Genomic DNA, 288,358 nt, shown 5'->3' with positions numbered 1-288,358 from the left:
AAATGTGTCTCTTATTTAATAGAATTCATAAGAAAATGCAGAAAAATTATTGCAAAAAAAGTGAAAATGTTTAAACCATATACAGTAGGTACTGTCAATGAGAATGTACTGTATGCATGCAACTGAAATGTTATTGTTAACGGTGTGTCTTTCTGAGCATGCCAGCAGCCATATCACCCTGCAACTCACAACTGGCAACCCACTGAAGCTAAACAGGTGTGAGCCTGGTCAGTACCTGGATGGGAGACCTCCTGGGAAAAACTAAGGTTCCTGCTGGAAGAGGTGTTAGTGGGGCCAGCAGGGGGCGCTCACCCTACGGTCCATGTGGGTCCTAATGCCCCAGTATAGTGACGGGGACACTATACTGTAAACAGGTGCCGTCCTTCGGATGAGATGTAAAACCGAGGTCCTGACTCTCTGTGGTCATTAAAAATCCCAGGGTGCTTCTTGAAAAGAGTAGGGGTGTAACCCCAGCGTCCTGGCTGATTCCCATTGGCCCTTACCAATCATGGCCTCATTATAATCCCCATCTATGAACTCTGCTCTCCTCCCCACTGATAGCTGATGTGTGGTGAGCGTTCAGGTGGATGCTGCACATTGGTGGTGGTGGAGGGGAGTCCCCATTACCTGTAAAGCGCTTTGAGTTATATAAAGAGCTATATATATATAGCTATATAAGAGTTATATAAAGAGCTATATAAGTGTAAGTAATTATTATTATTAATTACCAGATATATTTTGGGAGTACAAAACATGCATTTTAATGCATTCACAGTCTCCACTTCAGGTCTAATGCATTCACAGTCTTTTATTATTCTTCTGTTTATGTGCTATTCCATGTGGATTTTTTACTCTGTTTTCACATAACTGGGAAGAGATCTCTTCATGTTTTGTACTCTCCATCAACAGGCTCCATATACAGCCTCAGCTTGACTTTTAATAATTAGGCCACATGCAAGAACAAGTAATATTTTTATATTATATAGTAATATATAATTCTTTCGATTATACAGGATGATTACATGTTGCACACCGGTTATATACAGTATATGCAAGATCTATTATGAAATACTGAATTGTATAACACTTTTGTAAACAAATTAACTGTAGTAAAAGATTAAAGTATAGGAATGCTTTTCGCAAAACAGTTGTTAGGGTTTTTAACATTAGAATCATATGGAATCTCTTTTCTAGGAGTACTTTCTGGGACTAACTGAATTCTAAAACAGTGAATACAATGCTACAATGTGATATTCATTACTACACAGTATAAATCATGAATATTTGTATTTAATATTTTTAATAAATATGTAACAAAGTAATATAATACACTGCCCTACCCAATATGAGAGAATGATGTGTTCCATTAGAGTGACCCATTCTGTCCACAGCAATAGGACTGGACCAGCATGTCCAACGTCCTGAGAACTGTAACTTTCTTGTGCGCCACACCCTTCTCTCAGTATGCTATGCTATGAGAAGGAAGACAGATGCAAGTGAGCTTCCAAGTAAAATAACTGCTGGTGAATATATCTTTGATGCATTGCTGAAGGCAAGAACAGACTTTAATAATGTGGCAATTCAGATAGCCTTAGGGATACAATAAACAGGAGGCACAATTCTGGCCATAGTACACTACTGAACCTAAAAGATAACAGCAGATTCCACATCTTGTATGAAGGGAACATGAAGTCAGGTCCTGATATGTTGCAATATTAATAGCAATTGGAAGTTTACTGTTGTGGCAGTCTTTTTTGGTATGGCAATATGTTAATCAGTTTTTTTGTGTTTTTATATTGAGAAATGTGATTTATTTTTATTTTTCAAATCTGAAAAACATATTGTGGTCCTGAGGTTTGGACCTTATATTTGATTATTAAAGTGGTTTTCATGATTAAAATATGCTTAATATTATGTGTCTTGGTACTGCTTTTTTCTCTTCTGTGAATCTTAAAACTTGAAGAAGCAACAGAAGAGACAGAATACAATACTCTGTCCACAGAGTACTTTGTCCACAAATATTCACTAATTCATGAAAGAGAACAATAAATGTGGCTTGAGAATTGAGATTCAAAACGTGTCCTGTTTAACCTTTTTGTAGGTGGAAACTATAAATCGAAAATTACTCAGTCTGTGTTAGTGAAGAGTTAATCTGTGTTTATCCTCAATGTACTGTATACACAGTCCTTTTACTCTCCACAGGACTTGTTAGCAATGTGAGCTGTAATTCACTTGAACTGAACAACAGCAAGTGTGACATCAGCTTCCGCTAACATGCAAGTGGTTGCCATGGCAGTGGACAAAGTTTTTCAGAGCACAAACAGAATCTTGGATGATGGATTAGCCTATTAAAAGAATGTGGTTCCGTATCATTTCCTATACCCACCTACTCTTTTACAACAACACTACTATTCCAGTAGACCCTTTGTACATCAAAGGATTAGCATTCATGTTAGTTTTCATTGGCCCATATACAGCTGTACAGTATGAGTATACATTTGGATCACTTGTTTTACTAACATACTGATCTCAGTAGAATGCCTTTCAAAGAAACCAACACAAAATGTGGAAAGGTGCCAAGTGAACAGCCAAATTGAAATTACATGAAGCATTTCAGTGCCAAGGAACAGTGACCACCCAGATGGGTTTTTGCAGATCTTGAGATCGTCTGGTACAATGACGATCTCCTAAAGAAGACCACAGTAAGAGAGTGCTCAGCCCATACAGAAAGAACACATATGGGTGGTACATATCTATTCACCTATATTGTCCGGTTAGATTATTCTAAGTGTCTTGGAAAAACATTTACATTAATAAGAATGTTAGATTAGATATATTAATACTATTATAAATAATATTTTTAAATACAAATTTAAATTATTACACAGCAAAATTTCTGACAAAATGTTCATATACACATTTACTTAATATACAAATTATTATGATGTTCAGGATTCATTTTTAAGATAAAAACATAGTTATTTTCTTATTGTTCACATTTTTTCTATCTTGTATTCTGACTGAGGCTACAGTAAACATCGTCAATACTAAACAGATACTGTACCAACCAATTTTTGTTTAAAGAAATTACCATTTGGAATCAACAGATACTGTCAACAAAGATTTTAAAAATAAAATTAAAACCAGTTAGTAGGTGCATATATTTTAATATGAGAATTTAAAAAAATAATATATATTTTAGAGGGATTCTTAGAAGATGTGGTAGAAGAGTATTTGAATTTTAGAGCTGGGACTATGGTTTGGGTTAGGGTTAGGTGTAGGGTAGAGTTAGGGATAGGTGCAGGGACAGGAATAGGGTTAAGCATCCACCCAGTATAAAAGCTGGGTTCAAACGGCTGGTATTTAAACATTTCCACCATATAAAGTAAAAACAGATTTTGTTTGGTGTTGTTTATCATTACTTCCAGTTGTTCATAGCAAATGGTATTTAAACAGCAAAGGATAATTCGCACTACAGAAATGTATCTACAAACAAGATATATACTGTAGGTAGAACAACTGTTCTGCCTATATAACCTAAACAAGAGTGGAGGAAAATACTGAAGTGACTGGAGTTTATCTTACTGTAATTTTAAAAATAACTAAGGAATTACTTGTGAGCATGTGTGAGACTAAGCACAACTTAAGATACATTTTGAATGTTATCAAGTATACATACTGTAGCATTCATAGAACTGGTGTCTGTGCTTAATGTACTGTATGACCGCATACATTACATTTAAATCACAAGCAAGATATATCTAAAAAAAGAACTCTTCACCTACAAGTCTGCGCTTGTGTCAACTAGCAACCAAACAAGATAGATGGACCACATAGTCTACTCTCATTTTTTATCAGATGGTTCATGAAATTGTATACTATCCCTTGGAGGTTAACAATGATCTCAGTTGGTAGTAATTCGATTCTGCTGAGACTTCATTTTGGCACATTTGCTGAACTGTAGATTTTTTCAATAAATTGTTGAAGGGAAAAATTTAAAGGGATCACTATTCAATGAACATTTTCCCTCTTGTTATGAAGCGTTTTTCAGGACCCTATGCAGACGGGAGAATCCGGAGGGGATTGAGACAAACATGGGGAAAAATGACTAGGATCGGGGCTGGAAGAAGAACGGGGGGGTGTGTCGGCGGTGCGCTGGTGCTCGGGGGGGGGGGGGGGGGGGGCGTGGCCAAGGTAAACAAGTCCAAAGGAATATCCATGGTTGATCAAAAGTCCAGAGCCGGGTAATCCATCCCTGACAGACAAGACAGGAGTTAAAAGCCGGAGTGGGATCCAGTGAAGGGTTGGGGGAATAAAAGAGGGTAACGGGGCCAGGGGCCACCCCTTCCAAGCCACATTTTATCTCATGTACAGCACATATAACACATATCACCTTGCATTATACGGTATACACCTTTACAAACTAAATGTCTTATAAAAAGAAGGGGAACCACTCTATCCATCATTTACATAAAACACACCTCTAAGGTAGCAATAGCCATTGTGAGCCAGCAATCCCACTACCAGGCACATCAGTGAAAAACTGTGTCACTAATTGAACTGAAAATTACATTAAAAAAAGGCCTGATTGAGCAATCACCAAATGTAATTTAGCCAGGACACTCCTTGGGGGTTGACACTCCTACTCTTAGAAATAGTGCCGCAGTATTCTTAATGACCACAAGTCATTGCATATTGAGTGATTATTGAAGCTAAATGTTTTGTTTCAGGTTGAAAATTAAACCTTTAATATCACTCAGTTTTCTTTTGAAACTGCTCTGTTTCGATTAGATAATTAAGATTATCTTAGTTGTTAATTGAAATAATTGCATATTTTCATTCTGTATGTAAATACTTTTATTTAAAAAATTGTTAAACCATCATAAATGGTGATAACATAACAAACTTACTTTAATTCACACTTTAGGATACTGTATGTGTTAAAGTAATTGAATTGACTCAATTTGTATTTTCTTTGGTATAAAATGCCCTCAGACAGAATGAGTTTGTTAAAACAATTGGTATATACTGTACAGTATATCCATCTACTGTGTATTTAGAGCACTGTTGCTCTAACATGCAATCCATTTTCTAAGAAAATATTTCTGACAAATTCAGGGACATTTCCAAACACTGTAAGCAATTGTTAATTGCTTAGCTAAAATAATCTTCAAACCTTTATGGCTATCTGAGTAGAACTGTCACATGATATTTTTGCAATTTATAAATTGATTAATAAAGATACAGTTTTGTAATATTGTCAGCATTACTGACAGATCTTTAAGCCAGATAAGTGATTAATAAATGAATTTGAAACTGATTCAGAAAGTGCAATTGCTACTTGCAATGCAAGAACAATTAATATTTAAAACCAAACTGCCATTTATTGTAAATCAATGTAAATGTTTTATTAGTTTATGAACAAGGTATATTTACCAATTCAAATCAAACATTTTATTTTGGAAAGTAAACATAATATATGAAGGTCGATTACACAGTATATTACATATGATACATTTATTTCCCATGTTAAGTTTTTGAACCTCAAATTAACGTTTGTTTTTTCTTCATGACCATCCAATAGTAATTCAAGGCTTGATAAATCATTAGTCTTTAGTTTCCAATTCTTCTATAAGTATCTAACTAAGACAAATTATAGTATCTGAAATGGGATGTTAGTTGAAAACAATATTTGAATATGGAATAATTTGGGTAGTTGAGCCCGTATTTAAATATTTTACTATCAATCTGGTAAAGTTAGTTATTTATCATTAAAATGTAAAACACAATTATTTGTGGACCACAGTAGTGCATTCATTTGGAAGTTCTAATCAAAGGGAAGAGTGCCACCTACAGGTCCACTACTACCACTTACAGAAGAGATACAGTTTTCCATTGTGGTCTCCCATCTTAAGTACCTACAAGGCCCGGCCTTGCATAGATTCTGAGAACTAATACAATCAGGACACAGGGCAGTAAAACTGCTGTGGATAGGTACTGTAGAAAGGCACAACAGAAATAAAACAGCTGGGATAACCATTGAGCTAAAATACTGTATAACTTACTGTTATAGAACCGATGTTTCCATCTTATAGCCCTTCCCATTTGTACTTAATATCTGTGCTGAAGACTTGGGGTTTTCTGCCTCAAGCACTTAACTTTTTTCACTGTTTCGGTTTTGTATACCTTCAGAGTCTTGAAACATGAATAGACCTGCTATCTGTCACAGAGACTCAACTTAACTACTAAGAACTTTGATTTCCACACATTCACCAGATTCCCATGATGTCTCCTTCTAGTCTTTTATCAACCTTGCATGCAAACAGGTATAGCCAATATGAAGGCTTATTTGATGGGCAGTCTCAGTTTACGACATGAACATACAGTACATCTGCCCTGTGGTGCAACTCCATTCAACACATGATGGGATTCAATGTGTTGTTTGCATATAGCTGACATTCCTGCAAAGGACTGTTCTTTACACTAATCCCATGCTGCTACTTATGCCATTTTTACCAACAGATTAACCAGATTAAATTCTAATCCTGAGTCTCACAAATGCAATATGTAAAAACAGAAGAAATAATAACCAAAAAGAATCAACATGAGTAAATTCTTATGAATACTCTGTGTGAGTATTAAGTAGCTCTTGTTCAATCACTAATTAGTTCTGTGTTTTCCCAGATCATATTAAAGAAAAAGCTTAAACCTGCGGTACCACTGGGATTATTTATACAAAGGAAAAACTGTATTATTTACATGTGGGTTATTTGTAGATAATTGTGTTAATTGAAGGTTTGTTACACACAAAGGTGTTTTGTCTGTGACGAATTTTGATATTTTCAGCCAATTTAATTTAGAAGCTCAATTTACTTTCTTTTGCTCAATTAGGAATATTAAGATCAATAAATATTTATGCAATACACAGTGTGGGGATGAAACATCTTTATCAATGTTTCTCAAAGAAAGTATTTCTCTTCAGCAAATCTTTTTACATTGTTGTTATAACTGCTTCCACAAGAGAAAAAAAACAAGAAGCATAAAGGATACAGAATCATTAAATGGACTTAATCTGAAAAAAAAAAATTTCGAGAATATCTGCTTTCCTCATAATAACCATCCAAATGAGTGGAAACCAAATGGATTGTGACAATTTTAGACATCAATGAAGCAACAGCAATAGAACTGAACTGGGGATAGAAAATCAATTAAAGGTGGAAGTGCTAAATCATAGTCACTCAATAATGACATTTAATGGCACCTGGTTCCACACAAAACAGTGCTGTTTAAAAATCAATGAAAACGCTCAATCTTGAAAGGATAATGTGAAATGCTGGTTTCTTTGACTCAGCTGGATTTAAGTACAGTATATCAAAGAAATGAGAGGTAAAAATAACAAAAGACAGGAAAATTAACAATAAATTGCATCAATCTTAATTGAACAAAGAAAAATGTCTGTTTCTGTCTGTTGCATTGTAAAGCCTGGTTTTCCTTGAACTCCGTTTATGTGATAATGAGCTTTGAACTTGGTAATGCATGTTATGCATCTGCAAACTAACAAGTCAAAAATCAAGTTGTAAATGTACAGTGAGGAGAAAATATACAATAGTGGCAGAAACACTGCCATATATGATATGATGATACTGTATGATGTTCCTCAAAATTTCAAGTACAAGAGAAAGTGAAATATTGCTAGACACCTTAATTGATCTAGCAGTCAATCATTAATCTGAATTATCAACCAAGGAACCGTGAAATAATTTGTAATGTCTAAAACATCTTTTCATGTTTCAGAGAACAGTATAACAATACCTGAACAAGGCATGTCATCAATTACTGAGGCACACATGCACAAGTGTTTAACAACACTTTATTCTCACTGTTGAGCTCTGAGACTTGAAATGTAAATCCTGAACCTTACCAAGACAGTGTCTGAACTGACTCCTGATGACTACAATACACTCAATGACACCTCCTTTCCACTTGACATTAATCCAAAGCAAACAGTCTGGTAAACAGATTTTTTAAAGAGAAAGAAAGTGCAGGATACACCATCTCAATTATCTAACCTGTAGCCGAATAATATGTGATGACTGGATGTGAAGGCAACAACATCCAGGAATCCCACCAATCAAAATGTATGCAAAGTAGAATCTATTAAAAAAACAGAAGATTCAAAAACAGAGGAAACATCTCACAGTACAAGTGTCAATAACTTCTAATAAAGTCCAAGAAATGCTTCAAGAGGACCCAAGAAGAGAATATAATAGAGTATGTGTTATCTTAGTGAGAACCCTTTTTTCCAAGAAAAACTTCAGTTATACTTTATAACTGTATACTTTTGTATTAACACTAAATACAATCTATATGGCCAGGCAAATTCAACTGGTGAATTAGATTAAGTTTATTGATCTTTTAAAACTTAAACATTGAAACATTTTCTCACTTTATTTTTTTTTAGAGCTAATTTTCTTTTACAGTGACAGGTAGTACTGGAGGGTACTTATTTATACAGCATTTACTGGAGCAAAGTACATGGAGCAAAACATTCCCACATAAGATCTGAACTGTTGAGGCATGGTGTGGACAGTGGTGTTAATTCTGTATCCTGAAATGGATGATCAAAGCATTCCAATTAAATTAACGAAAAATTAAGTAACCAGCATATTTTATATACTGACTGACTGTTATGCTACTGTATGCTGACAGGTATGGTCCTTTTAATTCATACTAAATGGTAGTAGAATTATATTTTAGTCACAAAAACTCAAAATAAAGTGTTGAATTAGTTAATTTAATATTAGACGTTTATTCTTAGATAATCTATTTCTTCTTTGTAAAATGTTTTCTAAAGGAACCATTAAAGTTTAATATCCAAACAGTGTTTTGGAAGACTCCCTAAAGGCAGCTATTTTCGGCCCATTTTCCTTTACTGCTGTGATGTAGGTACATTTTAAAATGCAGGCTAAAGTAATGGTTGGATATAAGATGTAAAGGCTCTATAGAGACTCTGTAAGGATTGTAAAGACTGAAAGGGCATCTCAAATTATTGAAGAATTAGAGTAAGTTTACCTAGACGCCCAGAAAAGATCACCAGTTTACACATATTTACAAGGACAAAAGCATTAAGTGCATTAACCCGACAAACTTCCACTATCATTTTTAGTGAATCAAGTCATCTGGGCTCTTTTCAGTTTTGACACACACATTAACACACTTACCACCACTTCATTCTTGCTTGTTCACACAGATAATTACACGGCTTAAAATGTATTCATTCAAGGCCTCCCAAGTGGTTATCCAGTAAACCAAATCATTCAGAGTGCAGGTTAAAAATCCAGACATTGGCAGTTTAGTCTTTTTAATCTAGTGGAGTATGACTAAGATTTGCCAAGCCCTTTTAAAAGTTGGGTGGCTTGAATTTAAACTAATATTGTAATGTGGTCTACTGTATATAGGAATGGATTGCGCATGAGATATTCAGTTATTCATGACCTGTGTACAAAAAAAAAGTTTAAGTGGTAGTAAAATATTCCAGAAAACACAATTCAGATTTACTAACCAACAAATATAGACAGATGTTGATTACATACTGTATTTTAAATCACAACATGTCACATTGATGTGTGTAACCTAAAGACATTTATCTGGTACAATTGTTTATTAAATTAAATGATTTATATGGATCAATATAAGTATGTTTCAGTTTGTAATATTATATAATATAATAAAAATAACACCAGGATCAATTGTGAATGTTCTGTTCATTATAAATGCCAAGCATTGTTCATTTCCAGTAAACTAAAAAAATGATTTTAATAAATATGGCCACTTAGTGGCAGCAGACACCTCAACAGTAAAACAGTAATGTCAGCTTGCTAAGCTTTTGTCACTTTTGCATAATGTCATCTTTTACAGTAGTTAGCTAAATCCTCAAACACCTTGGCAGTGTTCTTCCCTGGAGCTTAGGGAGGACTTGGCTTTGATACTAAACTTTCTACAAGCAATTACCACTATCCCTATTTTCATACTGTGTATTTCTATTTCTGGAGTAATGTTCTTTTTTGTACTATAGTATAGTAGTGGTATAGTAGTGTTATAGTAGGGTATTCAAGATACTTTTTAAAATTTGATGCTGTATGCATGCTGCAATTACTTTACTGATGTCATGTGAACTTTTGCTACCTTGTCAAATGTACACTGTATAGTAAACTTAGCAGAGGCACAGGAGCTCATCTCACTTGAGCTCATCCTGCTCTCTGTAGAGTAAAGCAGAATAGAAAGCACGTGACCCACCCCCTGGAGGGGACTCCAAGTGTATGCGGTGCTTAACTAAAACGGCATGAAAATACTGTATCATACTACAAACAATCAGAAACCTCTTCTTAGTTATACAGAATGGTAGAAATTCCAAATGAAAAAATATTTCTATTCACAGCATGTTGAGCACAAATATGATTAGTAAATCAATCAGGGAAGTCAAATCTGATCTTTTGATAACATATCAGACTGGAATGCCTACACTTTTTTTAATACATACTGTATATAATCATGACTGATATGGGAGATGCTATCATGTGTTAACTGTAGTTTTCTGTTTTAAAAACATGCATCTAACCTACACTCCACAAGCCAATTTTTATGGGCTCCTATGATTGGAAAGAGAGGCAGTGCCCAAGGTAGGAAAATATGACTACTTTGGAAAAACAACATAGCAAAAGCAACTCACTAGCACAGTAATAACACTGGATTCAAATTCTCCTTCACTTAAGATTGTAACAGAGTCTCACTCCAATGTTTCTGTTTACTTAACCTAACCCCCAAAAATTGAAGCTCAAGTCTTATGTAAAATGTGTTTTTTGGCCCACACAATATTTCGGCTAATACATGGAAATATTCAGATTTCATAATAATTTTTGCCTGCACTGCTAGTCCCAAATTTAACTGAATTATGAATTTATTAGCAAATCACCTTCACATAGAACACAGAACTTAGTCTTTTGCAACCTAAGGTGTGGTCACCAATGTGAATGTTGGGCTGCTTAGATGTGTTGGATTTAGAAAGGGTAAGATATTGCTGATGAAAAAAAAGCCTGTAAAATATTTTTGATACCCATGATTTAATGAAAGACTGGGATCGTGAGAATTTCAGCTCAGACTAATATAAGTGGAGCCACAGTTTGAGCTGCCTGGGCAAGATGCATTTTCTTTATGATTAATACAACATAGGCTTAGTATCATTTTTTGTGTTGAAGGTACGTACAGTATGTGTGTGTACATCTGGGACTTGACTATTATTTTGAATAATTCCTAACCACTGAAATATCCTGTCATGACAGTAAACTGCGTCTCTTGATAAAGAATGAAAGTGATTTTTAGCATCTGTAGAACACAAGATTACAGTAGACTGCCCTCAATTTTCTTTTACTTACTGTATGCCTACCCTCCCTGTAAAATAAACCCATGATCAAACATCCTGAGATAAGTACTGTAGCTTTTTGTTAAAACGATTTACCTCCTTTAAAAGTTCTAGAAAACTGTGGCTTCATAAAGCTAGCAGATAGTGAGCATTATCTTTCCTTCAAAAGTGAAATGAATGTGAGTTAATTATACAGTATATTTTAACTGCCTTTTTAACTCATTTTTGTATGCCAAGCCAACACACCACATCTCTGCTGGGAGTCTATCTTACTGCTGTCTATAGCAGCTGTTGTGTGATTCAGGAGAGACCCTTTTGCTTTTTCTAAATCATATTTAATTACAAAGATCTGAAATTTCTGTGTAGAAAATAAACTATTTGTACTTTGGAGAAGAAATGGAATGTCATATGTTATATGGCTGTATTTTGAAAAGTAATACAGCCAAATGCATTCTATAGTTTTAAAAATAGCATTTTATTTTTAAAACAATTTGTTTTTCAGTTTTTAGACAATCTTGACTTTGAAGAACTGAAAACATACAGTAACAATAATGCTATCAATATTTCACACCCAACATATATATTGCCATATAAAATGTGCAGACAATGAGTGTTCAGGATGTTTCACTTTTTGATATAATTATTTATGTGCTGTAATCAATAAACTGCATTCAGTTGCCCATATGAAAATGTTTAAGCCTTATCATTCTAAACAAAATGCCTACCTACAGCTTTACTGTAACATGCCATTTTGAAGAGTCAGATGAAGCAACAAATCTTTTAAAAAAGTACTAAACAACACAACACAAGACACACATTTGAGTAAAACTCTGATTTATTTAATATTGATGTATCAAAAAGAACAATCAAAAGATGTACATCTTAGTTTTATTGGTTACACAAAATCATATACTGAAATACTGTGTGGGCATTTTTAGGCCATAGGAGCCATCTTCTGGAAATGTATGTAACTGCATGTAATACTTAAGCTTAATTACCTAGGTCCTTACAACAACAATTGATTAAATATTTACCATAATGGAATGCTATTCACGTGCTTTTATGGAATCTCACATAACATAATATAATGAACAAATACCTGTTTGGTGCTTTATTAGGAAGATACTGTATATCACTTTTAAAATCGAGGGAAATAACTGCTGTAAGATGCAGGCTGCACATGAAAGTCAACAGCACATTGGTCTTCAGGCAGAATTTATTTCACTTGGCAACAACATAAAAAAATAAGTACTAAATTCCAAGAAAGAGGCCTTTACTGACTTAGTTTCTATTTTCCTAAGTAACAAAAGACCACTCAGAGAAAGTGAAACAATGTAAAAAGCCACAAAGTCACATCCTGAGGAGTTTTTTTTAAATAAAACAGATGGTTAAGCTCAGCCTCATTCATGTCAGTTAGGCAGTTCATGAAACCTGCCTTGTTAAGTACTTCGAGAGACTGAAATGGGGTTAGACTAGGCAACATCTTTCCCACTGCCTGTCCTAAGATGCACTTGGTTTGAGGTGTTTAATGTGGAATTGCCTGACAGTAACGGGACAGATGCAGTAACTAAAGAAACAGCATTTGTGATAAAAAAGAGGGGAAGGAGTTAAATCATTTAAGATAGATCATATGTTAAATCTAAAACAATATTTTCCTACATTCCTTACGACATTTATATTGTGGTTGAGGACTCATTAATAAACAAAATCACAATTTTCATACTGTTTCTAGGGAAATATGTATTTACACTAACAAATACAGTAAAACTGACCTAATATCAGTTATAAATATAAGATATTTAAAAATACTTATTCCCTAGGTATCACATGAACTCACTCAGTTGTTTAAAAGATTCCCATATTATTGTTATTTAAAACACAGTCCCTGTTGTATTTATGGCATCCATGTAAAGCTATGTTTTACAAATTTGTACAGCATGTGTATTATACAAATATTCTGTAGTCAGCATTATTTTTACATTTGGACACTCATTTTTCTTTTAGATAGATTCTGCCCTACTTAACAAAACACAATTTTTGGGCTTTGTAGAGAAGAACATCCTTTTTAATCTTTGCAAAGTTGGTGGCACTATCCCAGTTTCTTTTTTTTAAGTTTTCTTGTGATACTGTATATCACACGGCAGAAGTGTTAAAGCATTCACTTTGTTTCCCGTTGGTTTAACAACAAGCTGAGCAGACACAACCTCCCCAAAATACATCTGCAAAACCAGAACTGCAAATATCTCCTCTGGTATTTTCAAAAATGGAAGCAACAGCTTTCGAACCATGCAAGCGTACCTCACACAAGTTTAATTGCACCAAAGAATGTTGAATCTCCATCCAGGGAGACATTTGCTGTACGTCGGGGTATGAGGAGCTCAATGCTATCACCTTCTTCCAGTTTCACAATCCCTGGAAAAAGATGGAAAAATTCTCAGTATTTACTTACTTATTTAAGACTTATATCAATAATGAATTTTCTCAAAACAAATTTTAGGTTGGATGTGTCATAATTCCTTGATGATACAGTAAAACTTTTGAATGGATTTTACACACTAGATCTTAGTTAGTTGCCTACCTAATTATTTGAAGTACTCATACCAATACTGGAACTATTACATATTCTAACGCTACTACACAAAGGTATCTTAGAACTTATTTTATTTAAATCCTTTATTTAACCAGATATGTCAGTCAAAATGAAAACCCCTTAAATTATACATACCCGCAGTATAACAAGTATTGAATGGATAAATAGGGTCCATATTTTGGATGCACCGGAATAAAGTCACATTTTGGAGTTCATCCCCAACAATATGTTCTTTTTTCCTGATAATTATATGTCCCATGGCAAAGATTTTGTCCTTATAGTAAACCTGAAAAAAAACATTTTGGTTTTTGTGTAATTACTTGTGCTTGTTCTGTCTCTTGTTCCTTTATCACATATCCCAACAGTTATTATTCACTTTATCATTAGTAAAAAAGACAGTATCTAATTTACAGTATATATGCAGTGTCATTCAGCTATTCGCACAGACAAGGAAAAGACAAGCAGAAAGAAACAGGGTGAAAGAACTATGACATTCATTTTTCTTCACTGTAATCCATTAATTTATTTCTATCTTTGTAAACTTGAGACAATGACTTTATCATTTTGCATATTATAGACAATGATGAGGAACTTATCTAAATGTGGTTGCAGGCTGTTGTGGCTTTACTGGGAAAACTGTAAATCAGGGTTACGTATTCTGCATGCAATGTTTTATGAAACTCTCACCTGACTGTAGACAAAAAAGTATCCTGCTTCTTTGACATATATCGTGTTGTTTTTTTCTTCCAGAGCTGTTCCCCTTTTGAGGCCCGGGAGCCAAGGGATAGCTGTATATTGATCTGAAATAATAACTTCACATTTAATGACTGGCATTCTGAGAATATACAAACCAAGACATGTTTTTTTATTCAAACGATTCACAAAAAAAATCAGGATTAACATTGTGGACTGAAGTCTTGTACTGACAAAATTAATGGTCATTTTTTTTCATGATAGGGTCAAAGCAGACCAGGTCTGAACAGTCATAACAAGCAATTTGGGAAAGCTGTTGTGCAGGTTTTGTTTTACTGTAGATGCCATAATGAAAGCATAATAGTGGAAAAAGGTTACCACAGGCAATGCATCTGTGATATCATGGTGGGGTATTTCAGTTTTAACTTTTTAAAGGTACTTCTTTAACTACAAGCTTTGAGAGGCCAAACCAGGTGCCTGATCTTAAGCCCTATCATGGTGTGGGTTTAAAATAAATTATCACATGAATGAGGAACTGTGAAAAAGTATCCCTGCCTTATTGTGCAAGAAATACATTTAGAGAAAATCCAAACATCCTCAGACATAAAAATGTAGTAGATATAAAAGGAGGATGTCAGATAAAGCCTATATTCAAATTAAAAGGCAAGGACCTAACAGTTCCTCTTTCTTCTTTATATTTTATGCCAATTTTTAATCTTAAAAGAGGCCAATTCTATGCTATTTAAGCAGTTTTATTTCAATAAAATTTCAAAGCGAAAGATAAAAGCACAGATTGTTTCTGAGAAATGTCTGTATTTTATTCCATTAAAAAATTCTTCACTTTTGACTTACAACATGAAGGATCATAAGAGGAAGCTGAAACTTGTAAAAACATGAGTTGCAAAACTGTTACAATAATATTAACAAGAAATACAGGTTCTGTATCTATCTGGCTGCATACGGTTGTTCTCGGTTGTTCTAGAGCAGGTGAGCTTTGCCACCTGGATTCCATGCCATTGCAGGTCTTTGCTCTATCTTAGTCTAAATGAAGTGATCTGCAGCACATATGTTAATCAAGTGAACAAGAATAAATTCAAAACTTATTGAATGGCTCAAATTGCCAAGGCTGGCTATGCCATTCTAGACCACAGCTGATACTATTTTAACTGGTGGTGTTGCTGTGCATAGCAATTTGTCATTCATTATGTATCGGTTTTCATACATTTTAGAGACAGTAAAATTGTACATTTTAAAAGTAATGAACATCTCTATTAGATTATTACACTCCTTTCCATAGTGCTGTTGGAAAATGTAATGCAGCACACCAGTGATAATGACAATTACACCATAAATTAAAGCCATTAATGCGACTATGTTTTTAATTATGCCACAGACAATGAACATAAATCAATGGATACCTTTTTGGAAGGTGCTTCTTTTATCATCAGCAATCATTTGTAAACAGGGCTGAAACACTGGAAAAAAAATGCAACAATTTTAATTAGGACTTAAAAACCTTGTAAGAAATCTGTAGCACAAATCAACATCCAGCAGTATTACAACAAACATTGCCTGAGTTTAGTTCGTTATTTTGAATAACATGCACACTTTTTGGAAAGTCAAGATTACTCATATTTAACTGCATTATACACAGTCCATGAAAATAAATATATTACTCATAACTGTAAAAAAAGATTTAAAATAATTACAAAATTATCAGGAAAAATTATAATTATTTCCTGTGGCAGCTTCACTGACATGACATACTGTAGGTTAATGAATTCTGCTTATTAAAATTTGTCATCAACAGAGTTGATCTACAGGGGATGTACTGGGAGAGGCACAGGTTAATAGCTTGTGTGACAGATGCTGGAAGAAATGTAAGCTGCACATTTGCAAAGCACTGTACGCTTTGTATCAGGTTGAATTTCATGTTGTCATGTGTGATTCTGTGTCATTCCTCCTGAAGAGCCTGGAGAAGCATGTACTTCTTCAAAACCCACAAATGTTCAAAGGGCTCCAGTCTGGTCTGTAGGGCATCAACTGCGTAACTGTCCCTTTCCCATCTCACGTGAAAGCCACTGTTATATGAGCAACATGAGGACACATACAGTCCCTCTGGAATGGTGTCATGTCTGATGAAGCACACAGGAAAGGCAGTAGGAAAGGTCCCAGTGCTTATTCATTATAAACGGTATTCTGGAACACCCAAACACACCTGCTCAGCTCAACAATTTTTTGGACCCTACCATCAAGTCTATTGTAAAACAAGTTTGATATTCTGCGTGTTTGCGACAATCACTGACACACATTAGAAATAAGTTTAGGTCTACGCGAAATGCTGAATCAATAAGTGACGATTCCATCTGAGATGACTTAGCCCAGCTTCCAAAAAACCAAAAGCAGAAAGAGAAAGGGTTCTGTTCATAAGTGTGACATATTCTTTACTGTGTTGTTCTTGATTTTAACCTGGCAGTCAAGTCTGTTACAAAATGATTTAGTGTTTATGCAGCAAAGTCACTTGAATATATACAGTCAATTATGCATGCTCAAATAAAAAAAAATGAGTACCAAATAATTTAAACATTATCCAAATTTTATATGTTTCAGGACAATATTTTCAGATCATCCAGTTAGGATTTCAATTTGACTGTTTTAGGGCTTCAATTCAAAGTCCTTGTTTAAATTACCACAATTTCGTATAGATATTAAAATGTACACATTTACTATTTCCACTGGCTGGGCTCTGAAACATCCATTTTATATTAAATAACTTTTAAATAACTTTTTAATTAATTTGCTCTGTTGTAGATATTCGAATGAACAGAAAAGGGTTTTCACATCCATATGTTAAATAATAATAAAATAAAAAAATTAAAAATCAAATAATAACGATTTTCATTTTATTAGAAAAAGAAGTTAATTTGTAGGACTCAATTACATTTTTGCTTTAACTTTTTAGTTTCTGACAGAATTAGGTAACCTCAAACATTTTCAGAAGAACTCCCACTATAATGCACTTTTTCAAATCTCAAGAAACTTAGTGTATCACAGATACATAACTCAACTACGCTTCTTCTTATGCTGGAAGTGAACATGAATGAACCAATAAACATCATCTTTGATGTTTATTTCAAAGACAATCATTTATCTGTTTTATTAATTAATATTTAGTTTATTAGGTTATTAATAATACACTTATCAGTTTATTACAAAAAACTTAATACTTTCCCCAGTGACAATGGAAGTCCATACGTCAAAATTATTTGTATAACTTCATAATTCTCTTTCTTTTAGTCAAATGTGGAGAGGATTAAAGTTGTTTCCTCCAATTTTGTTTCCTCCAATGGAATACGTTACTTCACTTTCTTGTAATTGGAAACCACCCATGACAAACAGAAATTGTAGGAACTGCATTGCTAAACTCAGCATATTTAGATTCCCCAATGTTTGCCATTAAACCACAAACAAACTTTATAGATTTAACCCATATTAAGTGACATATGGTTGCATGGCTGTCATGCCTGTTCATGTATAGTATGGCTGTACACGAGAAAAAAAATACTTGTGAAAACTACCCTCCCCCTAGGCATCACAGTATTGCACACAGATAATTATAAGTAATACATTAATGAAAGCCAACAGGCATCCATTTTATGGCAATACAAATGAGAAGTGAGAAAATACAATTTAGCATCTGGGATCTGTTAAGCTTGCTTCTTTTCTTGTACTACCAATCTAGACTCTTTTAGAGCAAGCCCATTTTTGACAATTCCAAATGATGAATAAAAGAGGAGAATCAAAAGAGGTACCATCAGAAAAAAAATGAACTTAAGATACTGCTTAGAACACAGTAAACACCTGTACATCTGATAAGATGCACAAACAGGCAAGAGGCCAGAAGTCAGACGTTTCCTGAAGGATGTAATGTCTTCTTCCATGTTTTCTCTTTACAAATTCACATGTACAAAATACCACACAGAGATAATATGAAGTGCCAATCATAATATCAGGAGTTTTATCAAACTAGACAAAGCTACATGGGAAATGTTTAGGATCTAATATTGATTTGACGTGTTTCTCTAGATAATAAGGATTACTTAATAAAAAGAACAACAGAATATGCAGATAAAATTAAAAAGAGAATGCAATTTAAGGAGTAAAATATCAGACTTTCATAGCCTAACACAAGGGTTATTATTATTAAGAGTTATTAAAAAGTAAAATATTGTACTGAATGTTCCTCGGCACTAGAAAACACATATTGACTAAAGAAGAGTTCACAATCGGCAGCCAAAATATTTGCTGTTCACTAAAGTATGCCACAGACAAATTCCAGGGCAAGAGATTAAGAGGGGATTAAAGGATTCAGAACAGTAAATGCTATTGACACACACAGCCTAACGGATTATTTAATACACCCAAATCACAGGTGAAGGCTAACAGCAGGAGAAGGGAAATTCAGGACAGAAAACAAAAGACTTCAAAAACATAATGGATCTTAATGTTAACTCGAAAAGTGGATAATATTTTGGGATTAATCCACTGTTGGCAGCTAAAGGAGCAAAGAAGATATGATATATCATGTCTTGTTTTGAATAAACATTTCACCCAATATAAAAAATATATATTTTATAGCGTATTATTGGATGTGTATAATACTGTAAATCTGTACATGTAAAATACACATCGTGTATACCCCAATGCTAGTAACAGTAATATACTCCCGGTAATAATAATAGAAATAATGACTTGCCTGTTTTACTGATCACATTATCAACACTATGTCGCCTTAGTCTGTGTCGACGTTGTTGAGTCTTAGACTTATCCATACTAGGCTGGGGTACTGCTTCATCATTTAAATAATTCAGTTTCTGTAAAGAAAGCGAAACAGTTACATTACCTATAAATGCATTTCCGTCAATCATATTTGCAATTATTTGAATTCCAGAAAGTCTTCTCTACTTCAAATAGCTTATAAATCATGCGTATAAGCATACAATTGCCTACCAAACATTTGCATACTACCAAAACAGTAAAACTTTCCAGAAACAAAGATCCAAACTCACCTGCTGGTTGTTGCTGGGCAGCTGGGTTGTTTCTGTGTCATGGCAGGATAGTGAACATATTTGCTCTTCTCGCTTTTTGAAAACCTCTGTCTTTAAACTAGCAACTTCTGCTTTTAAAGTCATGATGTGGTACAGAGAGACAGCTGACATAGATGAAGACATTATCGCAGCAAGGATAAGCACCAGAATTGTTGACATCAGGCATTTCTGTTGAATATCAGAGTCATTCCGAAGTGTTCGGACAACAGGATTCATTGCGGGTTTCAGCTGTTTTATCAGAAACATGACAAAATCCTGCAGATCTTTAATGTTGCCTTTATTTTCCCTGCTTACTGTAAAAGACACATTCACTTGATTTCGGTTGGTTAACTTTGCAAATCATTTCCTGTCAGATGGGGCTACAAAGGCAAATTCTGTTCTTGAACGTGTAACTGTTCCTATTTTTTTTTGCAAGAGAAGTAGCTTAAATTGTTCTTTATGAAAAACTTTAATTCAGAATTAAGATTTTGTTATAGAGGAAATATGTAACAAGTATAGTCTGCAACTTGGCTTAAAAATAGAACTGAAAAACAAACCGAAAACAATCCAGGACATTTGCTATTAACCTTAAAAGTAAAAAGTAAAAAGTAAAATTACAGTATTGAAAATATATACTTAAAAATATATCAGGGTAGCATAATTTCTAAAACTAAAAACTTTGTAGTATCTTAACTTTAACTATGAGTCAACAAAACATTACTGAGTAAAACCACTTCAAAACTGCAGAACAGCTGCATTGCTTCGATTAAAGTCACAAGTCTGAATGTCTGGGAATCTCATTTTGAAAACCTTACAAAAGGAAAAAGGAGGTGCCACACTTAAGAGGATACATGCAGGAGAATATGTATGATATACTGTATAAACCACTTCATGAAAGGTATTAACAAGGAACACTGCAATTTGAAAACACAAATACAGTGGTGACTTCCAATTTCTCTGTACATTTTTGTCTAACTAAACACCTAACAAAAGGATGACCTAAAACTAACAACTAAAAGATGTTGAACAGTATGCATTTTTTTTCCGTTAAAGGAGAAGTAAACTGCAATGAGCAGATAACCAAGCGCTTGTATAAAAAGCCTTTTCACCACAAACCACATCGCTTGAGAAGAACATTTACAGAATTATGTTTAAATGTTTCAACACAAACATATAAACTAAAAATGTTTGATTTTTTTTAATTCGAAATCGAAATACTTCTTTTTCAGAATTCAAAGATAAAATGCCTTCGGGCATACAGTGACTCTATTGAAATATTAAAAAGTAACTATTTTTATTGTTGCAAAATATGTTTTCTGGAAATAGCAGTGATGGAATATGAAAATACATTTGGGCCATGGTAATTTTGAATACATTCATAACGAAACTCAGTACTTTTTAGTTTCTCATAGTTCTAAGAACTCCTGGAATTTTAAGTGTGACATTTGCTGTAAGGTTAATTGAAATGGGAAGTTATATTCTCAGTTGTTTGGGGTTTTTCTTGTGGAGAACATGAATAGTTTAGAATTCTGGGAAAAGACTGGACACAGAAAATTTCATTAGTATACACATATGTTTAAATCAATATCTGTTTATTCTATAACTACACAGAACAAAACTCAATTGCAGAATCTGAGTCAAATTAAGTTGTAGTACTGTATTTTAGCTTGTGTTATTTAGCACCATTGTAACATGTTAAATCATAATTTATTAATCTCATGTGTTCAATGTGAATTGGGGCAAAGCATTTTATCAAGTATTACTCCTTTTAGATGGATGAACATTAAAGTAGATGGGCATTTAGGGATACAGCCAGGGCTTCCTATTTATTACAAAAACATAAAGGGGATTCTGATGTATTTCGAATAATTTCTTCAAGAACAACCAAACCTCTTTTCCCCCTTCCTATATCTCACATTCTCTTAGCTGTGGTGTAGCTCATTGAATGGCTCCTGTATGGCTACAAACATAGCAGCTAGTAACATTCACAATCTCAAATTCCACCCTAAACTATGACAGCCAGACCTACAGTATTGGATAAGATGGACAGTAACTTTGACAGTAATGTTGATTTTTTACAGGTCTCTTTACACCTGTACAACAGAACCAACACAAACCAATAAAGAGGCAGAAGCATATTTTAAGACAACTCTACAGCTCCAAGTACAGCCATTATGTTTTTAGTTAACTCAATATTGCTTTTGGACACCATCTGAATAGTTCAACAAAAAGGATGCTAAGCAGTGTGCAGGTTGAGGTTCTAAGATCCAGACATTACCTGTTTGAGCCTGGGTCACTAGACAAATTTGACTGGCATTCCCCAGGCAGTATCCTAAGTGCACCTTTTAATACTTACTTTATACCCACTTTTTTCTCCAGATTTATGATCTTTAGAAAAGCAGTCCTAATTGTGTATTTGAAGAATTTCACCTTTTCCTGTTGTGTAACATGAGAAATCTCCCTGGGAAAAAAAAAAGCTAAGCAAATTATTTTTCTGGTAGTCATCTTTCTTATTTTTTCTCAGCAATTTTCAAATATCTGGGAAACTTACATTGAGTTAGACATATTTTAAGAATGATAAAGAGCTTGGGTCTTCAACCCCTGGCTGAGAAGCTAGTTACAGAGAGTGCACCTTACTGCATACAGACCCATTACTACTTCCAGGACTAACTGAATTTCCTTTTAGCTTCCAATTACAATGCTGTGTCCTTGTTTCAGTACTGTGAACAGTCCCATGGCTTGACCCTATATATACCCCTCAGCATTCCATACTCTTTTCATTTTATGTACATGAATAAAATCTTATCTTTGCTCTAGACCAGGGGTTCCCAAATGGGGGGTTCAAGAACCCTTAGGGGTTCATGAGATTCTGATGGAAATGTCAATGTCAAATTAATAAATAACAATGTAATAATAAGAATAAGAAAAACAACAGTAGCAATATTAAGATTTTAAAAAGTGAAAAGAAGCATGTTAAGAGAGTTTGATTTAGTTAAAATCTGAAAAGGGGTACTTGGGGCAAATAATATTGAAGGGTTGAAGGGGTTCGGCTGACAAAAAAAGTGGGGAACCCCTGCTCTAGACTGAAAATATTTTTTTAACTTGTCTGTGTAGCCAAGAGGAACTGTTTTCTTTGAACTCTTTCTGAGACTTAATATCATTTCTGTGGCATGGTGACCGAAACTGATCACAATATCCTAAACAAGGGCTTAGATGGTAAAGCTTGAACTTCCTAAAACTCAATCACCACTCTGACAGGTGTGGTGCATATTCCTAATTCTACCACTTCTGCGTTAACCACCCACCCTGTTTTCCAACTATACCAGAATCCAAATCAAACATATAGATCAGGAAGGACAATGGGTGAAAACCGAAACCTGTAGTACCTCACAGCTTGAATTAGAAGTTATTACTGCAAGTCAGACAAACTTCAACATGTACAATCGTAATTTAATAATTTATTGCATGTACCAGTACAGAAAATAGAAAGTGTGATTGTGTATTAAAAAAAAGGATTTTATAGAAAAATCACACATCCAGACATTAGTGTGGTAAAACAGCTATCATGGTTAGCTTACACACAGACTGTATACAATTCTTGGCCGCTATCCATAATAAACACAGAAACAAAGAGCCCAGTTCGAAAAAGGTGATTAATTTTCATCACTGTCAACAAATTGAATTTGATAAGCAAATAACAACTGTACACACATTCATAGATACAAGGTACTTTACATACTTTAAGCATGTTGATTAATCAATTCCAATTCCCCTGCTACTATCTTGTTTCAGGCTCAGAAATTTTGAGAGATTAATTCTTACATTTCAGATCAAAACACAAAACCACAAAAGATAAGGAAAGGAGTGATCTCCACACCAGCTGTTGTAAAATATTATTTTATCATATTTTTCCCCCATTTCAACAACACATTTGGTGAATAATGGAACAAGTAATAGGTTAATCCGTGCTTAAAAGAGAAGAGAGAAAACACAATGTTTCGGCTGTGAAGCCTTCTTCAGCCAAAACGTTGCGTTTCCTCTCTTCTCTTTTCAGCATGGAATAAACCTATTACTTGTTCCTTTGCAGACCATGCATGCTGATGCAGCTACCTACCTGAACTACTTCTGAATAATTCTGAACCAGTATAGGGCCACTAACCAGGGAAAACAAACATCATAGTCTCTAGGTTCTGGGTCTGCAGCCCTGGTCCTGAAGTGTCCCAAACCAGCAGGTTTTATAGGTCATCTCTAAATCACTGCTTCATAAATACAGGGAACAACTTCAATGTGATTAATCAAACTGGTCAATTGTTAAATGAAGAAGTTTAGACTCAAGCCCTCAAGGATCAGAGTTTTCATAATTAAATAAATCTGTTGTGTGATTCGTCAAGAGCTTGCAGGTGCTGATAAAAAGCAGGTGATCTATGAGACTAACTGGATTAGGTCTCTCCAGGACCATGCCTGGAGATCCCTGCTCTAGATATTCCACAGGCACAGAACTCATGCTAAAGGATCCAAAGTAGTGAAACTATTGGACAGCATGGCTCCAGACAGACATATTCAGTAAATTCCTCTTTTCTGCCAAGTTGAATTTTTACTTGTTTCTGTCTGTTCCAATTTTTCCTGTTCATCAAAGACTGTGAACTGTAATTTGTCATTTAGAAATGTGAAATAGTGTATACCACTCCAGTCAATTTAGCCATTTACAAAATATCAGTATCATGTAGCTCATTGTTTTTTCAAGCATTGCTTATGAGAAAAAAAAAGGATAAACATTTATGTTTATTACCTTAATTTAGAATGGGATGGACTTTGCCTAAATTTGAGCCTAAGTGTTAAAGAGAGTATACTGTATTCTTACAGATAATGCCCAAACACAGAGTGCAGCACACATGGCTATATACAGTAACGTGCAAGATTCCTGTAAGATTACAGTTGAATATGTAGAACCGCAAATAGTATTTAACACTTGCTCATTAACTGTACTTGCATATCATACCGAACCTGCCAGCATCAACTATCTTGAAAGTAACATTCCTCTGCAAAATATATTAACAGCTTATCATTTTTTTCAGGAACATATTTAGAAAATGTGGCCATTTAAGAAGCAAGTAATTATAATAACTAAAGTATTAATATTTTTTTAAAGCACAAAAAAATGTTACAACTGAAATCAAAATTCTATACACATTTAAGATACAGGCAAATTTGTTTGTAAATGGCTTAGCATATCACCGTACAACATTATTTGTTTATAAAGTACAGCAATTAATGCATTTTTTCTTCTTGTATGGTTTTATTCCCTGGAAGACATGCAGAGAATTTATTGTTTACTGAAATTAATACCGGATTCAATTTCAGCAAGATCAAGCTCTTTCCAGAAAAGTTAGCACATGAGGTGAAATTACATCATTTAAAGCAAAATGTTTAATTTGCCAAAAAACTACCGATGAAAACTGCAGGTCGGGGAAGCTTAGTAAAAAACAAAGGAGAAGAAGAGTTTACCATGCACTCATTGTCAAAAAAGTGATACATAAAGGCATTTTTGAATTGAAGTTGCCATATTCCCCAACCCCCAACCCCAACTCTGCTCATCCCACTGATGTAAGTGCACACAAAAAATACATGTTAAAAAATGTACATTCTGTTACAGCTTTTCACTAACAACGAACCAGTTCATTTAAAATGTACCATTTCATATAATTGTCACACTGGATGCCGATTTCACGGTTTCCTCTTGGGTGTGGTTTTTTAGAAGGTCTTTGATGAACTGTTCAAGTGCAGTGAAGTAGCCTTGGCACTGCCACGTGTCATTGTGTGTGCCTTCTGGAAATATGGCTAACCGTTTAGTCCGGGATGGAGACAGTTCATACAGCTGTTTCATCATGACTGGAGGGATCAACTGGTCAGACAGCCCGGAGATGAAAAGCGAAGGCATTCTGCATTGTGCAATTTTCCTGTATGACAGGAATTTATTTTTGTAGCACCAGAGTGGAAGGTACCTCATGGGGAAGAAAGAAAATAAAGTACTGGCCATGTGAGGGATACTGAGGAAAGTGTTCTCCACCATTATGGCTGAGATTCGATGGGGATTTCCAGATGCTAGGTGGATGGCTACTGCACCGCCAAGAGAGCGACCAAAAAGAATGATTTTTGTTTTATCTATATCAGGTCTGCTCATGACGTAGTCGAGCACTGCTTCTGAATCTAAATAAAGACCATCTTCACTTGGTTCTCCATCGCTTTTGCCATAACCCCTGTAATCGACCAGCACCACATTTACTTTCAAATTGACCAGCATTAACAGTGCGTTGGGTATTCGATGACCAATATTGCCAGCATTTCCATGGAAGTATATTATGGTGGGCACAAACGCCGGATTATCCCCAGTGTATCTAAGGAATATAAGATTGAGACACATGCCGTCTTTGGTTTTGATGAAGATGTTCTCATGTGGGATCCCAGTTGGCACAGGAACATACAAGCGGGAGGAAGAGGGCTGGTCTGGGAAATAGAGCAACACATCTTGGAACTTGTACAGTATACCCGCCACTGAAGCAAATATCAGAGCAAGGAGCATGAAGCCTCCGTACAAGTGAAACGTTAAGATCAAAGCTAGGAGAGAGATGCGACATAAACCCCAAGACCATGATGCAAGATTTACCAACCACTTTTCAGCAATGGTCCATAACCTCCATGATTTTTCCATTGTAGATTCTTCTATAGCAAGAGCACCTGACTACAGCACATGTATTCTACAAAAAAGGGAAAAAACAAATATTAAAAAAAGGAATTACATTTCTAATGTTCAAAAATACAATAAATATTAAAGAAGATTAGAATGCAAACACAGGGAAAAAAGCTTGAATTCCTCTTTATAAACTATGCAAATAAAATAATGTGTGCTGTAACAGAGATCAAACCTCTTATACGACATCATGTTGTGTCAAACCTAACACAGACAAGACAAATCAGTCTATGCAAACAAAATCCAGTAAAATCCTTATGAACTGAACAGATTTTGCTTATATTCTGTGTAGTAGAAGATACCAATCAGGTATCAAAATAGGCCACATATTTAAACTCAGTGATGATATTTGCCATGATACACCTTTTTTGTGGGAAAAGGAGTAGTCACACGTGACGTGTCTAATTTCATTCAAAAGCCTCAACACTTTAGAAAGTTCTACGCCTTATGAATGCTTCAGTACAGATAGCCATGTGGCATAAGTCTTCTGTACAACAGCTTTAATACTTCAGTCTTGCCATAGGACCAAACATTGTAAATGGTATATATATTTCTGCATCAAACTAATAACATAAATAGAATCACCAACTGTGCAATAGAACATCTCAGCCATTTACACTGAGAGACCAACTCCATTGACATATCCATCTTCAAACCATTCTTTGCAACACACAGGCTAAGCAGTTACATTATGAAATTTCAGCGCCAAATGAAGTAGACTGCTCCACGCAATGACGGCTTCTCAGGTCTGTAGGTGGCCAGGAAGTCATAAGGGACACTGTAGTGGTTCAGGTGGGCAGCTGCGTCAGCATGCGTAGGCTGCAAAGGAACAAGTAATAGGTTTATTCCATGCTGAAAAAAAGAAGAAAGAGAACACGTTTTGGCCGTGAAGCCTTCTTCAGGTGTGATTTGTGTTTTTGAACTAAACAAGTCTAAAACAAGTCTACAAGACACCTGAAGAAGGCTCCACGGCCGAAACGTTGTGTTCTCTTTCTTCTTTTTTTCAGCATGGAATAAACCTATTACTTGTTCCTCATAAGGGACACTGTCTCACCAAGAACCTGGACAACCCTGGCCAACAACCACACCAGTCCTCGTCAAACTGTGCACCAGCACTTGAGGAATCCTGGTCACTAATGGTATGTCATGACTAGTATCGCCAACTGTAATTAAGTTTCACATCAAGTTGTCTGCCTTCTAAGGGACATCATTTACCTCATACTTAAAACGCATAATTGCAGCTGCTGCACATGTGGGGTCATGCCATTATTTAGTATTGATTGTATCTCCTTATAGTTCAACCTGACAAAATCAACCCCATTGAGGCAACTATGAGGGAGGCACAAGGCACAAGTGCTTCTGCTGGAGCTAAAAAATTGAAAAGAACAATGTGCTTCCAAAAATCACTGGGCAGAAAATTACAAGGCAGGTAAACCCCCCAGGTGTTGACTCAGTGCAACAAGACTGGAAAACAAGCAAGAACTGCCGCTGGAGAAAACAGATGAGATTCAAGTCCCACATTTCCCCAAGGCCTGGATCACAAACCTCTGCCTGCACTTAAGTGAGAGAGAGTCTGTACTGGTTGAGTCACTCACAGGCCCTCCTCGCCACCACAGAAAACTAAAGAAAATGCAAGTTCGTTTTTTACACTTATATGCTGATAACAAAAAGAGCACACAATGTGGTGTTTATCTATTAATAGTTTTTGTCTACAAATCCCAAACCTTTTCAGATTTTGTTGCGTTTCGTGCATTGAAGAGAGGAGTTTGACACTCATGATATTTTATTGCTTGAAACCTCCATTCATTTCATCTTCAAGATGCTATTTTATCGTAGTAGCTTTAAATTGAGTCCTGGGTAATTTTCCTGGCAAAGGCCACTTTCTCACTTCACATTTAAAGCTTAAAGGATTTTTCTTCTAGAAAAGCAATGATTTGTGTTTTGGAACTAAACAACTCTAAAACACCCCACAGATTCTTCTCCTGAGAGATCTGGACACAAAACATCCTTCTGGGCTGCATTGGTGTAGCATGACCCAGATGCAAGAGAGCTGTAAATTTATATTTCCAGCAGCTACAACAATGCATATGGTCATTTTAACATGTTATTTTAAATAGCAATAATGTATTGTTTTTTGTTGACATGTTGTGTTTGAATGAACTTGGCAACTGTTTTGCAACTAGGCAGTTTTTGTTGTAGGTCAAAGCATTTTAGCAAGTCAGCAAACGGCTTAGCATTATCGTCAATAAAGAGCAGGCACATTCCAGTTGTTACTTCACTCTCTATGTATTTTCTTAGGGGTACTTTTAAATGTCCCCTGTTTGATTATGGACTTGAAGTGTGCAAAGCACATTCAACATTAATAATTTTATTCTTGTGAAAAGTGGATCTTTACAGCAGGCTACATTTCACACCCCATAACACTGTTCCTATTTAGATTTTGTAGAGACATTTAAATAGATCATGCATTTTCACAAAGGTTTTAGATACTCAAGGCCTCCATTTCCCACAGAAAGAAATCTATTGTGATTTCTGGCAACTACTACCATACCGATTTTAATGTTCAGCTGTAATTTTAAACATGTTCCTTGTCAGGGATTTTTAACAATAATAAAAACATTTTTGTAATTTTCTTTCATGTTGTGGAACACCCAAAGAGTAGTCCATTCTGTAAAGTCTTTTTAGTGATTTTTAGGGGTATTTATTATTCCAAATAATTCTAATGTTCTTAGGATAATGTAAAAGAATGAAACAGCAAATCACTCAAAATAATAAAATAATATGCAAATAAAGTAAGTTATTAATAATGTCATATATTTAATATAACTATATAACAAGATCTTAATGCCCATTGTTCTTACAAGACTAGGTTTGAGTAACCAGTTTTATTTCCTCTCAATTGGATAACACATTCCATTTAAAAATAACCATATACAAATAAGTTAGTAGCATGGATGTCCTTTCACAGTCTCTCCGTTTTCCATCTGTCATTTGCATGAGATCTAGGGCAATGCTTGTTTTTATTTCTGAAATCTATAGAACTCCCTTTTAAAACACCCCATAAGCATTACAAATCCCACTCCTACACAAGTATAAGTATATTGCAAATTGAATAGTATAAGTATAAGGCAAACTGAAGCTGAGATGTTCCTATGGTTCATAATCATGTTGAGGGAAATTTACAATAAAAACTATTCCCAGCCAAGGAATTTCTTGTAAAGTGATTTCTTGCAGTTTTATTCCAAATATAATCTGAACACTATTCAAGAAAATACGCATTTGGTTTTTTTAATGTGGCAGCATGGTAGTGCTGTGGTTAGCACTGCTGCCTTGCAGCACTGGGGGGCCTGGGCTCAAATCCAGATCTGGGGAGCCATCTGTGTGGAGTTTGTATGCTGTCCCCTATTCACATCAGTTTCCTCCCACAGTCCAAACACATGCTGGTAGACTAAATGGCTTCCAGGAAAACCGCCCCTTAGGTGTGAGCCTGTTTGTGTCTGTATGTCTGCCCTGTGATGGACTGGTGTGCTATCCAGGGTGTACCTCAGCTTCTGCCCGTTGCTTGGTTGAATAGACTGTGGCTCCCTGTGACCCTGCATTAGAAAAAGTGGTTAGAAAATGGATGGAAGGGCATAATGTAATAATACAAAGGAGCAAGTAATAGGTTAATTCCGTGCTGAAAAGAGCAGAGAGAAAACACAATGTTTGGCCGAAACGTTGTGTTTTCTCTCTCCTCTTTTCAGCAAGGAATAAACCTATTACTTGGTCCTATGCAGACTACGCATACTGACACAGCTACCTACCTGAGCTATGTAATAATGTATGCATGCATATGCTTATATTTAGACTAGTCAAAGGTTGTTTTAGTAAAAAAAAATTGTTTGGTCATAACTCATTTCAACCTAGGAAGAATATTTTTTTTTAACATGCTATACCATTTCTTGTAAAACAGATGGTAGGAAGATGGTAATATTAGCTATTAAGCATTGACTGTTTTACATCATCTTGATTTATATTGGCCTATCCCGTGGCTGTGACATTTACTAATAATCCCAACAAAATAACAATGAATACATCAAATAAATGTAATAACAAACTACACAGCAAACGAAAAAATAATATGAAATCTGCCCTTAACACAAAACCTCTGTCTAAACTTCATATAGTATGTGCTGCAGAAACACAAAAATAATCATTGTTGAATATGAAACACTAAAAAGTGAAATACCCAAACTGTTGGGATTAAAACTTTTTTGTTAATTAGGGGCAATTATATTTTTTGTTTGAGAAAAACTTCACAGACATCCTCAAAAGCTATCATTAATAATACTAATGCTTTAATTCCTCTGCTGCCATCTGGCCTTTGATCTTGGTATTACTTGTTTTAGATTTAAACTGGGCCATCTTTTTCAAGATAAAAAAAAAACAGTTTTAATTTAAAATAAGATATCTGAAGCAAACTCTTACAATACAAACATAGTACTCTGATAACTCAAGACCCCCTGTTCTAACACGCATGAAGATAACAGATGCTATACTTAAGTATGTTTTGAAAGAAGCCTTTCAGGGCCAGAAGAGATATTCATCTGGCATATACATGTATTTGTACAGATTGTAGAAAGAGCTTCTCGGTCTTGTCTCCGAGATGGAAGGTGGAATAAGACCTTCCTCTAGGGAATATGATGAAGTTTGAACTGAAAATTGAATTTAGTATGCATACGAGATCATAACACATCCCTTTGGCCTTTTCATTAGAAATTCAAACATGTTTAGCATTTCAACTTCAAACAGTAACAGCTATCTTATTCTACTCTCTCTTTATTATATCAAAACCACTGTTTCAGAGATATCCACCATGCTCCAAATAAAGTCCCGACTATTATCAGCACAGTATTTTTCCATCAATATATGCTGCATCATTAGTTTTTCATTTTTGCTGTGCCTGTTAAAAGTATACAGCAATGCCAAGGAAAATCATTGATGGCACACTTTAAGCACACTACTACATTGTGGAATCCTAGTTTTATCTTCACTAGTACTACAATCTCTTGCACTTACAAAAGTGCAACAAGAAAATTCATCAAAAAGTACAAGTAAGATAACTAACTGCTATAACTGACTGTAAAATGACAGAGGAATGTATCATGAAAAATGTAATCCAGTCAAGTTCTTAAAACATCCATTTTAAAATAAACCTTTTTTTAAATAAAAAGTAAACACTTTTTACCAATGTTCTGCATATTTTTTTGCAAGCAATCTTATTTTTCTTTTACTTTTTCAAAGCCTTTGAAATCCAAAGACTTGGACAAATTCACAAAAAGCAGCAGAACTATAAAAGATTATCCAAGTCCCATGTGAAAAGTCTTTGGAATGTCATATGTTTTGGACTCCATATTGCATTTTTTTAAAATTGACGTTTTCTTAACTGTTGCTTTCTGAAACCAAGCATCATAGAGATTTCGAACTTAGTGTGCCATTTTAATGAGATGACTTCAGATTTTTCCAAAAGGTCCCATGAAAAACCATATAAGTCTTCAAGGAATTCACACTGGGTCATGGTTGTTACAGACATGTCCTTATGTATGATATCTGACCTCTATTAACGACAATATCAAAAAAGGGACAGGTTGGATTAACTACTGATGACTGCTACGTGAAGCTATGCTTTTAATTTTTTTTACAATCTCTGAGTCAAATAATTAAAAAAAATTATAAGATTGCTACATTTTAATTAATATACCGATCAAACAATCCTGGCAAATGAATGTAGAAAAAATACATCAGATTAAACCAATTATTGCCCCACAATCTGGAATGTACAAAAAGAGCCACTCTTGATTTTATGTAGCCTGATATTCTATCAAAGGCACATTTTAAAATTTGACATTTACATCAAAGAAATGGAAATCAATGAGGGTCTATTCAAATGTGAAATTAAGATACATTAATTTGGCACAGAATGACAAAATCCTTACTAACAAGTAAAGCATTGATCAAAAGCCTCCAATTTCTTAATCTTGAAACTACAGTATTGCTTTCATGAAACTGAGCACGGAACAAATACACATCACAAGTATAATCAACAAGAGCATTCCTTGATACTATGCTGTCTACATGTTTCAAATACATTGGGATGAAAGAAGTTAAAAATGTTAAACTATGTTATGTTCAATAATGACTTCCATATTTTATGACGTTTTAATTTCAACTTCAGTAATAAAAGACGACATAACTCAATCTGAGCAAGATGTAGTTAATAACCAATTTGACTTTAGGTTCAGCTGACAGCAGAAAAATTAGTTTAAAACATGACCCTTCACTACAGAAAGCACTACCCACTTCAGTTAAAAAGGCAGCCGTTTGGAGCAGAATAGCGAACAAAAAAATAGTTAACTTAATTTTGACTGTAACAGTTTCAATCATCAGCCTGACACTTTTCAGTTACACTTCCGAAAAATGTTATGTGACAGTTGAATCGTTGCGACCCAGCAACAAAAAACACAACATCAACCTACATGAAGCCATGTTTGAAACAATCAGCGTTAAATAAAAAGATAGGGTATATTTTCACCCTAGAGATTCATAGCCGGCTTCAACGGATACACTGCTTTTGCAAATTATTGTTTTATTAAAGAGTCCACAATCGTCAAAGCAGAAAGAGTGGATCATCGTACTCTTTTGTGTTAAATAGCAGTGACCACACGCTGCGGTGTAACAGCTGGCGATCCAACCTGGTAAACCTGAGGTAAAGGAGTAAACACACTCGGGACTACGTTCAGATAAAGGTAGACTTACTTCCTTCTCATCCTCCTGATCCTCAGTTTTCCATTACAACACCTGGAACAGGTATGTTTTATATATGTTCTTTGTTAATCTTTGGTTGTCTTCAAAAATTACTGCTATATACAGTACTGTTTCCTGAGACTCCCAGGAAGTTGTTGTCACTTTTCTAAAGTTCCGAGTGGGTACAAGAGTCGCTAAACGGCAAATAAAAGAGATACCAGAGCCTAGAAATGAATTTACCTGAAGTACAGGGATAATGTAGCATTGTTTTTACTAATGTGTAGCATTCTTCTTTTTGTATTACGTGTTATTATTTCCGAAAGTACAGCTCGTAGGATTGCTACAGTTTGTTTCTGTTGGAAGGGGTCCTCTTCTGCAGTCGGCTTCCTGTCCATAGTTTTAACACGGAAGTGGTTATGTGGTTCACCTGCGTTTTCTAGTTTCCAACTACTGTAGGCGGAAGAGGTTGTGTTTTTTAAATTTTCCAAGACATTATTTTCTCCAGATAAAATAAAGAAATCGGTAGGTATTGCCTTTGTTTGGTTAAGTATACCTTTCAAATTCAAAAATTGCGATTATTTGAGTTTTACAGTAAATTCTTAAACTCCTGTAGCCTTTGTGTTTTCTAAAGTTTTGTTTTTAACATGTTAAACTTACATATCGATATTTATAGCTATCAAGATGTATTCTAAATTATTTAAGTCGGCTCTCCAGAAACTCTTTTATTTATTGAATGTACCTATTTTGCCATTTGTGACAGATAAATGATTTGTTTACGAAAGTCCAAAGACATGTCTTGCACGGAACAATAACTATTTGTATAATACGTTGGTTGTTAAATTGTTTTAGATGTGTTCCAGTATTGCATTATACTGTTCTAAAATACATTTGTCAGTTATTTAACATTTTTAAGAAGAGTTTATGTATTTATCAGTTGATTATTGCGGTTCTTAGCAGATAATTTAATATGGCGCGTGAATTCCTATATTGCAATATTACGTGATAGAGTATATTGAGCTGATGTAGTCTTAAAAACCCATCATCTTATTTCTCCTGCAAACAACAATATGCCTCTTAAAGGGGAACTGCAGTCCCAATTGCTCAGACCGGGTATGAAATCTCGGTAACAAAATACATTTATCGACGGTATAGCAAAATTTTACAAATTTCGAATTAAGCATAAAGGCGTGTACTTTGTGAAAGTACATGGTCGCCATGTTGTCACAAACAGCTGGTCTGGCCAAGGGCGAGAGTTCACATGGATTGTGACGTAAAAACGGCCCTTAATAATCACTAGTACCTGGAAGCAAAGTTGTTTGGTCTTCAAACAACTTTAATCCTTTTCTGGCATTCTCAACTCCCTTACTTTATAAGGGAGTATACTTTAAACGGTGCCTCACTGTGGAGCATTTGACTGTGCTGAACGTAGTGTTTGCACACAGAGATCAGCAGCTTTGGATCAACAGAAAGTCTGAAGTTTCCTTTTCCTGGGGATATTCAACTAAGAGATGAGTAATTAACATAGGCACTTATGTTGGGCCCATTGACAAGTTTCTTCATGAGATTCAGTGCAATGTACAATAGAATAAGTACAAGTTGTGTAAAATACATTTCACAGCAGAAATGTTCCAATGTGATCTGCATGCAATTAACAAGTAATTATTATTTGTCCACAAAACTGTCTCAAAGTTGAATTCATTTAAATTGCACTTATTCATGTATAGTATAATTTGATGACTAATAGCAATATTTCTATTGGATTAAAAGAGATGTATTCACAAGCCTCCTTGTTTGCAATGAATGTCTGAATCCCAGACAATGATGGCAATATGACACTATTCGTATATTTTGTGATGTTAATAGGAGGATTTACGCATTATCGTTTACTTTGTACTATCCCTGTGGTTTGAAATGCACTCATCAATGACAATTCTTTAGAACCCCAAAATGTCCCCCTTTAAGTTCTTAACATCAAAAGTGACACACGGGGCATAATTAACATCTTAAAAATCCAGGTAACAGTCCAATGAGGTTTAAGTAAAGTGAAAATACACATTTCTGTGTTTTTTTTTAATTTAAACAATTAAATGTTAAATTATTGTGATTTATTTTACAATTAAAAATGCATGCATGTATATTGTAGATAGTTGTCACCAGCAGGAGGTACACAGAGAATTATTATTAAATTATGTCTAAAAGAAAAATGTAAAGTATGTCAGGTATAAATGTACAAAGTGAGAGTGCTTTTTTTTTTACTCGGTTAGATTTTTTTCCATTGAGCCAATATTGTGAATGCAGAGCAAATCCTGAAACCTGCTAAATTCATCATGTATATGTTGCATACATAATTCCAGTTTAAGAAGCTTCCTAAAAAGTGCTTGTTATAGGTTACCTTTGTTTTTGTAAGCAACAGTTATCCTAATTTTTAGGCTTTCTGTTTTATTTGCGAAGTAAACAACATGTAATGTTTTTTTTTCCCTATCTAAAGTGGATAAATGGAAATATCGAATTACACAAACTTATTTCAGAATTATTGTTTAAAATTTTGTATATGCCTTGTGCAGTAACTGAAATGTTTATGTTCTTTGAAGGAATCGTTTCGAGAATGGCCGAAGCAGCTCAATCCTTGTCTGCGCCCGAGAACACAGTTGCATCTCAAGTTCCGTTTGCACACTTGTGTACAACTTTAGAAAAAATTCAGCGAACAAAAACAAGGCCAGAGAAAACAAGACACTTGAAAGACTTTATAGATTCCTGGAGGGGGTTCCATGCAGCGCTCCACAAGAATGACCCCAACACAACTGATTCATTTTACCCAGCGATGCGGCTTATTCTTCCGCAGCTGGAACGTGAGAGAATGGCTTATGGGATAAAGGAAAACATGCTTGCCAAACTTTACATTGAAGTTTTGGGCTTGCCGAAGGATGGTGGGGAGGCGAAGAAACTCCTAAACTATAGAGCACCCACTACATCACAGGGAGAGGCAGGCGACTTTGCTGTCATGGCTTACTTTGTTATCAAGAAAAGGTGCCCAGACCAAGGAACGCTAACCATAAAAGAGGTAAATGATTTCTTGGATTCCGTTGCCAGCAACAATGCTGGAAAACGGAAGGACCTTGTAAAAAAAAATCTCCTGCAGCTTATCACTCAAAGCTCAGCTTTGGAGCAAAAGTGGCTTATCCGTATGATCCTTAAAGACATGAAACTGGGAATCAGTAAGGAAACTGTCTTCCGTGTCTTTCATTTGGATGCTACAGAGCTGCACAATGTTACCACAGATCTTAACAAAGTATGCAGAGAACTTCACGACCCTTCGGTTTCTCTTAATAATGTTTCTATTGGGCTGTTTTCAGCATTTAAACCCATGCTTGCTGCTGTTGCAAACATAAAGCAAATTGAAAAGCAAATGAACAACCAGAGTTTTTACATCCAAACCAAGCTGGATGGGGAGCGCATGCAGCTTCACAAAGATGGCGATGTGTATAAGTACTTCTCGCGCAACGGGTATGATTACACTCAGCAGTTTGGGGGCTCTCCGTTGGAAGGATCTTTGACTCCTTTTATTCACAATGTCTTCAAGTCCCATATTATAAGCTGCATTTTAGATGGTGAGATGATGGCATATAATCCCACTACTCAGACATTCATGCAAAAAGGTAGCAAGTTTGACATCAAGAGAATGGTGGAGGATTCAGATTTGCTGACATGTTTTTGTGTGTTTGACGTTCTGTTGGTGAACAACCAGAAACTGGGCCACGAGACCCTACGAAAACGAAATGAAACTCTTGAAACCGTCTTGACTCCCATTCCAGGAAGGATACACATTGTACCCAAAATTGAAGCAAGGAGCAAGCAGGAAGTCATAGATTCCCTCAATGAAGCCATCGATAAAAGAGAAGAGGGAATCATGGTAAAGGATCCTTTGTCTGTTTACAAGCCAGATAAGCGAGGAGAGGGATGGCTCAAGATAAAGCCAGAATATGTTGATGGTCTGATGGATGAACTTGACCTCTTGATTGTTGGAGGTTACTGGGGAAAAGGCCTTCGAGGTGGAATGATGTCTCATTTTCTGTGCGCTGTAGCTGAAACGCCTGCAAATGGTGAAAAGCCATCTGTGTTTCATTCTTTTTGTCGTGTTGGTTCAGGTTATACAATGAAAGAACTTTATGACCTGGGCCTGAAACTGGCAAAGTACTGGAAGCCCTACCGTAAGAAGGATCCACCAGCTACTGTATTGTGTGGAACAGAAAAACCAGAAGTTTACATTGACCCCTGCAAATCAGTGATAATCCAGGTGAAGGCTGCTGAAATCGTGGATAGTGACATGTATAAAACGGAATGCACTTTGCGCTTTCCTAGGATAGAAAAAATAAGGGATGACAAGGAGTGGTATGAGTGTATGACGCTGAAAGATTTGGACCTCTTCCGTGACAAGGCTTCTGGAAAGCTGGCATCCCGTCACGTGCATTTAAGTGATGAGCCTGACAAGAAGAAACGAAAAGTTGTGTCAAAACCTAAGAAGGTCATTGGTATAATTGATCACTTGAAGTCCCAGGATCTTTCCTGCGTAAGCAAAGTTTCAGATATGTTTGAGGATGTGGAGTTTTGTGTCATGAGTGGAAATGAGAAGTACGCAAAGGCAGACCTCGAAAAAGTAGTGGCCCAGTGCGGGGGAGTCATAGTTCAGAATCCTGGCAAAGATACTTACTGTGTAATTGCTGGTGTACAAAATGTGAGGGTGAAAAATCTAATTTCAGCAAACGAGTATGATGTAGTCCAGGCAGAGTGGCTTTTGGAGTGCTTGGAGAAGAAAGAATGTGTGCCATGGCAGCCTCGTCACATGATCCATATGTCCCCATCCACAAAACAACACTTTGCAACAGAGTATGATTGCTTTGGGGATAGCTATTATGCAGACACAGATGAGAAAGAACTGAAGGAGGTCTTCAGCAGGATTAGTAAAACGGAAGTAGATGAAAAAGCCTCTTTGTATGACATTGCTGATATAGAATCAAGGTATTCATGGGATACTTTGACAAACACCATGTTCAGGCATTTGAGAGTTTATGTAGATCGCTATGCTGTCATTGGAGATTTAAGCAGCTTAATCCACGGATCGAGTTTGGACATTCGGGCTCTAGAGCTTAGGTTTCATGGAGCGCATGTAACCTCAAAATTTGAGGAAGGGATCTCTCATGTTATTGTGAGTGACCAAGCCCATGTGTTAGATTTGAAAAGTCTAAGAAGATGTTTTACCAAGAAGTTTAAAATTGTGTCAGAATTATGGGTAGTCGATTCAGTAAAAGCAGGGCATTTGCAGAATGACTGTGATTACTTAATTTAGTGTTTTATGCCAGCAATGCATAACCCTAATGGCTGTGATAATGGGAGTTCTATTTCATTGCATTTCTATAGGAAGTGATGGCAAATAACATTTCTATTCAGTAGTATTTGGTTAACACAAAGATATGGTATTCATATGGTATATCCTAGAAACAGAAAATAAACTTTTAAATAAAATTTAACATACTATTATAAGGAATTATAAAACCTAATGCTAAGGTATGTATCAGACAATTACATTTTAGCTTATTTTAACTGTCCAGTTTTTTTTCTTGAAGTCTATCAAAGATAATTGATTTTATTACCTTAATAGTATCGTTACTTGCCTGCTGCAAAAAATGTTTTCAATGATTTATCAATTCAACAAGTAAAAATTAAATATCATGGTTGTGATTAATGGGCTAAATGTAATTAGGCATTTTACTGATTTCTTTAAACCATAATAGGCAAAATTGGCAATGAAATTAAATTTACTAAAAGATTTAAAATAGCCATAACACAATGAAATATGATAAATGCAAAACCTGGTTTCTGAGCTAAATTACTGGGAAGATAGCTTTTGTGGTGGATAAAAATAAGTTATTGTTACTATTTTATATTTATAAAATTATGATCATTATTTTATTTATTTTAGTGTCGATTTGTATATAAATAATAAAACATTTTACTCTTTTTGAAGATCAATGTGTCCTGATGCCCATTTTGTTTACTATGGAGACATTTTATGCTGATAAGATTTTTAAACTGTAAGAATAAAGAATTAAGTCTGATTTTCTTTAAGGTATACTGTTTTGACTAAAAAGCTTTAATCTTGCAGACACTTTTCTGGAGTATTGGGAGGTCCTGTCGCAATTGGTTCAGTAATATTTAAAGTGCTTTTCAGTATTGAGTTACATGGTTACTTTTCTCAGTATTTTAATGTACAGACTGTTTTTGTCTTTTAATACATTGTTGTTTTAAAGTCAGAGATTATTTTTGTTTAAATATATGAAGTTTAAGGAAACCCCATTAGACTTAAAGAATAATAATGTATTGAAATGTAAGTGTTTGAAACATTGGTAATAAATTCTATAAAACGTTCATATGTTTTTTTTCTCTTTCTGCCTTTCTGTTACATTTTTGACTGATGGGAAACTGTGAGCTCTCGTGAAAATGCTTTGGTTCCCCAGGACAACCTTGGGCTCAGAGATGCTGCAGAACGGCGGATATAACACATGAAAGAAACTTTAGTATATTTTAATGTAAAATATTTAATACCATACTGTGATATTTGAAGTGGTAATTTGTGATATTTATACATATAAAGTCCCCTACAAAATATCAAAGGATGTACCACAGAATTTGGATATTTTCTTGGTCAAAAATATCTGTTCAAATGCCATAAGCAGAAGATAAGAAACTCTGTCTAAGTTTCCCAATCTTGGCAATACTGAAATAATGTTCCCAGACAAGCTGTACAATACTGTGCTTTTATATAAAATAAAAAAGGGACTAAAGTATTTGTCAGTGTTATTTGTTTGGCTCATGCGACTCAATCGACCCAACTGCATCAAAAAGAACAATGTGAGCATAATGGAAAAGTATAGCCTTTCTCTAGCAATATACTTTTAGTTTGTTTCCCAACAACTATGGATGGAAAAATATGGTGTAGAAAACATATACTAATTTCACGGTTAAGAACGTTTGGCAACACGTTCAGAAAATGGATTCATTATGATGAAGTTGTGTGGGCATAGCACACATATTCCCGATTCTTTCATACTTTTACCAGTTTGAATTATAAATTTGCATTTGCTTTCAATTAAATGACAGGATCACAATAATTTAGTGATGTATGGATGTTATAACCATTTAGGGTTAAATTGTTCACCCACTTTGGTTGTGTTAGTGCATATGCAAATACTTTTTTAACTCTTACTGCTTGTGTTTGGACAAGATATTTGTAATTTAAAAACATGTAAATGCACCGATACAGATCCTAGAAATTGGATGGAAAACAAATGCAAAAATTACACATGACTTTTCACAAATAAAGTCATCTTAATCTGAAGGGAGGAAAAAAAACACAGGTATCTAAAAAGTCTTGAGGTTTTACTACAGGGTTAGTCATAAATAGAAAAGGGACATTTCTGTAAATGTTGCGGACAGCAGGGATCGACTGAAATGGAATCCACAGAGAACTGTGTAGGGAACTGTTAGTTTTGTGCAGGGGTTTCTGTAAAGGTCATAGAAATATCATGGAGCTAAACAGCCTAACATCATCTGTGGTATTATGTTTTGCTTTGCACCCTGTGGGCTATGCATGTCCAACCTTTTAGGCTCCTATTGTAAAAGACGCCTAGTGCAATGTGCAATGTATTACAAATTACATTTCTCTGTGCAAATATATCTCAAGCAAACATCATTGAGTTTGATAAAAAGGTAATGATTACTAAGCTGTGATAATGTGGACTAACATTTTCTGTTTTTCTGTTATTTGAGCAAATTCCTATTGAGGTAGTGTGGCAAATTAATATTTTCTTATATGCAGAATATATTTTATTTTCTCCCTAATCAGTGTACTACAGCTCTACAGGAATGATTCTGCAAATAATTGATCTACACTTTTGTTTTTTGATATAGTGCCATGTAAGTCATGCTATCTGATATTAGGGTATGTGTGCTCATTTCGTGCTTACAAATAAGTTTCCATGCACCCCCCCCTTGAGACATCTTTGTCTCTGTCACTCTATAAAGGCGACAAGAACTATGAACCTTCCTGTCAAAGAGTTGCACAGACACAACTAAAAAACAATTTAGTGATAAACAAAGTAGACCTAGTGATTCTAAAGTCTAGAGAAGAGACCCAGTGCTTCAGAGACAAAGATCATACATTTGGGTTATACAGTAAATTTGCTTTTTTAAGGTTCTGTTTTAAGAAACTGGGTAAACATACTGTACTGTATATACCCTATGTAGCACCAACACCATGTTTTGTCATTCTTTTGATAGTAAATGAATTAATCTGTTATATTCAAGAGAAACATAACCAGTGACATTAAACTAAAATCATATCTGAGAAAATACCCATAGATACCAAAGTACCCGTGTACTCAATGTACCTGATGTATCCAATGTACTACAGTAGATGTACTTGATGTACTCAATATAATCAAGGGACCCAATTTACTGTACCCAGCATTCATATTGTACCTGGAGAACTCAATATTCCCAATGTACACAACCCCAGTGTACCTGGGATTTTTTATGACCAGGGAGAGTCAGGACCTTGGTTGTATATGTCATCAGAAGGACAGCACCTTTTTTTACCATACAACTAAGCATGAAAGCATACAAGTAACAAGTATGCTTCAGAACATATAGTTAAAATGTGATATTTTTGCTTGAATCAGTCATTTATTTACATCAGTCATATCAGTTAACCCAGAGGGAAATAAGGTTATTTCAGAGGGAGTAAGCATATTCTAGGACATGTACTGTGTCTTAGGATCTTGCTGGGATAGGTACCACAACCCTGTATTGGATAAAGCTTTTCAGAAAACTGAGGAATTCTCCCTTTCTCATGGCATTTTTGGTGACATATGTATATAATCAGTGAATATAGAACTGATGCTGCTAGTTCATGTGTAATTACAGTAACACTACAAATCATAAATCGTGAGTCCTTGTCCCTTTTAAAAGAGCATTTTAAGGAAGTGAAAGACAAGCACTCATGAATATTCTGCAACAAGCTTGTGATAAAAATTAGGATTACACATAGTCTCCACCAGATGGTGCATAATTGCTTTTATGTTTCCAAGATATTATGTACGGATATAGTAGAACACTTTAAAAGCACAACTCCACATACAGTACAAGACAAACATTACAAGGGGTAGAGTGAAGTTTATTCTTTAGCCTCCTTTTTCTTTGACATCATTTCACCAAATTGGTATGTCGTAACACCCATTAATGCAAAATGGGGTGAGCTCTTTGCTAATTAAGCTTTTATATAATATCAGTACCAGAATATGGCAGCTATTCAGCAGTCATTAGTAGTTATTATATTTCATTATGAATATTTATGTTCTCTTACATGACAAAACTACATAATTGAAAACTGCTATAATCTTACAGTGACATCAAAACGTCCATAATTAGTGAAGTGTTCTCTCACTTAACACTGATTACCATGTACTGTATATTATTTCAGTCACATTTCAAAATAGTGGAGGATTCACTCAGCATTAATTATGAATTCAGGACAATTGATGATCTTAACAATATAATTTGTTACCAGAATCTCTTCACAGATCAGAGGATATGTCTGAGATATTCTGATGTTATAACTCTGTTCTTCCGTCAGAATTCATTGCAAATTTGCAGTATTGTTAGTTATCACTGTTATTTCTATTTCTACACACTGTATCATCATTGGATGAATGCTATGGATTTACCAACATGTATTACTGCTTTTGCCAAAGTGTGTGAAATGAGATCACCTTATATGTTCAGAGGACTGTACAAATATATGATTTTGTTTTCTGAATTTTGTTTTCTACTGTGCCAAGGGTTTGTTGATGACAATGCTGAATCATTCTCTTGACGATTGTAAGGGATTCTGAAAAATCTAGCTTCATGCACCATGTGTTGTTAAGTGTATCAAAACAATTGGCGTACTTTCTTTCAGCTCCTGTCATCCTGACAAGTTTTTCAATTTAAACCTTAAGTGGTGCAGATGAAGCAGTAATTGGCATGCTTCCCTCTGGACTAGAATTTCCAAACAAACACCCTAATAAGGTGAAGTGGGGACACTTTATTGTAAGAATGGTATTCTTCAAGGGTATTATATTCATAATTTTGATTACTATTATAATTAGTTGTTGTTTTATTAATAATAGTATAAACTGTAATAAACTGGAGATTTATAGCCATCAATGTCACCTGCTATCTGTGCATGGGTACTGAGGTTGCTGTCGATGAAATGCTAACCAAAAGCCCATGGGAGTTTTCTACACATCAGAGTTTTAACACTGTAGATCCAAAAGCTTAAAGATGAACTGACAATTTGTCATAAATTCATTCACAAAACTTTAAAATGATACTTTTATGTAAAGTTCAGACCAAAAAATATGCTATTTTGTCTTTTTAGGGCTTGATAATTGTAAAATAGTACTTGCTGGTCTACAAATATGTTACAAATATTGCATTGTGTATAAACTCAGCTGCTCAAATTTTATCCAAAGCTAAAATGCATGAGCATAGCTTTAATTTCCTTGTACTGGATCCCACAGGATTACAGAATAAAATTCAAAACACTGCTGTTCATGGGTGTCACAGTGGTGGAATACTAAGCATTTCTGCCTCACAGCCTTGGGGCCCTGGATTTAAATTCCTGGAGTGCTACGGTATCTGTGTGGAGTTGGATGTTCTCCCAGTGTTCGGATAGGTTTCCTTTAAGTACTGCAGTTTCCTCCTACAGTGCAGCTTCTGAGAAAATTGGCCCTGGTGTGAGTGTGTGCCCTGACAAGGATGAATCCTACCTTGTGCCCGTTGCTTGCTGGGATAGACTCTGGCTCCCCCACGACCCTGGATTGGGTAATGCAGTTAGAAAATTGATAGATGTCTTTGTCTTCTCACTATACTGACACGAACTATCAACAGTGAACTGTTACATCTAACCTACATGTTATTTGCACTAGTTGAACTTTGCCCTTGTTTCTTCCTGTTCTGTTGTTACAAGATTATGGAATAACTTCCCAGAACACACCAGGTCTAAAAAGGCATTTAGCACCTTTCTTGAAACTTAGCTTTGAATTATATTTAATATTGTAACGCTACAGGGTCCGCGTGGGCACCCTCGCCGCTGCCGCATCAGGTCGGCCCCCCACCGTCAGGGACTCAAACCCGGGCCTCCGGCATCACTCAACAGGGACCCAGCCTCTTGAGCCAAAGGGAGATCTCCATTAGCCCAGGGGCTGCGGTACCTGCTATGCGCAGGGGTGGGTGGTGACGTCATGATAAGCATTTTGATCCCTTAGACAAGTCGTACATTCTTAACCTGCTGGTGCTACCTGCCATGTATTACATAGAAGGCTCAAGGGTGCAGATATCCTGAAAATGAGGGAAGTAAACTTATACCTCCTGGTTGAAAACCTGTCAGAATGTAAGGAAAGCTAAAAAATGCAGACACAATGCTTACGGATGTAGCAGCACATATTGATGTATACATCTCTCCTCTTTTTTAGGAGCCTTCAATCCATTATACTTCTCAAAACATAATTGCTTCTCTTCAGATCATATACGGTATCTGTGAGGATACCATGACATTTATTCAAAATGTAGATAAAATATCTGCACCACATTTCCATAAAATATGAAATTGCTATAATATTCAAAAGAAAGCTAGATTTATTTCACACCCTTTGATTTTAATTTTTAAAATAAGTCTGTATTTAACACATTTTTCTTTTTTATTTTATTGAAGAAGAAGAATTGAATTTATGGCAAACGTACATCTTACAGTTATTGCCAAAAATGTACTCCTTTAAAATAGTGGAAAGATAGTACATATCAGCACACATTTGTTATGGACAACTTATCTGTATGACTGTTTAGTATAAGAAATAAGACCAACATGGTAAAAACACAAGCTATATTTTATCATTTTGATCCTTGAATTTATGCTTTAAGAAAAAAATGCTCCAGTGAGTTCAGCATATCAAGGTCATGAGGTAATTACACACATCAAACTGTGGGTAGAACATTACCTACTAGTATAAGACTCCTTCTTGACAGTCACATTCTTTTCTTTTTGTGATAAATCCTAAATTCTCAAAGGATTTGCTCTAATCCTTTAGATTTAGCAGGATGAATTTCTGTTACCCTTCCTGTTCACTCCAAGAAGCAGGTGAGGATACCCTTGAAGAAAGAGTCTGTATTAAAACCTACTGTGAACTGGTATGATACCTTATATTTGCTGTATGAGAAAAGGACTATACCAGCCTGTGATCCCCCTTTGTCGCATGATATCTGAACTCACAAATGCCCTCCAAGCAATAAGGAGATAATTTCTCAGGGAGGAATAGTAAAGCAAATAGTGGCAAAATGATTACATTACAAATGAACAGCAGATACAAACTTCATATAGGCTGAAAAGGTTTACAGATGTCTATCTTTTGTAATTACTGTTTGCAATGTGTTCCTTTGATGAAGTCACAGGCTTACACTGTACTGCATTACATTAACTAATGGTGTTTGATCTCAGGCACAGGGCAGATATCAGATATCTTTGAAGTAACAATACCCTCATGTTCTATGTTCTATACTGCTACACCTGACATTGGCATTGAGGGGACTATACAGGTCCCATGTTGAGAAACACTTGACAAATAGATCTGGTGCAATATTGTACCTGTTTTACTGGAGGTGAAAACTTAATCTTACAGTATTCCAGCATGAAAGATAAGGACGCAAGAACAGTTCCATACACAAGGTGGCCATTTGGCCTATCTGGCCTATTTGGTAGTTCATAGTTATCTGATACAAGGATTTCATCCAGCTGTTTTCTGAAAAAGCTTTTACCTTTGGGTAAAAACATTTCTTCAGTCTCAGTTTGAAATGTTTCACTACTCATTCTGAAGACATCCTCAATGTGTACTTGATAATGCCATGCAGTATTTGGCCTTGGTGTCAGGAGGAATGAGATAATTTTTAATCAAAATGTATAGAGTCAAAGTTTATGCTTGTAGCTTTTGTTCTAGATCCATTTGGAGATACAGTATTTTGGTGGGCAGAAAAGCCATCATTGGTGTCATGTGGGAAAAACACTAATCAAATGTGGCACAAATGGTCACGCATCATTAGAGTTTCACACAGAGTAGGTGAGGTTAGTGGTTCAAATGTTTCATGACACGCTAGAGAAAAGATTCTTAGAGACCGAACATTAAAGAAATTAGATTATTAAATGTGATGGGTGCCAGTATGACGTTCAGCTGCAAACATGTCAATGGAAGAAAGACAATTCAGCGAAAAGGATGAGTTTTTTTCCCCGAGAAAAAGGTGGTCATAGTATGAAAGTACAGAATGTACAGTATGCATAGTGTGGAGTGATGGGGGTGTACTCCTGGAGCAAAATATGTAAACCATGCATTAAGGACCGATGGGCTGAGCTAAATTAATGTTATATCTACCAAGATGGCCACACCCACACTCACATTTTCTAGTACAAGACTTTCAAAGATAAATTATCTGTGGTAACAAGTAATTATAATACAGGCTTCTCCAACAACTCCAGTATGGAGCTGTGAACTTAGTAGACACACTTGGAACTCTTCTTGATTTTGTATCTATCTTTTCTCTACCTAATTGCTAAGCAGTAGAGTACAGATATAACTCCTTTATCAATAGTGATATTTGTGAAGAATGGGGGATTTGGAACTGGAAAAGAGCATCAACAGCATTATTAGAGTCCTGGGTGGAGCACTCATGTCTCATTGAGTCATCTGATTTATTGTGTAGGGACCTGCATCAGCATGCGCAGGCTGCAAAGGAATAAGTAAAGGTTTATTCCATGCTGAAAAGAGATTAAAAGAAACACAACTTACAGTATCAGCTGGGTGAGCCTCCTTCAGGTGTCTTTTCATCTCTTTTCAGCATGGAATAAACCTTTATTTGTTCATCTGATTCATTACAGTATATATCACAAACGATATATCGATGACTGCGTCGGTGCCGCCACATGCTCCAACGATCAGCTTGAATTCTTCCTGCACCATTTCACCAACTTCCACCCGTCCCTCAAATATACGGTTAACATTTCTTCCACCACTCTTCCGTTTCTAGACATCCACTTGTCTATCAACTAACCCCGACTGTCCACTTCAGTTTATTACAAACCCACGGATTCACACAGCTACCTCCTGTACAGCTCATTTCACCCCAACCACACTAAAAACTCTCTTCCTTTTTCACAGTTCCTAAGGTTACGACGATTATGCAGTGACGTCATCGACTTCGAAAACCAAGCCCTCGAAATGTACTCATTTTTTATCAACAGAGGATACCCCAGCAGTGTGATTGACAGGGCCCTTGCCCGAGCCAAAAACACCCCCCGGACCATCAACCCGATCAGGAACTCCCGCCGTAACAACCGCATTCCTTTGGTGCTTCCTTACCACCCTAACACACTTCCTATCCCCAGGACCATTAACCAGAACTTTTCCATCCTACAGGATGATCCCTCCATTGGGGCCCTCTTTTCTGATCGCCCTATCATCTCATATCGCCGACCACCTAATCTGCGTAACCTCCTTGTCCACAGCTCCCTTGACTGCCCTCAGCAACCATCCACACCAGGCACTTTCCCTTGCAAAAGAGCTCGCTGTATCACCTGCAAGTACACAGCCACCACCACACTCATTCAAGGCCCCTCAGGACAATTCCGGATCACCCAGACAGCATCTTGTACCTCCAGCAACCTTATTTACTGTATCTCTTGCAGTAAATGCTCAGCCATCTACATTGGGGAAACAGGAAGGAGACTCGGAGACCGCTTCAGAGAACACGTCAGGGCTGTGAAGATTAAAGATCTCACCAAGCCCATTGTTTCTCATTTCACCTCTGACGGCCACGACCACTCTAATCTCTCCGTCTGTGTTCTCAAAGACGGTTTTCCGAACTCATACATCAGAAAGACCACCGAAACTAAAATTATTCTGCAGCTAGGATCACACATTCTCCCTTCCCTTAACGACAGATTACTGTTCTTTTAAATTTTCTCCATTCATTGGAAGTTTCATTTCACACCTCTCTGCACCCATTCTGACTTCACACCTCTTGATTGGCCTCTCTTTCTGTCCCCTGCTCCCGCCTCTCACTCCTCCTCCCTCTCAACCTTTGTTCTCCCGCTACTTTACCTTTGCCTACTGCCCTGTCTCTCTCACACCTGAAGAAGGCTCCACGGCCGAAACGTTGTGTTCTCTTTCTTCTTTTTTTCAGCATGGAATAAACCTATTACTTGTTCATTACAGTATGTCTGTTTGGCACTTCGCAAGCCTTCACCATGATTGCTGGCTAATATGGATAAGTTTTTACACCCGCTAAAGTAAGGGTAATCGTCACACCAGCCTGCTTGTTTGCCCAAGGCTGGGATTTCTAACCCCAATGAGATGGCAGTGTTTTAACTGGTGGACTGCTATGATTGTGTTGCAGGAAAGCCAGTTCATACAGTACATTGCCTTAGCATCTTCAGAAAAATGGATGTCAAGGTGCAAGAATGGAATTCTGTGTGTTGCTTAACCTATTTATGGATGTCAGTGTGAATTAGACGTATAGTAGTGAAGTGAGCTCAGATTCTCAAGAAAATGAAACAACTCTTTTTCGTCTGTCACATGTTTATCATGATGGGAGATAATGCCATTGCAGTATAAGAGTTTGTCCTGAAAAAAGCAGAAGGTGCTGCTATGGGTCTCCCAGGCACTCATTGGGGTCAAGAAGGATTTCTGAGAAGTCAATGAAATGGTTGCCAGAAGATCATAATAATAATAATAATAATAATAATAATAATAATAATAATGATGATGATGATGATGATGATGATAATAATAATAATAATAAACAACTTTATTTTATATAGCGCCTTTAAAGGTAGCTTCTCAAAGCGCTTCATGGCTTAAGCGATAATAGAATTATCTGTGTGAACCATGAATAATGCTCTGTAATGCATCTGAGTTATCCAGGCAGAGTATTACCTGATAGGTCAAAGAGCATTCATGCTGCAGGGGATACATGTGTATTTCAGTGGGGGACAGAGATCCAAGGAACACCATTTGGTGGAGATGATACACAGCCAGAATATAACAATACAGGCAAGAAGTAAAGACAGGGAAGACAGCAAAAGGATGGATATGTTATCTTAAATGGATAAGTTATACATAACTTATGTCACATCCTAAGAGTTATATTATGTAGATATAACCTTGCTGTTGCTAAACTATAGTTACAGTATGTTTCTGAAAATAGATATATAATACAGGCTTGTTATCATTTTATTTATGTGTCAACATTTGTCCTTAAAAAAACAGGTTCTATAAATGAAATTAAATTCACCTTTGATTAAAACAAAGTGTTAGTGTTATGATTTCGACCCCTACCCATAAAAGAGCTGTTAACAGTCAAAATGTGATTAAATCCAGTGTTTGTTGTGCCCTGGAGGGATGTTGAAGAATAATTAGTTCATCTTGTAAGACTATGAGACTTTTTATTTACAACCAAATAAGTTCTGAGCTGTTCATTATAGGCTTATCATTGCACATGCTGTAGCTATCTACAGGGCAATAGAAAATAAAACATGGAGTACAATATTAAATGGCACCTCCAATGGCACCTGTTTGTTATCATACTGTTCTACAAATGTATCCATTTATTGTGAGATTGTGGTCTGACAAATGCATTAACATTTTTAAAGATATACAATAAGCATTGGCTTTATTATTACTAATAATACAACCTTTTTCTACAGTATATCTGTTCTGCCATATTATCTTGTGGGGTTTCCAGATGATGAGAAATTACATACTTTCAATAATTTAGCTGTTCCCAGCTCTGGTCCTAGTGATGGCAATAGGACACTGCACATATGTGGGAATTTCATCTTTTTTGTGAAGAAATTTGAGGTTTTACACATTACTGTGAACATCCTGCTGTCATTGTGGTCTGAAATGCACCCACCCAATGCCGATTCTTCTAACACTAAAATATAAAATATAAAAATAGAATTGCAGTTTAACTGAACTATAGTAATAGAAATGCTTATTGTAGGAACAAGATAGTGGGATGGACCTTCTTACCAGAACTATGTATAGTATGTGTGAAATACAGTATGTCCTTCCTAATTTTAATTGAACTCAAAATTTTAGACATGCACATTAGTATGATTAAGGTTTAAATGGAGAGAGATAACTGAATAATTGAGGAAGAGGAGGAGACTCCAATTCATCCTCTGAACCTTCACCTGACAGATATCATTACAATGCTTAACATGAACGATTTAATATTAATGAAGCCATAGGACCAAATACCATTCCAATGACATTTGATCTCATTTCTAAAAAAAAGATAGACATTATGAAAAAGGAAATTGTTACACCCACTTTCTATCCAAAGTATTCATTCAGTCAGCATAAAGTAAGGAATGTCAAAAATATCACTGACTACACACAACCAGAACCAAACACAAAAATCGTTGTATGTCTTCAATCAATGGAGAATTACTTACAATATTATTTTGTCAAAAAGATTTTCATGTTGAATAAAACATGCGTGTGATATTCTTGAACTGCAATGTTATATTTCATGTTGGGAATGGAAGCAAGTTTCTACAACACACAAGAAGTTGCAATTTATTATTTTAGAATAGAGAATAAACATGGCTAGTGATGCAGGAAAAACGAGTAAAAGAGAGAATTCATTATGTGGTCAAATCATCAGTGTATATTACATTTGGGAGCTTTCCTTCCCTCAGGTGGTTTTTAGAAAGCACAACAGTCATACATCAGTGTTAAATTCTCCAGTTTGAAATCAGGCCTGGTTTATCTGATTCAGTTTTATTTCCTCAACAGCTGTGCCTTAATTTGTTTTCATATCACCACATCAAAGCATACTGATTTGTCTTTTCTTTTTCGGTCCCATATATTTTTCTCTGATCATGAAAAGAGGAAAGATGGCGTGACTTTTTTTTGTTTTGCTATCTTCCATTGACTTGCCTTCATCATAGAAAACTGTGATAAATGTTTCCTGAGCAATGACACTTCTTCTCACATACTGTATAATTGCCCATTGCTAAAATGAAAAAAAAAAATTTAACCATTCATGCTGATGTGACTTTGATGTGACCATGGCCTGGCAGAACATATGGACAAACCCATTACCAGGTCCTTATTGCGTCCACCTCAGGGAGAAACTGACCAGGTGATCTTAAATCCCAATTCAATGTTATGATAAATCCTTAATTTAACAAAACTCCTACAATAATAAAATTAGTAACAATAGTGAAGACCATTTACAGTACATTACGTCAATTTAAATGTATAGTCATTTAGGTTTTTTTATCTAATTTGTTTTTCTGTGTTCAGTGTTTTACTGACGTACCTTTGATAAAGCAATACAGCATCTTAGGACCATACACAATAGCAACTTGATTTATCCAATTAATCAGAAAAACACTTTCTTGAGTCATTTGTTAATTTAATAAAAGTATTATGAAAAAATAATTTTCGAAATGCCTTGTAGGCTACTGTTATTGCTGTAAGTGGAACTTAGTTCATGTAGATCCAACCATTAACAGTCTTTCAGTAAATACAAACTAATTGGGAGCTTAAAAACTAAAACAACACTAGAAATTATATATTTTTATATTCTTATTTTTATTACATTTTAATGCATTTCTGTAACACAAGGTGGTGCTCACTCGCGCATTTAATGCCATCATTAACAACTGTGACTCCGTCACCATAACAAATACAGCTCAACTTGTACAGTACTTGCTGGAATTCCTCATGGAAATTTCAGAGAAAAAAGGCAGAGAGTTAAATATATGAAAAAAATTACAGTAGGGTGTGGTTAAGATGTGAGTCTGCACAACCAAATTAGAACATTCGAGGTTATTTGGGTTTTGTTTGATTTCATATCCTATATGTTGACATAGACTTTGGCGTTAAAAGCAATGATTGGACTACTGTATTTTCTTACATACTGTAGATCTAATGTTTCATAAAAACAAAGCACAGTAAAAAGAGTATTATACAACTTTATTAAAGTGCTATATACATTATATTAAAGTCACTATACAGTACGTAACTGCTAAATTTTATTATTAAACAAGTGGTATAATATAACATCAGATGCCTTACCAGACAGGACTTACCAGGCAGCACATTACTAAAAGGTGTTAGAAAAACCAAAGGATAAATAAAAATGCATGACTTTGCCTTATTGTCAACTATTAATTGACATATGAGTATTTGGAATTCAACATTTAAATGTGAATACATTTTTGTTTGGCAGCAGCTATATGCTCAGATGTCCTGTAAACCTAACAGCTGTAGTTTCTCTGCATTTTTTTAAAACATTCTCCTGCATTAACATACAGTACCTTGCCACAGGTTAAATCTCTAACTTTCCTAATTCCTACTGTCCATTTCGAAGCTTGTGAAGGTGGAACTATGGGCATGTAATGGCAGTAGCAAAAAAAAAGGTAACATTTGAGTGTTGCTTTACTGTAATTTGTTTAGGATGAATCCTTTCATACGGATATACAGTATGATTGTTAGATCATTTACAGTGCCATCTCTCAGGCAGATCTCTCAAGCAGCTGAGTTAGAAAGCTGATGATGTACTGTAGTCTCAGTGGCACTATGACACCCTTCATGAAGATGATCGCACCAAGAGTGCTATGCTGCAATTTGGGCATGACAGTTTCCACTAGAAGCTAAAGAGATCAATCTTCTGTAATGGTGCATGTCTGCAAACCATGGAAATAGCATAGACCTATCGGGAATAGTGTTATGAATTCACACCGGACAATTACTTAAGGAGACTGCAGTGGCATGACAAGAATTGCAAATGGCTCAGATGCAATTGTGTTGTGTATTTACGTTTATAAGTAGGTTGGAAAAATGCCTTATGAGTCTGCATCACATTACAGAAGAATGCAGGCTGGGGTTTGACACGTGCAAGAAAGGGTAATGCAAAGTCCAAACATTCCCATCAGCTCCTGCAATGTTTTTCTCTTGTTTGGAAAGTGCTTCAATGTGACATTTAGAACTGTATGATCAGTGCTCCAAGTAATGTTAGTTTGATGAGACATTTAATGAGCCTTGCACACCCAGCATTCATTAGCAGCTGCTTCTTCATCTGGTGCATGTAGCAGTCTCAGCTATTACAGCAGTGGCGTGCATGCCCACCCAAACTGACCCAGGACTGTCGAAAAACACTGTGTTTCAATTTTCTGCAAGAGACAGAATAGTTAGGTAACAGGAGGGACATGAGCAAAAGTTTCTGTGCCTAGAGAAGGCAGCACATTTGAGTTCTCAAGTTATACCTGAAGTTCTTTGCCCTGCAGAATCTAGATTGTAAACATTCATGAGTCACTCATCCACAGTTTTTACCCTATTGTATGTATTTACTGTACAAATTTTGTAGACGAACAGTTGAAGACTGAAATATGTCTGAAATACTGTACATTTTTTGGTAAGCCTAACCTAATGAGCTGGTAAAGTGTACATGTTCTTATTTTGCATTACAAAGTAAGGTCATGTAACAGTAACTACTGCACGTTTTTACATTTAAATTTAAAAAGTACTCAAATGCTATACATTTTAGTCTTGATTATAACGTTTAACTAGAATAAATCAAAGACCAGAAAGTTGGAAAGAATAAATCTTAAAAATACGTCCTATAACTTGAAATCTTCCACATATTTTGATAATTATCACTATTGAACAACATCTTGGTGGTCAATAAGAATTTAATTTAAAATTCTCCTCTTTCCATTTTCTTAAATTCGTCCATGCATTTATTAAAATAAACACTGATACTGTCGCGATCGCTACTCCCTCTCTTAAGGGCGCTCCAGCCCTTCCTTGTTCTGCCCCATTACCTGCACCTGTTTTAGCTCGCCCCACCTTAAAAGCCAGACGCAGGCGTCACCCCCCCGAGGTTTCTCATTGAATCCTGCTTCGTGAGAGCCCGCGGTCCTGCCGCGTCTGGCTCCGTTATACTTTTAGTTCCCTGTTCCTGATTCCCTGCCCCGCCAGTTCCGACCCGGTTCTTTTCTTTAATTACTTTGGATGGATCCCCAGGTCTTGGACTCTGCCTCCTGTATTGGATTCCCCTTTTGGATTTATGCTTGGATAGTTCGACGCGGACTCACTTCCTCTGGACACCTGCTCACCTTGGAGACGCCCCCCTGTCTCCTGACCCACTCCTGCATGATGTTTTTCCCTATTGTTTCTTCACCTTCCGGATCGTGTCGTCCGCATAGGGCCTGGAAAGAACTGATCCTGACAGATACTTACTGTAGGAAGCTTAAATATTATCATTCAAGGGTATAAGCCTGAACAGAATACAACTTACTTTTTAAATTATTAATTAAAGCAAGAGGTGTTAAAATAATATAATATTTTTTTATTTTGCTGCTGATACAGAAAAACACATATATTGTGTATTTCAATGTATTTTAGAATATAGTTTTTATAAAAATTGATTATATAGGTTTAAAGACAACCTACAGGAGGTTTCCAGTACCCGAGAAGAGTCATCCACCTCTGTGGTAATGCATAGAGATACTAAAATCCCCTTAATACGCTCTGTACAGTGATCACATATTTTTCAAGTACTATTTAAGCATGACCAGTCTTATGGGCATTAAAAAAGGTTTTGTCATTCTTGAGCGTTTTAATAAAAAAAATTAACACGTTTAGCATTTCTTTCTTGAATTAAACCAATTGCTGCATGAAGTTTCTGAAAATGGATAATGATACCATGCATAAGACTTAATTTTTGAGCCAGTGTGGTGTTGCTGTCTTGGATTGTATTGTCTTACAACATTCAACCCAAAACTGCTAGATTGATTTAATAATTTCCAACATAACTAGCAAAAATAAGCCAACTTTTTGGTTACTAAACATATATATTAACATAAACCATCTTAGAATAAAGAGTCGGTGTGAAGTAATGACAATTGATATAAAAATGCAACCAGGGACTAGGTGAACTAACCTACTGCCACCATATAACAATACATAATTTATTTCCCCCTGTGGTTGTGTGAATATAAATAGTTGCACATCGAATATTGGTCGCACCTGTCAATTTTGATGTACTTTATGAGGGTGTTGAATGTGGAATTATGCACTAGTTTTGTGAACTTCAATTTATGAATGTCATAGGCTGGTCTTTATGTGTTTTCTCTCATTTTGCAAGCATGATGAACTAGATGAACCAAAATACTATTACTAATTACTAGTTACAGTTTGTAATATTAGATATAAAAATGTGATAGTTTTATATCACTTGACAACTAAGCATTAGAAAAAATAGTGTAATTAGTATAGTAGTAATAATGCATTATATTTATAAACAATTTTTCAAAAGACTCAAAGCACAATATGATCATAACAGTATATAGCGTATAAAACAACGGACCTAGTTATACAGTACCATATGTCTATATCATATGAAAATTGACAAATGAACCAAGAGTAAAGAAAAAGTATACATTCACTAATGGATTTAAGCAATAATGTCCAAAATTGTGGAGCTGCAGGAGAGAAGACTTTATTGCCTAGTGTGTGGAGCCTGGTAAAAACAGACTTCAAATTAGTACAGTAGATCTCAGATTAAGTGTTGGACTATATTAATGCAATAACTCCTTAATATAACCTGGTCCTAGGCAGGAGAGCATTGAATTTGCAGAGGACAGGAGGTACAGTAGCTGCTAATGTAGAGTGCATTTAGTTAGCACCAGCCACAGAATTCTGAAGACATCGAAGCATGTTTATTAGATTCTAAAATATCCCAGTGGAGGGACACATTAGTTTAATCCTGATGAAATTATGCATGAGTTTTTTAGCATCAAAAAGTCATAGCAAAACCTTAAGCCGGCAAAGAAGGAAAAACAATACCTGCATGCCATTTCTAATATGAGCTTTGAGTAACAAATAACAACATTGTGTTTAATTTCAATCTAAAAAGAAGCTGGAATCACCAACTTTACTGTACTGTATGTAGCTATTGTTAGGAGCTAATAAGCATAACCTTAGTGTTATCACAGTTTAGCTTAAGTTGCGACACAGAGCAAGCATGTAAAGCACAGAAACCACATCAGGAATATCTGGCTAAGTTTACAAGTAAATATGAGTGTTTGCAGGTTATGCATCTCACTCATAATAAAACAAAATTACCATTCACTGCTTCAACAAATCTTACATTCGCTGCACCTGATTCTATAAATCCTGCACATATATATTTAATATATATATTGAAATATGTGTTAAATAATATAGTAGAAATTATTAAACAATGCTTCATTTTTTACATACAGTATGGTAATACTGGTAAATCATAACACAATGTATCAGTTTTAAACACACTTGGTTGATTCATCTCTCCAGGGAAGACACTAATATCGACAAGACGGAAAGTATACCTTGCAAAGTAATGGCAAAATTGCAAGGGAACATCATTTTAAATATTTGAGTGTGTTAACCCAGGAACCACTTATCTTAACACATCCAAAATCACTTTCATGTTCAGGCTTTTAAACCCACATTTTCGCAGTGAATGAAGTCTTTCATAGCACATCTTTCAAACAAGTACAATCTTTTTGCAATTAGCAAGCCTTTTTCGCCTAACTGCATGTAGTTATGGAAATGAACTTTAACCCTTATCAATAAAACCTTTAATGTATCAATTGGATCCTCCTTTTAATTGCAGTAATACATGTGGCCTTTAGCACTATCCAGAATGTTACAAAAAGCAGAGAAGGGGGCTGGCAAGTGTTCAGGAAGGGATTAATGATGATGCTCATGCCCTGCCCCCAAATAACATGATCATGTAGTATTTTCTGAAATGAATAGGAACTTAAGTTTGTGTCCTTATTTAGTAGGATGATGCCAGCATGAATTATCAAGTTAATGGATGAGAAATTCACTCCCCACAGGTTTTAGAGATTGCAAAGAGCTGCTTTGTTCAAGGCTAAGACAAAAGTGCACTCAGCAGGTTGCCTGGCAAACAGCAAAGATTTGTTCCAAACATAAGTACAGACATTATCATACACAAAAATAAGATATATAAAATGTTTTAAAAAATTTTATATGCATTTTATTCTGCTATCTTAAAGTTACAAATGTTTTATTTATTATTTTGGGGTTATTCAGTGTGGAAATGTAGAAGATAAACTATGAACATCTTTTAGGTGGAATTCATTCTGTTAGTTTCACCCACAGCTGCAGTAAAATATTACCGCTTTGAGTTATGTCTTCTTGACTTTAATATACAGTACTAAGATCAATGCCACACCATAGAAGCTGGTGTGAGGTATGGGGCTGGAGAAATATTTTTCACACACCATTTAACCACATTTTGTCCCTGTTCAGATGAAACTCATACACAAAATGTACTGTAGTTGCAGTTTTATGTCCTGAACATTTATAGTGTAGCACCCTCATCAGGCAGTGATGAGGCACTAAGCAGACAAGCAATGGGGCTGGTACTGTCAGCCCCAGAAGAGCATGCTGGGATAGATGGGAGCTTGTCTGGAAAAATTCAGAACTATCAGGGACATTGTTATCTCCTGGGACTTGGGGGGAGGGGGGGATGACAGGGGTAGGGGGAGAACGGAAGTTAGTATACATGTTATGCAATTGAATATGTGTGTTTTTCGCAACCTGGTTTGTGGTCCCGGGTTCCCACCCTGACATGTCTGTGCCTCTGTTAATCAGACCCCCCTACCTTCACTCAGTGCTCTAGTAGCTTACTTTATGTTGGTGGTGTGAGTAGTCTTCTTAAGGATGTTAGATTGGTGTCAGGAGTGAGTATGTAGATGACATGGAGCACTGCAGCACACTCTACCAAAAGGTTGCTGATGTGGATGGCAATGGGTTAAAGGAAGAGCTCCAGTGGGAGGCCCTGCAGCAGCCTCTACAGACTGGTGGTCCTGCCTCCTCATGGACGTGTGTGCCATGAATAATGTGGGACATGGTGCAAGGAACAGAAGGATCTGCAACTAACGACAGCACGCCTGGGAGCCTCTTCCTGGTCAGCGCCATCTCTAGTATTTGGGGTTTGCCTGGCCTGTGCTCTGAAAATACACCAGGACCGTTGTGGCTGTTGACCAACCTGACAACCCAGCTATCACTCTCCTATCTGCCTAGGACATTACAATGGAGAGACATCATGGGAGCCAATCGAGGCCCAGGTTCAGGTTGTTGCTTGGTCTAACTCCTGGTTACCTTAGGAAATGTCTGCCAGTTTGGCTACAGTATATCCCTGGAAGGACTGTGTCTGCCAAAGGCTCCTGTATGTACCAGAAGCCAACTGCTTTGATTTCAGGCTCTGACAATTGCTCTCCTATGATACTTTGGAGCTGTGGTTTTGTTGAAGCTAGTACAGAGGAGCTGGCTTCCTGATAGTGCCTGCAGGGGGAGAAACTGGGCCGAGAGGCAGCCTATATTGAATATCTGGTACAAGATGCATACCCAAATTTTCTTGCTTCAGTCCAGGAATAGCTAGCCCTTTAATCCTTTTTAAAGGCTCTGACTCCGGAGTGACTGCGCAGGCCCACGATTGCAGGATTGCAGGGCCTGGGAGCCTTGGCGACGGAGGCAACTTGTCAAGCCCTCTGCAGCCAGAGGGCGCTCCTTCTCTGTCCTGTCCCTAGTTTCCAGTCTGCTGTTCTTCTGGTCCCTCTCTTTCCCTTGGGCTATATATTTCCGGGTCTTGCACTCTGTACGGGCTCAGCATTGACGTTCGGATGTCCTGAAACCCGCCTAGCACCAGGGCGCCCCACGTCCGCTCCCTGAGGGCATAGGTTTCTATACGGCATTCCTGAACTCTTTGCACTAATGAGCCCGGGCCTTTTTCCCGTCTCGCCGCTACGCATATGGGTCTTTTTCCGCTCTCCTGCTCCCCACGGTTAGTCCCTTTGGACATCCGTGACACAACTGTTGAGAAACTGCTGGGATGGCCTAGAAGGCGGGACACCTTCCCAAGTTCCTACCTCCCCCTGTACTCCGGATGGCGAGAATAGGGAGAGTTGGATGGGGCCGCATCTTCTTCCTGGACTGTGTTGTGGGAGGAGTTGCATGCCGGGCCCTTGTGGACACAGGCTCCACAATATCGCTCCTGTGGTCTAGGGTGCTCCCTGGGTATGATGGCTTTCCCCCTGTGAATGGGTGCCCACCATGCTCCACCGGTGTCTCTGTGGCTAAGGATCTGCACCTGTGGCTGAAAGGTTGCTGGTTCGTATCTTGCTGCCGTCAGAGGAATCCTACTCTGTTGGGGCCCTCAGCAAGGCCCTTAACCCCAGCTGCTCCAGGGGTGCTGTATACATGGCTGACCCTGCATTCTGACCCCCAGCTTCTCTCCTTGTCGGTGAGTCTCATGGAGAGCAAGTTAGGGTATGGGACAAGACCAATTCCTAATACAATAAATTATATGTGGCCAATAAAATTATCTTATCTTACCTGCACTCCGTTACAGGGCAGTTGGCTGCCACTCAAAGTAAGAGACTTATTTCTGTGCATGTGGGCGCTTCGGAGCTGAAGCATCCCTTCTGGCTCACAGATATCCAGGATCCTTGCAACCTGGGCCTGGACTTTATTGAGAGTCTAGACCTCAGGGATATCAGTTCATGTGCAGAGATTGAGAGTCATTGAGTTAAATGTGTTGGGTTCTTGCTTTTAGTGTATGAAAACTCAAGTTGACGATTGGTTGAGATGCCAATAGGCTTGGTTCTGATATGCACCTTCAGATCCCCAATTTGTGCACCTTCCTCTGGGTGATTGATATTGACCTTTGACCTGTGGTTTTGAGAAGAAACCATCCTGGAGACTTGCTGGAGCCCATCTGCACTATACTGCATATCATTAAATATACAGCACTGATGCAGCTTTATTATGCCTCTTTTCCACATTCTTTTGCATTTAGAGAGAGGTTCCAGCTGCTTGGTCAAGGTATACAAAGATTATTATTATCAATAATAATAACACTCAATTCTAAGTGAAATAATAGGCCCTAAAGAAAAATCCAAAATTTAGGAATTTGTAAAATATTTACAAATATTGCCAGCTTGTCTATGGAAAATAGGAGGACATAAGAGCATCTGCAAAAACACCATTTATTTGAACATGAAGAGAAGTGCTTACTATTCTGTGTCCTAACTGAATTTCCTTTTAGTTTCCTTTTGTGACTCTGTGTTTCTGTTGTCTGTGAAATGTATCCTAGGATTAACCCTTTCTATATCTCTTTATAATTGAATCAAATCTCCTCTAAATCTCCTTTGTTCTGAACTGAAGAGATTTCGCTTTCTCAAACTGTCCATATATAACAATCCCCTGAGATCAGGGAAATTTCATGCTTCTCTTCTTTGAACTCTTTCTAAGGCAATAATATCCCTTCAGGAGGAATCACATCCAAGCATCAAATGATTTATTAAGCTTTATTGTCTATTTAAGTATGATAAGTTTTGCTAAGCCCGCTGGTCCAGAGAGGAGTTAACCTAATGGTAGTTGCAAATGTGGACAAGGGATGGATGAAGGATGCCCGGGACAAATGAAAAAGGACAATAACCAATAAACAATAACTAGAGGTGTTTCCACTTGATATATATAGATAGCTAAAACTGATAATGATGATGATTTAAAACAGCTGAAGGAAATTTTGCTATTTTGAAATGATGTGTTCTGTTTTTTATCGCTTCCTCATATTGTAATAATGAAACCATATAAGTATCCACATAATACCCAGATCCCTTTAGTGTGTGGCTTTTCCACCTCTGAATCATTTATGCAAGTATGTACCATATAGTACTGTATATGATCCTTTTGCTATTGTGGATCACTCGGCCCTTAATGATATTCAATTAAATCTGTATCTAAGCATCGTAATGACATCACTTTCAAATGCTTATCCAATGCAGTTTCACAAGGGAGTCAGAGCCCAGCAATCCACAGGTGCAAGAATGGACAAGTCCATCACAGGGGACACAAAGACACCAACCCACACATGTACACACTCACACCAGGACAATTTCAGTTGTAAGGCAGTAACACCAACTGCCACACTACTGTGACTGCCCAAAGTAGGGATTTATAATTAGTTTTTTCTTCTTGCTTAAAACATAATTTGGTGCTTTATTTCACAAGGTGTAAAACATATATACAGTCATAATTCATCAGTAAAGAAGTACAGTAAGGGCATTGTGTTGACAGGAGCTGAAAAACCAGGATTCCCTAAAAATATATTCTCTATGTGAAACAATATGTTCTCTACCTCTACGTCCAGATCCGTAACAGCTTTAGTTTTTAGTAATTAAAAAATGCATATAAATCATTAAAAATGTGCTAGGTTCTAAGTTTTAATCTGGGTACATAAATATGAGCGCAAATAATTTAATACAAATAAAAGAAATACTGCAATAAAGCATAATTTTTTAAGCTTATCACGACAATCGTCAAAGTTATTTATGTTTTCTTTGCAAACAAAAGCTGTCAAATATGTCATGAAGTTCCTCTTTGATTCAGGAATCTAACAGTACAGTGAGCTATTGTTCTTTGAATATCTAGGCCAAATCTTAATCGCATTCTAAATTTAGACACTTGATATATGCAAACAAAGCAAATACTAAAAAATTTATAATTATTTTACTCAATTTTATTTCCATATGATGTTTATAGGGCAGCAGAGTGGCACAGTGATTGGCTTTGCTTCCCTGGGGCTCTGGGTTCAGTTCCTGAACCTGGGGGGTGTGGATTTTGTATATTCATCACATGTTCACATGGGCTTCCACTGTGTGCTCCACTTCATTCCCATAGTCTAAAGACATACTGTTAGGCTAATAAATTCTGGGAAATTGTGCCCTGGTGTTAATGTGTGCATGTTTGTATCTGTATGTGGACTGGCATCCCATCCAGACTGTATCCTTCCTTATGTCCATTGTTTGCCTGCGACCCTGTATTGGATAAAGCATAGTGTCTTAGTACTGTTTACCTTAATACTCATTACAATTTAAACAGAAGGCATATATATAAATATAATACAATACATAATACACACAATATAATACAATAAATGTGCATATATGTCCAAAATGACCTCAGGTTTTTTTATATACTTACTTTATCCATCCTGACACATTAAATTGAGTAACACCATGTATATAATAACATCTTTTAGACAATAAAGTACCATCCCTGAGAGTTTTCCATTGTGTCAAAACAAGAGAGAAAAATGTATGTTTCTAACTGTGAAATTGTAGATTACAGACTAATGTTGTGTGTGACAGCCTGAAGCATTCATCACGGTCTACAAAACTCAAGCTTCTTCACTATGTTTGCCTGACTAGCTCTGTCGGCAGGATGCCACCCCCTGCAGATAAAGTTTCAGAGATGAGATGGCAATATAATGTCAGGTGCACAGGTTGCTGTGAAGCATCTGTTCACGGTAACTGGGAAGAAAACAAGCATAGCTGCTAGAAGGAGGATGGAAAATCCTACCTAAATGCTTTTTATTAGCATAATACTATAGTTCCACACATGATCTCTGAAAGTCATGGACAAAGGAATGATAATATAGATATCTAATCCTTCAAACAGACAGAATGTTTCGGATTCAACTGTTGACATTTCTTCTGAAGGAAAAGAAATGGGCATTGACATGCAAAAAATCCATTAAGAATATGCAGTGTACTTTGGTACTAAATATTTCTGAATATATATTATCATGTCTAATTTTACAAGTGATTTGAAAGTGATTGCCAATGAAAAGAATGATGGTACCAAAAAAAAATAATGTCTCCATATTAAACCAGTACCATACGAAATACAGGAGACAAGTAAAAGCACCACCACCTTTAATTCCTGTTAGTAGTTGTAGTTTTTGGTCTTTACAAATATTTGAAGCGCTCTAAAATAGGTTGATTCTTTCCTTTTTCCCTTTTGTATCTTACCTCACATGGAGTTTTAGCTTTTTCGATGCCAGGAAAGCTTGAGAATTCAGGTTCTGTTTTTTCGGTGTCAGCCAGGAGACGTTCTGGGCATAAATATTAGTTAAACCTTGTTCATTTTTTTGTAATAGTTTCAGTGGTCATTTGCCTTCCTCTTCAGGATACCTAGGCTTCACTTAACGGACCAGAGACATTAGAGTGGTAGAATTTGCTGTCATCTGTAAACTTGATGGAGCTAAGAAAGTAAGTGGAGTCTGGGAATAAGGAGGCAAATTCAGACAGCAAGCAAGAGTAATTGTTATCTTTAAAATCACATTCATTGGATGTGTTGATTAATATTCAAATGAGTGTTAATTATGAGTTTGGTGGTGTGATGATGCATAGTAAAAGTGGAAGTATAGTCACAGCATAAATGTGTTTGGTTGTTGCATTTGCAGGTACAAAGGACTTCCCTGTCTGAAATTTAGCTGAGTGGCAACTGACTCAGGTTGGAGTTGACAACTAAAAATCAGGGTGATGGAATAATTATGTGAATTTAAGTGATGACATAATTCTATTCACACCGATATAAAAAAAGCAGAAATAGAGAGTTATTGTTGATTTTATGTAAATTCCTCTGATTTACATAGGAAGCTTTATGGAGGCAGAAAAAATAACCTGAAAGATATGGGAAAAAGCAATGCCACACATACAGTATATGGATTACAAAACATATGGACTAACTTAATAATAATAAATAATTTGAATTATGTTTAAAAACAGACACTAGAATAGTAAAGACATTTTTGTTATGTTTTATTTTTTGTTACATGAACTCTGGCTACTCTGGTTACACTGACTCTTTTGTGACATTGTCACTCTTTATTTATCAGTATTTGTGTCTAATTTTTGCACGATATGTGTAAATGAATTCTGATATGAACTCAAAATTTAAATGGTTTAGCACTGTAATCCCAATCATAATTAAATTTAATATTTATAACTACATTATAATGTAATTATGTAAAACATTATAAAAATGTAGTTAAAACCAAACCTGAAGTAGCTGTCTTGAAATTTCCTTTCAACAGTGTCTTTCACCGAGTCAGCTATTTTTAAAATAACAAAAATAGTTCTTTATTTACACCTAAGTAGCTGAGAAATCAGTCCTTGAATCGTACTGAAATCCTGGGAGGTTTGTGCAGAATACTGAAAATTATGGTTTTAAAAGATTCTCAGTAGTTATAATTTCTTTAGGTTGTACAGTCTTATAGTCTAGAAATAAGATAACAAACACGTTTGTCCTGCCTTGACACCTGATATAATTTTTCTTCTTATTATTTAAAAAAATAATTGTTATATAATATATAATATATCAGATTATTTAATATAATATAATTAATATAATAAGAAATATATACTTTGGGCACAGCTCTTATGTCATGTTTGATTCTGGCCCATGTTGCCTTTTGTGTGCAGTTTGTATGATCCTTATTTGTAGGATTTTGCTAGGTGCTGTATTTTTCTCTCGCAGACAAAGGACATATATCTTTTTCCTATAGGTTGGCATCCCATCCTAGGTGTACAATGCCTTGTGTCCATGATAAACCTGGTTTGGGTCTATGTTGCTGTTATCCTGTATTGGACTAAATGTTTTTTGAAAATGCATAGAAAGACATTATTTTTTAGCATGTGTTCTGAATAGGTACAGTAGAACAAAATCTCAATTCCTTCACTTCCACCAGTGTGTTCACACCAAAATCACTTCTATGAATTATGAAAGAAGATTGCTCTTGGTATCAATCATGTGATTTGTAATGGAAAGTATGTACTGTATACTGTAGATACACCAAGCAGACCAGCTCTTCTGGTAGAGCCAACACCTTGCACTCCAAAGGAGCTGAGGTTTTTTCCCACCTGTGACTCAGGACTGAACAGACCCTACTTTTTTTTAAGCACTTGCTGCTAAATATACAGTACGCCAAATGATCAGCTCATAGCCCGTCACAAACCACATTCTTAGAAAATTGTGACAGGGACTCAGCTCGGTCATGACTTGCTTTGACCCAGGAGAGAACATAATGGATACTGCTTAACCTTTTTACTGCAAGGAGTTTCATGTCACTCCCACTCCTGAATACATTTCGAATTTTGAATAAAGACAGAATCAACCTGATCATATTCAATTTCTCTTCATGATAACCATCACAGATTAGATTAAGCTGTTAACATTAGATACCACAGTTTTCATCAATACTAAACATTGCCCCAGACTACCTTCAAAATATATAGTATTGACATATGTACCGTACATTATGTCAAATGCAGATTATATTGTTTTACCTATTTCTGTTCTCTTTCATAGAATATGATGAAAATAGTTTATTATACACATTTATTATTACAGATGGAAGAACCTAAATTGATCTACGTTTAAAGCTATTCCAAAGCTATTCCCAACAGGAAGCAGGGTATCTACACAAAAAACGATTCAATTCACAAAATTAAATATTAAAATGTATGCTTGTTACAGTCTTGAAGGTATTCAGTTGTGTAACTGTTGACTACATTTTGTTCAATAAAACAGTGCACAAGAAAGAAAAATATCATCAGCAAAATGGTTATTTGGGTCATCATAGAAATCAGATTGCATACATATCTGTAATTTGTACTGCCTGAATCATTTGTGTAGCTCTTTTAAAGGTAAAAAGCCAAAACAAATATTGTTTGTATCTAGTTGCGTGTCTCATTATGTAGACTATCATTTGCCCTCTGTTTATGTTAACTTAATCTTTTAATGTGCTGTATCACTTCATGAATTTAGTACTGAATATGTGTAACTAGAATACCTAATGTAATGTAAAAACAGTATGTATTGATTGAAATTTGTTAAAAAGAGCCGAATATTTTAGACATAATGTTCTAAAAGGGAATAGATATAATATTGGTGATTAATTCATACTTTTTTGTTTTGTAATGGAGAACATTATACTGTATTTATCCTGCATGTGTGTGAATGACACCTGGATTATAAGCTTCATGTTTTATTTTATAGATTTTATGTTAAATGATTGTTCACATTTTTCAACGTGTTCAGGGGGACTTGCACCAATGTTGCACCAAAGCTGTGATTATCTGGTTATCGCTCATTGTGTATATTCTGTAGCTAAAGTATTCAAAAACCAAATGTTCTGAAAGCAAGTAGGAGACTGTAATCGGACTTGGCAGGCTTTAATGATTGCTAACTTTGTCTAAATGTTATAAATTCCTTTGTGTCAATATGATGCTACTATACAGTTGATAACTCTCTGAACTCTTTCAGCTCTTTGTTCTTTTTGGAATATAGTAATACAAAGACATAGCATGTTATGTCTATATATTAAGAATCTAGTTTTAAATCCATTGTTTTGTGATGTTATGTGATGTGCAGGAAGACAAAGATGAAATGTATAAAATGTCCAAGCAAGAGAACATTGATGATGAACTGGGCAAAGACAAGTTGAATCTGGAGAGAGGTTTGTATAGGTGTTTCTCTGAGTGTGTACACAGGCTGCTGAACGCAACTTGTTTTGTGACAGGGAACACACCTACAATCCACTGATCACGTTTATAGGTGAATACCAGTGAATGACAGCAGTTCTGCAGTGGCCCCAGTTGTTTTATAAAAGTGAGAGTACACATCCCATGCAGATATGAATTCCACTAGGCACTTCTTTCCTGGGTGTGGTGGCAGCTAATAAATTGTCACAGTTTTCCAATAGGTACAGCAGATGGCATTGGACTTGCAAGAGTGTGTTTTTCACATTTTGAAGTAGGGTTTTTTTAGGGCACTCTGATCACCAGTATGTGTTGTAAAATTGTAGACAGTAGTATATACCCTCCAATCAGTATGTCTACAAATAAATTAATTCCCCATTTCACAAATCTATGAGAAAGACAGAGGCTCAAGGAGAAGATAACTAAAAACCTTCCTTCACCTGCTAAAAGTTTTAATCTTAACATTATGGGGTGGTGTGGTGGCTCTGTGGCTAAGGACCTGTACCTGTAGCTGGAAGGTTGCTGGTTTGAATCCTGCGGCTGGCAGAAGAATCCTACTTGTTGGGCCCCTTAGCAAGGCCCTTAACCCGAATGTCTCCAGGGCTGCTATATAAATGGCCGACCCTGCGCTCTGACCCCAAGCTTCTCTCCCTGTCTGTGTGTCTCATGGAGAGCAAGTTGGGGTATCTGAAAAGAACAATTCCTAATACAAGAAATTGTATATGGCCAATAAAGTGATCTGATCTTATCTTATAGAACACCTCTGGGAGTGAACTAGAATAGCAGGTAAGGAAAAGAGTGCATAAGCTATGCTCTCATGGTACATTTAAAACTTTAATGTAGGAGAAATACAGGTAGTACAATATACATCCAGATAGCTATCAATCTATAAATATTAATATAGCTATACTGTGAACAGCTGTCTTTGTTATTTAGTGTAATGTCTAGTACAGGAACAAGCAGAGGATCATTTTGTGCTGAAAAGCAAAAAGAAAGAGGAAAACACACTATATTTTATCAGGGGATCCTTTGTCAGTCCTGCTGATAAAGCTTCTTACTCTAACCCTTTGTGTCTAGTACTGTGCATTCTACTGCTAAATTGGAGCAAAGCCTTAAAATAAACTCTTTCTCAATCCCACTTACAATCTTTTGGGTATCTTCATCCTCCGAAATGACAGTTGCTAGGGCACAATAGAAATGCAGTAAGAACATAGTCAAGAAATGGATAATTTGCACTGCACCTAAATTGGCCCCAGGCTGGACAAAACCAGTTGGTATTATATACAGTAAATACAGTACTACTGTACTTATGAACACTTCTGTATTTATGAGGGTACCATAAAAGGTAGGATCACCTTTCTATTTATTTCAGCTTCCTTTTATTTAACAAATATTATTTGTTATAATATTTCTAGAACAGTATAATATATTATACAGTACATCAAAGAAAACATACCTTTTAATATTTTATTTCCATTTGAGCATTTTTGTCTTGTTACCTCTTATCAGTAAAGGTTTTCAGGCCATCAAGACCACCTTGAGCTGATGTTTAGTTTAATGTTCTAGACACCTGTATTTGCAGCTACAATAGGTCATTATCAAAGTCTGGACTTAATTGTTATCACTACACATATTTTGGTGAGCTAAATGCTCTTGGAGTTTTCTACCTTAACTGTATTAATTCAATATTGCCAGTATTTAGTATCCTCATTTTATATCTTAAACACAGGTTCAAATGGCAAATGGGTTTTGGCTTTGATTTGTGTAGCTGGATATTAAGTATAGAGTATCCCTCTCTAGGTAAGACTTTAACCTACAGTACAGTATAACATTCACTATATACAGTACACAACAGTTGTATCTCCAGAATAGAATTTAATGGTACATATGTAGATATTGTGGTTTTTAATGTCTTATTTGACAGCCAGTCACACTATAACATAACAGTATTTGATTGTAACATGATGCATTTAATTTTAGCACATAACATTAGATTTCATACAGTATATATCATAGTATTTATATACAGTATATTATACTATATAAAGTATATAGTAGTACTATAAAGTATATTATTATATTAATGGAGTCCCCATTACCTGTAAAGCTCTTTGAGTGGAGTGTCCAGAAAAGCGCTAGATAAGTGTAAGCAATTATTATTTTTATTAAATTTACTTAAACCATATATACTATATTTACTTTTGCAAAATAAACATATTGGGCTTCTAAGATCCTTTATATATTTGGTTAATATTAAGATTAATTGTAAGAATAAAACCATGTTGGTTGGTTGATAACCATGGTAGTGGTAGTGGTGCCATGGGTTCAATTTGCAGGGTGCTATCTGTGTGGAGTTCATATGTTCTGCCCATGTTCTTGTGGCTTTTCCTGGGTGCTCTAGTTTTCTCCCATAGTCCAAAGAACATTTTGATGAATTGTCTTCTGGGAAAATTGGCCCTAGTGTGAGTGTGTACATGTTTGTGTCTTTGTCTGCCCTGTAATGCACTGACATTCCGTCCAGGGTACATTCTGCCTTGTATCTGTTGCTTGCCGAGATCCCCTCTTAACCTATACTGAATACAGCAGTTAGAAAATGGATGGATGTTGATTCAGCCCCATTGCCTAGATGGAGGATGGATGGATATTAAATAGAAACTCCCTAGTTTAGTCTATTTAAAATAAGAAACTATGGAACACATCTAGGAAGGAGAGACTGGAAATATCTCAAGGCTAAAAAGTGTGACTTGTATGAATAGGTTAAGAGAACTGAACCTTTGAAGCATAGAACAAATAGAGAATTGATTGAGGTCTTTAAATTCAAAACAAGATGACAAGAGGTCATCATGGTCAACAAGTGTGAACTGTTTTTTAAATCAGAACAAATTTATATACTACAAAAATGTAATATTTAGAGTTGAAGCAGATTATATACTGTACACATCCTACAGTAGTAGAATGTCTGAAAATGGTAGTTGCTGATACAATGAAAAATATCAAGATACAATTAAGTACTTATTTTGTTCTTAGACAATATTGTATGGAGCATTACCTCACCTTCACATAGCATATTTTTATAGCCCCAGTAAAATGTTACATACCTGACACTAAAATTAACCTGATAGTTTTGAAATAAACACTGTTTGTATTACAGTACTAAGATATACAGAAGGCTTTTATATATATATATAAAGTTGCTTAATTCTCTTCATTCCATGTTCATTCCGTGGGTAGAATTTCATCCCGGTGAAGTCCCAGATCACTTGTACTGAATATATGACACATGGCAGCGTTATTATTTGAGACTATGTTTCTTGAAGTTAGCTAGCATAGCTACAAAACCGCTCAGAAAAAATGACAAAAATGTATAAGGAAACACAAACACGTCAAAGTGATCATTGTATACGTCTTATACTCTCTTATTGAATTGTGTGAACATAAAAAGCCAAAGCTTTTGGAAGTATATTTATGTTTTTCACTGATTTTTTCAGATGCCCAAGAGCCACAATTTGATATCTAATTAACACCAGACTGACAGTGGAAACAGAAATAAAACTCTGTTATTATTTATTACAAAGCAATTTAAAGGTTGTTTGGCCTGCTTTTGTGCTTATTTGACACATTATTCATCTGGGTCCACTACAAACTTTTATTATTTAGTTGGGTGTCAGTTTTACCTTGTGAATTAATAGCTTTTCAAAACTCTGCTCTGTTCAAAAACTATATTTCATTGCTACAGTCTTATGAGTTGCTATTAACTCAAAACTATTGCCATCAGTGCTGGATGTACCCTTCCAAATTTATAATTTCAAAAGTAAATTATGCCAGCTCTGTATGACTACAACAGACTAAGAAATTATGGTCTTCAGAATACTCTTCTACTCTAGTACTTTTTTCAAAGTAAAATCATCAGAACATGTATTTGTGTTGATTTCACCTCTTGTAGGACAGCACAGACTTGTAGTAAAAAATTGGATCTTCCAAATTATGGGTAAAAAGTAAATGAACATTTAAGAGAATGATATTAAAAGTAATGATGTACAGTATCCATTCCAAAAATGGCCTATACATACAGTACAGTATTTGTTGCAGACTATTACCACTGTGAACTGTAATATGTTACTACTAATTTAAAAAAAATATATATTTTGCTCAGAAAATACAGTGTACATTGATATAAACAACCTGTTAGCATCGACCTGTAAGGTCAACATGCAGCATTGCATGACCAGAATATGTGTGATATATTTTACTGACACATATCCAAAGGAAAAAAATAACAATATTCCCAACTTACAATAAGAAAGGCACAATTATAATTTAAATTACCTCTTTACTGTTATTTTGTATCTATTTTAAAGAAAATGCTTTTGCCAAAAATAAGGAAACTGTGTAGAGGCCAATTTCTACTTAAAAGTCAAGCAGTCAAATATATACTAAAAATATGTATACCATATATGAATACTAAGAACCAACTGTGTAAGGAACAAAAGAGTGAGAGTGAATGTTGTTCTGATGCCAAATGGCCAATAAAGTGTTTTCTTGGTGTTTACTGCCAGGGAATACGTCAATACCTGTGTCCTGGCAATTGAAGTGTGTTGCTGAATTAGTCTACATTTGTTCGCTGCTGGACCTTGTTAGGTTAAAGGAGCACACCAGTGATTTGGGTCATGTCCTAAGTATCTGGGGTCCTGGAGTAATTATTATGCAGATGCCACTGCCAAATACATAACCCAAGAGATACGGTACATTCACATTTATTGGGTAAGTTCACCCTATCTATTTATCAAAACATTTTTAAAATATTCTAATTAAGCTGGCGTGGCATTAAGTGAGTTAAAACACAGCAGTGCTTAACAGAAACGTATATGAAGTTAAAGCAAAAAAAGAGGATCAAGATAACACACTTATACTTATTTTCTCTTTCATATGCATCATATGTCTCTGCAGGAAAGACATGGTGAATTTAACAAATGTACTGTACATACTGTTTTTATACAATGAAAAGGCATAAATATGCCACCGCTGTGGAGATATAAAAACATGCTCCCATGATTTTAATCCTAAATAACGTCGGTGCAGTATTTGCATTTTGTAATCACCCTGTTTCATTATCTCAAGATTGCCATGTTCTGTTCTATACTGTAGGTGTAAAAGAAACTGCTGCACTACTCCTGACAGAAAGACAAACACTTTGAAGCTGATAATTAAAAGGACATCTTGGCATAGGAAAACACATATGCTGTTGATTAACCACCTTTCAGGTGTCAACAACCAGGGTGATCCTTGCTGCTTTTATGTATTAGAGTCCAGGGTGGAGACACTGCTAGTTGATTTTTGCTGACCTCTTCCATATGGCGGCCTCAGCTAAGATTGCTGGAAATACCAAATAATAACAACTTGGCCAGGGGCAGGAAAGATTGAAAAACTGGTGCATTGTGAAGACTGCGGAAACAGGCTGCGGAAGACAGCACCTGCTCTACCGTTTAGAAGCCAAAATACAGACAAGGTGTCATGGCTTGTTTTTGTTACTGACAATCACTCTCACCAGGCATGCTGAAGCTATCTGTTACTTAACAAAATATTATTTGTGGACATTTGTTGAGTTACTTGGTAAAAGCCTGCCTGTAGGAATACTAGTTGAACACAAAGATTGAGAACTCCAAAAAGTCCATAATGGGAAAGATTTATTCTGCTTTGTTTTTTAGTGAGTGTACCCAGTATTAAAACCCACCGTCTGTCTAAAAGCTTTACAAATTCTGAGACACAAATGCAACACACGTTTTTAAATTGACATAAGGGAAAATTCCAGAAAAATTCCACAGAAATACTTATTAAAGTCTTATGATAAATGTCAGAATGAACTGTGACACTGTTGTAAAGAAAATATTACAAGTTAGGACTGGGTACGCCTCCCTGGGTAACTGACAACTGATTAGCTTTAGGATAGATTCCTGTACAGTTGCAGTAAGTTGGCAAAGGTTGTCCAGTTGTGGTTGTCATCTGTTGGAGGCATTGTTGTGTTGGTCCTTTTTGTAAGGAAAAAAGCTGACTGGGAGACTTCGTACAGGTAGATGTTTTATTGAACTGGAATCTTTCTCGCAGTCTGCAATTCTTATATTTTGGGAGATTCCTCCCCACATCATCACACTACTGCTGTCCCACTCGTTTACTCGAAAAGCTCAGCAGCATAATGCCCCCATAATGCCTTCACACACATTGTCTTGTGCCAGTGCTGTAGCCACTGGAGGTTTAAAAACGATTACACAGATGGATCAGACAGATGTGACATTCCTGGGCTGGTGTGGTGACCATCTGCCTTCCAGGACGTGGCCTGTTTCTCACAGAGCCAATTCCCTGCTTTCTGTCGCTTAGTCCTGTGATTGTTGAAGCAGAACAACTTATTCTATTATCCCAAAAGTAAGTAAATCAAAGGCTAGAAAGCAGTGACCCAAATGGTGTAATAAATCAATTAAAAATATGAGGAGAAAGAAATCACTTTCTAAAATGATTAAGAAAGAAAAGAATCCAAGTAATCCAAGGACATACTGCATTGGTAGCTGTAATCAATAACAAAATGCTTTTTTCATATTTTCTGGGATAATATTGCAAAACATCTAAACATCAGAGAGTAAATTGCTTTTGTATTTAATTATTATTTCACTCAGATGTTCAACAAGGAAGAAATAAAAAAAATTAACACAAAAAAGTTTTATGTTAAACAGTACTAGCAATCAAGAAGAGAAGTATTAGAGGTACTCTTATGCACTTTAACAAATCCATGGTTCCTGAAGGCATTCTCCCGATTGTACTTAAACAAAAGATGGTATTCATATGATATTACAAAACTCTTGCAATAGTCAGGTCAGAAGTAATACTCATTTGCTGGAATATTACTAATTTATTGTCCATCCAAAAAGAGTAACAAAACTGAGCCTGGTAATTAAAGATAAATAAGTCTCGTCATGAAAGATTATGAAAAAGATCAAACTAAAATAGAGGATCTCATACGTATATGGAATAGGATCATAGGATAGTCAACAGTTTTTTAGAAGAGATAGGTCTTACTGTAACTGATTGGATGGAATTGTATCAAAAAGCCACAACTGTAATGGACACACAGAGCATGAAATATTAGACTTACATATACAGTAAAATACATTAGTATACTGTATATATGGTATAGAGAGATTTTCTGAACACTTTTGATACAGATTCTCATAAAAGATTCATTTTCAGATTATAGAGAGTAGTTACTCAAACAAAAGTGTGTTTTTGGATTGAGAACTAGCTTATTGATAAAAAACTGAGAGTACAGTTGTGTGCTGTTCCTGAACCTGTACATTCCTTATCCAGTCAGCTGCAGAAGCTGTCCCTTTTAAGGACAGACACATCATTAAGTTTGCTGATGACTCTGTCATTGTCAGTCTCCTCCAAGAGTAAGAGTGGCATTGTGGTTGATTGTTTTCTTGTTGTAACAATGCCTTCCTTCAACTTACTGTGTGGAAAACCAAAGACATGATCATTCATTAAAGAAAGCAACCACCAGTATCAAAACTAACATTTTTAGGAGCAAGAAATTGAAATTGTCAACAGTTACAAATATTTTGGCACTGTTGCTGATTACAAGCTAACATTTGAGGAAAACACAGATGCCATCTTCAAGAAGAACCAACAGCAATTGTTCTTCCTTTTAATGTGCGTACTACAAAATTGACTTTATTCTACAGAACTTGAATTTAATCCGTCCTAACATTTTTTCCGGTAGCCTGGTTTGGTAACATTAATACACACATTAAAAAAACTGAGCTGAATAGTAAAGATAGCCAGCAAAAGTATTGGTGCACAACAGCTACAGCTTTTGGACATCTATGTCAAACAAATAGTGCAGAAGGCCATTATAACCACTGACTGTCAGGACCACCCCTTACACAGTGAATTTGACTTCCTTCCATCAGGTTATACTGTAGATTGAAATTAGCCAGGTTCAAGAGCACTAGAACTAAGGTATCCTTTATTCCCATGGCAATTAACCTACTTGATTTAGAGAATTGATTGTAGTATTTTACTTTATATACTGTATACATTTATTTTTAATCATTCTTGTAATGTATGTTTCCTATTTTTTAATCATTCAATGTTGTGTTATTGTTATTGAGCAATATGAGCTATTGAGCTATTGAGCCATGTTTTTTACTTGCTTACAAAGAAAATTTCCCATCTGTGATAATAAAAGAATTAAGTAGGATAATGGGTGAAGGCTCCAGTTGGTGTGATGGCACAAGTGGAGTATCACAGAAATCTGTATAAGCATCACCTCTCATTCTAATTTCTATCAATGGGATAGATACTGGCATGAACGTTTTGATGTTTACAGATAATACCAATATAGGAGGACACAAAATTATTTAGAGGAAATTAAAAAATATTAAGACAGAATTGAAGACTGGACAATCACCTGGCAGATCATATTCGATGTAGACAAGCATAGAATATTACATACAGTATACAGTAAGTAGCAAAAACATAAGCCATACACTGTATACAAAATGGGAAGCACTGACATTGTGCAAGCTATTTATGAATAATCTACAGTACTTATGAAAGTATATGTTAATGTTGATGCATCATTTACATTTGTTTGATGTGTGAAAGCATTAAAATATAAAAAAAAACAAATGTTCATTTACATAACTTAGATTTTGATTACAAACTAATATAAACACTAGAAAAACTGAAGATTTTAACTTGTGGTTTATTACTGTTTGTTAAAATTGACTGATATTTTTAAGATCTAGTAAGATGACCACATTATATACAAAAACAAATATTGATCAAACAATAAACAGACCTTTTTACCATTTAAATGTTAATACAGCCAAGTGTGTCCTTAATGAGGGATTGATAATAATATTTTTTCTTGCCTTGTCATTGAGCATCAGTGTATATGGTATACTACAAACCATTACAATTGTTCACAAAAAATATATTAGAGTTACTATAAATAGATACAGTCCATTTAGCAGATTAGTAAAACCGGCCTTTTAAAATTACTTAAGTAATAATTCTTCAGGTTTATTTTCTAGGTACCAAAAAGCCTCAAAGACATATATCAGAGAATCAGTGAAGTTGGAACATATCTGGATTTGTTTTTCTTAGGCTTAGTTGTTTTTTTCACTTCACATTTTTTTTTCTTCTCAAAGATAACTTATTTTTCATTTTTGCCTAACTTATTGTGTATGCTAAATCACTGCATTTTTTTTTTACCTGTGTTAACCTATTACTTTTTTTCTTTGACAAATGCGATACTGTGGACATTTTCATTTTATTTAATAACCTACTCAATATGGTTCAATTGTGCCAAATTAGGTATAACTGCGTCCTACATCGAACAAGATGGCAGCTGGAGCTGTGTAATCAGGAACCCTTTCAAAAGATTCTTTTAACAACTGCTGCACAGATGTAATTGAAACTTTGTAGATTTTGTCAAAACCATAATTGAACCTATAATATAAGAGTAAGTGCTTTTTATATATTTGGCTTCCTCTTTATATATTTCCTAAAAATATCTCATCCATGTAGATTTACCTAAATTCATGCCCCATCTTTTTTTCTAATCCCTAATATGTTATACAGCACTTTTATTAATGGTTCTACTTTGAGCAATGTAATTACTTGCCCTTCCTTAAACATCTTAATTTTCCATTTTGTAGTTTTTTCAGGGCATTGAAGCCGATATTTCCATAAATCACCCTATATCACTCTAAAATCCACTCTAAATCAGATTCATTTCATTCATAGGGCGAAGCAGTGGCTCTGTGGCTAAGGATCTGTGCCTGTGACTGGAAGGTTGCTGGTTCAAATTCCACATCTGGCAGAGAAATCCTACTCTGTTGGCCCCTGAGCAAGGCCCTTAACCCCAACTGCTCCAGGGGTGCTGTACAATGGTTGACCCTGTGCTCTGACCCCAAGATTCTCTCCCTGTCTGTGTCCCATGGAGAGCAAGCTGGGGTATGTGAAAAGACAAATTCCTAATACAAGAAATTGTATAGGGCTAATAAAGCAATATTATTATTACATTTGTTTTTGACTAAATAATATACTGTAGCAGCAGAGCTATAATAGACTAGAAATTAGCAGAAGACACATGACTTTAGAAACTTTGCACATTTATGGAATTTCTCTTTATCACCTCGACTTCAGGCCTGCTGCAACAGCTGTGCTAATTTTCTCACATCTGATGCCAAAGACAATGTCATGTAGGATGCTGCCTTGAAAAGCCTGCAGTAGCAAAATGCTGCCTGCTATCTGTCTGCTTTGCACTCTAATTAGGATTCATGGGGTTACATCCTCTGGGCAACTCCAACTGCAATGCGGAGGGATTTTCCTCCAGCAGGACCACTAAAGCACTGATGGAACCAGTTCCCAACCAGCAAGTTCAGACTTTTGCAGCGTCTCTGTCTGTCCCTACCATCAAATAACAGGGCTGCTTGAGTTCTAGTTGCCATGGCAATGAGAGGTGAAACAAAGGTGGAAGTTGTTGGTAGGAAAAAAAAAATGAAAGGAATGTTAATAATAAAGCGTGATTACACTCATTTACTGTGCTCCAGAGATCTGATTTTCCACCAAACGCTAATGGCGTATTGGACTTGACTCATACTGTAAGGTTTTAGGAATATACTTTTATATGTGATTTTACAAATTCATCTTTCACTGCTGTGAAACTGTGTGGCTGTATACAGTTATATGTATAAATACGTATCACATATGCTTCTTGCAGTGCATGTAGAGCATCTATACTTGAAACATTTGGAGTAGAAGACAATTAATGAAAATAAATCAGAACACATTAGAGACACAACAATAAAGTGCAATTATAAAGTGAGTCTTTTAATGAATGGTTGATATATTTGTATTTGTTTACAAATATTTGTTTATTTTTCCTTACTTTATGTTTGTGGTGTATTCATTTAAAAATGAATACATGAGACACATCAGAGCTGTTTGATGAAGCTGTTTTCTAGGCCTGTATCAGAAAATATGTTTTATTTTTCCTGAAAAAGATCAGCTGCCTTTCAGCATACTGTACATCTTGAAAGCAGTAGCTGTCCCCCAAGCAAGTGTCGTAACAAGTCTTCCAGAGGCTCAGATCTGTTTGGACAGGATGTTTCAGAACTCATATCTCATTATATTGTCCTACCCAGAGGGCACAGTGTTGATACTGATAGCTTAGGCACTAGTGGGAAAAAGTTTTGCAAGGTGGACAATGTTGCAAACAAAAAAAAAACATCACACTAAAAAAGGAGAGTGAAAACACAATTGCAAACTATGAAATTAGCAATGATATAACTGAGACAGTCATCAATCCTGGGCTTTAATAAACATAACGTTTTCCATATCATATGTTGTGTTAACTCCAGGAATGAGGTGAAATACAGTGAAGGCAGAGCACACATTCTAAGCGTCCTGAAAAATTATACAATAGACGAATAGCATAATAAAAATGCTATCTTCAAATAACATGAGATCAAGATCACATCAAGAGCAATGCTAGTTTATATTTATGTCAGACTTTTTAACATAGCTCTGACATTTGGAGAAAAAAATACTCATCTGGGATATCAAGAGGTCTGTATAAGAAGGCTGGAACCCAGTTTATAATATTTAATTAAACGTTTTCCAATTTGCTTATTAAATTAGATCTAAATAAGCTTAGCCTTATTAACGTTTTGTAACATTGTTTTCGCTTTCGTTACAAAACGTATCCTTGGCCAATAAACAATCAATAAACAATCGAACCATATGAAATATCCTGAAGGACGTAAAAGCTAGTTTTCTAAAAAGACCCAACGGATAATAAAAACGAAACACGTCACTACTGTCCGCAAGGTATTCCATTTTATCAGTAACAAAATTGTCACTCTGTGACAAGCCCTCTGTACAGCACCCTCGGGGAGCATATCGTGATTGCATTGTTTAAATAGTTTATAAATTCACTGTTAATTACAGGAATGGGACAGTAGTGAAGTTTTCAAACATGCATTTTCGATGCATAATAGAATTAAAGCTGCATGCATGGTTACTTGTGTTTTTTTTTTTTTTTTGGAAGACGGCTTCCCCAACCCACTACCAATACAAATACTGTATACTTGGAAAAATCAGTATAAGAATGGAAAATAATGATACGCATGTCAATTTCTAAATCACTAGCAGTAAAATACAACAAATATAACAATTAACTAGAACAGAAGAACACGTTCTATACACAACGTTTTTTGGTATTCTTTCCTGCAATAAACGGAATGAAAAAAACCCCGAGAAAACAGAACTCCAGATGTCTGTAGAATTTAAGAGCCTTCATTCTCAGCTTTTCTCGTCACAGCTAGAGATCGTCTGCTGCATACAAATAAATTCTCAGCAAAATTCATCGATGAGCGCTGAGGAGAAGAGTAACAGACTAAGAAATAGCCTATTTTTTTGTTTCCGTTACTTTAGATCATTGCAATGTAGTTTATTCTATATAACGTAATTGCATAACTATGCAACTATGCATAATCCGAACTGAAATACGATCGCCGATTCCGAGTGCCAAAATAGCAATCGTCTGCGTCTTAATCATAAATTAATTTTAAAGAAGAAACAAGTATTGTTTTTAGAACATTACAAAAAATAATAATATTTTTGAGTAATGTAACAAAGCAATAACAACGTTGGGATGTTGTTGTTTTGAAAGATGAATCCGGATATTAACATTTACTTTAAAATTTTGAAAAACAAAGTTTTCGGATATTTTTTGGCTTGCAAATGTGAAAGTAGAGGGCTGCTTTAAATCATACCTGTTAAGAGGCACCGTGTTGCGCAAATCAAAGCATGTTTGTTGTTGACTACAATGTTCAGATTATGCTGGGATAATTATTCATGTGTATCAATATGTATCAATTGGCTGTAAGCAGACCTGCAACTGCGCCAGGATGGAGAGATCTCAGAGCTGGAGATGACGCAAATGACCCAGCTCCCCCAAAAAGTGTTTCAAGACGAACATGGCGGCAACTTAACACAGGACCAAGATGACTGTGGTTATCAAAAGACAAGACCCAAGGCATTCTGCCCAGATACGAAGAAAAAAAACACCTGGTTGAAACAATAAGATAACTGCTTTTAACACATCTTCATGATCGGCGGATAAAGCAAAACGGTTGTAAGAGCTGGGCTACGGAAAGGGAGAAAGCTCAGCACCGTCAAGAGGAAGGAGAGAGGCATGTTGTCACAGAGAACTGGGATTTTCTCAAGAGAGCCATGGATAACTGTTATATGACAATGCCTGGCTTAATTCATTTGCGTGCACTAATTGGATAGGCATAGCAGATCATCGCTAAGGTAAGACAGGACCACTTCAAATCCAACATATGAGAGGAAAATAACACAGGAAAATCCTCAAGTCAATGAATATTGTGGTAAAGGAACCTTTACGGTGGAGTCGGCCAGTGCTGCGCTTTCCCAAAATATGACCAGGGGTGCTTGGATGTGTCGGCAGCAAGATGACGGCTTAAATATCTGGTTTGCACCCCGAGAGAACGAAAAACCTTTTACTGATTCCGAAAGGGCCCAGAAATGGCGACTGTCCTTAGCATCTCTCTTGTTTTTTACCGTCCTACTCTCTGATCACTTATGGTTTTGCGCCGAGGCGAAATTGACACGGACCAGAGAGAAGCGGCTGGACAAGTTAGCATTAACAGACATGGGTGATTACTTTCCATCTACAAATCATATACTTTCATCCAACCTCCATTCACCTTACAACAGCCTCAGAAAAGACAAAAATGCTATTTTTATAGGGAATTCTACCAAACCTTTGTGGCGACTAGAAACTTGTCATCCGCATAGTTTATCAAAAAACTGCTTTACTTTTGAAGATGCAGAACCTGTCTGCAGGAGCATCTCCGAGGACGAGGGGTCGGAATCGGCAGTTTTGAATTTAAGCGATTTATATCTTTCTTTTTGTAATTCCTATTCTCTTTTGGATTTGTTTAATGGTTTATCGAGTCCAGACAATTTGAATTGTAGCCTAGACGTGGTTATGGATGGCAATCTAGCTGGATGCAGTCAATGCATTCAAGCATACCAACGCTATGACCAGCATGCTCAGGAGAAATATGAAGAGTTTGAGGTTATGATTCACAAATACTTTGAATCGGATGGATACTCAGTGAAAACGTGTATGGAAGATTGCAAGGTAGGATTAAGCACGTTTATTATTATTTTGTGTAGCTGTATATAATAAAACCGTGAATTAGGTTTTTTAGTCGTCATGGCAACTCATGTCTTAGTTGCTGATAAATGTGTTGCAGTAGACAAAAGTATTTGGAATACAGAACACCTGTTTTTTTTCCCCAGGTGTTTCAATATTGAAATTCGGTGGGTTTTCTCGCATTTCTTAAAACGTTTTGGGAATCAGTTCTGATTATCTCGGTTTAAATTGTATGAAACTTTGAGATGTATGGATCTTTCTTATGGGTTTTTGTGGGAAAATGATTGTAATTTGTAGTTTTTTTTATTAGCATTTATGTTTAATATCTACTGTAAATCCTCCCTTTCGTTTTACGAAATACTGCGAAATAAATCAACAGTGATATAACAAATCTGCATATTAATATACTGTACGTATTAATGAGAACCCTCTGCTGTTTTACCACATTAACACATGTTTCATAACTTTTCGTGTAGTATTCCTGAAGAGCATAAATACAACAGATAACTTCTAAATAATAACAAAACACCGATATATTCAACAGACCAAGAGACCACTATGTCAATGTTACGATTTACCTTGATGTTGGTGGTTTAAAGAAATACTAAAGTAGTGCCGATTTCAGTACCTCGCACTATTGACTACACACGATTCAACAGCACAGCTTCTGCGAGTTAATGTATTCAACAGCAGCGCGTGCGGTTCATGGCTTTCTTATTAGCCCGTGCTGTATAACAATAACTCCTCCAGGTGGTTTGTGATGGTTACAATCAGATAGGTACTGCAGTAGCCTTTGGGGGAATGACGATAGAATTTCAATAAGGTAAATAATAATGTTTAGTGTATCGCTCGCTGTGGTTTTTTCTTTTCTTTTTCGTCCTGTTAGCTGTCAATGCAGAGAAAACCTAGTCATTTTTACGTACCTCGTGCATTCTGAATAATGATTTTACTTTAAACTACTGCATATTAGGTATGATTGTCAAATGGTGCTGAAACGGATGTTCTTTTTTACAGGCCTGTTATTACAAGTCAGTCAGGTACACGTAAAAAACAGAGACATCGATGACGTTTAACAAAAATATGTCCGTTTTGAAACAGTAACAATAATCTAAGATTCCCTTGAATTTATCTTTCTACTTCAGTATTAGAATCACTAAATGTCCTTTATTGTCTTCCTGTAGGTTTTATTTTAATATTTTTATTATTTCTGTAAGCAATAGGCCATTATTAAAATTGTATATATAGTAGAATATACACATGCGCATTTGTACTGAATGCAGTATAATTTGGGGTTAAATCATATATTCTTATTTGTTATTTAAATAAAACGTCCACTAACTGTTACATTTAGTATTTTTGAAATTAGGTCATTGAACAGCATCTCAATGTAATATGTACTAAAAAGTATGTTGTACTGTACGTCAATGTGTAACTAGTACATTAGTCTTGAATTCTGTCTTTATATGCAGAAATCCAAGAATTCTCTAATGTGCTTATGCAAGTTTTTGAGACAACAATATCATATATGAGAAAGACATGGGGAAGTACTTTTAGAAGTACTTTTGTTTTGCTCTCTAACTTGTAGCTTATTGTTAATTTATTATCAATGAGATAATATATATTTCACAATGTATAGCATTATTTTTTTAACCTCTTAGAAAAAGGCATTTTTCAGAACTGACCAATGCTGGTCAGAAACAGATCTGCTAACCTTCGTATTATTCCTTCAAATTATACTCCCTCCACATTCGTTTGTCACCAACGCTGACACTTTTTTAATTTATAGGAGAACGAATATCACTGTTTTTACTGACAGCATAGGCTTTTATGCAAACACTGAATCCAGGACAATATAGTGTAGAAGACATGAGTTGCTGTCCTTGGTGCTGAAATACATTCGCTTGACTATAGATCAACACTTTCTTTGGTTCAAAACAGTTAATTATTAATATCTAAAGGATGACATATCCACAGACATTTATTAACATAACAAAACAGGCTACTGAATATATTTTTATATTTCAATTTATAAATGTTTACAAGTGAAAGTGCAAGAACTATTTAGAACTTTGTCACATGTACACAAAGACACAATGTTTGAGGACTCTGTGAAGTCCTGGCCCAAGTAACTCATTTTCCTATTCAAACCAGCCTAGAACAATTTTCGTTGTGAGACAAAGAAGAACACATCCATTTTCATTAACTGCTTAGTAGTCAAATGCAGGGTCACAGTGAGCTTTACTTAGTGGAAAATTGGTTTCATGCAGGATACATCTGGAACAGGATGCTAATCCATTGTGGGGCACTGTTTAGAGACGCTAATTAAACTAGACTTATAATTGGACTAAGGAAGGAAACCAGGGCACCTGGTGGAAAGCAGATAACATAAAGACTCCACACAGGAGGTTAGAATTGAACTCAGAACCCAAATGTTGTGATATAGCAATGCAAACCAACAGGCTACCGTGCCATCCTTACTCACAGATCGATGTCCCACCAACGGTAGAGTATAATTTCCAGTGAATTAATTTGATAATGGTAAGGTTTATTGAAATGTTTACAAGTGTTATGCAGTATAAATCACAACATAAAATACAAGGTGAGACTGAAAGATGGACTGGTGGCAACATTTCATTCCTTAATTAATGTTTGACACATGCATATGCTAACTATTATGACAAGCGCAAAGAAACTTTGATTCTGACCTTATTGTGAATTAAAAAATGTTTTAGGTAAAAGTCAATGATAGATTGTTCTTTTATTAAATACTGTAATAGAGACTTTCTGTTACACCTATGAAAAACAGACCAAAGTCCTTATTTAACCTGGGATCAAATTGCCTATCCTATTGGAACGATTCAGAATAACATATTGATTAAAAATGTATTGACCTTCAAGAAAAGGCCAGTGGGTGTTTTTCCATCAGTTTAAGGTTTACTTTTCTCATGAAAATTACTTGGTAGCAATTACAACCACAAATAGTCAGGACATTGTATCACAATAATAGTTGTTTTTCAATATAATAATGCTCTAGTGCAATTCTGTGCTGTATATTATATTATTTCAATTTTCTATTGAGCTAATACTACAATATTTCAATGTTGCTGGGATCACAGTAATGACAAGATCCATGCATTAACTTTGAAACTTGTTGCTTTACTTCCTTATTAAAGTAGTTAGGTTTCATGTGGTTTTGTGCAATGGGCTTCTATCATGTTGAGAAATGGGCAATCACCTGGAAAATAATGCTTAATGTACACATATGCAGGGTTTTGCATGCAGGTGGTGAACATAAATTATACATACAAAATGGGAAACACTCAGCAAGAAGAGGTTACTTGATTATATTTAGATCAAGACCTTGTTTATATTTTACTGACAGGAAACAATGAATACAGATTAGGGTAGGGCAAACAAAATGCTAGAGTTTACAGTATCTCATAAAAAGTGTACACTTCAAGTTAAGGGAAGTTATGTTCAAATTGTACACACTACTACTCATTTAGAACACTGTGTACATTTTTGTCATATCTTTACAGAAAAGATGTTGCTGCTCAAGAATTAGTCTAGAGAAAAGCAACCAGATGCATATCAGGGTTTAAGGAAATGTTTGACAATGAAAGGCTGAAAGAACTGAGCCTTTTGAGTCCTGAATGGAGAACATACAAGGGGACCTTATACAACTAATCAAGATCCTCTAAGGAACTAACAAAGTCCAGACAAGAGGACACAAGGGAAAACAATGCAGAAGTGCATTTATAAAGAAGAATGTACTGTATTTCACAAGCCCAGAAAAGTGTTTATATATAAAACAAATACAAAATCACACAGACTTTTAAGACTTCTTTTTATTTATTTTTTAATTTTGTATCAAATTTGTAAAATTGTGTATCAGGAAGCCATGATACAGTGTTTTATATTGCACAATTTACGGCTGTCTATAGCTCCTTCCCAGGGATATATCTTCATCTTCTTCTCAGCACTATACACTAGAGCGGGAGGTCAGTAGTATTACTTGGCAGAGTCTGCTTTCAAGATATTGGCATGCCAGGCAAATGGGAGGAGAGAGAGGGAGTTCTTAGTATGGAAAAAGGACAGGAAATTTAGAAATGTAACATGACATTGCTGTTTTTTTTATGAAAAATTGTAAATACTGTAGATTTTATTGTTTTTTATTCGTATTGTGGCAAGCAATATGTTAGAGTCGTATATTAAAAGCCAAAACAATCTCATTTTGTTAGTGGGATAGTTTTGCACACTTACATAAAATAATTTTATAAAACAGGGTTTAGATTCATTCACAATAAACTGTCATATACGGTACTAACATTCAGTAAATAAGGTAATCTGTATCTTAAATCACTTCCTTCACTAGATATTCACATGGAGCTTTAAAACCTGCCAAAGCATACATTTATCTGATATCGTGTTCTTCTAATATGTACAATTTGTCCAAAGGCATCACTATAATTTGAAATTGTACAGATATGCTTTTCATTTGCTTTTCATTTTTAAGTTCAGATTGAAATAAAATATGTACTACAAAAATGAATTAAATCATGAGACATCATTTATTTCCCAACCAAAAAAAGCTAAAGTTGTTGTAAAATGATTAAGAGGTTTTTAAAATCAGATCGGCCTGCGTTCAATTGTTTGCTTCAACATTTAGAAAGTTTGTCAGACAGTAAATAAATCAGAACATCAGTAGGTAATGTAAGGTTTAAGAGCAAAACATGGGAATTGTTAAAACACAACATTCATTTAGACTGTAGAATATAAATTTATATTTGTGACAATAAAGTCACAAAGACAATTACAGAACATTATGTGTCAATCTGGTGGAAATAAAACATACCTGGATGTATAATCCTAGTTCATTGCCACAAACAAGGCAAGTGGATAGAGGGAGGACACAATTAGTAGAAAACACAATCGAAACTCACATACATTTTACATTAACACAAAGTCCCATCAATTGGATATGTTATTAAAGTGTCTTGTAATTTTGTTATTATTATGTTTTGTTTTCTCATCTGTGATATCATGATCAGGAATATCTGTGAATGTTGTTCGTATTTAGGTTGTCGTCATTAAAGAATCCTTCTTGTTTTAGGTTTAAATACTGTAGCTACACTTGATTGGGAAATTGGCTAGGCCTGAGCAAGTGGGAGAAATACCGTGATTAAATGTGAGATCTTGTTCTGTGCTGGTAGTTGGAAGAAGTAGTTTGGAGTTTTTTGTGAAGGAAGACAAGCTTGACCATTTCATGCTTCCACTGTCAATAATCCTCTCTTATTCATTTCACCATGTTCTGGGACTTATGTTGTTGTTGTTGTTTCAGTCTTCATCTTCATAACATCCATCCAACCATTCTCTAATCACTTTATCCAATACAGGGTCTCGGAGCAGCCAGAGCCTATCCCAGCAAGCAATGGGTGCAAGGTGGAACACACCAAAGATGGGATGCCACTCCATTGCAGGGCACACACAGACACAAACAGTCACTAACTCACACCATGGCCAATTTTCCCAGAAGCCAATGAACCTACTAGTACAGTTTGTCTTTGGACTTTGGGAAGAAACCGGAGACCTGGAGCAAAGCACACACAAATAGCACCCCAGGTACAGAATTGAACCCAGGGCCCCATTACTGCAAAGGCAGCAATGCTAACCACTGCATGTGTCTCCTGAGCCTCACAATATCACATTTTCAATTACTGACTGTACAGTTCTGTCATACAGGAGACACTAAACTGAAAATGTCTTATAGGTAACATAACATGTTCCACATGTACTGTAGCAATGTGTTGAACCTAATTTTTTGTCATGTGATGCTGTCAAAGTCCCAGTAATAAATATAAACAGTAGTCTTTCCCTCAAAAGACTCACAGAATATGTGGAACACAGCCTTTCCCAGTCCTGTAAATTTTCAGAGTATGATTTTCTACAAATGTCTTTCAGAAAGCCTTTTTTAAAATGCGGAGATTTCTTTGACTTCTGGAAAATATAATATGAAAGTTATTGTGGTTACTGAATCAGACAAAAACTACTGACTTCCGTTTGAGCTTGAGGTAAGTCTAATAAGATTCCATACAGTATAGTGTGTTGTGCTGTTATGATATATGATTCATTTTCTGTTTTCAGTGAATTGTAATGTCTTCCAAACAGGCTTCTCACTTGTTTAAGATGGGAACATTATGGAAAAAAGAGTTTCTACAATATTTTACTTATGATGGCCTAAGTAATTTCAGAATAAAAATAATGTTCCAACAAATTTAGGCATGGTAGTGTTATTGGTTAGTATTGCTGCCTTGGAGCACTGGGGCCCTGAGTTTACTTCTGGATTTTGTATGTTCTCTCCATGTTCACGTGGGTTTCCTCCGAATGCTCTGGTTTCCACCCACAGTTCAAATACATACTTGTTGATTAATTAGCTTCTGGCAAAATTAGCCCTGGTGTGGGTGTGTGCATGTCTTTGCTTTGTGTCCATGTGTGCCCCATGTCTATGTGTACCCTTGGGGCTGTATTCTGTCTTGTGCCTGTTGCTTGCCAAGATTTTGTTGGTTTGTTGGTAACATTTTGAATAGATGTCAGCAATGTTGATACATAGGTGACTTAAACATTACTTTTAAAGAAAAATGCATATTTTATAATGTGCAGCAGTACTGCAAATTTGAGAATGTGTTCTGCACTGAAGTTTTTCCAGTAGTGTTTCAGAATGAAACATCAATTAATTGCTTTTGGTAATTAAATCAAAATGTGTATGGCTTGAGTTGGCAGACATTTAACACAATTTAAATTGCAAATGCGTTCTTATGTTAGTTTGACCTTTCCATAAGCACACCACTTTATGTCTGATTTGTTGAATGTCAGTTTAATCATTCTCCATTTTAAAAGATGAACATTATAATTCAGATATTTTATTTAAAATCCTTTTTTAACCAGGCATTATACCACTGAATTGGATTGCTTCTAAAGAAAGGATAGTTTGTTGTTGGCAGGAGAACTTTGTAAGGGCAAGATATTGACTGGCTGTGTGTGGAAAAATGATATATTTTTAAACTCGCAGACATGTAGTTTAAATATTCATGGAATGAGAAGGGGTTGTATCCAGGGTTCTTTTTCAGGAATGAAACCTTACTAGTTAGAAAAGTATTGCCTAAATCCTTTTATTATTCATTTTATAATTTCTTTCTACAGCTACTAAAAATGGATCGTCATCCTCATCATCGTGTCTCATCAGTTCATTTACACCAGATACAGACAGGCTTTCAACAGCTTGGCCTACATCTAGAGTGGATTTATGAGTATACAGTACATACTGCAAGTAAAGTTACAGCTAATTATTCAGTGGCAATCTTTAACTTCAGAAGTAAAAAGAAGTCATTCTGTTTAGCTATGCTGCCGTAGCTGTCATACCTGTCAGCATTTAGAGTTTTCATGCTGCTGGGTGATGGAGAGAGATGCTGACTCAAAATGTAAGTTACCTCATCATTAATAAAACAAGGTAGCTGTTGGGGGGTGGGTGATGTGAAGACAATCCAAGACAGTTACACATTATTGCTATTTCAAAATAGTCAAATTGCATTTGCATCAGGTGTTTCCTACAAGTTAGGAGCAATAGAAAAAACTTTAAAATAGGGGTTGAAAATGATTCTTATTGTATAACCAACTGGAGAGTCAGCAAAACAGGATGTTTGCTTCAAAGCGTTAAATCTAGGCATATTGCTGGTTGAATAAAATACAACTAGGTAGTACAATAATGCAGAAAATTAAGAAATACTGTTCAAAATAATTTATGGTAAAAATACCAAAAAAAACAAAAAGGTTTCAAAAGATTGGACAGTGAAGATGATCAAACTTGTTTGAGTTATGTTATTATGTTGTCCACAAATATGAACTGAAAGTACATCAGATGATTTGATAGTGAAAATGTTTTAATTTCTCTTCTTGTACACATAGTGAACCATTTTAGATTGAAGGACATTGATGGTGTAGCCTTCTGAGAAGTATTGCAAAGTTTGGGACATCTTTTCTGCTAAAGTGTTTGTGAGCCGTGCAGCAAAGTGCAACAAATCAAACTCACGAGTCACTGTATGTTACTGCATATTCCTTTCCCTCATTTCCCTTCTTATCTTTATATTTCAAAATCTCTACAAGCTTACTTTTAATAAAAATAAATACTAACAATGGAAATGGAGTAAAATAAAGCAAGATATTTTGCACATCATAATCAGACGTAGCCCACCATTACACATTATAGGCACATAAAGCCCGATCTAATGCAAAGTTTTTTTTAACTGTGTTATCTTGATATTGCAACACTAATTTACTCTGTACTCCCACATTTCCAGCTTGCCTATTCCTATTTTTATGTATGGCCAACTTTTCTTACCTGTAGGACAAGAGAACAGCAAATATGATCACTGTTTGGTCTCAATGTGTCTACTTCACAGGAGCTGGTATGTGTCAGAGAGGTAAATCTGAAGAATCAGTCCTAGCATTTTCTCCTCTTCCTGATTAGAACTTCAATATTACTGTTTCCTTTTGGATATACTGAAGGTTAGGCTACTGTCATGTCTGTAATATGTCATGGAAAGCTTAAAAACGCTTAGTTATCATATTTATCATGGCTTTTGTTGAAAGAAGACCGGCTGGTTTATCTCATTTTTAGAGAAATAGATATCCTAGTCATCGTAGACACAGAAGCTGATTTATTTTTCTGCAGCCTTTAGGCAGAGAGAGTAGCTGTTCCGTGGGCACTACTTTGCTAAGATATAAAAGATTTACTGTGATGAAATCCTAACATTATTCTACCTTCAAGAGTAACAGATAAAACTATTATTTGTTTGTGATTCTTTCAAGACTGCAAATGTAACACTATTATACTCCTGAAAAAGGCCTAAATGTATATTTTCTTTTCCTTTCAGCATGGAATACACCTTTAGCTGTTCTTTAACAACCATAAAATGTATGTCTCTTTTCTATTGTGGACTAAAATTTAAATTTCACTGAGACTCAACCTTTCCTTGTGCATTTTCACAACAAGGACTGTTTGATTCTACTGTATCTCTGGAGTATGTGTCGATTTCCCAATTAAATCATCTTCTTGGTTTCTTAAGAAGTGAAAAATAACTTTCTAATACAAACAGAGTCAACAAGACACATACCTGTATTATAGAGAGTAATTTATTTGTTTCAAAAGAATCAAGGGTTGGATTGTCTTGATGGCTATCTCCAGCTATCAGAGACATTGACTTTTCTTGTGTGTCAGTTGTTCAAACTAGCAGCGTTGCATGGGAAAAACATATTTACTGTATCTTTTTAAAAGGTTGGGAGCTAAATACTAGTTATTTATTAAGCATAGGTATGAAGTATAAATGGAATACAACCTAGAATCAGCCACCAGAGGAGATAACACTGGTGTTAGGGTATAGTAATGTAAAGATTAAGAAACAATTACAATATAGAAGATAAATAAGCTAGAGTGCAGACAAATATGAATTTAGGAAAACTAACATTCTTGCTAGATATGATTTAATGAAGTCCAATGTGACATTGTGTTATTGATGTGTTATTGATACCACCAATTGTAATAATAAGTATGCTGTTGTCACAATACAGATGTTTTGCTTCTTTCTTATTCAGTAAAAAAAAAACACCTGTGGGTTTAGAAACAATGTATAAACAATGAATTTATGCAAAACATGAAAGTCTTCCGCTACCAAATGATGGTAAAGGATAATCACCACACCCTTCACAGTTCATTTAATCTTTTCTGCAATACTACTGTATATAATAATGGTAATCGCTAGGCTTTTTCCTTTAGGATTTTGCTTTGTTAAAGTGCAGAGCTGTAACATCTTACTCATTTTTGATAGTTAATGTGGAACTATCTTTTCATATTCTTTCCTGTTTGGGAGAACACACAAATTCCACACATACACAGTAGTAGCCCAGTATTTGAACCCAGGGCCCCAGTACTGCAAGGCAGCAACACTAAACGCTTAACACTAAACGCTAACCACTACACCACCATGCCACCCAATTCTGTATGTTGTAAACAAAAAATAAATGTGTATCATACTATACTTATATATTGGTGTTTCAGTAAATCTTCTTAGTGCATTACAATATTATACATAATAATATTATGCAAAGGAACAAGTAAAGTATTTCATGCTGAAAAGAGAAGACTCCACAGCCAAGGTAAGCATGGAATAAACCTTTACTTGTTCCTTTGCAGCCTACGCATGACACAGCTACCTACTTGCACTACATAATAATATTATTACTTTACAAAATATTTTACTGGTCTACATCAAATTACAGCATGTATTTTATGATACATAACATACTACTATGTATTAGACCCAATAAAAAAGGATCCTATTAATTGATTAAGTTGTGGAAAACTGGTACCGAGATGTACTCCTCAAACACACTTTTAAATGACAGTCCTTTCATGTCTGTGAATTCTGTGTTGTTGAATATTAAACTAGATAACATTCTCCTAAAATACTGAGATAAAATCTTGTGATCTCGAAATAATGAATAAAAAATATCATAGGATGGCCTCAATGAGCCACGAATAGATAGCTTTCTCTCCTATTTTTGTGCAGCAGCCTAGTTCCACACATGTATAATGAGACAAAATCTGTTGGTACCCTCTCATTTGTCTGTTGTGCAAATAAGCCTTTTAGAATTGTAAATACATCCTGCTGTGCAATTGTTGACCATACATTATATTCTGATAAAAAGATTACTGTTGTTATTAAAGTAGCAGCAAAAAAAATGAAACACATAGCTCCTCACCCACACTCACATGGTTTCTCATTGCTTCGTAGACTTTGCTTTTCCTACAAATGAAACTAAATTACATTCTTACAATTCACTTTTAGAGAAAGCTTCTTATGTGACGTGCATTCTTTTGTCGACTTAATTTTCAAGTACATTATGTTAGAGGTTTTGGTTTTAGTCGTAGGGTTTTGGTGCAACTAGTGTGACTAATGTCATGTATTAGTGCTTAGCCTTGGTTTATTAACATACAGGTACTGTACTGTATACTAAGAAGAATGAATTATTAGTTAATTAGACTACTTCTGTATAGGCAGAATTTTACATAACTTTATTAACACTTTACAATTTCTTGCATTAGGAATTATCTTTTCACATACCCCAGCTTGCTCTCCATGAGACACACAGACAGGGAGAGAGCCTGGGGTCAGAGTGCAGGGTCAGCCATTGTACGGCACCCCTGGAGCAGTTGGGGTTAAGGGCCTTGCTCAGGGGCCCAAGGGAGAAGGATTCCTCTTCCAGCTGCAGGATTTGAGCCGGCAACTTTCCAGCCTCTGGCACAGATCCTTAGCCACAGAGCCACCGCTCCGCCCCAACAGCATTTCGAAAGGGAAAGATTAGAAAGTGTCAGTGTATAGAAGGCAGTCAACATAAGCATGTCAAATAAAATATTTGTTCGCTCATTATGTAATGGTTTATGCAATATATTTTCATTATGTCAGACAAGCTGCTTTTCTATAGAGACATCTTTTTAAAAGTTTATCTGCTTGAGTTAGCAAATGATTTCAATTATTTAATGCAGGTGCTGCCTAAACAGAAAGAGACTTTTACTATTATTTTTATTATTTATACAAACATTGTATATTTTTGTCCGCAATTCATATTTCGTGGTGAAAAGTATCTACCTTTCTCAGGTATTAGTACTGTATATGTTTTTTTTTTCAATTAAGTGATAAGCAGCAATTGGGAAATACAGCAGTTTGCTTGCAGTATTATTTAGTAATATGTTACATGAGCTTCACAATTCAGCTGTAAAAACTATGCATTGTGCAAAAGGAGGTTGTGTTTTATTTAATCTTAACAATCAGATTAAATCACTTCCATTATCATTGTTTATAAGAATAAAATATTTTTAAAAATATAAATCCTGTTTGTCTATGTGAAGTGGAAATAGAAAACAGACAACATATAGAACCCTGTTATCCAGCTGTTGGGAATAACAGAAACACTTGAAAATTTTAATAACTCAGCTGCTAGGCAAACAAACTGTGACTTCCTATTTTAGGTTTAAATTGTTTCAAGTGGTTGCTTTATAAAAAATTGAAAGTCACGCCTGATTTTATTCAGTGTAAAATCTGCACAGATTTGAAAGTGTAGTGCCCTGAGGTGTGCTCAGCTGAAGAAATGTTCTCTTTCAAGTGAAATGCATTCATTAGCTCTTGGGGAGTGTTTTTGTCACTGTCCCTCTGGTGAGAACATAATAAAAGTCATTCAATTGGATCCTGCCATATCACCCAGCCCTGCCCTTCTACTCCTACGAGAGTGCCTGACGTGGTAGCTCATCACTGCTGCCCTGACAGCATGTCTCTTGCTTCACTGACTTTGCTTCTAGAGAATTAAGGACCTAGTTAGACCCTCTGTGGAATATTCTGTGGAGACCTAGCTTGTGCTTCTCTCTGGCTGTGGGCTTGGCATCCACGTTTCCTCCTTTTTACTTTCCCTCTTTTCTCTTAGTCTCGTCTCCTCCTTTTTTCTTTATATGTAGAAGAATGTTTCAGGTGAGTAATGCAGAGTTCTGGGTTCTGTAGAAGGAGCACCCTCCTTATAAACTCAGTTTACTAGGGTTCTCAATATATTTTTAAGCCTCTCTGTTTTCTTTTTCATGAGTGCCAGGATGGGACTAAGATAATAATTTTCTACCAGTTCATCAATACAAAACCTATGGAAGATATCAAATTTAGATAAAAAGTTCACAAAAAACGGGATACTCTTGTGTTCCTAGATGTACAGTAACAGGTTTTATAAACTAGTTGCTTGGTTGCATTTAAATGGAATCTCTGCCAATTTTGGATTATTTTAACCTTCCTTGTCAATATGATTCGAGAATAATGCCTCCACTAACAATTATGAATATGTTAATATGAAAATCTCTGATTTCTACCTGTTAGGCATCAAAATCTCGTAGGTGACTGGGATGTACCTTTTGAGTATTACTTACTGTATATCTGAGAACACTTACTGTACCGTAATCATTATTTTATGCCCTGATGTCAGTAGTAGAAATAGCACCTTGTTCTTTCTGGAGGTGGTATGGTGGTATTGTTGTAGTCTTCTGCTGTGTAGTAAAAAGGTTATAGTCATCCACCTTGTCCTTAATCTCCATTTCAAAATCAATAATGTTTTTCTGTTTCAGGCTTCTCTCATGACCCTTGGAGCATATCCATAAGAATACAACAAAGGTTACTGTGACTAGAAACTACCTCGCCAGCCCAGACAGTACTCAAAAAGTATACCCACACACATACATTCAATTTTCTTTCCAAACCAAAGATAAAAATATTGTTATTAGCAAATGTGGACACTTTTTCTTAGTAACTTGGTGCAGCAAGATACATCCTGTTGTTAGTTTTAAATGTATTCTCTTGACATTCCATTTGTGTCCTATGATTTATGTTTCTCTATTCTTAAGAAGTCCATTGATTTAACAATATCAACGTCTTTGACGGTTTTAATCACTTTAATCAATCCCCCTTGTAGTGTTCCCTGTTTAAAACTTAAAAAAATTCAGTTGTTTAGCCTGTCAGTACATTACATTCATATGAACCTAAAAATCTACAGAATCTGTTTGCCTTTCATTGGAATGGTTTATTTTACTAACTATACCAGAAAGTAGATAATTGATATACAGTACATCAGGAAGATCAGTAGTCATAACACAAATTCCTGAGGTACTCTGCTAATTACATAACACTATTATTATTCACTTATTATCTTTACTTTTTGTTTTATCCATAAAACAGTTTTTAATCCAATTACATGGCTTTTCTTGAATGACTATAATCTGGATTTTGAGATCTTTCTTGATGAACTTTATGAAAATCTACTGGAAATCTAAAGTATTCTATATGATGTGTTGTTTCCATTACTGCTGTTGGTTGTTTAAAGAACTTTAAAAGTTACTAAAGCAAGACCTATAATCTACAGTATGTTTACCAATCTGAATACTCATATTGCAATATTGATAATCCTCTACTTTGGTTAGTTATAAGTTGTAATTATAATACTTTACATGTAATATACAAAAGACATACATTATTGGTCTATAATTACAGTAATTTGCTTGCTATTGTAATTATTTCTGTGGCCGGGTGGTACTTTAGAATTTTCCCAGTCAATATAACCCTTGTAACTTTTGGAAAAGTTTTGTTATTTTGCTTATGTACTCTTATAACATTTTGTATTTCCTTAAGTATAATTGGTATAATGCTATGAGGCCCTGGAGATTTGTTAAAAAGTGCACCTAGCATGTGTAACACTTCTGTCTCTTCTATTTTAATAACATTTAATTATATTTCATTATAATTGATGTCTGAAATTGGTTGTCTGTACTATACGTCAAGCGTTACGTCTTGTATTTCAAATACTGATTCTGAGACACATGATTCATCTAGCCTATTTCCTTTGCTTAAATGCTCTTTTTAATGTACAGCATAGTGCTACACTTCTATATTTTCCTCTTCAGAGCACATGGAGCACTGCACATCCAGTTAAGTTTTGTATTCGTCACCATTACTATCAGTGTAGAAGAATGCTTTAACAATATCAAATAGAGATTGTAAAAATGAAGGTGTGCAGCTGACGTAGCTCAAGTTTTGTTCTAATAGGCACTGGACATGTGAGAAAACTGGGATGGAAACATATCACTTTTGAGGATGACATGTCAACAAGTCAGGGATGTTATGAAAGACATGGGGGGCTCAGTAAATTAAAAGACTAATCATCTAATGGACAATGAATATGAATGATTCAGGCACCACAATAATCTATTGTTAGGTCCAAAAGAACATTGTTTTCAATTTAAATGTTCTCAGAGATTCATAAAAATGTAGCAGGTTAAAAAATGTCTTTGCATCGTGGTGTTTTGCATCAAAACAGAGCATTCTTAAATGTTTATTTTTCTAAAAGGATCAATCACTACTTTAGATTTCAGACACTCATACCATGTATTCAGCTGCCAAGAGATTGAATAGAACATACTGTTTCCTCATTGTGTGTCTATATATTTGACATGCTTTATTTGGCATCATGTAGAGTCTGTCATATTTGGATAAAATTATTATATAATATAGTTATAGAATGGCTGTCATTTTCTTGAAGTACTTTCTTATATAATTCATAATATTGTTGCCTCAAATTATGCTACATATATATTTATGGTTGATCAATTTTTTTATGAATACACAATAGATTCTTGTTTAGATTGTAGTACACAATACATAGTAATAATAAAATAATATGAATACATTTAGCCCTTTATCAAATATTTAAAATTGTGCCTGATAGATAAAAAGTCATATTCCTGAAGAACTTCTTTGGATTATATGATCATATTATATTTTTATTTTATTTATTTTTTATTATATATAAATAATTCAGATTAGATTGTTTTAATGCTGTTGACCTTTGCTAAACCCAGTGTTGTCTGTTTAGTTAAAATGTTAGTGTATCATTTGTTATACAGTAAAATGAAAGTAAAGAATCTATTTCCATTGTCCTGATTATGTATTTACAGAACATGAGTAAATCAAATTAATTATACGGAGACTAAACCATTTTTCTAGCTTTTCTCATTAGGTCACTACTGGGACCAACAAAAGGAGATTTTTTAAAGAAGAATTTATGATCTGATACCTGAAGGATTTTTCTTTAAACATCTGACACTGTATTGTCATTCTCAAAAAGAGAATAGTTGTAATATACATGCAAATGATGGTTGATTATAGTGTGGACAATCAATTTATCTGCTGCATTGCAAGTATGATTGTTCTCAGGGAGTACAGTTAGATAAGCTGTTAAGAGATCATATTGAATCCAGTATAAATTGTGTATTTCTGGGTATGTACTGTATGTATGTGCATTAATGCAATGTCCTACCCTGACAGTCGCGGTAAAAAAACTGAATCTTTTTAGTCTTGACAAGATTCCTGATTCAAGAATTCATAATCCTCAAAGGTGCTGACAAAGTCTGTACTTTTTTCGAACCAAAGGGACAGTGAATTTTAAACCGAGAGCAGGAGTCACTCTTTAACACAAAGGCTTTTGATAGTCTTATACTTGTTATCTAGCCTTACTGTCAAAACCAATACTTCCTTCAAGATCTACAGTATGAGTACCTGAACCTGAACCTGTACCTGAACTACACAGTACATGGACTGAGTAGCCACTTTCATTTGTAACTTTTTTTTTTTGTGCTGCTCTACCTTTTTCACCGTTATCCTTGTCCTGTTTCAGTATGTACAGTAAATGATTGAGTTTAAATACTCTGATATTTATTTGCAGTTTATTTGTGATTCAGGTGCATTTTGCAGTGAATAAACGAGGGCAGATAAATGCAACCATAATGATCATGACCTGTATAAATCAGAATGACAATTAGACGATTTATAAAGCATTCTATAATGAAGGTACAGTAATTTGGCAGCAGCTCGTTATGGATATGGAAGGGTCTTATTTGGTCTTATTCTTCCATTTGATCTCATAATCTACTTGACAAGGTTGCTGGTAATTAGAATGGTTTTAATTTGAAATAGAATTTGTACAGTATGTTATAATGTAATTAAAGAACACTGGAATTGGATCAGAATTGAGAATGGTAACAGGATGCAGCTAATATGAGCCCATTAAGCATTTTTTTGGCAAACTATTCTAACCTTTAAACACTCTGAGTTAAAAAGTATAGAAACTGTGCAATAAGATTAATCCAAACTGAACCAAAACTTTACATGTCTTACGACAGGCAAATTATAAATCTTGTATTTAATAGTTTTACTTATTACTTCTACCCAGATAAAAGCCACTATGAGTAATACATTTGTATGTGTGATAAGGTTGATTTTAGTCACTAATGTGCCTGGTTTCATGTACATACAGTAAATGTCTTTACCCAAGGGCTATCCAGTCGTGATCCTGGAGAGCTGCTGTGTTTGTTGGTGTCTGGGTCTTTTGTAAGGCAGAAGAGTTGGGAGAAATGGTTCAATTGGTCCAAATTAGAATCTGAACTGGAATGAAAACCTGCAAACTCACAGGCTATCCAGGACCACAATGAAATTGTTCCAAGTTCCAATGACCAAATATTGGTAATTTAATGATGACTTATTATACCTGCTGATGTCCAGAACCATGATCAGGAAAACCCTGATTTAGGATCTATAAGGAATGTGTTACCATCAATTATTTCCAATGCACAAGAATGGCCTTTGATGGCTGAAGCACCTATTTCCATTCTTTCAAGTAATATACCATAATTGAAACTGCAATTAAATTACTTGTATTTAAATCACTTTAAAATAGAGACTTACTGTGAGGAATGTAATAATAAACTATTTATAATATGATTGACAATTTTATATTAATTATAATTAGTACACCCATACTTAAAATACACAACAGGAATAAATTAGTGAAGAATCTAACATTTTTAACATTTTAGTAAAACTGTTTAAGAAACTTAGTGATACATAAGCATTGAAAGAAGTGGAAGGTTCTGATCTCTTTCTATTACACCAGAAACTGTACACTAGATACAATGTTTCACTTTAGGAAATTCTTTAAACTTCACCTTTATTAAATTATGTTATACATATTATCTGACATTAGTAACAATGTGGATATTTTTTCTGTTGTTGATACTATTCAATGTTTCACTTATTTATAATGCTGTATATATCTGTGGCCTACTGAAAATGGATTACAGTATAAAGCAGGATTAGGAAAACAGCATGAAGTTCCACTTTGTACACTAAAAATGATTAACTGCTACAACCTTTTTTTAATAAAAGTAAACTAGAAATGATGCGCTGTAGTAAAATGGCAACGACCCTGGATTAATTGCAACATATAGCTGTGCGTCACAATAGACTTTTTTCATCATTAGGTTTATAAATACATATTTTAAAAGTGAAGGCACACAATTTTCTGTTTAATTGATTTTGAACATTTTCTAACATTGTTGGCCTCCAAACTATAGCTGCTACAAACAATGCACAGAACATTCTTCTGTGCTATATTATTTTTTCTGATGTGATGGCACCAAGCTGAATATTTAATTTATGGACACAAGGGGATGGGGTAGGTGGAAATTCCAAATTCTCTTGAACCTGTTGGCTGTGGAGTTCTGGGTTCAAATATAGCCCAAATTATTAATTTTTCATTACAAAACAAAAAGCAACAATGTATATTAGGATGTGTATTACTATAAGTAAAAGCACAATAAAGCACAGAATTAACAGTAAGTATAAAAGCTACAATAATACATTTACTAAATATAGAGTTAGATAGTTATAGACATCACTATTCAGAAATCTTTTCTCCCCACTAGGACATAGATGAATTTGTAAAATGTAATGTAACTTTCATGTTGTGCCCAAACCTCACTTTTCTTTTTGATTACATTTGGATATTTTCATTTTAAATATATCATGTCATATTATTTTTCAATAATAGTACAATTTATGTGGAAAAGGCAGAAACAATATATATATAAGGTACTCATTGTCTAGATGTTCACATTGTTGTCAGTGACATGTTTCAGTAACAGGACTGAAACATCTGTGATTTGTGATTTTTGAAGGAGACCAACCACAAGTAAATGTTTAGTAGTATCAGATTGACAGAAATATTAAAATATCATTTTGCACCTTGAAATCTCTTTGGTCTTTTTCAGTATTTGTTGAAATATGATATCTATTAGTTCATTAGGAATGTTTGAAAACTATAAGATAAGAAAAATAAGAAAGATGAGATAAGAAATATTCCTACTTATAAAGAAATCTGATATAAGGGATTGATATGCTTAGCTTTTCCCCTCCTGATGTATTTATTTTCTAATATAAATATCGCCAGGTGTTCATCTAATCATTTTTAACTGCATGAAAACTCGTCCATGTTTTTGCTAAATTTGGAATTTTGGATTATTTGCATATTATTTTTAATAACCCCAGCTTGAAATCTGTTGGCAATTCACTGATATTTATTGTTATGCACTGTGAGCACTGCTATGAGCATATCATAGCATAGGAGAGATTGTATTATCAAAGGACAGATCAGTACCATGCACTTTCTCAAATCCCATAGCGACTAGAGCACTGTTGCTATTGAGTGAACTTGTTTATTACTCCAAGTTTAAAGGATCCATAAAGTTGAACACATCTTGCAAAACTGAAGCCAAGGAACTCAGCATACTGTATGTATCATATGTGGAGAATGGAAGTCACAATTCATTAACAGCAGTACCAGACTGGAAGCTGTGAAATCTGGACCATAGCTCTCAGTCTATATTACTGTATAGCCTTGTGTGTAGTGATCTAAGTCTCACTTAGCATTGTGGGTGATTAGAGTTATTTAAACTTTAAATTAGGCTTTTTTATTAACTGGACTGCACTTAGTTGGTTATCTTAATAATTCATTCTAATTTGCCTTACAGATGCAGAAACAATTAGTGTTGGTTGATGTAAAAGCATACAGAGCTGAAAAAATCTAACTTTTTTTCAAAATAATTCTATAAAATATATTCCACAGTTTTTCATTTTTTAATTATTTTTGAATATGGGCAGAATTAGAAGAGCTCCAACAGAAAGGATATAAAACAGAAGCTGCATTAAAGCAGAGTACTATTTCTAATTATATTATGTGTAAAGAATGTCTAGAGCAATTACATTTATGTAAAGAGTCTTTTCACAAGACTGTGTCTCAAAGGTGCAATTGGCTCTCATGTCCAGGCAGGTCTTTTTCAACATGAAATTGTGTCAGTAATTTAAACAAACCTTTCATTTGCCTGGGCAGCACAATATTTCTATTTACAGTTTTTTGAATGTCTGAGAATATGAGCAAATTTATTGGCAAGCTCGCGGAATATGGCAGTCAGAGCACTGTCAACAACATAGTGCTGTTGTTACTAATTGTAGGTGTAATTCTAAAATAAATACATTGTTTTCATTTTGTCTTCTTTTTAATGATTCTTAATACCAGCAAAACATAAAAATGAGCTTGATACGGAATTTCTGTGTTTGGAGCTCTGACTTAAAGAACGATGACATTACAAGTCAATTCAAGATGGAACATTTGCAGATTTTGTGTCTGTAAACCCTGTAGAAGTAAGCGGCACATATCATTTTGTTTACAACAAGATGGTGTGTGGAGGTGGCATGGTGGCACAGTGGCTATAATTGCAGCAATGCACTGCTGTGTTGCTGGGTTCAGTTCTGGACTTGGGGTGCTATCTATTTTTCCATGTTTGTGTGGGTTTCTTCTGGTGCCTATTGCTTGATGGGATAGACTCTGGCTCCCTGGTGTGACCTAAATCGGAAGAAGTGGTTAAAAAATGGATGAATGTTATTATGCATTTGTTCATACAGGTTTCATAACTCATAATCTTTTATTGCATTTTATGTAACAAGATAAGATCATTGTAAACAGTTTTTCATTTGCATGATTACAGGAGGGCTTTGGAGTTATTTAAGCAATGTAAATTGTATGTTCATTTAAAAGCATCTCACAGAGGATTTGAACTTGCAACTTTCCAGTCCAGAGTTCTAACCGCTTGTTCATACTGCTGCCACTCTTTTCAATCTCTTGGCAGGACCTCTAAGCAACCAACCTTCACACTTGTAACAGGCCCATATTTACAAAGCTAACACTCCACCAATATCTATCACTTGTAATACCCTTAACATTTACTTCAGAACACAGAACGTCTAACTTTTAGAACTTCTAAATGCTACCTGTAAGAATAGGAAACAACATCTCCTCCAACTCTGATCCTCAACACAGGAGCCCCCCAGGGCTGTGTGATCAGTCCCCTGCTCTACTCCCTCTTCACCCACAATTGTGTGGCTAGACAATTTCATCTTTAAGTTTGCTGACAACACCACCATTGTAGGTCTGATCACAAATAGTAATGAAACGGAGTACAAGAAAGAGGTTAAGGCCCCTGGTGATATGGTGCCAGGACAACAACCTCTCCCTCAGCATCAGCAAAACTAAGGAGCTGATTGTTGACTTTAGGAAGCTGGGTGGAGGCCATGCTCCTTTCTACATATACTGTAGAGGGCTGCTGTGGAGATGTTCAGCAGCTTCAAGTTCCTGAGCATGTACAGTACATCACCAACAATCCGACCCTAAGAGGTCGGACCTCTAGGCCTCCTAGTCCTAAGACTCCTAAACTCCACCTCTTAAATCCTCCCCCACTTACAGCCCTCTGTTTTGCACTGAACTCAAAATACAACCACCACTTGAATTTTGCACTGAATTCAAAATACTGCTACTGTGAATCTTACAGAAAGCTGCCATCTAAATGCTGGTTAGAATTATAGCTGCTACTCTGTTCCTGTCTCCAGGAGTTGTGGTGTCATTTATCATTTTCTTGCCAGTGTTATGTCATATTTTGTCATCTTTTATGACATTTGTCATGTGAGGAAAACACACAAGGAAGAATGTCATTGTACTCAGGTACAAATGACATAAACTTGAGCATACAATTTTAGTGCGTTGTACAAAATCATGTTTTCTACATCTCTGTGAAAAGATTTTTCTAAGTACTAGTAATTTACAATAGATTTTTCAAAGTGCTAGAAAGTATTCAATATAAAAATGCTGAATGTGACGATGCCAACATTAACCACCAATCGCAGTATTAATCAACATGTAACCTTAAATTTTGTCATGATAGTTATCTGCAGACCTAGATGATCTGGTTGACCCCTTTCAGGGAACTCTGTTTGTTAAATTCTCCAGTCTGGATTACCAGACACAACTCTCTGTAACTTAATTTGATAGGTAAAGGGGTATTCATCTCAATGTCCTCCAGACTTATAATATTCATTGAATTGTCACTCTTATACAAAAGGAGACACTGGTACATCCAAAGCAGCATGAGAGTTTAACCCCCACTTTTCTATCCCCTTTAAAAAGTACTAATCTTTCATTTTTAGCCTCTTGAATTCCCAATAGACTGTCCTGCCAAGTCAATTGGTACTTTCCTTGTAAACATTGTGCTTCATATCTAGAAACGCAGATAGTGTTCTGACACTGTTTTCTGACTTCATTAAGAGCCACGTGATCCCCTGGGACAGTAGCAGCTGGTTTGTTGGTATCCCAAATCTCTTACTCTGAAACCACACATCTAATGTTAAAGCACAGGAATACACATGACTTCACCTGTGTTATCTATACTCCCTACACTCACTTCAAAGCTCTTACTCTCCTTCCTTATCCCTAGGGCCTAGATTCAGAGTAGCCAACTCCACTTAAGGGAGTGGACAATTGTATTCAGAGCTTATCATGACTGCTCCTTTCCCCTCTGTGGAATCTCACTCCCTCAGGGTGCCAATCATTTAATTAGACCAGGTGTGCCTAGTTTTTACTCTGGCTCTCTGGTGTCTTTGAAACAAATGCACCTCTCACTACCTCACACTGCACTTAATTATATTGGATCTGCTCTTGCAATTCACTCTGCACTTTTTTGAGTGTTGTTTTCTTTATAGCAAAACATAAAAGATTGGTTTAACTGTTTCACGTGATCTGACTATTTATTTAACATGTAACACAGACAGAATACTAATGAACCACTTCACATTATAGTGTGTTAATAACTATAAACCACATGGCACAATAAAAAATGATATTTGTATTCTGGGCTAGCATTTTAAAGAAATTAGAATAGTCTGAACAGATTTTGGATATTATACTCAATTATATTTCTCTTATGGTACTATTATACTGTATTATACTTGAATATACACTAAGATAGAGGAAATATTTTGATTGTAAATGTATTTTTAAATCTAAACCAAAGATTATAGGGCAATGAAAAGCTTCAGATTTTTTTTTTCATGAAGAAATGCTTTCAGTATTAGTCAGATATTTTTATTCAGTTTATTTAAGTGAGGCCAAGAGAAAATTTACACTTCCATTTCCAGTTCCAGAAATTGTCCACTGTGTGTGGACAATGTTGATTCTGATTTTGATTCTGACCCACTAGTGGATGAGGGTCTCCTCAATGAGAGAATTAGCTGACTTCCCATGCCAGGCACTTTTGGATTGGATTGTATCAGCTGCTTTTCTTCTGCATTTCTAGGGCAAACTCTTCCAGCTTACATGTTTATATGCATATATTATATCTGTAAGTGTGCTGAATCATGTCCAATCTGTGTAATAGGAGGCAGTTACCTCACCACTTTCTCACTTCAAATCAGAACATGCTGAAAAATTCTTGGCTATAAAATCACACATCCGATGTTTTAGCTGTGACTATTTCCTCCCACAGCCCAGATGCTGTTTTTTCCAGAGTCATTTTCTTTCCTTGGTGTTTTTTGTGAAAACATTTCCTTTAGTGCACAGTAATATTGAGATGCCGCAGAATGATAATGGGTTTTAGTTCCCAGCTAGTTTCTGTTGCTGAATATGTAACAATTGTAGTTCTGTACCAGTCACAAATGCATTTTAAAGTAGATTACATTTTATAATGTGTAGAAGACTTTGGAGCATATCATTCAACTTTATTTTTCTATTCCATAAGTTCTGTTTACATTTTAAGATGTTTATATTGTAAAATACCTAATATCATTTATAGTTACAGGATTTTATCCATTACAAATTACATCTACACCATCCAAAAATGCTTTATTTTTGGATACTCTGTGCTTGATATTCTGGCACTGACTTCATGTACTTCATGTACTATGATTGAGAGTTAGATTTCCTGCTTAAAGATGGAAATGCTCACACAGAAGCCATAAAGTGTCATGTATCCGTTTGCTGCTACTGTACCATAAACCGTTAAATACATACAATGTTAAATAATATACCAAAAATGTTTAATTAATCATAGAGAGATTATTTTTTCATACCAGTGTTTTAAGTGTTTATTGAGTAGAAGTAGCAGTACAAAGCTTTTCTCAGCAACATTCAAACACAATATGAAAGATGCAGTAGGGTCTAAATATCAGTTGTTTGCTACAATGCAGAAAGTAGGTCTCCCAAGTAAATTAATTGAATGACATCTTAGGCACTAATAGGCATTGAAAGTTGTTGAGGCCCAGTCTGAGGAGGCACCAGTGTGAGGTTAGAGAAAACCGAGAAAGGGTAAATCCAAAAGCAAAAAGAAGAATGCTCCGCTTGGCACAGCAGCATCCATTCTGGAAGAAAAGAAACGCAAGGGCAAAAACAAAAAGAACTCAATCTGTCCTGGTGGGAGATGCAAGGTGGCACAGGAAAGGAAAGGTTCAGCCTGCCTCTGTGGCAGATACACGGCAGGACAGGAGAAAAGAAAATAAAAGAAGAAAAACGACAGCCTTACACTCTTGTCACAATCCCCTCCGGGACTGGCGCTGGAAGGCTCTCCCCTTGTGGGGTTCTGCTTGTCCCTCCGGGGAGGTGTTCAGTGTGTCTTAAAGGGCCTTAGAGCTGCAGCTCATCCCTAATTAGCCAGGACAGCTATGGTTGCTAAGGTAATATGTTGCCCTTTGTCCAGTGCTCCCCTTCACACTGAACACACCCCTGTGTAATGACACAGCATGTATGTTGGGCAGAGTGGCAGTCAATCAATCAATCAATTAACCAAATTATTTATTTATTTTGGCTTTACAGATTTCTTTAGCACTTAAAGGGGAACTGCAACTTCATATTTGGGGGTTAGAAAGAATCAGCATTGATTGAGTGCATTTCAAACCGCAATAAAAGTAAAATATACACAGTAATTTGTAAAACCTCCAAATTACATCACAAAATCAATGACATTTCCAGGTATGTGCAGCATCAAGTTCTGCAATTCAGAACAAAGCAACTAAACACATGGTGACATAAAGGGTCCCCAGGCCCAAAGATTGCTCACACCCACCCAGGCCAGACAAAATATTTCCTGAATATGAATGAATGGAGACATCACAAAATGAGTACTGCTTACTACTGTGGGAAGGGGTGACCCAAGTCTTTAAGGATAATTTTGAGGTCCTTTGGTTGATTTTGAAATGCCCAGGGAACAAAGTATAGTATGTATATAATGTATACTGTTGGGTGTGTATTTGTATGTGATAAAGTGGCTTCTTTTGATACTACAAGTATCGGGGATGCATGGCAGCTTGGGCAGTTAAAGGAACTCTGGGTGTGTAGGCTGTGTAGGTTAGGTGATAGGAGATATGATAAGAGGCATGAGTTGATTAACTAAGACAGCAGTTTCATACTTTCGTGCAAATATGGATAGCATATATCTGCTTAGATTATCCATTGACTTTTTCACTTTAAAACACATCCATGTCATTAAATTCAAGAAATTCTAAAAAACAACATGTGAACACCATTCAATACTAACTTTTGGAACTACTGTATAGATCACAAATATTAATTATATTATAACCATCACCAGATGAGTTGCTGAAAGTGCTATATACATGTGGTACAGTCTATCACATTCCAGACTAATACTCAAAATTCAAACTGAACAGATTTTTGTTAATAGTGGTACTTAAACACAGGACATAATTATGAGCTTATATAGAGATTTCCCTCTGTAGTAGTAAAAGTAGAAAAGTATTTATACCTTTGCATAGTTTTCATGTTTTATTGCTTTAAAGCTTAGTCATGACACCTTTAAGTAGCAATTGATACTGTATAAGTTACATATACTGTACAAATTACTCCACACAGTCAAAGTAAAAAAGAAAAGGAAAAGTAAATTGTTAATTAACATGAAAAACAGTCAAAGTCATGATTACATTTGTTTTCAAACCCTTAATTAATTTAGGTGCCACAAATTATCCCAATGAACCATATATTTTAGTTGAGTGCAATATATTAGTTGTGTTCAATATCAATGGCTCAGATGATTTCAGAATACAACTACACATGTAAAGTGGTTTAGTCTGGTAGGGAATTCTAAGCCAAGATTCAGCCATGAACTTTCAGAACAACTCAGAGATAAACACTAACACAAACCCAGTGAATAGTAAACCCACCATAGACTTTACTGTCATGTTTCAGAAAAGGTGGGCTGTCAACTTTTGTGGCTGGAGGCCACTCTGAATGCCTGATTGACTGACTGCCCATGCAGTGAGAATGAAGCATGTGTCTGCATTCTCCTACATGCCAGCGAGACAATAAGGCAGTTCAAGGGAGTCAGCACTCCAGCCTAATTAAAGGCTGGCGATGGGCTTTAACCTGCCTGGTCATAAATAAATATTGACTTTCTGTTGCAAATAACACATACATTTTGCAATTATCTGTTGCTGTACATTAATTTACACATTAACTTATATAAAGAACTTTTTTGGAGATTGGCAGTTGTATGCGGTGCATATGTCACCATATAACATGAATCTAGGAAAGAAGTAGATAATTGTATTAATGCATTTATTTTTCCTTCTGAAGCCAACTTTTTTTGTGAAAAACATTTATGAAGTCATTACAAAATATATTTAGCACTGTTAATATCAGTAGTAACAGATTATTGCATCATTATAAAATTGTACCATAACAAAATAGTTTCAGGATATTACAGTCCAATGCAGTACAATACAACACTATTGTATATAATTAGTGAATATTTTAGCATTGAAGAGGATCACCCTGGACCTACCTTCTTTCTGATCCTCTGATCAGAATTCTTTGTGTTGGCTGCTTACAGCTCTACGTTTAGTCATCAGCGCTTAAGTAATAAGTTAATTAAGCTTAAGTGAGTAATTTTAATCCAAGAATTGTGTGATACCATGACCAACACTTCCCACAAAACTGCTTGGAACCCTGCCCCCCAGGTGATCACTCAGTTGCCACCCTGCTGGTAGAAGACCTTGCCAAGATAAATACTCCTGATGCACCTACAGGGTACCCTGAGCCCATCGTCCTGCCTACCAGTGCTGTTGGAGCTGCTCTCCTAGTGGTGTAGGAGGCTTTGTGGACATTGCCAGTCTCCATCTCCTTCTACGTTTGCCTCCTGTTCTCTTAATGCCCCTTTCTGCTGCATGATTTCTGTGCACAGTTGATTTTCTGTCTGGTGCTTGGAGTTCACGTTAAGCATTCTGTCCTGCTTGTTGCTGCAGATGAGTGGCGGTGCATGCTAGTATCTACACAGTAGCCAGCACAGAATGACAGGTGGCTGGCTACTATGGTAATTAATTTGACAGAAGTCTTGTATCATCTGGAGGTGATTATTCTCCACGCCCACCTCAGGTGGTTCAAACTGTATAAGCCACAATCTGGTAGTGCTCAGGAACTTTGTCATGCCATGAGTTTGCTACTTTTCAGTCTACTCCTGGAGTTCCCAAGTTCTCTTTGCTCTTGCTTTGTTTGTTTCCTTAGTTTCAGGACCCTTGCTTCACCTTGACTTTGTTCATTAGATTCCCCCAGGTGCTTTTTTACTGTGTCTCTTTCTTCATGGACTTCCCAGGCTTGTTTCCCTCAGCTTTGAGTTTGGATTTCCCCTCGCAGTGTGCGTCCATGCCACATCTACCCAGCTTGGACCTCCCCTGTTTGTAGATAACGTCCTATTCTGCACTTGCCTCTGTTCATCAGCCTGTCTCTGCTGCTTGCTCACGCTGCTGCTTGCCTGTTTGCTATGTTTATCTGCCTGCTCTTCGATTTATTTAACAACAACTTGTTGTAGCTTTACTATCTCTAGCAGTGTCACATTACGAGCTGGCTATAGTATGTCTATTTATATATTACGTTTGCTTTGCCCAGTGTTCTGGTTTGTGCTGAGGTGCTTCTTGTTTTTATTTTTTTAGTATTTTGTAAGCTAATGGGAGTATGTTTTTTTTTTAAAACTTGTGTACAACTTTTGTATATGGCTCCATATTATTATTATTATTATTATTATTATTATTATTATTATTATTATTATTATTATTATTATTATTACTCAAATTTAAACTTTATTTGCAGAAAGTGTAAGATTATATTTTGGTTCATTATTTAATTACGTTTGTGTTAATTCTAACTGTCATGTTGTATCCCTGAGGATACTGTCAAAAACTCTTTTTCTCCTTCAATCTGATGGGCCTTTGTCACCATTCACTGATATTCAGTTGCTGTTTTGCAGAGCATGACCTTCATTGAGTCCTCTCATTCTGTACCTCTGCTTTGGGTACATACTTTCTACAATGCTCTGTTTCAGCAATCAGTTATCCACTTCCAAAGCATATGACTTGCATTTCAGCCTTACTCGGTTTCAATAGAATTATGATTTGTCTGTTCAGAAAGATATATTCTTTTGACAAGAGCACTCTGAATGTGAACATTGTCTTTATTTTTATTGGCCATTTGGCCACAATTGACCCTAATCACATTTCGCATAGTACTGGAAAACAAGATTCAAAATATCCAAGATACTGTATGACTGTTCTAGTAAAAATATTTTTTCATAGTGTTATGCAATTGATATACAGTACAACACATTCAGTATATTTAATATAGGTAATGTAATTATATAAATATGCTAACTGTTATTAATAATAACAGTTAACGTATTTCAGATCTGACCAGGCTGAACATGTTGACATGTGGGACAACTGCAAAATGACCACATTCCCATCTCTGATGAAAGGTATTGTTCCACAATCAGCATAAAGATGTGGGATGTAGCAGCAAGAGGAAAGAAGTGTCAAGTGAGGTTCCAAGACTTGATCAGTGTTACATCATGCGGTCAGGTTGGCATTAAAGGGAACTTTAGTCCCAATTTCTCAGACCGGTTATTAAACCTTGGTAACAAAATAAATCCATTGACATTGTGGACATTTTTTACAAATTGTGAATTCAGCACAAAATTGTGAACTTTGTGAAAGTTGCCACAAATAGTAATGTGATACGGCCCTTCCTGCTCAATAGTCACTGTAATGACTAATGTAATGCAATGTACAGTACAAGCGAATAAGTACAGGCTGTGCAACACACATTTCACAACAGAAATTAAATGTTCCAACGTGATCGCATGCAGAGTTAAAAAGTAAGTAGTATCTGTCAGCAAAATGTCTTGAAATTGAAAGCACTATTTCTATTGGATTAAAAGAGATTTATTAACAATCCAGAATATACCGCCGCTCGTACTTAGACATGTTGTCTATTTTGTGATGTAAGTTGGAAGTTTTACAAGTGACTACTTGCATGTACTGTGACTTTTATTGTGGTTTTCAATGCACTCATGACTGTTGATTCTTTCTAACCACAACATATAAAAATAGTGTTGCAGTTCTTGAATTTGGTACAAATGTGTCAGGATCTGGAAAATTGCTGTTCGGTTTCAAGATCAAAGATCCCTAACCATCCTGACAGAGTTTGGGCAGGCTTTCAAAAAGGAATGGACACAGTGCAGTATCCTGGTGTGTACAGTTGGTTGAGACGTATTCAAAAAGATTTGCAACCATTATTGCTGCGTAAAATGCTTCCACCAAGTATTGACTCAATGGAGTAAATATTTATACAATCATATTAATATATATGCATATATAATATAAATATAATTTATGATGTCCATTTACTTAATGAATTAAATGATTAATTTGAGCTTTCAATTGTATATATTGTGTAAATATGAACTTTAAAAATATATTGTTATCAATAAGTGGTTATGAAAGTAGAGAAATAGACCAATTGGGATAATCAATAATTAAAATAATCATAACCCCCAAATGTGGTCAAGTTTACACAAGAGCACTTGGTATAATTAGAGTCACCTGAGTTCTTTGCTCTCTGGCACAGCTTTTGTGAAAATAGTAATAAATAAAGCACACTTAACAAATGTTATTAACGATGACAATGACTTTCTTTGTCTGTGTACCTCCTCTCATTACCTGCTTGTTTTATCCTCTCTTTCTGGACTATTGATGATCTTTAATCATTTACACATAACTCAATTAACCAAGGTAATCAATGTGTCTCATACCTAGCACAACCGAGTAAGCACTTTAGTTTCTTTTCACCTATGAAGAACTTCAAATGTTGTCACTGAAGCAAATATTAACCATTGTACCTAGATTCTTCAGCCACTTCCAGTAACCATAACACTATCTTCGGCAACTCAAAAATAATACATCATTGAAAGGGGGTAAATGCTCCTGCAAGGCACTGTATATACAACATTTACACTGTACATCAAGTACCTAAGAGATTGCAGAAAACACTAAAGGGTAAAAAATACTTATTTTTGAAACATGTAAAAGGAAATATTAATTATTAAAGAGTTCTATGAGGCTACTCCTGTGGTTCCTAATTTTCTCACTGTGTCCCGGTTTGCCACCTGTTCAGGTTTCTTTAGACCCTTTGGCATTTTAGGAACGTATTGTTCCTGCAAGATTTCATTATGTCTCACAGATTTTTACTGATTGACAAACAGAATAAAATATTTATATAGAAAAATACTGCATATATTTTTTTCTACAGTGCAGACAGTTTACATTAAGTAGCCTTTAACATTTCCCTTATCTTGTAAACTAAGTTTAACAAACAATAAATACAATACATAAATTACATTTATTTTTTTATTTTTTTAAACTCATAAAGACATTATGTTTTGGTCATTTAGAATTGCAGGTACGAAATGTTGTTTGACAATACTGTATTGCACTAGAATCCCACAGCCCTTTGCGTAAAGTGGCTCTTGTTCAGTGTCCTTAACTTGACAAGTTTATTAATTATGACGGATCTGTCACGGACGTCCAAAGGGACTAACCGTGGGGAGCAGGAGAGCAGAAAAAGACCCATATGCGTAGCGGCGAGACGGGAAAAAGGCCCGGGCTCGTTAGTGCAAAGAGTTCAGGAATGCCATATAGAAACCTATGCCCTCAGGGAGCGGACGTGGGGCGCCCTGGTGCTAGGCGGCTCTCAGGACATCCGAACATCAATGCTGAGCCAGGACAGAGTGCAAGACCCGGAAATATATAGCCCAAGGGAAAGAGAGGGACAGGAAGGACAGCAGACCGGAAACTAGGGACAGGACAGAGAAGGAGCGCCCTCTGGCTGCAGAGGGCGTGACAGGATCAAAACCAGGGATGACAAAGTCCTGGAGGGCACTAGTCCAGCAGATTTTGCCCTCTAAGAATGGACTTGGGAATCCCTGATCTAGACCATTAATAGAATTCAGGAAGAGCAGTGGCTAAATGCCAGTCTCTGTGACAAATGAGATTTGGGGATTAAAATGTACAGTATGTATGAAAATATGTGGGTTAGTTGGATATCAGATATCATTCGTAATTAACTTCCCATACACTAAATGTCATGAGGTAAAACAATTAGCAAATTCATTAAAGTCTATTTTGAAAGTATACAAGTCTATTCCAAAACAAAGATTTACAATTTACTGGAAGGATGTCCATGAAGAAATGAGACCAAGCTTAAAAGAGGTAAAATGAGATACAGTAGAAGTGGAAACTGTAAAGAATGGAATCCACCATTTTGAAGACAATTCAACAGATTAATTCCAAGATGAACAGATTAATTGTAAGAGTGAGTAAATCAAAACTAAAAACCAGTATCCAAAGTGGTTCAGTTAAGTATATTCAATGAAAACAAAGGCAGAAAGAAAACACTTTACTAGTGTCAGGATTGTAAACCTCTCCTCTTAAGGACGCTCCAGCCCTTCCTTGTTCTGTACTGATCCCCTGCACCTGCATCCGGTTCCTGCCCAGTGTGCTATAAAAGCCAGATGTTCCTGCCAATCTGGGCTCAGCTTTGGAAGATGGATGCCCGGAAGACTGCCTACCCGCGAGTCCAGGAACGACTTGATGGCATAGGCTTCACAATGCCGTCCTGACCATCTGGGTCCAGGACTGGAGCGTCCGGTCCCGTTTCCTCCCTTTAATTCCCCCGACCCTTCGCCGGATCCCGCTCCGGCTTTTAACTTTGCTAGCCTTCGTCAGGATGGATTACCCAGTCATGGACTATTGCCACATTCATGGATTTGCCTCAGACTCCCTTGGACTGTTTGCCTCACCACACCTCCCCCGAACACCAGCATACCATAAACACGCCCCCTGTTTTCCTGCCAGCCCCTTTGCATGCCTTTTTCCATGTGTTTTCTTCACTCCTCCCCAGATTGTGTTGTCTGCACAGGGTCCTGAAAGAACACTTCGTGACACTAGGTAAAGAAACAATACATTAAATGGCAAGCACAGATAATAATTAATGCCAGAAAGGCCAAGAGAATTAGACAAGCAAATTGCAATAGAGGCTAAATTACACAGTAAAGTGGTTTTGTTCAGTGTTACAACTGCAAAGGAATAGTACATGATTAAATAAAGTCTGAGAGATAAAACAGGTATATCTTAAATGATGAAAGTGGAATGACTAATACATTAAATTAACGTAATGGAAAATACACAGGTGTTTACCAAGGAAGTTATCAACAACGTGCCGCAGGTTGAGCAAAAAAAACGTTCTAAAATAAATCGTATTAGTGTAAAAGGGCAGAAGTGTTACAGCCATTAGAAGCACTTAAGTTAAAAAAAGCTTCAGGCTTGATGGTAGTCTACCAATAGTACTTAAGGAAATAAGAAATATTATTTAAAGATCATTAACAAAATTCTTCCAACAGGTACTCAAGACATAATATCCATTGATTGGAAAATTCCTAATTTTCATCCATCAAACAACATGCATCAAAATGTATTTTTTGTCATAAAACTTACAAAACTAAATTATTACTAAACTAAAGCATTATAGACTAATAACATATGACATGTAAGGCTATCAAAATGATAATTGGAACTAAACTGAAGGATTATCGGTATGATAATAAGATCCTGAGGGATAGTCAAGGTAATATCTTGCTTGACTAACTTGTCTCAGTTCACAGTTCTTTGCACAAGTAATAGCAGGAGTTGATAGAAAATGTATCATTGTTATATTTATCATTTCAGAAGGCATTCAATAACATTCCTCTTAGTCACAGGGATTAGGATTCATTCTCAAATTATTGATGATAGGCATTGAAGGTGATGCCTGTGTGTGGATTGATAGCTGGTTAATGGATGAGCACAGATGAAAGGTGAATGCTCAGACTGAGGACTACTTAGTGGCATACTACAGAGTTCCATATTAGAACTGCTGCTCTTCCTAATTTATATCAGTGATCTACTGTATATTCTGGTATAGTTACCAAACAGCTCAATTTCACAGATGGTACCAAAATAGGAGGATCATTGAACTGTAGAGTAGACACTGTAGACGCTGCAGGGGAAATTTGAAAAGGATTAGACAAAATTCTAAATTGTTAATATAGATAAATGTAGCTAACAGAAATGTAAAGTACGGTTGTTTTAAAATGTGATAATTAAATCATGTTGGGTTGTCCTAAAAAGGCACCTGTACTACTGCTCTGATCTTTGTCTCTCCACAGCATCAGTTTCTAACTTTGGGTATGTAATGTACAGTATAGATTGCACATCTAATTTGCATGATTATTATTTATTAGTCCTTTGACTAAATATGCACACTGTGTATACCCCATTGTATATTGTTTCTAAAGAAATAATAATGAAATATAGATTCTAAAAAATCTATTAAATGAGCTTCAGGAAAATAGAAAACTAAATGCAAGTGTTAGGAATTTAATCTAACGTTCAGCCTATAATGTCCTTATAAGTGTGAGAGTGTGTATGTGTGTTACTTTCATTTTACCAATTCCCATAAAATTGAATTATCTGGCAGGCAGGAAATGCAACTAGTCATCCGCACTGTGGGATAACAAATCAATAGACTGCCACATGTAGGATCTTTTTCAATAAAGGCTAGCTTGTGGAGGTGTAATGCAATACAAGCAGTCTTTGATTTTTCATAATGCAAAAGGTAGTCATCTGAATTATTTATGGCTTCCATGCAAGGAGTTTTGTCAGTGTGATATATTTTATATATAATGCTTTGTGCAGAAATCCTTCAAATAAAGCTTTCTGCTGATGTCTATAATGCTGTTCTGCTACAATAAAGTATGGATACGAGGGTTATCACAAGTCTTGGGTCAATAGGAGACTAATTTTTGATCACAAATATATTTACTGCAAGGTTACCTTCAAAGTGCAACTGGCTCTGTCCACAAAGGGATTGCTTACATACAGTATGTGCAGCTATAACAGGCGTTTTGGAAAGTTAAATCTGAAGTGTGAGAATTCCAGCAAAATGTGCTGTGGCTACAAGTCATCCGAAAGAAACAAGGAGGATCATGTTTCATCCACATAAGATTAGTATTTATTTTTACCTAGTGAATAGGAATCCTGTAAGTAGCATTGTAAGACTGAAAAAAAATAGAAAAGTACAGAGTAGAAAGATGGTCATTATAGTAAACTGCCATGTAAAAGTGATTGATGAGTAATTCTAGAGCACAAGTTAACATGGTACCATGTAGAGGACATAGAAGTGGTTAATGAGATACAATAAATTGGTTCAGTATGAAATAATACAACCTGTCCTACTTTTGACAGCAGTACATGTGGTTATATTTCACGTGCCATGTGAGAGCAGCTGGAGTGATTCACAATTTATTCTGACAAATGAATAAACAATTTTTGCATTTATATTGTACCTGAATAAAGCTTTCTTGGTGTTTAAAGGTCTTAACAATACTACTAATTAGTAATGTGAATTTTGGGCCTTTGAATGCATAGAAGTTCAAAGGAGGTAGACCACAAACCAAGCATCATTGTAGGATAATACATTAAAACACAAAAGACTTGTCAATGGTTGCTTTCATGAATGTTAAACAGGAAGTATTTTATGCACTTTACTAAATTTAATAATGACAGTCAGCAAGTAAAAGTACATTTATCCTTTCTAAATGACATTAGGTCATTGACATTCACCACTTTACAAAACCTTGGCTTAACCTTTCAATCTGAAAAGACTGCGTCAGCAAACTTGTTGACTATGTACTGTAAGTGCAGATCTTTAATAACGGAGACACAGAAATGAAAGATAAAATGACTCATGTTTGTGCGTTTTTTTATCATTGACGCATTCAATAATAAAATAATCCTAAACTCATTTAAAACAAGAAATAAAATTATTTACACAGTATTTACAGTGCCTTGAGAAAGTATTTACCGCACTAAAGTTTCCACATTTTGTCAATGTCACAACTTGCTATGACACATTTAAATAGGGCATAATAATTAGAATATACATAGTCTACACTAAACTGATAAAACTAAAATGTGTTTATCAAATGCAAATAAATTCAGTTTTTAAATAAATCAGTAGTAAGCGCTTTTGGCAGCAATAACAATTATATAAAAAAAGTATTTATGGTTTTAGGTAAGTTTCTACCAATCTTATATACTGACATGGTGCAATTGTTGCCCATTCATCTGGCCAAATGTGCTCTAGCTCTCTCTTGTTGCTTGGGAATTGCCTATGGACTGCTGTTTTGAACAAATATCCATCTTTCCACAGATTCCTACTAGCATTCAAGTCAGGATTTTGACTGAGATACTCAGGCATGTTCTCTTTTTTATTCTTAAGCCACTACAGTGTAGCCTTGGCCTTGTGCTTTGTTGCAAACTACAGTACATGTGATATTTGAGGTGGGTTTTCCCACTCTACGATACAGCCAGCTTTGTGGAGTAACTGGGATATTGTTGACTAATGCACATTTTTTCCATCTCAACGATTGAACTCTGTAGGTCTTCAAAGTCACTGTGGGCCTTACAGCTGTACCCTTCATCAATTTCATAGTTACAAGGCTACTCAGTTTTGAAGGACAGCCTTATCTATGCAATGTCTAGGTGCCTACCTCTTCTTATTGATTGACTTCACCATGCTCAAATGCTTTTTTTTGCTCCTCTCCTGACCTCTACCTTTGCATTACTTTACCCCTGATCTGTTTTGAAAGTGCCTTGGTCTTCATAGTTGAATCTTTGCTTGAAATCCATAGGAGTATTTATTCTAAAATAATGTAAACTATTATTATTATTGCACACAAAAAGAGACTACTCACGTAATGGTGTGGCTCGTTAATGTTGATTGTGTATACCTATAATAATTTTGGTTTGCCACAGCATAGAGTTTAAATATTTATATAATGATGATTTTTCTTTATTTTAATATTTATTTTAATGTATATGGAAAATTGGAATTTGAGGTTGGTTTAGGTGTTTTTGCCTAATGTTGGAAAATGGCCAGAGCTAATTATAAGTCATTCCCATATTTCATAGGGACTGCTTGCTCTTAAAGGACACAATAACCATGGATGGTACAGTAGATGTACAGTACTGAATATCTGAGATTCTTCAAGAAAGAAAAAAAAGTTATGTGTACAGTGATTTATGTAAATGACCATTTCACAATATTTGAAACAGTCACATCTTAAGTGTTTAGTTTAGCAGCCGCATACTTATTATAGCTCATCAATATATTTCTTTACCTTATCTGGTGAAACTGGCATAAATATCACACAATAATAGACATGACAAGCACACAGGCTGAGTATGTCAATACAGCCAACATCTTACAAAGGCCAGACCAGACAGTTACACGTATACAATACAATACGCCAGCCATGGAAGCAATTGGACTTGGAGTTATTTTAGCCTGTCAATGTGGACCATTCCTTTATGTGATGAACAACATTGTGCACAGTCATATTCTTGTGCCGTTCTAACATTATAACATACCAAGATCTACAGTTACAGCTCTTCATTTAACTTCTACATTTTTATATGAGTAGGGGTGTTAACCCCAGTATCCTGGCCAAATTTCCCCCTGACATTACCAGTTATGGCCTCCTAATAATCCCCATCTATGAACTGGCTTCATTACTCTGTTCTCTTCTCCAGTGACAGCTGATATGCGATGAGCGTACTGGCGCACTCTGGCATCATCCAGGTGGGGGCTGCACATTGGTGGAGGTGGAAGAGAGTCCCCATTACCTGTAAAGCGCTTTGAGTGGAGTGTCCAAAAAAAGAGCATAAATTAATAAATGATTACTCTATTGTTAATAAAAATAAACAAAAATGTTCAAAAAGAAATTGTGAAATTGAAAGAAAAGAAATTGTCTCTCCATACAAAGTTGTCCCATTGACCATATTGCTCCTATGACATACAATAATATTCATGTTCATTATTTTCTTAGTGTGTCCATGCAATACCACCAATCAAAGCTTTTATTTTTCAACACTATGCTGTATCTTGTGTGGTTAAAGATGTGGCACTACTGTTCATTTAGTTACATTGAGAACCATGCAAAGACAAAGTTGTGCAAAGCTGTGCACATGCTTTCACACATATAAGTACAGACAACCTTTATTCGGGTATTATGTGTGAAATTGTTAGAGATCTATGGTCATGAGAAACACCCTTCATAATTAGGGTGTACAGGAAAGAAAAAAAACAGCAAGTGCATTTGAATTCATGGTTTAACTTATTTAATCATCTTTAATTCCTTGTCTAGATGGCTTTACTATTATTAATTTTCTTTAAAATAATTGAGAATTAAATAATCAATTACATGTTGGTGATGACATAGTAAAGTAAATTAAGGTATGAAAATAAACCACTTGGCTTAAGGTCTCTTGTAACCTTGCTAAATTCTCATGGTTAGAATAATATTAATATACTACTACTACAAACAACAAAACAACAACAACAATAGTAATAAATTTGCCTTATGTTATTAATTACTATCATTTACAATCTGTCATCTCTATTTTTATACTGGACTAATATAGCACTCTATATTACAGTATATACTAAAATGTTTAAATATTAGGTGTAATAGCTGAGTGGCTTGTTAGTTCATTTGTCTCATTCCTTGCTCATTGAAGTATTGAGATATGTCTGATTGATTCCATTGAAATGCTAACTGTATTAGTTCATTTATAATTGACATTCGGTGAATTAGAATCTTTTCACAAGACTGAGATGCTTACTATACCGTCATATGCATTTGCAAGGTATTAGATTGCAGTACTTACAGTACAGTAACTTGCCAGCATTAAAGTTCAGTTTGGATCATTTTATGAACAATCTTGCCTGTTTTGTTATATTAATGAAAGATTTCATGAAGTAAAGAAATGTACGCAGTTTTATTTGTGTATTTAAAACATAGTACATTCTTTCTGAACACAACGCATTTACTTTGATTTTATATTTTCCTGTTTTTTTTTAATTGTGACAAGCTGTAAAACTGGCAAAAATGTTTATGAATTGAGAAATATGCCTTGATTATGAGGTTTACAACCTCTAAAAAAAATCAATACAACCCAAGTTAAAATGCCTCACATATTCTCCCACAAAAAAATGTACTTTCCTTCTTGCTTTTACAGTAGATAATTATTTTTGCTTTATTTTAGTTTTCTGGCCTGTTGCCTATTATATATGTTAGTTAATCATTAGCAGAGGTACAGTACCTTGTTTAAGAGGCCAACAGAAGTGGTTTGTAAACAACCTGTGATTTTTTGGCCACTATCAGATTGTTAGGTAATCAAACCTAATGAATAAGAAAACAAAAATTGATATTAGAAAACTCATGTCACAGTAAAAGTTAACAGCTTTTCACCTTCTCTAGTCTCATTCATTTTCTTTGGTCCTGGTTTTCAGCATTGTTTATATTACAAGTATGGTTTTCTCAGCTCAGCTCCCCTTTCCAGATCTTTCATACTGTATGTCTCTCTAGGCTCTGCTAAACAAAAGAGATGTTCAAATAGCTTTGATACCCCTGTAGCTCATTCAGTTTAGCCACAAGTGTGTTTCCTCCCCTCTGCTGCAACACACCTGGGCTGGCATTTCCCACAGTTGTGTCATAGATTAAATTTATCGGATTTTGGCCCATATTCTGCTAAATTCAAATAACACTCAACAGATATTGCTCAGTGAAGTAATTCAACTCTAACTTAACTTTAATGTAATTTCTAAGAACATTTTTGTCCCTCCTAAAAGGTTCCAAAGGATTCGTGGCAGAAGCCATGAATGTGTTCTGTGTGATTCTCTGCTTACTTCATATACTGTATTACCAGCTGTGGTCAAATTCTAAAGTCAAACTCTACAATTCTATTTTAAAACCAAGCTCCACTCATTGTGTGATTTGATATGATTTTCCCACTGACATTAGTTAGAGCGGTGACAGTCTCCTTGTCTATACTTGAATTCATCTTGTAGATGCTGATACAAGCAGACGTTGTTTGCAGTATGAAAAATATATATTTTTTAACATTTGTCTAATATCTAGTCATTACATGATTATGAATTACATTCTGTACAAACATATTGTTGACCTTTTTTAACGAATCAAAGTAATGATTTTTATGGGGATTGTTAGATCTTGATAATTGTAATGGAAAATGGCTGTATGCGCCACCAGTCTTGGAACTTATGAGAAGTGCACAGCTCTTTCCTATATACAGTATATATTTAAATTTCTGTCATTGTGGTCCAATGATGTCATTGTGGTCCAATGATATTATGTTGTCGCTCTGCAGTTCCTGCATTTATTTGTGAATTTCTTTGGAAAGTATGGTCACTCTGAGCTACACAACAAAGTTATTTTATTTACTTGATTTGTTTATAATCTTATTCAATGTCTGTATTAAACCTTTAAAACTGTCTACATACAGTATCTGTAATCTTTCATCTTTAACAATATTACATTTAATCAAAATTATTGTGGTCTTTTATTCATTATAAATTCATCATTTTGCACATGAATGGATACATTTGGTGTTAATGGCTAACTTGAAAATAGGGAAACCCCTTTAATTTCGTTAATACTGCACATTTGTATTTCATTGAAATATCGCATCTATTATTTAATTTATAGACTGAAACATTGCTTTTAGTAAGTAATACCAAACTAAGGCGTAAACACGATTTGATGCAAATGTTTCTATGGATTCTGTCACAACAGAAATATTTTATGCACACATTATGAATGATAACCTCCATTGAGTTTAGCTATATGGATATCACTTTAAACAATATTATGTACGTTTTTCATTTATTTACTAAATAAAATCCCAAACACTTTTTCATCATTTTTATACACATATATTTTACCCTTAATCTACTGCTTCTTTTCAATACAGATTTATGTGTACAGTATGTTTGTTGTAATTAGTCAGATCTTTTATGTTTATACACAGTTATTAGGCCTGGAATGACAATAGGCATTTACTACCCAAGACACCTCTATCCTGGACAGATAACCAAATTAACCAAATTGGAAACAAACATAGATAAGGCACTGTTACAGTATGTATTTAGTGTCACAATGTTGCTGAGTTACAGTATATTGGATCACCAAATCAAATGGTATCTGAATCCCATTGGCAGGCATTATCATTGGTGACCGTCACAGACTCAATATGTTGAAAGTAGATAGGTGGAATATTATATCCCTCTATACTTTTCCAAACCCACAAAAAATAATACATTTTCAGTGGCACTGTTTCATTTCAAATGGGTTTGATTACAGTCTATAGATTATGCATGTCATGAATCATTATTTAACAATTCAATTATGAACTTATTTTAATTCAGTAATAAAATGGAAGCCTTTTGGGAAACCTTTTCTTTCAGTTGTAAAATAGCATTAATTTTGTTTTATTAAGTCTGTCTAGCTTAAGGACACTGCTTCAAAAAATAAGATTGAACAGAATAATGTACAAATGGAGCCATTTAAGATGAGCTTCAAAATTAAAAACATTAAACAACATATGATTGAGCAAACATACTGTAAGTATAAATATAAGTACTTATAAACCACCAAGCTAGGTAGGACCTGCAGGACCCAAAGGAAGCAAGTGTTCTACAGTATGTGTAAAACAGTTAAAACAAAAGAAAACATTAGAAACACTACCATATGTGATTTGGAATGCCTCATGTTTCATGCAGATATGCTAAGCAGATATGCTTTTAATCATTCTGTCCCGTAAGGAAGACCATTTGCGCCATGGAGAAAAATATCTATTTCAATTAAAGAAGATAAAATTGCTTTTAAATTTAATAATTAAAATAATTAAGATTGTGATATTATGAGATACTGTGAGATACTGTCCTGCTGCTAACACATTGCCACCAGCAGGACACTGTTTAATAAAAGGGTTTTTGATTTTTGAGAATTACATTCCCTTATTTCATTACACACCCAAAGAAGGCTCCACAGCCGAAATGTTGTGTTTTCTTTCTTCTCTTTTCAGCGTGGAATAAACCTTTACTTGTTCCTTTGCAGCCTATGCATGCTGACGCAGCTACCCAATTAAAACTTAAATTTGCAAAAAGACATTTTGCAGTGAGAGGCATGTCACACACCAGTGCAATACTACCACTAAATACAGGATCTCACACTGCAACACTATACATCCATGGTACAGTTTACAGAAGTAAAAACTAGATTATACAACATCAGCTGTACATCAACTATAGTATTATCATTGTTCCTGCAGACTGCCTTCATCTAGATGGAATTATTTATTAATATCATTAACAATATTAAAATGTATGTACTGTATAGTACACAACTGTAAGTAATTCTTTAAAAGTTATTCAAATCACTGCTGGCCTCTTTTTTATGTGTTTATTTCATTTTAATTACAATATGTTTTTAAAGCCACAATGTATAATATTTTAACAGTCAAATCTAGAATACAATTATCTGTTTTCTAATTTTATATATACACAACTATAATAATTATGTATACTTTATATAATTAGAAAAATATATGTAGAATGTGTGGGACAGAAAAGCACTTATTGGTTAATAAACATTTATTTTTTATTAAAATAAAATTTTTCTGACAACCATATGCAGCTGCAGTTCTTTAAGGATTCACTGTGCCACTGTTTAGTTTTACAGAGTAGTTTAGTCCCACATCAGATTATATGAAAAAATAAAAACATCAGGACATGGTGCTATCCATCATGCCACGACACTTGCTGTGGGGTGCCACCTGACATCTTGCACATTTTAAATGGCTACATCTGTATCTAATTTGTGGTAGCAAAAAGTGTTAACAACATCCGATGTCAACAATGTAATCATTGTATTTATTTAAATTGTTTTTGGCTAGTATACATACTGTTAGTATACTGTGTGAATTTGTCTGACCAACACACACATCTGAGGTACGGTACTTTAAGGACTCACTGTGCCACCTGTTATGGGGTGACATGCTCGATTCAATGACACCACTGTGCCTACCACAGTATACTGTACTTATGCACATTCTATATGGCTGAATCTGTATTAGCATTCATATGTATGTGCATGATGCCTGCCTTTCCAGGATATGTGGATTTTTTGGCAAGGTGTAAAGTGCTTGTCTTGAGTGCTGGCAATTAGTGATTAATTCCTGCCTCAGGTCACCCTCACCATTCTCAGCAACACAGTGACCCAATAGTTCCTTGAAAAAGTGTTCAGCCCCTTCCTGTGGTGTCCTATTTTGTGAAATTACAAAATATTTTAAACTTAATATGCTCAAATTGAAGACATCTAGGGGTAAGATACTGTAAATTGTGGAAAATGCCAGGAAAAGTAAAGACAGAAACTCATATAACTTCATGTACACTTAAACTTTTGGGTGTAAGTCTCTCCTTTGCATACTGACTTGGTACAGTTTTTCCCCATTCTTCTTAGAAGATTTGGCTTCTCTCTATAAAGTTGCTTCAGGATAAATCTTGGACCGCAGTTTTCAAGTCTTTCTAGACATTTTCACTAGGATTTAATTTAGGACTTTGAGCCACTCGAGAACATTCACTTTAGGCCAGGGGTACCCAACCTTTTTTAAGGTAAAATCTATTTTTTCGTTTGCAAGTCCAACGCGATCTGCCAGTCCAGCATGATCTACCACTGTGAATTTGCAGCTCTGATATAGGAAAAACAGACTGTGGGCTCCGCATTTTAGAAAAAAGAATATCCTACCTTGTGAGCATTGGCACTGAGAAGCTTACTTGAGAACACTGTCTGTGAGAAATGCTAAATCCAGAAGCCACTAGTCATCCTCTAATTGGGCATATTCACCATGTTTAGACAACCTGAGAAACTATTTGATTTCAGGCAACAGCTGTCTGAACCTTGCCAAAAATGTTTTTTAAAATCTCCAAACAGCAAGTCAGCAGCCTCAACAAACGCTTTTTTTATTTCTTCTTGATCCCTGAATGACTTTTTGTGTTTAGCCAGGACGTGGCTCACACGGAGCGATGCGATGATTGCCGCTTTCCTACTTGTACTGGGCCTCGTGAAAACCAACTGCTGCTAGTTGAGATTTTAATTTTTCCAACTTTTCATTTCCGTAACTCACTTTTAGTGGGAAAGTGCACATCATATGTTTTGTGTGCGGCTTTGATATGTTGTTCTATATTTCCCTTTTTTGCGTAGACACTAGCATTGCAGATTTGAATGCGAAAGTACAAAAAAATAATCATGCTCCCATTCCTGTTTCGCTCCACTATGCACTGTAGTGAATGTGGGGTTCCTGCGACAATAACCAATAGAACGTACTTACACTGTAGGTAGCACACACAACCTCTCTATTTATGGAGCTCCTGTAGCCTTTTTTTCAGTGTCAGCCAGCACTCAGGGAAGATACTTTTACAGCCCATTCCACAAGGGTTAAACACACACATACTGTAGCCCATTTATTTTTTGCCAAACATTCTTGTGATCGACTGGCAAGCACTCCGAGATCGACTGGTCGATCGCAATCGACTGGTTGGCACCCCTGCTTTAGGCCAATTCATTGTAGCATTGGCCTTATCCTTCTCCCACTGAAAGTTGAATTTTCATCTACTGTTTAGGTTTTTAGCAAATTGAACCAGGTTTTCCTCTGAGACTTACTTGTACTTTGCTCCATACAGTACGTCCCCTAACTATTTTACAGCCGGGCTTGTTTTTACTAGGTGATGCACAGTGTAGTTTGCACTAGATGTAACAATTTACAATATGTTACAAAACACATTTACTGCATTTTTGCAGTATTGCGTCAATGCTTTATTGCAAATTCATTGCAGGATTTGAGATGTTTTCTTTTCAGTAATGTCTTCATTGGGTATACAGTAGGCTCAGGAATGCTCAATGACAGCATGTTATACTTACTTATACTAAAGACATTACAGATGTTCCTTTATACTAATTATACTAATTAGTATAAATTAGTCAATTATACTAATTGAATTCTGTAATTTTTTCAAAGGTGCTTTTGGCCTAACAGTGGCATCCCTAACCAGTTTGTGTTCTTTTCAGAGGGTCAGCATGATCTAGGATATTCAGTGTTTTTGAAATTGTTTTATTGCTCTAAATTAATTCATCCACGAACTTATGGTTGATATCATGTCATGCTGAAGAAGGTTGTAGCCCCTTTGCCATCCTTCATTTGTAAAGGATATCTGTACAGATACTGTATGTTGGATGCATTTGAATAATCAGAACCAATAGACTTAGGGTTAATGATCTGCAATTCAAAAACATTTACAGTAAACTTATAAGGCACAGAAGAGAAATCTAAAACACAAATAAAGGGAGACATCCGTTGAGTACAGTAAAAAGCAGAACACTAGGAAAAAATAAAATATGAAAGAAATAGGTACTTAAAGTATGTGTATACCTTATTGCTAGGATTGTAAGGATGCAGATGGAAAAAAACAGAACAAACAAAAACATGGCTAAGGTAGAGTTACAGGGAGGAATTCAATTTTAATGGACACAGTGACAGAAAGGATGGAAGTGGGAGAGGAGTAGCACAACACATCAAAATGCATGTAGCCTTTTTATGCACAAAAACATAACCTACATAAATCAAGGGTATTAGAATCTATGTGGGTCAAACTTTAAAAAAAAACAGCAAAAAACTGGACCAGCAAGTCCACTAAATTCAGATGTAAATAATATTTCAATATTATCTGATGAAACCATGTTTAAGCCATGAAATATATCTAGTGACTGCTTCTTAATAGAAGTACAACATCTACTGTGCTGCAGAGAATATATTTTTTTAGAGGGGCGAGAACCATTTGGGAAGTAATATGGTCACTTTGAAGCATACCTGTACTTAGAACTGTATAAATAGAATTTAAAAGGTAGGTTAACAATATTAGGAAATTAGATTATGAAGAAATGAGAGAAGAAATGTAGAGTGGGACAGGTAAGATATGGAATCCATAGAAAATTGATGGCAACAGTTAAAGGTATTCTGCTTGAAACACACAAAAGATTTATCCGACTAGAAAGTAAATAAGTCAGGAAAGCAGTAGCCCAATTGGTTAGAAAAAACAGATAAGAAGAATATAAGGAGAAAGAGAGCACTAAATAATATATTTAAAATAAAATTTTAAAAGGTAATTGAAAATTCACAATTAACTGCAAGCAAAAGTTAAATAGCAAATTATAATATATATTATTAATTATTTATATAATTATAATATAATGGCCAATAAAAAGGGATATTGCAATGAAGGCTAAGACAGTAAACATATTTTTTTCACATTTAGCAACATAAAACAATACTAAAACATTAAAAGTCTAAGATATAAAGATAGGAAGATATCTTTTAGATAATGACAGGGAAAAGTCTCATGTATTAAATGAATGTTTCAGTTAGGTGTTTACCAAGGCAGGAACAGACGGTGTGCTTCAGGGTGAGGAAAGACTAAGTTCTGTACTAAATAATATTTGCATTGAAGAGGCAGAAGTAACACAGGTACTTTTAAGATGAACAGATCTCTAGGGCCAGATAGTTATTCTACCAATTATATAAATAAACAAGAGAAGTTATTCATAGCCCAGTACCAAAATTCTCCCAGCAGTCTTTCGAAACAAAGGTGAAACCACTGATTAGAAAACTGTTACTGTCGCGCCCATCCATGAAATGTGTGACAAAACTGATCTGAAGGAATTAAAGAGACAATGTCTCATTTCTCTTACATGAAGTGTTATGAGATCCCTAATTAGGACTAAGCTACAAGATCATTTGTATAGCAATAAGATTCTAAGGGATAGAAAATATTGCCTTTTTTAAACTAATTTGAGATCTTTGAAGAAACAAGCAAGTGTGGGTATAGAGCACGTGATATGATGTTTTAGATTTTCAGAAGCCTATAAAAGATCAAAAGTAAAATTAAAGCATACAAAGTTCTAAATGAACTTATATTTAAACTGCAGGAATGTGCAGCAATAGGCGTTCAAGGAAATTTATTTAAATTGGTTTGTAATTGACAGAATACAGAAAGTACATACAGTACACTATAATTTGTGAATGCTTTTATTGGACTGATGTAATTAGTAGAGTACAACAGGGATCTGTATTAGACCTACTAATTTGACTAAGTGATATAAAATATAGAGATCATGTTATGGTTAGTCAACTAATCAATTTATAGATAATATCAAAACAGCAGGATTAGCAATCATTAGGATCTTACAAAGGAAATTCAAAAACATTTAGCAATTAATAGTAATAACAATTTATATGAAATACAGAACAAATTTGAGCTTCCACATTCCACACTAAACACAGCTAAAAGTGGATGGATTCAGATGACTATTTACGTCAGTCTAAATTTCAAATACTGTTTCTAACAAAATGCTATTTGGTCAGCAGCTTTATGTTGACTAATAGCCAATAACTCATCAAAGAAATCCTCATCCTCTGGTAGAATTGACTTTTTTCACAATTTGATAGTTCTCTGTTACATTTCTGTACTAGGTGGCATGACTGTATGGTACTTAGATCTGCTAACTCACAGTGCTTGTGTCACGCCCGACATCCCTCCCTAGAGGGCGCTCCACTGCTCTCATTATTGTTCGTGTCATTTAGCTCTCCAGGTGTACCCTTTTAGTGTTATTATTTAAAGACCAGCTCTTCCAGTCCTCGGGGCTCATCATTAGGGAAAGATGTCGCGAGGCCCGCCTAGCACCAGGAAACCCTACGTCCGTCTCCTGAGGGCATAGGCCTCATCCCCGACACCTCCCGTTTCCTGAGCCCGGGGTCTGGAGGATCTCACCCCGTCACCCCGTCACCCTCGGACCTCCATGTTTCGTTTGTCTGTGTGCTCCCCCCTCCCGGGGATTTTAACTTTGTCGCGTTCCAGGATGGATTTCCAGTTTATGGACTTTCGGACCGTGCTTTGACCTGCCCTTGGACCCGTTTGGATTTGGATGCCGTTTTGTCTTCCCCGTACACTGTCTCACGGAGGGTCACTATTATTTTGTGCACCATTAAACCCCTGTGTGTTCCTTTTTACCACGCCGTATTCTAGTCCATGTCCGTTACAGCTTGGGTCCTAGGTTCATTTCATGTCTGGGATACTTTCTGTGTGGAATTTGCTTGCTCAACTACTACTGTGGGCCTAAATGTGCAGCTCAGTCTGTGCTGGGTTCAAGTACACCATTCACAACCATCAGTTCGCCTGGCAGCCACAGATTTACCTACTTTACCAGCTCGCATCTTAGGTACTCTACATGCTGAAGCCTGTCACTTCTTCTCCCAATCTTCCAGAATTGTGACCTTGACTGACCTTCCCATTGTCCTGCATAAATGCCTGAGATAGAACTGCAGTAACTGGGAGCATACTGACTTTTTAAAATGTCTCAAGTTCCTCTTCTGGATTTCTCATCTGTACTTTGCCATCTGTTTTGCTGTTTTTTGGTGGTCCCCATGTGGATCCAAGCTCTGAGAGCAATGCAACCCTGATGCTGACTCCTCCTCATTCAGTTATTATTCAGTTATTTAGCCATTCTTCACTGACTAAAGAGTATTCTTTAGAACATTTCATTCTGATTTTTTCACTTGTTAACACAGAGGTGTTACTAAGGCTTCTACTGGACCTTTCATATACAGTACCCTATATTCATTTGATCTGCTATCCTCATTCCTACTCTTTTTCTAGTATTTATCATTTAAGAAACTTGTATTGGATTGTGATGTATCTCTCAGTTCTTTTTGGGGGTTCTGATAGCATTGTCCCATCCTTATGGTAAGGTTGTTCTTCTTCTCAGATAGACAAAATAATTCAATAAAGCATACTAATTGAAATCACACTTTTACACACTACAAAGAAATACATGGGTTCTTCTCTGTGGTGTAATTGGTGGAATATGTTGCTGAAAGTTATTTCTATATGTAAACAGACATTCAGTTTATACAGTAGTTCAGTGTTGTTTGTACAGAATGGTAGATATTTCCAAACAAATTGTTGCTGCAACTCAGAAATATAAGCCGGTGATAGTTTTATTCCAGTTGGAATAAATGAGTAATTTTAAAAGCAATCTAAGTTCCTACGAACAAATAAAGCACTTGATCAGACATGGCACCACCTTGGTGAGGAGCAAAATATATCAAAATGCACTGTGGGAAATTCATGTTCCCTGAAGCTACGCTACTGCCTCTGTTAGAGGGAACCCTTTTATCTTGTTTCTGGCCTTATCAAATCATCTGCAGAAGATGGGTTTTTATATTCCTCTTCATTCATGCCTGGTAACTACCTTTAGTATACAGTATATGGCTGTTTTGTTTTTGGTTAACTAATAGAAACCCGTTTTTTGGTACTAAGAGAATACACGTTTAACTTTCTTTTGTAGTACACTGGTAATAGGTAATCTAGTCAACTCTTGTTTAGATTAAACAAAGTGACCACACTGTATCTGCAGCTGCTGCTTATCTTGCTAAACCTAAGACTGCAGTAAAAACATTTTTCATTTCTATTCTGTCTGTCATCATCAACTTTGTTATTCTCCTTTCCTTCTTTATGTTATTTTCCAGTGTTTCATTCATTGTTCCTCCATCAACAAAACTTTATGTTTCACCTCCTTCATGTCACAATTGTAAATCCCTCCCCTTATGGGCTCTCCGGCTTTTTCCGATTTAGTTGATTTTGTGCACCTGCCTCTTATCCTGCCCCTCCCTCTATAAGCCAGATGCTCCTACCATTCCGGTCTCAGCTTTGGAAGATGGACGCCTGGAAGCCCGCCTACCAGCGGGTCCAGGAGAGACCCGACGGCATAGGCTTTACCACGGCGTCCTGACCATCTGGGTCTGGGGCTGGGAGCGCCGGGCCCCGTTAACCCTTTTTATTCCCCGTCCCTGCACCAGATCCCGCTTTGGTTCTTTAACTTTGTCTTGTGTGTCCTGTAAAGATTGCCCGGCTCTGCACTCTTGCACTACACCCTGGATTCCCCTTTTGACTCCCTTGGACTTGTTCGCCTGGACAATGCCCCCCTAAGCACCAATGCAGAGTCATCATGCTCCCCTGTTCGTCTACCACCCCAGTTCCTAGTTGTCACCTCCCCGTGTCTGTTTCACTCCTTCCAGATTCTACCGACTGCATAGGGCCCTGATTAACACTTTGTGCCACTCCACTTTTCCTCTGTTTTCCACACCTTGTTCCTTGCTAGAAATTCAAACCACCTGTCTGTTTCCATCACCAGCTCCTACATTTGGTTTGTTGCTCTTGCTGAGAATTATATATCATCCATGCTTCTTCTAAATCTGGGTCAGAGAGGAGCCGAAACCTCTCCTGGCAAGCAATAGGCACAAGGCACAATACACCCTGGACAGTGCCAGCTGCTAGAATACTTTACAAGTAATTAATAATTACAGTGTTTTTCAGAAGTGAAAAGGTAGTATATAGTACAACCAACCCTCAATAACAGAATAATTCAAACAAAACTTTAAAAAGGAGGCTGAATGACCTACTCTTGTAAGATGCTTGTATGTTTCAAAACACTAGTACCTAACATAGCCTGAGTTTGTTTGCATACCTTTAATAAGTGTTTTTTTTATCAAAATGTCCTATTGTTCAATAATACAAAACTTGTGCACAGAATTCCAGTCTATTATATTTTCCATGTTTAAAAATAAAAATAAAGAACCACAGATGTGAAAGTCTCAGTATAAAAATATTACTTTGTCACTCTTCACAATATTACCCTTTCCATGGGAGCTTAGAAAATGATGTGACTGAAAGTTTTCCAGTGTAAGATTTGAGCAGGGATGCAAGGTGGTATCATTGTGTACTTTGGTGACATGTTATGAGTGGGTAGCTTGTACAAGTGTCCAACCAGTTCTGAACACTCTTTTCTGTAATTAAATGGAAGTATTAAAAATAACAAACATCTACAACTTGAGCAAATATCAAATTTGCTTTCGTGGTTAGAGTATTAAATAGGTAGTCCATAATATTCAAAGTGGTTTCTAGTTTTTATTAGGGATCTTACAAGAGGTAGTAATGTGTATGCTAGTTATTTCTTTTCTATTATTATTTATTATTATCTATTTTTATCTTTTTATCAATTTGAATATTCATCCAATGTTTCAGAATGTTTCATTGCATGCTTATAATTGCAAAGAGTCTCTCACTTCATATACACAGTGCAGCTTTCATGTAATTGTTATATGAAATTTAATCACTTTAAATTTTGTTATTAATCTAAATTAAACCACAAAGATCATTGTACATGTTCTCTTTCTTTAACTGTTTCCATAATTGTTTTTTTCACTATCGGTAGGGGTAACATACAAGACATTTTTAGAAGGTTTTAGAGGTATGCTCTGTCTTTTTCTTTTTTCTTTAAACATTTAAAAGAGCACAAAGGTCTCTGCTATAATCAAAAGACAATAATATTGGTCTTTGCTTTGATGTGAATACAGCTCTGCATCTGTCACAGTTTGGACTCAGATCTACTGAAGTATAATGTTAAACTCGTCATAATGTCTTAAGGCTTTCGAAAAACCTTTAAAGCTTACAGTCATCTAGCCCTTTGATATCAGATGAGCATGCAAGCATTGTTGCTGTGGTTTTTCAAAGAAAAATACAAAGCCTGTACAGTACTTCTGTTCATCAACAAAGTATTTGAAGCGGTTCCTTTGTGCAGATATTCTGTGCTGCCTCTGTTGTGAGACATCCCTTTAGAAGTCACATTAGCTCAATTCTACTGCACACTTCCTGGACACCTTCTTCATTCTTTCTCTTCCAGAACCTAATTCTGTACAATTGCCTCAGTGGTGGACTGAGCTTCACACAGAACTTGGGATTGCATAGATCACTATATAACTGAAAAACAGTGTATTCTTTAGGATGAATATCTCTTTTGGAGAAAAATGCATATGGTGTACCTAGTCAAAGAATGCAACATTATTTTTCAAAATTATTATCAATCAAATCTATATATTCAAGGATGTAACATTATTGGGAATTTTGCATATACAACATTGGAAATATTCAACTGCAAAAAAAAGTTATAAACAGGAAGGTGATATTTTAATTATGGCCGTGTGGTACTGGTGGCTCAGACAGGACACTAGCTTGCACCATCTTACATACAAGTCAGGAAATATTTTATAGCTTTTCCACAACATACATTTCAGTGCACAGGTCACAACTGGAATAACAATTGGTCTGTTTGGCAACTAATACAAAATTGAATTTAATGACCTGCAAGAATTAAAATATTTATATTTTTTAAAGTTAGTTCAATCTGTTATTCTCATTACATGTACATTGAGTCTACTCATTTACTCTTTACCAGACCCCTGCTCCTTGTTAGCATTAATGTGAAGGTAATAGTTTTCCTGTCTCCCAGTCTTTGGCTTTCTGCTGGTCAGGTACATTACTCCATCCATCCGTTCATTTTCTAACTTCTTTATCTAATATCCTGTAGGGTCACAGGGGAGTCAGGGCCTATCCCATCAAGCAATAGGCTTTATTTAAAGGGCTAGTAAATTCTCAACTGTGTATTCAAACAGTATAGTACTGTATTTAATGTAACATTGCATTATATATAGTTCTTTTTTATTAATGCAACATACTGAAATTATTATTTAACTGTCAGCTTAAGTTAATTATCTTGATCAAATGTCTATTGTGAACGCGATGTTTGAATGAATGTACGTTCTTCTTTGAAAGCTTCAGTTCTGGGTTGCGTAGAAATAGTAATGTCATTTTCTCAATATAATCCTGTGCTACTGCATATAGTTGTCCTTTACTGATGAACCTGAAGAATGCTGAACAAATTGCATCAGAATGTATCAAATCAATACACAAAGAACAAAAGGGTTTTACTCACTTGGCTTCTAGTGAAAACAGATAAAATTCAGAATGTAAAATATCTGTCTGTGTACAGGGGATTTGAATGATATTCTTAACATTTACTGTATATCTGCTTGTGAATTGGCTAAAGTTCCCTCAAGTATACTGTATATATATTAACAGAGCAGGGCAGAGGAGGAAGTTAAGGAGAGAAAATTATAGAAATTAGTGTTTTGTTTGACTTGGCCTAATGAAAAGGATTGTATTAAGTACTGGTTGTTAAGAACTCTGCTAAGGTAAGTAACCTGTGTTTTTACATAATTTACTCCTCTATTAGGCTGTGTTAACCTCTTAATGAGTTTAATGTTTTCCCTGAATGGTGATGGCAATAATGATACTACTCTTCAAGGCACATTTTATTTGCAATTCAGGGCTGTCTCGACATTGTGAATTGAAGTAAGATTCTTGATGCAAGAACCTTATTTACTTATTACTTATTAAGTGCACGACCAGATGTATAGTACAGTATATACACCAGCTAATGACGGATACTGCATGTTTGAGAAAAACAATTGTTTAAACACTAAATTAGTAGTAGTACAGTACTGTACTGTATGCTTACTTTGACTTTGCAGATAAAGCTTGTGGCAGTCTGTACTTCATGACATAAATAATCAGCAAACTGGCAGGGCTGATTTTCAGTTTTCCTCTTCTTAGTTTGAGACATCTTTTTCTGCAGGAATAATTCACATTTACAAAGTCAGTTTTTTCTACTCATTATCAAATCAAATGTTCTAGTTACTTGCAGATTAACACCTCCTCATACAGAGCTACAGTCTGTTGTTTTTAAATCCTGAAGCCATTGTCATAAATGATATATGTATCAATGTACAGCAGCAAGTAAAAGTGGTTCTTAAAGTGGTACTGTAGGAGTACATTACAATAATACATTATAATGGAGTTCAGCACTTATCATAGTAACTAAATTTAATAAGTTTTGCAAAATATTTTGCACATGGATTCTGGAACTGTTTGGGCAATAAAGGTCTGCAGTCTGAGTTTGAGACACCTACTGTATTTTAAGACATTTAACTACTGCAGTCAACTTAGCTCATGCAGAATATGAAGATGAAAAGGGACTTTTCAAAATTAGAATTAAATAGGACTGGAAGTATACATTTGTTTGGAAAGGCTTGGCACAATCTTTAATAATAGAATACATGTGGAGAATTATAATCTTTATAGCATTAAAAACATGACAAATGCACATTATGCCTGTATATCAAAAGGTCAAATACTACAGGCATATAAGTCGACCTACTCTTCATTGTTTCACACTTAGGGCATTGTTAAATTGAAGGACTTGAAAGAAATAGGTTCCTGCATTTGTGCCTTTTTTTTCAAGACACCAAAAGCTAGCAATGTTGGTGGTTCATGGATCATTTTGTTCAGATAAAATCTAAAATTAAAAATTCTTCTTCATGTAGACAATGCTGTTAATAACTTGAGTTGTTACCACCATGCACTACGTTGCTGATCCAATCAATGCATCAAGGTGTGATAAACGCTTTATGCATCATAAATGCTAAATGCATGAACAGGATGTGGAAAAAATTGACTCTAAAGCAACAAATTATGTTGTTGGTTTCTATGAGAACACATTTCAAATGGACCTGGTGACGTTATATATTTCTGTTTATTATTTTTGAGTTATAGGTACATTAAATATATATACCTGTGTCTTAACTGTATTTAGGGAATATATCTCAAGTTATTTATTTCTTATGGTTAATAATTACTCTTTCTACAATTCAATTACCTAGACAGTGTGCGTTGGATTATTTATTAACCATACCTGGATTTATAATGGCACATGGTATTTGTATTTGGTTAGGTATGAGTGAAAAGCAGCCTCAATCTAATTTATGGTCCCTTACCCGACTTTATTCCATTGATTCGTATGGGAAACACTTTCTACTTTAAGTCTCATTGGTAAGATTTACACACTTATAGTCCCGAACCCTCCATACAGTATATATCTTGTTCTTATGGGGAAGTAACGTAGCTATATATTGCGACTTGTCCCTAACCCCAGAGAATATCAGAGACTGCCTGTATATGAAAGGTAAACCAAACTTTGAAGTAAAGTTTAAAAAGATAAATGTGTTTTTTCCACCTTTAAGTAAAATGTTAGCAGCACTTTACAGTGTTACAGTTGTGCACTTTCAGAATCGTCTAACTACAGTTGTATAATTGTATAATGATAATTGTAAATTCCCATCCTCCTCTGCCAAGAACCTTGAAGGCAGGCTTGACCTCTTCCTCTCCTGCTCCCACCTGCTCTAAGGTAGGTTATTTACCAACAGTTCTATACCACCTCTATTCCAGGCCCTAATATTTTCCTATCAATTCAAAAAAATAAAGCAACCATCACCAACAAAGAATTCAGGACAAACAGTATTTCAGGGAATAAAATAATTATTTTACATAATTAAAGACTGAAATTTCAGAGGAAATAAGCTATTTGTTAAGTCTATTCCCCTTAAACCTTGGGGCACACAGAGATTCTTCAAATTGGAGTAGAGCGAATTCACAGTCGAGAGGGTGTGCCACATAGTCTGACCATGTATTACAGTTGGTTGGAGGCCAACTACATTTTTCCTGAAATCAATGGTACGTTCTTATATGTTTCCTAAACATTTAAATCCAAAGAACACGTCACAATATAAAATAAAATAATTTGAATGGGCCCATGATTATATTCTGGGGGTATTTAACAAGCTGACTAGGGCTGTGTCTTCAACAGACTTACTAAGATGCTTATCTGTGTTGCTCTTACAATGATTAGTGGGCAAAATATATAATGAAGGGAACAAGACACAGCTTTGTGGTGATCCAAAAGAAGTGGTACTTCAGGTAACAGTTTCTCCACTTTGACATATAGAGGCCTGTTTGTTATAAAATATCAAACCCATCTAATAAAGATGCACACCAATATAATTGCATTCATTGGATTCAAAGCCCTTGTTCTCCTCGTGGGCCAGTCTTCTTCAGTCTCTTATCTCTCTTTTCACCCTCCGCTTGCTCTCTATATTCCTCCTCTTCTGCTAGACTATATGTTCATATTCTCCATTCTGCCACTGCCAGAGCCAGTATAATCTCCACCTTTGCTTCTCAGTCATGAGAAAACCAAGACAGCTCAGTCCCTGACCGCCTTTCACCACCTTCTCAAGATTTATCTGCTTAGACAGTACCTGTGAGCTTGCAGCTCGCAACTGCTCAGTTATTAACATGCTCAGTTATTTTTACACTATATTGTACTAAATATTTTTAATTGTCAGTTAGGTAGTATAGTTAACTTGTTGATCTTATTCATTAAAAAGGAGATTGATGAGGTCTACATTAGCGTTTGGTATCTACACTACTTGTCAAAGTTTGCTTCTGTTTTGTCACTAGGTTTTTGTATTGTTTTTGTGTAGCACTTGTTTTGCACTATCTTAAATAGCATTATTAATTATTAAATAGCAGTATTTTTGTTGTTCGAATGTAACGACACTTTATGTAAAACATGGTAATTACTTCTAAGTTATCCTTGGTAAGGGTTTCTGATAAACAAACAGGTAATAACAATACGGTGAAACACATATTTATATTATGCTATGAATAAAGACTTTGCAACTATACAGTATGTGCTGATGTGAATACACTAACATTTGAAATGACAACCAAATTACCCCTATATATACAGTATATCCTATTCATGATTTTAAATATATTTTATGTAGTGGAACTTCAAGTAAAATATTTTACATGAGTTAAACAGCATGTGGTGCCTGTTGTTTTTAACCTCACTTCACATAGTTGACAAGATTTTGTCTTGTGCTTAAATTTTCAGTTCAAGCATGTACTTTCTTTACAGTTATCCCTTCATTTTTATTGCATTTCCTGTACATTTTGAGTTAGGTATAAGGGTAAGAGTTGGCATAGCGTTTAATTAAGAATGCAGCCTGTCAAGTGGAATGCAGTATGCCAAAGTTAAGTGGCTTTATAATTGATATTCTAAAAAGTCTTTTAGAATCCGTAGTCCAGTCACACTGAAGGTTACATATCCTTTAAACACTATCTCACATGAGGTCATTTTGTTGATGGCTGCCACTGTGCCTTTCACATTAGGACAGGAGATGGGAATCAGCATTGTACCATTAGAGACTAAAATCCCCTTAATCAACTCTACAGGGCAACCTAGTCTGCTGGCTGATTGCTAGGAGTCCTTCCGCTGCATGGAGCTACCCTGCTGGGCTAGACCTGTAGGAAATAAGACTTAATATAGAGCAGGTTATTTTTCTGAAGCAACCAAGAATGGGTTTGTTTCTATTTTCTGTCACTTGGGCACTGCTTTATTGACAGGTTCTGCAATGGCCTGTCAATATTCTCAAATATCTAGAGACCTGCAACTGTCATTTAATTATCATCCTGGGGCCTTAAGCAGCAGTTGGTGCTATTGTCATGTTCAACTCGATCATATGCATTTAGATACTAGTGCTGAGTTCGTGGTAGGTGGAATGTACTGTATTATTAATTGATGTAATCTGAGTTCTTTCAGTATCAGAACTTGAAGATTTGCAGTGTAAAGGAATGTGTGTGGTTTGTAGTTTTTTGCAAAATACCATGGCAATCAATTTCTTCAGAAGAAATCCATCCACCACTACGAATCACTCAACAATTACATAAACAAAATGAATCTAGTTATATTATTTAGAAAAAAATATAAACTATGCTTTAAGTTAAAATCATTAGTCATTCCCTTGAGTTCATAAACACAATATTTTATATTCTGTTTGACCATAATGATTAAGTATACAAATATTTTAACATATTTTTGTTGTCTTCCTTATTTGCTGATTTCCCTGACTATAGAAACTTTTTTGTTTCACAAAATCACATGTACTGGAAGCTGCATTTTGATTAACATTTCATTAACATTTCCTAACTGAATTTATAATATAGTAAAATATCAAACACAGTAATGTACAGCACTAGATTAGATTCAGGTGTCTAAATTGGCCATAACAATGTTTGCACAAAGTCATCTGTTTCTTATTGTTATCTTTTTGATTTTTGTTTATTCTTTAAGCAGAGAAAAAGATTGAGATGTGGTTAAATTCAGCTTAACCTGTAGGAACATGAACTAGGACATCAACTATTTGCACACTGAAGCATTTGAATTTGATTTTTTTATTTATTTAAAGTATTAATTTCTTCAGATTTATTTTCATAGGTTATCTGTATTGTTTTTTGTAATTGCTTTGTGTTTGAGTGTCCAGAAAGTGACATAAGGTAACACTAAAATCGTGATGTCAAAATTAAATCTGTCAGTTTTTGTGTTTCATTACTAATAGTGACAGGGTTAGATTTGTAGCATATACATCCTTTTACAAAAGTCTTCAACATCTTAGAGACATTAAGGACTCTTAGGTCTCTTCAAAGTATTTCTTCTGTTCTAACAATGTTGACTATTTTTGGGTGGGTGGTCATTTAGAAATCTTCAATTTCCATTGATTAGAATTTCCCATTCTCACATCTCAAGGTATCCTGTGCACACATCCAACACATCACATCACACAGTGATGTAGTAGGTTAATCCATCACATTTGCCAAACACTACAAGTGTTCCTTGTCATTTAACATTGTTTGTTTTTAAATGTAAGAGACTGCATATTGTAATACAGTGAGAGTAATCAAAATGGCTAAAGGCAATTCAGTGAAAGTAGAACTATGCAAGATGTCTAGAACGTTTGCATACCAGTGTAAATCAATTAAACTTTTACACATTATGGAGAGAGGATAGGGTATATAAGATACTGTAAGTATATTAAACCAAAATATAGTAGAAAGAGGTAATGCTATATAAAATATAGAACACCAATATGTGTGTTTCTGTTGAAAGTTTGATATCTTGAAGTTTTAAAAGACCAAGACCTAATTTGCAGAATCAATTAACTAAGGATGTATTTAAGAGCACATGGATATATGTAACAATGATATTTTGTTTTATAAAGACCACATAACTCTCCCTAAAATGTATGAAAAATATATATTGAATCCACTGAACTCCCAAAAAAAAATAAAAAAGCCATCCTATACATACAGTATATTTCCACTTTTCCAGTGATCTGTAATATTTGATTCTGTTTGAGTTTATCAGAAGCAAGAAGAGACCTATGAGGCTTTTGAAACCTTTTGAACTATTAATCTAGTGTATGAAAGTCAATTGATACTGCTGAACCAAGTGATAATTGTATGGCAGAAACTACTTCTCCCTTGAAAATTTCCCTTAGCTTTAAGCCTTACGCTCCTTCTAGCAGATGGTTGTATGAAAAGACCTTATCAACTGGATCACAGAAGCACATAGAATAATGATTTAAGGAATTAAGGAGCCCTTTGTGATTCTTCTAGGCCATTTACCTGTTATAAAACTGAGGTGATTCAAGCAGTCAAAGAAGCTGGGTGGCGGAATCAGCAGAAAGTCTGGGTTTGTGTGTTGTTAAAACATGAGCATGTACATAGGATGTACTCTGGTTTGTAAACTTATTAAACATCACATGTATTTTCTGCCATGCACATTTATGCAAACAAGATGTAAGGAATGTCTTGGTTATTGTTATGTATTGAAATGGATCTTGCTTATTAAGACAACACTAGGCTGACCTAATTTATTAATCTTTTGCAAGGTGCAGATACTTTCCTTTACATCACACAGTATTGAGGGTAATAACATCTTCATAAAGTACTTTACTATTAAAGTCAAACATTTCTACAGTATGTGTTTAAACGGTATCAGTCTACTTGATTCCCATCATGCAGGCACCAATATACAGTAGGACATGTGAATGGACCTCAGATGGTGTCTCTGAAAGGACTCCCAGTTCTATTCCTATAGAACCCCCAAGCTGCACAGGAGACAAACCTGCTTAATCAGTAAGACCTTTCCCTTGATACAGTGCTATTAAAATTCCAAGGGTCTGACATGCTTTTAACAGGCTAGTGCTTAAATATCTACAACTTATTGCAACATACCTGGTTCACTGAATCATTATATAGCTACAGTATATGAATGTATGGATCTTGAAAAGCCTTTTATAAAACATTTTTCTTTCATTACATAAAATTTGGTATAGTCTTTATAGAAGATGGCAAAAATTGTCATTAAATACTACTTTTATTTATTGATAGTAATTATAAAAGTAACCATCCACTGTCAGAAATACTAGACAATCTAGTAAATCTCTTCTAATAAGAGACAAGGCAACTCAATGCCTATCTCAGATGCATAAAAGACAGAACTGCACACTGTGTGCTTTTCAGTTCACACAGACACAATTTAGAAACACAGTAAATATTATTTTTAGAGGGTGGGGAAGAAATGTAGACATAGGAGGACATGCAAACTCTGCACAAAAATAATATACATGTACTGTATACTGGAATTATTGTAGTCTGGAATTTAACCCAGGACAACAGCTTTGAAACAACAGTTTAACTGTTTATCCACTTTAGCAACCTAAAAATAAGTATATACTGTATAATAAAATGAATGGAAACAATCTGTTTTCTCTTCCCCGTTATCCAGTACAGGGCTGCAGGGGAGCCAGTCTAACCAGGCAGCAATATACGTTGGATGGGCACTAATCCATCAGAGGGCACACACAGACAAAACCTCACACACTTGCACCAGGGCCACCTTTCCCAAAAACCAATTAACCTACTGGCATGCCTTTGGAATGAGGGATGAAACTGGAGCACCTGGTGAAAACCAGCACAAACAAAGGGAGAACTACAAACTCCACACGCTGCCCTTTAAATAACTATACCTTTATCAAATCGTTTATTGTTTTTGTGATGGATTCTTAAATCAATACATCTCGGATTGGGAATATTCTTTCTTTTTATCCTTGGTTGTAGATTTGCCAAAGAGCTGGTGTGGCATTTATTTACATCAGTAATATAATGGAGAAACCCATGAAGTGTAATGGTAAAAAAAAAACATTTACTTTTAATCTAAGAAACTAATCTCAAATTAAAATGTGAAATGTTCTCATTGCTTTTCATTAATATCTTCCTGCAACAAATGTACCATGATTTGGTACAACTTTAGCATTTCCAGGGGCAAGAGGTTTGAATATTGATAGAAAGCTTTTAATATTTCATTAACTAATTAACTTCTGCATAGTTTTTAGTGGCAATAAAATGTATCTCCAGGGCTGTACTGTTTGGAGATTAATCACTTATTAAACCGGAAGAAATGTACTGTACATCTGCATTAAACTAGCAAGAAAGAAAAGAGAAATGTGAAAAATGCAAGTTTCAAATATTTAGGCTTCCTTTATCCATAAACAGATTGACTAATTTGCTTCCCCTAGAGAGTAAATACAGCTTGAAATTGTCCAGGCTTGTTTGATATCCTGATCTTTCTCAAATCTGCGTAGTGGTAGTCTACAGAACATTCTATTGTCTCCTGGGCAACAACTCTAAAAATGCATTTATTTACATTAGACTAGAGAAAACTAACATCCTGTTGAAGCCTGTTAGCTTTCTTGTCTTGAAGTGTACCAGCTTACAAGTGTAAATTAAAGAGAATTACAACAAATGAAAACTTAATCTTAATTATGTTCTAAGAATGTATGGGTCTGCTGCCTCTATCTTGAAGTGTGGAACACAGACCCAAAGGATGCCCACTTAACATAATTTCTTTTCCCCTTATGTTACTGATAGATAATTCTGAAATAAACTGCAAAATGAGTTTTCTCTTTTGCATTGGTGTGCATTAGGCAGGCATAGTTAAAGAAACATTGAAACTAACATTGAAATAAAGATGAAGAACTCTCCTGTGACACAAACCCATATAAATAAAAAAACATATGACCCATATGACCCATACAAATTCCAGAACCCTTTCTCTAATGGAACCTTTCATTAGATAGATACAAGAAGGATCTAGCAAACAGAATGCTGCCATTAGCTGAGATATGGAATCATAGGTTTTAGTGAAAAATAAATAGAACTTTGGTACAAGAGCATCTGAGATTACTGCAGTGGATCAGATGTCAGTGTACCCTCACTGAAAAACAAACAAAAACATCAACAAAATCATTATGCATGCTGGCTACCCACACAGCCAATTGTTTATTCATATATTGGAGTATTTTGTTGATTTTTGCTATGGCTTCAACTTTTGAACTCAGCATAATGTTACAAGAATTTGATTGGTTTTTATTTCTTGCAGAACACACACCTACTGTATACCTATACCAAACAATGAAAATTGTATTCTACACCAGAATTTTTTTAACTCAAAATTTTAGTATGACAAAATCCATCTGTATTTATCAAAACAGAAAGAATAGTAATTGCTCTAATTTCAGATGAATATTGAAAAAAAATATTTTTAAAATTCAAACCATGGTGGAATGCAACTTTAGACTTCCAAATTGGAGTTGCTTTTATCTTTCATGGGGACATTTGCATGAAGCTAATTGAGTTACTTTTTATGTCAGCTTTAGTTTGAGGAGTCGTTTTCATGCTGCTTATTAATGACTGACCTGGAGTACTTTCTACCTCATTTACTGCTCTTATGAAGCGCTAGGCAGCTGTAAAAACCTTCCCATGGGTCTTGTACAACTTAATTTTGAGTATGCAGATATTTCCTGTGAGATTTCTTCGTGCTTTTAAAGATTTACAAAGTGAGAATTTGAAATTCCTTGTGGAGTCTTTACAATAAACAGGCTTTGGAGACTACAGCCATGTAAGATGTTACAAAATACTCACCTGAAATGGGGCATACTGTAGGAGCACTGCATGATTTAATTTAAAAACAACAAAATGAAAAAGTAAGTAAAAGTTATTTTCAATTACTGACTATCTATACAGCTTATGAAGTGATGTTATGACCACAGTAATTATATATTCTCTGCTCTATTAAAGGCAGGATAAACTCCAGTAGTTCATTTTTTTAAGTTATGAACTATTTACTGTAACTCAAAAGCAACATTCTAATAGATCAAGTAAAATTAAGAAAAATAATCTTCATTTAAAATAAGCACTAGTACTACACACTACGTTGTTCAGTCTTTGTACTTTGGCTTTAACTCATCTGGCTGAGGAAATCTGCTGATTGGAGAAGTGCAAAACTGGAATTTGAGCTCCTCCCAAACATCTGTTCAGTAGCACAATTTCCGCATATACAGTACTTCACTCATAACTCTAAGTACATAATAAGAACATTCGAAATGAGGACTACCTTCAACCATTTTCTTAAAATCAGGACTTATTACAATAACAAGTATTGCATGTGTTTTAGACAAACCCTCTATTAAATAAAAGCATTTGGAACAACCTCGGTTTTACCCTGTTTGGCCAAAGTAATTACACCTGGCTATATGAATGAGATGTCAAATTAGGTAAACCCACAGGCTGCTGCAATTGCAGTGGAAAGGAGAGTTGTTGAACTGTAAGTGGGAGGAAAGTCTTTATACTGTAGTGAGTATTTATTTGTAATGTGTGATTGATATAAAAGGAAAGTTTGTCTTCCTCCCAGACTTTAATTATTCATTCCATTTAATTATTTTACACGACAAGAAGACCATATGTACAGATAGGAATGAATTTGGAATATTTTTAAATCAGTCATCTGGATATATAGATTAGAAACGTACTGTAGTTTAGTACATCTGAATTGTCCTATTTTTTTATCTCTGTGCTTTATTTTCAAGAATTATGTGATCTGGCTGCTCTTCGCTGTAATCTGTTTGGTCTTTCCACCTTGACAAGCTAATCAAATATTGATGCAAATTACCTTCTAAAGCTAAAGGCAAGTAAGTTAATGTTACAGTTATTCTAAATCATGTAGGCAAAGAATTATGCATTTAAAACTGTTCAACAATGATTGTCTTCCCAAGCCCAGTTACTCGTGTTAAACTTTGGACAATGTTTTAAGAATCTGTCTTTGGCTGCACAGTTGGATAGCACGTGAAAGACAAATGGTAGTAGAAACAAGAACAAAGATATCCACCAAAGGCTTATAATCAAATAAGGGGTATTGTGAAAACAAATGTATAAAAGAATAAAAGTTCTGAGTCATCATTAACAGGCCTGATATTGATTGTGCTCAGTACAGCACTGACTCTTTGAAATTTGATATTTAATCTGTGCCTCTGCACACTGGGACTGTTAATGTAGTGAATTATTAAAGCCAGACCGGTTGATGGGAACCATGGAAGCAAGCCTTCATATTTTAAATACATTAATATATCCCGCATACTCAGAGTTTTGTGATGCAGAGCTAATTTCTTTGACAAATGGCCCTAAAGTGGAAAAGTGACTGTAACACAGTTTCCAGAGATTATCAGCTTTACTGGTACTGATGGTAATGATATGAATCTTTCAGAGGGAATAAGAACAGAGAAAACAAACAAAATTCTGTGTGTAGTTGTACAGCATTACTTGTCACATTGGTGTAGTAAGATGTACAGCAAGAGTATAAGAAACTGAAAATAGTAGGTTTTCTAAATTATGTAACACTAAACAGAAATGCTGAGAATAATAGTCATATTCAGTTTAAACACTTTTCTAATATACTGTACATACTACTTTTGCCTTTTACAATTTACTAATTTTCTATAAAATATTAGAATAATAACTGAATAATAACTTAGTGCTAAAACTGCACAGGAATATTCTTAACAGGGACATGGAAACTTGGTATAGTATTGGGCTCCACATTTCATTTTAATATGACACCAATGGAAATGCATTGAATAAAACCATTGAGCTGTTGCTGTTACAGTCTTTCATGATCTTTAGTCCATTAATCAAATGACTTTATTGTCTGTTTTCACTTAGAAATCTATTTATTACATGTAGAAATGTTCAAACACATTATCTTTGGAATTTCTGTCCTGGTCAGCTGGTGCAATAGAAACATAAAATAATAATAATAAATTGTGTGTATTTCACTCCAAGCTCTTTACAGGTAATGGGGACTCCCCTCCACCAACACCAATGTGCAGCACCCACCTGGATGATGTGATGGCAGCCAAAGTGTGCCAGTACTCTCACCACACAACAGCTATAAGTGGACAGCACTTTTTTTACAATATAGTGTCCCCATCACCATGCACAGGGTGACTGCCCCCAGGTGGCCCCACTAACTGGTCTTCCAGCAGCAACCTTAGTTTTTCCCAGTAGATCTCCCATCTAGGTACTGGCCAGACTCACACCTGCTTCGCTTCAGTGTGTTGCAAGTTGTGAGTTGCAGGATGATATAGCTGCTAGCTACATATAAATCCATATATATACTGTATGTAAACTGTATATAGCATGACCAAGCTTATCTGTTATATCACTACGTGATTATGTTAGAGCAAAATACTTTAAATAAATGAATAGAAGTGAATTACATGTAGGAAAGTAAAAAGAATAAAGCACACGATGTGTTGGCTGTGGAGCTTTCTTCAGGTGTGTGGAGGATGGAGGGAGAGAGCAGAGTAGCACTCAACAATCTTGTCTCTTTTTAATTTCTCCATTTATTTAGAGATTGCTGCTTCTGGGATTTTTCTTCCAGAAGCCATCTGTTTATCCGCCTTTTTTTCCCACACCCTTCCCACTCTCACTTTTTCTGTTGTTTTCTGTTTTTCTTTCTTTCTCTCATGATGAAGATTTTGATTTCTTGTTCAGTGGGACCCCTCACAATTATATGGCAGACCTCTGAGCCACAAAAACAAACCAAAACTCCTTCTTCAGTGAGTTATGTTTTAATTAAAATGAGATGGGACCCAGGGACCATCTTATTATGTGCATAATAATAATGCATTTATCTTGTCAGAATTTTTGCTAATGAGTTAATATTCATTAATTCATAATGAAAGAGCCTGTATGCACTTCCTCATTTAATCCTGTGTGGGTACAGAGGTAGTCACAGTGAGCTAAACTGTGAAGATACAGTTGGTGATTCCAAACTGAATACTGTAAGTATGCATTAAAGCATAATACATAATAATTGCTGAGTTTGCATTTTTTATATTTATTTTCATAAATCTTTCCATGCCAAAAGTATGCGTTTTCAAGTCAAGATGTTCTGTAGCTGATATAGAATGCATGTTCATATTATTTATTTTACTACTGCTATTGTTGACATTGTTTTGACAGTGTACTGTATATGGGTTACTTATGTAATATTAAAATAAGCAGAAACGTGCCCCTGAACTACAGTACATGTCATGTATTAGGCATTTATATGGAACTCAAAGTTCAGCCCTCATAACATAAACAGGGTTGATGTTGAAGGTGGTTTGCATGATTCCCACTATCTTGAGGAAACTGATCTAACTTATTTTCTAGAAGAAAAACATTGCCTGCTTGCTACCACAAAACTTAAAATAAAATAATAGTTTATAAGATAAACGTATTTACTGCTTAAAGCAGTGTACATGAAATACTAACTGTATTGTCCCAACACACCAAGCTTACCTGAAACTGAGAAGGATTATACACAATACATTTTTGTTCCAACATGGCTAAACATGTATGCAAATTACCCCCCTCCCCCAAAATACATTCTGTACTTTTGGCACATACTGTATCAATATACATGACAAAATTAACTTAATTGTCACAATACTTAACATTTCACTGTATATACTGTATAATCATGTCTGTGACAAGTAAAGTACATACAGTATGATGATTTTCATGCAAAGATGGACTTACATGTACAGTAATTGCCTCTGCTTTTGTGTATATTGATAGCAATATTAAACTTGGGCATTCAGTATCAAAGTAGTTAAAATTCCTGTATCACGTAGAGTCTTTCTGTCTGCATCAGTTTTATAGAATTAAGAAAACTTCTCTAGCCTTTATGAGCTTTTTTTTTTAATAGTACAAGGAAGCTAAGCTGAGATTTTGACATTTGGCATATGTGTGACAGCCCTGAACGTTTAATATTCAAGTCATTTGTTTGAACAGCTCTACATTTAATACTAAATGTAAGGCACTGAATGACAATATGCACTGTAAGTCGACACATTAGCACATTTATTATTTAGCATGCAAATCACCTGACACTAACCTTCTCTGAATATGCCTGGAACTGGCAGACATTTTTTTTCTCTTGATGCCTTTTGATTTTGTTGCATTTTAAGGACAGGGAACCATTTGTCCTTAAAAATGGGGTTGTATTTACATTTCCATTTGATGTAATGTGGAATTTAGTAAGCAATTTAAGTATTTTTGATGTAATGTGGAATTTAGTAAGCAATATAAGTATTTTTCCACTATATATAGTAGAAAGAGATGATAAAATCCTGCTATACTGTACATACTGTATACCTGCATATACAGTATATACTATACACATTAGAGCAGTGCAGTTTGTTACTGTTGCAATTACAACAACTGTTATCTATCCTTTTCCTGACTTTTGCCTGTGTGCTGTTTCTTTCTGTGCATTATTGGCCTCCACTCTACGTGTGAGTGGCTGACATTGCTGGACTGCACAGGGGATTTCTGTGATCACGTGTGGTAATCCTTTCACCCATTCACCCATACTGATCCTGTACGTATACCTGTTCTTGTGAACATATTTCATAACTGTTCACAGACTGTCACCTTTTGTGAAAAATTTAATCTTAGCTTGGACAATGATGATGTGTCTCTAAACCAATGCCCTCTAATGCTGCCAATCTTACCAATGCCCTCTAATGAGATAGTAATTAGATCTGCATTATTTTTTCATGTGTTAGTGATAGCAAACCTGCTAGACAGTATCCGACATGAAATGGCAATTTCTGTATTTTAAAAAAAGAATGTTTCAGAGATCTGAACATCATCCCTTTCTGTAGTGTTTGTTGTAATTAAATAGTCTATATGTCTTATCTACTGTACGTATAAAAAACATTTATAAAAATCTAATCTATAATAGCTATTTAAATTGCCATGAGTAGAAACAACAATGCATCTACAGTATATCTGTGGAATAAATATCAGCTGCTAGATTGGTTTAAGTTTCTGTGTTAGGCATTGCTTGATATTACATGGTATAGAAGAGTGAGCTATGTTTGAGTCTGAGATATTTAGTGTTGCAGATTTCCATCAATCCATTTGCTAACTGCTTCTTCCAATTCAAATTGCAAAAGAGCCAGAGCCTATCCCAGCGGAGCTTTGTACCTTTGTGTATACTGTATATTTGTGTAACTGTGGACAGAACTCCACAGTATGTGCTTCACGTAACAATACGTTTTAACAAAGTCAATACGATAAAAATACCATTGACCTGAAGTATACCAAACTCAACACCTGCTACCATAGTCAAAGTAAATGAGATCTCAGGGTACAATATTCTGAATGAATACAAATCATTTTGTTGAGTTCAAAAATAACACAAGGTGTTAATGCATTCCTCCTACACTAAACCTTATGTGTGAGTCTGTGCTAATCTTGGTAATTACATATATCAGGTATCTCAAAAGTGTTAGGTAAATTCCTTTAATAGCCAGAAAGTACTATTTTTTTCCACCAGCCAAAGTATGTGCTATGTGCAACATCACGCTTCTTGCCAATAGTAAATTATAACCAAATATAATTCTCACTTCATTGTTCTGTTAATAGTCCTAAAAACAAAACCTGACACTGCTTCCTGTCTGAGTTTCATAACTTGGTATGCTTTTTAACTTCTTATTCTTAATTTTCTCTCTTATAGTATTACACATACCACAATACATTCACAACATCTGCAAGTACTTATCTTTTTAATGACAAGTAACTAACAGCAACTGATATGCTTGTCCTCGGAAAACTGTATTTACAGTATGAAACTGCAAAAAGCTAAATACTGTATATGTTGCTTCTTGAATTATCTTGAATTAATATAAGGTACTGTACATATTTAGAACTCAAACTCAGTGTAATGAAGTCAAATTTCATTTTCTGTCTGCTTTTCCTAGTGAGTGCCATGACAACTCTGGTGCATATTTTGATGACGAAAATATGCATACAGCATTAAATGGTTTTTGGATTTTTATGGGTTCAGCAGAGCATAACACTCTTTCTGTCAACCACTGCCTGTGTAAAATATAGGTATAATTCAGTTGATCTTTTCTAAGCTTCTCATCCTTCTGATGTTCCACTAATCAGTTAAACTTTATTTCTGTTGCCAAATCATCTGGAAGAAAATGTATTATTCTTAAGATACTAACGAACTGGAAGGGAAGACAGTCTGAGCCATGGATCAAACCCATCAGTACTGCAGATCATCAGTACTGTAGGCGAATTCATTACTGCACAGCCGAACGGCTGCAAGAAGTTAATCAGCCGCTCTGTGCAGACCCAGAGGGTGTGTGTGTTACAATATTTTATGAAAGATTAGTCATTTTTCTTTTTTTCTCAAATAATTTTACAGTGATCGAGTATTTCTGTTATGAGAGGCTTTCCTGAAATTTAAAAACATACCCTTAAAGATGTATGCATAAACTGGAGAATGGATCAATTAAAAAATGTGACCCAAATGTGTCAATCTTTTGTCCTCCATTAAGTATGTAGCAGGCCCATTGTATTTATTCTCAGATTGAGATCTGAGGAAAAACAAAACTCTCATGAAAATTCATGTTAGAAAGAATGCATGTGCACACCTCAGTACAAAAAGTCTTAGACAATTCATCCTGTTCTGTTCTTTTCATCCAGTGTTTTTTCTTCTTTTTACAGAAACACAATACTAGTGGAGGCTTTGAGAGTATTGCTGATACATATACTGTATTGTAATACCTGTTCGTGTTTAAGGTGCCTAAGTCTTTTGCACGGCAGTGTACAGTATATAGAGAAAAAAAATACATAATTCAAATTTTGTTAAAGTTTTTTCTCACAAGCAACTGTGTTCTATCAAATACTGCACCTACTGTAGTGGTATATGTCAAGAGAAAACCCTATGTCAGTGAAGAAGGAAAAAAGCTACAGGAAAATGCACTAAAAAATGACAGCTTGACATGTCTGAAGAAAGGACAATGGATGCTTTTAGATCTCTAGGCTGCCAGTTTTCAAGCAATGTTTGTTTGAAGTATGGCTCGTGTGGTAGTAAAATACATTCAGCCATTTGTGTGAACATTGTTTTCTGTACTCCTCTTTAAGTAAATGTGCTAGATTTACTAACAGTTTTAGAACCATCAAATAAAGCTAGAAAGCTAGAAAGAAAGTAACTCCAGGAGCACAATTCACCACCGGCGGAAATACATATGTCAGTAGGAATTTAAGGAATTTAGTTTCCTCACTGTCTTTAGTAAATTGAAACACGACAAATTCTATTGCCATGTAACATTGTATGATCTCACCATTATTATCACAAGAGCCTCTAGGGGCTTCAACAACTTTGTTCAAAACAATGCAGTTGTATAAAACGCAATTTTAAGAATAAAATTCCAAGTATACTTGCAGTATTCAATTTTTCTTTGGGCACTTTTATACTGTACACTTCTTGAACATTCCTGGAGGGGTATAATAAACTACAGTTTCACTTGATTTCTGAAGTAGAAAACTACCATATAAGGTACAATTGAAGAATCTCAGTAACAACAGAGTTCTTAGTTTTTTATAAATTTTTGAACAATTTTAACACAATAAAGAATTAACTGACCAATTTGCTATAAAGCTAAGGCAAATGTTGCCTTTTCCTATGTTTTGTTCCTGAGATGACAAACTGGAGCATAACATATGCTTTTAGAGTAAACTTGTTTTTTCAATGGAGATGCAGTATATTCACAACGAATAACATCACTCAATAGGCAAATGCATCTATTGCATTTACTGTTTATTGGGCGGTTAGGCATAAAGTCTTACCCACTTGGCTGAGGGCCAGCCACCTGGTTGTAGTTCAGTATGCAGAAGTTATAATACACATACAAAAAGAGAAGATAACAGATACAGTAGCTGAAAAGGTGGATATATGGTGGTGGAAGGATTCAGAAAGATAAATACAAGAAATAGAGAGAGGCCCACTATGGTACTTGTGGTACTAGTTTTCCAGGAAATGACATCATGGAGGATTAGGAGGTAGGAGTGAAGGAGACCTTGTTTGCAATCATCCTTCCTGAAAATGCCTTTCTGGACACTCCACTCAGAGTGCTTTACAGGTAGTGTGGATTGTCCACCATCACCAATGTGCAGCATTCACCTGGATGGTGCAACCAAAGAGCACCAGTATGCTCACCACACATCCGCTACAGGGTATAAGTGAGGTGTAGAGTTGAGTAATGAAGCCGATTCATAGATGGGGATTATTAGGTGGCCATGTTTAGTAAAGGGTGGGGGGAAGCTAGCCCAGGAAACTGGGGTAACACCCCTACTTTTTTTCAAGAAACACTCTTTTGGGGATTTTTAATGACCATGGAGTCAGAAAATCTCATCCAAAGGATGGTATGTTTTTATGGTGTGATGTCCTCATCATTACACTGTGGCATTAAGACCCATACAGGCTGTAGGGTGAGCTCCCCCTACTGGCCCCACTAACACCTCTTCTAGCAGCAGCCTTAGGTTTCCAAGGGGGTCTCCCATCCAAGTCTTGGCCTTACAGCTTCAGTGGTTTGCTAGTTATATGTTGCAGGGTGATATACAGTAGCTGCTGGCAAAAAAAAATACTCCATTACAAAATTGAGTTTAGATCTGACAGGAGATTTGCAGTTTTCATTTCAGTATGTAAAAAAAGCCATTTGTTTAACTTTAATTACTGTAATTTCAACTTTGTGCCTTGTACATTTGCTTAATATTTACTCTGGTATCATCTCAGGTATTCAAATATGTATTCTGATGAATTTATCCTCAAAGCGGGGATTGTGGAATTTTAATTGGTAATTTATCACCCAGTAATAAGATATTTATTCATGAAAACATACAGTAGTCTTCATTTTAAAATAGTAGCAGTTGAAGACTGTATTCTTGACCTACAGCATATTGGTCACTACTTTGGAGCGCCTACCTCACTGTCTTTTCAAAGTAGTCAAGCCTTTTCAAATACGAACTTCAGATCTCGCTCTGGACCATGTCTCTCGCCTAGCCCTCTCTTGGATCTCGGAAACAACTGGATCTTTTATCCTTTGTCCCCTTACCTCTGAGGTTCCGCATAGGGTTCAACCTCCCGGTTGGTCTGCCGGCTATTTCTGACAATAAGTTAAGCAGTACAATTAGGTAGCTGCGTCAGCTAGTGTAAGCTGCAAAGGAAGAAGTAAAGGCTTATTCCACGCTGAAAAAAGAACACAACGTTTCGGCTGTGGAGCCTTCTTCAGGTGCCCTGCTTCACACCCGAAAAAGTCTCCACAGCCAAAACGTTGTTTCTTTTCTTCTCTTTTCAGCAAGTTAATTAGTATTATACTATAGGTATAGTAGGTAAGAATTATATATGTACATGTAGGTAAGAATTATATTCACTTTAAAAAATTGTAATCTTGAAGGTATTAGTCATTACAAGTCAGTGGTAACAGAACAGATGTGTCACAAATAAAATTATATTTTGAATGAATTACCCAGTAGTAATATTGTATTATTTATTATATTAATCCCAATGTTTTTCATTGCTAATGACTTAAAAGACTCAATAGGTAGGCCTATGTGGTAGAAATCTAAACTTCATGAAGAAAATCCTTGAGTTTGGCTTTACTTTATAATTCAGATAGTAAAAGGTGTTTATGCTATACATGATTAGTCAGTAGTAGACAATTTTATTGTGTGTGCGTTTCTCAATAGCTTGTGGGCTTATAATATGTGCACATCCTTATGGTTCTATGAATGTATTATATTCCTGAGGCTTGGCTGGTGTCTGTAACATTAACTTTGAACCTTACAGTAGGTGATCAGTGTACATGAAAACAGTTTACATTAACACTTGAATAAAAGATCAGTGATTCAGAAAATGGTTTGGGGCGAGGAAGTCATTTACCTTTCATATTTCTTGTAGGATTAATTTGCTGTTTTCATATTTTGGTTTCTTTAATTCCAAAAATATAATAAACACTGGATTTAAAGATCATTGGTTCAGAAAATCATTTTAAGGTTTGGGGGTTTTAATATGTGTACCATTGTTGTATTTCACTTGGCAGCTTAGTTGCATTTGATCCTGGCTGGTCTGTGTGGGTGCCATCTGCTGACTAGTGGTATTTACGCTTCCAAGTCAGAGTTCATGAATCATTTATTTCAATATCATACTCGGACTTAATATTAATAGAATGGATTTTTAAAACCTTTTTATGCTTATTAATGCAACAGAGTGGTAACAAACTGTTTGCTTTCACATCAATCAATCCCCCCAAAAAATTGTATGGTGCTTTTAGATTCAGCAAATGTATTAAAAAGGAGGAATTAATGCTGGAAGCTCAATTGTTGATTTTTTTTATTGGAGTTGGAGAAATCTGGTCAAATACTGTAACCAGTCCCACATCCAATGTTATAAAATATATCCGTAAATACTGTAGGTCAGATTAAGAGGGTGCTTTAAAAATAATTCCTGTTTTATATTGTGGGCTGCAATACACAATAAAAAAGCAGAGGTTAGATGTGTGGAAGGTCCACAAGGTTTTTACCATAACAAAACTGCTCATAGCAAGGGAGGATTGAAAGTTGCAGGCCTTAAAATGGTAAACCCTAAGTAACCCAGGATCCAATAAACAAAAATGTTGATTGTAATTATTTTAAATAAATCAAATTAAAATCATTGTGAATGAACGAAATGAGGATGACACGGTGGTGCAGTGTTTAGTAGTGCTGCCCTGCAGTGCTGGGGCCCTGGGTTTGATTCCTGTAGTGCTATTTGTATTTGAAGTTGTAAGTTTACAGTTTCCCCCCTCAGACTGAAGCCATATCGTTATTTAAGTTGGCTTCCCTGATCTGTGTGTGTGTGTATTCGTGTCTCTGTGTGCCCTGCGATGCACTGGCACCTGTCACAAAATGGATGGATGAACTAAATGTGTGAGATTGAGCTGGTATCATAATAAAATGTGGGAATTATTGAGTAAAAACCTTCCAAATCCTGTGGAAAAATATCTAAAAAAAACATTTTAGTATACTCTCCTGGATTTCCTTTTCCAATCATTAGAACGGATGTTGTGAATTTAATTTCTTTTGAATAATAGCTTGTATCCCTGTGTGGGATTAGTTATATTTTATCCTGCTCAAAAACTTTTTTTTCAATAACTATTAAACAATGCAGTCCATGACAGTTTTCCATTAACTGTTCTTAAATGCTGTTAGGGAGAAATAATGACAGACAAAGCCAATTTCACCCAGTTATTTCAAATCACAATCGTTACCGATTTTCACTGTATTGTATACTGTATAAACGGTACAGTATCTCACTCAAACACATTACGTTTTTGTTGCATAGGTCCCACCTCCACCCTATCTCCTCCTTTGCAGCTGCCCCTTGGTTAACTCTTTTCTCTGAACTGGGGTTCAGCCTCCTCATCTTATGGTCAGAAAGATAACTCACTAAGCATATGATTCTTGGATGACGTTATTCCTCGTGAAATACTATTGTGTTCATGATGTTAGTGAATAATCCCAAGTCTTTTTAGAAGTGTATTCATTTTAATTATTTTGGATTCTGTCCTGGAATGCAATGTTTATATTACTTTAAAGGTGAGTTATGAACTCTTTTTTTGATAATTGTGTGACAATTTATACATTGTTTCATAAGACAAATCTGGGCACAACTTAATATTTTGGGAAACAAAAATCTTGAAAGTTACTGTGAATAATAATTGAAAGCTTCTGCTTTGAATTTGGATTTTAATACTTTAATCTTAGTAACCATTAAACATGAAGAATAATCTACAATTGCTCATCATAACAATTGAGTGAATATGGAGAGAACTGGCAAAATGTATTGGCTTGCTTCCAATTCCATATGTAGTTTCAATATGCTGTTCTTCAGTTGGCAAAACGTAATTTAGGTGGTTTTGCTAACTGAGATATTGTTAGTGGATTCCTGCTGACAGTTGATAAAAGCTCACCAGATATGTCACAGTGGATGTGACAGCTGATGGCTTTATGTGAAATGTTAATTAGATCTGGATGTCATTAAATAATGCAAGCATGCCATCACTGTAGACATAAATAGCCAGCAGGGATTCTAAGAAGATGCTATTGCAATATAAAGTTCTATGAAAAAAGTGTACTGTACGATGATGAAAGTGAGTATAAGTTCAGGTATTATAATGTGCAATTATAATAATCATATAGAAGGTCAACATTATCAAATGCTCATTTTCAGTTGTGTGGTTATTATTTTTTATGAAGCATTGTTTTCTCTTCCCTAACTATGAATGAAGTTGGAATTAAACGTTTTCTCATTGTCATATTGTGACAGTATATTATTAAAATATATTATCAGTGTTGATTATCTAAATTAAATATAAGTTGCTTATCCTTGTACTATCATGTTTCATTATCCTTTACAGGGGTATGGTTGTGAAATTTTGCAATCATTAAGATTTCTTAGTAACTCAGATTCACCATTATTAAGGGGAAGTACTGTATTACCACGATGATTTAATAATATTACATACCGCATTTCTAGTACTGCAGAAGTCATAATTACCAAATGCTATAGGAGAGCTGATTACCACAAAACACCCAACAGTAAATTCTAAGTTATATTAAATTAAATGTTATGTATCCGGAGCACAATTTATGCTGTTCCCAAGATTATATGAGAGTTGTGTCTTACTCTATTTCTGTATTTAAAGAGGCTGGCTCATTACATTACATTCATGGTTATGTGACAGTAATTAAGATATACACTTGTGATAAATCGCCTGTTAAAGTTAATATTCGAATATAGAAAAAAATACATCATTAATAAATATTATAAAAAGTTAATATCATTTTGCAACATTTATTATTATTAACATGTCTAAAATATTTAGCGTCATCAGGTTCACGTGGGTATGCGCCATCGCCGCAGATGCCGCCTCATGTTGGCCCCCCACTGCTGGGGTCTCGATCCCAGGCCTCCGGCATCACTCAACAGGGAACCGGCCAGCTGAGCTAAAGTGAAATCTCCCGTCAGCCCAATGGCTGAGGTCCCTGCTATTCACAGGGAAGGGCTGTGACGTCACCGTGCTGGTAAGCCGGCTCCCACAACCTATAATGTCGGCCGTATGCATTACTTTCTTCCCCACTTAATTCGCCGTCCCCGGCGAAAGGCTATCCCATCCCGCTCCTGACACCAATGTAGCACTTACGGGTTTGTGTGAGACAGCGGACAAGAACCAACTTTTATTCTCCTTTACAACCACACATTTACACACACATTATGGGGCTGACAGAACGTGTACACAGGTTTAGGTTGGTAACTCGTTAACAGACTCTACACACTTACTCAGCTTCACAGGACACTTAAACTAACATAAGTCTATTTACATGAGCAGGGTCAGCTGCTGGTCATCATGCGGACTTTCGGACTTCCCCCTGGCTACAACTCCCAGCCTGCTTTGCGGTACCCTCAGTGCCAAGGTGCACTTCCTCCTCACCACCGGGCGAGGACGCTATAATATTATCTTTGGATATTACATATTTTGAAAGTTATCTCCTACTAACATATGTAATTATATATACAGTATGAACAGGTGAAATTTGTGTTGTACTGTAGTTTATGATAACTGAGTTAAATTATGTTTTAGTTGAGAACTTAAAAACAGGATTAATAGAATATAGTTGAAAAAAGGGGCTTAAGAAAATAGAGAAATACAGAAAAAACAGAGTGGGATAATCAATAATTAAAATAAGCAAACAGAACCCCCAAACTGTAAATGATATGCCAAGAATATACAGTACCTGAGCTATTGGTATAATCAGAGGCACCTGAGTTCTTTGTTCTCTGGCATAGCTTTGGTGAAAAGAGTAAGTAATCAGACACACTACATGTACATACTAACAAATAATTAATCCCATTGACAGTAACACACTACAAACTTAAAATATACAAATGACTGGATTTACAAATAAGGCATCTGAGAGGCCTACGTCCAAACCAGCTGGATAAACCTAGACTGCTACTAAGTATTCGCAAATAATTAAGAAAACCTAATGTACCCAAACCCACAACAGAGATGAACTCTGCCAAAAATACTTAAGTTGAATCTTACCCTTACATTTTGTCTGAACAACATCCAAGTAGGTGTTAGATATTGGTGGTGGTGGTGGGAGGGAGTCTTCATTACCTGTAAAGTGCTTCAAATGGAGTGTTCAGAAAAGTGCCATGTAAGCGGATAGATTTATCATCATCATCATCATTAGTAGTAGTACCCAGAGCTTGGTCACTTAAGGTAAACCATGAAAAACCTTCTGAATTTTTATTTCCTGTAGTTTCTATTTGCTTTGAAACCCTGATAACTGCAAATGTTGACACTAGGAGTTGATCTACTGTTTTTCAATACTGAAGCAGCCTCCAAAATTGGGTAGTCATGGTGCTAACATTAAGATTACATTTGAGACAGCTTCACTGTCTTCATTTACAGTGATTTCATTTTCAAAGGCAGCAAAAATAGATTTATACTGTATAAGGGTGAGATCATAATCACATTTTCTGTCTTCAAACATTAAACATTAAGTTTCATATTAAATATACTGTACCAATTTTTGTGATTTACAAATTAATCTTACTTTCTGTTAAGTATGCATTCTTGCTTTGGTTATTGTATTGAAGTTTTACAAGTAAGAGTACAGCATTTTACATTTGCTCTATTTTCTGCATTAAGGTTAGCTGTACAGTATGTTCTAGAATCTGTGTGCAAAAGACTCATCTATCACAGTATGTGACACAGTATCCAAATACTAATACTAAATATATTATCTAATTCTTGACAAACTGCAGCTTTTTGAGAAAGCCTTTGTTCTGTTTAGTTGAACACTCAGTTCTGGAGTTATTATGGAGTAGGTGAGCTGTCTATAGAAAGCAACCATTCTATGCAGCAGAGAGAGTTGGATTTTACAGTCCAGTGACATTACTGAATCTATAATAAAAAATAAGACAGCAGGAGTGAAGGAAAGAAGCTGTCTGCTGAAGCAATCACCACATGTAGTTCTTTTTTTAATGTTTTCACCACTACTGATAATGCCACATTTTTATGAATGAGCAAACACTGCAAACAATTTTAATGTATCGAAATTGCAAACTGTTGTGATCAGACTGAATCATCACTTATATCTATCACTGTTACATGTGATATATATCAGCAAAACCTACAAAAAGTACTCGTTACATTTTAATAAAACTAATTAAAATGTACTGACTGCATACAGTAAGTATCCACCCCTTAAATCACTACTTAGTGGAAGCCTCTTTAGTAAAAGTTACTGCTGCACAACTTTTTTTGATAGGTCTCTACCAATTTAGTATGGTAGATAATTTTGATATCTGAGCCACAGCAGCTCATTGAGCCTGATTGCAACTAACTATGCAAGCAGAATACCTGTTAGGGATACCACTGTGAAGCCAGGAGTGACACCCAATAGACACGATGCCTGTCCATCACGGAGGTAAATTTGCACAGTTGGATGGATGTTTTTTTTCCATTCTTCCTGGTAAAATTGTTCCAGTTCACACAGTTTAGTTTCGTTGCGGGGTACCATTGAAGAGCTACTCTACAATCTTCAAAACAATTTTAAAAAGCTTTTCATACATTTTCTATTAGATTCAAATCAGAAATTTTTATATATATTTCTCTACTGTGATTTTGGTCTTATTATTCCAGTTATTGTCCTTCTTAAAGGTATATATATTTTTTTTTTGAAGACATAACAGATTTTTAGCAAGTTTTCTATCAGGATTGTGTGTACTCCGTCTGAAAAAAAATTGACTCCCATACCAATTGTAGACAAAAATCCTTATACATAGTAGAATTCTATGCCATCACTTAGTAAGGAATTTGGAATTTATTTAATCAGCTTATTGTATACAGATCAATCAGCAAGTCAAATAGGTGACTAATATGCAATTTCTCAAAAGAGTTCAATATAAAATGATTATTTTGAACTACTGTATATACTATATATTCATGCAGAAATGGCCCTAAAAGTATTTACTTGCATTGTATTCATGTGGGTAACATGGTGTAACAATGATTCCTATTGCTATCTTGCAGCAATAACTGGGGCCCTGGGTTCAATTCCTCGGGTGCTATTGTTTAATTGTGCTTGCTATTATTAATGCAGTTTCCTGTTAATAATGCAACAATAAGCTGTAATGTTGTTAAATAGAATGATTTTAGTTTTAGTAATTTATTTGAATGTAAGCCTAACAGTGATACAGAAAGGCTGAAATGCCCCACATTAGAAAGAAGAGGAGTATATAGTGTATAACCACAAAATATATCAATTTTCTAACCATTTCATCCAATTCAGGGTCATGGTGGAGCCGGAGCCTATCTTAGCAAACTACAGGCACAAGGCATTGTGCACCCTGGATGGGATGTAAGTCCATCCCAGGGCATACACAGAGAAAGACACATACTGTACACTCACACCAGGGCAAATTTTTAAAACACAATTAACCTACCAGTATGTCTTAGGACTATAAGAGATAAGATCACTTTATTGGCCATATACAATTTCTTGTATTAGGAATTTGTCTTTACGCATACCCCAAGAGAATAGAAGCTTGGGGTCAGAGCGCAGGGTCAGCCATTTATATGGCACCCCTGGAGCAGTTGGGGTTAAGGGCCTCGCTCAGGGGCCCCAACGGAGTAGGATTCCTCTGCCTGCCGGTATACAAACCGGCAACCTTCCAGCCATAGGCGCAGATCCTTAACCACAGAGTCACCGCACAAACTCCACACAGATAGCACCCCAGGTACTGTACAGAGCTAAACCCATGGGCCCAGCACTGCAAGACAGCACTGCTAACCAGTGTGCCACAGTGCTGCCCCTTCAAATATATACATTATTTCATTTTAGTAATATTGTTAAATGAGTTTCATAATTTTAATATGAGTTCAAAATATGCTTGGCTTACAGGAAATTGAGATTGCATGGAGCTTGTGGAAGAACTACTGTCATATAATACAATATGTTACCACAAAATCAAATATTTCTCTGAATAATTGTCACGGACGTCCAAAGGGACTAACCGTGGGGAGCAGGAGAGCGGAAAAAGACCCATATGTGTGGCGGCGAGACGGGAAAAAGGCCTGGGCTCATTAGTGCAAAGAGTTCAGGAATGCCGTATAGAAACCTATGCCCTCAGGGAGCGGACGTGGGGCGCCCTGGTGCTAGGCGGGTCTCAGGACAGCCGAACATCAATGCTGAGCGAGGACAGAGTGCAAGACCCGGAAATATATAGCCCAAGGGAAAGACAGGGACAGGAAGGACAGCAGACCGGAAACTAGGGACAGGACAGAGAAGGAGCGCCCTCTGGCTGCAGAGGGCGTGACAGTACCCCCCCCTTCATGGGCGGCTCCCGACGCCCATACAAAAAAAATAAGCTGCACAGCACTGGGGGGAGGAAAAACCTCATTTAACTGAAAGGAAACCTCCGGGAATCCACGGCTGAGAGCTACCCCTTCCTCCGGGGTATAAACCTTTATTGGGTGGAGGAAGGGGGGGTAGAGAAGAGCTCCGGAGACTTAAAACAAAAAAGTACACAAGCACAAACACAACAGACAAAAACCTGGGAAAGACCAGGGAGACAAACCACGCAAAATAGGATAGGAACCAAAAACAGGTAGGAACCAAAGTTCCGAGACACAGAGAGCAGGGGGGACCAAAAAGGAGGGGAAACCAGGAAGAAAAAAATCAAAACAAAAGGCAAAAAACAAGAAAAAAAAACACAAAAATCCCGGGGAAAGATACCGCAGACTGGGCAAATGGCACGTTCACATTCTAACGCTGATATCGGAGTGGACAACCTGAGGAAAGCCAGACCGAAGTCCGCTCACAGACACAGATGCCCGGAGTGATATCCAGCAAAAGAATGGAGGAACGGCAAATGGGCACGTTCGCATACTAACGCTGATATCGGCGTGGACAACCTGAGGAAAGCCAGACCGAAGCCCGCTCACAGACACAGATGCCCGGAGTGATATCCAGCGAAAGGCATGGAGGAACGGCAGAAAGCTTACCATTCTATCACTGATATCGGAGTGATCTACCCGAGGAAAGCCAGGTGCAGGACCCGCTCACAGGCACGGAAGATCGGAGTGATATCCAGTGATTACAATAGAGGAACTGAAAGAAAACAGCCCAGAGAAAAAAAGAAAAAAAAACTGCGGCAAGACAAAAAAAAAGCGCCGCTCGCGGGGTCAGTAGGTGGCTCAGCATTCTGTCACGGACGTCCAAAGGGACTAACCGTGGGGAGCAGGAGAGCGGAAAAAGACCCATATGCGTGGCGGCGAGACAGGAAAAAGGCCCGGGCTCATTAGTGCAAAGAGTTCAGGAATGCCGTATAGAAACCTATGCCCTCAGGGAGCGGACGTGGGGCGCCCTGGTGCTAGGCGGGTCTCAGGACATCCGAACATCAATGCTGAGCAAGGACAGAGTGCAAGACCCGGAAATATATAGCCCAAGGGAAAGACAGGGACAGGAAGGACAGCAGACCGGAAACTAGGGACAGGACAGAGAAGGAGCGCCCTCTGGCTGCAGAGGGCGTGACTATAATATTATAATAATATAATAGTATTAATATTTTTTATTAAATAAAAGTTGATTAGCTGTGTTGATTCTTTTATTATGCTTTTAAAAAAGTATAGAAGGGACAATGGTTCTGACAAGTATTATAACTTAAGGTGAAAGGATTTCTGCATAACAGTATGGCATGGAGAGAGAGCACAGCTATCGTTTTTCAGGTGAGCAGCTAATTTATCCTCACTTGAACGAGGAGAGTCATTTAGTATCTCATATGGTGGTAATTCATCTATTTTTTTCTTACCAGTACATTAGTTGAATGTACCGTGGCAAATAAACAACTTGGGTACATTATACTTTAATAACTGTTTTAAGTATCTGTGTTATTCTGAATAATCAATTTTTCATATAAACTGGATTTATTTACTGTTTTTAAGTCATGATAATGGAAGAACAATCTTGGTAGTTATTTTAGACACCATTACTACATGCCTGTCTCTCTTGGCCTTTCCAATATACTGTACTTTTTAGCCTGTGCTTGCAGCTCATTATATTCCTTTTCCTTAACTTGATCTTGTTCTACTTGTAAAACATAAAGTGCTTTCTTTCTCCTTACATCTTTTATTGATTCATTTAACCATTTGTACCAACACTTTACATAATAAATATTGTTCTTAAAATTGTGTTCATTCAGGGTAAGAGGTATACAGAGGTGTCTATTTATTCCATAGTTACATAATAGTGCATGTGTACACATACTGTAGCCTTGTGTTACACATTGATATCTGTTGTCATAGCAGGGAACATTCTGTAGAGATTTAGGAATTTGATTTAAAAAACATGGATTTCTTGCCTCAAATGTTGTTAAATATAAGTAGCTGGATGATACAGTGTGGCTGTTTCATCAAAAACATGTCATCATCAGTCTTTCTTCACTAGCAGCAGTTCATTGCCAACTGACAATTTGTCACACAATTAACATCCCTCTTCATACATACATCTACAATATAAATGCTGTGTTCAATAAAAATTTAGATTGAGAATTATCCACAGAGCAACACATAAATCCTAAACAACAGATACATTTTCATTTACAAACTACAGAAATGAAATCTGGGTATGTACTTCTTAATGTCCAAGAAATAGTCTAAAAAGCAAAAAAGAGACTGTAAAAAGATTGAAAACTGAATCTCACATGTTTTCATGTTGTAATCCTGGGCCTGTATTTATGATGAGTATATAAGATATTAAGAAAGTTAAGTATAAAATTACTCTTCATGATCTCGGAACTACTTCATGATTCTTACGTTCATTTCTGTGATTTTGACTCCTTGCTGAAGCGATGAAGAACACAAGGGATGTGGAAATCAGAATGTACACTGAAATAAGAAACATTATTATGAACATTTTAAATGATCCCTTTTAAGCATAACAATTATAGATCCCATTGTACAATACATTGTGCATGGTTAATTACTGTAGCTCTGTGATTCTGACAGACTAAAATCTTTTAATGTTTCTAATTTTAACTTAAATTAAAAATACAAAACCAAAACTAATCTTGTATATTCTTATGAAATGGGTTTAGCAAAGTATAGCTGTGCATTTCCCAGCTAGATTGTACTTCTCAGAATGCTTATAACAAAGGGAGTATTTTTTAGGTATTTGCCTAGCTGCCTGTGGGCTTAGAGTCAAGTAAACACAGAAGGGTGTTCTTAATAATTTGCTTAATGATTTACTTCAATTAATTTACTTCATAAATAAATTTTAGATTTAATTAATGTAAATCATTAAAACTGCCATATGTAACAGATCATTTTAAACAGTGACAGCTATTCCTAGGAAGGTCTATTACTGTATAAGAGAGCTTGTTGTTGTATTTACTTGATTATTACTTGCCCGAGTAATAATTCAGACACACATGGCAAAACAAAGAACTCTTAAAAATGACAGAGACTTACACTATGCTACTCACAACATAGACATGCAACACACAAGTTTCCCTATGTACAGTGCAAGATTACAGACAAGACATCCTAACCACCCATAAAAATCCCTGACTCTTACCCAGTACTCAACTCTTAACTACTACAAAGGGCATAATAAGAGATAAACTGCATTCTAAACTAAACAGAATACAATCTGTGTTAAATCTCTCTCTCTCTGCAAACCCAGATGCCTCCAAATACACGGGAACCTATCTCCCTATTCTAAAATGCACCCACTATGCAGGAGAGGCCATTTTAAATCGAGGGATTCTTCACTCAGGAAATCCAAGTTCCCTAAAAACTACAGAATAGCAAGCTCTCTTAGCAAGGTTCGAATACTTAGCTTCAGTTTTGCCTTCCTGGGTGAAGGAAGGATAACTTGCTCCTTCTGTCTCTTCTCTCTATTGTGGTCTGTTATTTCTCAACAGGTGGCTTTTTGAGCCTGAACACATGGAAATTATGATGGACCAGAAAAACAGTGTGCAAGGAGACATTATTTAGCAAAACAAAAAGAACACATACAGTACAGTACAGTTTGACAGTGGAGCTCTGTAATTACCTGTGAAGTGCTGTTTACTCACACTGTAGTTCTACATGCCTGGTTACTGTTACATGACTGGGTACTGTATATGAATTCAAGTCTTGAAACAATGCTTCTGTGTTTATAATATTTTTTTATAAAGATTTTTTTATTGTGTATATTTTTCTACTTTACCAGTATCTTCCATTTGCGGATTTAAAGATCAGTACATATACAGTATAGATTCAGATTTCTAAAATGACAAACTTGATGTGTGCTTGTTCAGGAGAAAGAAAAGAACCCAGTTGAATGAAAAAAACTGGAAAATTCTGTCAATCTCAACTGATGACCAAAGTAAAAGTTTTAGAAACCAACGGCATTGATGAAATAATGAAATAAAAGCACAAAGAACAGTAACAAGTAAAAAGAAAAAAAGGAAGAAGGAAAGGGCAGATAATATTAGCAAAGTATACTAAAGGAACAGCAGGCAGTACAACAAAAACACATACAGCTTCCGGCACTTGGAGAACTTGGCAGGAGTATATTCCCTAGACTTGAGAGTGTGCTGTTAGCTATATTGCATTGTCAACACGGGCTATTTGCTTCCTGTATTAAATGATAAACATTCCCATGTTGATTGAGCAATCTTCATTGGTGAGCATTAGTCCAGTTTTTGATATTGTGAACTGTTGAAGGGGAAAAGAAGACAGCAGTTTAAATGTTTGTGGAGAGATGGGGACCATAATCTAGAAATCTGAAATCAATTTTGAGTAAGTTGTTTGAAAATAGAAGATCAATTAAAACAGGCCACCAGGCAGTCTCTTAACCGCCTGGAAATCAACAAGCACACAATCAGGTGTCAAAACATACAGTAAGTAGACAGGAGTTGTGAGTTATCTGTGCGTTTACGTGTGAATGAATTCTGCAGGCTTTAGGTTTTAACTAGTAGCGGGCGACTGGGATCACAGAGGGCAATGGTACATTTGAAACTGCAGATTCAGCTGAAACGTGGCAGCATTCACTACCAAACAACATCCAGTGGGAAAAGGGGAGGCGTATGTTTGTGAGTAGCAAGGCTGCAGTGATGAAAAGTGGTGAATAATGGGAAAGTGTGCTTTCTCTCTGTAGTTGGTGTACTTAGTGTAACTAAGTTACTGCAGTTGGTTGAGATTGAGGAGTTTGTTCATCCATCCATTTTTAACCACTTTAGTACAGGATCACAGAAGGAGTTTGTCGTCTCATTCTGAAACTTTGTTTTATAGAACGATATATAAAGCCCATAATTTCTCTACCATACCAGTATACCGTATCTACAGTATAACAGCATATCTAATACAGTCTAATGATATTTTTATGTATGAGTTGAAAAAAAAAACAAGGAACCTCTATAAAAGATAAAAATCTACATATGCAATGGTACCAGCTGAGATTCACCCAGTAATTGTACAGTACAATTAAATATCAGTAATGTGGTTTACTACCCAGTGTTCAAGATCGTTTAAATACCTGTCATTAAGTAACAAGCTAGACAATTTATGTAACTGCTGTAATCTCAGCATGGCGTTTTTTAAAAGAATTTGCATACTGTTCTTTGTCTACACTGTTGTCAAAGCTACAGTATCTACTGTAAGTCGGTAGTAATTCTTATTTTACCACTTTAGGGACATGGGTGAAACACTAGGACACTGAACAGAACATTGTGACACTTCAGGACAAAATGAAGCATCTTGTCATTCAATTTATGAATCAGCTCTTTGGGGTGATTAGATAAGGCTCTATGGTGTCCTTGGTGTGTCATTGCCCTTGACACATTACACAAGCACAGATGGCAATATCTATCAGATATATTATTAGTGGCCTGTAATAACCTGCTAGGTTGCCTTAATTATTTTACTAGGTTGAATGACTTAGAAATGCCTCTCATATGCCAGAAAAAAAAGCTGCCATTCTACATTATATCAGTGACTTTAAAGTACAGACAGTAGTTATCAGATGGAATTACGGATGTTAATAGTTAATTGTTCATTCTTATATTATTTTCATACATTATAACTGTAACATATAAATGTCTTGTTTTTTTAATTATACAAATTTATTATTAAAAAATGGGAAAATATTCTTATGCTTTCTGTTCTATCCAAATTCAACAAGGAATAGCTCTTTTAGTATGTCTGCATCAGTTTCCTGTTCTGGGTGTCTTCTGCTGCCCCCCACAAAGCTCCACTCTAAAGGTAGATGATGAAGGTGCTAGGGCCACCAACCTGTTCACTGATTTGTGCTCCATCACCCCACATCATACATGATTCTCATTCACTGCATTCTCTGTCAGTGTTCCTCCAAATACCACAGCTACTCGATTAAGCAACATACTGTACACGCTTCTTGTTCATTCCCCAGCCTTTGCACTTTTTAGCTCCATGCACCATGAAATCTACGTAGGTGTTTTTGGGATCCTTTTCAGGATTTGTTTGGGGAGTTGAGACAAAGCGGCTCTTCTTCCAATCTGATCACTTCCTCCACCAGGCAAGGTATGTCCAAAGAATTAGGTATGGTATTAAGGATGGTATCCCTTTATATTTGTCTCGTAGTTTGAATGGTTTTGTTGTTGTTAGAATTTGACCGAACTGCTGAAAATGTTGTTACTTAGAACAAGTTTGGAAGGAGGTCAAAGGAGGTAATGTTCCACTTCCACTTCTCTATGTACAGTAGAAATACTTCCTGGCTGTGCACAACACTGTTTACAGCTTTACTAGCCCCCCTCCCTCCACCTCAGCAAACTCCTGGGTCATCTCTTATAAGTGAAAGAGTTTGTGGCAGCTCCAACCAAAGATCATTTCCTCAGCCTGGCAAGTTAATGTTATTAAGCTTGCAATCCCTTTATATTTAATAATAATAATAAACTTTATTTTATATAGCGCCTTTAAAGGTGGCTCCTCAAAGCGCTTTACAGGATGACAATAACAATAAATAAGAAGAATACAACAATAAATAAGAAGAATACACAAGATAAAACACAATTACAATTGTAATTTGTAATTAAGGAGTTTAATAAAGGAGACCGTGGATGGTGGTACTAAGAAGAGCAGAGGGGTAAAGAATTGTAACAGTTAAGTAAAAGCTTTTCTGAAGAAGAGTCTGAATTTGAAGGAGTTTAGAGAAGGTGACTCTCTGCTATCCTTGGGCAGAGAGTTCCAGAGCTTGGCTCATTACATTATTTGTTGGCTCATTTCATCGTTAGTAGAATTTAACCAGACTACTGAACTATTGTTTAATGTCCAGAATGCTGCTAAAATTCTTGGGTATCCAGGGACTAGGTTGTACAGCACTGCTTTTAAAATATGCTTTTTATCACTCTCATAATGTAAGTGGTCATTAGAAAGCAAAAAGGACTTTAAAATGATCTCACAAGAGGCTCAGACTAGCAATAATGTGTGTACATTTAAGTCAAATTGTAACTAAATCCTTGTATTCTGCAAACTACAGTTTATGAAAATAAACATAGCCAAATTATTTATTGGAAATAATGGGTGAGCTTGACAATTATCAATACAAAAAAGATATTGCAAGCATTCTTTGAACAAAACAACAATATTTTAGCCAAATGTGGTGAAACCATATCTCGTTTTTCATGAACACATCAATATCGCATTCTCTATAATATTTTTAACAAGGATTTCAAACTGTATATTTTGATTTTTATATAATCATTATTTCTTCCCACTTCCACCTCAAATTCTAGTTTTAACTTTGAAGAACATGGAGATAAAACAATAAAATAATACTCCATATTATATTTAAGGAATAGGGAATAAAATACTGGATTCTATGTTTTTTCATTTTGTGTGCTATGGAAACTTTACATTGTGACATTTCTATTTTTATTAATTTTGTAGAGCATTAGAAAGTGATTGCATGAATGAATGCATTATTATTATAGAATGTTATTTTTTCTCAAATGCATTTTGTAAAATGTTTTTGAATGTATTATAGTAGCTAGAATAATTTTCAAAATCATTGTTTAGTTTTTTGTAACTACAACAAAGTTCTTCTGTATTAATTCACGCTGTGAACTCATTTGTATTTACAATATGCCTGCTTTCATTATTTTAATAGCAACACATGCCTTCTATTAGGATTACTGAGGCTGATACTGCTTCCAAAACTACAGTATCTTTGTGAATGAAACGTCGATTTATAGTTTAAAAACACATCAGATGTCATGTCTTCTTTGCTCGGATGTGGAAGCAACACTATACTTCTCTCCTTTGTTAGCTCTCTGACCTGGAGATTTGACAGGTTATATATCCAGTAAATTTGCACCTGAATCTTTTAAATGACTACTTAGCCCTTTTTACATCAGAAAGGCTGTAACAACCACAGCTTTTCCTCACTATTGAAATATAAGGTGCCTTAAATCAAGTCAAGGGTGTAAAGAAAGCTTCAAAATAATAGCAAGGATGATTTTGATCACTTTCTGATCAGATCTATAACATATTCTTTTGGAGTGTATGAAATGTTAATGGACTCTGACAGCAGGTCATACTGGAGGAGCATGAGGTCTTCACATCCCCAGTGAAGTAAAGGCATTGCACTTGTGAGCTGAGTTGACAAACAGTAAATTCAAACTGCGAGGGTATTAAATAAGAAACAACAGAATTTTCAAAATATTGAATGAAAAAGGAACAATAACGTACTGTAGTTGCTTCAGTAAGAGTAAGTCATTATAGATTCAAGATTAACTTGACAATAACTTGATTAACTAAGACAATAAACCAAGCACTAATATTAGAAATATTAGATGCCAAATGTATGGAAGCCTTAGCTATAAAATGTATATTGAAAGTTATGACCTCCTAATTTAGATCAATTTTTGAAAGATTACTGTTTTTATATGGTCAATACGTATAAAAAAAACAAGAAATAAAAACAGAAATAAGAACCCTCACACTTGGGTATCTAAATAAGAATATGACAAACTGAAACAATGTTTTTCTACTATTAATATAATTCAAACAATCCAAGAAACACAACAATTTCATGTAATAATTTACACTTTCTTTCCTGTAATCCAGCAATTGGTTAAGTACATTTAATTTGAAATTGCTTCTGTCTTAATTTTTATTTAGATCCAAGAGCAATATATATATATATTCAAAATTTAAGTAATGTCACTTTAAGCCCTGCAGGAGCATGAAATAGGTTTTTGCTGAAATTATGTAACAGCTGTTATTGAAAGAAAAAAAAACAGCTATTTCTTTCTCTTTCTTGTTTGTTGGAGGTGATGTGATATGAATGCATAAAATGCATCATGCATTTAGCAGCATAAAACATTACAATTTGGCATAAACCACCTACTTTAGCTATGACTGAAAAGATTATTTTGTGTAGTAATAAAAGCATGTTGGCCTGACAGCCACATGAGAGGTTAGTTATTGTTCCTTTTGCGATTAGCTATAGAAATCAGCAATTTGAAGAGATTAAGGAAATAAATCAAAACAGAGCACTGTTTCAATTGCATCTACTGTACATTCATTTTAATTAGGTGGAGAACTCTCATCCTAACCATGATTACCATATAACTTCAGCCAATTTTTATTTACCATTTTTTAGAACTCCAACAGATTTTAGGATTCCAACATCATCTCACTATAGAATGCCTTCACTTTTTCACTACACATTAAAATAATGATTGCTTTTTCATTTTTAATGCATCAGGAGGTAATTTGTCTATATAATTAAGAACTGTTCGACAACCTTCTGTTATTCACTCTTCCTCATATGTGAACCCTGAAATACATACTGTATTATGGCAATAACATAATCATGCTGAAGTCTCTAGAAAAAGACATTACATTTTGTAAAATTAATTATTTTTTACTTTGAAAGTCTTAGAACTTTGCCTCTGGTTGAAAACCATTTAACACGTACAATAACTGTGATTGTGGCTATGCCCTTATTTATTGTGGACAAAATGTTGCATATACAGTACTGTTCATCCATCTATTCAATGCAAAATGTGTATTTGAGACATAATGTAATAATATTACATTAAAAATGGTAGAGTAATTAAACTTTAATTTCCTATAAGATAAGCAACAATAGCTTATTGTTAAAAAAACATTCTTAGAAATTATTAAGTACTTTATTAGAAGTATGAATTCTTTATTAAAAATGTTCGGTAAGCCTTGTAGCTAATTATTTTTGGGTTATTTTTTCTTTACTTCAAGTTCAAATGTTACTGTAAGTAATCCAGATCCATAAAATAAAAAATGAGGTGGTAGTATGGGATGAAATTAGTATGGTACCTAAATTAAAGCACAGGATTTATGCTGACCAACATATTGTTATCCTTTAAAGGTGCTGGTTATCAGAGTCTCCTCTGAAAATTGCTGTTCACAGATATTTGCATCACACTGCCTACATGTTTCAAGGTTGAAGCTTGGAATTCCTTCCTCCTTACTTACTTGCCTGCTTAAGCATTCTAGCCAGATTCACAAAACACATTGAAATTCTGGCCTTGCCACCAACTTGATTGTGTATGCTGCAAAAGAAAGGACCTTCCCTCCTCTTCGCAAATGGCAGAATTTTTCATTATCCCTGAGCAGTGTCTGTATTTGAAAACAGGAGAACCACATGGGCACCCTGTAAAACATTAGTCTCTAATTATATATATTGAGTAAACCCAAAGACTGAAAGGATACCATATCCATTTGAGATGTACAGTACTGTAATGTTGTTTTTGCAGGACTTGGTGTTTAAAGAAAGAAATGTGTTAACTGTTTTCTTTTCAGTGCACTACACTTTTACCTAAGGTTAGATAATTGTAAATGTTTTCACAAACTTCGATAATAATCTCAACCCCAGTGGTATTTTCATAACAGTGCCTTCTTAATGTAGGACCTAAAATAGCAAGAATCTGCTTAAGAAAGTCTTGTTTCACAACTACATAGAATTTAGACTACTGTAACAACACCAAAACCATTCTATATTAATAAACATAATTCTACTTTCATTATTGCTATTTGGTAGTTGTTTAACCACAATTGTTCCCTAGCAACCACGGCTTAATAAATTAAACCATTCAGTTTGTCATAGTGTTATAGTCCTGAAGTTGAGTGTTTCCTAAAGTCTTCTACCAAGCTGATTACTTTTACAGGCTTACTTTAGGAATCACCTGAGACTGTTGGAAATGCAGTTTCAGATAAACTAATTGCAATCTTAATGTGTAACATATCCTCAATAATTGAAAAGGCATTGTTGTTGATGAAAGTAAAACTGATTATGTAAAAATGCTTGTTTCCTTTTCTTGTTATGTGAACCCATTGTACCCATTGTTTAATGATAGAAATGGTTTAGTAAATCAGTTATAAACTGGATTTTAATCTAACTCAATATTAGCCTAAAGTTGCATATAATGTACACAGGTTGGGAAAAAACAACTTGAATTACACTTAAAATTAATTATCCAATATTGATAAATACAGTACATTAAGGGAATTGAAAAAATTCTAAGATAATTGCTGTAATTACTGTAGTTATATGTATGTAGCCTGAATTTCTGTGTATACTGTATTATATTCATTTACAGTATTTAATGAGAACATTTGTCATTACCAAACATAGTTCAGGTGGGTAGCTGCGTCAGCATGCGTAGGCTGCAAAGGAAAAAGTAATAGGTTTATTTCAAGCTGAAAAAAAGAAGAAAGAAAACAATGTTTCGGCCGTGGATGGAGCTGTCAGGAACAGTTCTTTCCAGGCCCTATGCGGACGACACGATCCAAAAGGTGAAGAAACAATAGGGAAAAACATCATGCAGGAGTCGGTCAGGAAACAGGGGGGCGTGTCCGAGGTGAGCAGGTGTCCAGGGGAAGTGAGTCTGGAGCAAACAATCCAAGCATAAATCCAAAAGGGAAATCCAAAACGGGAGGCAAAGTCCAAGACCAGGGTATCCATCCAAAGTATTTAAAAACCAGAACTGGGTTGGGACCGGCGGAACAGGAACAGGAACAGGAACAGGAAACTAAAACCATAACGGAGCCAGACGCAGCAGGACCCTGGGCTCTCACAAAACAGGATTCAATGAGAAGCCCCGGGCAAACGCCTGCATCTGGGATTAAAGGTGGAACTAAAGAGGGGCTGGAATAAGGAACAGGTGTGGGGAATGGGACAGAACGAGGAAGGGCTGGAGCGCCCTTAAGAGGAGGAGTAACGATCGTGACAGGAGCCTTCTTCAGGCGTTATCAAACATATTATTATTAGCAAACATACTGTATTTATCTAAAGTACTTACAAAGTGTATTACTTTGTATTATAAGTGTATTGCTTTAGTAAGCGCTTTCACATGTAAATATGCATAGGGTTTAATGATGAGGGTTTTGAATGAATTAGAATTTCAGTACATTATAAACCACTGAGTTGATTAATATACAAATTATAGTTAACGTGTGCTGTTAATATGCTACATTAAGTAATCATTTATACCTACAGTATTTACTTTTACTATTTCATTTAATTTGAACTAACCACAGTACTTATCCAATTGTCTGCTAAGGAGAAACAGTTGCTAATTTGAAATATAAATAGTACAATTCTCAATATAGCAAATTGTGTTATGGTAATAGAACTTTTCAAGTAACATGTGGCTATAACGAAAGTGAAGGATCCAGGATTCCTGTCCAGGATTTTGTCTCCATTCAAGCAGGTTTTTATACACAGTACAGTACAGTTATATACAGTACAGTACAGTACAGTACAGTACTGCGCCTAATGTTCTTATCCAAGATTACCTGTATTAAAAACATTTAACATTGAACTTGAATATCATATTTTCCCTACCCTGCAATGGCCTGGCATTCCATCCAGGGTATATCCAGCCTTGTGCCAGTTGCTTAACCAGGATAGGTTCCGACTCCCCTGCGACCCTGTGGTTAGAATATGGATGGATTCTGTTTTTCCCACCCTACGATTAAAACATCATCTAATCTAGTCTTAATGGATAACATCCTGCATCTAGAGGAATCATTCTCCCAGCATAAAGTTACATAAAAATAGAGGAATGCATTAAGTAATTCTAAAACTCAAAACGTCTCAGGTAATTCCTGAACAGTTTGATGCCTGTAAATGTTATAGGCAGCAGTTCAAATTATACAAAAGTATAAATCACTTACTGTATGTACGATTACTTTTCATTGTTGTTACTAGTGGTGTCGGATCAAGTCATCCCTTTAATACTATTCTATAATATTTTCATTAAAAAGTTGACTAATTTTTTCTTCTTTAATGGGAAAGACCTGTCAAAATGTTCTAGCTATAGGCTGTTATTGTTATTAAAGTCAGGCATAAAACTATTTGCAATGGCTCTTTCTAATGATGTCACCTAATACATCAAGCTCAGACAGGCTTTTGAATGGTCATTTTGTATCTAATAAGATGTGGCAACTTTTCTATATTTTGCATCCAGTGTTTTCTTTAGATACAGAAAGGGCATTTGATTGCATAGCATGGAACCACCTTTGGGCTGTTATAGTAAGTTTTGAATTTTGCCATTTATCATTGTGATCTATTATTGTTTGATATTTTATTGGAACTATTGTCATAGTATGTTAGATGAAAAATAAGTATTACTCCGTTGGACATATTGGATTCTGAATGTCATGCTTTGTTCTGTGATGATGCTATTCTTCTGTTTTACTTTGGTATTTCCAGAACAGTTAGTTATATTTAGTTACTTTGATTGTCTCTTTGGATATATAATAAATTGGTTAAAATCAGTCCTTATGCCTTTAAATTTCACTACTCTTCCTATTGTACCTATCCTATTCAGTCACAATTTTCAGGGTTTACTTATGAAGGTACTGTATTCATATTTACAGCACCTTCATTTTCAGTTCTGTTTGGTAAAGAAAATATGCTTGAGGTTTGACATTACATTTAAAATGTTATATACAATTTAAAAGTTTAATTTTTTAATTCAAAAACTAAAAGAATAATCTTACAGCTGTAATATTTCCTCAGGTCACTGAGAACAAGCGTAGGAGCTTTTCATGGTCAGTATGACATAATCTACTCAATCCAAAACAGCACATCAATCAATTCACTTTAGGCAGCTATCAATGATCAAAGTATTACACTTATCACTTATAATGTCAGGCTCACTTTCTTCACGAATAAAGAAAAAGAGCTGTCACAGACTCCCAAGAGTAATTTCAAAGACAACGGAAAAGACTATCGTGATTGAGGCTTGTTGGAGTATGAAGTGCAATTATCTAGATGTTTTCTCACATTTATAATCTATGGGATACTTGTGTACATTCTACAAACATTTTTTGTGTCGTCTAGACATTAATTTCAGGACATTGTGATTACTATTTTCAATCTGATTTAATTAAGTAGTATAATTAAGTATTGTTCCATAATAATATTAGTCTTTCATATTTTGTATTGTGTAAGTCATAAACCCAAGATAAACCTATGTTATTGTCTAACATTTGAACAGATAACTCTTAGAGCAATAGCTGGCTTCCTCAACTGAACTTTTGTTAAGATGGGTATGGTTTATCACTACATTTATATTTACTTTATTTTCAAATACTTGCTTTAAAAAACTTCCAATGAGGCTCAATTTTGTTGAATTACAAAATATACTGTATATACTGTACACATATTTAAATTGAACACTCTTATTTTATTGCAAAAAAAATGAATGTTAATTTCATAAGTATTCACACCTATTCAAGGCTAAAAACATTACTGTGACAAGTCATTCAACAATTAGTTGAATTAATTCTGAATGTTTTCAGAATAAATACAGTACACTCATCTGTGTAAGGTACCTCAGTCTGGAAGTGTATTTCAAGAAGTAGATTCAAACATAAGCTTTCACAACAACTGAGGGATGAGGTTGTAGTAAGGCACTGAATGGGTTAAGAGTACAACAAAATCAAAGACAATGAATATGCCTATGTCAACAATGAAGCAATCACTTGGAAATGGAAATGTATCACCCAAACACTGCCTACAGTAGATCAGGGATGCCACTCTGATGTCAATGATGACTTTGAAAGCACTATAGAATTCAACGGCTGATATAGGAGAAAATGTCCATGAGTCAAAAATTACCTACTGTAGGTCACTCTACAAATCAGTCCTGTATTGCACAGTATAGTGGCAAAACCAACTAAAATGGATTTTGCAACAAAGCAGGTAAGTGATACTAAAAGAATGTGACAGTTTTGTGGCTAGACAAGACAAAATTGGAAATTATTGTTGAAATGCAAAGTGTTATGCCTGACACAAACCCAATAGTGCATCCTATGTCATCACCATCCTTACTGTCAACATTGTGGTGGCAACATTTTGTTATGGGGCTGATTCTCATCAGCATGAGCTGGGAAGCTTGCCAAGTTTGAGGGGATAATCAAAGGAGCAAAGAATGGGCAAACCTGAGAGGCAAACCTACTTCCGTTTGTAAAAACCTAAACATGGGAAGATGATTCCACTTTCAGGAAGGATGTGACCCAAAGCACAAGACCAAAGCTTCGCTGCAGTGGTTTAAGAAGAAAGTGAATGTCCTTGAGTGGCTATCTCACAATTCTGACATTAAATCTGTGGAAAATATTAAAAATCACTGTCCATCGGTTATCCCCAGCTAATTTGATGGAAGGTGGTGATGTTTTCAATGAAGAATGGCAGAAAAGTAGAGACCTATCTAAAACACAGTGTAATTGCTATCAAAGTTGCTTACAAAGTATTGAGTCAGGGTGTGAATCCTTACAGTATGCAATCAACATTCTATTATTTTTTTTGCAAACATTTGATCATTCACATTTGATTAAAATATTAATTTTATAAAACATTAATATTATGTACATAATAGATCAAATTGAGACATCACTGGAACCTGGTGAATACTTTTGCTAGGCACTGTACATAACTGTCCGCTTTCCTTTTGAGAGGTTATGAATGATCATTATTAGTATGATATAATTCAAGAGATGTAGTGGAAGTATCCAGCAGTCAGGACACATTAAGCCTAGAATTAATTTGCTATAAGTAGCCATTGCTACTTGAGATGAGAAAAATGCTTATAATTCAACAATATCCCAGTCACTCCACAACAGTGGCCTATATAGCAGAGTGGCAAAATGTCTCAAATCCCACATGCATTTTTCAACAAAGCACTAAGCTGATATTGCAAGCATGTGACAAACAGTTTTGTTATTTTGCATGCATTTGGGTCGAATGTGATTACTGGTTGAAATATTTTCTATTTCTGTTTCTCGTGTCCTCTGCATATACTAAAAAAATAATTGTGGTTTTCATTATTCCTTAGTGGAGTGCCTTTTTTAAAAAAAAGGGTTCAAAAGTTAGTATGTTAAATGTGTACATTTCCTATGTATCTCATTCATTTTGCTTATCTTTACCTATCTCTTTTCCCCACTGCTCCTCGTCCCTTCTTACCTACTGACTTTTGTTCTCATAAGTCTATCTGCCACTTTGCCTCTCTCCCTCACACCTGAAGAAGACTCCACAGCCGAAATGCTGTTTAATTTCCTTACCTTTCAGCATGAATGTTCCTTTGCAGCCTACACATGTTGACACAGTTACCTACTCATACGTAATATATACTACCAAAAAATAACAATTGAGCTTCTGGAAATCCTAATGCTACTGTATGCTTGTAATGCTTACTGTATACAGTAATTACAACTGCAGGCAATGTTGCAAAATTAATCAATATTATGGAAAAAGGACTACTGCTAATACAACAATATTAAGGAAAAAGACTAAGTATTAGTAATATCAATAATAGAGGGACAGATTGTACCCAGAATGTGATCCTTAAGATCTTTGTAAAGTTTTTTGTCATGATCCAGTAGGAAGAAAATATATGACAATTTTTACATCCACAGGAATGGCAAAAATGTACAATATACAGGTATAGCAATGTATTTTTCAATCTATCCCCAGAAAAAACATTTTAACTATTTTGTCAGTTGTGGAGAAACCTTCATTGTATCTTTAGAGGAGTTTAAATGAGCAAGCAGAAAAAAATCAAGTTGAAAGATCTGAGATACCTTATTTCACACAACAGCCTTAACAATACAAGTTAAGCAGATTTGTGTCTATGTTACCATCCAAAAATAAAACACTGCTCTCGGTTTTCATTATGTTTCTTTGCTGCTACATGAACACATTTAGGTTAACATTAAAAAATGTACAGGTAGTTGCTATGTTAGATACTGTACCAACATACCAATCATTTGAAAATGGAGTAAAATGTTTCCTAATGACAATGATAACCACCAGTTGGTATGTCCATGTTACTATCAATTTCTATTAAGCACATGGTACTGTTCATGCTAGTCCTGATAAAGTAGAAAGATTAAGATATACCTTCATGGGGATACAGAATACATCATAACACCTATTAAGCTAGTTACCATGCACAATCATGATTTTACAAATCATCTGCAGCTTGTAAATGTAAATGAGGAAAAGAAAGCCATTTTGATGGTACGGACTTTCATTACTATAAATCAACTACCTTGTCAGCAAAACCTATTTATGAATCAGAAAAAAGAAAAATGAGAGAGATATTGCCACCACTGTAAAACCGACTAGAGGTGTTATGAAGATTCCTGGCTCTACTGTATGTAATAACTATATTATATAATGATGTAAAAGCTGACAGAGTACCCAGGGGAAGCTGCCAGTATCCCTGGCATGAATTCCTCCCTACCATTCAGTTCTTTTCCGGGCTTGACTGCCAAATTGTTAGAAGAGCTAATTGTGTGCTTTGTTTGTTTGAGTCACAGCCTCCAGTAATGAAAGACCATTCCCACTGCTACAACTAACTGCAGAACGTGCACTCTTCACAAAAATCTTTAAGATTAAGAAAAGCCTGGTCTCTTTATAAAGGAAAAAAAATCAAATAAAACTCTGTAATCGAAACCATGGAGTTCCTTGATTTGCCCTATTTTCAAATTGTGCGTATATTAATCCATTTCACTGGATCAAATGCCTTTTCTGGAGTACTGTTTATTTTCCACCATGTAGAAGAAATGGAATATGTCTTCTCTGTTACCAAACCAAGGAAAAAAGGTCACTGTTATTTTATTTCTAGTATTTCAATGAAAGTATCTCACTATTCCCCATTCTTCTTGGCAGATTTGTACTAGGTTTCTGAAAACACATTAGGATCATTAGTAGATAACAATTTCTTTTACTGAGCTACTAAAGGACATTCACATTCTTATTCTTATCACTTCAGTATAACTTTGGCCTTTACATTATTGTCCTGCTGAAATGTAATGTTTGTCTCACTTTAAAGTCTTAAGTTTTGCTTACTTAGTTCCATCTATCATTTAATCCAATTAATCTTGACAAGCTTCTAGGTGCCTGATGATGAGATGTATACAGTATCTATAACATAATGCTGCCACCTCCATGCTTGGCAGTAGGTGTTGTGTTGATTGTGTGGTCATACTACATTGGGTTTACATCAGATGTAATGTTTTGCTTTTGCATGTAATTTGACCAAAAGGTTTGGTCTTGTTTAACTACAAAATCTCGAGAACCCCTTTGTACTACCATATAGGTGCTTTCTTGCAAACCAGATGTGGGCTTTGAAATGGTTTTTTTTTCAGTTCCATTCATAACTGCTTTGTTGAGTGACCAGGATATTGTTGACCCATAGACAAAGTTTTCCATGTCAGCCAGTGAACTGTAACTCTTTCAAAGTCACCATTTATCCCTTTTGAAAGCTTCATCCTCATGCTTGAACATTTGCTTGAAATTAAATCAAATTGAGGGACCTTGCAGATATAGGTGTATTTATTCTGAAATTATTTGAATCACTATTATTACACATAGACAGAGGCCAATCAACTGTGTGGCTTGTTAAGATAATTTTGTGCACCTAAATTAATTTAGGTTTGCCACATCAAGGGTTTGGGCACTTTTGTAGTCAAAACATTTCCATTTTTCTTTCTATTGCAATGAAAGCTCCCTTTTCGGCAGAGGGGGCATTAAGAAACAAGGGATGGTGGTGATTTACACACTCACTGACAGTTTTATTGTCCTTTTCTTTACAGCAAGGCATGTTAGTCAGGGAGCAGCTACTGTAAAGTTAGGAAGTCAGAGAGAAAGCAGTAATACTGTGGACAAAGAGGAGTGAAAAGATAAATCGGGGATTGTTTCCTGTTTTATTAGAGGAATGGGAATGGTAAGTCTGAGATAAAAGAGGAGAGGTCATGGAGGAAAATCTTATGCCAGGGGATGTGGATCACAATACAACCATCCCCCACGTCATTGAGACTTTTAAATCCTTGGAGAGGAGTTGGAGGGCTGGGACTATCAAGCTCTTGTGGGTCTTCTTCCACATAGAGAACCGTCTGTCAGAGCATGTGTGGACACTGGGGTTCTGGCCTCTTCCGATCTCCTTTCCTCACTCAACAACCTTGCACGGGCCCAACCACCTGTCACCTAGTGCAGACAGTGTAACGAACAGTTCTTTCCGGACCCTAAGCTCGCACCCACTATTGCACCCTTCAATACCCAGCTTTGGTTCCCTTGCTGTCCTCTCAGGAAAGTGCAGGCATGACAGCAGGAACCAGTGGCTCAGGATCTATGGGTGGCCTCCAGTCTCATCCTGCATGGCGCACTCTTGTGTTCTTGCCCACTCTCTGACCATTTTTTGGCCCATTTGTGGCATTCCTGCTATCCTCTCTGGAGGAGCAGTTAAAGCTAGGAAGGCAGTGAGACATACACTGGACACAGAGGGGGGGAAAGAAAGAGGGGGGATTGCTCCCCAGTTTTATAGAGGGAAATAGGAGGAAAGGGAGAAACTAGAGTAAAAGGGGAGAGGTTGTGGGAACAGTCCAACACTGGGGATGAGGATCACTACAATATTATCTATTTTCTTTTTGTTTTCTGCTTTGAATGTGTAGAGACATTTGCATATATAATGTTACAGCTATAGGTGACTTGTAGAGATTAGATAAAGAGTGTACCACCTGGCACTGTAAACATTTCCAGTTTCAAAGCAGTGGGAAAGTTTGCTGAGATGTAGGGGCCCAGAACCTGTGATCAAAAGCAATCATAAAGTTTACCTTGGTGTACCTTAGTTAATTAAGTTCTGGGTGACCGTTTAAGTGCCAGTCAACAGTCCAGAAAGACACTATATAAGATCAGATTAAAACCACAGTGAGAGGGAAAAAAAAACCAAGGACAGATGGTCAGACCATGTGAAAGAGAAGAGGAGAGGGAACGTGAAGCTTGCTCCAGATGAGAGCCCCTACTTCATGATCATCTCAACAAAAACTGATTGGAGCTAAGTATTTGAACCATGATTGTCATTCTTTGTTTTTGAGGAACTTGGGTTTCCTGAGTCAAGCATACATTGGTTAAAGTGGGCCTTTCCTGCTTGAGGGAGCATTTTTAGAATAGGGAGATAGTCTCCCACTTATTTTATGGCATCCAGGATAGAGAGATATTTAACTGCAGGTTGTATTGCATTTAGTTTAGAAGGCAGCTTGTACTGTATCTTCTTTGGCCTCGATAGGCATTATTTAAGAGTCAAATACTCGGAAGAAGTCTAGGGTTTTCTAGGTGATTACGACATTAGGGCCTTAGGAATACCTTGTCTATACATACTGTATACATAGAGTAACTTGTGTGTTGTATGTTTATGTTGTGTGTATTGTAGTAAGTGTCACTGTCATTGTTAATAAACATTTGTTTAACTAAGTAAAATAATCATTTATTTTATTATTGACTAATCCATTTGTTCAATTCCTGATATTTTGCATTTTTGTAACCTCCATTGGTAACAGTAACTGATTAATTACTACTTTGAAGTGTAGTCGCTTTAACTTAAACCATAAAATTAAAAATGTTAATAATACACAATGGTCTGAATAATTTTGCTAGAGAGTGCTTTTCGCTGCAGTAAACTGTTGTATATGTCTATTGTATGAGATTTTGTTCCCTAGCCAAAGTTGAGTATTTTTTTATTGTTTGTTAATGTTATTACCTTTTTGTAAATTTCTAGAGTCCACACAACATTGACAATATAATAAATAAGCTTTGACGATATATAATAAACAGAAGTTTAAACTCTCTGTTTACCTGGATATACTGTACAGTATGTTAGTCTGAGAAAGCAGATTCATTAAATACTAGCTGACCAGTGATTGTTACATTATGAATAGAACAGTGTGTGGGAACGAAAGTACAAACACAAATCAAACGATGCCTTGATTTTTAAGTATTATTCCCTGTGGATTCAGGGACAGGAAACATCTATTTACTAGGAGAGTTCCAGGAAAAGAAAATATAACACAATGTATGCTAGGCCATGGATTTAAAATTAACCGGAAATTGGAACAAGTTGGCCATCTTTGTTTCCTTGACTATTTTCATTTGTAAACTAATTTGTTTTTTGTTCAAGGAAGTTCTTGGGCAGTATTTTATATCAGAAAATGAGTGATATACAGAAATAGGCATTATCTATATACAGTATAGTACAGTACATGGCCTTACAGAAATCATTTGTTGCCACTTTTAATGTAATGCGATTCATTTTCTACTACAATATGTACAATGTGTATATGTGTTCTTTGGGATTTTTGTCCTGATTGATCATTTCCCATTATATTAACTATTTTCAAAGATTACACAATATTACTTGCTTACTGTAATCCCCAATATCTTCACCTCCCTGAATTCCTATCCCAATTCTTTCTGTACATTGTAATTCTTCACTGTAAAAAATAACTACTGTACAGTATATAGGTATAACGTATTTAATTAAAAGGTGTACCAAGAGAATCTACAGCATTTCTCCCTTAGTCTTTTCAGTCTGCATTCTTGTTCTTATATACAGAAACTTAGTAAGGGAGCGTGACAAAGTTTTTCATAGACACTGAGTTATGTTGAACACCTTGCCAGAGTTTGACAATGATACCTCTGGGTCCCTGTCATCTACACTATGTTACCTCAATTCGTTTTGTTACATTACAGAGCTAATCATTCTGACTCAGAAAGTCAGCTGAACTTTGTCTTGAAAATCATTTCATTTTGAAAAGCTCAGGGGTTAGGCTGCCACTGGCTACCAGCTCTGTTACCTAATCACCAGAAGATTCTGAACTATCTCAGAAGGCAGAAACACAAGCCCATAACCACATACTCCCTTAGGCTTTATTGGATGACTTTTGGCTTGATGAAAGAGACAGAAATGCAGCTGAATTTTACTCCTTAGCTATAGTATAGTAAGTGCACTATTGCATTATCCGCAGCAAGACGAGTCTACAGGCATTTCCTGACACCTCCTCTTATTACCCAAAGTTCCTATGATTTTTGAGGAGCTGTCTGACTCAGATTGCTAATAATTACACTTCCGTGTGCACATTGTCTAATACAATATTTGCAGCCTTGCATGAGAGGTTAATTCTAAATGACATTCAGCATGACCCACCAGAAATATTCCAGAGCTTAAGAGAATGTCCTAAGCTAGCAAGCTTATGTTTATGTTAACAAACATAATTGCAGTTCCTCACATTAGCACCATTGTGAAAAAAGTCCTTCAGAGACTATTAATAATGCATTAATACTGCATTATTAGAAAAACTGAGTATTAATTATGTACTACATTGGAATATAGTTTTGCTCATTTCTAGTAAAACTGTAAGTATCTTTGTTGTTCTACAATATTCCTAATTACGAAATAACTGGCTTTAATGGAGTTAATGGAAACAGATAAAATAAAAGAATCGTTTTCATTAATTAAACTTGGTCAATAGGTTGCACTTGTCTATATATTATAACTCACTTTGATACGAAAGTAGAGTAAAAGAGGTAAACATGAAGAGATTTCATGCACTAATGGCAGCAGTTGGAATAGTTGAACTCGTTGCACTCTGGCAATTGTGTGATTTATACATTCTGTATTTTTAGATTAATGTGCATTATTTGAGTCTTTTTGTGGTGTGCAATATGAATTATTTTCAGACATTTTTTAAACAAAAGTATTAATATATTTTCTATTCTTGATGGTCCTCTTTCTGTTACTGCCTAACATTTGATTCTTACCATTTTGGCTTGATATCACCATGTGCAACTGGCAGCCCCTGGTGGTAATCTCTGAGAATGTATTTGGCATCCTCATAGTATGCCATAGTCCACTGAAGTCCTCTAACATATTTTATGTGTTGAGACCTATAAGCAACAGAATGCACTGAGTAACTTTACATTTTTCTCATTATACTGAATTACATTAACCAACATAGCTTTTGAGCTACAGTGTGATGCACCTGTTATTCCCCTGTGCACATTATCTCTCTACATTACTGTACTTACAGTACTTCTGGCTAGAGTTATTCTTTATCGGAAGATCATTGCTTTCCTTACTTCCCTGAGGCAATTGCTTATGTAAGAGCTCCACAGATATAAAAATTGAACAAATGCTTTTGTGGAAAACAAGGAACTGCAAGGATAAAGTGCCAAGTAATTGTATGAATTAATGTTTTCTACTGCGATTATAGAATGTTGCAAATGTGTACATGTACTGTAGAATGTTTATGATCATATACTGTACTATATATACAGTAGTTATCATACAGGCCTTACATGCCTCTAACGTTTCTCTATCCCTGATAACCTAGTTATCACAGAAAATAAAATATTTATTTTAACTTTGGTTCAAGAAAATAGACTAGAAATTACCTTTACAGTACCTTATTGCTTTACAGTAAGAAACAGGTTGAATTTAAGATTAGCTTGCAACAACAGTTAAAAATATCTGAAATTTAAAGAAGATTAATACCCCTATTTAAGATTAATATGGACATGATATTTTAATTTATTTGCTTGTCCTCAAATCAACTCTGCACTAAATAACAATCGTGTTGGGATTCCATATCTTGCAAAACTGTATTTTTAAAGCAAATTCACAGAGTTTGCTTTATAAATGTTGAATTAACAGCCAATGGCCAGTTAATAAAATGCTTTAGTGAAATGTTCCTGTAGTTTCACCAGTCAGAGCCCCGGTAAAATCTTTCATACAATATGTAACGTAAGTACTATATGATAAAATTGCAATCATTTTTAAATATGTCCATCCATTTGCCATAGGAGTGTCCATACTGTATATCAGAAGTAGATAGAAAAGAAATGAGATGTCAAGTTTTGAGGTTAGAAGAACAATATAGATTTGTTATTTTTTCCCTGTTGATGATTGACCATAATATAAAACCATAATACAAAAAAACACTAAAATACGCTTTCTAATGTTTGAAATGTTAATACATATGTAATGTACTGTACATGTTTTGTTTAGACTACTTCTAAGGCAAATAAGTTGTATGCTGAAACTGGATACCTTCTCTGTATAATGTCATGATATTTTACTTGATGTCAAAATTCTATCGTTATAGAACTGAAATATCACAACTCGTAATAGAACGTCCATACAACTTTGGAAAGTTTGTTTTCCAGAAGCGATTCTCTGTCTTTCACTCACATACAATTTGTTTTTGTCACGATCGTAATCCCTCCTCTTAAGGGTGCTCCGGATCTTTCACATTTTAGTTTACCTGCCTCCTATCCTGCCCCTCCTTATTTAGGCCAGACGCTCTTACTATTCTGGGCTCAGCATTGGAAGATGGACACCCAGAAGCCTGCCTACCAGCGGGTCCTGGAGTGACCTGACTATCTGGGTCAGGGAGCGCCTGGCCTCGTTAACCCATTTTTATTCCCCGTTCTGGTTTTTAAGCCTTGTCTTTGTTTTGGATGGATCACCCGCCTCTGGACTTTTGGACTTCACCCTGGATTACTCCCTGGACTCCTCTGGACTTGTTCGCCCTGGCCACACCCCCCTGAGCACAAGTGCACAGTCGTCACGCCCACCTGTTCCTTGTCGTCTCCTCCCCGTGTCTGTGTCACTTACTTCCAGATTATACCATCTGCATAGGGTTCTGACCAACACATCGCTACAGTTCTCCTATATTTCTGGGATTTCCCATTGACTCTTTTTTTTCCCCAAAAATCAATCAAATGGACCTTTGCAGAGAGTGTGGCACTTTTAAATTCAAAAGACAGTGACTTGGTTTAGAAGTTATTAAATACCACACAACTGTGGTCAGGAGTTTCTTTGTTAGAACATGCACATGAGTACACAGTTCTGCATTCCATTGTTAGTCCTAAGCTCCTAAATTTTATGAAACAATATGCTATTGTAACTATAATTTTTACATACCTGGTTGTTTAGTTTTGCATAGTATTACTGGGTTATTCTTAGTATATGTAAGTATGTATGTCACTGTGCAAGACCTTTTCCTTCATGGAGAGTGCTACTCATTTGTACTTGGATAGATAAAGCATGTTCCATATCAGTTTCAAGGATGGATATTTATAGAATGTAGATTTAGTAAAAGTTATTTTAATCTGTATATTAGGTTAATATGTTATACTATTATTTGTGTTCTTTATATAATAAAATATTATTTGTATTATTTCTATTGATTAGTTAAACTAATCATCCTAAAAGTGAAGTAAACCTAGGTTTTTCTGAAATTGTTTAATTTAAAATGTGACATAATTTACTTCTTCTAGACAATGAGGGAAAGAAATGATAAAGAAGAAATATGCTAGGATATTAAAGGATGTTAAAATTGTGTAATGTGCAAGTAAGGCCTCATTTAGAAAATAGCATACAATTTTGATCACCAAGTCATAAAAAAAGCTATTGCTGGTCTGGAATCAGTCCAGTTAGACAAGGGAATGTACTGCACTGGCAGGCTGAAGATGAGTTTTGCAAGAGAAGATCACAAGGGGAACTAATGTAAGAATTCAAAGTCCTCAAAGGCTCTAACTAAGTCAACTGAAAGGATTTCTTCAGAATGAACAGTGAAATACAAAAACGGAGGACACAAATAGAAACGCATTTGGAAGTGCATTTAAAATAAAAAATAGGAGGTACAGTACTTTTAACCCAAAGGATGGTGAGGGTATGGAATAAGACGCCCAGCCTTTATTCTGGGTTATTTCAAGAAATGGCAGGATGAGCTACTCTGATTAATTAGCAGCTAACTCCCAAACAAGCTAGAAGAACCGAATGGCCTCCTCTCATTTGTTTTTTTGGGGGTTCTTGTATTCAGAAGTGTTGTAATGACGCATTACAGCAGCTTGTGTTTTACTACATTTCTGATACTACAGTTTTATGTAAAACTGTAAAACGTGTAATACGTTTATGCAGTTCACTTAACATTGCATCTGCTCATCAATACTATGAATCACCAGACCTGTTATGTAAGGCTCTTGGTAATGCTTGTGACATACTGCTGGGGGAGATTCCCCATAAAAAATTCAGCTATTTCTGAAGCAGAATAAGGTCCCTGCTCAAAATGTGTTCAGCTGCAAATTCTTGTGATGGAGCTGCGGGTAGCTGATTTTGAGTTAATTAAAAAACAAGCTCTGAGATATATAAGAACAGGATATATTTTGTGTAGCTATCACTAAGGCAAAGCTGTGGATTGTACAGTAGCTCACTGAAGATGCTAGGGCAATAAAGTAACTCTTTGAAACAAGTGGAAGACATTTTTTTTCTTTTTGTTAAGTACTTGACATCCTTTCAATCAAATGTATTTCACTTTATGATTTTCATTAACATTACAATCTCAAATTGGTAATCATCTCTGAACTGTACAATCCTGGAAACATAATTCCTTTCATACTGTATACAGTACATGTAAAGTAATGAACGTATGCTATTACGTACAGTATACAAAGAATGGTAAAATAATTAAATTTTTGTCTTGTTGATCAAGAAAATTAATCGTTATGATTGAATTCTCTTTAGTTCCTTCAATAAATTATGGATTAATATTTAGTTTTAATGTGATGTCCTATTAATTCAACTTTTGCTTCTAAATTAAGAGTGAAGGTTTATTGTATGTTCATTTTACATGTTATAATAACCATGAAAACAGAACCTGCAATATGTACAGGTATAATAGGACTTCTGCAGCATTGCTTGTTTGCTTATATTCTATTTGCTGTTTGAGTTGTATTTTAAATAACATTACTAAAGGCATGCAATTTTCTTTTACTTTTTTATCAAGGTTAATAAGCTTAAGATTAAAAAAATACTTTTCTTGATTTATGCCTTGCTCAGGAATCAAAGATTGTTCAGTTCCACTAACCTTTGCATCCTTACTGACTAGGATAATGAATCTATTGTACACACATGGGTTCTCCAGTAAATTTATAACTCCAATCCGATCTCTCAGTCTCACACTGTAGTTATGGATTTTCAATAGGGGAAGTGCAGTATCTAATGTAAAATGAATGTATTTCCCACTGGTAATGTTCAATGACAGGGTTCAGTGTTTCTCTGCAAACAGAGGATGCCCCAGACAATTTCTCAGTACCATCCCATTTGTACTCAGTTACTTTTGTACCAGCAAAGGGGCACTCTGATCCATTCCGTTAGTGGTACAGCCTGGATTGAAACCATTGATTATAGGATTTATCCTGCATTCTTTAACCTTGAAACCATCATGGGATTATCCACTTCAGACCTACACCACAAATTGAAACACAAGCCTAGTCAAACATACAGCATTGAGGTATTTAGTATCACAGAAAACTGTTAGATTCTGTATCAGCCCACTGTTAATTGCTTCTGTATACTGAATGAATGTTGTTGTGTGATCTACTGTATACATTTTTGTGTTATATAAAGGGAAGGTACTCTGTAGCTGTAAGGGAACGTGAGACTGAAAATCTTTTTATGCAGAATTCTGATTGAACAAGATTAAATTTAGATATAAATAAAAAGATATCCTGCTGCACACATTAAGAACATAGTTCCGTTACCATATAAATTCCTAAAATGCCATTTTGGAGCTTCCTTCTGTTTTACTCAGTTATCAATACTTTTTAGTTACCATTTAAATAAAAAAAACATTTCTTAAAGTCCATCATTTAAAAACCCATCTACAATCCCCGGTGATCAACAGCAATACAAAAGTAGAACAATTTATATAAAAAGGGTTAAATGAATTTGCCCTGTTTTAATTACTCAGTATGTGAGTTACCCTGAGATGAGTTAATCTCATCTGATTTTTTTTAAACTTCTGACGTAGATAGAATATCTACTCTATGGCCTTAACCTATGTTTGCACTGTAGGAATTGTCTTTGAACCCTCTAAGCATTTAGAAGGCCAAGGACATTCATGGATTTGATGTCTTGATGATATAGTTGATTAGGCCATATGTTATGTTATTGGTCTCTAGACTCCCATGATGAAACTCCTCCATTATAGATGACCTTTTGGTACATGAAGATTTGAACGGTTCATGAATAGTACTTCCTTGGATAAAGGAAACATCCTTTTAAAGGACAAACATCCTTTTTTTAACTATTTCACTGATAAATTAATCATCTTTTTTCCCTTCAACATTTTTAACTGTTTTCATATAAGTGATGTTAATAATAAACTGTCAATTGACATTTTTCGTGCTGTCTCTATTGTTTATAGCCTCAAGATGTAACTCAGTCAGGTCACAACCTTGTTTTACAGGAGATTTCCATGTGTATGCTCTTGCTCACCCAACACAAAATGTCTGAGTTAAAGTCTATCGCTTGTGACTGTCTCTTTCAATCATGTTTTTTGATGTAATGCAATTTGCCGGTAGCTTGCACCCAGAACAGAAGACCGGGCTTATGTTGGAGGAAATACATGTAATTCTTTTCTGTACCAGTCATCTTTTGAAGTCATTACGTGGTATTTAAACATTCACATATTCATTAGTAATGTGTGACTACAGCATCAATGTAATTTGTAGTTATCATTTTTTAAAATATTTTCTCTTATGGCCTATTCTTCATTTCCCTTTTACTGTTTTCCAGAAGTAATTTGTAAAAAAGCCTTTGCTAAAATAAAATTACATTATGATTCTGCATGTGGTTGACAGGCTATGTATTAAATATAAAATGCCATAGTCTTTTCATTATGAGAATATCAAAATGAAGAACATATGGGGTATCTAGAGCGGTATGATTATAAAGTAGAAGTAAAGTAAAATTCATTTCCTGGATTGTACTTATTTGAAATTACTCACAGTTTTCATTTTCCATTAACTGATTTGTGACTTGTACAAAATCTGAAATTTTTTTAAAGGACATAGGTATTTAAAAAACAAAGGGGATTACCATCTGAAATTAGAAATATGATTTAGTGGGTGCATAATGAGGGTGGAATGTTAGTGCAGTGGTTAGCATTGCTGCCTCACAGCACTGGGGCCCTACTGTATGTTCAATTACTGGGGTGCCATTTACATGGAGGTTTTCCCATGTTCACATGGGTTTCCTCTGAGTGCCCTGGTTTTCTTTTACAGTCCAAAAGCATACTGGTAAGTTACTGTGATTGGCTTCTGGGAATATTTCTCCTAGATATGAGTGTGTGACGTCCAAAGGGACTAACCGTGGGGAGCAGGAGAGCAGAAAAAGACCCATATGCGTAGCGGCGAGACGGGAAAAAGGCCCGGGCTCATTAGTGCAAAGAGTTCAGGAATGCCGTATAGAAACCTATGCCCTCAGGGAGCGGACGTGGGGCGCCCTGGTGCTAGGCGGGTCTCAGGACATCCGAAAATCAATGCTGAGCGAGGACAGAGTGCAAGACCCGGAAATATATAGCCCAAGGAAGAGAGAGACAGGAAGGACAGCAGACTGGAAACTAGGGACAGGACAGAGAAGGAGCGCCCTCTGGCTGCAGAGGGCGTGACACCTTGTGCCTATTGCTTGCCAGTACAGGCTCCATGACCCTGAATTGGAAGAAGTGGTTATAAAATGGATGAGTGGTGTGCATAATGGGAACCTCATTGTGCCCTGGGGGGTGTGGAACAGGTTATCAGATGTGAGTCTAAAAGTGTCAATGTCAGTGTAATATTCTCCAGACTTTGGTTAGTTCTATTGTGTAAAACTAATGAGACTACACTTGCTCAACAGAAGGTAAAAGTTGTAGTACAACTATTAAGGCATAAATTAACCACAGCCAAAGGTCACCATAAAAATACAGATAAAAGAGCAATACAGACTGAAAAGTATGTGTGATAAATTAATTATCTGTTATGTGATTGGATTGCAGTGTAGCTCTGTTTGGGTTTACATTTTTATTGTGGGTTTGAGGTGAATTAAAACAATATCAAAAATGTTGTGGGGGGAAAATGACTGCATTCTGAGTGACTTTATGGGAAAACATTGTAAGCCGGTCATCTCTAATCTTTCTAATGATCCTAGGTGTACAGTTATATACCGTATGTATAATCGTGCACACATATTTTTTTGATGAAAAATAAGAATATTGTAACTTAGACAAGAATTAAAATCTTTGTTCTATAACACACTTGGCCTTATTAAACAATATAAAAAATATATAATACTGTATATCTCTGATATTTCTGCAATACCTGCTATAGCTCGTATAGTTTGGAGGAGTCACACTTCCTTTGAAGCAGACTTTACAGCAGCCTGTATAATACTTCCAAGAAGGATACATAAGATGCTCTAACATTCACAGCCTCCTTATTGGTATTTTTCTTAAAGTACAATTTAAATATATAATTTTGATTAGGGATAGGTGTTGATGGGGTAGAGAGAGACATGCAAGTCAAAATGCACAAGGAGGTGTTCTGGAGTCAAGATATTTATATGTAAAAGAGCGGAGGTGAGTGAGATTAGGATTCTACTGTACCTCCACCCTAACTTATTTAAAGCTTCAGTTGCCGTTGCATGTCAGACTGTAGAATTAATAGTAGAGAATGGGTTCAAAACACAGTGGAATTTTAGTCTGTGGTCAGCATTTCAGTGCCCACTGCATAGAGTTAGTGCTGTACCTGTTGTTTTTGTCTTGCATGATGATGCCAAAAACCAAGCAGCTTCTTGTTAACATTGGGTAACTCTGAATTGTATTGTTCACTAAATACAAAAGAAAATGCAACTCATTGATCTTTAACAATGCAAATAGTTGGTATGGTGGGTGAGGTAGCTTTCAGGATCACAACAGAAGCACATTTTGAAAGAAGAACTTTGTGGTTATAGCCTGTGAATATCAGAATCAATGGATTTTCTGTGAAAGACAAGGAAATGAATAGTCAATTGTGTCAGGTATTATTCTGTCAGATAGTTTTCATGCCAAATTAAAACAAGTTGCATTGTTTTGAGGAGTTTGGTAAAGTGGGTGTATTTTAAATGTATTTAAATTGATATGCATTTATCAGAATTTCCTACCAGATGTGTTATTGGCACCTTGTAATTCAAACCATTGCACACAGAAAGCATCTGGGCAAGGTGATATCACATTTGCAGAGCCACTTAAGCCTGATTGAAACATTGAGATAGTCAGCCATTAGAACAATGTGATTGTGAACACAGTAGTGTGTTCAAGATTGAACTTGAAGGAACAGCAGGTGAAAGGCCCGGGTATTATTGATCTTCTGTTGAACCTTCAACTCATTACTCTTAATGCCTTTAAAAAAAACTATAATGATTATGTAAAGTAATCAATACAAAAAGGTATGAATATGGTCCCTGAAGAACTCACAATTCTGTAATTCTGCATTGTTCTACCCCCAGAGACAATTCCCCTATATTATTGAGTAATCAAGCCTTCAGAAAAACAGTCAATGTTGAGGATTCTCTTTTAGTATGAAGGCATTATAATGTGGTTGAAAATGGTGTTTTAACCTAACAGTAAAGAAGTATTGCAATGCCATTTAAAAAAATGATCTGTTAATATATCGAGGCCAATGAAAGCTTTCTTTAATTCTATTTTAGACTGAATTCTCACAGTCATATCGGATGATTATTTAAGAGGGTAGTTTTATTGTTTTTCCTTCAAATACACTCAATGAGGTTCCTGGGCTTAGTGGCATGATTAGATTCCTCAAAGGTTAATAGATATCTGCCCTGTCTGAAACGTCCTCTAAACTGATTCATTTTCTGTGCTCTCCTTTCTGCAGTTGTCATTGTTCGGCTGTGCAGTTTTACATTTGGAGAAAGGTTCCCCCAATATACCCTAAAGCTGTAGTTCATCCCCATGACGTTAGTCTAAAAAACAACAGATATTTTGAGTTCATTTCTTTTAATTAAGCAGATGGTTTTTGGCTTCCTTGTGGGATTGGAATGAATTCAGTATCCACCTGTTTCAGAAACCACAGAAACCACACCAAGGAAACACAAACCAATATTCAAGATAAGAATTCTAATGAAAAAAAAAGTTTTTTTTCCGTTTTGACTTGAATGTCATCTCCCCATTTTTCAAGCATTTGTGACAAGATATTCCAAAGGCATGTTTAGTGTAATGGACTTCTTGACTTTAAAATGAGGATAGGGTTTATTTTGTTAAATAATTAAATAATTTTTCATGTTAGTGTTGTGGAAGCAACACATGGAACAAAGGTTACAAAATTTGGTCAGTCTGGGACTGAACTACCATTTGAAACAGTGATCACATAAAGTTGGTATTAATGATCCAATGCTCTACATTAAAGCCATGTGTGAATCTTTTGTCATTTCTCCTATATAATTGAGTTCTACTATAGTCAGATGAGTCCCAGAATTGGGATTCGTCAGATATTTGGTGATATCTTGCTAGCTTTTATTCATATTGAAAGCAAACTGCAGGAAGAATGACTGCAGCCTTGTTACTCGAGGTCTTTCCAGCTGCTCTCGCCATGATAAATATTTGTTCCAGTGCTGCAAAGGTCACTCAAGACATTTTGCTTTTTATCTGGGTTTGCACACACTGAGTATCTCTAATGCTTGATCTTAATCCGGTCTAAAAACTGTGATTGTGCAGATATAGTATCACCATAAACCCAGATAATTTTGCAGTCCTGGTAGTTACTTTACAGAGTGAAATTCAGCATATCACTGTCATCTCTGTGCCAGTCGCTTCCAGGCTGTTTGCATGTTAAACCCACCATGTACTGATCACTTTCCTTACTTGAATACTTCGTGTTCCTGTATATGATTTTAAGGCTTGCCCATTTTCAACAGATTGAATATTGTCAAATGTCAAGCAAAATACTTCTATTTGTATCGAATGTTCATTTTGCAGTGTTTATACAGTGTTTGAATATTTTCAGCATACTCTGAGTGTATGCTAGATTGTAAAACTTTAAGTACAAATCAGTAAATAGCGAAATCTAGAAGAATTTCTGCACCACTCATGAAGCAGTGAAAGATCCATTGTTGTGCGTCTCAGACTTAATTATATAAATACCTTTACCTTTCTTTATCCCCCTGTAAGCTGTGTGAATGTCAGTGAAACAGTATAGAATAGACAGGGTGCAGAGTGTGAGGTGACCCAAGGAACACTTCTGCTTGCCTTTCTTTTACTAATTGAAAAGAATACAGATATAGCTGTTGGCAGTCTCCTGGGAAGAGCTTATTACTAAGTGCACGTACAGAAAAACTGGATGAAGGTCATAATCCTTCCATAAATCCAAGGTTATCTCAGATCAGATTTTTCAATCAAGTCCTTGGCCATAACAATAGCCTTGAACATCTCTTTAACAGTAAAGGAACACATTTTCCCCTTCGATGCTTATACCTTTTTATGTTTTTTGCTTAATTTATCATGGGATGTGCATTTCCAAATAAAAAAAAAAACCCAGGAATAAAAGAAAGGTCAAAGTTGTTCCAACCAATTCTGATATACTGTAGCTAGTATACAGTCAACCTAAGAACAGGTGGCTTAGTCCTCTGTTTAAATTAAATTAGAATTTCCATCCATTAGTGCTTTGTAGCTCATATTAATTTCTAAAATTGCAATTCAGAGGAATAGTACTTCAAATTGGAATAGGACCAAATGAGTATTCATGTTTTGTGAATTAAGTTTTCTTTTTACTATGTACTGTATAATGCATTTGAAAATAATAGCACATGTTGTAATTTGGATATAATTTTAAGTACAATGCTGTGTAATCATTTTCCCTTGTGTTTCAGTTTTCAGATATCTTATGCGCATTATGCCAGTGGCACAGGAACAATATGCAAAACATTCTTAATATTATGCAAACACATTATACAGTATGTTTATTTGAGAATGGCAGTGTTTAAAAGATAAAATGTCACTTTTGCTTTTTGGAAGGACACCTGTAATTTGTCATCCACATAACTTGTCAAAACAAGAGTGTATTTGTATTTTAATTTAATTTATTTCCATATAATACATGATTGTTAATAGAAGTTTTAATAGCCTGATAGTGAAATTGAACTGACCTGGTTTCACAAAACATGACCTGTTCATTACATTGTACTAAACTTTGACTTGTAAATTATCCCAGAGGAAATTGAAGCACTATAGGTTACTAAATGCAGAAAGTAAACTGCTCAAATATTCTTATGTGGCTGGTATGTGTGGTAGTGAAGTTCTACCTCTAAATGTTAAGCTGTGTGACTTCAAAAGACTTGTATTGGCAAATGGATACTGAGTATAGTTCATGTTTTTATTGTTCTTAAACTTGAATTTTTTAGATATATGCTGTACAGTATATCAAAAATTGTGGAGTTTTAGTAAGAGTAACGAAATTGTGTTTGGAAATTAATACATACATTTTATCTTCAAGCAAATGCTTTGTATTGTTCTTGCAGTTCTTTCAATTGTTGTTTGTATTTCAGTCATTGTCCTCTGCACGTGAATTTCAACATTATGTGTAATTAATGATTACACACTATTAGAATTAAAGAATTGAAAGGTTAGTCAATATTATTGGCTCACGGTATATTTCTATTTTTGATGGAAGAATGCTTTCTATCTTATATTAAAAAATAAAACTATATATAGGTATAAAGCTAAGCTGGTTTGCCTGCAGAGCTGCATATTTGCTAATTACCAAACCATAGTCTTCTAACTATAGGTTAGACACTCTAATAAATTGGTGGATGCGAACAACCTTACTTGTGAGTCTGAAATTTATCAACCAACTGCCTCAAATTCGGAAAATTCTCATGGTCACAAAGACATCCAAAATTTATAAAAATATAAAATTACAAAGAAATGCAAGTTGTACTGTAACTCACATCATTGGCAAAACAAAACCAATCTTATATGTGTTAAGTGCAATACTGACAGAAACTAGAAACTACAGTACTGTATATATTTAAATGAAGATTTAGCTTTTGATCATGTTCAGAAGAGTTGTGCAAACAAAAGTAGATGATACATTCACTATAATTAACAACATTAAAAAAACGTCACCTGTTCATTGCTTGGATGCCACAGATATAGTAGCATACAGTATATGCTTCACAGTCCACAAACCTTTATATTGTATTTTATATTGAACTGATGGGAGACATTTGAAATAATGGTCATTCTGACATGAATCATTTAGTAAGCATTCTCAATTCAGTAAATCTGTATTGTGAAATACAAATGTAGTTTTTTTTTACATGACATTTTAAAATAATATTTTTTAAAAAATTAAGAAACCACTCAGAGAAAATATAACAAGTAGTTGAAAGCCATTATGAAAGAATGTCTAATTTTAGTAAAAAAATAAAAATAAATGCATATGAATAAACATTACATTTAATACAGCCATTGGTCAAAGATCAACATTTCCTGTGAAAGGCGAAACCATTGGGAACCTGTTTTATGAAAACAAAACTTGAGTGGAATGTAGTGGACAGTACAGAAGTTCATACACAGCCGTTTAAATGTGTGCCTCCCTTCATATTCTGTATGTACTGTAATACAAATATATTTTTCATCCAAAAGTGCAAATAACCAGTTAAGCCATAAAAAGTGAATTAACTGAATTCACTAATTTAAGAAACATTAGGATTATAATACTGAAACATGAAACCATCCTGCAGTGATGCCACTGGCAATTTCAGTTCAAAAGGCTTATGAGTGATAAATAATTTTGCTTGACAAAATTATTTATCCTCTGATTCTTCCAAAACAGAGTCAGCTTTAGTCTGACTATGATGAAGTAACACTTAGGTAGGGAATCATACAGTCATAGTGTATTTGATCTCAATCTTGTATTTGTAGCTCATTTTCACACCGTTGTAAAATTGTCTTTTTTTTTCATCTTCAAAACAGTGCATGCACAGTGCCCAGAACATCCATTCATATTTCTTATAAGCTGATGAAGAAAAAGCTAATGCATGCATTTCTTTATTCCAGGCTTGATAATGGTAATGCAGTGTCTGCTGGTTTATCCAGATGTTCGTAACAAGTTACATTATGTGAGGTCTCAGATTTCTTAGATCTTACTGTACCTAAAACTAAAATACAAGAACATAACTCTAAGGTTTTAGCTTCCTTGTTCTAGTTCGTTGTGGCTTTCAGAATTCAAAATGTTGCCGTTCATCTCTATGAACTGACTCCTGACTACATCAGCAAACTGTTAACTCCTCATGCATCTATATGCTATTGCAGTGTCGACTATAACTGTACTTCCCAATATTAAGCCCTGGTTACTGGGAGATTGTGCTTCCTGTTCTGTTGCTGTAAGGCTGTGAAACAATATCAAAGTCCATAATAAATCTTGGTATTCAGTTAGCACTTCTTACAAATTATCTTAAAATATTTTTACACTGGCTGTTAACTAATTTTCTATAAAAACTGTGTATCTCTGATGTGCCACAAAAGTTGAACAGTATACCATAATAATAGCAGTACTATAGCAGTACTACTACTAATGATCATGTTGCAAAATGTGTTTGAATTTTTCATGCTCTATGGTATATGGTTTTTGAATAGGTACACAATATGCTATACAGTATAAAGGAGTACAATCTCTTTCTCTTCGGAAGGTAAAGATAAAACATAGTGGGGAAGGAGCTTCAATGGGAGCCTCTTTAGCAAGAAACTGAGAGTAAAATACATTTATGTTTTAAAACTTAAAAAAAAAACCTAGACCCTCATGCACACACACAAAAAAAAAGAGAAAAAAAATCTTAAATTATTATGGGGCTCCCACTGAGATAATGAAAGGGACTCTTCTTGAGAAGTTAGACTTCTATCCAGGCAATTAGCCAGAGATCTGTCACAGGAAATTAGTGGACACTTTGCCCTTACATGGTTATTCATTTTAAAACCGTTCACATCTGACAGTTCTGCTGCAAGTCCCAAACCACATGCGGTACATTCTTCACTGCTCTTTGGTTCAGTAGATGTGTTTTCTTCCCTCAGGCACAATGGAAAATGAGTAGTGAGGAGGTTTGCCAGAGCTCTGGGAAAACACTTCTCAGATGTGTGGCATGTGCATTTTGCAAACGGACAAGAGAAGGAAACTGACAGGGAATAAGGGAACAACTTGGTGTGCATTTCAATTAAAATGCTAATGATGGAAAATAGACAGACTGGTGCAGTATTTACCAATGGAAGACATATCATTGCCATATCATTGATATATCTCTGTCAGATGTTGCCATCAACATTTCTGATCTTTGAGCTCAAATAGCATGAGTTAATGACTAAACTAATAGCACTGCTAGATCCCTTCTTATGCTTAGAAAAATTATTTTCACTTGTGTTCCCAGAAACACAGTAATCACAACATTGTTTTTCTTTCAGGAGCTGTGTATTTCATCATGGAATTTGCAGACATCATAATATGACCTTTTTATGTAGTGCCTTCTATGACACATATTAAATAGTTTACAGAGTCTGCTAAAATATGAATTACCAGGAGCATTATTCAAGTCAACAATCTTCGGCAACTGTGCATAACAATGGGATACAAAAGACAGATCCTTTTGTAATGTATATTCCATTTAGTAATGCAGTGAATTTATTTCACACTGTTGCTTGTGTTATTAAAGTTACATTACATCAATCAATTTTTAATACATTACTTTCTTATGTATTATAACGAACCAATTGTTTTCAAAATGACAAATGTGGACGTCTTTATGGGTTTTTGAGGTCAAAGCTCACAGAGCCAACTTTGCACTGTTCCTATTCTTTATGATGATTTACAAAACCTTTGATATACAAAACCTTTGTTCAAAAAATAAAGTATATACCTGTATATATCAATAAGTATCAGCAATAAGGGCTAACACTTTGACAGACACTTTCAATGCGACAATATGAAAGTTTTTATAAAAAGAAGGTGATGCTGAAAGATACTTTAAAATTATATACAGTATATTTCTTCACAGAGGTAAAAGGTCCATAACTATAGTGAAGATTGGAAGCAACATTATTGAAAAGACTACTTAAACAACTTAAACTAATAGGCTACTTCAGCTTAATATACTTATTAAAGTCTTATTTAGATCATGTACTGTACTGTACTGTACTGTACTATTTTGGTCACTACTTAAGAAAAACTAGTTAAATTCCATAGCTTAAGGGAATGGCTATGGGCTGGCAGGAATGAACTTTTTTAGTCTTGAACAGAGAAGACTAAACCTGATCAAAATGTTCAAAATCCTCAAAGGCACTGACTAAAAAGTCAGCCCAGTGGACTTTTCAGAATCAACGTTGAAACTACATGGAAGTGCTTTTAGAGCCAAGTACAGAAGGCACGTCTTTATGCAAATGTTTGTATGAGTATGGAACATGCTACCGAGCCCTGTTGATGAAGCTTCTTTTAAAGAAATAACTGGATGATATCTTTGGATCAATTAGTTACTACCAAATGGGCTAGATGGGCCTACTTTTATCTGAAATATTTATTATGATAATACCTATGTTGCTTTGTACAGAACTAAACTCCAAATATTTATTAACAGGCTCATAATTTCAGGGTTTTACTTTCAGTGAACATATTATCCCTACTATACGAAATAACTTGGATGTGGTGCCTTTGGTAGCAACAGATTTGCTCATTTAAGTGTAAATCACTAGGGTAATGGTGTTAAATACTTACATTTTTTTTCTCAAAACACATAGAAGGAAATTACAAGCTTGACCATGACATGTTCAGACAATGCTCTTTCAAATTAACATAAAAAGAAGGTCTGCTTAGAATTTGCCTCTCTAAAATATCTGTAGAGATGAGAAACAAAGAATAAAGTTTAAGTCATTACATAAAATTACTTTGAGCATTTAGTTATTTTTTTATATTTTTTCATGAGACTGTCCACCCAGCTGTGAGCTTTCCATTACAGTTGTCACAATACAAACAGGGTTATTATACATACAGTAACAATTTGTCTACAGTAAATGTATTAATCTACATTTAATATTTTATTTTCCTGATAACAGAAAATATTTCTCATTCAATGAATTTCAAGTCTTTTTGCTGTAAAATGTATTGAATAACCAAATAGGTTGAAATATCTCTCTAAATCTCTCTAAATAAATTCATGTAAATGGATGACCTAAGACAGCTATTACTGCACAAGTTAAATGAGCATCTGTAAAAACCATGGTTGTTTTTAAGAGAAGAAACGATGCATTAAAAACTCAAATTATTTCCTACTCTGAACTTTTATTTTTTACACAAAAATTGTGTTAATAGCAACACAGCTGTGGGCTGCCTCGGATTAGAAGGTCTGTCAGACAAATCTGAGCTGGAATAAAGCAGAAGGGAAAAGCCAGTGGTTTTTGTTGTAACATATAAACTGTACTTTCTATCTTCAGGAAAATTCAATTTGAAGCTAGTCCTTTCTCTATATGCAACTATAATGATGCTAGCACATTTGGCACCAAGTGAAAAGTACTGCTAGCATGTCACTTTTTGTTTTCAGATTTTAAGTGGTCTGTCCTGTTCTTTCAGACACCACTCAAAATCCTAGATTTGGTCCAGTCTCAGGGTGACTGCACGGTCATCTTCCATGTTGATTGCATTTTTACTTAGTTCCACCAACAATCAAAATAGTGCTTTTGTATTAATGTAGATATACTTAACCTAACTCTTAAATCTGTCTGTTAAACAGGGGCACTTGAGAATTCAACTCTAGCTTCATGGCACTCATTTGTAATAAATTAGTCAGTACCTCAAGTGACAATGGAGCATTAAACTCAGTTTAACCCTTAATGCCCAGCTATTAAATCTTCACTTTAATAAACACTAACTAACTGTAACAATCTCATGCTTCGCTAGCAGCCATTGACTTTTCTAGCTGATCCTGTTTGGCCAGGGTACCGCTCTTTAATCAAAGCGTGTGCCCGTAATACAGCAACAACAAGGTTGTTTTCTCTCATGTATGTGAGAATCTTAAGACGGTGAGTGTTCAGGTTTTAACTACTTCATCTATACTCCTCTCTCACCTATGAAAAGTATAATTCTAGACTGACAAGTGATGTCTAGTTCCTTTAAGTCCGCCTGTCACCTGGCTCAGCTGGCTCAGCATCACTTCCCAGTACTTCTTCATAAGTGCACCTGATTACTTTTACTTTCACCTTTCTATCTGTGTGTCTGTAGGTGGCATAACTTCTTTTTATGTACTAGTAACATTCTGAAGTACTAAAAGGTATTGGGTTACTAATTTACATTGTTATACCACTGTATGTTTTCTAATAATTAATGTAATTCATAATTATTTTTCTAAATATATTAATATACAGTATATTTAGAATAAATATTAATACTATACATATTTTTCCTGATAAAACAGATTAAATTGAAAATGCACTCAGTGTAACACTTGTGCATATAACTTGTAAGGCACTGTACATGTACAGTGTGGCTAAGCTAAGTATGCATAATCTGGGAGAGTTGTCATTGTCAGAAAACCGGCGTGTTTAAATCTATAAAAAATAAAGATGCCGAATGAGATCCAAGAACAAAAAAATGGGACATAATGTATATGTTGCTGCAAGAAAATATTGCATAGAATTACCAATGTCTCTATAAGGGTGAAGAATTTGTATGTCCTTGTTCGTAGGCTTCCCATTGATCAAAGCTCAATTATGCAGACACTTGTTAATTAGGAGACAGTTTAAAGGTGATATGGGATTGAAAGAAAGGTCTGTCTAGGCCTTGGACTGAAAGGGAGGCTCTGGAACACTGTGTGAATGTTTATAGCCAGTTCCTCAAAGAGACCTGAGCAGTTAGCTTTGCCCACACTCTTAGAATGAGTCATGAGCCCTGGTTAGAGGGGCTGGCTTTCAAAGTCCAGTCAGAGAACATGTGATTTTTGAGAAGGAAAGATTTCTACAGTATATAGATTACAGGGTTTGGTTTAGGCAAAGACTTGGACACCAAAGAGTCTACAGAAGCAGCTGAGGAAGAGTCAGGTAACATCTTCATCCTCCCTACCTAACATTGGACTCGGATATATCGAGATAGGGGGCAGCATTAGGGAACATGTTGTTTGGCACAGCCAGAACTGGAGAGGACCCCTAAGACTACATGGAGTTTCTTAGCTGTGGCAGAGGGAGGAAAACCAGATCACCGACCAGAACTGGATGTAGAAAACAATGTTGCTGGATGTTTCCTTCAAACTACTGTATCCATGATCTTTCAATCAATACTAGAATGTAACAATATAATGAAATTTAGCAAATTTAGTAGAAACCTCTCTGATGGAGACAAGGTTGCTCTTTCAAAGTTCTTTTCTTATTGCAAAAGGGTGACTGAACATTCCATACTGTATATATCAGTAAAATATTTAGCTTTTTATTTGTTTTTGTTTGGCCTTGCAATTATTGGTGTTGATGCAGTCTTAATTGTCTCTCTTCTTTTGCTTACAGATGCAAACACTCTCTAAGTGCTCAAAAGTATGCACTACATGAAAATATTTGTAGCTGTCAACTTAAAATCAATTTTCTCCCCTGTGCCCAAAGTGAAACTGATTACAGCTTATCTAAATGCAAGTCTTATTATGAAGGTACAGAATTGAGGCTGCATACTGATTTATTCATTAAGGTGTAAATGAGTAAATTATAATCTATGGTTGCTACATGGTTTGTTCTTAGCACGTTTCCTTTACAACACATGTGTACTTTCAGATTTTGGTCTCGACAGAAGTGATTGCACTGTGAAACCTTCAGGGTAGCCTGGTCTGCTTTAATTATAATGGTGATTAGAGTGTCTCATGAGAAATTGGCACAATTCATGTTTGCTGAACCAGAAATCTTTTGTGGTCTAGAACATGATGTGTTTGGTTGGGATCAGGAGGGCCGGTTTAAAATATTGAAAGTAGGCCTGTCACTGACTATGGGAAACCTACCAAACTACCAGGATATGGATAAGCATACCCTTTTCAAAAGGTTTATCCTGAAGGTCACATTTTACTTATATACAAACATGATTAATTCTGACTACAAACTTCAGTATTGCCAGAACCTTTTAAATGTAAGTTTCCAAATCTACAATTAGTTAGGTTCAAAGGTTCAGTGCCTTTTATTCATTAATATTTCTTGTGTGCATTCGCCTTTATTTGCCTAAGAGCAAAACAGGTTGAAACTGCTCAGGTTTTGTGAGTAGTTTAAAGAGAGGTCAGCTTACCACAATAGAGTTATCCATGTCTTTAAAAGCCCATCTATCTTTAAATACTTTAAGACAGTAAAAGAAAGAGAATTGAACAAAGGTGAACATAAAGATGTGCACAGATGTGACAAAATTGAGCGCAATGATATACCAGTGAAGAGAACACTTTTTGATGAGTTTGTCAGCATTACTAAAACCAGTTATTGCCCAAATCCAGGAAGACATCTCTACAGAGCAAATCAGGCTTTTTGACAGTTAAAAGCCTCAAACTGTAGATAAGTGTGGTTTGATTTACTTGATAAATGCTGACTCTTGTTACAAACTGCAGACTGACCTCCATGATCTATATCAAACATTTGATCTAGTCTATCATTCTACAACTGAGATGCAGGCATTAAGTGACTCAGTGTTTATCTCAAAGTACTGGCCTAGTGTGCACTTGAACAGAAGAAACATGACAATTACATTGATTTAAAAAAATATTTTCAATATTCTTTGGTCTCTGGCTACTACTGTATGTCAACAAAAATAAAAGCTTCAAGAAAAAGGGTTAAAGTTAATCCTAAACATTAAGAAAAAGGATTTGTTTACTCAGTAATTATACAGTACATGAGTAGCTTTTAATGTTATTTATATTTTATTGTATTCGACCACACAAGACATCACAAAAGTTCCCATTTGACAATTAATTAATTGGCATATATTTTATACCTCAGCATGTTTTATATGCAGTAAATCGATAAGATTTAGAAGGTAGATTTTTTTCAGATTAATATTTGCATATTGTGTGTGTCTGAAGGTTTGTGGTTCCCGTTTTGTCTTTTTAGAGAGGGATATTCAACAACTAGCTAGTGTTTTTTTTCTCTCTCCTAGGTTCCACAGTGTAAGTCTGATGTCAGAGTCAGCTAGGCTAATAGCTAGTGTGCATTATTGATTGATTTTAGCTGTGTATGACAGAAGTCTGATTAAAGAGTCCCTGAACACCTGTCATTTGAAGGTATGTTTCAATATATGGTGGCAGGTGTGAGATAGCACTTTGTAGCAGAACCAATTCCACACAGACATTTTAGCCTGCATGGTGTTATGGCTCGCCTATTCTTAAATGTTAGGTGGACACCCAGAGAAAAACAAAATGAAATCACAGTTTACAGTATAGTAGATAGTATGGCAATTCTGCTGGCTAGGTACATATAAGGAAGAAAAAACTTTACTGTTGTTCCTATCCTGATTGCTAATTATCCAGCCCTAAGCTTTTGCTAAGTGCTTCCCTCATTTCCTTCCAGGTTATTTATTTTGAATGAATTGCTAAGGACCTCCTTGGTCCTCAGCCTGAGGTCATGAATGTGTATTTCTAATAATCTATTATGGCTTTAGATACCCCAAAGAGAAGCACGGCTTCTAGGTCTACAGCACATTATTTTTTCATGTTATGTAACCATGTGGGCATGGGCAAGGAAATTTTAAGTGTTTGGAGACACTAGTCATGTCAAATTTGTAACAGGCATGCTGTACATTTTGCACGTCTGTATTCCATCACCAAAAAGTTGACCTACAGTTGTACAGCATGATCTAACAGCACAGAAAAACCTTAAAGAAAGCTGTAAGTTAGGATAAATGGTCCTGAAATTTCATTATTCCCTTTCTACTGTTTGCTATCTGAAAGATGATTCAAGAATAAATGGTCATTTCACCATTCAGGTTGCTTTATGGACAGAATGCTTGATATTGCAAAAGAAAAGCAGAAAAACTATAAATGGGGGCCAAACTCCATGTGTCCTGAATGAGGGGACATATTGCCAAAATCACTCAAATTGCAAAAGAAAGCATGGAGCAAGCCCAGCATAGCCAAAGGGGACACGTTCATTTGTTTCAGCCTGGCAGCAGGGTGATCTTTATGCTGACACTGGAGAGTACAATGTTTTCTAAGTGGCAGGGGCCATATGAAGTCCTATGAAACAATGGCAAAGGGAATTTTAAAATCAGACAGCAAACTAGATACAGTATAAACAGCAGCAAATATATCATGAAAACATTCTAAAACCCTGGGTTGACTTATACTGAAATTCAGGGACCTCTGGGACTTCTCTGTACACTGTACTTTCAGTAGAAGACATCCCATTGTGTCCCAGTCTGACAAAAGAGCAAAATCGGGAGGGGGTGGGGGTTATGTTGCCAGAATAAGTATCATCCTCATGCAGTGTGTTTGTAATGAGAGTGTTGAGACCTAACATAGAAGAAAATAATATTGCTGTGTCATCTGTGGTGGTTGTCAGTGTGACTTCCTTTTGAGTGTCTGTGGGTAGACAGAAATAAATTAAGTTCAAAGTCACGAGAATGCAGCAGTTAAATGTGTTGATTAATGCTTGGGTCGTGCTAAGTATATACAGTACCTACATTAGGCCTACTGATCTAACCAAAGTGTATAGACAGATTTCTTTGGTTAACACTGCCAAAGAGAACATCACCATTGTGTATCATAGGTATGTGATCCCCACTAGATCACCTTCTGTCACTCTTTCTTGATATAATGATACCTTTCAGACTTCATGGCCCCACCACTGTTTACAATCTATGCAGAGTGTGATGTGCTTCCATATGCTTTATGGGCAGCATCCATAATACTTCTCATCTCCAACAGTTTGCCTGTTGTAGAGGACATAATTTTGAATGGGTTAATCATTATGCTACCATTTTATAGTCTAGTTCTTACAAATTATCTTAGATACAGTATACAACGTTTTTATTCTTTTCCAAGATCTGTAATTCCCAGTTCTGTTCCAGATCAAAGTAGAATGTTTCACCATTTTGGGCAACAAGAAAAAAAACAGCCAAATCAACTAACAGTACTTTGAAGCAATTCCTGAGAAATCTGTACTGGAAAAGGTCCAAATTCACTTTATTCCCTGAAAGGTACAGTAAGTGAAACTTTAAATAAATCAAAAGAGTAGCCAAAGGAATAATAATATACACCCAGGGGCCATTTTTCCCTCACTGTGCCAGATGGTACTTGATATAATTGGACTTATAAATATAAAGTCCTTGAATGGCTTCAGGATATTAAATCTTGCAAGAATACAGATATTTGTGCTGATATTCAGAGACATTTGAAACTAAAACTTGTTTGATTATTAGTAGCCAACTGATCTGAGGAGCTTAAGCACCTGCTTCTTTGAAGAAGGGTTTTGGTTTCAACATACAGTACCATGGTGGCTTGTTCAAAACTTCCATGTAACACTTGTTGGGAAAAAATACTAATATGAAAAATAATCTTTGATCTCAGTCTTAAATACATTTCCTCATAGTTTCCAATTGAACCTATTCCATTTGAATTTTCTCTGGTTCATTTGGAGTACTGGGGTCAATTTCCACATAATGTCCAATACTGGCTCTATCCCCAAATTATCAATTAAAATGCTGGTGACACTTAAGCCCCTGAACAGGCGCTGACCTGTTCTTTATTCCACAACTGAAGTTACACCTGAATAGCTATCACATAGTTCATTTGGAGATGCACCCAACCTTCCCCAACCACATAGCCCTGATGCTCGGCCTGCCCAAACTCTGCCTTACACTATAAGGATAACACATTAATGCATCACGATTATGAAAGAAAAAGAGAACTCCCAAAACTATAAATAATAGCTTTAAATAAAATACTGATATTTTAGACATTGGTCTAGTGAAAGAGTTATTGCTTAGAATTGGATGACAGGTGGAATTGTTCTTATGATGGTATTATGAGCTAGTTAGTGTGCTTCCTCATCTGATTTTCAACAATTTTGCACTAATATGTTTAGACTGACATCAATTTGCAAATTAGCTCTGTGCTTGTTTTGAGGATATTGACTTTGTTTACAAAACAGATAATTCTTCGTGTGAATTTAGGGTGGAACTAAAACGGTTATTCAGGAAAAATAAATGGTGTCTCAGCTTAGTTATGCGAGATGTACTAAATCACAATGAAAATACCAGTGTGTGTCCTACTGTGGTAGCTTAATTAGGAAAATACCTTGTGTTGTTTACAATTTAAATAGTAAGCCAATAAAATTGTTTATTAGTATCTTCTTAATGCCAAGCTCAAACCATGTAAACATGCTTGGAGCTTAACATTGAATATTTGAGTTAAAGTAGGATAAATTACCTAATTTAGTTAATAAATCTACATACAGTAAATAGTTAAAAGCTAACTGATTTTAACTAATGATTTTAGCTAAAGTAAAAAAAAAGGAAAATATACAACTATGATCATTAGCTGACTGTTTGAAGGTACCTTGTATGTGAGTGAAGATGCCAAAAGAAGACACGTGCAGAGAAAGCAGGAAACTGGCTCCGTGAAGCACATGTAATGTCACAAAAGGCAGGGTATACCAAACAGCCCATCACATCTGTCACATCTGTCTCCCCCATCTGCATTATCAGTTTTAGACTGCAGAGGCTACAGCATGAGAACCCCCAGATGTTCCAGAAGTAATAACCATCAGCAGAATTATTATAGGTCATTTTATATCAAGTGATTCATAATAACACTGAATTCAAAGCCACACAATTTAACAGGATTTTTACAGCTCTTTTATGAGTGCATAATGTACCCAACACATGACCAATAAGTGACATCTGTCAATCAATTTTCCTGATATTTTTGCCTTTTTAAGATAAAGAGGTTCAACACTAGCAATCTTGTTACATTATTAAAGAGGGTAGAAAGATTTTTACTTCAGGAATCATGCTTATCAGTAATGTTTTTAATGAGAAAAAAAACATTTTGATTCAGCCATAATTTTGCAGGTTAACAATGTAATAAGAGAATCTATAAGGAGAGGCCCTGATCACCTGTGCTAATTTATTTAAATTGGGAATAGCACTTGCCCAATTTGAAATAAATAAAGTGGAAAGAGATTCTAATGCTGCTACTGTATGTGTGCGAAGAATACACTTGAATACAGAGAAAATGCCAATCAAATTTGATTTGAATTCTATATTCTGCACAAAAACAAATTCTCATGAACATTTAATATATTGATAACAGGTGTGTTTGTAATAACAATCAAAACATCACTCTTATACCACCTTTAAAGTAAAATACCATATATCATAGTGTCTAAATAGCATTTTAGAATATCATATGCTTAGTTGGATATTGATTTTGCTACAGATTCACTTCTGTTCGTCTAAAACTGATTTAAAATCCATACCAAATCAATCAATCAATCAATCAAACAAAGTTTATTTATCAAATGCACAAAAATACAGCATGTAGCAGTAACTGCTGGCAATGAAATGTCTTTTATGTGAGCTCACCAGGGGGAGATAAAAATAAAAATCACAAAATTAAGTTACAGAATAAAGTTACATGATAACAGTGCAATAAAAAAATCAAAAAAAAAAATCAATTTAAATAGAACTGCTACTGTGCAAATCCATATGTCCATGTAACCTGAACGTTTAACAAGGACCATTAGGGTTGTTGCTGAAGGTTTTGTTGCCTGAATAGAAACTATTCCGTAAACTGTTGGTCTTTGAACGAATGGTTCAATACTGTTAACCGGACGGTAGGAGAGAAAACAGTTTATGACTTGGATGACTGGAGTCCTTGTGAATAGACCTGGCCTTCTTAAGACATCTACAGTAGCTGAGTAGATATCTTGGATGTTTGGTACAGTAGCTCATAGCCAGTAATGAGCTGCACTGACTTCACCACTCTCTGCAGTACTTTGCGATCCAGGGTAGAGCGGCTAACATACCAGGCAGTGATGCAGCCAGTCAGGATATTCTCAATAACGCACCTGTAGAAGTTGGCCTGGATATGTGATGGCACGCCAAACTTCTTTAGCCTGCAGCCTACAGAATAGGCGCTGCTGTGCTGTTTTGACTACGATGTTGGTGTGTGGGTCCTGGTTAAATCCTCTGTGATGTTAACTCACAGGAACTTAAAATTGCTGACCCTCTCCACTGCAGTCCTATTGATGTAGATAGGTGTGTGACCTCCTCCCTGATATTTCCTATGACCCACAATCATCTCCTTAGTCTTTCTGATGATCAGAGAGAGGTTATTATCCTGGCACCATGCTGCCAGGGTTTCAACTTCCTCCCCGTACGCAGACTCTTCACCATCTGTGATTAGGCCAATGACCATTGTTATGCTGGAATTTGAGTAAACATGTTGTGTTTTCTTTCTTCTTTTTTTCAGCATGGAATAAAACTATTACGTGTTATTTTGCAGCCTACGCATCCTGACGCAGCTACTCACCTGAGTTTGAGTAATGCCTGGCAACATAATCATGGGTAAATAAGGATTAGAGGAGAGGGCGAAGTACACAGCCTTGGGGGGCTCCAGTGTTTAGAGTCAGCGTAGAGGATACTGTATGTTGGTGCCCACCCTCACCACCTGTGGACGACCCATCAGGAAGTCCAGGATCCAATTACAAAGGATGGTGTTCAATCCCAGGTTCTAGAGTTTGATAACAAGCTTTGAGGGCACTATGGTGAGCTGTAATCAACAAACAGCATTCTCTCATTTGTTCCTTTCTTATCCAAGTGCGAGAAGGCAGTATGGAGGGCAGTGGCAAAAACATCCTCTGTTGACCTATTCTGGCGATACGTAGATTGCAGTGGGTCTAGGGTGTCAGGCAGTGAGGAGGTGATGTGTGCTCGAAGCACTTCATGATAACTGATGCGACTGCAACAGGGCGGTAGTCATTCAGGGAACTGACTGGGAGATCGGGAGAGGGCTTTGTAACCATGCTGGAAGGAAATGTAAACATTGTCCAGCGTGTTTGTTCTGCGCATCGGCAGTTGATATGTTGATGTAGATTAGGGATTTTTTTCTTCAAGTTCGCACCGTTGAAATCACCCGTGAATCATGCAGATAGCAAAATCGAATTTTGGGGACTCTTGCAAATACCAAAACTTCAGGCATAAAAGGTCAGAACCAAACACAGGGTCTGCAGCTATGAGGCTGCAGCACAAACCAGCATACCACTAATCAACTTAAAATATGAAATAATGTTTTAAAACAACGATTGAAATGACATGACATATCTCTCTGACATGACATGGAACCAAAACAAAAAAAAAATGATTTAACTGAGTAACTGGTGACTGAGAGCAAGTAACGTTTTTTTATACTAAATTAGATTAACATGCAAGTCTCTCTCATCATTAGAATTTTCACTGCACAATCTGTATGTACACCATTGAAATGCCCCTTAGAAGATGTTTTTTTTTCTAAGTAGATTGTCGAAATGAATGCTGAGGCAGGTTTGAATTCTTCCACCCAACTGGCAACAACAGAATTAGAGCTTTCCCTTTAAATTTCCCCTCTAAGACTTCTCTCTGTATCCCTGAAGATAATTGTGGTTCTAGCTGTCAGCTTTAGCTGTCAAGCAAACGGTCACCCGTGTCTTGTCCTTCCCACATGACTTAGTCTACAGACTGCTCTGCACTGTAGCTTCAGCTATCATTTCATGCCAAACATATTTCTTTTGCAAGTTTGCAATTATTTCTCCTCACTGGGATAGAAAAAAAACTTTCCAGAATTTATTTTTATTTATACATACAGTTATGTTTTTCTTTAATAAATACATGGCTTCCACCATGGACTAGTAACATTTTTATTTTCCTTTTATATCCTATATAGTATATGCTTTGATATTGGCATTCATAGAACACTTGAAAATGTTTTAGTCTAAATGATGAATGCAAGCAAAAAGAGTGATGATAGGGGTCCGCTATCAATATATTGTTGCACATACTATAGATGTCTACTATGATTTAGGACTTGCAAACAACATTTATTACAATTCAAATTGTTTTCTAAAGCTTCTTTCAGTTCCTACCATAGTGTTAGAAATTGAGTCAGATCAGGTGGTAGCCAGGGCAGCAATTAGTAAACTTCTCCATTTTAGAAATTCTGTTTTTCAAATCTCACTTTTTGACACTGTCTTCCCAACATCATGCACATGAAAGGTAAAACCGTGGCTGGAGTTTGAAATTAGCTGTGCACACAGATCTCATGTAGCATAAACATTCCTAAAATGCAGTTTCTAAATACAGAGGACATTTACCTTTGGAACTCGCTATCAAAATCATGGTGAACAGGTGACATAATGATTTCAGTCAGTAGTAGTCTGGGAGCTCTGTTTCATTTAAATTCCCTTTAAGGACATAAACCAGTTTTGTAGCCTGTCTCTAAACATTTCACTATGCTATTTATTATAATGTGATTTATCCATATCCTTTGTATCTGCTATAATGTAATATAATAATAACTGATTATTTCTAAGAAATGTTCAGTACTGTTACCAAAGCATTTATATTAGCCTTATCGAACACACGAAACCTAATGTAGAGTGCCAAAACAAACAAAAAAAAGCATGATGGGCTTTAAGCTTCCTTGCCTCCACTCTATCTCCATCCTTGCAGCAGGTTTATCCAAAAGGCTTATCGTCCATTCAGGAGAATGAGGGCGTTTCCTACAGCCTTGTCTTTGCAGGTAGTTTGTTGTTCTCCTCAGCCAGGCAAGTTAATAAATAAACCAACAAACCTTACTGATTCAAATCATGCATTATGCATCTTCTCCTTCTTAATTAGGGATTCTCATAACAAGCTAAATAAGACTTGAAAATTACCAAAGTATCAAGGTTTACAATGTTTTGAAAATGTTATAAAATGGTGCAACATGTACATAAAGCTACTAATAACATTAACCATATTTATTTTGTTAACTGCTGAAAGCTGATGAGACAGACATTGTAAAAATAAAGGCACTGTAGTTTCAATGTTTGGGTAGGATCCAGGATTGTGATACTCCTTGTCAGATATAAATATATAGTAGGTATATGGATGGAAGATCATGAGACAAACCACTTAAAAAATCAGTAACAAAGTCTAGAATGTTCAATAAAAACTGTAAATTTGCATTCACATCTGATGACCATGTACAGTAATCATGTAAATAAGCTGTGGTGTATTGATGGGAATTCAATTTGTACAGGACATTTTTAATGCAATTTATTTTCAAAAGCCATTATGAAAATCTAGTAATCCTAATTTTATAACATAAATCTCATCAGATGATTTATGTTATGAATAGATAATCAATTAAAAGCAAGGATTTAGGAAAATAAAGAATCTGTAAGTGGTAACTGCACTCAGGGGAAAATACTGCATTTTAATATTTTTGTGTGCTGCTACCGATAGAGCCAATTGGATTTTAACTATTGTAATGATGATGATGATGTGCACCCCATTTAAATAATTTTATGGTTTAATTTGTTTTAATGAAATCACTGTGTCTTCATTTGAGAATGTCAGTTTCACAATGCATAATCTATGCTTTTTTCCAGTACTGTATTCATAATGTATTCATTTAAGAGTGTGTTCTATTTTTTATTGGGAGGATCCCAATATAAACAGACATTTATACTTGAGTTCACTTTTTGGATATAACTTGAAATATGTCCTTTGATTGCTTATTTTTTTAACCATCTGGAGTCTTTATTGACCAATGATGTTATAGATGAGACAGTGAAAAAAAATAGTTTTTTAAAGTAAAATGTCTTTCTGTAATTCTACTGGTGGACTAGTTACCAGACCTGTATTGAATATTTCAGTCAAATTCTAATTACAAAGAGACAGGACAAGGAATACACAGTAAAGGGATACAGGAGCTTGCTTAATATTTTAATGTTTGGTGTTTACTTGCCAAGCTGGGGAAATTGCTTTCTGGTTAGGACTGCCAGAAATCCCCATCCCCCAAAAAGGATTAAAGAAACCCCCAAAGCAGTGATATCGATTTCTTCAGTGACTTTCAGTATTGGTGGGTAACTGTAGTTTAGTCTGATCAACACAATTCAGATACGTACAGTTGCAGAGGTACACTGATCAGAATATACTGTATGCACTGTGGCGTGGAGTGATTTAGACACTGTATGTTGTAGGTGCTGGAACAAAAGTCAGCAGTCAGATTGCAATAAAGCTAACAAAAACCTTATACACCTGAGAATGGAATGGTGGGCAGCAGAAGAAACTGCTATGACCCAAGAAGTGTAGCCTGAAGTCAGCTGCATGGACTCGAAATTAGAATAGGAACCTGTTGTGAGTTATCACTTATTGGCGTTTACTACAGCTGAATGGATGAGGATGTATTCCACTCAGAGAAAAAAATATAATCTTATATTGCTGAGTGCTGAGGGGCTGGTGCCCTTGAGACTGTGTGCTTGAGAGGCCATGGGTAGAAACTTTTGGAGGGTGAGAAAGGGGGAGGGCCAGTACTGCACCAGTTGGACGTAGTTGGAGGGAGGGAAAGGGGGATGGAGCTCGTCACTGTCTACATGGGCTATGAGTGGGGAATGTAGGGATTATTAAAGATTATAATTATGAAGGGATTATAATTAAATATTATAATTTGATCTCCTCCTGAATTTCTGTTTAACAACTCTATTAGTAATACAAATAATAATATGGCCACTATTACCACCAATAAGAGTCTTATGGAAATCTAAGAAGACTAATTATTATTAATGATAATAGTAAATGTTCCATATATTTATATAATACATTTAATTTAATTACACATTTTATCACCACAAACATTTTTGAACAGACATTTGTACATTGGAATTTTAATCGATTGTTCTTTGTTTGCTGCTGCCTAGTACTATCATTCTAATATTATTTTGTGGAATTCAGAATATGTCTGCCATTACAGTATATCTATTAAAAAAATTAAATACTGATGAATTAAAATTAAAATGTGTTAGCTGCTAATAATACATTTTTAATACACAATAATACATAATACATTTCTAATAAAACTCCTCTAAATTACATTTAAAAAAGGTTATGTAAATTCCTTTCCATTAGCATATATGTTTCCAAATTCTCTAAATTGAGAGAAATCACAGCACTTCTTGGTCCCCATGTTTAAAAATAAAGATACCAACTACAGAGTTAAAGATGAAGTTAGACTTTTTTTTTTGTATATACAAGTTTTGTATATTTTACTAAATAATAAAGCACATACAGTACAATAGATGGGAGATATTAGTAGTTTGTACATTTGCAATACATTTTGGAAAATTTCTTACCATGATACTCTTATTCATATATATAAATATATACTAATTCAATATTTTTTTAAATGTAATGATGATGGAAATAGAAACAAAATTGATTTAAAAAAAATTGTCTATGAACAGAAAATATTCAAGATCTCGATGACTCTATCCAGGACTGGTACTGTAGTTCTGCCAAGATCTTCCCATGATCAGCTGATAAATAATCCAATAAGTCACAAAGAAAGCCAGTGTAACATCCAGGTATCTACAGGCATCTCTCATTGTGGCACTGTCAGTCACCTCCAGGAAAAGACTGAATGGAAATTGTTCTCATGGGAAGATATCCAGAAAGAGACCACTGCTCTCTAATAAGAACATTTCCGGCCATTTAAAGATGGCCAAAGAACACCTGAATAATTCACAAAACAATTGGAAGATAATTTTCTGGAAAGATTAATCAAAAGTTTTACTTTTTGCCACAATGAGAAACATTGACAAAAACCAAACATTGCCTTTCAACATCTCAAAACTCTCATCACCACCGTCAAGCGTGGTGGTAATGGAAGTACTGTATCATGGCTTTGGAGCTGCTTTGCTGCCCCAGGACCTACTGTACATCCCTTGCCATGATTGACAGATCCATGAATTAGGCATTGTATCAGCATATTCTGCAGGAGAATGCCAGGTTAGCTGATGCTGAGCTAAAAGTGTATCATGCAGCAAGACTTTGATCCTAAACATACAGAACAAGCAGATCTACTATACAACCAAAAAATAAGAAATTTATGGATCCATAATTTATTATGGATCAGCCAATTTAAACTCCATACCTAAATCTCCTGAAGCAAACTGTTGACACAAAAACCTGTTGATGGAACCCTCAAATGCCACCAGCTTCAAGTAGTTCTATAAGGACGATTGGGCTATAAAACAATGCAAGAGACGGATAAACAGTTACAGGAAATGTCTAGTTGAAGCCAATAGTGCACAAGGTTGTGCCACCAGTTATTGAATCTGTGGGTGCACAGATTAACTTTGCTGTTAGATCATTTTGTTAAATAAATATACTACATGACTTATATAAACACTTAATCTATATATTTTATTAATATATATTTTCATTGACATCCTGGAACATTAAATGTTAAACCATTAAATACCAAAACAACATCTGCTATTTTAAATACCCGCACAAATTGTTCTTGTTTGGCCTTACTGGTTACATTGAATTGAAGAGACTGCAAATCTTTTGTTCTGTAGTACAACCTTAACTACTGTATTTATAAAGCCTAAGGGAATTTCATCGTTCTATGTCTTTCAAGGTAAACTGCCTTCTTGCTGATGTATACTTTAATATGCTGAGCTTCTCAGCAAGGTAAATGGTAAGGTCACTTAATAGACCTTACCATTTGCCATGCAGTAAATGGTAAGGGCTCATTGTGACCTTACCATTTACTGCATTGTCCATTTTCCATTTCTTAATTCTTCACGAAACCACTGTTTACTGGTATATACTGTAAATGTTTTGAATTTCATTGCAGTTCTGGATAAAAAATATCCGAATATCATAAAAATGGAAGATTTGTTTTGGGAATAGCAAAGATAAATTATGTTAAATAAGAGAGATATTTCAGGAGCAGAGATTAGTTATATTTTTTAAATGAAAGTTGATATTAACAATTTTAACACATACATTTCAAACTATTCCTCTGTTTTATATATAAATACAATATTAAAACAATTGAAAACTATAAACAATTACAGGTCTTCGCATTTTATTAAACAAGTCTAATGGAAGTCCAGCTCATATACAAAGTACATAATATCTGTAATTTTAATTGTACTATTGTACCAGAAGTAGGGTAGATTCATTCTATGGAGGAGATTTAATGTATATTTATGCAAAAACTATTTACACTTTAAATAATCAGTTAGGAAGTCACTTTTTTTTTGCTTTAATTTCTAGACATGTTTTCTAGGCTTAATTTTAAGATGTTAAAATAAATGATGAGACATTTATATAAACTGTAAAATGCATTAAAATGTGATCATTTGTAACTGAATATTTTCATAAAAACATAAAAGGCTCATTTTGCTCATTTGCAGGAGCTTCTTAAATGCAGACAGAATGTCAGCTTAAACAACATAACTGGGCATTCTGTTCCAGAGTTCTGCAACCTTTAATACATTCTGTTCTTAGTTTTAAATACATTTAGTTTCCACTTCTGACCTCTGGTTTGCATTTCATGTTTGATTCTGAAGAAGTTCATGGGGATGGCTTTATCAATGTCTTCAAGGAGTTTGAATAATTTAATTAACTCCTCCCATAGTCTTCTCTCTGGGCCTGACTAACAAGTTTCAGTTCTTCTGGAACTTCAGATTTCAACATTTTACCAACTATGGAAATCTAAATCACTTATAGAAATTAGGATGAGCAGTTGTCCCAATATACAGTATACTCCTGAGGTACTCAGTTTATTAAATCACCAAGTTTGAGTTTTGCCCTCAACTGCCTCCAGTTTGTATTCCAAGTAACTGTATCAATTTGAATTTCTACCACCTGTAATTTTAGAATTAAACTTTTATAAGATACAGTACTTTATTAAAAAAAGATGGAAATCTAAACATAGCATAGCACGTAGTCTGTTACTGCTGTTGCTTGTTCGATAGACTCTTGTGAAGTTAGTTAAGCAATACCTACCTTTTCTAAACCTGTGTTAACTTTACCCAGAATCTTTTGGTAATGTTATCCTTGAGATTGGTTTTATTTCTCAATACCATAACCATAAATGTAACTAAAATGGAATATTGTAGTCTAGACTTACTTGGATCATTGTTGTCACTTTTTTTACGTGTTGATTCTGCATAGACTATTGGCATTCCCCCTGCTGGAAAGGTTTAGTTAATGGTCTATAGATCAACTCTCCTGTTTCATTAAGTACAATTGGAAGAATGGACCAGCAGGACATGCATATTTATCTCAAGTGCTTCTAGCATCAGTCACACTTTAGCCTCTTCTATACTAATATTATTTAATATAGAAATTTGTCTTTCCTCAGCCTGGGGCATGTTGTCTATTTCTTGGCAAACACCTGAATGAAATTTTAATTTAATGCCTCAGTTATTTCCCTTTCATCATCAAGATGTTCCCATTTTGTCTTAGAGACAATTTATTTGATCCTTAACTGCTCTTTTACTTTTGTGATAATGATCTATCATTTATTTTAGCCTCCATTAAAATATTCCTTTCTGTCTCTCTGGTCTTCTAATTTCCTTCAACATCCTTTTTTTTTTTACTTATACTCACTGTAACATTCCTTATATTTCTGTTGTTTAATTGAATCCTATTTGTTTTTCACTTTAATTTTTCTTAATTTAGTTTACCATTTGGTTCACTGTTTTCTTGATTTGGGTACTTTATAGATGAATCTTTTTATGTTTCAATGCTTTTACAAATGTCTTATGATTGTCACCATGCATTTTTCATGATAATTCATAACCTCCTTGATCTACATTTCTGATATTGTATACCTATACAATATACTTAAAAGGATACCATATTAACTTTAACTTTAGCAGCAAGACAACAGTCCATTTTTAAATTTGTAATCGTGGAATAATGCGAAGCCTCAATTCTGCTTTAGCCTTCGCCAACGAGAATAGACGGCAGGTAGCCTGCTTAGTAAGGGACATGAGCCAGATTGCAACACCCCCCTCTAGTGGATGAAAAATGAATTGCTATTAACGACTGAAACAACATGTTCGCTGCAGTTGATTAATTCTTTTTCATTTTACTTGCGTGTTTGCGCTGTAAAAGTCTCGTAATCTCCCGCGGGGGGTGCCCCACGGGGGGGGGGGACCCAAATCATACTCACAACCAAAGGGTATGACTATGAACTGGATACTTGCATTTTCTTTGACTGAGCTTAGATTGGTTTTGCAAAGAATTGTCAGGCCAAGTACATCTGGACTTGAATGGCATTGAGAATAAAGGTTCTCCTGATGCAAAGTTACAAAGAGGTGGAAGATCCATATCTGTAAAAAACAAGTATTGCAACTAAGTCATCCGAAGCAATATTCCACTTTCTGTATATATAAAAAAAACTAATATAAATAAAATGGCAATATTCTATTTGAGTTACAACCAAAGTATTCTATGAAAAGTGTGATGAGAAAATAAGCTCATCATCCCAGAATAATGTAGCAATCACAGGCTGTTAATGCTAGCATTTAATGTACGTGTACCAATGAGCACCGTCTTGTGTTATACTGTAGATATTCTATGGGAATTAACAAACTATATTAAAACATCAACATAAAATTACTGTCAGAAACATCTGGCTGACAATAGAAAAGGAAGAGACAGGAGGGTTTACAAAGGACAGAAAGGGATAAAGTGAAAGCTTCTTGTCCTGATCATCCATAAAAGGCCACATTGTAGTTAAGTTTATAAACCTTGTGAAGAGAGATTGTTATTTTGTTGTTTTTAGGAACTTTTATTACCTGTGTAAAAATCCTTTGGTTAAAAACATGCTCTTGTGGTTAGTGAGGGCATTTTTAGAATAGGGAGTTAGGTTCCCTTTCATTTTGTTGCATCCAAGTATACAGAAAGAGATCTGTTTAGTTTAAAGAGACAACTTTCTCTTCTTTTGGCTTTTCTAGGTGTTGTACAAGAGTTGAGTACTTGGTACTGTAGCAGTCTGTTTTTTTTTCTGGGTGGATAGGATCTAAGCCTCTGAAATTCCTTGTTGGTAAATTTGTACATAGTGTACTTGTGTGTTGTATTTTTATGCTGTGTGTTGTGTAATACTGTATGTGTATAGTCATTATTAACCCAGTGTGCCTAAATTATTACTCTTTTAATCAAAGCTGTGCCAGAGAACAAAGACCTTAGGTGCCTCTGAGGTACCAACCACTGAGGTATATTCTGGGCAAATCTTTACAAGATTAGGTTGGATGGTATGATTATTTAATTTACTTATTGATTTATCTGCTCATTCTTTCATTTCCTGATATTTCTCTAGTTTTGTAACTCCACATTTGTAGCAACATTAATTATATTAAGGTCTCTACGTACACACTGTACACATGTATATTTTTAAAAACAGTAGATTAAGAATTTAGTGTGTGTGGATTTTAGGTGACTTTACTTTTGTTTTTAAGTGACATCTTGTATTTGTAAAATATTTAACTTAAACTTGATTTAATTGGCTGAATGAAGAACCATGCATTCATCCAAAATTTGCTAGGTCACCTTTTGACTTGTCCTCCCTGCAATACTGTTCTCTGTCAGAATACCAAATAGTGATCCCCTTAGTGTTCATTAATATGCATTCTGAAAATTAGGAGATCATTAACAAAATAATGTTGCATAATAAGATAATAAGATCATCCCTTCATGATTCACCTTTTGACTTTTGTAGTCACTTTGGCAAGAGCTAGGAAGAAAATTATATTGAAAACATCATGCTTCAGCTTACTCCCAATACCTTCAAATCCCCATGCAAGTAACCTTTGTTAAAGAGCTTTCTGTTTCTCAATGATAAATTACTCTGTATTCCTTGTCCCCAGTGGCCTTTTCAGTATTTGCAGAGGACAGTAAATTACCAGATACATCTTTGTGATTAAATTGCATAACAATGTTAACAAACCATATAATACTAATTGCAGATACTATTATTAAAGAATACATTTACTCCCTTAATCTCTTTAGGAAAAATGTAATATGTATAAAAACATAAAGCAGTGTTTATCTTATATAACATGGAGGTGCTATATATGTTTTTATTAAATTAAAAAAAGTAAATGAAAAAAATGACATAAGGCAAAGAACAAAAGTCAAAGAGTTGGAAACTGTAGTATTTTGCAATTTTAAAAACCAACAAAAACAGAACTGGAGAGGGCAACAAAATGTTCACATCAGACTTTTGTTAATCTTACGCAAAGTTCGAGAAATGCATGTACCCAAGAGTGGAATAATAGGACCTAAAATAAGAATCTTTATATCAACTTGTGTTCAACACGTCAACATACTGTATGTGGGAACTACTGCCCCAAGCACATGCCGTTTTCAAGATGATGGATGGCACAACAGTACTGCGTGTATAACACTTGGATGTTGTAAAACCTGTAGACAGTTATAATATAAAACCAGGCAATGGATGTTATGTAAATGAAGCAAAATATCATCTAATGGGTTAAAACACAATCCTTCAAAAGAAGCTTATGAAATGGAAGATGGAGACTGAAACCAATTTTCCTGATTAGCGGTGAGAAAGTTTTGCAATACATACTGTATGATGTGAAAGATATTATACGCACTTTGCTGGCGCAAACGTACTGTACAGTACTTCAGGTCTTGCCATTATGCAGTTACTGTAAATGTAGGAGTACTGTTTTCATTTTCTCCTCAAATCATTTCACTAATTGAGAACAATATGTAAACTAGCATAAAAATTTCCTATGAAACAGTAGACCAACTGTAGACATACAGTAAATACAGTAAACCAGCTGAGATGGTAGTTGTGTTCTATTCCTACTCGGATTAAAATGTTATGAGTTTAAAGTGAAATATTAGCCAAAGTGCTTTTCAGTGTACACTATTTAGATTTAAGTTGATACATTGAAATTAAGAACTTATGGTTGTTGAAGGTATCTGGGGAAGAAATGCATTATACTGTACAGAATTTAAAGCAATGAAAAAAACAAATACTGATGTCTATATTAAAATATAAAAGCTCAACTTTTCTTAAGTTTATCTATTCACACAAGAAAAAGTGGATAATCATAAAACCAAATCATAAAACTCAGCTGTAGATGTGTGCAAGATATTAGGAACGACTGTTTCCTCAAATCTGCAAAAAGATTTCAAGATAGATCTTTAACAATAAGCTAGTCATTTGGAGCAGAAGGCATGTAATCAAACTGATTTGTATGATTTTTAAAGGAGATTAATTATAAGAAACCATCGGCATTTTTTCTGACATTGTATAGAAGCACATTCACTGTGTTTTAAAATGAGCCTGTTTATTAAAACTTATGGTAATCAGCTGGGTAATGTTTGAATGCTCTGAATGATTTACAAAAACTTACCAGCATACAGCATATTTATGTACAGTAGTTTGGTCAACAGTCACTCAAGACAGAGATAATAACAGATGGGAACATCAGTGGAATTACAGTACCAATGCAGTTTTCTGAATTACTGTGCAGACATCATACCAAAATATAGTGCTTATAATACACACAAACTGATCTGATGGAAATGTGTTGTGACACAGCAGAGATATCTGGAGTGATGGTTACCTTCAGCAGGTAATCACTCCAGAAACAACAGAAAGGTCAATGCACATTCCGCACATGATAGCTAGAGAAATCACTAGCACCTGCAAGGACCTGATTTCTCTCACCAGACAGAGTATTTTAAACAGTAAGGTCTTGGGTGAGAAAAAATTGTGTTTATTGTAAAATATGACCCAAGTCTTTGATATACTGTTGGAGCTAGGAAACTATTAGCACTGAAGACTTGGCAATATATAACTCAACACCTGGGGAGTTCCTAAGGTTTAAAATATGAGAGTCAGAAATCTAACTTTCTGGGGTAGGACATAAAGTACTGTACTGTTACAGTACTGCTAACATTTGCAGTCTAAGAATCATAATAGAGTCATGCATCTCAGCCCAAGGTGATGTCAAAAATTGATGTCTCTAAATGATTCAAAACTTTGAGATGTTTTTTTATCATATGCAGGACAATGCAAAATGCAACAAGTTCAGATTATTGCTAGTGGGTTGCCACTAGCAAGTTTTAAGCATAATTTTATCGTGCATTTTTAACAATGAGGCTTCTAATTCATCCTAGTACTGTCAATAAAAAAGCTGACTCATTTGCACCATGAGATTAAGAAAAAAAAAGGATTTTCTGCAGATCATGCCCTGAACTTAATCTGCCCAAGAGAATAGACAGGTTGGAAGACAGCCACCTGTGCTGTGACAACAAAGGTTAAACCTTTGAAAAAAAAAGATCTCAAAGTGGAGCAAACAATAATGTAGGAGGCTCATCCTCACAATGCATGACTTTTTTCTTTAACACTAAAGCAATTAATCATCCCAAAGTGGCATTAAACTGTATCCTTTTATTACAGTGGCTTTCAGTTGACTCAGATTTCCATAGCTGCTTAAATGTATACCCGAAGAGAGAGAGGGATAAACACATACACATTATTAACGCATTTATTTCACACAAAACTGAAAGTTTGTGTCCAGGGCAATCTGGAAAACAAAGGTGTTATTTGGGATACAGCACCTTAATTGCAAATAAAAACAAAGTATATGAAAGGTACTTAGAAATATCTCAATAGAATGGTCATTTGGTCAAAATAAACAGCTCCTCAGTGATGTGCAATAATTACAGTACAACAATAAAATTGTTGAAAAAAAGAATAAAAGGTACTCTGTCATCAAGAACCAATATATCAAGCTGAACAATCCAAATTCTGTATAGACTGTACAGTAACTCAGGTAACATTTCAAAAACACAGTGTCACTGCTGAGGAAAGAGTAGGTTCACATGGTTCTTCAGGTCAGGCTTTTAATGATAACAGTACAGGCCTCTACAGGAAGCTTTATCAAATACTGTATGGCATGTCATATCATTTACCAAACTGCTTTATACAGTACCATAAACGGTGTCATGGGAAGTTGGAGCCTACCAGGCAAACTATGAGCACAAGGCAGGGTACACCCTGGATGGGGCGCCAGTCCATCGCAGGGCAAGTACTAGCCAATCATACATGGGGACAATTTGGAGGCCCCGGTAAAGGCCAAGGGGGGGGAGTTTGGCCTGGACACCGGGTAACTCCCTACTCTTATCAAGAAATGCCCGGGGATCTTCAATGACCACTGAGAGCCAAGACCTCGCTTTAACGTCTCATCTGAAAGACGGCACCCACTACAATATAGTGTTCCTGCAGCAATACAGTGTTCCTGCGGCATTAGGACCTACACAGACTGCAGGGTGGGTGCACCCCACTGGTCCCACTAACAGCACTTCCAGCAGCAACCTTAGTTTTTCTAAGGGAGTCTCCCATCCAGGTACTGACCAGGCTCAACCCTGCTTATCTTCAGTGGGTAGCAATTTGAGAGCTGTAGGGTGATATAGCTGCCAGCACTTTATAACATGTGTAAAATAAAAAAAATGCCTATATAATATACAGTATATCTAATATATAATACAGTTATTTTCTCAAAAGAAATTGTCAATCTCTGCTGTCTAAAACAGATGTTTCATAACATGCTAGTGACTGAAATGATCAAATCAAAGCCAAATAATTACAGCAGATTGTATACATTAGCAGAAATATTGATTAATTTGAATAAAAATACAAAGGCTGATACATAACTTGCAAAAGTGAAATTACTTGCACAGTAACCAGGCATACTGTACAAAGGTTTTGGTCTTAAATACAATGTAAGGCTTTTGTATGGTTACGTTAAACCATACTGCCATCTACTGGCCAACAGAGCATAAATATAAATGTATGTATATACATATATGTAAAATTAAAGCTTACTAAATTAATACCATTATATTTTACTATATTTACTAAAATAATTATACCTAGATCTGATGCATATAAAAATGGCTTCATTTCGTAAATACAGTATATGAAGCTTGTTTTATTTAGAAATATGTTACTCAATGTATCAATCAATTATTTTTTTTCTTACTGTTAACATTATGTTTATAGTAATTCATAATAATTCCTTACACTTATAAAGCGCTTTTCTGGACACTTCACTCAAAGAGCTTAACAGATAATGGGAATCCCCTCCACCACCACCAGTGTGCAGGCCCACCTGGATGATGCGACGGCAGCCATAGTGCGCCAGAACGCTCACCACACACCAGCTCTCAGTGAGGAGGAGAACAGCCGAAATGTTGTGTTTTCTCTCTTCTTTTTTCAGCATGGAATAAACCTATTACTTGTTCCTTTGCAGCCTATGCATGCTGACGCAGCTGCCCACCTGAACTACTACAGCATATTTGTGTTATTAGCACTTTTTCATGAAAATGTGTACTGTCTATGGCACATTCCATTTTTATGTCATTGCTCATCATTACAAAGTTACTTCATTTTTTTTTGTCCTTACTGTTTGGTGTACCACTTCTTTCAAAGTAACTAATTGATAACCTGAGCAATAACAACGAATCCTGGTGAGGTGGGAGAAGCAGCTCAGGAGACACTTCTCCCATAAGACAAAAACACAGAAATAATTTCAAATACACAGCAAGACTAGGGTAAATGTCAGCCATGTTTTTCTTAAAATTCATTGAACGCTGTTGATTGCAAATGATTGAATCTGTTGCTAGCTGCTCATATGGTAATTTGGTTAGAGCATCATAAGTATGCTTTAAAATGTTTTTTGTCATTGTCCATCTTGTAAGAAGCACCACCATCTTGTTCCTCTCAGACCTATTCCTCAGTTAATTGAATTAATTTTGTTTAATTGCAAAATTCATTTGTGTCTCACTTTTGAAAATGAGCTGAAACTTTTGATGAGGATGGACATTTTCTATAAATGTACTGTAGCAATGTGTAAGATTTGCCTGGTTTTATAGTGCAAGGAATGTTCAGTTTCTTAAGAATTGCTTCATATAATCATATTATTAACAATTTTATTGTGTCTTTTAATAAGATTTTGCTTTCAGTATAAACAGCTTCATTTCAATGTTTCTTAATGACATTACACCTTCATCTTTGTGACATTCCATTAAGTGCTGCAGAATTGTTTTTTTTTTCCATTTCACACATTCCTAAATAATATTCTTTGGAAAGAAAAAGGTTTTGTGAGCTAATGAAAAGAAAAGTACAATTATAGTATGCATTTTAATGGCAAGACTAATATACCATTCACATATTGACAGTTTATATTTTATTGAAATTTGTTGTGATAAAATGAGAGAGATTATCATATAATCTAAAAAGAATCAATTTTAGCCCTCTGTCTTATCTTTGGGAATGACACATTCATCTCAAGCAAATTTTCTATGACAATGTATTCAAGCAAATGACTTTTAAATTGATGTTGCCATATGCCAATTTGAATGCCACCTTGATGGTTCTATAATCTGCTTCTTAGAACATTCTGTAATTGCTTATGCTGTGATACTTACAATGATATTTTTAAAGCTTGTATAAAAATGGAGGTAGGGAAATGCAGCAATAATTCTATATTTTTATCACCATGATTTCCGATCCCATGCCGTTTGCCTGTTTATTAAGCAACCTGATTAAACGGTGTAAACATCTCATATTTAACAATCTATAGCCTATAGTAATACAGTATATAGTAAACAACCTACGTTCTATATTAAAATAAAGAATTGTATCTTAAATATTTTAGGTTCTGGTACTTTTCACAAAAAATACCTTCTTGTACAGTACATACAAATGCTGTATGTTATACTAAATTATTCAGATACTGTACTGTATATACTGTAACAGTGCGATTCTTGGAGCTGCGGCGAACGCCGGTTTGAGTCGATGCCGTCCTGTGGAGGACAAGGGCACTGGCGTGATGTTAGCGCAGTGTGTAGAAATGCTTCTTTTAAATGCGCTCTGAGAGCGAAGAGGGAAAAAAAAATATGCGCGAAGGGCGTGTGAATTGACAGGCGCGCTGAGAGCGGGGAAAATAAATTTCCACGAGCTGTGGGAAGCGGAGAAATTAGGTGCCTTATCTCTGGAGCTCTTGGCGGGGATCTGTGAATGCACACCATGCACCCGCAGCAGGAATTCTCACAGCGGAGCTGAAGTCGGCCTTAGCTCCAGGCGCCGCATTTTCAGGCGGCAGTGGAAGGATAGAGGAAAAAAAGTAAAATAAGTTACAGCCTAGCTTTTAGAGGGAGAGGGAGAAAAAATACGCTGCCAAAGGTACTATAACATATACATTATACTGTAACATACTGTTCTGTATATATAAATGCAATACAGTATATACTGTATTATACTGTAAATGCACACATGCTCACCTCTGACCCTACATGCCATGGTCTCTCCACAAGAAAGACATTGAATAATTTTCATTTGATTTAATGAGTCACGAAATATCATTAAACCCTACACAAAACCTGGTTACTGGATAATTTATTTTAGTTTCATAAGTCATAAGTAATCATAAGTACAAGTATGGTATAGTTCAATAAGCTTTAATATTACATTTTAAATTTTTCTGATATTATGTTAAAAATGTCAGTGCAGTTAAACATGCATTAAGTTATTTACGTTTTTAACTTTACGTTTCCTTCTTCCCATAATGAGGCCTACACAAAATTAATTTTTTAAGGGTGTACCTTAAGTCTTTTGGGAAATGCTTAATTGTCCTTAATAATTCATATAAAGGTGATATCATCTATCTACTTTCAATAACTGTTGAGTCCAATACAGTTTAGCAGGCAAAAGGCAGGTAACCTGGGAAAGAACACAAGTTCTTCAAAGGGTATACACACAGCAGCAGACAATATAAAGAAAAGCACACAAACAATACACATAAACATGAATGAGAGAATCAATTGTTGAGCAAGGTTATGGCTGTAAGTATAAAAAAATAATTTAACCTGGGAACCTTGAACCCCTTCAAATTGGATCATCTTTATCTGGATTCTAAGGGTAGTACAGTAGTTGGAATTCATAAAGGGTACTCACATGCATGTATAAACTGTAGGTGACAATTTTGAAATACCAATAAACCTACAGTAGATGGCATGTTTTTGGACTGTGGATGGAAAGTATCTAACCTAATCCCAGCATATTATTATGAATGCAGATCTAATTTTAACTGCAATATTTACCTGAACAAGAATGAAACTGTGATTTCTTTATAGTCAGTATCAATATTTACCATGCTTTAAAATACTGTGTAAGTCAGCCTGAATGGCAATACATGCATCTATAAAGACTTAAGACTTGAAATTTCCAAAGTAATTTCTTTTACTGGTGTTGTGAAGTAGTGTTAATCCATCTTTATCCTGGAGTACCCTTGTGTTTTCCGTTTTTTACTTTTAAACTGCACTTTGTTAGTTTGGCTCCTGAAAATCTTAAAATGAATATTTTGCTTATAGTTTTAAAACCGTTCCAGTTCTTAAATAGCACAAGAAGGTCAGAAATTAGCCTGAAAGCTGTGCCAGGTGCTGGGATATGGCCCTCCTCTCACTTATGCTTATTGACTTGATGACTTTGTTGAGTTTTACTGATGGGACTTTGTCTGAAAATTATTCCTAAACAAACAGTTGTTTAGAAAGCTACATGTATAGGAGTGCAACAAGCTCTCTCTTATAAACCAAGTTGAAGTTTTGCTCACTACATTTTTTTGAAATGATACATGTAAAAATATAATTTGTGCTGAATGCACAAAAATAATTTTTGGTTCAATTAAGCATGCATTTAATAGGATTAACTCATTAAGAAATCAGTTGGAATGACTGTAGACACAGGGTTACTTGGGAACTAGGACTGAGCAAAACTGTTTCAATGGTTTTCATACTATAAAGGACTTCTTATGTGTTTATTGTTAAGAGGACACATTTTATATTTTGAACACTGCAAAGAATTTTTGCTTTTGAAATACATTTGCAAGAAAATGCAAATAAAACCTCTTAAAAACTGAGTACCCCAAAATATGAATGGGCTTTGGAATTTTCACTTTGCCTTATATTACATTAATATTTCAGTGAAAGCGAAATTTGACATGATATATGATTACGCACTTTGTAGTTAGGCAAGATGCTTGCTGGAGGCAAACATCTCTGAGTGACAAATTATTCAATATACTTCTAATTATTTCTATCCTTTAGGGTATATACTGTATACACACCACAAAATGGTGATATTTGAAGTTTTCAGTGGCTTGTGCATGGGCTTTCTGAAATATATCTGCTTTTCTCTCACAGCCTTGCATAGCTTTGAAAAGTTGCGAACATGGTAAATTTAAATACCTTTTTCAAGTACTGTACCTACTGTGTAGTGTAGGAGGAATGGGAAACTGACTTTGGGCATTATTCATAAAAACACACTGAATGTCCAAACCATCTGGTTAAAACACAGTGGTGGCTTTTGTACCTCATTCATAAAACCACGGCTAGTATAAAAACGTTAATAGACATGTAGTACTGGCTCAAGTCAAGCAACAAATAAAGCACAGTATTCACATTTAAATATCAAATCTGACGATGGAGCTGATTATATGTCAGAGGAGCGGTGGCTCTGTGGCTAAGGATCTGTGCGTATGGCTGGAAGGTTGATGGTTCAAATCCTGCAGCCGGCAGAGGAATCCTACTCTGTTGGGCTCCTGAGCAAGGCCCTTAACCCCAACAACTTCAGGGGTGCTGTACAATGGCAGACCCTGTGCTCTGACCCCAGTCTCTCTCCCTGTCTGTGTGTCTTATGGAGAGCAAGCTGGGGTATGTGAAAAGATAATTCCTAATGCAAGAAATTGTAATGGCTTAATAAAGTGATGTTATATTTTATATTTATATATTATTACGAAGTACTATATGTCATGATAAACTATTTGCATTACTGCACTCTACCCACACTATCTGAATGCATTTGATATTCTTTTAGTTCTTACAGTTTTTTTTTTAGTTTTACTCTTGCATGACACTTTATTGCTTTATTGCACTTCCAGCTTTATTGTGCTGGCTTCCTTGTTATTTTAGTCAGTTATTTTATTCTACTTGCATATACAACGTATACAATGTAGGCCATGTACACTTCATATTACTATAAGTCAAAGTTTACCTGGATAAGGATGTCTAATAATAATGTAACAGAGTTGCTATCTCTCTGAGTTGTTTTTGTCAGTGTAAGCGACTGAAGGGTATCTTAAGGACGATTTAGAGAGAAAATAAGGCAAGCATTCACACACAAGTGCAACAGAAGAATCTCATGCATCTGGTTCCAAATGTCTATTTTTTATAAGTCTAAGAACAGTCTAGTCAGTTTCGTTTTTAAGAGTCAGCACTTTGAGTTCTGAAGGTTCAGTGCACACCTGTTGACTTAAGAATTACTTGACCTACAGAAGACAGTTAAATAGTTTTGATATTTCCCAGCAGATAGAGAATCATTTTATGTAAATATATCTAATGAGAGAAACATGGTTCACTCTCCACACAAATGCATTTAGCGACTGCTGGTGTGCTCACTCTGAGTTCTCAGTGTCTTTAGTGTAACTGTTATGGAAGCCAGGTAGGTCTCCCGTGGAGGGTGGTGTTAAGGTCTCTATGCAAGGCTGCGAATCCGGAAACAGGACCACAGACAGGGTTCAGGGAAGACACACAGGGTTTATTGTGAAGGCAGTGAGGGGTTACAGTTCATGATCTGGTGCACAGGGGAAAGCAGCCTTAGGCATCCAAGTCCAGGCAGGTAGTCAGGGGGTAGTCCAAGATCCGAAAAGCCAGGTAATCCGACTGAGATAAAATCCCCGGAATGGGGGGAAGCAGGACACAGACACGTTGTCACGGAACAGGAACGGGACTGGGGACGCCGAGTCCAGGACTCCGTGGCCAGGATGCCGTGTTGAAGCCTGTGCAATCGGGCCACTCCTGGACCCGCTGGCACCCAGGCATCCGTCTTCCAAATGCTGAGCCCCAAAACACCCGAGGCTCAGCGTTAAATAATAGCACGAAAACAAGACATAGTGTACCAGATAATATATTATATATATAATATATATAATATATATAATATAAAAGTCCGAAGGCTAGCCAATTAGAGCATCAACTAGGGGAGGGATGCCCACCGTGACAGGAACAAAGATCTTGCTTTTGTATGGGAAGCTAAGGATACCTTGACTCAAAAGTGTGCACAGTCAGACGTGCATTGTCACTGTGGAAATGTCAGTTCCAATCACTAAGTAATGAAGCCCAGACTTGCATTACAGATTTGGGGACTATATAATATCTCTGAAACGTATGCAAACAGAACTTTACTAAATAGAATTCAGATATTTAACCTCACATACAGCCTCTGGGCAGAGTTCAAAATGTATGGACTCGATGGCATTATCCACAAGTCACAGTCATGTGGCACATGAAAAGTTACTTTTGAGCTGAATAAAACACTGATGAAAGATAACGCAATTTTAAACTTTTATGTAATGTAGTCATCTATATTTGATATGAAAATGTGGGTGCCTTACCATTTGCTCATTTGTTAGGTTAGTAATTAACAGAAACTAACATTACACTATTACTTAAAAAAAAAACTTCTGACCGCTTGGATGGGAAGCCTGCTGTATTAGGGAATTTTCAAATCTCTGCCCTAAAGATTTCCACTTTAGTTTCAAATTGTTGTCCTGTGGTTTTATTTACAATAGGTAATGAAATACTTCCCTGAGCCATACCCCTTAGGATCTTAAATACATCAGTCTAATCTTCGGTTACTACTTGATCGTTGTGTCTTCCCTTACACATCATGCAATGTTATAGTACAGCATTTCAGGACATACTGTAATAAATGTCTCCACCTACTGGATAGCAAATGTAGGTGCAAGGTTCATACAGTATAAACACCTACTGTAAAGATTGAGAAGCAGGCACTTTTTAAGCCTTTATTGTTTTTTTATTGTACTATCATATACACTACAACCATCAATTAACCGGACATAGAATACAAAAAATATTCAACCATGTTTTCTTAGTCTTGTACACAAAGGCTTTCTGATCTGAATTGGGTACAGTATATGCATTGAGAAACATCATATTTATCCGTTAGATTTTTTTCACATACTGTACTGTATTAGAAGACATTAAAAATACTTTTAAAGCTCAAGTCACAACCTTTAAAGCAAGGGTATGATTGATAGATATTTTTATTTGTTATTTAAACATTTGTTTATTTTTCTGATGATTAGTAAATTTGAATTGTTTGCTTTATTTCTATGAAACAATGTTAACTTTAAATCTCATACTTTGATGCAGAGAATTTTGAAAGGATAGTGGTAAAGATTTCAGTACATTTATATATTTTCTGTGTTAAAGATTTCATTAAATTTAAATATTTTCTTTTATTAATTAGTTTCTTCTTACATAGTTGTGGGCAAAAATCAATATTCTGATCTTTGTGATAACGCTACCCAAAATGTTGGTCTGCCATCACTGTGTGCAAACCTAATTTACACCAACTCAATCTTGTCTTTTACAGAATGTCTACAAACCCTGGCTGTGTTCCCAGTATTTTGAGACCACACAGATCCACTGCAGTAACAGAATCCCTTGCAAGCAATACTGTTTGGAAGTCCAGACGAGGTGTCCATTTATATTGCCAGACAATGATGATCTTATCTATGGAGGAATGCCAAGTTTTATATGTACAGGTAAACTACTAGGCTTGCCACAATCCACATTCCTGGATATTCATTCATTGGGGATACAGTAACAATACTAACATGTGCAGGTAGAGACTGTGGTGGATGTACATAAACTTGCTGTAAACTCAAGGTACCTTTGTGACTCCAGCAGCTGTTACAGTTTTCAGTCAAGGATTGGTATCATGGCATCTCCTTTGATTAGAAGGTGCACTGTACTGCATCCAAGGCCTTAGCTGCCCAATTCTGATTGATTTGATAACATTGGAATGTCCCAAAATGATGTATAACAAATATATTATTGATTATTGATTGAAAAACAAGACTACTCTCAGTCCTCAGGCTCTTCTGTGAAATGCAGTTTAAATAGCCACAATCAATAAAAAACATAAAAAACAAAAACAAGGAGTACATGTACAGTAGATCCCACAGAGCTCAGTAGCTGCTGATGGATGAACATTTTTGAAGAATTAAAAGAATTATCCTGCATATAGTCAACCTGAATTCCATGTACAGCATTGTACAGTAATACAGTATACAGTATACGGTAAGATTTTATTTATCCATTTTCTTTTTCAACTTTTGTTTCTCTCTGTAACTAGCACTGGCTATGCCTAGCATGCCAAGCAAATGTGGCATACAGTAAGTCTGTAATAAAAACAAAAACATACAGTAGGTACTATTGGTGTTGTTCACCTTATTTGTCACAGGAAAGATAACTCTCGTGTTACACTCCAAGTGGAGAAAAAGATGAATACTTATTTCTCAAAATGTCCTGGTTTTGATACAGTATCTCCAAAAATGACCTATTACGGTATTACTATCCATTATTTTGTAGACTGAGGATTACTGGATATGTTATATACTTTTATTTGATAGCCTTCTTGTCTGTTTTGTTTGCATCACAGGGCTTTTAGAAAATCATCCGACAAATGCAGAACCAGAGTGCTGTGATGTCAGATGGGACTTTATACCAGATAACCAATCCAAAGGGACAATAAAAAGAACTGACCCCATCTTGTGTCATCATAGGACATCACTTGCAACCTCTGCAGCTTCTAGACTGTGTAACAGCAGGCTTAAACTTTGCATTTTAGTTCTAATTCTTTTGCATACAGTTGTCAGTTTGACTGCAGCACAGAACTGTATGGGATTCAGTTTTGGGGAAATATTTACACTAGAGGAGAACTCAACCAATGAAGAATAATGGAGTTATCCATGTAATCACTGGATTGGCACTTTCGACGCTCACTGCTGCCTGCCACAATGGCTGTAACGGAGACTAGGCCTTTGGGCAACTTCATCAAAGCCTTCTGGGTGCAGGATGGAAAAAGGTGGGCCCACATTTACCAGACTACTAGGACAAACAATCAAAATTAACAGGAACCGGAAAACACCACAGCCTTTATTGACAGAAAGGCTACCTTAGAACTGAATTTTCTCACACCATTTTATACACTGTGTTTTAATGTTTGGATTTCTTTTGCACTAGGTTACTACAGGATTTTATTTATTTATGTATTTATTTATTGGGGGTGTGGGGGGGGAGGGAGGGAGGGGGAAATTGTTCCTCAAAAGCAAAACCGAGTCTTTACAATGTCTGTACTTGTCACTGTGTGTGTGTGTCATCCAAGAGTTTCTATCTTTTGTAGTCCTGCAGATTTCTAAACTTGCAAAAACACAAAACCTGCTGCTGATGCTTTTACAGCATGGCATAGTAGAAAGCTTGCAAATCTTCATGTGAACACGCACACATGCACATAGAAAAATGATTTGTCATATCTTTAGTACAAAAAAAGGGAAAAAAGAAGAAAAATAGCAGATGAGTCCACAGTAACATGCACAAATGTGTGCCTCAACAACTGTTGCATGAATCAGCAAAGCTGAGCAACTCCTAAAAAGGCATGGGACTCCTTAGGTCTGAATGTGAAACATAAGAGAAAACCTCTTCTGAGCCTCAAATGGTGGATTTGGTCAAACAAAATCATTTGTATGACAAACTGTAACACCCAGGGTCTCATTCTGTAGAATTCCAGTCATTTTCATTTTGGTCAGTTGAACAGTTCAGCAGGTGCTCAAAATGATTATTTTACTTTTGACTGTTTTTGCTTTGATATTTGCTATTTCATTTCAGTCACTGCTGCATTTCTTGCACAGGTTCTGTGTCAAAAGTTTTTTATATATTTTAAAGCATGCAGTATCAAAATTTACAATGAGAAATTCATATCTTCGGCAAGTTTGATTTTTTTTTTACGAAAAGGAAATTAGGACCTTTCTCCTGATGAAAATAACCAGAATCCATGTTTAGAATAGCTCTTCCAGAGATAATTCACAGCATTTAGAACTTCAAAATCATGGTAATGTTAATGTTACAGTAATTGTGTTTAGGAAACAATCTGTTAAGCTGAAAATTTTCAATAAATAAATGACCTTGCAGCACCTAATGCAACTATAACTTTCAAAGGAGTCTGATTGAGAGCTTTTGGATTGTGTGGGGAATAAAGACTAAAACCTACTGTATCATTATCTTAAGACTCCACAGAGGATAATCATAAGAAAAACTGGTTAAATATTAGATCTAGAGTATTACATTTTTTAAAAATAAAGATCTGTTCAAGCTAAGAGTTATCATTTACCGCAGTATACTGAAACTGTTGGTATTTCATAGAAAATCCCTAGAATTTAATTAAAAAGCCTCATCTTTGATATTATTTGTATTTTTTTATATTTATAGCAGACGTACAGTATGTAAATAATAATTATATTTAATAAAATGCAGAATGTTATTTATTTTTACAATGCATTTTATTCTGTATTCACCACAAAACTATTAATGGTCGCCAGTGAATTTCATCTGAGAATATTCTTGGTATGCAAACATGGATTAACTGGACTGAACAATATAAACAAGAACAGCAAGATATAACATTCATTCATTGGTTGAGGGGAGGATTGATAATAGTATAGGGTGCTACATTGCAATGATTGGCTTATAAAAAAATGAAAGGCAATGAACTACAAAGATAAAATTGCAGCCTAACGTTATGTGTGTTCAGTATTTTAATACAGGACAGATGTTTGAGTTATGTCCTTTATTTATTAAGAATTCAGAGTGTTATTCAATTGTATGTACTGTACTGTAGCTTGTATTGACTAAAGGGCTTACAACCTATATGTTTACCCTAAAGGACTGCATTTTGCTAAAGCGGAGACATGCACAGGACATCAATTCCAAAGAATGAGAGCTAAATTTTACAAGTGAAAAAATATATCATAAGGGTCAATGTTTATATTCAGCGTACCTTTCAAATACTATAGAATAATGTGAGTCACAAAATATGTATTTCCCAATTACAATATTTATAATCAAGTAAATATTGAAACTGCATGCTAAAAAGTGTGTTAGCCACAGTATTATTTTGAGCAATATCCTGCTTTCAAAATAAAACTTTGAAAATAAGACATTAGACATAACCTATCAGTGCTGAAGATACATCTTCCATGGCTATAGCAATGTGTACAGATATAATACAAAGCTGCTCACAGTGTTTCAAGAGTCTGAAATTAAAGGGAAGGAAGATTTATAAGGGCTGATTTTAAACTACACATTCCTTCCGTTTTTATCAGTGTACTGTTATTCCCAAGCAGATACAGCAACATAAAGCTATAAAATAAATTTATTGGGTAGCAGAAGAGCACACATAAGCATTTAATTTTCTAGTGCACAGAAATATAATCTGCTTCATTATTATAAATAAAAATAAGCACAGGAATGAAAAAGGATAATCTGTTATTGGTACAATTTTAGCACCAAGCTAAAATTCTGCTTGGAGTGTTTAATACTGATGTTGATCATCTGTCTTGACAGGCAATTTTCATCACTTTTCCATCTGAAAATAGTCAGATATTTAAATTTATTTGGAAATTATCCAATCCTTTAAATATTGCTGTAAAGTGTAATCAATGATGGTGAGATATGAAAGATAATGAATCAATAACTAAATAAAATAAGACAGTAAACAACACAGTGAAGTGTTTAGTAAAAAAAAAAACAATTGATTTTTGCTCTTTGGAAAGAGCCTGTTAAAAACAGACACTAGGAAATTAGACCATAATATTTTTAGGATAAACAGTCATTCAGTCATTGATTTCTATTCAAATACATTTTATAATGGTTTGACCATTACAAAGTTATTTAATGTTTCTCTCTGTTTTATGATTATGATGCATAAAATATGTCTCTTCTTGATAAACCCATATATAAATGCTTTGGCGTGTTTTATGAAGTATGTTTACATTTGTATATGTGGTGCTGTTCTTACTATAATGTAGTATACTGTATGTGGATGAGTAATAAACTGAAAAGCCTTAAAAATGAATGAATGTAGGAATGTACAGCAAGAATGAAAAAGGAGCAATACTTGTATGTCTTTCACATTTTTGTAGCTGAATTATAAATAATGCTGTAGCAATTCAAATCAAGTACTCGTTCAACTGACCAACATGTCCAACTCATCCTCATCTTCAAACAGTTTGTTATAGCTTTTATCTACCTCTGCTGGGCAAAGGCCATTTTGAATATACAGTATGACTATCTGTATTTATTTCTTTGTAATAGCATATTTGGCTATTTGTAACTGAATCCACTGTTGATGAAAGGGGCCAGAATAACTATGTAATTCCATAGTAAACAAAATGAGCCACTGCCATTTTCCAATTGTAACTCCAAAGTCGGAACTACTAAAGGATTTAGACTACAATGGATTAAGTCACAAAGGAATTGTTCCAACCAATATATTACCATTTAACATACTGTACACTAAAGTAAGCCTAGATTGTCTTGAAATTCATTTGGTATTTGTATTTTGTGATATTTAATTTGTTGAAGTACCATCCATTGCATTTGTTTAGGTGTACATCTTTACTCTTGCCCTGTAATCCACAGTGGTATGATGTATTTCAAACTGATGTATTCAAAATCAGAAGCTGATGTGGTATAAAGGATAGTGAGATTGTAAATCTGAATTCTGTGAAAGGTATGGTATTGAACAGTTGCCTACAGAAAAGCAGTAAAAAAACTTTGGAAGATTAAACATAATTTGTGGTTCACTCCACTAAACTGCTAAAATTTCATGGCCTGCTTAATATTTAAGTACAGCAAACATCGACAAATGAGAATCTATAAGTACAATAGAATAAGATGCTATTTTATATAAAATTATAATAAAGTAGTACAGGTTAAGAAACTATTTTTGAAAAATATTGTATTTTAATAGTGCTCCATTAGTCCACAATCATTTTTAATTAAAGCCATCATAATCTGTTCTGTAAACTTTTTATGGAAATATGAACATAAAAATATCATCATCCAGTTTTATATCATGCAAAGATGTATAGTAATTTTGAAGGATCTATTATAAAAGTTTTATCCCTCTTAAAAGATGGAGTCTTAAGTTGCTATATAAGTCATATAACTAAGAACTCATAAAGAATTAATTAAAACATTCACCAGCCAAGGTGTACCCTGTTATTGACCTCTAAATGTAAAAGAGTTGGTTTCCCCTCTTTTTCTTAAACAATGAGAGAAACAATATTTTATTCTTAAGCTGCCACATATTTAATACAGCATCTAGAAAGTATGAATTTCTTTTATTTCTGCAAGTTTAGTTTACCCAAAAACATTCAGTATCTTGGCAATCTCTGCCCTTCATGTTCTTTTGTGCACCCAAAGATGGATTCACTGGCATAATGTCTCTGTATTTCCATGTTGTCGATAGAGTTTTGCCACATACAGAACTTAGGGGATAGTCAATGTACTATACTGGGGTTTACTTTACCATACTCCTTGTCAAAGCACTTGGGTTCTCTACTTATACATGGTGTGGAGAGTAGAACACTTCACTACTACAGTGCCTATTTACTGTATACAGTATAAATGCAGTATATAATGCGGTGAAAAAGTAAGTGCGCCCCATTATGATTTTATGGTTTAACATATTTAGATATTTAACATATTTGACCTTTACCTAGTCCCTGCCAAGTCCTAATAGTAAATAAAACTAACCTCATATAACTTACAAATAACTCACAAAACTTCTACTTTGTCATTATTTATTTTAAAAGCTGTTGTAATTATACACAGCATATCACATTAGTTCATATAAATTGTGTAATATTTTGGCTGGTGAATGTATAAGAGATTACATTAACATGGTACTGTATATGCAAGGTAAGAAACTTAGATTGAAAAGTAAATCCTAAAGATTATCCTACATTTGATAACCATGTACTTAATACTCGATTATACATTCAGACCCTCACACGCTTTAATATTATACAGGGCTTTGTTAACAAGCATGTTAGTTATTCAATGCTGTACAAAAAAGTAGCCATTAATTTTCTATTACTATTCTAAGAAAGCACTGCAACTTACAGAAAATGTATAAGTGGTCATCTGCAACCCATACACTTCATTGTTACTCATATTGTTTGTACTGTACTGTATGTAACCCTTGAACTGTCCTCATGGGTATACAGATATACATCAGTGGACTAAATTTGTCAAAACAACAGTTTCACATATACAGTAATAATGACACTGTACTGCAAAGGTTTCTCAACTACCCAGACAGACAAAGGGTTAAGTTGCTCATTTTTAATCTTGACTTTTAGAAAGTCAAGATTTACTATTAACATTAATTTTATTACTTTAAATGGAGAACTAAAAAGACTGAAAGGAAATGAGTTCTCGCCATCTTTGGCTGACACTATAGTTGAGAGCTTTTGATTAGGAATGCCACCTCTATGGCACAACATGTTATACCAGAAACAAAACTATGAAGATACTTTCAAAAAAGGAATTGTTGCATTTCAAAATGTATTAAAACTCTGCATTTATACAGTTATTAGTATTTTACTGCAAAAAAACAAAACAAAAAAAAAGATACTATGCTTGTCTGTTGCAGAAATACTGAATCTTAATCAGGTAACACTATTACTGTATGTACCTGGAATGCATGTTCTTGTCCTGTATAGGTGGCAGACCTGTATTTGAATGTTTTTCAAACCTATAATTGTGACTTTTCCAAAAAATGTGTTACTATAGGTAATATTGTTTGTCTTTTGTTCTGTTTCACATTGGTTCTCAAATAGTTGCTTTAAAACATGTTACCAGAAAGCCATTTTGTTAAAACTACTTATTTTATGGTTAGAAATTGCCAATAATGTTTATGTATGCATACATATTTTATAAAACACATTTCTGTATGATTTAATTTATCTCCAGCATGGAAATAAGAAACATACAGATTAATTAAATTTAATCATTAACTTTCAGCTTCTAAATGTAATGGTTTTCTTTCAATTTAATGCCTTTATGTAGGTCATACTGTAAATGAAAATTGGTCTTAATTTGCTGTATGACCTACCGTATGGCATAACTATTTACAACAGTACAATACAAAAACTTCACTTTGAATAATAGCCCATGAAAGAGTGCAAGTAATGTAAAATACCACTAGTCTGTATCAAGGCACAACAAAATTAAAAAATAACTGTGAATGAATTGATTTGGTCAAATACACAAAATATTATTACAAGAAGTTAAGTACATGGATCTGTTACTAAAGTTACCACCATGTTTGTGAAATTTAATTGATAACTTTATTACAAAAAGTTATATTTTTCAGGAAGTCTTTTTCTGTTTTGAATTAAAGGAATACCATGACTCGGATATTTTTATTTATTAAAAATGCAGTTTTTAAGAGGGAAAGAAATTTTCTTTTAAAGATTTATATTTCCTCATTTTAGTGTGTACTGTATATGAATTCCATCATCCCTGTATTAGCTGGAGTTTCATTTGATTCATTCAGCTGCTGTTCATAAATTTGTTTGTTCTGCTGACTTTCACAAATTACTCACATAGCCTCCAACTCCGACACCTGAAAAATAAGTAAAAAAATAAGGAAATAAGTCAAAAGGAAGCCATGACATAGATTGGGAGTGTGTGGAAATGTGTTTGATATATGTGTGGCATGTTTTTTTTTTTGCCTTGTAAACATGCTTGAAAGTTAAAAGTCATAAGGCATGTGCAATTATTCTTTTTAACTGCAGGGCTGTGGAAGTGTTTGCCCTTGCAAATCTTAATGAAGTAAACAATGAATGCAAAAGCATGAGATAGTATTTAAAGACATGATGATAGTAACGATAAATAGACAGCACTGCAACGACAGAATCTTGGATTCTTTTTTCTGATATTGCAAGGAAAGATCTCCATACTTCTTACTTTTGGGACTTTAACTCAAGAATGTTAAGATACTATACATATGGGAAATATCATAACCCTTATCCAAATAATAGGACATTCTTCACAAAACAATAGCTTTTGTTAACTTCTGAAAAAGACTTTCCTATTGTATGGTGACCAAAACCAACAATTTCACCTTTGTGTAAGAACAGAAGCATAAAAGCAAAACAATGAAAGTATTATTTGGGAAAATGTCAATTCTGCCAACGTTATGAACAAATGATCAGAGAGAAGCCTGAAGAACAACTGTAAAAATCTTCAGACAGATAAACATGGGTATCTGTAACCTACAAACGAAAAGAGTTCAAGGAAGGTCACTTTTAAAGAAATCCAATGGTCATAGCAAAAAATATAAAATTATACCTAAGATGAAAATAAGTGGAAAGCTTCTGTAACCAGAAATAAAAATGTCTAATCTGCAGGAATCTTATTAAAGAACAAATATGTGCTGCCGGAACACAAATGAATAACCTTAACAACCAGAGTTTTTAGAGTACTGGTCAGCGTTAGAGTAGTCTGGTAGGTTATGGAAGGGATGTTAAACTAAAGACTGCCTCATGTTTTTTTTTGCCTTTTGCTCACATGGATTTAGTATTGCCGCAAAAACATAAAGATTTCTTTAAGAGGTTCTATTATCTAATCAGTTTAATTTAATTAAGAAATTTATGAAAAATACAAATTCTCACCTGGAGGATTTCGGAATGGGTCCATTTTATTTCTTGACATAATTACATTAAGTTCATTCCATAAATACTGGTGTTGCAATGGTAGAACAGCTTTTCCTACTGTATGTCAATTGAAGCTGTGCTCCTAAAAAATGCTTATTTTTTTCTTTTTAGGTGAAAGCCATTGTAAATGTCAAATGGAGTTTTGATAAAACTAAAGCATAATGCTTGTGGCTGAAAACAACAAGCTGAGATTGCTTTGACAGAAATAAAATGGGACCCTTTTTTAAAATCATTTGGTGTATAAATATACAGTACAATGTGAGCAGTTTCAGAGCAGTCTTTGTTCACCTAATAAGGTTGCATTGTGAAGGAGTCAACTGCAGCATAAAATATAGAATTCTTTTCACTAAGTGACCTCTTTTTCTTGTAATTTTTGTTGTCAAAATTGTTGTCTTTGTTGTGTTCTGGAATGTCAACTGGAAGTAGATGTAAAAATGGAGACAATATCTGAAAGATACGCAATTATACAACTTTTTTATTACTGTTAGTACAAAAGGAATAAAAAGACAGGTTTTCTGTTTTCTGATGGACCATGTGTTTATGGAGATTTTTCTTTTTTTCTAATATTTAAATCCTGTAGATCTATGCAGCTCTTACTTGTGTTTTGTTATCCTACAGGTTGTAAATATATCACAAGACAGCACTTCAATGAAATTTTGAAAACCTATGCCTCCTTTAATATTTTTGTTATGTTTATTATTATTTATTTCACATTTCAGATCATGAGCTGAATTTATTTGGAATTAAATGGACACAGTATTACCTTACCTTATTTTCTTAGACTTTTAAAACTGGTTATGTTGTCATATGTGGAATAAAACATCTAGAAATATAACTATTATTATGCTGTATTGCAATATGATAGAAAACTTTAGTTCATTCATTATCTTTAATTTTTTATAACTTTGATGAAATAATTTATTACAAACTCACAAGTCATAATCTTTTCAAAAGGACAAAAAGTACAGTTAAATTGACTAAAATGTTCTAAAAATAAATACAGAGATCTTAAATGACAGTGTCTGTTGTCTTATATTTTGACTACAGCTTATATCCCCGAGTTGTATGTGCAAAATGTTGCTTTTTTATCAATAAACTTGTTTTTTGGAAATTGCACTTTGAGGGATAGAAGCAGAGTACACTCAATTTATTACAGCACATACTGTAGTAGGGTCTCGACATCAAGAGTATGGTGCAGAGAATAGTCTCAAAAAGCTAAATTTTAATATTACCAATATTTTAATATTACTGTTGCATGTACAAAAGTATGTAATACAGTATGTTTGGTTAAAATACAAAAGTAACACTCCCTTATATGGTTTTTAAAAGTACTAATGAATTGACCTTAAGTCAATTTAAATAACATTATCAAGTACAAGAAACAAACTTACAATAATCCCTCCTCTGCCTGCACTCTTTTGCCTACAGGTAGATGATCATCACACCTCACTGTAATGAAATAGGCAATAAAACTGTCAGAGATCCCTTCAGCCTATCTTTCCCAACTGTGTGGACAGTGTGGAGAATGACAGCTGTTTTTATAATCATTACAATATAAGAGCAAGACCACATTGAGATGGGCATGCTGTGTAGTGAGTACTTGGGCATAGCAAAAGAGAGCGATTCACTCACTTGCAGATCTTAGAATGCTGCACCACTCATTTAAAAGTTGCGGTTAACAATCTTTAGTACGGGTTCATCCTGTTTGGCTCATCTTCCATACAAGATCCCGTAGGCAGGACCGAATCGCAAATGAGAGAATTTGCAAGTGCAAATGTTAAATTTGTAGATGTTGAGATCCTTCTGTACTCTAATTACAGAAATAAATAGGCAACTGATGCAGTCACTTATTACAAAATGGATATTTACAATGAATGATAAACATCTTTTATATTGTATATCAGTTTAGCCATTCAGATAGATTGCAACTGAGTGCATTTAGTCTTAATTTTAAAACTAGAAGTCTGATTGATCAGAATTTCAGGACCAAAAAACTAAGTGTACACAAAATCCTGCTTGTCTTATACAGTACTTTTAAGCCTCTTTGGCTGTGGTGTGCAAACATTTCTATTATTGCTACACCTTTAAGCTTTAGCTTTCCTTCCTGATTCTAAAATTATAATGCCAAGGAAACATCCCAAAATAAACCTTTTTACTTAAAATGAAACATAAAGTTGTGATGCTTTGCGAACATGATGTACTGCAAAATAGCAATGCTGAAATATTGCCTAGGGTGGCACGGTGATTGATTAGTAGTTAGCATTAGTCTCTCAAGAGCTTTGGCCTTGGGTTCTGTTCTGGACCTCGGGTGCTGGGGTGAGTTTGATTATTCTTCCCATGTTTGCTTGGATTTTCGCTGGGTGCTCCTGTTCCCTCCCATAGTCCAACGGCATAGTGGTAGGTTAATCAGCTTCTTGCAAAATTGGCCCTCTTGTGAGTGTGTACAGTGCATGTACACTATGTGTCTATGTGTGCCCTGTGATGGACTAGCTTTCCGTTAATGGTGTATCCTGCCTTGCACCGTTGTTTGCAGAGATAGGCTCCAGCTCCCCTGTGACCCTGAATTGGCTGAAGTGGACAGAAAAAAAGGATGGATGGAAATATCGCCTATTGCGTTTCTTGCAGTAAGCAAACTAGCTTGTGTGTAACCTTTCTTTAAAATCATGAATTTGAAGGAACTAACTTCACTACCAAACTTTCAATGATGGAATTTAATTAATTTTCTAATATAGTGTTTCATTAGCATACCTGTATGCAGCATAGTATCTAACACATTAACAACAAAAAATCAAACATTTTTAGCATTTAAGATACATATTATTTCTTACTGAAGTGGAATGTGATACATTAGGGGGGACTTCCCCCAATAATACCATGCAGAGAACTGATTCAATTACTGCTTGCACTGATGTTAATGCATTTTTGTTGTTGTTTCATGTTTATTCTCTATAACAGCCCTTATTGAGGATTGTGGTTGCATTAGATTAATGTATTATCTACAGTAAATAACTATTCAAAAGCTTACATAAGTAAATACAACCTGATTGTTTTCTTCTAAATTACTGATTTGTAAATTGTAAAGTCATGGTCATTGTAAAGAACAAAGAAGAGTAAAATCTGTACTTGAGAATTATAAAATACACATGTTTTCACTCCAACTCCTATCCCCTTTTCTTATGTCTTCCTCTCATGAGACACCCCCTAAGATATTACAAAGCTGTAATAATTTGTGCTCAAACATGTATTCCTTTGTGATGAAAACCTAAACAAGAGAAAAGACTTCCATGTTACAGTAGGTTACTTCTTATCAAATGCCCCTTTTGACAATTTTAGAGCAACACAATTCAGACATATTTGGCTACAAACAATTAAGATACACAGTATTACAAATGGATCCTGCAGTCACATGTTGAATCACTAAGCCTGGGCTGTTTTGCTTTCCCAGTGAATCAAACTAAGAGGGGATTTCTTTTCTATGCATTATGTTTCCCTCTGAACCCTCAGGGCAGTTAGCAGTTCCCACTGTGGTTGTCACAAAATTAATAAGCAAAAAAATCATCCCTTTTGTCAATTATGGCTCAGCTCAGAAAATAAATATCAATTTTGTCAAGTATTATACCTTTATTAATTATGTATCATATTTTCAATATTTGCTGCTTGATTATGTACAACTCAGGTTTTAAAAAACTCACAAACATCTATCAAAAATTATGTATTTGTGTAGCATTCACAAGCATGGATAATTAAAACTGTATCAAACTAGTTTTTTAAAGTGAATGCTCCACCTGTATTAGGGGAGAACAGAAACTGGCTTGGACTCCAGAATTTGTTGACAGACAAAAAACATGTTTTGCAGATCCTTTTTAGAAGTCAAAGGTCTAGTCAGACCATGGAGATTAAATTTTACAATGCATTTTGTTGTGTGATCAGGGTATACTAATTGTATTATAATGGACAATGAAATATTAATTGAACATTCTGTACCATTTATCCAATAGAAGCCAGAAACCACAGTTAAATAATGAGAGTATAGTGCAAAATACACTGTCATGGATGGTGGAGCCAGGCCACAAGTTGAATGGCTCCAGTAGGTCTACGGAGCCACTGTATGAAGATTGGAAAGCCCTGGGGGAAGGTTTGGAATTGTTTAAGTGTGGTCTGAAACTACCCACCAATTGTAAATGTGTTGCGAAGACAGAAATAGAACATGCAATAGCCTATGAGGTCACTTGACACATATACTGAACCTCTTTCCTTTGGAGTGGGAGATGAATGAAATGATGACCCATGTCGAAGATGCACAAACACGGTTAACAAAAGCAATCACAGAGGTGAATGGCAAGTCAAGGGAGACCAGATTAGTTTTTCACAAGTAGGGTGATTACTATTTGCTCTCATTCTCCAGTGGTTAAAAGCAGAAATGCTGGGTCTTTGAGGACTGAAAACAGAATAGACCTAAAAAAATGCCCAAAAGGTTGTGTCTATGGAATGCATCACCTGGTATAGTGAAAACATTTACTCAATTCAGCATCAGTTTTGGATAGTGTTTTCCAGGACTTTGCATTATCTCCCTTGCTATTTGATTGTTAACTTGCCCTGAGGTTGGTGTTTTCAGATAGTTGGACCAGAAGTCCTGCACTCAGGGACTTAAAGTCTGTGTAAATTGTAATTTGTGTATTTTTGTGTTAGTCTGTAATTAAGTATTGTAAATAAATATTTGTCTTTTAAGTTTGTCTTGATTATTATGTTGCCGTTGAGCTAGGCCAGGAACAAAGAAACCACATGGCCATCATCATTCATGACTAAAGAAAGGTAACTCTAGGCCATTCTCTTTTGCAATGTACTTACTTGGGAAGTTTGTGTTAGGTCCTGATTTTACTTTAATTTTACTGGGGCACATACCACATTTATCGTGAGTGTGTTAAATTTTTTGGGTATATAATAATCTGTAGTAGTTCAGGTGGGTAGCTGCATCAGCATGCATAGGCTGCAAAGGAGCTAGAGTCTTTTTTGGATGGTTCCACCCTATCAGAATTATGAAACAACAAGAGCATGCCAATATTAATCTCCATAGGTAATATAATTTAAAAAAACACTGGCAAACAATTCTTAGTGACATCTTACATCACTGTGCCCAAAATCATATATTTACTGTATGCACAAAAACATATTTCATAGAAATGCCTTTTCAGAAATCTCTTAAATTGTAGTTACAATAAAGACTTCTAGATGGCAGTAGCAGCTATGATTTGAGTTCCATAATTACACTTGAAAGCTATCTAAGGATTTGTTTGCTGAGTTGTCTGTTTTCATGATGCTATTCACACAAGTATTCTGTATGTGCCATGATATCAGGAGGATTGTGCTAAGCATGTATGTCACAGGGCATTGCAGTATGGTGCTTTAATTGCAGAGGCTCTGGGTTTTGAATGTGACAAAGAGGCCCATTGAGACCTGCAGCCTGGACAGCATCCAGAAAACAGTGACGAATGCGACCTGACATTGTCATCTGATTCAAATGTCTCCTGAAAACAGTCTCAAAATGAAACAACTAAGCCGTTAAGCATAACAATGTGTCCCTATTTCAATTTATTTAAACTATTTCAATCCCATGAAAGTATGAATAAAAATATATTTATTTCTTCTTCTTACAATTTACCAAAGGTACTGTAGATCATGACATGACTTGAAGCTACAGTACATGTTTCAGTTTTATTCTTTTAATTAGAATTTCATGTATTCAGTAATGTGAACTACTATATAATATAATGCAGATTGGTAAAGCTAAATATAGAAATGTATGTTCCATGAAAAGTAGCAAAAATACTGAATTTTTTTCAGATATATATTTTTTTCAACAAGGCCTCAGCACCAAGGTTAATTACTAACAGACAGTTTATATTAGTTTATTGTCGTTGTCTTTATCATTACAATAATATTTAAAAAGAATAGATCAAACACAGGCCCTGTACTTCTAACATCTACCACTAGATGTCATTGTATCATTTACAAGTATATTTACAAAATATACAAAATAATATCCAATAGTTTGTTGAATAATAAAGGATTAGATGTAACATCATGCCTGAAAAACACAATGCCAAGAACAAAACAAAAAAATCCAAACTATACAAAAATACGACTCTACCATGATACTTAATTATAATATTAGGTATTAATTAAATATACCTAATTTTATGTCTGACTTCTCAACTTCTTGTGACAGAGATTTAGTAAAGACAGAATATCCAAGAATACTCCTAAAATTGTAAACCAGAGCCAACTCTGATTTTAAAATAAAGATACTATTATATAACTAGATTAAATCTTTGTTACCATCATATTCTGTATCTCGATCAGATTAAAATATTAACATCTTATGGAATGGCTCTTCATTTAAAATCACTCATCCCTCGGGTAGTCTGCTACGCTCCTATCCTGTTCTTGCTAGAATGTAGATCCACTCTGTATTCTATTGTCAGCTCTGCCTGCACATTCTCACAAAAAACACACAGTCTGCAAAGGGCTACAAACCATTGCAATCACCCCAGTGATCGATGACTCTGATTTAAAGCCTCTCAGGTGCTTAAACTGTGTGGCGCTTTATCAATAGAGCTACCACCATGACAAAAGAAAATAAAATGAAAAATTACAGTGCTGATATGGAACATTTGTTTAATGAGAAATGTCATTTTGCATTAGCATTTACTAATGTCTTCAGGTTCTTGAAATCCACGTGCAGCGAAACACCTGTGATTTTTTAACAGCTTATTTCATACTGGGGAATGTGACATACTGTATAAAGCAAGTCTGAAATCAAGAACCAAGTCTAAAAGGTTGTAAAAAGGGACTTCTCTCTGTTTGTTTTGCCATCATACATAAAAGTGGAAAAAAAGTCTCGTTACTGTTTAGCACCTGTTCTGAAACCCTTGCATACTAGTTTAACAGAATTAGGTAGAGCATTTGTTTTTCAAATAATGTAGGTCAATATTTTGCTTAAGATGTTAAGCATGAATGCTGCTCATGAATACAGAAAAAGTCATGTTATTCTCACTTACTAATCTGGTATTCTCATAGCCTGTTTTCTCAGCTTCTCAGAAATCTGTACAAGAAAGTAAATGTCATTCTGTCACGTCCAGATAAAATATTATTGTGCCTCATGGGCCTTATTCAGTACACAACGGCACCATATTTTGTTCACAGTTAATGCTGTTACTGCTTGCTATGTACACCTGCCATATTCACTAATAGAGATACCTAGCAGCAGGTGGTTAGCAGTAGCCAGCCTAATGTGTGGAACATAAAATTGAGGTGTGCCACATTTGCCTCAGTTACATATAATGAATAATGATAGGAGTGGAAATATTTATAATTTACATTATTAATACCACCTTCAAGGTTTTTCACGTGCCACAAGTTAATAGCTAAAAAATACCATTGTCTTTTGGCAACACAAAAAAAAATACAGGTTACACAAGGCATTTTCTGTAACTGATCTAATTTGTCCTTATTCAGTTTTAATAGGTTTAATGAATATCTGAGAGAAAGACAGCAAAGATTCCAGATGAATTAACTGAGTTGATCTTGTCTATCCTGCCCACCACATTTTCTCCCTCACTAAAGTCTTCTGAATTTCATCTACAGTATTTCCCTTCCTCCATAGAACTTTACATATTGTCCCATAGTAGCATTAACATCTGTGGTGATGAAATGCCTGGAGAAGCTGGTGTTGTCACACATCAACTCCTCCATCACAGAGTCCCTGGACCCCTTGCAGTTCGCCTACCAGAACAACAGATCAGTGGATGATGCTGTCTCTCTGGCTCTGCATACAGCCTTGGAACACCTGGACACTAAGAACTCCTATGTGAGAATGCTGTTTGTGGACTACAGTTCAGCATTCAATTCCATCATACCCAGTCAACTGGTGACAAAGCTCAGGGGATTAGGTCTGTGCAACTCTGTCTGCAACTGGCTTCTGGACTTTCTTATCGAGAGACCACAGGTGGTGCGGATAGGCAATAAAACATCAACACCACTTACCCTGAGCACTGGAACCCCACAAGGCTGCTGTCTGAGTCCAAGGTTGTACTCCCTATTTACTCACGACTGCACAGCAAGACACAGCAACAACCACATCATGAAGTTTGCAGATGACACCACTATAATAGGACTGATCAGTGATGATGACGAGTCCACTTGCAGGGATGAAGTTGTACAGCTGCTTAGATGGTGTCATAGCAATAACCTGGACTTGAACATAAAGAAACGAAAGAGCTAATAGTGGACTTTCGGAGACACAGGCCATACACTCACAGCCCACTCAGTATTGATGGAACGGAAGTGGAAACAGTCACCAGCTTTAGGTTTTTGGGAATTCACATCTCTAAAGATCTAACCTGGACTGTGAACACTGACTCTATCATGAAGAAGGCTCAGCAGCGCCTTTATTTCTTGAGGCGCCTCAAGCGATGGGGGATGCCAATACATGTGTTGGTGAACTTCTACCGCTGCACCATCGAGAGCGTCCTCACCAACGGGATCACCGTGTGGTATGGCAACACCTCTTCGCAAGAAAGAAAGGCACTGCAGAGAATGGTCAATATGGCCCAGAAGATCATCGGCTGCGGTCTCCCTGAGATTAAACAGCTCTATGAGGACCGCTGCCGTGGTAGAATTCTGGCCATCACAGAGGACAGTCACCACCCCGGGCATGAGCTCTTCACCCTACTGCCCTCAGGCAAGAGATACTGTATAAGAGCATACGGACACTTACCACTAGATTCTTCAATAGCTTCTATCCACAAGCAGTGAGACTGGCGAACACATTTAGCCATCCCCCTCGGACCACACCTACACCATCACCATCTACCTCTTTATGATTTCTTATCTATTGCACATCTCCAGTCATTGTTTACACGTCTGTATTGTTTACATTCAAACTGTCTACATGTTTACTTGCACATTGTCTATTGTTTGTTTGTACATTGTCTTGATGCACTGTTTGCACTTTGTCTTGTTTTTTACACTTGTTTTACAATCGAGAGACTTTCTGTAAGTAAGAATTCCATTGTACCAGTACCGGTTACATATGGCAATAAAGTTCAAGTTCAAAAAAAGTTCAAGTTCATTGGAATCAACCCAGCTGCTGTAGCCTGTTCACTCCCGTCGTTGGCCTGTTTGAGATTTGGGTCAGGGCTCTTCTTTCACGACCATCACGTAGTTTACAGCTTGGGCCGCTTTGACAACACATCTCCCTCCCTTTCCCCACCTATTCAACTGGCATCCTACAAGATGAAGTGCTAGCTTCTGACTTTTTACCCACAACATTTACACCCACAGCACGGGCTCACCTGCTCAGTGTTCAGCATTCTGGCTTAAAGAAGACATAGTTCGCAGGACTGTGGTGTCTCAAATGTGTTTTTGTAAAGGCTGCCTATGAAGCCAAACTCCTGAAGCAATGCAGCACTGTCACTCACTCATCCTCATTTAGAAATTATATTCCAGAACCCCTTTCAGCACCCTTGCTCAAAACAATACTCTTCAAAGCATCATACCCCAAACCTTCTCTCACTGTTCTAATTGGAAATCAATCATGTTTGTCTCTTTTTCTTTATTCATTCAGTTACCATATGCTAGGTCATATTCTATCTGAACTTCGTAATTTAAGAAATCTGCATTGGAGTTATAGAGTTTCACTCACTTCTTTTGGGGTTCTTATGGTCAGGTTGGAGGTAAATGGTGTATTATGAGTTCAGAAGAAGGTTAAACCCTACTCTCACCCATTTCTGCCTACTTACAGTATACAGTTAATATCACAATTCTAGGTTACCTTTTTGCATGTTTCATTTTTCTTCCTTGTACCACATCTTCACCTTTGCAGCTGCTTCCTAAAACTCCATCCCTTACAAAAGGAGGGGTTCCAGCAACTTAATCCTCAAGGACTGGTTGGCAGTCTCCCAGCCAGATTAATTAACCCAATACAGCAAACCTATTTAAATTATTTATCTGTGCAGCCAATAAGGGTTTGTCTGAACTACTCACACATTCTTAAGTGTAATTTTGAATTATTTTGACTGATTTAGAAATTAAAAATGCGTGTTGATCTACACATCAACATTTTTCTACCCTTCATCTACTGCTAAGATTCATAGATATTGTACTTGTTCAGGTAGTAACAGTAGTGCAGGTAATATCAATGGTTTTCGTCTGCATACAAAAACATTAATTAAATCATTTTTATAAGAGTGAATTATCTATCACAACCCTTTCTCATTTGGGTGTATTTTTATGTTTAATCATGTAATTTCTCCATATTATCATTGTTGTTGTTATTCTTCAGGGGTGTTATGTGGGTTGAAAATAGGGTCAACATCCCCATTTACATACCCACTGAGATGAAAATAAAACCAGACAGGTCTGATATTACTGGAATTCAAAATGAAATTGAAACAACTCATCTCATTTCACCACTGCTGGGTAAAGGTTGAGCAGAATCATAAATATTTAAAATCTTTGAGGATGAATGTGATGTAGGGGCCAAATATAGAATACATGGTAAAACATATCAGTATATTTTTGTGTTAGAAACTTTGAAGTCCAGTTTTATGTTAGACATTCTTTACCTGCAATAATTAAACAGTTCATACAACATAATACTGGGGCAAACTAATGCAACCCTTTTTGATGTTATACTAGGGTCCTTTTTTATTTTTAACTTTCAGGTCAGAGTTATCTTCTTAAAAGTAACATGCATCTTTTGTATTGAGACATTTTGTGTGAATATGAATGCCTCTTAACAATTAATGGATTTTTGAAGATGTTAAATAAAAGAAGTACAATTTTCTAGCATGCTTGACATTATCTTTTAAAATGATTTCCCGCACTTTAAATCAGATCAGTGCCTATAGCTCTGAATCACTACATAATTTAGACTACATTGAAAATGTTAACATATATATGATAAAAATGTTTTTATTTTTAAATTTTGTAACAAAGATCAAATCTTAAGTGAGTTTTTTTAGGTTGAGTTTCTCAGCTTTTTTTCAGTTCAGCATTTTCTCTTTTAAAGTTATAAACATTTAGACAGTTTTCTAAGGTTTTCACATTAGTGAGGACATATACAGTATATACAGTATATACAGAATATATAACTAATATAGACTCCATAACATTCCTGGTGGCCCACTGATTCATTTGGAGAAATGAGAAATGGAGTTTCCAATGCTCCTCACCGGTTTTATTAGTGTAGATTTTATTTCATCTCCCACTTTCTGTGAAAAAAATCATCCTACCAACTAAGCCTTACTAGTTCCAGTACAAGCAAAATGTAAAAAATGCATGCAATGCAAAGCTCCATGAATTATATTGGTACTTTTTAACAAATTTCTCAGTTGTCACTGAGGCATTATACTTTAAGTAGATTGTTCTTCAGGGAGCTTAGAAAAATATAAAACATATAAAACCAGAAATCCTGCACAGGTTGCTGTTGATCCTACTTGGTTATTTTGACTCTAAAATAGTTACCCATATTGATTTGTTTTATGACGCTCAGTAGGGATTTGTAGACACATTTCAATTTTAATAAATTTTATTCAGAAGCAATAAATAAACATGACTAATTACAGCTGAGCTACATAATATTCTTTCATGGCCAATGACATCTGTGGTAGTATAAAGCTCCTCCTGAGCTCACCTTTCCTTGAGATGTACTGGGATACGTGGAAAAACAAACAGCTTCATATTATGGACATTTATGAATGGATTGAAGTTGTATTTCTGAATTAATCACACAGAATGAAAATAAGAATGATAAATAATAGGCCAGTGAGAAAATTACCCATAACTATAAGTCTTACTGTACTATAGGTATTTGATTTCCTAAGCATGAACATATAAGCAAGTAGTGAACTATTAACATAAGAATCTTTCAATGAAAAGCTGTAGCTGTATTATTCTGCTGAAGCAACAACACATTGATATCGGAATGCATACAAATAAGAACATTTCATTTCACACACAGCACATAAAATTTGGATTTAAATTAGACTTGAACTTGATAATAGAAGCTAGGGAAAAGAAAAGCACAGTAGTGTAACTATGATTATTCTACAGACCATAACTTAAATGAAAGCCATTTTAAGCACTGTCAGAAATATGTTCAGCTAGTTCAAGCTGTTATCTCTCCATTTCCTAACATGGCTGACTAAGTGATAAATTCATTTTCAATAAAATTTCCATTTCTTAATAAGAAGTAATGCTTCGCATCTCAGTCAACTCTTCCCTTAATGCTAAGCTTGGCCAGAAGGAAATTTGTCCTTTTCAGAATCTCCCCACTTAACTGAGAGGTGTGGAGTGACTTCAGAATTGTTTCCTCTGCTGTTAAAGATTGAATACCCTTATAAACATGTATTTCCATGCAGAAAAGCCAAGCCTTTCACTCTGGAGTATATTTTGTACTAAGTCAATAGTTTATTAAAATGTCAACTTAAAAATAAAATAATGAAAATAAAATGCAACATATAATCTTTTGCTTTTAGGGACTGCGACTGTAAACTGCATTCTATTACCAAAAATCAGCTTCTCAGAAAAGAAGTCTCTTTCAAATTCTTTGAAATCGTCACAATCTGGACCCCTCCTCTTAAGGGCGCGCCGACCCTTTCATATTTTAGTTGATTATGTGCACCTGCCACCTGTTTTGTGTCTCCACTATGTTTCACAGGAGCCTGGACCAGCTCTCGTTACAGAAACTCTATTGGAGTAATTAAGCTTATAGTTGTAAAACATATTTATGTGCAGTGCATGAAGTCTGTTTTTTCTTTCTGCATGTGTGAGCAAGTAAGGCTGAAGATACAGTAAACACACATTTACCTGTATGTGGGCATGGAGATGAATTTGTTTTTAGTAACTGAGTTTTAAAAACATCCTTAAACCACACCTTTACATAACCTATTCATTTTCTAACGGCTTAAAAAAGTACAGGATAGAGTCACAGGGAAGCCCTTTCTTGTAAGTAACGGGTACAAAAGCAGGTTACACCCTAGATGTCCATCACCAGTCCATCACAGGGCACATACTGTACAAGCAAACACTCACTCAACCCCAGGCGCCAATTTTCCCAGAAGCCAATTAATCTACCTTAATGTTTTATGGGACTATTGGAGAACACTGGAGCACTGAAGGAAACACAGATGAACAAAGGGGGAACATACAAACTCCACCCCAGATCTGTAATTGAATATAGCAGTGGTTCTCAAACTGTGGTACGCGTACCGGCAGTGGTACGTGGAGTGCCGCCAAGTGGTACGCCAAATGACCCTGGAACTGTGTCGTGTGCGCTGAAAAATCGGGACGGGTTTTCATATTTTGTATTTTAATACGTGTCGAATATGCAGCCAACATACTACGATACAGTGCGCGCTTATACTTCAGTGGACACAAGAGATACTCTGTAATTCTATACCACTCTATAGGAATGTGTGCTACGGATGCAAGTGACCAATTGTATTTAAAAAAAGCTACTGTATCTCCAGCAAATAGGGAGAAAGGAGAATGTGCGTGATCTTGGAACAATGCCAACGTTGTAAACACAGGAATGCATAGAAATACGTGCTACGAATCTTGTGAGCACACAAAAGAGTGATAACAGAAAAATATTTAAGAACTGTTCTAATTTGAGAAAAATACGCCGAGCGTCTCTGTGTTTCGCTCCCATGCGCATGAAATAAAAACTTTAAATAAATACGGAAATAAAAACTGAAACGCGGAAAAATGCAAGCTTGCGGATTGCTAAAGCAGGTAAGCTACACTATTTTTGAAGAACCTTATTTACCGTTGGCAAAAGAGCTGACACGTATTATGTGTAGAGAAAAAGCTGCTAAACAGCTCGACCTGCTGCCCCCCTTCCCCTGAAAGACACAGTCATTCATAGAATTATTGATATGAAGGATTATATCAAAAGTACACTGATAGAGCGCGTTAAGATGAGCAGATGTTTTTCACTGCAATTAGATGAGTCTGTAGTCGATTTGGCCAATTTGCTCGTTTACGTTAGATACGAGTTTGAGAGCATGTCCCATGAAGACTTTCTGTTCTGTAAACCGCTACCAACAGGAACTACGGGAGAGCACATATTTTAGCTTCTGAATGAATTTATCGAAGAGAATGGCCTCGACTGGATAAAATGCGTCTGAGTTTGTACAGACGGTGCTAGAGCGATGACAAGCCGACATAACGGTGTAGTTGCACGAATTAGATAGGTTGCTCCAGAAATTAATGTACGCATTACAACATCCACCGCGAGACCTTTGCCGTGAAGAAAATGCCTGACAATTTAATATCTGTTTGACTCTGTTGTGAATTGTATCAAGGCTCGAAAAATTAATTCACATCTGCTTTGCTCAACTAAACAGGCTCACCCCTCTCACTGAAATGGTGCTTTTTTTATTAGTTGTTGTGAATGTTTTTTTTCTGTAAAACACTTTGAGAAGCCACCTTTAAAGGCGATATATCAAATAAAGTTTATTATTATAATATTTATTATATGTATGTGTGAATGTGTGTGCACGCGCACTCATGTTGGTCTTTGAGAATTTCTGGGGTTCCTATGAGAAGCTGACTTGTAGGTGGTACTTGGATGCTTTGGTTGGATTAGGGGTGGTACTTGGTCCAAAACATTTGAGAACCACTGGAATATAGCACAGGGTGAGCACCCCCTGCTGGCCCCACTAACACCTCTTCCAGCAGCAACCTTAGATTTTCCCAGGAGGTCTCCCATCCAGGTACTGACCAGGCTCACTGCTGCTTAGCTTCAGGGGGTTGGCAGTTGTGAGTTGCAGGGTCCTGTGTCAGGAGCACCACTGCTGATCAGCAAAGCTCTCGCTGATCCTGTTGTGCCAACTAGACTGAAAAAAGTATAATTTAACTAGTTTTTGCTGAATGTCCACATGTTAGCATGAATGTCAAACACAACAGAAAACTAGAAGACAAAGTGTAATATTGTCAAGAAGTCAAGCAGTGTTGATATTCCCCAAAAGTCAGAAACTGTTTATTAAACATCTTGATATCTGGTATTTTTGAGGTTTAGAGCTAATTGTTTTTCCAGTGTTGAAGGCAGTATAAGTTCTCACTTCATGGGCATGCACAGTTTGGTATTCATTACATAACACAAGGGAATGATTACGTTTACACTCCATATTAAAGGGGTTCTATTGGCAGAGCTTTCAGGCTTGATTGAAAATTACACCAAAGCTGTCTGTCCTTAAAAAGTACTTTGTGGTATTTTTCTGAAGTGGAATCGGCAGATTAGCTTGGGTTCATCCCAGCAATTAAAAAACAGAGAAGTGCAATCTCTGAAACTATCCTTTTTCAAACAAGAGGAATTGCTAATCATAGACAAGACTTACACATTGAGTCCAGAGTCAATTGCCTGGAGAGCTGTCTGACATTACACCCTATTGCCAGATGGGATAGAGCATGGACTTTGACTTTCTTCTCTACAGTATGACTGTGCATATAAAATGCCACTGCCTGTGTAGTGGTGTTTATTATAGTGAATAATAATCTCATAAGCCAAGTCTGGATTTGAAAACCCTGTTTGGCGTTTCTTAATGTCAAAGTTGTTTCAGCTATCTGCCTTTTCTTTGCATTAGGCTGTCGAGCTGCTGGACATAGAGAGGAATGTCTGAGCTGAAGCAACCCATAACACCCCAAGGCTTTTAACGGCATAATGTCATCTAATGTTTTAATCATTTATAGTTAATTATTAACATTAATACTAGGTAGTGTCAGTAGGAGAGATAGGAGCATTTTTAACAATCAATATATTCTAAACAACTACAGATTTTCCCACTCTTTGATATAGAATCTGTTATGTAGAAAAATTATTAAATGAGGTGGGAATACACTTAAAAGATATTGTATGACATTTATATGCTTTACGAAGAATAAAGGCACTAATGTCTAGTATATTTAGAGCTTAAAGTAGATTAACATGGGAAGTACTGGAACATAACAGATAATAAATGTGGATATATACTGACTGTGCTGCAAGGTAATATTCCCACATATCCTTTCAATGCTTATTTTTGTATTTAGTACAGCGTAACACTAAGTAAAGCTTCGCCTGCACTTGTGGTTAGATTGACAAAGGTAAACATGAAAATGCTGTTGAGTATGTGGAGAACTGTAGCATAAAGAAAAATGTTATTTTTGCATATTCCATTTTTGCTGAAGAAACATGAAGCAACAGGGCAAAAATAGGATAATACAGGAAAATGCATCACAGAAAATTTGAGTGTTAATTCCAGGAACAGTAAAGGATAAATAACTTTTTTCTTACAATGTGGCTCTATCTTGACAATGTTGTTTCAATACTGTTGTTCATATATTTCTTTGTTACACTCCAGAACTGTAGAACTAAATGCACCCATTCGAATCTATGAAAAACAGTCCTGTCAGAAAACACAAATAAAATGGAATGCAGACCAAAAGATGGCACCATATTTCTGTGATTCATGTTCAAAGCATTAGTATGTCAGCAACATGTTATGAACTACTGACTGCTCCACATTCCCAACTGAATGAGTCTGGGAAGATTGGTTTGTTATAAAATTCTTCTGAAATGTTTTCATCAGACAGTATATTTTAAAAATAACACATAGTGTGCATCATTACAGCCTTGTGAATACATTTTACTATAACATGTATAAATATTGCAATAACAGGAAAATTAGGAAGGAAGAAAAACTACAAATCCTTTGTTATCTTTAAAAATGTCTTGAATACAGATCTACAAAGTACAAGATTAGTAATAAACAACTCCTACAGTAATTCAGCTGTAATTATCAAGTTTGTACACAAACATTCTCTTCCATTATAGTCTTTTTAGTGATTATAATTATAGCAGTCACCATGATGTAATTGTATACGTATTCTACATGGAGAATAAGGTTATTTTATTTGTAGAGATTTACTGTTCAATATTCCTGCTGTTTTATAAACCTGTTAATGTTCTCAGACTTCTTACTCAAGCCAGGCCATCTAAGCAACACGTCAGCTTTGATATTCTCCATCTCCCACTTCCCTAGTGAGTCAATCCAATTTGAGCATTAATCCTTGTTTTCTGTCAATGCTCATCAGCTCCAGCTGTGACAAACACTACAGCCTTTTCATTAGATCTTTCTGCCTGATTCCGTCCCTCAAGCAACATTTTCTACTTTGCCGTATTACTTTGAGTATTAACAGAAAGCAGCAAAACCGGTCAATATTATACTGTACAAAGCAATACTTTAAAAAATATATATTTTTGCCTCCACGATTGTGCACACACAAAAATAATCCTCCCATCCATTTGGTTAGGGCTTTATTTAATACGGTGTCACAGGGGAGTTGGAATCCATCCCAGCAAGCAAGGGTTGCTAGGCAGGATACACTCTAGACAGGATGCCAGTATGTCTTTGGACAGTGGGAGAAAATCCATGTGAAAATGGGAAGAACATACAAACTCCATACAGACAGCACCCAGGAATTGAATCGAGGGCCTAAGCACTGTGAGGCAGCAATGCTAACCACTGTGCCAGCATGCTACACCACATTTAATGAAAAACTACTGTACAAACAGTGAAGGTCTAATAGCAGTAATAAATGTCAGTAGTTGGTTTCTCTTTGCACTGCAGGTTAGCACGGTCTTGGTCTAAGGAATTGAGAGAGGTTAATACAGTGCAGATAAATTGAGAAGGAAAATGTAATTTCTTAAATGATTGTGTGTATTTACTTGCACTACTAGGTCATTTAATGAAAGTCATCACAATTATCTCAGCAAATATAAAGTTAGTGGTGTTAATGGTCATGGAAAAATACCATTTCTATGCGAGTTTGAAGAACAATATACCTGTAACAATATGCTGTACCTTTTGTGAAAAGCAGTATGTACTGTAGCTTACTACATTATAAAGTTGAACAGATCTATCAAATTTATTTTCTTACTGCTGTTGAGTAAAATACAGTACCTAATCCTCAGAAACAAAATACTGTTTACTTAACATTGTCTTCATTGGATATCTCAGTGCCTTGACTTTGAAAGGCTTAATTTAAGCACTAAGGTAAAAAATAACCAAAAGAGAATTCTGAGCTCCTATGGCAGTTATTATTATTATAAGTAGTAGTAGTATTATTAGTATTAGTATTATAAAATATTTATATGAAATATATTGTTTATATATTATTTATACAAAAAGAAATACGAGTAGGGAATTCTGTACAAATTTCAAAGCAGAATTTAAAAGTAGGCAATTCATTTCCTTTTCTTGTTACTACAGTATTATAATCATGCATGCCACTTAATTTGCTGGTGTTAAAATGCCAGTACATTGATTGATTTTTAAAACAATTGCTTTTCAAGATTATTTGACTCTTTAATGTGTTTAATACTACTTAATTAACCTACAGAATAACAGTTGTTCATAACAAGATGTTCATTTAAAACTTGACAGTGCATAACAAGATGTAAAGCACACAATGTAGCTGAAAATTGAAACTTGAAGTATGAAGCATAAAATTATAATAATGAATTATCTTACTTTATAGTAAGAAAATCCAGATGGTTCCTAATAAAGATGACAAAAGCTGAATTTTAAATGTCACAGCATGTCCCATGATTTTCACCTTCTGTACAATATTCCTCAGAGTGGATCCCTCACTCTGGAATCATTATCTCTTTATAATTTTAAATAACGCAACATGTTAAACGTTAAACGGTGAAACAGTTCAGCTGTGGTCCACATGCCATTAAGAACAAATGAGTTGGAGGCATGCATTCCCAAATGCTTTTCACAGCATATTGTGCTCTATTGAACGAATATAATTGAAATACTTCTGGGAAGAGATTTCTGAATATTTCCCTCTAGGAGATACTTCAGATCATCAGATTTCCGTCTATATAGCGAGGAACCTTTAAAGGTTGAGCCAGGAATCTTTTAATGTTTGGACTGGAACAAGAAGACATCTGGATAAGATGAAAGCAAAGCATTGCATGTGTCAAAATCTGTACATCAGCAAACAATCCGAAATAGTCATTTGACAGAAGTCCACTTCAAAAGAATTATTATTGTACAGTCTATGAATAGCACAGGCCAAAGAAAGATGGATACCAAATTTATTTTCAATTATTAAATATCACCACAGTAATCAACCCAATATAAACCTGAAATGTTGGCTCAAGGTCTGATAAAATACCTTGAAGATGTCTGCTGTAAAGATGCATTGAAATTGTATCTTTTAATACCACCACACAAACTCTCATCTTGTCAGATTTCATGCAGTCTGCCATGTATTGATTACATCGTATGTGTCTTGATAAATTCTGTGCTGCTTGCAGGCTCAGTTCAGTACCAAAGAACACATCAACACCAGTCTTGGCTCAGATTAATCTCTTGTACAACCTGTCAGCTGCTGACTGGGCAGATTAAACAATTGCTTACATTACTAATCAAAATCATTGAACTGCAACGGTTTTTATCGGACTGTAGTAAGGATAAAAGAGAAATATGATTAAAGTTTTATGGAATTCTTCCTAGGGAACACTCCTCAGCAAACAATTAATCATTTTTTTCTAAATTACCTTACTGCATATTTATTTTGTAATACAGTTAACTTTTACAATTCTATAAATTCATTAGTGTGGTTAATTTGACATGGAGATAAAACTTTAAAGTTTGAAATAATTACAATTATGAGGAAATGCCATCCTGTCCATGAGGCACGACTCCACTCTCTTCATGAGGAATGAGCCAAGGAGCTGCTTCAAGGATGAAGAAGGGGTGGAGAGAGGCGTGTGAGAAAGAAGTGCCAAAGGGGTGCTCAGCAAGTTGAATATTTATTCAGCGGAACAGAATACGTGAGATTACAAATTTGGTCTCCTCCCAAAGTTAAAAACACAATTTATTATTATTATTATTTTATGTGTTTTGAAGGGTTAATGTTGTTTGATTTTACAACATCATTATGAACAATGAACTATATAATATGTAGTTCAGGTGGGTAGCATACTTGTTCCTATATAATATGTAGTCGTTTTTTTATTTTTAAAATAATATTTTTTGTTTATCATCTGATATGTTTTGATGTCGGTGAACTCTATCTGAATTTTAAATGCGCGTTTGCTTTATCTTTCTCTTAGCTTTCAGTCAAATTAGCATACTTAACACTTTGGCTTTAACTCTCCTGACTGAGGAAATAATAGTGCTGGTTGGAATTATCCTTTGGAGGAGGAGCTAAGAAAAAGGCTGCAACTTTGAAACTGAGGATTGGGGTAGAGGGAGGGGAGCAGGAGGCTCTGTGTTGGTGTCTGGGAGCAGGAGGTTCCTAGCAGTGAGGACAACAAGATGAACTTAGTGAACCTGAGACTCCAAAGGCAAAGGGCCCAGAAGTAACGGATTGTTGTCGCATGTATCCTGCTACTCCGATGAGGGGGCTAGTGTGGTCACTGCTCTTGGAGAAGAGTGCATGTAAGAGAAATAATTTTTATCTTGGTATTTCTTTAAACAAGTGGAAGAAAAGGCACAGGAAGTGGTGCAGTAAGGTCTGTGTTTGGCAAGAAAAAACACCAAATGCAAAACCAAAACATGCAAGTAAGTGTGGTATTTACAGGTATATGTAACTAGGAAGAAGACTATATTTTGACTTTTGTTTAAAACTCATTGAATATGAATTGAGAATAGTTTTTTTCCTCAAATTAAACATTAAATTTAAATAACAATGTACAACTATGCTCATGATGTTTTATTATGGTATGGTGATCAATCACATGATTTAGGAGGGCTTCAGCTAAGGTGTTGAAGATTTTTGGTCAACTCTTGCAACTGAGTAGAATTTTTTCTGCTAACGAACTCCAAAGAGATTCCAGAGGTTAGGGTCGAGAGGCATCACTTTTAAAGGCTCTGGAACCATCAGTTTTAGCAATCCAAGCTCCTGGCTCTGCTTTCTTGATAAGCAAAATGGAGTGGTCGATTGTGCCATAATGTAAGGAAAAGTCAGAGCTAGGAATGGAGTTATTAATGCTTGGAATGGAGGAGTTATAGGGAGCTGATGGATTGATTGAGAGGTTTCTTTCCAGAACACTTGCGCACTGCAGTTTCAATAGGATTAATATGGTTATTGGGGAAAATGCAGAGGATCAAAGAAGCCAATCACAAAACCTTTTTCAACTTTGGCTGAGAGTTAGCTTGGTTGCCTTCATTCCTCCCGGACCTTCGATAGAACTCCACATAGTCTCAGAAGTCACATGAATCTATAGTGAATGAGGTCATGAAGCTGATTTATCACATGAGTTGGTCAGATGGTTTGACTCCAGTATGTTAGGATACAGGCGTTTCTCACATATTTAAAAATATTGACCTTTCCTAATATTCAATTTTGAATTATTCTTGTCTCCTTACATTTAACAGATAACATAACACATATGGAAAACATCTGTGCTCTATCAACAGCAACCAAAAAACTATTTATAGGTAAAAGTATTTAAAGAAAAAGGGATGTTGGCCTGACAAATTATTATTGCTTACAGTTCTTAGTAATACCACAGTACTAAAACTCATTAATATTAAGTATCAGGTTGTATTATGATTGGGTTTTATTATAATCCTACTGTAACTTCCCGTACATCTATGATTTTTCAGGAACAGTATTTTTTTTTAATATTATAAAGGAAAGAATTCATAAAGACTCAAGAATGCAGCAGTCATTATGTGAGTCTCCAGCCCCTGGGGATTTGTGTGCAACATGTCAAACAACTGGATTAATCATAGCAGATCTCTTTGGGTTACAAGCTATTAACATGCATAAAATAATTTTCTGCTTACTGAAGAGGCTAATCTGATTATTTGACAGTTATTCCATTGAGATTATTATCCTGTTTGTCTGAAGTCTGAATTGAAGGATGTTGAAAGGTGTTATTTAGCCTGTGTTTCCTTTAAAAGGGTATTAATAAATCTTTAAGAATTTGGAAGGTATGTGATAAGTGTTGAGTAGTTGGTTCCATCAATATTTACAAAGCAATCAACCATGCTGATAGAGAACAAAGCAAATTTAAATGGGTTACAGTAAACCAAATTATTGGAACTGATATTGATATCAGTATAAGTAACTTTAATATCAGGAAATTGTCAGAAAACGGATCTATTGAAGGAATGATTGACCACAGCTTGCTCTGAAATGAACAAACTTTACGCAACAGCAGATACACTTCCTCTTCCGATTGTTCATTAGTTTTTTTATTGTTCCAAAATATTTTTAAATAAATGGGGATCTTGGGAATATATAAATAGTAAATCCTTTAATAAAATAATTCAATATTTTTATAATATCAATTTTCTAAGTGCTTTATCCAGTACTAGGTCATAGAGGAGCTGGAGCCTATTCTGGCAAGCAACAGGTGCAGGACAGAATACATCCTTAACAGGTTGCCAGTCCATCTCAGGGCACACACAGACACAAACACAAATGTCACAAAAGGGCTTCTTCAGAAACCGATTTAACCTAGCAGTGTATCTTTGGACTGTGAGAAGAAACCAGAGTACCTGGAAAGCGAACACAAGGAGAACAGATACAGATAGCACCCCAGGAATTGAACCCCTTTCACCTTTCTCTCTCATGTCATTCCTGCCACCCCATCTGCAATGTTGCAGTAACTCCCTGGTTTAATAATGATGAGGTGTTTGGCAGCCTGCCCATAAGAATACGGCTGCTCATTTTCTCGCCCAGACGAGCCACGCAAAATGTTCTGTACATACTTTGTCCTCTGTCACATTCGTTAGGATCTAACAAAACTACTGAAAAGATTATTCTATTTACTCTTACAAAATGTGCACACTGATCTAACAAAGTTAATTTTACCTTAATTAATACTATTGCTGTCAATAGTAATACTAACAATGTGTACACCCTAACTTGAAGAGGTAAGTACTGTAACAGAAGAATATTGGTCGGAGAGTTTTTTCTAGCCATGCTGAAGAACAAAATAAAAAATAATTAATTCTAAATGGTAGGCTTTAAAACTTTAATCAAGATTCACTGTTACACATCAACATACTGTCACATATATCAAGATGCTTGAAAATCATTATATCTGTCCAACTATTTATTTTCTAATTGCTTTATCCAATAAAGGGTTACAGGGAAGCAAGAGCGCACAATGGGTGCAAAGCAGGATACATCTTGGACAGGATGCCAGTCCATCGCATGGGACACACAGACGCAAACACCCACACACTCGAACCAGGACCAATTAACCTACCAGTATGTCTTTGGACTGTAGGAGGCATCTGGTGCTCCAAATAGATACCTACGCGAACTAGGGGAGAAGATACAAACTTCACGCAGATAGCAACCAAGGAATTGAACCCAGGGCCCCAGCGCTGAAAGACAGCAATGCTAATTCCAGCATTACTCTGCTCTCTACCACTCTTGACTCTGCCTCCTGAAATCGTTATATGACAAAGTTTATATTCCTTATACTGCATTTTTCATATTACAGTCTTATAAAGAAAATCTGAAACTTTCATGCATTTTAGTGCATTTAATCCCATAAAACAATTACTCAAGTACAGGAATGAATATTAAACTGTTTTAGACCTAAATGAGAAAAAAGAAGATATGAATTCAAAGATACAAAAAACAAATCAGCAAGTTTGAGAGAGTACAAGTTGAATGTACAGAAAATGAGTGTCATGGCTCTTGGGAACAATTTATGTATGATCCATTTGTGTCCATAGGTGCAAGAACATCAGTATTTTATGGAGTGCAGAAAAAAATGGTTTAAACGTTAGCCATATAACAAGTAAAGGGTGAGGTAGGATAATGAGGAAGTAGACTGATTTGGAAGTTCAAGGTCAATCATTCCCCACTCACCCTTTATGTTGTTCTCAATTTCTATTCCATACAAGATGTTTTTTTTATCAAGAAATACAACAAACTTCCATGAAAAGATTTGCATTTTGGTTCAGAATTTTACATGCATACTTAAAATATTAAGATTTGGAGTGAGCAGTTTTGCCCATTCATTTTTTATAATTTCTTTGAAATCCAGGCAGAAGGCCTTTTAGTGGATGATACCTTGCCTTTTGATTGTTTATTTTCTTTTTGCAACAATACACAGTGATTATCTGTACCAACTCTTATAAGCAAATATCTACAGAAAAAGTAAGTCTTATTTTATACTCAATGCTCAAGTGAATTGTAATCCAAATGTACAGTAGGTGTTTTAGTTTACTTTCCTGTAGAGAGTTTAATTTGAGCTCATGCAGGTCAGGTTGATTCTTTGTAAGCAATTAGGGCCTGTGAAGGCTGCTATTAGTTTTCTTGGAATCTAATTCTCTCAATTTTAATGTAATTCAAAGTATCAGATAGAACAATTATACTCTCATGTTAACCATGAGGTGACTGATTAGAAGGACAATTGTAAGGAAGCAGAAACTGCTAAGTGTCAGGTAAGTAGTTCTGGAGTAAACGCAATTAGAATGTTATAAGGATTATTCCAAAGTAGGGAACCAAGTGTCTGTAGGTCTCAGATTGCTTTACTTTCATTTTTATTTTTTTTCTTTGTTTTTCTAATGTATACAATATAGCAAAGTATGTTTCCAAAGCAGTCCTACAGTACATGACAAAAAAGTAAAATAACATGGAAGCTTGATGCAGAAATTGGTATTAGAGGCTTCATTATCCCTTGGTCTCTGCCACTCAACTCCATGACAGCTGCAGTTTCCATAATACTTTATTTAAACCTATTACTGTCAGAGACCCTTTTAACCAATGTCCGCCTAGAATTTTCTCCCCTTATACATATATCTTATATCTCTGCAGCAGAACATAGCAGGAGTCTGGTTCAGGTCTTAAATTGAAACTAACCCCCTTGGCTTTGAGAGTGAACAGTCTTTCTTAATGTGTCCACTCAGCAGACAAACATATGAAAAAAAAACAGCAGGCGGAAATTTTGTTTTGGTCTTCAGAGGTTAGAATTTTCATTTCTAGGCCTGTCAGGTAGATGAAAATGCTTTGTAAATCTTGTCCTAGGTGTCTACTAGCTTGGATAAAAATGTGCAACAAATTGATCAATTTGAAAAAAGTTCTACATAATGTTTTGTGAAGGCTGGACCTGGAATTAAATTTCTAGCATATAATAAATAAATCATAAAAAGTATTGCTACAAAAACCTTTGGACACTGCTAGAGAGCCTTTTTTTCGTTTTGGCATTGAAAAAAAACCTCAGACTTGCCTTCTGGTGTGAAAAAAAGGACCACTGATAAGAAACTGATAAGAAACTGATTGATTACCTCTTCTGAGTCAATGAGTGACAGCTAGAAAGCAAGCAGCATGCAGCCTGAGGCTTCTAGAGGAAGCCCCACATGAATGACAGCGTTATTTACCAATCAGAAAAAAATACGTTTTTTAAAGCGTTGTCCTTTTTTGATTGATAATAGGTTTTGTAAAGGTTTTGTGGTTTTATTGATAAAAAACGATGAAATATGATGCCGGACTCAAAAGTAAATATTGATTTACACAGTGGTCGCTTGGAACTACGCGGTGCATGGGCAAAGTTTAATTAAATTAATGTTTTTTTTCGGTTCTAGAAAAACGATTTTCTGAAGCTTTAGTTGAACTTTTTTCGATTGATAAAAGGTTTTCCGTAAAGGTTTTGTGGTTTTGGTGATATAAAACGATGAAGTGAGACGCTCCTTTTAAGTCCAATTTTTCTTAGACCGTGGTCGCAAGCAACCACACTAAACGCTAAGAAGTTTGTTGTTATTAGTCTTCCATAATACTTTATATTTATTTTGCGACAATGTTAGTTCATCCTGTCTTAATGTTATGACACAAAACATTTTCCCATAACCTTTTTTTCAGTGGCTTGATGCTACAGTTGTCACGGACGTCCAAAGGGACTAACCGTGGGGAGCAGGAGAGTGGAAAAAGACCCATATGCGTAGCGGCGAGACGGGAAAAAGGCCTGGGCTCATTAGTGCAAAGAGTTCAGGAATGCCGTATAGAAAACTATGCCCTCAGGGACATACGTGGGGCGCCCTGGTGCTAGGCGGGTCTCAGGACATCCGAACGTCAATGCTGAGCAAGGACAGAGTGCAAGACCCGGAAATATATAGCCCAAGGGAAAGAGAGGGTCAGGAAGGACAGAAGACCGGAAACTAGGGACAGGACAGAGAAGGAGCGCCCTCTGGCTGCAGAGGGCGTGACAACGGTATGTCATAACTTTCTACAACATAAACTACAACAGTTTTTGCTTAGTAGGCAATGTTTTTCCAGGAGCCATTTAACCAGTATGTTTCTGGACTATGAGAGGAAAATGGAGAAAACCTATTTGGGGAGAACACACAAATGCAAAAACGACATACCTAGGTCCAGAATTGAACATGGGGCTCTCTACTGTGCCACCCCTGTGCAAATTCCTTACATGTTCATATCTTTTTTTGTCTGTTCTCTTATTATAAGAGAACTTATCATTATCCTTTCCATGGTAGCATGGATTCTCTGCAATTCACTCTGTAAAGCCTAGTCTTTAATACTTTTTCTCCTGATCTTTCACTGCACATTTCATGCAACTCATTCATCTGCAGCTTTTATGACACAGTAGTGATCCATTTTTAAAATGTTAATTAAGATGTAAGGTACCCTGTGTTGCATATACCCTAATGCTTGCACAAAGAAAAAGTGTGCTGCTCCCTCTTAGCAGTGATCAGGTTGGGCAAAACATAAAGCTCTATCCTACCCCTCCGATGCTCTTCAGTTCAGCATGTCTCACTGTATTTTCTTGATTTATCTTTCAGCCTTCAAAGCAACAAAATCACCTCATGCAGGGAGAATAGTTCCTACTCACTTTCACTATGCTGGTTGAACTTGTTCAGGCACTTGTTCAGAACTTGTTCCCATAGCAAACACTGGAAAACCTGACATTGCAGCAGCATGCTATTGTATATAAACCCATCTTGGGCCTAGGTACAGACTTTCTATGTCTTTTGTACCTAGCATCAGAGTCCTTCCACAGGCACAGATACAGCAGTTTTCTCTGTTTTGGTGGAAGCGCACCCTCTAGCAGCACCAATGAAACCCATTTCCTACTGTGGCTTCTCACTAGGCTACTGTCTTTTAAGCCTCTTAACTGTTCCAGGGGCCAGATTAATTTTACTCACTCTGAGTGACCCAGAATCATCAGAGCTAGGTTTGCCTAACTCAACACCTGCTTCCAAATTATAAGGATTCTAGTCACTTTTAGAAGTCATCTTGGCTGGAGGCTGCAGATAAAACAAAAAACAAGAAATAAAAATGCATCTAATAACTAAGATTAAAAACTGATTAAACAGGAAAAGCCAAAGCATAAATATAAATAATAAAAATAAGTTTATTATGGATTTAAAAGATATTGGTATCACCGACTCTTAAATTTGTGACACAAAGACTGGTGAGATATGTCCATAGGTTTTTATTTTGTTTAAAATTCAGATCACTGAGTTCTGAAATATACAGTATTGCAGTACATACAGTATTTTCCATGTCAGGGAGTAAATCATTGCAGCAGTCTTACTTTACAAAGATATGATGATACAGTAGCTTCTCTGCATTGGTCTGGGTAAGACAGGACAAATCCTGGCAATGTTACACAAGTTAAAATGAAACATCTTACTAATATTACAAAAACACTGTCTTCAAAATAACAGATAAAATAGTACCAAAACTGGATGATCCAATGATAAAGAACTTAATAATGACTAAATTCAGAGGTAAAATAATACAGATCAAGCAAATGCACAAATATTATATAATATATGTATAAAGGTTTTAATCTTTATATTTAATTTATATTTTTCTAAAGAAAACATAAAAATAATTTCTGGGTTGAATTATTGCCAAATATGTTTTTTGTGGTGCTTTGGGCTGTGATTACAAATGTTTATGAATGTACATAGTAATTTATATATACTGTATATTTTATAACAATTGTCTTTTGTTTTAGTTTTTTTTCCGTAACAATTCTCTTTTCTTTTAGTTATGTAATAAAGCACAGAGACATATTGTTCATAACATTATTATGTGCATAACAATATTTATGCAAGAAAGAAAGTAGGATTAGGAACCAAATATAGACACGAAGACCCAAAGATCAATATTTATTCACAACTAATTATTTTTCAATGACACAATATGGAATAGAGGACCAGTTTTCTTTTTCAGATATAGTTGACCTAAAAAGAAAAATTATTTTACAGGCTTATAATGTCTACAAGCAAAGATAAAATAAATTTAGATAAAGGACCTGTGTTTTATCACACTTGTAGAAATCTTTCCTTTCAAATACTTCAGGCAAATTTAGATTTTGACACACTCATTTATATTTGAAAGTATCATTGTATAGATACCAAAAGTTGACTACTTTTTAGCATTAGTTTTAAGACTGGACTTACTTGTGGAGGATTATTTATTTTATGATACCTGCCTAAACTTCCCTTTTAAAAGATGTGACTGCTTTTGAGTGTATTAGCGTATATTCATTTTCAATTTCTAAGTGCTTCTTCAGTTGACTGGGGAAGACTGGGCACTGTTGTTGGCTTTAGAACTCACTTCAAATGTTTAAGTCTTTTAAGTTTTTTCCTGATTGTTTCTCAATCTTTAAATTGCCTAGTTGCCACATGACCTCTCTCTATACTTCTTGAGCAATGGGAGTGTTTTATTATTTAACTTCCATCATTTGCTTGTGCTCGAGCTGGTGTCAGGACTGATAAATATTTAATTTATATTACTTTACCTATTACTAACAATGTCATTTTTGATAAGAACAAAATGTTCCAGGGCCCTATGTTTCCGTTGTCTAATGTGTGGTTCATACAAAAAGGGCTCTCCACTGGCAAGCTTTAATGTACTCTCTTGCTGAAAACTGCAAGATAAGGAATCATTTGCTCCACCTCAAAACAAATGTGTGAAATTCTGAGTGACAAAAACAGCCTTCAGAATGCACTGAAGAAATGTCTAGTGAGATAAATCAAAAGATGATAGGAAGAACCTGAGGCATTCTGACACTACAAAAATTAAGAAACTCGTTTGTTCATATTTCCACAATAAAAACAATATTAAAGTGTTATTAAGTATTAAAATTAAAAGGAAAAAAGAGTTTGTTCTGTCTAATACTGCCAAAACATTACCATTCTACAAGTAAAATATATATATATATCTAGGTTACTTAATGTGTATCATATGTGCTCAATTCTGGACCTGGGGTGCTCTACTGGATGCTTGGAGTTTCTCCACATGTTCCCATAGGTTTCGTCCAGTTACTCTAGTGTCCTCCCATAGTCCAAAGACATACTGGCAATTTTTATGCTCAGCGCCAGATTTTGTAGCCCAAGACTGCTTTAGGACAAGCGTTTTTTTTGTCCCAATCTGAAGTATTTATTCAGAAACCTTTGTCTGCCAGGATGGCGCGATGCACCATTCCGTAATTATATCGCAAAACTGACTCGGTCGGATCAAAGGTCGGAACAAAACATGATCAAATCTAATAAATTTGGAACAGCTTTACTCAAAGGTTTTAGTTCTTTCTCACTCGTACAATTTGGTTTGGGAAAACTGTAAAAATCCGATGCCCAGAGAAGTTCAGATATAGATCGCAGAAATGACTATCTGAATTTATTTTTTCTGAAACTCCCTGGGGCCTGGAGTGTCCTACTCATACTTTATGGTTTGAAAATATCAAAATCCGATGCCCAGAGAACTTCAGATATACAGTAGATCGCGGAAATTCCCTTTTTCACACCCCAGGTAGGGTTAGAGACAGTATTCACACACTACTTAGACAATTTATAAGCACAACGCTGGATTTTAGGACCCATTTTGGGTTTAGAACGAGTGGTGTCATGCTCCTATCTAATTTTTTTTTTCGGAAACTCCCTGGGGCATTCATGGCACGGTGCACCGTGCGGTAATTGTATCCCAAAACTAAGTCGGTCTGATCAAAAGTTGTAACCTAGCATTATTAAATCTCATTCACTAGCAACAGCTTTGATCAACTGTCTTGATTGTTTCTCACTCATACTTTTTTGGTTTGGGGAACATGTCAAAATCCAATGTCCAGAGATGTTCAGATATAGATCACGGAAATGCTCTTTTCACACCCGTGGTAGGGTTAGGGTTAGTATTCACACACTACTTAGACACTTTTTAAGCACAGCACTGTATTTTGGGACCAAATTTAGGTTTAGGATGATGCTAAATGCTCCTATCTGAATTTTTTTTGTTCAGAAACTCCCTGGGGCATTCATGGCACGGTGCACCGTGCGGTTATTGCATCCAAAAACTGAGTCTTAGTTGTCTAACACTACTTAGACAATTTTTAAGCACAGAACTGGACTTTGGGACTCAATTTAGGTTGAGGACGAGTGGTTTCATGCTCCTATCTGAATTTTTTTTCCGGAAACTCCCTGGGGTGTTCATGGCACATTGCACCATGCGGTAATTGTATCCCAAAACTTAGTCGTCGGATCAAAAGTTGTAACCAAGCATTACTGTATCTCATTTACTTGCAAGAGCTTTGATCAGTTGTGTTGATTGTTTCTCACTCATACTTTTTGGTGTGGGGAACATGTCAAAATCTGATGCCCTGAGAAGTACAGATATAGATTGTGGAAATGCTCTTTGGACACCCCAGGTAGTGTTAGGGTTAGCATTCACACACTACTTAGACACTTTTTAAGCATAGCGCTGTATTTTGGGATCCAATTCACTTATAGGGCGAGTGATTTTTTGGTCCTATCTGAATATATATTTTTTTAAATGTTTGGTCGGATCAAAAGTTATAACAAAACATCATTGAATTTAATAAATTTGGAACAGCTTTACTCAATGGTTTCGATTGTTTCGATTGATTGATTGTCTTTCCTATCTGTTTCACACTCTACTTGTGACTCATTACTCTCTTAACAGTTTCAATGATCACCCACCAGATACCAGTTTGAGTTTATCACAATTTGATAATCTGTGACATCCAGTTTTCTGTCATTTCACAAAGATCATCCTTCTTGGTGCAAAGCTGATCCTGTTTGGCCTGAGACCTCTCCATTACAAACATTTGTATTTTGCAGCAGCAGCAGCAGCATGTCAGTTGATATTAAAGCATATGAACACTTGAGGCTCCACTTGCACCATCTAGATTCCTCCTACTCAACTGTAGGGAGCATTTATGATGCTACCATGCCCTAGTCCCACTCCTGCAGGTGCTAGTGCATCCATTTTCCCTTGTCCCTTGTCCAGCCCTAGTTCTTTGGTAGTACACTTCATCACCTTTGGGCCTGGGAAACAAATTACTATACAGCCTTCCTGTCCAGAACCTGTGGTGCCCCTCAGTAGCTGTATTTTGCCAAGCCTTCCTAGGTCACTGAGTCTCACAGGTTCATAAACCAGCCCAATCTGTGACTAAGAACAGTTCTCATTTGAGCTCACTTGCTCACTCGTTCTCTCTCTTACCCTGCTCAGGCTTGGACTTTCTAAAATAACTTACAAGCTTCTTAATTAACATAGAGAAGTGGCTACATCCATGAAGAGCCAATCTTACCATCTCTGTTTCCTTATGTGGAATCCCATTCCCCCTGAGTGCCAATCACTCATTCATAACAGCTGTGCCTAATTCTGCAGGTTTTCCTAATTAACAAACAGCCATCTTGGCTTATGGCCACAGCACTAGACCTGAGTTTTGAATGAAATCACATTTGCTATCTTATCTGAAAATTTGCTACTCATGTTTAAAAATTAAGCTTTTTGAAAAATTCAAAAATTTGAGGATGTTTCAGACAGTTTACATGAGCCAATAAAGACATCAAGAGAATTTGTAACTTTTAAGTTTTATATTTCTAACATGTGCGTAAGGTTCAAAACCTTTTAGGAGAAATACGAATATGTGATAAGATCCTTTATCCAACAATATAATTAGGATTTTAGAATTATTCCTACCTTTGCCACAGCATGTGCCTAGATATATATATATCTAGATAGAAAGTAAGGTGTCACCAAGGGCATCTTTTCTGGATAATATAACCCGATCGGTTTTTACAATAAAGTCTCAATATAATAAAGCAGTGCATCTTCCAAACAATCAGCTTTTGCCATTATAGGAGTGTTTTGTCAGAAATTCCTAGAAAACATATTTAAGGTTGTAAGTAATCCTGGTCAAATTCCATGTTTAGAATTCTGTTTGTGAGTTTTTAACAACTTTCCTTCTAGAGTCTGAAAACTACTAGACTATACTGCCTCTCCGACATAATGACTTGACTTTATTTTCATTAAATCACAGTCTTAAAAGAAGTATTTTCTAAACAAAGGAATCAAAGGACAAACATGATATTACAGCTCATAGATGGTTTGACAGACAAGTCTGTCATTGATTTGCGTAGTGCAGTCAACCACTTTTGTTTTGCCGACACCCTTTCTCAGTGTGTTGTTTCTGCTAATTTGTCTGATGAATAATTTCTCTGATACATTTTTATTTTAATCTTTGTTCTATTTTGTTTGGTTCTCAAAGTTTCTGAAATTTTGTAAATGTTTTTAAAGCTTTGTTGATTCTAGTACTGGTGTCTTTGCTGGTTCCCTCATCATGGGGTATCATAGCAGATTATATTTTCATGGTAGGTATAACTGTCTGTTGAGTCAATATAATGTTCACAGAGTTTGATGGGCTGTTCATCACTACCTTTGATGGGAATAACTTTTGTCTTTAAAGTTAACAGTCAGTCCTAATGTTTGGTAGTAAGACTGCAATCTGTTTTTTTTCTTGTATGTGTTGCTATGCTTGAGACAATAATGCTATCTCATCTGCATAATCAAGGATGTCAAAGTGTCAAATATAGACTGCATGCTTGGTCTTCAGCATGGCTCAATCAATGACCAGATTGAAAAGTACAATAATATAGACATCACACATCCCTGTCTCCAGACTTTATGACAGAGGTTGTATTAGTAGCTTCAAAAGTGCATGAAAAGTTTTGGAACCATTTAACTAATTGTTTACATCTCCATAATATATTGCATAGACTTTTGTGATATATGCTTTCAAAAGTCTACTGCAAGTCAATTAAGTTGATCTAGAGCTGTTGCTGACAATTGTTACTCTGATCTATGATGCTTCTTAGGGTGAATAAAATCTGTATAGATTCTTTCTGGCCTTAATCCCTAATTGCTCTGCCCTGAGTTCTTTATCTATGATTGGTGACATTTGCTGTATTATGATTTGCAAAGGATTTTGCAGTGAATAGAGAGGAGTGTAATACCTCCCCCAGTTATTGCAATCAGATAGTGTCCATTTCTTTAGTACCAGAATGATTACTCCCTTTGTCCAGTCTGACAGTATCCTTCCTTTTAGCCAGATGTTTGTAAACAATGGAAAGAGAATGTCAGCAGCTAATTTTGGATCAGAATTAATTAGTTACACATTCACATTCTTGATACCCGGAGATTTTCCATTTTTAAATGAAGATATTGTGGTGATTTTATTTCCGGCTAGTGAATCTGTTTCAGTACTGAGATTTTTTTAGGAGCTTCATGTATATCTATAATGGCAGGGAGGCAGTACTCTGTCCAACCTTTCTTTCTGTTCCTTTTCTGTGGTTAATAGATTGCCTTTTAGTCATTTTATTTCCTGATTTAACTTTGAATTGTCGGCCACATATTATGTTCATTAGTTTATAAGCTATTCCTTGTTGGTTGCTCACTGCTGCTCTCTCAGCTGCATTTGGTCTTCTAGGTAGTCTTATCTTGTCATTTTTCCCTAGTTTGGGAGTACTGTTTTGTTGCTATTTTGTGAAGATTCTTATGGTGATTCTTTTATTTTTTTCAAAATATAATATTTAAACAATATTTAACCTTTCTATTAGAACATTTAATCTTTAAACAATAAATCTTTAATCAAAAGAATGCATACAATTCCCAAATTACAGAGTTAGTATTACATTATTACATTAATTGAATCATTGAAGTGCCAAAACCAAAAGAGGCTCATGAATATTTACTTAGTTAAATAAAATAAATTATTAAAAATAGTTCTTTATCTTTTGTTAATGTCAGATGATATATAAATTGAATTAGAAAAAGCATGCCCGTCTCTTTATTATTTTGAAGTTGGGTCATGACTCTAATGTTTGTTATTATATCCAGTAAGTACAATTTTAATACATCACTTTTTGGTCTGATCAAGTTAAACATTCTTAAAATTACTTGCTAACATTTGCTTTCCATATACTGTAATAACATATAGGTTAGCAAACAACATTGAGTTCCATTAAATCATCACAAGAATAAATCATAATCTGAAAAGCAAAAAGTGATATAGCAGTAATGTTTTCTAAAGAAAGTATTTCATTACAGACTTTATTGTTTTGCAGTAAGCACAGTTTTATACAGAACACAAAAAATGATGGTTCCCTGAGCTCAGGTACATGGATAGCCCGTTCTCCTCTGGCAGCCACTTAATTTGAGTTTCTACAAATGAAATTTTTAATTTGAAAAACAAGTCATACAATTGTTGGCATCTAGAGGATGTTTACCTGAAATATTTCTCTTTGTCAGAGAATGAGTGGCATTGTATGAAATGCAGGAACATTTAAAACCATTTTAATGCCTTTTTAATTATTTTCTGTTATTTTCTTCATTGAACCTATAAATACAAACATCAGGGCTACCTGGAGAGTTGAAAGCATAAGTGCACATCTGGAAGTTCGGGGGATGTCCCATAGAGACGGCTGACAGCCACCGCCTCGCTGGCTACCATCTGTCTTACAGGCTACCATGTGGACCCTTACATCTCAAGGGTTGTACACAAAGCAGCACTGACTCCACCCATGTTGAGCAACACCTGACAATCCAGCCTGAGGTACTGTAATAGCTTGAAAATGCTTCTGATAGGTGGCAATGTAATAATTCTTATTATGATAAAAAAGGTAACTTATTATTTTTTCTATGCCTATGATAAAAATAAAAAAAAACGAATGTTCTGTGCAGCAGTACTGGTCTAGTATAACATAACAGTTTTCAAAATGAACAACCAAAGTGCATACCATAGAAAAGGCAGGAGCTCTGACTGTGGTGTCCACAGGGACACCAAATGTGCTCTTCGCATCTGTGGGCGAGAAACTGTGAGGGCATTACCATACCTTGGTTTGTCTGTCAGAGATACAGAACAATATTTTTCTCTCTTTGTAACTACCTTGTATACCAAAGGGAACTTAGTCTCAGCTGTGGTTTTCCTGCATGATTTTAAGTATGAGCCATATTTTCTTTTTATTCTAGACATGGCAGAACTTTGTAATGTACAGGAAGGTTGACATATTGTTGACTGGAGTGGAAATAAATCCTTAAATTTTATCTTCTGGTTCGTTAGTGTGTTCTCTGTAGAAGGCTTTTGCATTCCTCAAATAGGTTTGTCTGCTGGTTTATGGTGTCTTCAGGTTTTATTTAGGATATTTTCTATTGAAAGGCAGGCAAATGGCTCTTGTTACCAAGGTAACCCTGCAGCTGAATGTATGCACAGTATTAATGTTATGGTGCCAATAATGGATGAAAATGACGCATTTAAAAATACTTTTGTGCTCAATTACTTCTAGAACATTGAACAAAAGTCCTTTAAAATTCACAATTAAGAATTTTTGCAGATAACTAAAAATTAATTTTGTAAATTGACTAGTGAAGCGCAAAAATACAATAGTATAAGCATAATGTTTCCTTAACTGTTTTTACAGGTTTTTTATCAATGGCTTTTTCAGTGAAGAAGTTGTTTCATTGTAATTTAATTATTTTTTGAAGTCACACTGGATACATTTTAATACAATGATTTAGTTGTACTGCATGCACTGTATACCTTTCTTAATAAATCTTTTATTCTCTATTATAAAGTATTATAGTACTTATATTTGAGGATAAAGCTGTGAATAAACAGTGTGAGGACTGTTAGATGATTTCTTATAATGGGGGCTTAGACATCCATGAAAGGGTTATATCATAAGGTGGAGCTTTATGTAAATATCCCAGATAACAGACAGACTGTAACATAAGTTTGAATTGATCACCAAAATTGATCTATACTGTATTTTAGAGTCAGTGACAGTGTGACCCCTGCCATGATCTATGAGTGAAGAACTGTTAGTGCTGTCACATGCCCAGGTTTGCTTGTCAGTGATGACCTCTGCTTCCCTCAGTTACATAACATAATCGACTGTGAATAACCTGCATGATTGTAAGAATAAAAGCTGCTTTCTTTTTTATTTCAATCAATACAAATTCTGTAATGCAGGTGAAGGTCAACTTAAATGTTTTATAGATTGGAAAATAGCAATATTTCAGTGTTTAATGATGCAGGGAAACTATAATAGTGCACAGGTTTGGAAAGATGTTTGTTAGGGATTCTTTAAACGTAATTTCTTTAAATGTCAGTGTGTCCATTTTCACTGATCAGTTTGTTTTATCTCTGACTGCCTTTTAACCTGTGGGCAAGGTGTTAAATGTTACTGTGTGCTTTCCAGACAGAAAAGCCAAGAGTAACGCTGGTGCTTGTAGACTTCTGTATGGATCATGTTGATTTCTCCACACTACAGACAATTTCTTTCTCGTATGGATATCCCTAAATACATAATGCTTTGTATAAAGTAATGTAGGCAATAATTAAGATTTGTTTCACACTATGGTATTTTAGGGCTATTTTTCTGTCAATTACTGTAGTTGATCAGTGAAGGAAATGATTTTAAAACTGGTTACAGTTAACATCTCCCAGCAACACCATGAGGAAAGAAGACGGTGTTCAAATAGAAGAAAATTGAATAGATTATTTTTTTAAAGAAACACAGCAATTGAAAACAATTATTTTACACAACAAAAGAAAAGGCACAAAGGCTGAAAAGGGATCAGACTTTGAGAAAATCAGAAAGTTTGAACAATAGAAGGAGAGCAAGGGGCAATTCTGAACACTTCTAATAACCAGGTTGTATTAAGAACTAAATAATGAAAAAAAAAACATTTCCAAATATCACTCAAAAACAATATTATGTCATTCAAAAACACCACATATATTTAATTTGAATATATATCTTGTAAAACAATTATGCACATTTCCTAATATAATTCCTAATATAAATGTCCTAATATAAAAATTGTTAATGATACTATATTTCAATTTCTGTTTATTTATTAATAATATTTATTAGTTATTTATTTTTCCGTTATTATTTATTGTGGTATTAAAATTAGCTGAAATATAGTTATTATTATTATTGTCTTGTTATTTTTGCATAATGCGCTATAAAACACAAGAGAAGTTGATATTCATAAAATGAATTACCATAAGCAAATAGACAAACTGTACAGTTGTACGCCTCTGTGAAGTTCAGTTATCCTTGACTTTAGTCCTCATTTTAACTATTTAACAGTTTTCTATCATCGTTAGCTTAAAAAGTTGATGGCACAAAATAAATGCATATTGTGACATATGCACTACTTCATTAGGAATAAAAATAACTAGAATAATATAGATTTAAATCCACGTAGCTCACTGTTACTTATAGCTTAAATTAATTCTTGAAAGGCCAATACAAAAGTACATAACAGCATCGACATTTGAGACATTTTTAAACAATTGTTTTCTTCTGTAAGGGGATAGTCGTGTCTGACAGGAAGCAATAATTTTTCCTGCAGCAAGATGTTCAAAAGCAGATGGATTGACTTAAATTTTAACAACCTTGTGCTGTTGCCAGAAGGGGACCTGCAAGGTTTGCATCTTTTTAAACCAAATCTCTAATGGTGGGTTCACATAAGAAGAAACTGAGAGGGAACACTTGTTCTCCATTCAGAAACTCACACTTTATAACTGGTTAAAATCTCTAGTAGCTGATTTAAAAAAGACACTTGTGATGTAACTGCTCATAAGCAGACCTACAGTACAGTATCCAGCCCACGTTGACCCTCAGCTTCTCTCCCTGTCTTTGTATCTGTGTGTCTCATGGAGACAAATTCCAAGAAATTACAAGAAATTGTATATGGCCAATGAAGAGATCTTACTGCATCTTATCTTATTTTAGGATGTTTTATAAAACGGAAAAATAACTGTTACAAGTTCATGCTAATAGGCATACCTGGTTACTATAATTGTTACCAACATACAGAGACATATAAAAATGTTCTTATATGGAGTAATTTTCTTCATTCTGAACATATTTACAAAATCCATTTTCATAGAAAGAAAATCATCAAACAGTGTAACATTGTTGACATTTTAATAGACCATAAAACTGCTCAGATGTGTTTATGGAGCTATTGAGTTTAATAGTTGACAAAAGAAGGCAAATCTATGAGCTGTTAACTTATTTATTAACCTTATTATAAGGGGCTTTAAGTCTATAGAAGCAGCATTATAATCCATGTTTCAGAAACACTCAATCATCCTTTTACTATTTTAAGATTTTTCCTTGTTTTAGAGTCACAGAGGGACAAGAGATAAAGTCTTTAGGCTGCTGCATATATATCATCTCTGGGAGCCATTAGCTACTTTGGCCACTGCTTTTGATTTACAGAGGTATTCATTTTAATAAAGCCACTGTGTTACTGTTACAAGTGAAAAGGTGCAAATACATGGTGACAGATGCCCTATACCTTGGTTACAGGAGTAATTTACTGCATTAAACATGTACTCAGCCATCTTGTGTAATTTATATACATTTGAAACTTATGAAACAAGAAGATCCTCTGGAGCCTCGAGACTTGTTTACATGGCTCACTTAAGTCTCTTTTTAGCACTTTTCTTACCTCAAAGCATTACTTTCATTCTGTGAATCCTATGTCTCTTGAGCCCACTGATGTCAGAACAATAATTACCTTACTTACTAAGTCAAATAATTATTTAGTCTGGGAATAGGAGACAAAACATGATGATTCACAGCTGTCTATTGCTGAAGTTGACTCATCCTACTGAACAAATCCTGTTTTTTTGCCATCAATGACAGACTAATATTTTGTTGAAAGTTTGACCATCTACAGGTACAACATGAGAGATAAGGTATCTTTTAAATTCCAAAGCATTGTCAATGAATTTCAAATTTCACAATGTGTTGCATTCTGCTAATTAAAAATGCCTTTAAAAGAAGTTGCAGACTAAAGCTATTGCTCAATTAACATCTTTTATGACCAACACAGATTTGATTGAAAATTCTTTTTTTTCCTGATCATGATTCAACAGTTCAGCTTTTGAAACCAACAATAAGTGTTTAGGGTCAGGAGCCTGGGGGTGCTGCTAGTTGAAGTGGTGACAGTAAGAGAATTAAAACAAAAGATAAGGTTAGAGTAAAATCTCAATGTGATTAAGCAATACAAGACAAATGAGAGAACAGATTACATTGTCTGTTCTACTGGCCTGGACCAAGAACCATTGCAAACCATTCATACAGGGTTGTGGTATATATAACAAAATCAGAAATTAATGGCTTTCTATAATCTGGGTCAATCCTCTTGTTTGGTCACATGCTTCATCTAAGGGATCCACAGAATTTTTTCTCAGACATACTGAAAGTAGTAAAACATATCCTGTTTTCTCTGTATAAATGAGGTGACTGGCCATGCGATGGCACCGTATAGCAGGATATACTGGAAGCATGAAATACAGGGGTGTCGGCTGGTGATCAAAGTGATATTAGATCTCCAAAATCTTTGTTCAGGGACCTTGTAGATGTACATGCAATGGAGATGTGCCATTTATGACTCTCTACTCTCATGACTGTGTATGACATAGTCAAAATGCAGAAAATAATAAGAAAGCTTGCAAAAGGACTCAATCATTCCCACTTAATTGACTTTCAAAGATTGATTTACCATTCTGAATTATGTAAATACTTAATGGGTTCATTTGAATTGCAGGCAGAGGCATACAGTCCAGATGTCACCAGTTTTAGTCTGATTTATGCCAGTCTGATTGTGACTGGAATTTCCCATTTCTGGCACACAATTTGTTGAGTTCTGCCAAGGATTGGGAGTTTGAATTAGACAATGTATGCTTGGCATACTTTACAACAGTGAACAATGTGTCTTATGTTGGAAGTAAAAGCCAAACCATTGCATTAGTGATTAGCTGTGGGCATCATGGTATGAAGTAAAATAAATACAGTGCATAATTTGAACACTAGTGCATAGATTTTGGTTGCAAGGATGAGCTGTGTTGAAAGAATTCCAAATTATGTGTTTATAGTTATGATTATTAAAACTGTTTTGAACAAAGCTGTCAGTAAAGAAAGCTTTTTCAGAACAAATGTTGAGAGATTTGTAGCACAGTTTCATTGAAGGAAAGACAACGAAAATTAGAGAAAGTTTGGGATTAGAAGAAATATGCTAGAATATATTATAGAATATAGTATTTCTTCTAAATTTTCTCCATTCATTTGAGGTTTCATTTCACACCTCTCTACACCTATCCTGACTTCACAACTCTTGATTGGCCTCTCTTTCTGTCCCCTGCTCCCGCCTCTCGCTCCTCCTCTCTCCTAGCCTTTGTACTACCGCTACATTACCTTTGCTTACTGCCCTGTCTTCTCACACCTGAAGAAGGCTCCACGGCCGAAACTTTGTGTTCTCTTTCTTTTTTTTTTTCAGCATGGAATAAACCTATTACTTGTTCCTTTGCAGCCTATGCATGCTGACTCAGCTACCCACCTGAACTACTACATTATAGAATAAATATATAGAATAGAATATACAGAATATATACAGTATATAGACTATAGAATATATATATATTGTAAAAACTCCTTTATATAAAGACATAAAGATACTTTTGCCTTGTTCTCCTCATGATCATTGTAGTAATGTGTTGCTTTGATTTACTTTGAAGAAATTAACTTTGGTAACTGCTAACTCTGCTTTACAGTATAATTACTACAGAAATGTATTACATTTATGTGGAATCAAAATGCCTTTGTGTAATTATCTTAACTGCAAATTAATCATTTTATACCATTGTACAGCTGATATATACTATATTCATTCATGGAGATAATTATGCCAATGCAGTCTAGAAATACAGTCATTAAATAAACTACATTAAATAAAATTATTTAAATATTAGAATACTTTTTTCTGATCGAACTATATGAAAAGGAGAACATCTATGTGAATCTTTAAATAATCCAAAAGGCACAACATATTAATTTTTTAGCCTAAAGGAATAACAGTAGCAAAAATATATTACTTTAAGACAAACATACAATATACTGAACAACTCATGTCAGTTTTGGATAAGCAGTCTTGGAGGAAAAGTAACCTTTTATAGAGACATACCTTATCTGGATTTCAGTTTATTCAGTGTTTCCTAATATTCAAATAAAGAGACTCACAAAACAAAATGCTCTCTCACACCCAACCTGTCATATGAAATTACACATGAAGGCACTTCAGGAATGACTTTTACATCATATTAAAGCAGACACACCACTAATTACTAGTTTCTCCAATATTACATTATGATTAAAGGCTTGATACTAAACATTAAATCTGAGATATCAGCAGTGTGAGCTCTTCCTACCACTGTTTCCATGCCAGATTGACATTGGAATCCTCATTTAAAAGGAAGGGAAAGCTGGGGCTTGAATAACTCCAATCAAATTGCAGGCTCTGCTAGGCAAATTTTGTTCTCATGGGTCCCACAGTTTAAATGGCTGATTAGATTCAGCCAGTTTAAGCTGTTATCCACACTCAGCTGTTTTGAATAATGGAGTGAAGGTCTGGCAAAATTGGAAATCTCAAAATTCAAACTGAAAAAAAATATTGACTTGACAAATAAAAATCGCATACATGTACAGTATACATACTGTATGATTCCTCTAAACTAACAGCTATGCATTTAATCTTAACAATGCTAAATTACCTTTTAGAACAAGTAACAACAGTAGTGGACTTGCTCAGAGCATAAAATATGGTATATTTAAATTTTTTAGAAGGCTTTTGATAAAGATCCCCCAAAAAGATTAATCCTTAAACTGTAGGCAGGAGAAATTCAAGAAAATGTATGTATTTGGAGAACAGGTAACAGACAGAAAACAGAATGTGCCCTCTCCCTGGATTTTGTAATACTTGATTTATGGAAATATAATTTTACAATGTATAGTACATAAAAACCTCCCATGTATCTCACTGCAAAGTTCTTTGTAAAATTTGAATTATGGAAACTACATTACATTAGGTAAAGAGTAAGAAGTGAGGTAAGTTCTTCCTGTAGAACAGTGTGGAGTGAGCATGATGCAGTCTCCACCAAGGCTGTTTTGCCCTTCAGTCTTACTCTGCTTTTGCACATGTGATACCTATATTATCTTGCAATTCTTCACCGAACATTGTGAGTGACTCATAAGGCAGTCATCGCAGGGAATTACCCAAATTATGTTATTATTTTTATTAACTTTTATTAAATTTAATTAAATTCTGCAATTTCCATCACGGGATAAATAAAGTATCTATCTATCTAACTGGTATTTTATATTGTGCTAAATGACTGAACAGTACAGTGTAGATTAATGAAATGTACATCTTATCCACATTTTTTTAAAGGTAATTTTCTCTCTTTCTAATATTTAATTTATTTACTGTACTGTAAATCCTTAAACTTAATTCACTGTTGAATTATTCTAATTGTATGGTTTCAAAACATTCATTCATCCTTATTTCATTTCTTTACTCCTATATAAATAGGGGAAGTTTCCTAATTGGACTGCTAAGGCTACATTCTCTTTTTGCAGTCTACCCCCCTGTGTGATAAGATTACACACCTGTTAAACATTAAAGGATAATAAACACTAATGTGCCTGCAATTTTGCTCTCCTGTCCTTCCTTTCCTCTCTTTCTGAAACAGCTAAGGAAAATAAGGGAGGATATCTGCAGTATTATGAATTGTAATTCTCCACACATGTTCACACAGGGCTAGGAAAGAGTTGTTTCTGACTTACTGTATGTAAAATTTGGGTGTTGTAAAGTCTTGTTGAAATTAACACTTTTTATGAGCTTTTTTAAATGCTTTTGACTGTTTTAGACTTCTATTTTTCAGTTTGGAAAATAGTTTCAAATCTGATGAATGGAGGGTTTCAGAGACCCGTTGCATAATTGCTCTGTTGAAACCCCAACTAGGGTTAGGGTTAGCATTCCCACATGACAGACATTTTTCACACTTATTGCTGCATTTTGTGTCCCAAGGGAACTTTAGGAAGAGTGGTAATTTATTTCTTTCTTCAAAAATGTTTTTTTAGTCTTTTTGCTGCTTATATTTTGTACTGCGCAATTCAGTAGCTACTGTATACTCCAAAAGTGAGACAGGTGAAAAGTTGTAAGGAAAACTGTTCTACTGTCCAAACTCTGTTAATTCTGTCACTTCACACGCAACTAGATGTTTAACCTGAGTCAACATTTAATGGCTCTTTGTAACCCCAACCATACTCTGGCCTTAAATGCAAGCTCATGTTAATACCCTATTGACAGCATTTTTCAGCTGATTGAAAATTTGCCTAAAGTAGACATTATTGAAGCAGATACATTTCCAAGAGCCGATTTCAGTGGTATTTATTATTTTAGACTCATTTTTTTGGTGTTTGGTAAACAGTTTCAAATCCTGTGACTGGAGGGCTTCAGAGACCCATTGCAGAAGTGCTCTGTTGAAACCCTAGCTAGGGTTAGAGTTAGTATTCCCACACTACATAGACATTTGTTACGCTCAGTGCTGCATTTTGGGTCCTAAGGGAACTTTAGGAAGTGTGGTAATTTGCTCTTATCTTTTTTTAAGAGACTTTTGGCTGCTTATAATGTATACTGCAAAATACAGTAGTATTCCAAAAGTGAATTAGTTGAACAGTTGTAAGGAAACCTGTTGTACTGGTTAAACTCTCTTAATTTTGTCATTTAACATGCGTTCACTAGACCGAAACCCAATACTGGCCTTAAATGAATGTTCATTTCAGTACCCTTTTTCACAGTATTTTTCAGCTGATTTAAAATTCACCTAAAGAAGAGACATTCTTGAAGAAATTCATTTACAAAAGCTTTTCAATGGCTTTTATTGTTTTAGACTCATATTAGTTTGGTTTTGGGAAACATTTTCAAATCTGATTACTGGAAGGCTTCAGAGACCCATTGCATAATTGCTCTGTTGAAACCCCAGTTAGGGTTAGCATTCCCACACTAAGACATTTTTTACTCTTGGTGCTGCATTTGGGTCCCATGCGAACTTTAGGAAGAGTGGTCATTTGGTATTATCTTCAACCTTTTTTTCTTTTGGATGCTTATTCCGACAGTATAAACCAGGGAGTGAATGTACTGATAAAGGGTAAATGTTGATATTGACTAGATTAAGATTAAGTAATTTAAATCAAGGGAGTTTTATGTTAAATGTTCACAGTGCACTAATCAGAACTCATTTAGAAAACTGAATAGTTTTTCTCTCATGTTACAAAATGTTGTAGATACTGCTGCTTTAGACACCACCAGATGCATCTACTGTTTTAAGGCAACATCATACAATAACTGACTATAATAACTGAATCTTTTGTTTAATAATAGTGATAATAACATTTTTTAGAGTGCCTTTTATAACACAGCAGTGCTTTACATTATAATAGAGTTGCATAACAACAAACATACAATACAAACTGTAAGACAACCATAAGCCTTATGAAGAAGGTTAGTTTTATGTTAAGATTTTGAAACAGTGAAAGAACCTGCAAAGAATTGCAGGAAGGGTATTCCATTAAAATGGAGAAGTGACAGAGATTGCATGATCGTCAGTAGTATGATATTTAGTCCTAGGCACAATGAGCAATGGACCAGCCTCAACAGAATGAAGCCTATAGGAAGAAGTGTGTACATGAAGAATAGATTATATATTGAGTAGAGCAGGCTACAAGTATTCTGATTCAAGAATTCAAAATCTTCAAAGGAGTTGATAAAGTCAGCTCAGATGACTTCTTCAGAATTAACAGTGAAAGTCTTGTAAAACCGAGACCAGTTTTTAAGAACTTTTTTACACAAAGGGTTGTGGCAATTTAGGCACCAGCTACAAGGCCATGTTGTTGAAGCTGATACCCAACCTCCTCACTTTAAATGGCTGGATGATATCCTTGGACGAATTGACTATTAGCAGCCAGTTGAGTTAGGTGGGCCAAAAGGCTTCTCCTTAAAAGCCACAAAAGCAATCTTATTAGTAGCCATTCTTTTGTTATGTAAAATACTGACTCTTCTAAGCAAATATTGTTTTTCTCACCTTTTGACCGGAGGTTCATATTAGGAGTTTGTAGGATTTTGATTTATCTGTGACCTAAAGTTGGGTTCCATTTTGACAATGCTGTCACGCCACAGCTCTGGTGTAACTTTAAGTCTCCACATTTTCCCAGGGAGTGTACTTCAAGACTGAAGACCCAGCTTCCCCTTAGGGTATTCCTGTATTAGAGAACTTTCCCCTTTAGCGGTACCTAAATCTCTCTCTCTCAGGCTCTCAGATATTCTCTTCTCCCTCACTGTTTCTATGCCCTTCTTATATCTGACTGATAATAAGCTTCAACTGCAACTATATTCTACACTGTCTGCCTTAATCAGATTTTCTGTGATAATGTATGTTTTGTAACTAATTACACACATTTCGTATCTCTCTAATAATGTTGTTTCATAAGTGTAAAGTGCATTGCCTATGTGGCTCACATGTGAAAATGTGTACGTGTCTTCTTTCTATAATGCCATTTTACAAGCGTAAAATGTATTGTTCAGTTAAAGCTTTATGAATTAATAGAAAATTATAGGCTAAATTAACACCATGGCCCTCTCCTTTTAGTTTTTTTTTTAATGTCAGCAGTCTGGAATAATAAAAAAAAGTTATTACATGTACTTTTTAAATCATCAGATCTTTTCTCTTGGCAGACAAATGAATAAGGGTTGTCTTTCTGTGAGACTGTGGGTTTCAAGCGCACGGCTTAGGGAATATACAATCATGCTTTAATTTTAGAACTAAAAATCCATTACTTTCAAATGCACTGACTGAAGCATACTACGAATACAAAGCACAAGAACCTTTACATACAATTACATATGACGTGTAGTGATTTTCAAAACCATTAATTAATCATGGAAGCTGACGGAACCACCTACACTAAAGAACATCCTGCAAGAGTTGACTGTCAGTGTGCAATGATCATGTGTAGTCAATGATTCCCCTATCTAACACATTTCTGTCTACACACCAATGGTTAAATTACAATGCTCCTAAGTGATAGACCTTTAGTTACCTGGTATATTCTACAGGTAGAACTTACAGTAATTCATCAAGCGGTAATTCACTTTTCTGCTTATATTTATCAATTATATACAGATATCTATTATTTGTATCTATGACAAGATGTGTTTTGTAAGTTATGTTCTCAGTCTGTGAGCTATAAAAAAATTAAGACTAAATACTGTGAAATGCTAATAGAAAATTACATTTTTATTATTGCGACAAAGGCAAGCAATATTTGTACTGTCTAAACTTCAGTAAATGTCTCTCTTCTTGCAAACACATATATTGACACAAGAGCCATACTTTTTTAAAGAATTGCATTGTATTCAAATAACATCCTGAATAATAGTGAGCTAGTAATAACGATATTACCCATATTATCATGTAATATCTGTTGTGGGAAATCTTTCATCAGAAGAGCAGGACTTGTGCAGTTTCAGTTTTTATTGAGCTCAATAAGTATAGCAACAGACACACTGCAAGGGGTTCTCAACCCTTGTTGTAAATTCAGAAAGAAACATGCTTTATACATTGGGTGGGTTTTGTCTTCTTTTATGGTATTTTTATGAATGTTTAATGATTTTTATGGATGTTTATCCTGTCCTTTGATATGTAACAGAAGCTTATCTGCTTTATCTCTATGTTAACAAATTATACCTTCTGAAATAGGATTGAGCAGTAATACTACAGGGTTGGATATTGACAATATACACAAAGCCTCCCCAACGTTAGATGCATCAGTACCTCGAAAGAAGGTTATTTTTTCAGAGACTTCTGAGTAGATATTTGAATATATTAAAAGGACTGCTACTGTGCAACTGTGGTAATACAACATATTTTGTGTCCTGAAAGGCTATGCAATACTATACTTTCAATTCTCATAGGATCATTTTAATTTTTAGTCTTATGTCTTGCAAGTAGAATTCAAATTACTTTTAATTTTAGTATTTTATGTATAGCTAGGCAAAAATCTAGTAAGCAAATATTTCAAGTAAAGTTAATTGTGTTTTGTGCTTAACAGCATGTGGTGCAATGTCTGTTTAGTTAAAAAATTGAGTGAAAACAGTATGACCCCACAAACCGCTTTTGCAGTATTTAGTGGCCATTGCTTTGAAAATTGATTGTTTTCTTTTTTACTGGACCTGACATATTCTGTTGGACATTGACATTATATTCTCATTTATTTCACTTTTTCTTTGATATGAGTTTTCATTTGACAAACTGAATTGCAAAATATTCAACAGAAAGCTAAGATTAGACAATGACCAGAAATGAATAACCCTGATCCCTGTTCTCTGAAAATGAATAAATATTCTTTTAATGATTATTATTGTGCTTAGAATGTGATCTTACTCACATTGATACATAATCTAAGTAATAAAAAGAGAATAAAGAACTAATTTTTAGCAACCTCCCTAACATATACCTCGCTAGTACTTCTTAACCAAAATGCCATTGGACTTTCAAGGGCTTTTGCTTGTACTAAACTTCCTTTTCACTTGGACATTTTTTAGGCTAAGAGGCACAACGGTTGCCCAGGGAGTACTGTCCTGTCTGTAAAGCTTTCCTCTCATCACTTTGATGAAAAGGACATGACTGCTGACAGGTTTCTGCAAACGGAAAATGACTACTGTCTCAGAGTTTTCTATAAGATGTGGCCAATTCTCTAGAGCCCTTCTTGGGTCTGTTTTTTTCCAGCTTTCACATTGATTCAAAATATTGGCAGGAAGTTTTCCACAACTCCATTTCCTCAACATTCTTATCAGCTTGAATCCTAAATCTAATCTGTTCCATTGTACTGTAGCACTCCAATAAAACAAGCATCTTTCAAGTCCCTCTGAAATTGTTAGCAATTAAACAGCTGGTTCTCTCAAAATCTCTCTGATAACTCTAACTGCTGAAAGCCACTGA

The 288,358-nt window shown here is 35.4% G+C and overlaps 4 protein-coding genes across 6 annotated transcripts; 2 read left to right on the top strand and 2 right to left on the bottom strand.

The window, feature by feature from the left end:
- Positions 1-12,236: 12,236 nt before the first annotated feature.
- tnfsf13b (TNF superfamily member 13b) lies at positions 12,237-20,287 on the bottom strand. Its single transcript, XM_015364039.2, has 6 exons — positions 19,772-20,287; positions 19,459-19,576; positions 16,121-16,177; positions 14,697-14,809; positions 14,145-14,295; positions 12,237-13,831 (listed from the first exon to the last, which is right to left on the bottom strand). The coding sequence occupies exons 1-6, from the start codon at positions 20,054-20,056 to the stop codon at positions 13,719-13,721; spliced, it is 837 nt and encodes a 278-aa protein (XP_015219525.2). The 5' UTR covers positions 20,057-20,287; the 3' UTR covers positions 12,237-13,718.
- A 2,940-nt stretch (positions 20,288-23,227) lies between these two features.
- abhd13 (abhydrolase domain containing 13) lies at positions 23,228-33,639 on the bottom strand. 2 transcript variants are annotated; one of them, XM_015364393.2, is made up of 3 exons: positions 33,333-33,639; positions 30,081-30,130; positions 23,228-26,544 (listed from the first exon to the last, which is right to left on the bottom strand). In XM_015364393.2, exon 3 carries the CDS (start codon positions 26,496-26,498, stop codon positions 25,485-25,487), a length of 1,014 nt encoding a protein of 337 aa, XP_015219879.1. In that variant the 5' UTR covers positions 26,499-26,544; positions 30,081-30,130; positions 33,333-33,639; the 3' UTR covers positions 23,228-25,484. The 2 variants fall into 2 exon arrangements, with proteins under 2 accessions (XP_015219879.1, XP_015219880.1); XM_015364394.2 differs by lacking the exon at positions 30,081-30,130.
- Positions 33,640-33,737: 98 nt separating this feature from the next.
- Positions 33,738-40,159, top strand: lig4 (ligase IV, DNA, ATP-dependent). 2 transcript variants are annotated; one of them, XM_015364392.2, is made up of 2 exons: positions 33,738-33,842; positions 35,912-40,159. In XM_015364392.2, the coding sequence occupies exon 2, from the start codon at positions 35,926-35,928 to the stop codon at positions 38,662-38,664; it is 2,739 nt and encodes a 912-aa protein (XP_015219878.2). In that variant the 5' UTR covers positions 33,738-33,842; positions 35,912-35,925; the 3' UTR covers positions 38,665-40,159. The 2 variants fall into 2 exon arrangements, with proteins under 2 accessions (XP_015219878.2, XP_006639224.3); XM_006639161.3 differs by lacking the exon at positions 33,738-33,842 and adding an exon at positions 33,884-34,975.
- Positions 40,160-79,709: 39,550 nt separating this feature from the next.
- LOC102697646 (NALCN channel auxiliary factor 1) lies at positions 79,710-238,840 on the top strand. Its single transcript, XM_006639160.3, has 3 exons — positions 79,710-81,112; positions 230,946-231,117; positions 232,017-238,840. Exons 1-3 carry the CDS (start codon positions 80,384-80,386, stop codon positions 232,313-232,315), a joined length of 1,200 nt encoding a protein of 399 aa, XP_006639223.2. The 5' UTR covers positions 79,710-80,383; the 3' UTR covers positions 232,316-238,840.
- Positions 238,841-288,358: the final 49,518 nt, after the last annotated feature.

This window comes from Lepisosteus oculatus, chromosome 15 (assembly GCF_040954835.1).
Source record: "Lepisosteus oculatus isolate fLepOcu1 chromosome 15, fLepOcu1.hap2, whole genome shotgun sequence".
NCBI classification, from domain to species: Eukaryota; Metazoa; Chordata; class Actinopteri; order Semionotiformes; family Lepisosteidae; genus Lepisosteus; species Lepisosteus oculatus.
The sequence above is the reverse complement of the archived record's forward strand: the minus strand, read 5'-3'. Positions and strand labels throughout refer to the sequence as shown.

Coding starts and splice junctions, on each gene's coding strand:
- tnfsf13b (XM_015364039.2), bottom strand. CDS start 20,056: ATGTTTCTGATAAAACAGCTGAAACCCGCAATGAATCCTGTTGTCCGA. Junction 16,178..19,458: donor TAATGTGATCAGTAAAACAG/GCAAGTCATTAT, acceptor TTTTTTTTCCAG/TGTTTCAGCCCTGTTTACAA. Junction 14,810..16,120: donor AAGAAGCACCTTCCAAAAAG/GTATCCATTGAT, acceptor TTATTATTTCAG/ATCAATATACAGCTATCCCT.
- lig4 (XM_006639161.3), top strand. CDS start 34,852: ATGTTGGGCCCATTGACAAGTTTCTTCATGAGATTCAGTGCAATGTAC. Junction 34,976..35,911: donor GATCTGCATGCAATTAACAA/GTAATTATTATT, acceptor TGTTCTTTGAAG/GAATCGTTTCGAGAATGGCC.
- abhd13 (XM_015364393.2), bottom strand. CDS start 26,498: ATGGAAAAATCATGGAGGTTATGGACCATTGCTGAAAAGTGGTTGGTA.
- LOC102697646 (XM_006639160.3), top strand. CDS start 80,384: ATGACCAGGGGTGCTTGGATGTGTCGGCAGCAAGATGACGGCTTAAAT. Junction 81,113..230,945: donor CGTGTATGGAAGATTGCAAG/GTAGGATTAAGC, acceptor TGTCTTTTACAG/AATGTCTACAAACCCTGGCT. Junction 231,118..232,016: donor GCCAAGTTTTATATGTACAG/GTAAACTACTAG, acceptor TTTGCATCACAG/GGCTTTTAGAAAATCATCCG.